Source organism: Engystomops pustulosus, chromosome 9 (genome assembly GCF_040894005.1).
Source record: "Engystomops pustulosus chromosome 9, aEngPut4.maternal, whole genome shotgun sequence".
Lineage (NCBI taxonomy): Eukaryota > Metazoa > Chordata > Amphibia > Anura > Leptodactylidae > Engystomops > Engystomops pustulosus.
In genome coordinates, this window is record NC_092419.1 from 41,829,409 (window position 1) to 42,040,443 (window position 211,035).

The 211,035-nt window shown below is 42.6% G+C and overlaps 3 protein-coding genes across 10 annotated transcripts; 2 read left to right on the forward strand and 1 right to left on the reverse strand.

The window, feature by feature from the left end:
* Window positions 1-7,608: 7,608 nt before the first annotated feature.
* Window positions 7,609-46,895, forward strand: MTMR1 (myotubularin related protein 1). 6 transcript variants are annotated; one of them, XM_072124746.1, is made up of 17 exons: window positions 7,609-7,932; window positions 13,167-13,272; window positions 13,724-13,747; window positions 18,944-18,997; window positions 22,555-22,630; window positions 24,062-24,156; window positions 24,397-24,504; window positions 24,831-24,932; window positions 26,785-26,868; window positions 30,715-30,864; window positions 31,193-31,381; window positions 31,671-31,856; window positions 32,489-32,695; window positions 32,794-32,886; window positions 33,271-33,384; window positions 34,068-34,244; window positions 46,152-46,895. In XM_072124746.1, exons 1-17 carry the CDS (start codon window positions 7,784-7,786, stop codon window positions 46,314-46,316), a joined length of 2,079 nt encoding a protein of 692 aa, XP_071980847.1. In that variant the 5' UTR covers window positions 7,609-7,783; the 3' UTR covers window positions 46,317-46,895. The 6 variants fall into 6 exon arrangements, with proteins under 6 accessions (XP_071980847.1, XP_071980848.1, XP_071980851.1 ...); XM_072124747.1 differs by having other exon boundaries at window positions 18,944-18,994; XM_072124750.1 differs by lacking the exon at window positions 18,944-18,997.
* Window positions 46,896-56,867: 9,972 nt separating this feature from the next.
* Window positions 56,868-107,613, reverse strand: CD99L2 (CD99 molecule like 2). Of its 2 annotated transcripts, XM_072125807.1 has the most exons (12): window positions 107,317-107,613; window positions 89,625-89,684; window positions 88,043-88,090; window positions 82,106-82,183; window positions 79,957-80,004; window positions 76,211-76,276; window positions 73,972-74,019; window positions 72,295-72,357; window positions 70,652-70,690; window positions 69,714-69,833; window positions 60,823-60,888; window positions 56,868-58,873 (listed from the first exon to the last, which is right to left on the reverse strand). In XM_072125807.1, exons 1-12 carry the CDS (start codon window positions 107,375-107,377, stop codon window positions 58,809-58,811), a joined length of 762 nt encoding a protein of 253 aa, XP_071981908.1. In that variant the 5' UTR covers window positions 107,378-107,613; the 3' UTR covers window positions 56,868-58,808. The 2 variants fall into 2 exon arrangements, with proteins under 2 accessions (XP_071981908.1, XP_071981909.1); XM_072125808.1 differs by lacking the exon at window positions 73,972-74,019 and having other exon boundaries at window positions 107,317-107,611.
* Window positions 75,625-152,693, forward strand: HMGB3 (high mobility group box 3). 2 transcript variants are annotated; one of them, XM_072125811.1, is made up of 5 exons: window positions 75,625-75,648; window positions 150,848-151,004; window positions 151,114-151,256; window positions 151,349-151,523; window positions 151,635-152,693. In XM_072125811.1, the coding sequence occupies exons 2-5, from the start codon at window positions 150,855-150,857 to the stop codon at window positions 151,776-151,778; spliced, it is 612 nt and encodes a 203-aa protein (XP_071981912.1). In that variant the 5' UTR covers window positions 75,625-75,648; window positions 150,848-150,854; the 3' UTR covers window positions 151,779-152,693. The 2 variants fall into 2 exon arrangements, with proteins under 2 accessions (XP_071981912.1, XP_071981911.1); XM_072125810.1 differs by lacking the exon at window positions 75,625-75,648 and adding an exon at window positions 148,890-149,044.
* Window positions 152,694-211,035: the final 58,342 nt, after the last annotated feature.

Consider the following 211,035-nt stretch of genomic DNA (forward strand, 5'->3'; position numbering starts at 1 on the left):
AGAAACAAAGGCTCCAAGGCTTCATCTGCAACCATCGCCAGATGGATTAGAATCACTATTCAATTGGCTTACGAACTGGCTGAGAAATCTGCCCCAGAGAATATTCACGCCCATTCTGTCCGGGCACTAGCCACCTCTTGGGCAGAATTCAGACATGCCTCCTTGGACCAAATTTGTCAGGCTGCATGTTGGACTACCCCCCACACCTTCTTCAAACATTATCGGGTGAATGTGGCGGGGTCATCTGAACTTTCTTTTGGGAGGAAGGTTCTCTCCTCTGTTATCCCTCCCTAATACTTTTCTCTGAAAATCTCTCTGGTTGGTGCCGTCGTGGTGAAGGGGAAAACAGTAGTTACTTACCGGTAATGATGTTTCCTCGAACCACGACGGCACCTGGTATATTCCCACCCAGGGTGTTCTTTCCTAAAATCTATGGTTCTATAGGATAATTCACGGGTGTTGCAAAAAAAAAAAAAAAAAAAAGACATATATATATATTATATATATATATAAATTACGCATACATGGAAAACGATATATAGATTTATATGTTTCTGATGTACTAACGATATGGCTCTTCCAAGTCTCTGTAAACACTGAGGCAGATAAGGAGGAGCATGTTTTTATGCTCAGGTTTCCTGTCCCTGGGGGCGGATCCCTCTCTCTGGTTGGTGCCGTCGTGGTTCGAGGAAACATCATTACCGGTAAGTAACTACTGTTTTTTCCGTATTATGGCGCCGTGCGCTATACATCCCTACGGAGAGGGGCCGAGGTGAGCAGCGCTCACCTCCTCTCCCCGCGGGCTGCCGTGTGCCTGCCGTGCTACGGTACAGCGGGCAACGGCAGTGTGAATCTAGCCTATTAGGGGAAGTAGATGCATGGAAATGAAATATGACATGTTCTCGGGTGCCATCGTTTGTGTACAGGTCAAATTTCTGGTGCCTGTATTTTCCACACAAAGTAGGGAATTTGTCATTTTGCTTTTCCTACAGTTATGATTCTGTTATCCACATCCCCTGTGAAAAGATATAAATCACTATTCTAATTGGCCCCAATTTTATCAGGGCCTTAGGGTTGTGTGGACATACACCCAATAATTGAACATCTATGTTTAATCGGTAGAGCAGGGTAGGTACTTGTCACTGTTAGGCACACACGGATTAGTCACATACACAGGATGATTGGTAAAAGGATATTTTTATTCGGTATCTTGGAGCACAGCGCGTTTCGGTGTCTATTATGACTCCTTTATCAAGTGGGTAGATACTGCAGCGCGGGCGAATGGCCGAGTCCCCAGAGCTGGCCATTCGCCCGCGCTGCAGTATCTACCCACTTGATAAAGGAGTCATATTAGACTCCGAAACGCATTGTGCTCCAAGATACCGAATAAAAAATATCCTTTTACCAATCATCCTGTGTATGTGACTAATCCGTGTGCGCCTAACAGTGACAAGTACCTACCCTGCTCTACCGGTAACGCTTCCAGACCGGTTTGGCAACAGTGTCTCGACGACCATTGTCCACAGGCAGCATCGGGCGACACCAGCACCCGATCTTCTATACCTACATTAGAGTATCTGGTGAGCCTCTCTCCAATTTTCCTAACCATCACCACTGGTTACTACTCTGTGCGCTATTTGGTCTTTCCTTGTTCGCCTTTCTATACCACATCTATGTTTATGCATTATACATATGTATATTGGTTACAGTATGGCATCATGGACCTCAGCTTTCCACTACCCTACATAGCTTTCCAAGACACATATATAGGAGATCCATACCGTAATTATGCTAGCAGTGACCTGACCACACAGGCCTCATAGCTGAATACAAAGTGTCAGAAGTCCTTCAGCGGACGGGTCCAGTCACTGCAGGGTGAAGGGTCATTTTACATAATGACACTATGTAAAGATTTTGCATTATGAGCATTTTTCAATATGTTTGTATACATGTATATGTTGTCACATAGTATTTTTCAGACTATAAGGGGCACCGGATCATAAGGCGCACCATCAATAAATGCCTACTAAAACATCTAGGTTCATATATAAGGCGCACCAGATTGTAAGGATGATGACCAGCAGGTGGCAGACCTGTGCACCGTTCAAGGCAGCTGTTGTCTGTAAGTACGGTTCATATATGATGCGCACTGGACTAATAGGCGCACCTTTTTGATTTCTGAGAAAATCAAAGGATTTTTTGGGTGCCTTGTAGTCCGTAAAATACAGTATTTAAAAAAAAAAAAAACATTGGTGTCTAGAATTGTGCCAAGTCATAAAATTTAGCCAGAATCTTCTCATTGTATGAATGGCTTCGGTTTGGTTATAATAAAATAAATATGTACATAGTAAGATATCTGTGATATCACTTGTCCTGTCACTACTACCTGTTGGAGCAGCTCACCAGGATCCCATCCCAGCCTTTATCTAGTTATTTCATACATTATTCATTGGAAAATCATCTTTTCTTTATCATGTAAATGAGGCTGGTCACATGGTCAGAGGCAGTGATGTCACCCCTGTTACCCCTCCCCTCTCCTCCCCCTGCTCATGTCTGTGTGTAATGTCTAGTAAAGCATTGCTAGTGTGTGTGCTGCATCTGCTGACATGCTGCATCCTCCTAATATACAAGTGAGAGACACAGACATCTGAATCTGACATGTTCTGCTGTAACATGGCTGCCTGGAGCTGCTGTATCTCTCCTATACACACACACACATGTACACACAGGCTGCAGGGGCGTGGCCACCAGCACCAGGAAGCACATCATTATACGGCCTCACATCATTATACAGGCTGTCAGTCAAGCACTGGGGGTGTGGCTGTGCCTCCCACTCATGAATAGAGTGGACAGCTTGAATATGCTAATGCTTCATTGGACATTTCACAGGTCATTTGCATACAGCTTTAGGACCTCATTGCTTAGGTTTACAGGCATGTAGAGAGACAATGAAGGGATAGAGGCAATGCTCTCTAATGGCAGTTTATGAAAATATATTTAGTTTAGGGGGGTTATTTTGCATGACGGGTTCTCTTTAACTCTCTTCTCTAACTCCATAAAGTGTAAAAAAAAATGACATTCTCAAGAAGTAGGAGACTTAATATGGCAGACATTGGACTAAAACTAAATTCAGTTCATCAGCTTTTTCTGCATGTGTGATGATTTACCATGTTGCTCTAGATACAGAACAGGGTTACTTATTAACTTTTAAGAGAGTGAATAGTTGATGGAAATCTACCATCAAAATTCATCATGATAAATCAGGGGCATTTGCTTATTGATCCAGGAACTGTGATTTTGGTAATTTTCCTTCTAAAATCAACTGTTAACATTATGCTAATGAGTATGAATGGCACCTCTGTGATGTAGCTTTATAGGCTCTTACACTTTTGAAGGTCTCCTCCTGCTCTCTTGACCCTCCCCCCTTCTGCCTGCTGTAATCTCACACAGTGGAGGTGCTCCCGCGCAGAGTAACAGCCTTTGAAGATGCCCCACCCCCCAATATAGCACTTAATTAGCATAATATTAGAAGGAAGGGAAGGAGGCTATGGATAACAAATTAAAGAAGATTACCACAGTCACGTACATGGATCTAGGAGTAAGGCTACATTCACACGGACGTATGATTTCTCCAGTACCGTATTTACGGGCCGTATATACGTGACGTTTTTCATCCGTATACAGCATGTATATACGTATATATCCCGTATTTTATATGTTCCCATAGACTTCTAGGGCATACGGAACTGAAATACGGGAGAAAATAGGACATGCTCTATATTTTTATACGGCACGGTACGGAACGGTGTTAACAACGGCAATATAAATGGTCAGACGTATTGTCAATTGAAATGAATGTGGCCGTATGTAATCCGTAAAAAAACGGTACGGTATGGTACGGATACAGCCGTTTTCATACGTCCGTGTGAATGTCCGAACGTCCGAAGTGTCTATGGTTTATCATGATGAATTTTGATGGTCGACTTCCTTAAAAGGAGACCTACCATCAGGAATAGACTGAGATATTTCTGATGGTAGATATCTTTCTATCTACTAATCCTTATCTAAACCTATAATCATAACAAACAAAAACCTTTATTCTTTATGCTGATGAACGTCAGAGGCTACTAGGGCGTGGAGTAGTCTGGCCAAGCGCGAGGGACTAGGGCTACACTACGCCTCTGAAGTCTTACCTCTGTCAGCGGCCCCCCAGCACTCTGTGGATATTCATCTTGTGCCCACGCATCCACAGCAACTTCTTCCTCTTTTCGGCAGTGAGCCGAGTTACTGCGCATGTATGTACAAATGCCCTAAGGACCCCACCTAGAGCAACATGGAAAAAAAAAATATTTACATTTGCTTTAATACAAGCCACGTATTTACATCCTGCTGAGCGACGTTTGCACTCAGACGATTGAAGGCTATGGGAAGCGGAAGTGGCGTATTGCATCCCTCCTCTAGCTCTCCAAGCGGATACGGCAGCAGGGGAGACCCAGGACAGATTATAGGGGGTGGGGTGCCCCAGGGCCCCACCATTTAGCCCTTAAGTGTGGGCGATTCGGGTGTGGTCGCATGGCTGCCCGCTGTGTGTTTGGGTCCAATTCTGGCTCACCGCCTGCTTCGGAGAGCTAGGCGGCAGCTGGACCACGTGTCTATGGCAGAGCAGGGAAAAATGTATCCCGAATGAAGAGGAGGTGAGGTCACTGATATATTGTACCCTAGAAGCTGGTTATGCTTTACAGCAGGGGTCAGGAACCTTTTTGGCTGCGAGAGCCATGAACGCCACATATTTAAAAATATTTAGGGCACCTAGCACAACCAAAACTGTATACAATGTCTATCGGCACATATATAGCAATATATGAACTAGAAAGAAAGAAGAGGAATGTGCAGTATGACAATACAAGAGTAAACCTTTATTCAAATACAAAACAAAGCAAATCTCCCGGCATATCAGACCATATAGTTGGTACTGTCAGGTAAGGCAGTCCAACAAACCATTTCCTCCACTCCCTTGATGGTATATAAGTCTAAGTAGGCACACAATACAAGCTCTAATATAGATCATACAGTAGTAGGGAGCCCTCCCTTTCCAATCCACCGACCGAACCACCCTGACTGTGGACAGCATGGGACTTTGTCCCACACAGCCTCCTGACCTGTCTTACTGACTTGTAATGTATGGACACTTCATATATACGCTCTCTCTGACTTACCTTTAGATACAATAGGGATAGCACATTGCTTTTTAGACCATTGTTATATTTCTACTACTATATTATCTATATTAGAGCTTGTATTGTGTGCCTACTAAGATATTATTTGTTTGACTTATATACCATCAAGGGTGGTTCCTATACCTCCTTTTTGTCAGTGGAGGAAATGGTTTGTTGGACTGCCTTACCTGGCAGTACCAACTATATGGTCTGATATGTACTTGGTACATTTTTAAATGTCTTTATGCTTTCTATCATCCCTATGCCGGGAGATTTGCTTTGTTTTGTATTTGAATAAAGGTTTACTCTTGTATTGTCATACGGCACATTCCTCTTCTTTCTTTCTAGTTCACATATTTAAAAATGTTATGAGATCCGTACCATATGCACATGCCCCCCAGTAGATAGGTAGTCCCAGTTTCACGGGTGCCCCGGTGATCTAGGTCTTGGATCGCAGGCACACCCGTGCCCCTCTCCGTGGTGGCGCCCCTTTCCGAGCTCACTCAACCCACCACTTTCCGGCTCCCGGCTGGCCAGCGTGCTGGCACTCGCGGGTTTAAAGGACCAGTGTGCACCGCTGATTGGTGCTGCCCACTTCCCGGGTTCCTATAAAGACCGGCAGCTACAAGATAGGTAACCATAGCACATGTCCCCCAGTATATAGGTAGCCACAGCACATGCCCCCAAGTAGATAGGTAGCCCCAGCACATACTCCCACTAGATAGGTAGCCCCAACACATACTCCCAGTAGATAGGTAGCCACAGCACATAATCCCAGTAGATAGGTAGCCACAGCACATACTCCCAGTAGATAGGTAGCTACAGCACATGTTTCCCAGTAGATAGGTAGCCACAGCACATACTCCAGTAGATGGGTAGCTACAGCACATGCCCCCTGTATATAGGTAGCCACAGCACATACTCCCAGTAGATAGGTAGCCACAACACATCCCCCCCAGTAAATAGGTAGTCACAGCAAAAAAAAACAAAAAACAGAATATTCACCTGCCTGCGCTCCCTGCAGCCAGCTCCTCATCGCTCCCACGCTCTTCTCTTTGACCCAGGCTTAGACGATGGCGCCTGGGTCATACAAAGGACTTAGGCAGCAGTAACATCGCTGCCTGTGTACAGTGATCAGTCTAAGACACACAGCAGCCATCACTATTTATTAAAGATCTGTCTGAGAGCCAGATGCAGCCAACAAAAAAGCCACATCTGTCTCCCGAGCCATAGGTTCCCTACCCCTCCATTACAGGGTTATGCTTTACTGTATATATAATAGTTCCTGGTGGGCAGATAAATTGTATACTGGGGGAGGGGTGATATATTGTACACTGGGGGTTGTATGCTAACTGCTTGGGGGGCTGTACGTTGTACACTGGGGGCTTTACATTATTTGCTGGGGGGCTGAACATTTAATAATTAATTGGGGATGTACATTTAGTAATTTGTATATTAATTACAATTATTAATTGTACATTTAATTATTTACAAATTGTGCGGCCAGATCACAGCCCCCTTTACATTTTTGTGTATATGGTCTACCTATTACATGGATGATAAATGTGTACCCTGTCTGGGCTACGTTCTGTGGGGGCCTCCACCAGATTTTGCGCCCAGGGGTCCCCACCAATCTTAATCCGGCCCTGGCAGCAGCCAATCACTGATTGCTACCATTGCACACTCCTCTCCTTGCATACAGGAAGGGGAAAGGACCCCGATGGGTCCTTATAACATATGACACCAAATGTAATGTGAACACAGCCTGATACATTTATACCAGAGACTTAAAGTGTTTCATTGTTTACTATGAGCGCCATGGGGAGGGATGGACATAACACACAGGTCTTCATTCTCTACACAGAGGCTGGTGATAGATCATCCTGGACAACTCCTTTAACGCTTCAGTTTGTGAGAGGATTTATTTTCCTCCCTTTGAGGACACTTACCCGCTACCGCCTTTACAAAGTATTACAATAGCTTCTCATCATGGTGCATTATTTCATTTGTATGTGAATCTGGCTTGGAGAATAGATAAGTTTTTAGGGGACCAGTGACCTCTGTGGGCCCCGGGGTGAGAGAGGCAGGTACCACAGGCATGTGCCAGGTCCATACTGTAAGTACAAGTGCGCCCCTTGTGGCAGGATGGATCATTACACTGACAGTTACATCACCGTGTATGTGGCCAGTGTACGGCCACGTGTTTGGGGACAGTCACTTTCTCTTTATTCAATCCATTTCTAATTTAAGTTTCTAAAACTAAAACCAAACGCCTGAACGTGTGAATATCGCCCTGCCCGCCGCCTTGTCAGCTCCATAGAGCGGGGTTAGAGGAGCGCGGTGCATTGTGGGCGTACAGCAGCGCCGAGCCAGGAGCCTGTGCCTGTGCCGTGGTGCATGCCGGTCCTCGCAGGGTGACAGCGGTGACGTCACTGGTCCCCCTCCTCCTCCATCACAGCAGGAAGCCGCCAGGAAACCGAGGCCTCCAATCCGGCTCTTCCTGCGCGATAAGCGGCTCAGCTGCATCCCGAGCATCCGGGGAGGAGGAGGAGAGGAAGGGAAGAGCCATGGAGAAAGTGCCGGGGCTGGAGACGAGCGCTGCGGGGGGAGGAGGAGGCGGCACCGCTGGAGCATCTGCTGCTAGGAAACCTCCCAGACCTGCAGCCCCGCCGTCACTGCCCAGCTCCCGGCAGCCCAGCGTGGAGACCCTGGACAGGTAAGGGGGGCATAGAGTGTCAGCTCTGCGGGACACATGCACCAAGACTACAAGAACCTCCCTACATGTCCAGGGTCATTACTGTAGTGGTGACCCTGGCATCAGGCGGGTCAGAGGTCATTCCTAGTGACTGACAATCAGGCTTATACCCTGCAGGGGGGCACCACACACCCCCACACACCCCCAGAGTGGTATTAGACCATGCAGGAGGGCACCACACACCCCCTGACCTTACATAGTGGTATCAGGCTTATACCCTGCAGGGGGGCACCACACACCCCCTGACCTTACAGAGTGGTATCAGGCTTATACCCTGCAGGGGGGCACCACACACCCCCTGACCTTACAGAGTGGTATCAGACCCTGCAGGAGGGCACCACACACCCCCTGACCTTACAGAGTGGTATCAGACCCTGCAGGAGGGCACCATACACCCCCTGACCTTACAGAGTGGTATCAGGCTTATACCCTGCAGGAGGGCACCATACACCCCCTGACCTTACAGAGTGGTATCAGACCCTGCAGGAGGGCACCACACACCCCCTGACCTTACAGAGTGGTATCAGACCCTGCAGGAGGGCACCATACACCCCCTGACCTTACAGAGTGGTATCAGACCCTGCAGGAGGGCACCACACACCCCCTGACCTTACAGAGTGGTATCAGACCCTGCAGGGGGGCACCACACACCCCCTGACCTTACATAGTGGTGTCACACAGCTTTCCATCAGGTGACATCAGATTTTCTCATCTTATGTCAGGACAGAAAATGATGTGATGTATAAACAGGGGTCAGTGCAGGAACATAAGTAGGAGATCTGCTCCAGCACAGCACAAATATTTTCTATAAGTGACTGTGTGGTATAAGGTCAGACCTCTAGATGTTGATTCTTTTGTTTAATCCAGAATCAGAAGTGGAATAATAAGTAATGGGAATATATAGTGGGGATGTATACTGTGCGTCTCCTGATGGATCCACTGCTGACTTTTTTTTTTCCTGAAAACTGCATTAAAAACTTCCATTTAAATAAAGTTGTGGATCCATTCAGAAGACTGATATATAAGGGAATAGCCCTGCACTGGTAGCACCGGAGGCATTGATGGTAATGCCATGTGTAGTGTTGGAAATCCTGTATATTATTGTGTCTGTGAGGCCTCATTATATACTAAGGCCGTGTTCACATGTTGCAGATAAAACTGCATCTCAGCAGTTTCTTCAGATTAGAGACAAAAGCAAGAAACTGCACCAAAAGAGGCATCAAAAGTGATGTGGAAAGCGGGTGAGATGCGGGAGCACATACCCGGGGAGCACACGGACAATGACAGCGTGTGCCGGGACCTGACTCTATCAATGTAAACTAAAGATTCGTCAGATAGGGACATGATCTGTATCAACGCCTTTGATTTACGTGAAGTTCAGATAACAATCCTGCTCCCTGAACTAATTCTGCTTGTTATCCAAGGTTCCACTGTTTATCCAAACTGATTTCCATCTGGATGTAGGGACACATATAAGGTACACAGAGCGTATACTCTGGAGCTTGCAGATCCTACACTCTGCACTATGTCTGGTTAGAGATGTGCAGACCCGTGGTTTCAGTTTGGGTTTGGGTCCGCTCAGCTCTATTTATAATGTTACTTTCTTCTCTAAAATATATTAATTTAAGTTTATTATAAATGTATCCAGTATCTATTGTGTTTCCGTGTATCTGTGCCCCACATCTGTAGATGATCTGTTGTCTAGCATCGAAATCCATCATGAGAAACCACTTGCTCGTAAATACAGACACTGTGACTGTGGTAATCTTATCTTATACATGATCAACTGTTTAAATTATGCTAATTAACCAGAAGGGCTCTGGGGGTGTTACCAGAGCACCCTCATGTTCTAGCTTCACAGGCTGTTACACTGTCTTCTTTACCTCTGTCTGGTGTGATCTCACAGCAGCAGAGGAAGTTTCCTTTTTCAGATCACTGTCCACAGAGAGGTGTATTTTTGTACAATTTGGACTGATGCTCAGATAAACAGGTCCTCCGTACAGCTTAGTTTACATGTTAAAGCCCCTTTATTTTGGGTTGCCCTCAGACTGATATTGATAACCTATCCATAGGACAGGTCATCATTATCACATCCATGGGGGTCATCACTCAGAACCTTCACCAATCTGCCTCCAGCTGTGGAATCAGCACAAAGAGTGGAGCTGGATGAATAGCTCCATCCCTGGTGTAGTGGACAGCCCTGGGAATTGCAACTCAGCCTCCATTCCAAGGGCAAAGCAGTAGTGATGCAGAGCCCAGAGGAGAGTCCTGATTTTCCCACTAAAAAAATTTGATGGGAAGGTATACATGGATACAAATAATATGTCAGCGATTATACATGGGCAGGAAAAATTATATAAAAATGTGTATTATCATGTCGTATCAAACATAAAAAACAGATCACTTAACCATAGAGCTTCAACATGACCATGTGATGTAAGGACGTGGCATAGCTGGCCAGTGAAGTAAAAGTGGTGTCCACCAGCAGCTAACTGGTGGTAGTGCGGGGTGTCCACGGCTGGATTAGTGGCAGTATTTCTGTGGACATCACTTCTACTTCACAGGCCAATGATGTCACATCCTTCTGTTATGTGGCCTGGTTTCAGCTTAAAGTAAATTCTACCTCTTGGAACAGCTCAATATAAACCAAGGACACTTAACACTTAGCTGAGGGAACCCTGATGCAGGGTCTTTTTTCCAATAAAACCACTTTCTTCACTTATCACTTTATATTTTCTGCAGATTAACACCAGGCGCTCCTCTGCTGATGATTTATTCACGTCTTTTGCTCTGATTCTATCCTGACCCATCTCTTGGATTCAGCAGTTTCTAAGAGCAATGTTGAGCAGGCAGCTGTGCATTGAGAGATCCGACTGCGCATGCACAATCATTCCCGAGAGACGGGTGACATCGCTCGCTCTTGGGAACCGCTGAATAATAATAATTCCTTTATATAAGGAATATATATGCACAAAACTTGCCAAATCTGTCTGTCCCTAATAGGGCTCACAATCTAATCAACCTACCAGTATGTTTTTGGAGTGTGGGAGGAAACCTGAGGACCTGGAGGAAACCCACGCAAACATGGAGAGAACATGCAAACTCTTTGCAGATGTTGACCCTGGGACTTGAACCCAGGACCCCAGCACTGCAAGGCTGTAATGCTAACCACTTAACCACCGTGAATCCAAGAGGGTGATACAGAATCGGAGCAGGAGGTGTGAATAAATGATGAGCAGAGGAGCGCAAGTGCCCAGTGTGACGTGCACAGGAGTGCCCTCTGCTAATTTGCATACAATATAAAGGCGATTTGTGAAGAAAAGACCAGGTTTGATGGAAAATAAAAGAGTAGTACCTGCATCGGGGTTCCCTCAGCTAAATGTATAGTTCCTTAGTTTAAATTGAGCTGTTCTAAGGGGTACATATGTTTTAATCCAAATCCAGTATATAAGGGCTTTGCTGCAATACCATGTACAGCCACTGTTCTGTGTTATACCGTGTGCTTAGAAGGAAGTAAGTAGAGCAGGTGCTAGATTATCCCTTTAACGCTACGGACCCCCTTACTATGTAATCATTAATATTCTTAAAGGACATCTATCACCAGATCAAGGATTGTAAACCAGACATACAGACATACAGATGTGCGCCCCCTCTGGCAGGATCTGCTCTGCTTTTAGCTTCTTATGCCCTAGTAAAAAAGGCTTTTAAAATCCTGAAAATGAGCATGGCAGCAGGCTCCATAGGAGCCTGGAGCCCCTCAGACTCATTTGCATAATTTTTAAAGCACCTTTTTCTTAAAAACAAGAGCATAAGAAGCTAAAAGCAGAGCAGATCCTGCCAGAGGGGGCGCACACCTGTATGTCTGTATGTTTGGTTTGGTATGATCAGGTGATAGATGACCTTTAATGCTGAACGTTTCCCTAGTAACAGACTACAAGCAAACCATGTGTAGTCATATCCTATAAAATGTATCTTTTGTAGAATTAGATTGATTGAAAATCTTTCATCCTGGAAAGTCCATGATTGGATGTTAAAAAAATAACAATACTTGGATAACGTGTAATGTCTTCGGAGACCATTGCCTCATTCCGCCGTTGGATCATTACTTTTCCAGGATCCTTTCTTCCCCTCTCTCCTATAAAGGTCATTCGCAGTGAGAGAAGGGCTAATCTGCACATGAGCTATTTCGTTCCCCTCTTTCTCAGGACGCTCCTGATTGCTTCTGACACGGAAACTTTCTATTCCAGCTATTTAGTTTGTCGCAACATAGTTGACCGGCCAAACGCCCTGTGAAGGCTTAGCGTATCGCCCATGAAATGTAGAGTTCTTCCATGAATATAACAGCTGCTTCTTACAAACTGAGGCGTACTAGCAGAAGCTTAGGCAAGGAAAATGTTATTCCGTATCCTAAAGACTAGATTATAAGCGGAGAGCTATCGAAAGGTCAGAGAACTGATGTATTTCAGAGTTTATTGTGTTAAAATGGAATGTTAGTTTGTTTTTTGTTTTTTAGCTAAATATCCTAAAACCTCTTGCTTTGTGTCATACGTCCTGTCACATGAGTGATCTGTCATCTCTATGGATTAGATTGAGTTGTATAATGATGGGGAGTGTGAAGAGAAAGATGTGGCTTTATTAGTGCTTAGTGTCTGCAATTCAGATGAAACTTCCATTGTTTCTTAGGTGATTGATTTGTCTCATCCTTACCGCTAGGTGTTTCACACTATGGATGGGCAAGAAGAGGACAGATCCATCCGCAGTGTATAATCTGTCCTGACTCCCTGTAGGTGCCGCTCCCACTGAAGTGCATGTAGTAAGCAGGGACCGCCACTATGGTATAGATGGCGCTATCTTCTTACCAATATACATCTGTTATAAGTTCTTGATATGTAAAGTGAAGCCTAGGATAGCTGACCCCCAATATCTTCTAAAAGAAAGTTAAAGAAAAAAGTCCATTCCAGTTGAGCAATAAATGGATAATATACTGTAGTCATCCAAAATGCCTTGTGATGGCAAGAATAATGTATGGTCTTCACTCCGCTCACCATATCAAGTACTGAGCGGTCATTTGGGTTTTGTTCACCGCGGTGCACAATGCCCTCACTTTTTTCCCTGTCTCAATGTCAGGGTGCTGGGTAACAGTTTATAGATCTGTTATTATGGTGCTTATTGGGTGGTTCTGTTCTCTTTTACAGTCCTACTGGATCCCACGTTGAATGGTGCAAGCAGCTGATTGCCGCCACTATATCCAGCCAGATTTCTGGTTCTGTGCCCTCCGAAAATGTTTCTCGAGATTACAGGGTGAGTGACAATAAGGTGGAGTCTGTCTGCGTGATAATGAAAATGTCGTCTGAAGCATTGAGTGATTATTACAGTAATTACTTAATGTTCTCAGAAGGTGAATTGGTCATCAGCATGAAGAATACCATTCCCTGTTATCTTCACTTGCCAAGTAAAAATCCTGGCGTCATCAGCACACACTGCGCTCCTAAAAAAAACAAGCATGGACTATAGCACCCAGCATCTTGTGTGACACTACCACATTCAGATGAAAATATAATTATTTTATATTAAAATAATAACAAGTCAATAAATACAGTTTACAAATGTCCAAGGATAAGACCATTACAGGAAATCTATATTCTCCCACATAGTCCCCTAAAGATCCAAAAAAACAAAAATGTCTAACAGATAACATGTTTGCCAGTACGGAGTAAGTACTTTGCCTTGACATTGTTGTACATCTTAACAGGTCTACAAGAGGCCCGATATACGGGTAAGAGATTTGCGCTGTCCGGCAGTTCGGCCTCTCGCCTGTTTGTCTATTATGTGTCACCTGTTAAATCTACTTTTTGTAAATTGAGTATCAAGATCTCTGTGATTCCCAAAACCTTTATGTAGGTGATGATATGATCTGACCCAGGTCAAACGCCCCCCACATTGCTGGAATGTTTTTAACCTCTTATTTACCTGGAGATCTTGATGCTCATCATACGGTTTGTCTCCTGCGTGCTGTGAAAACGTATTCAGATTTTTTTTTTTAGTCGATTCTTTGCTTGCGTTACTTGTGCTTTGTATGGGTGCTCTGTAGTTTCACAGGTTTGTGTTCACTTGTGCCGTGTATTATATTGTATACATTTGATGGCCTGTTTGTGCATTGTGTCTTCTACACTGTAATTTGCCCCAATCATCTGTGTTCTTCTATGGGTACATGTACTTTCAGTATTGTACTGAATACATCGGCTACTGCTACGGGCCAGTGCCTCTGTGGTTTTACCGTTGTTTGTGTAGTTGAAAGCACAGCCCCTACGTAGCATTTTTTTCCTAAGCAAGAAACCAATTTATTCCAGAAAGATCCACTACCCAGTTCTTGTAAAGGTTTTTTCCGGGCTCCTATTCTGCTGATGACCTATTCATAGTAGTTGATCGGTGAGCGCCGCACTCTGCATTGAGATGGATGGAGCAGAACGGTCATGTGGCCGTCTGCTCCATTAGTCTAACAGAGCGACGAGGGGTCCAACGGAGGGACATGGGACCCCATAGGACCCATTGTTTTCGTGATCTGTGGGGGTCTCAGCACTGAGATCCCTACTGAGCAGCAAGTTAGGCCCTATCCCATGGATAGGGCCTAACTTTTATTCATGGGAAAACCCCTTTAATGCTCTACTGCCCCTGAGCCCCAACTCATTGCCCAAAAACGTGTACTCATCTGACTCCATTAGTTCTATAGACTTCTATAGACCTCAGTCTAGATAGATGATAAATCCCTATTGTCGGAGATCCCACTTTAATGATCCTCCATAGAATTTTAATAGCTTTATGGATGTCACCAGTTACAGGCGCTTCCCTTACGCACACGGCTGGTGAGTATTTGCAGAACACTTCTGTTGTAATGGCTTGAGATAAAACGTAAGCTTCCATCCCTGGTTTTTACTGGTGACAGCTTGATATATGTGTTACTGGAGGCAGTGGCTCCATATCATCAGAAGACGGTCAATACCTCTGCTGCGTGATGTGCTTTCCTTAGTGTCAGTCCTCCGCAGCGCAGCACGCCTGGTCCTCGCCATATGTGCTCCATGTCTTCAGCTTCATCCGGCTGTCTACGACCAGACCGTCGGCTAAGAATCAGTATATTTGTCTCATAGTTTCTGGTTTTATTTTTTTTGTTGTATGTATGTGTTGTATAGCTCCATTGTTAAAGTAAGTTGGTGTTACTAGCTGGGGGGTTTCCCTACGCACCTTTTAGTGGAACCCCTACTTAGTTGATAGATACTGGGGGGAATTACAGTCATCTACACACCACAGAGTATTAAGGAAAGGTGATCCTGGATTTCTGATTCATGGGGAATGCAATAATTCCCTGAAACGAATGTAACGCGAGAGGTGACGGGTCCCATTTATGTAACTAAAGTGCGCCTTAAAGGGCTTGGCCACTTTCAGTAAATAATTGATATTATTTGTGTAATGAAAAGTTATTCAATTTTCCAGTATACTTTCTTTATCAGTTTCTCGTGGTTTCCTAGAACTCTGCTTGCTCTCAGTGTATAGAAAGCATCTCTATTCACTTCCAGTGTATAGAAATCTGTCCATGCTGATGTGATGGACATGCACGTGTAGGAGGACCTCTGTGTACATCACATCACCATGGACGGATTATATCTACTGAAAATAAAACTTAAAAGCTTTTTATAGAAGGAAAGCAAGCAGAGATCTAGAAAATGGTGAGGAATTCATACAAAAAGTATATTGAAAAATTGAATAACTTTTCCTTACACAAACAATATAAATGATTTGCTAAAAGTGGACAACTCCGTTTAGCAATGTGAACCTGATGTGCAAGTCTACATAAACAAGGATTTAAGAATAAAAGCCTTAATCTCCTATATTTGAGAATTTAGATCCTCTTTGGCAACCTCATACTGTCAGTGACCTGACGGTTCTGCTAAAACAAGAACATTTAAAGGGAACCTACCACCCCGATTCTACGTATAAAGGTAGAAGGGGTGGTAGGTGGATGGATGGGACGTGAGGATATCCCTTTTTTAGGCCAATCCTCACGTCCCGGGTGTATTTTAGAAAACTTTATTTCCGGCATATGCTAACTTTTTTATGCGGCTACTAGGGCGTGGAGTAGATGGACATGAGGCTACTAGTCGCGGCTACTCCACGCCCCAGTAGCCACGTTACTCCTGGTAGCTGCGCGCCCTCGTCCGGATCCCCTGCGTTCTGCGCATGCGCAGAACGCAGGCCTTTGGCTGCGCAGCTCCGGGGCCGGAACTACTGCGCATGCGCAGTAGCCGGGGAACCCGGACGAGGGCGCGCAGCTACCAGGAGCTGCGCGCCGGAGATTACCTGGTAGGCGGGGTAACGTGGCTACTGGGGCGTGGAGTAGCCGCGACTAGTAGCCTCATGTCCGGCTACTCCACGCCCCAGTAGCCGCATAAAAAAATTAGTATATACCTGAAATAAAGTTTTCTAAAAGACACCCGGGACGTGAGGATTAGCCCAAAAAAGGGCTATCCTCACGTCTTATTCATCCACCTACCATCCCTTCTACCTTTATAGGTAGAATCGGGGTGGTAGGTGCCCTTTAAGGGGTTTTCCTACATATGACTCTTATATTTTATTGTCACGTTCACACCATCAACCAATCATTGTGCATAACATTGTAGTCCCAGAGATGTGGATGGAGAGAATCATCCACCAACGCTGGATCCTGAGGGTGCACTTCTGGTCCTATCCCCTGCCCTGTGCATAGGACATTTGTAGATTAAACCCCTTTTATAGGCTGTGTTTCCTCCTGTACTGTAATTGTTTATGTGGGGGTCTTCAGAGATGTTTATACAGTATGTGGGAATATCTCCCTGTAATGATTTGTATTTGTACATTGCCTCGTTGATAATATCGGATTGCTTACAGGTAAATGTTGTGAGTACGACCTACTTTCTATAATTTGTTAATGAAAGGCGCATGATGCAGATGGTTGCACCTCCGCTGCGATCCGCATGACTCCCCCTTGTGTTCCTCCTGCATGTTGTGTGTCTGGCTCCTTGTAATTGTCTATCACAGAGAGCGCACCCTGCGCATATTATCTCTTCTGACATTCATTTACGTCTGTATTATGCCTTACTGTAAGAAGAGCTCGAATCTGACATCTCTCAGGTTGGCATGGCGTGCAATGCAAAACTCTATTACACTAAAAGAAGCTACCGGTATCATTACCACTGAGTGATCTGGTACTTTATTACCCCGTTATACATATGGCGAGACAACATGACATGTTCCGCCTTGTGAAAAACTCCAGAGGCTTCCATTGAGTAAAACGGAAAGAAATCCGCTCCTCAATCTTGACCTCCATTGGGTAACTTGGTTCCCAGTGGTTTTCTGCATTCGTTACTGGTTTTTATAATTGACGTATGGAATATCCACTGCAGATATCAATAGCTGTGACGTCTATGAGATCTATTACATGCAGATACACCATGAGGTATTTTGGGTTTGAAGAGTCCTATGCATAGTGTGATAATAGCCGTGTCCAGATCACCATACCGTGACACACATAGTCCCTGCAGCTTTCTACCATGCCGTGTATTGCTCCATGTGTTAATGCAGAATTAGATGTGGAATCTGTGCCCAAATTCTCAACATATCAACTACATTTTTGCAACCACTTAATGGTTAATGGTGGAACGTATCGCTATACACATGCCCCCGCAGTGCCAGCTTTTGTCTGTACCTTTTCTGATCCATCAGTGGCACATACATGGCAGATACCAAGGTGGAATTTTTGGATTTCAAATCCTCTTATTAGTATGGGTCAGAGTTGCTTTTTGCCGGTGCTCCAACCTTCGTTCTTGGGGCTCAGGCCTCCACCATTCAACAAGTGACCCCCTATCGCAGTGATGGCGAACCTTTTAGAGACTGAGTGCCCAAAACTGGAACCAAAAGCCACATATTTTTCACAAAGTGCCAAATGCCAATTTAAAGTAACTTATTGCTCCCTGCTGTGTCACAGATTCGAAAGTACTGGCGTCCTGAAGACACCAATACAGAAGAAAGATGAAAAGATTCTGAATATTATTGTAGCTTCCCTCTAAGGTCCCCTTAACAGGATGAATCACAGGCCCTAAGAAGGGGCTTTAATGATAATCCAGCTCTGTCCACACCTCCTTGCTCCTCTTGTACTTCAAGTCCCTATAAAATACTGCTGAAGAGGCCAGTGATGGCCTGGGTGCCCAAAGAGAGGGCTCTGAGTACCACCTCTGGCACCCTTGCCATAGGTTTGCCACCACTGCCTCGTAATCAGGTCTGTGTTAGAAGCCAAGAATAACCTTTGAGTGAGACCACACTATGAAGGGGATAAGCTACTTGTACATTGCTGTGATATATGTGGTAACAGTGGGGGGCAAACTGCCACCTTCATATACAAGTTATCAATGACAAATTCTGAGCATATAGTGGAATCCATCACCTATCGGCTTCCATGTTTTTCTTTTAATCATGCCCCTATGTCACACTTTTACATAGTTCATACATCTGGAGTAACACACCCTATAGCCCTATTCCATACAGTTAAAATTTTACTAGGTCTTTGGAGACCTTTCTAGATGTATGGGGGACACAAAACATATGTTACACATCAAATGCAGTGAGAATGAAATCTTGGCCGACATAGGAAGTGGCCTCGTACTCCTTGCAGGTTTCAGAGCACTAGGAGGATGACTCCTACTATATAGATCTGATGGGTCACCGCCCTGGAGCCGCGGATTAGGAAGTCCTTCCTCATTGGTAATAATACGCTTGTCTTCTCGGATTCTGCATGTGGTGACTTACACGCCAAAGAGGACGTTAACTCTCCACTTTGTGCTGTCACATACGGCTGATGTCTTGTCTGACCTGTCCTTTTATCTGTTGTCTGCATGATTATTTCTCTCTTGTTGCCTCTGTTCTGTCCCGCCTCGTGCACACACAGGATATACAGGACGAGCACAATGGCTATCATTCCGAAACGGAGGCCGAGCAGGTGGCAAGTTGGACCCCTCTATTTTCTATCACCTTAGTGCATGTCTCTAGATTTTAGATTACTCCTAGTACAATCCATCGTATACCTATAGTTATCATTTAGATATCATCATTGCGGTAGTTTGATCCATCAGTAATCAAGTTTTATCAACCGTACGTTATTCTTATAATGCTTAGTATATATGATGTTTCACCCCCGGGACTTACATCTGCAGCTAAAATGAGGCCCATTCTATTTGGTAATCCAGCTGATGGCCAGAGAATCGGTCAGAGAATGAATAGAGAGGTGGCCATACATGTCCACCCCTCTCTCCATCCCCTTCTATAGGTCTACGTCACCTTCTTCTGTTACCATGTCTTTAATGGAACGCTACAAAGCTGATTCATTGAATTAAACATTGAAAGGAGGAGCATGACTCCAGCTTCTAGGACTCCATGTTCCTCCCTTCAGGCCCTGCACCATGCAACATTCAATATATTAGCTTTGACCGGAGAGTTCCTAATGTCCAAGATGGGAATAGCCCTTTAGGACCTTGGTGAGAGGGAGCCTTTTGTTGTCTAGTGTTAGCTGGGATAGTGAGCTTTTAGATGGCAGACAGTCCTGGGTTATTTCTTTTTATGCTTATTTCCTTTCTTTTAGTAGTATGTTAGTAGCTTTTTACATTGGGAACCAACCTGCAGTATCCCAGATAAGCCACTAAAAAGAGCACGGAGCTATTTTTCCGAATCTGTTCTCTGTGCTAGGCGCCATGCACATGATAGTGTTGTGCTCCTTGGCACAGTGTTGGGGACAACCTGAAGACCTATAACTGGTTTAGGGACCCCTAAACCAAGTTGCAAGCTCACCTTCATATTTAAATGGAACCTGTCAGCAGATATTGACCTAATAAACCACTAATAGTAAGTTGTCATGCAGCTGAACACCTTCTATATCATGTTTCTTTCATGGTCCAGAAAATCAACTTTAAAGTGAGATGTGAATTAGTTGTATAAAGTCAAGGAGGTGGATAATTTAGCACTGAAGTCAAGCTCTCCCTGTCCCAGAACACCCCCCTTCACTATAATTGCTGGTCCTGCATCCAAAAACATTACTAACCAGATCTCTAGAAGTCCGGAGCATGATGTCAATCACAGGGGAGGAGGCGGGGAGAGCTTAACTTCATTGTTAAACTCTCCGCCTACTTGACTTTATACATCCAGTTAACATCTCACTTCAAAGTTGATTTTCTGGACCATGAAAGAAACATGATATAGAAGGTGTTCAGCTGCATGACAACTTACTATTAGTGGTTTATTAGGTCAATATCTGCTGACAGGTTCCATTTAAATATGAAGGTGAGCTTGCAACTTGGTTTAGGGGTCCCTAAACCAGTTATATGTCTTCAGGTTGTCCCCAACACTGTGCCAAGGAGCACAACACTATCATGTGCATGGCGCCTAGCACAGAGAACAGATTCGGAAAAATAGCTCCGTGCTCTTTTTAGTGGCTTATCTGGGATAGAAGACCCGAGGCTACCATGGAGACGGATCCCAGGTAAGATGGCGGCGCCCATGTGCCGCTATCTTTTTGAGCTTTGCCGGCAGCCATCGCTGTGAAAGCACCCGCGATCGGTGCTAGCTGCAATATGCAGCAAAGACTTACCGGCTATGGAGAGGGCTCAGCCCGTGAGCCCTCTCCATGCAGCGCGACCCGACCGCCGCCGTGAATACACGGCGGGCGGTGCTTTTCCAGGTGGGGGCCGCAAAATATTGTCCCGCGGGCCGCAGTTGGCCCGCGGGCCGCGAGTTTGAGACCCCTGCTTTATGGTGCACAGGAAGGTTGGGGGATTTCTGCTCTGAAGCCAGCAGAATTGTAAATGCAGCCCTGAACCGTATGATATGAGATTGTTCTATTTGTAGAAGGACCCTGCTTATAAATGTACATTCCTTTTCAGGAACATCATGTGAAGCCGCCATTACTTCTCAGGCGAAGTTCACTCTCTCGCTCAAATCTCCGTTCCCTAAAAAAAAGTAAAGAATGGAGGTTTCAATCAAAAATCCTATTGTGATAAATGTAAATTTGTTGTCATCCATTATGTTCCCTTTAGGCAGGTACCCATTATCTCTGCATTTTTTCGGGCAGAGAAAAATGGAGGTTGCAGTACTTCTCCTTCGTTGCAGGATACCTGCCAAACTGACCATAACGGATGGCGCAACATTTACATTGACGTCAATGGGATTTTTAACTAATAGGTAAAGAATGGAGGTTTAACCATCAGCTAAAAATCCCATTGACGTCAATGTAAATGTTGTGCCATCCGTTATGGTCAGTTTGGCAGGTATCCGCTATCTGTGCAACGGAGAAGAAGTACTGCAACGCTTAACGGATTACATCCCATTCACATTCATGTCAATTGGATTTTTAATTGATACGTGAAACCTCCGTTCTTTTTTGTAACTAAGGCAAGGAACAGAGATTTGTACTGTAGTGTGAACTTAGCCTTCTAGTTGTAGCAGTTCTCTGTGGTTAATATCCGCATTCTAGCTTTACCTGCTCATTGTGATGCAGTCATTAATGTGAGAGGATTATGTACTGGTGGGGGCACTAGAGTCTGTGTAGAATTTCAAGGATATGTTCATTCTGTGGGTTTTTTGACAAGTATAAAGCTGTATCCTTTCTCATGTGTGGTTTCAGCACTGGGTGGCCACTTACTTATCAGCACCATTAACCCTGTCTTGGCCCCTTATTCCACAGCCAAAATACTCATCATTTTAGTATTTGACCATGTGTAGTCCCCATGGCCACCTGCATTCAGTTTGTAATACACAAGGATTTATTATAGCGGATCCCAGTGTGGAATTCAACCTTTGCAACACAGATGCTGAGCTCCACCCTCTTTCCGCAGGAATAACGCAGCATTAACCAGACAATTTTGGCTGTTTTCTGTTGCTGGTGAAATTGATACGAATTACTGCTGCATAAATTCTGCAAAAGGTCCCGTCCTGCTGAAAATTAAAAAAAAAAAATCCCCTTTAAATTCTATTGAAAGTTTTTCTCTGTCTTCCAGATTAAACCGCAATAAGTAAACGTTTCAGTAAGGATCTCACATTAATGGCGGCGCCCGAGCTCACATTGTGTACTGCGTTTGTTTTCATGGGCTCCATTCAATCTCCAGACGCAAGGCGGACATTGATTTCTATTCTCAACTCCTGCTTCCTAGCGGATATAAAAGCAGTACATCGATTTCTGCGCTGACCTCCCGGCAGGGGGCTTCATAGCACAAGCATGTCTGTTACTCCATGAGCGTTACCATTATGAGCAGTCGACAGAAATCAATGGCCGCCCTGGATATCGGCCCATAGACCGATGCTGGGTCTTACAAAAATAATTGTGGAAAGATGAATTTATTATACATGAGATAATGATTGTGACGGGAGGTGATCTAGACTGGACGGAGCCCACTGTGTCTTATTAATCCTCTCTTCACCAGTCATTTTCTAAGCAGCTCCACTCCTCCCAGGGGGAAAGTGCCTCTACTTGTTGGCACAGCTGGGATATGACACACTTCTTCTCTTTGCCAGGCTCTGAGAGATGGGAACAAGCTGGCACAGATGGAGGAGGCACCACTTTTTCCTGGCGAGTCTATCAAAGCCATTGGTGAGTAAAGATGAGTATCACATCTAAATGATGTTGTTTTTTTTGTTTGTTTTTTTTTGCATTTTTAGTTTATATTGAATACACTCCACACTATGCACCATGTATTCATTTTCTGTGTTGCTCTCGATCCACTGGATAGATAAAAAGTGAATAATCAAATTTTGTCTGCTAGCTGCCACCACTAGAGGGAGCTTTAGAGTGGACTCAAATAGAAAAGAAATATGTGGTTGTTGGGGTTCCAGGGATGGTGATATGTGTTGCTCATGATACAGCTTCCTTTGCCTACCACCTCCCTTGAGCTTTTCACTCAGCAACTAAAGGGTTACTCTGCCCATAGCAGTTATGAATGACACAGTCGTATGTTCATTATTAGTGCCCCGTTTTTGGTCATCTTCACCTTGTTCCTCCTTGGACGTGCTCCTGGAGCACTGCTGTGGAATAACCAGGCGGAGAACCTGACGTGCATCCCCTGCACTCACCGAGGCCTCCATTGTACAAAGATTTCAGGCAGGGGACGTGTGAAGCCACGATGAAGGTGGATCTGCTCTGAGAAGGAAGGGTTTGTGTAGTTGAATGCAATGGTCTGGGTGACGACGTTGGGGTAGAGGGATGCTCTGTGGTTGCACCGAGGTGCTAATTTACATACAAAAAAAAGTACAGGGAACTAATATACTTCAATGGATGTTCAGTATTTTTGCCTGAATAAACCCTGAGGACGCTGAAAAATAAGCTTTGTGGAAATGTTAGTGTTAGGGAATCTTTCAAGTTGTTTGGGACCATTAAATCTTCAGCGTGACCTTGTTTAGCTGGGGTTAAAGGTCCCAGGCATATTTGGTGATCTCTGAATTCTAGTGAAAGTGACCAGAAGTCCATGTGCAACGCATGTGCATTGAGGTTGATGAAGTTGATAGGGGGGGTAAGCATTGGACACCTGGGGATCTGACAACTTTATCAGTCATAGTGAAGTGCCCTATATGAATAGAGCAGGGGGGGCACATTGGTCACAGTGATCAGATGGAGGACATGTGTCTTCCTTTTTAAGTTAATAACCCAGAAACTGATCTTTAGTATGTGTATTATACTCTGAGGTCATCTAGGAGTGCAGCGTAGAGGCCACTGCAAAACCTGTATGTGTCATGGCTTCTTGGCTCCAGTATATTGGTTTGGGGATTTCTTCTGTCAGGGGTCGCATGTAAAAGTGTTTATTACGCTTCTACAGGCAGTTTTACTCCTTTAGAAAAGCCCCATGTGGATAAATCCACACTGGACTTTTCTCCCCTCTGTTGGGCGTCAAGCTGCAACCTCTCTGTGTCATTTACTGCTGCAGCTTGTGGCCTCTGACAGATTCCCTTTAAATGTAAAAGCAGCGGTCCTGACAAGCTCACCACATCCATGCTGCCTGCTTCTCTAATATATAACCTTATTTTACAGCTAAGGATGTCATGTACATCTGTCCATTTTGGGGGGCCGTAAGTGGGACGTTAACAGTGACTGATTTCAAGATGTATTTCAAGAACGTGGAAAGGGTAAGTTGTCTGGAGAAATATAGTGATCTAGTCCTGGACCCAAGTGACCTGATCACGCTTTTCTAGTTGTATGCACTCAATTATGGGAAAACTTTTTTTTTTTTTGTATCTAGAAATTAATATGTATAGACGTTATTTGGAGTTGTATGTGCTGTGATGCCTGGAAATTAACTTATTACATGTCAGTACATTGCTCACACCTAGGTAATAAATACTTCCATTACCCGTCTTGTATTGCAGGACCCTCCATTCATCCTCGATGTCCCTCTGGGTGTCATCAGCCGAGTGGAGAAGATTGGAGTACAAAGCCAAGGAAGTAACTCTTGTGGTATAGAGATCGTGTGCAAGGTATCTGCCTGTGGATGTTATGGAGGGGTAGACTTTTCCTTTAATAGGCACCCTGCCTATTGCCCAGAGACCTATAACCATGTGCCAAAAATCCTGATCAGGAACTCAAAGCGAGATTAAAAAATAATACTCTACCACCATTAAAAACTATAGCAGCAGGCGATGACCTCTCTATCACCATATAGAGAAGGCTGGTGACCTCCAGTGTCACTACACGGGAAACCTACACATGAAATCCCTAAACAGTAAAATTCTTGTGTTTCCTCTGCTTTTAACATTCTCAGTTTATCACCCCAGATGATAGCGTTGTGTTTATGTCTCGGAAGGATATGAGGAACTTGCGGCTAGCCTACAAGCAGGAAGAGCAGAGCAAGCTGGAAATATTTGAGAATCTTATAAGGCATGCCTTTCCTGTCTCCAATGCTATGGTAAGTGATGTCATTGACCCTGACAATAATAATACCACTGACTAGGGGTAGGTCCCGGGTCACAGGTCAGGTAGTCACTGGAAATTGTACTCTGCACTTTTATACTGCACACAGTATATTGTTCCAGCCAATGATTGCACACCCACCAAACAACTGTGTGACGTGTTGGTTATTAGTAGAAAAGGAGACCAGAAAATTCCTTTAGCAGAACATAAAAATACTCTGAGCCTTTACAAAATCATATTTCATATTTGAGTTATTCAAGCTGTATTTAACCAGCATCTTATCAGAAATGCTAAACTTTCCGAATTGTAAATATCAGACCCCATTGTCATTGGATTATATAAGAAAACTGCTCTTGCATTTAGGGTGGTGTCACACGTGTCGTTTTGAACCCGTTCTTAGTCTCGTTTTCAAGCAGTCCTTTAAAAAAACTCATGCAGTTTGAATTGGACTGCCTAAAAACAGGCTGAAAACGCCACGTGTTTCACCACCCTTAGAGGGGTACTCCATCTCATAAAGGCAGGGGCCAGGTGTTGCTGCTATTTTCAAATGAGTGGGTTGGGCTGGAGGGGATAGAATACTACACCAACTCTGTCACCCGCAGAATTTGTGAGGCAAGAGCCCACCAAACGTGGTACTGTGTCATTGTGATGTATTAGAAATTTTTATGATATGGTAGACACAGGACTGAAAAATGCTTTTATGTTTCAGGATTGTAGCTGGACTCGTTTAGTAAGATCTCACAGCACAGCCCCTCTGCTCTGAGTAACAGCTGTAACAGGTTTCTAGTTAGATATTTTAGCAGAGGTGATTGGCTGGGGTAGTTTGAATGCAAAGATCAAAGAACACAGCGGTGTGAGGAAACTCCCGTAGTGCTCCAGGTCCAGCTACAACCCTGGGATATAAATGTTGTCATAGTCACTACTACAAGCCACTGAGGCCACGTATTGTGTAACCCATGTAGTATACAGTAACTGGTGGGGAAACAAGGAAGTGTTGTAATGGAAGCCATAGATGACTGATGAGGTATAACTACTTTCGTAAATTTGTAAAACTCCTTTAAAATCCCCAGAAATTCTGAAAATGAATGAACTAATAAAATTTGTTGATAGGGCAGTAGTTGGCTTACAAGGTACCCCGGAGACCACATCTTTGTACATGGGAATATGGGACACGGTATGTGTAAGATTAAACATGAAGTCCCAGTTATAACACATATAATCCAGGTAAGATTACACAGATGGAGAACAGCTGTGGCCTTGGAAAGGATGAAAACTGCACATATAAACATGTCTTTTAAGCCCCTAAGTTCCACACTGGGGTCTTCACATCCTTCCAACATCATGGTCTGGTTTTCCTGGCAGTGAACAGAAGCTCTCAAAGCAAATAACACTTGTTTCCAGTAAGGACTGAAACCTGATCCAGAGGAAGACTTAGAAAACACAATTCCATCCAAATCTGAGACTCCGAGTACACAGTGATGGTTCATAGAGAGGTGACACAGCCCGGACATGTGGGGGGTGGAGATGTTACAGGATCTACAAGGGGGGTCTGCTGGGTAGATCAAACCACCATTATCAGTCAGGGCTGAATAAGAAATAAGGACATTATGGGTAAGACCATATGTCATAACCTTCATAGGAGGAGGCACTATTGAGGGGAGACATCAGGTAAATCTGCCCAAGGCCTAGTACACCTGACCTTTTGCTCACCCGGGCCGGGTGATGATCGCTCAGTATATATTAATGAGATGTTGAACCGTTTTTTTTTTTTGTTTTTTCCACTCTTTGATGAAGTATTCCTAATCATTCCGTTAAATGAGTTTCATGAACAGTCTCTTCTCTTCCAGCCGCTCTTTGCCTACAGTTATAAAGAAAAGTTCTCGGTGAATGGCTGGAAGGTTTACGACCCCACAGTGGAATACAAGAGACAGGTATGGTGTTATAATACATTACATTTTAACCCCTGCAGTGTAATACACATGGTTTCACTGTGTTTGCAATACTGTAGCAGTGTATATGTATCTTAAAGAGAACCCATCATGCAAAATAACCCCCCTAAACTAAATATATTTTCATAAACTGCCATTAGAGAGCATTGCCTCTATCCCTTCATTGTCCCTCTACATGCCTGTAACCCTAAGCAATGAGGTCCTAAAGCTGTATGCAAATGACCTGTGAAATGTCCAATGAAGCATTAGCATATTCAAGCTGTCCACTCTATTCATGAGTGGGAGGCACAGCCACACCCCCAGTGCATGACTGACAGCCTGTATAATGATGTGAGGCTGTATAATGATGTGCTTCCTGGTGCTGGCGCCCCCTGCAGCCTGTGTGTGCATGTGTGTGTGTATAGGAGAGATACAGCAGCTCCAGGCAGCCATGTTACAGCAGAACATGTCAGGTACACGTGCAGCTGATGTTTGTGTCTCTCACCTGTATATTAGGAGGATGCAGCATGTCAGCAGATGCAGCGCACACACTAGCCATACTTTACTATACATTACACACAGACATGAGCAGGGGGAGGAGAGGGGAGGGGTAACAGAGGTGACATCACTGCCTCATTTACATGATAAAGAATAGATGATTTTACAATGAATAATGTATGAAATAACTAGATAAAGGCTGGGATGGGATCCTTGTGAGCTGCTCCAACAGGTAGAAGTGACAGGACTAGTGACACAGACCTGATGACAGGTGTCCTTTAAAGGACATCTACCACCAGGATGAAGGATTGTAAACCAAGCGCACTGACACACTCCTGTGTTCTCCCTCTGGCAGGATCGTCTCTTCTTTTAACTTCCTATGCTCTTGTTTTTGATAATAAAAGGCTTTGAAAGGGCTCCAGGCTCCATTAAAACCTTTGAAGCCCAGAGCCCCTTAGCTTAATTTGCATAATTTTTAAATCCTCTTTTTGTAAAGACCAGGGAATAAGATACTAAAAGAAGAACAGATCCAGTCAGAGAGGGCACACACCAGTATGTCGTGTGCTTGGTGTACGTACAATCCTTCATCCTAGTGGTAGATGTCATATAAAGGGGTTGTCCCAAGTTAAGCGGTTATCCCCTTCACAGGGGATAACTGTGGGTGATCAGTGTGGGTCTAACTGGTGGGACCCCAGCGATTTGGACAATGGGAATCCCATTCTCACTGTTAGGTGGAGTGGCAGGCCGAGCATGCACCCTGCGGCTCAGTTCTGTTGGATGAGCGGAGATGGAAGAACTTGGCTATTTCTGGTGAATGTCCCAGCGATCAGACCCTCCCCGATCACCTTGTTATCTTTTATCTGGTGGGTAGGGGACAACTGCTAAATTTTGTACAACACCTTAAACCCACAGATACTGCAGAATAATATCTGCAGCCGATACTACTTTCAACTACAGATTTATGATCTGCAGCATGTCATCATTTATCTGCTGCGGATCCCAAGCTCCTTCTCCTCCTTCTAAAACCGTAGCAAAAACCATCACCATAAGACACTCTTATTGTAAGGCTGATCCACTATTACACTGGTGTCTGGTCCATCAGGTGCGGTCACTTGGGAATGTTCTAGACTATAGATGCATCTGAGAGGAGTCTCATCATTGCCGAGTGGTTGAACAACTCTGCGAGACCCTGAGAAGTAAATACAGTGAAGATCCTTATCCTTTATTTATACTGCGCTGACATATTCTGCAGCGCTTTACTGAGGACACATTGATTCATATCCGTGTCTCGGCAGAGTCAGCAGTATATGAGCTCGCCAGGGGAAGACGCGCTCCTATATCATGTGAACTGCCAGTGCAGGATATCTCAGTCCTCACATTGATCTATAACTACAGGTCTAATGGCTGGTAATTGGTAGTATACACAATGCAGAATATAGGGCACCTATTACAATCCTGTACTGCTTATTCACATGAATGTAATGGGTACAATATTTGCGGCCAGATATCGGTCCCCATTGACGCCTATGGCGCCTGGTCACAATGCGGTGAGCACACGTTGTCGCACCATGACTGTGTTACGACCCCAACCCTGTGCTGCTCTATGGAGAGGGGAGGGGTAAGTAGCGCTCATCTCTCCTGCGCGCTGACGTGTGCTCGCCCGGCTGTCGGAAGGAGTCCTAGGACGTATGTGCAACAGAGTGAGGCCCCGTACCTGTGAACATATTAAAACGGCCTTTTATACGTGTAGCATACGGCTCCATTCATTACATTGGGAAATACAGCCAGGCATTTTAAGCCCATATTGTCCACCGTACCGTACTGGGAGTGAAACGTAAAACAATATAGATCATATCCAGTATTTTCATTTTGTACACCCCATAGACGTCTATGCAAACATATAAAATACAGGTTGCATATGTGCTTCATACAGTTGTGCATGTATGCTGCCGTATATACATGCAGTATGCAGGGAGACCAGAACCAGTAAAGAGTACTTTCTGTCAGCCCACCATATTTTATACGGATACGGTGCATACCTGCTCATACTGATGAAAAATGTCTTGTATTTATGGCCACAATACAGCTGTACATACAGAACAGGAAAAAACATCCGGTGGACTGCATGAGGCTTATTAAGGGAGGTGAAGCCATTAACATGTGCACCGTCACCCCTTCTTACTTCCTACAGATGAAAAACCGATGCCTGGTCATGTGATGTCACACAGGTGCACGGCTCATTGTATCCCTGGTCATGTGATGTCACACAGGTGCACGGCTTGTTATATCCCTGGTCATGTGATGTCACACAGGTGCACGGCTCATTATATCCCTGGTCGTGTCTTGTCACATAAGTGCACGGCTTGTTATATCCCTGGTCATGTTATGTCACACAGGTGCACGGCTTGTTATATCCCTGGTTATGTCATGTCACACAAGTGCACGGCTTGTTATATCCCTGGTAATGTCATGTCACACAGGTGCACGGCTCGTTGTATACCAGGTCATGTGATGTCACACTAGTGCACGGCTCGTTGTATACCAGGTCATGTGATGTCGCACTAGTGCACGGCTCGTTGTATACCAGGTCATGTGATGTCACACTAGTGCACGGCTCATTATATCCCTGGTAATGTCATGTCACACAAGTGCACGGCTCGTTATATCACACAGGTCTGATTACTAACGAGCCATGCACCTGTGTAATGTCCCATGACCAGGGACCCGTTATTATCCACAGGAGATGAGAAATGAAGTTTTCTGTAGAACGTCAGTAAGCAGTTGCTGAAAAATTTGAGGAATTGACACAGAAAGCATACTTGAAAATTGTGGAATTGTTCATCAATCACTATTAATTATTTGCAGAGAGCGGACAACCCCTTCAACTCTTTATTGTGTGTTAAACCATTACATTACTAGCTATTTTTATGTAAGGTTTACTACATTCACTTTATATATTTAAAAAATATATATTTTTGTTATGTGTATTTGTTTATCCTCTTTACAGTGGTATAACTTTTTTATGTTTTCCTTGATGTTGCTACTGTATATGGGGGCTTATTTTTTGTGGGGCAAGGTCATATTTTATATTTAATCATTTTGGGTTACATATCAATTAGTTTTGTGTTTTTTTATGTTGTGAACTCATACTGTATTATAAGCTGCACTGTGAATATTCTGCTTGTACAGTATGGGGAGGGGAAAGTGTAACAGTATATATGCATTGTGTTTGTATGTATATATACATATAATAATCTAAACTCTATCACAATTGTATTATATGGCTGTAATTCTGTCCTGTAATCTATTTTCTTATTAATATATATTTTTTTTTTTCATGACTCTTGTTAGGGTTTACCCAATGAAAGCTGGAAAATCTCAAAGATCAACAGCACCTACGAGCTCTGTGATACTTACCCAGCAGTTTTTGTCGTGCCCACAAGTGTAGCGGATGATGACCTGACCAGAGTGGGAGCGTTCAGAGCCAAGGGCCGTATTCCGGTGAGATGGGGATTTCTGGTATTTTGTATAAAATGTGATGTAAAATAAACTATTTGTAAAGTACTGAAATGATTCAGAATGCTGACAATGTATTTTAAAATCTGCATTGCATAGTCTATTGGAACCTGTCACAGCTAAAAGTTACTTTCCTGGTGACGGGTTCACTTTCAGTTTCACCCCAAAATTTTACTGGACAAATTGGCACAACATGCGGCACTACTTTATCCTTCTATTTATCTTTATGTGTTATTTGACATTTGTTCTTTTGATTTTAAATGAAACACTGGTATTTCTCCACTGGAGATCATTTATTGTTCCGTATTTGCAGGTTCTGTCATGGATTCATCCAGAGAGCCAGGCGACCATCACCCGCTGCAGCCAGCCTTTGGTGGGGCCCAATGACAAGAGATGTAAAGAAGATGAGAAGTACTTACAGACTATCATGGACGCCAACGCTCAGTCCCATAAGCTGATCATATTTGATGCCAGACAGAACAGTGTTGCTGATACTAACAAGGTGCTGACACAATTTATCTTGTGCTTTCCATCGCTAGATTTCCAGGAATAATTGTGAATTCGTCACTGCTAATTGTAAATATGTGGTTCTTCAGAGTCCTCAGTCTATCACTTGTATGAGCATTTACTGTTTTACCCTTTCCCTGTGGGTTCCTAGTCCTGTCTTATAGTTTGGATTGGACGTATTAACCTTTTACAGAACTTTATATGACAAGTTTGTAGCGCTTCAGCTTTAGACATCTCTGCCCTGTTGAGTTTTTTGAGTTTAGGTTTTCATTTATATTTTTCAGGCTAAAGGAGGAGGATACGAGAGTGAAACGGCTTATCCCAATGCCGAGCTCATCTTCCTGGAGATTCACAACATCCATGTAATGAGGGAATCGCTGCGTAAATTGAAGGAGATAGTTTATCCGTCTATTGATGAGGCTCATTGGCTGACAAATGTGGATGGGACACACTGGCTGGAGTATATAAGGGTAAGGCTCTCAGTAATGCAATGGATTCAAGGATCATTTCACTCTAGGTTCTGCTACAGTGTGCAGTGCAGGAGTGCTTTATACAGTCACTGATTCAGATTATAATAGTTGTACTTTATAGATGATGGAGGTGGCCATACACCTTCAGTAGCCATCAGATGTCCCATGGCTATTTCCCCCTATCCCCATCATACACATGCACACTGTGCTTAGATGATCTTTCATGTACTCTGCATGGAGACATGGATAGGAGCTGTTGGAAGAAGCCTCTATCACCAAAGGGAACAAGATGATCAGACATGTAAACTTCAACCTGCCTGATCTTTCTTTCATTAGTTATCAGATAGTCAGGATTGTTCTTGGACAGCACTGCATTTAGAAGGTTCTTATGTGTCGGATCGGATCTCAGGCATAGCACACAGCTGGGAGGAGGAGGGAGAAGTGAGTGCTCCCCACCCCTCCCCTCTCCATAGGAAGACAACCAGCTGCGGAGTGGCTGCACAGCTCAGGCACCACCGGGGGCATAGTTCTCAATGGGGGCCGTGATCTTGCTGCAAATTGTCGCATTACGAATGTGTGAATAAGCCCTTAACTAGTAGATGTTCATGAGTCTTGTGTTTTTGGTCTTGCAGATGCTCCTGGCAGGGTCTGTGAGGATTGCAGACAAGGTTGAATCTAGTAAGACTTCTGTAGTTGTTCACTGCAGCGACGGCTGGGACCGGACGGCGCAGCTGACGTCACTGGCAATGCTGATGCTGGACAGCTACTATAGGACTATCAAAGGGTTTGAAGTTCTCATTGAGAAAGAATGGATAAGCTTTGGCCATAGGTTTACTATGGTAAGTGTGCACTTTACTGTACTGGTCAACTTTGGTTAACGTTGTAGCGCTGATATGTTGATTTGCTATGGATTCCTATCAATTCCCTATCTTTTTAGAGAGTGGGCCATGGGGAGGACAATCACGCTGATGCAGACCGATCCCCAATTTTTCTTCAATTCATTGACTGTGTATGGCAAATGACAAATCAGGTAAAATCTTTTCTTATTGATGGTATTGTGTAGTCCGCCCAAATGTCAGTCTTACTTAAAGGGATGTTTTATTATTGAGATTACACCCTGACCTTAAATATCTAATCACAGACACTGGAAGAACATCTTTATTCATTAGACCCTATAGTCCATCTGGCTGCTGTATAGCATCTCTGTATGATTATATTGAGGTTATAATATTGGACAAGACTATGGAAGTCTGCAATACTGGTCAGCCTAGGACGACCTGTGGTCCCCCATTCTGGTAGTGGGTACTGTAGATATGTGCCATTCATATGATCCCAAAATTGTCCTGCCTGATCCGGTAATAAGGAATATAAACCTAATCATCTTGGGGTTTTTTTTTTTTGTTTGTTGCTTTAGTTTCCTGCAGCCTTTGAATTTAATGAGCTTTTCCTGATCACCATTCTGGACCATCTCTACAGCTGTCTGTTTGGCACATTTTTATACAATAGCGAGCAGCAGAGGGTTAAAGAGGTAAGTGACCGGAAATGGTTCTATATTGGATATAGTATTCGGCCCATAGTTTCTCATTGCTTCTTCGTACAAACTATTACTTACTTGTCACAGATCTCAAATGTCTTGAATGTGTATAGAAATCAGAAGCAAATCATGGAGCAGCACGGTGGCTTAGTGGTTAGCACTACAGCCTTGCAGTGCTGGGGGCCTGGTTTCAAGTCCCATCCTGGTCAGCATTTGCAAAGAGTTTGTATGTTCTCTCTGTGTTTGCGTGGGTTTCCTCTCACACTCCAAAACATACCGGTAGGTTGATTAGATTGTTAGCCCCATGGGGACAGGGACTGATTTGGCAAGATCTGTGTGCGCTATACAAATAAGGAAGTAATTAGGAGACCATTAAATTGCATATCACAGAAATCAGCTTTCCATTGTACACCCCAGTGGTGACCACCAGATGGCGCTCTAGTATTACTTCCATTAATCCTGGGCACAGTCATTGTTATTCCGCGCGTCTTCCCAGAATATGGGACGTAAAGCACTGCCTCCTTGCAGCTCTGCTGAGATAGATGGAAACCTTCAGCAGTGTCTTAGTATTCAGGGAGGTGCTTTCTAGAAAGACATTTATGTTGTGTTACGTTTGCCCTGTATTACGTAGATGCAGAATAGCAATGTGTAACGGTGTCTTGTGTTTTCCCATCTAGGAGGTGCAGACAAAGACTATATCCCTATGGTCGTACATTAATAGCCATGTGGATGAGTTTACAAATCCTTTCTATGTGAATTATGAGCACCATGTGCTGTATCCGGTCGCCAGTCTCAGCCACTTGGAACTCTGGGTGAATTATTACATTAGGTGGAATCCAAGGACCAGACCTCAGGTGTGTAACTATACGTCCAGCTCCGTACATTGTGCTCAGCCATATTTGTACATGGTATTCCCTTATAAATACCTCCGACCTGGTGTAGACAATCCTATAATCTATGGGAAGATTTTTCCCTGCCCTCTATGCTTTAATGTCTGTAAGGAACAAAACATTTAGAAACATATTCCCAAATACCTTGGAATTAACCTAAGTGGACTAAGTCCTTCCATGGAGCTCTGATCTTGTGAAATAGAACAATTCATGTATCCGATGGTTGGGGTGCAGTAAGGCTATAGAGATGGACGCCCTGTTATCCTATATTTGTGAATATACCGAGCTATCGGGGCTTGTGTGAGGCAGCCGAGTCTGTATTCAGCTTAGCGTCCTGACTCAGGCAGAAATTTCACGAGCAGAAGCTTTATGTAAGTATCAGCTGCTTCAGTTCCTCGGGGATAAACCATGGGTTCATATTGAGAAGGACATGAGCTTGCTGACCCTGCCGTCCCTCCCATGGATAGCTAGCTCCCCCGTACTTGGCCAGGACACCACTTCTCATGTCTGGTTCCCTATAGGTGGGGGCAGTGCCCATACACCAGACCTGTTGTTGCTGCTGTTTGATGACCCAGCTTTCTCCCCTTTTGCCAGGGCTGTGGACTCTGTAAGCCAAACCTCCAACTCTCAATACTCAATTTCCCGAACTTTGATTCTGACACTAGCTCCACCAAAATGGTTCCGACTCCAAAGTCTTGTTTTCCTGGTCACTCTAGCTGGTTTTCCTTTTCATTGCTTTATTCCTCAGATAATAGCAGATGAGCTTTACTCCTGAGCATGTGCATAATGTGCAGCCACATTTATCTCAACTAATAGATGGATCAGGGGCGCACAACCCGCATCAACAGGCCACATGCAGCCTGGCAAGGCTTGAGTAGTGGTCTGGACCCTGCTGACTGTCAGAGTACAATGAGCACTTCCATAACTGATGGAACATGAACTGATGGAAGTGATATTGGTGCAGGAGGCCGGGTAGCGATGAGTGCAGCTGAGAAGTTCACTGCTCCCGGGTCCTCTCCTGCTGCTCCGTAATTTTTTTTTTTTTGTCTATCCTGTGGGGGTCTCTGGTATTAGTGTTTGCTCTGAGGGTCTCTGGTATTAGTGTTTGCTCTGGGGGTCTCTGGTATTAGTGTTTGCTCTGGGGGTCTCTGGTATTAGTGTTTGCTCTGGGGGTCTCTGGTATTAGTGTTTGCTCTGGGGGTCTCTGGTATTAGTGTTTGCTCTGGGGGTCTCTGGTATTAGTGTTTGCTCTGGGGGTCTCTGGTATTAGTGTTTGCTCTGGGGGTCTCTGGTATTAGTGTTTAATCTGGGGGTCTCTGGTATTAGTGTTTAATCTGGGGGTCTCTGGTATTAGTGTTTGATCTGGGGGTCTCTGGTATTAGTGTTTGATCTGGGGGTCTCTGGTATTAGTGTCTGCTCTGGGGGTCTCTGGTATTAGTGTCTGCTCTGGGGGTCTCTGGTATTAGTGTTTGCTCTGGGGGTCTCTGGTATTAGTGTTTGCTCTGGGGGTCTCTGGTATTAGTGTTTGCTCTGGGGGTCTCTGGTATTAGTGTTTAATCTGGGGGTCTCTGGTATTAGTGTTTGATCTGGGGGTCTCTGGTATTAGTGTTTGCTCTGGGGGTCTCTGGTATTAGTGTTTGCTCTGGGGGTCTCTGGTATTAGTGTTTGCTCTGGGGGTCTCTGGTATTAGTGTTTGCTCTGGGGGTCTCTGGTATTAGTGTTTAATCTGGGGGTCTCTGGTATTAGTGTTTGATCTGGGGGTCTCTGGTATTAGTGTTTGATCTGGGGGTCTCTGGTATTAGTGTTTGATCTGGGGGTCTCTGGTATTAGTGTTTGCTCTGGGGGTCTCTGGTATTAGTGTTTGCTCTGGGGGTCTCTGGTATTAGTGTTTGCTCTGGGGGTCTCTGGTATTAGTGTTTGCTCTGGGGGTCTCTGGTATTAGTGTCTGCTCTGGGGGTCTCTGGTATTAGTGTCTGCTCTGGGGGTCTCTGGTATTAGTGTTTGCTCTGGGGGTCTCTGGTATTAGTGTTTGCTCTGGGGGTCTCTGGTATTAGTGTTTGATCTGGGGGTCTCTGGTATTAGTGTTTGATCTGGGGGTCTCTGGTATTAGTGTTTGATCTGGGGGTCTCTGGTATTAGTGTCTGCTCTGGGGGTCTCTGGTATTAGTGTTTGCTCTGGGGGTCTCTGGTATTAGTGTCTGCTCTGGGGGTCTCTGGTATTAGTGTTTGCTCTGGGGGTCTCTGGTATTAGTGTTTGCTCTGGGGGTCTCTGGTATTAGTGTTTGCTCTGGGGGTCTCTGGTATTAGTGTTTGCTCTGGGGGTCTCTGGTATTAGTGTTTGCTCTGGGGGTCTCTGGTATTAGTATCTGCTCTAGGGGGTCTCCGGCGCTATTTTGTCTGCTCTGGGGGGGGTCTCCGGCACTATTTTGTCTGCTCTGGGGGGTCTCCGGCACTATTTTGTCTGCTCTGGGGGGTCTCCGGCACTATTTTGTCTGCTCTGGGGGGTCTCCGGCACTATTTTGTCTGCTCTGGGGAGGTCTCCGGCACTATTTTGTCTGCTCTGGGGGGGTCTCCGGCACTATTTTGTCTGCTCTGGGGGGGTCTCCGGCACTATTTTGTCTGCTCTGGGGGGTCTCCGGCACTATTTTGTCTGCTCTGGGGGGTCTCCGGCACTATTTTGTCTGCTCTGGGGGGGTCTCCGGCACTATTTTGTCTGCTCTGGGGAGGTCTCCGGCACTATTTTGTCTGCTCTGGGGGGGTCTCCGGCACTATTTTGTCTGCTCTGGGGGGGTCTCCGGCACTATTTTGTCTGCTCTGGGGGGTCTCCGGCACTATTTTGTCTGCTCTGGGGGGTCTCCGGTATTAGTGTCTGCTCTGGGGGGTCTCTGGTATTAGTGTCTGCTCTGGGGGGTCTCTGGTATTAGTGTCTGCTCTGGGGGGTCTCTGGTATTAGTGTCTGCTCTGGGGGGTCTCTGGTATTAGTGTCTGCTCTGGGGGGTCTCTGGTATTAGTGTCTGCTCTGGGGGTCTCTGGTATTAGTGTCTGCTCTGGGGGTCTCTGGTATTAGTGTCTGCTCTGGGGGTCTCTGGTATTAGTGTTTGCTCTGGGGGTCTCTGGTATTAGTGTTTGCTCTGGGGGTCTCTGGTATTAGTGTTTGCTCTGGGGGTCTCTGGTATTAGTGTTTGCTCTGGGGGTCTCTGGTATTAGTGTTTGCTCTGGGGGTCTCTGGTATTAGTGTTTGCTCTGGGGGTCTCTGGTATTAGTGTTTGCTCTGGGGGTCTCTGGTATTAGTGTTTGCTCTGGGGGGTCTCTGGTATTAGTGTTTGCTCTGGGGGGTCTCCGGCGCTATTTTGTCTGCTCTGGGGGTCTCCGGCACTATTTTGTCTGCTCTGAGTGCAGTAATCTGTTGCTTCGGTGGTATTTATTTCTGTACTGTACTGTAGTGCATAATATGACACCAAAGTAAAAAAAATGTATTGGTGTATTTTTTTTTTCCCCTTAGATTTTCATTTTTTTTAAAAAGTAATAAAACAGAACAAACTATATAATATCGCTGTGATCTTACTAACCCAAACAATAAAGGGGAAGTGTCATATTGACCACAAATTGAAAGCCGTGAATACAATAGTCATAAGAAATTATTACAACTGTGTGTTGTGTGGTTTTTTTTTTTTGTTTTGTTAATCGCTCCACATGTGGATTTTTCACTAGGATCTACAATGTGTTCAGCTTCATACGGCTTTGTATATGGAAAAATAAGTCTTAAAAGGTGCAGAGTAAAAAAGAATTAGAAATGGAAAAATGCACTGGTGTTAATAGGATGAGATATTTTCATTCATTGAAATTTTACTTTAACCATGGCATCTCTTTTTATATAAAAAATTTCTCCATGACTCCAAACTTTGGGTGCGTAGTGTATGCAGCCGTTATTGAATAGATGTATTGTCTAGACTCCCAGCAGCCGCAACAAAGCCGAGACGTTAGAAGTGACGAACAGCCGTCTGATAGGTGCAGAGTAATGTTATTGGAATAATAGAATAATAATAATAATACCTGCTTTCTATATCCCCGCTCATTGCCTACCTATGTCATCCATGCCGGGGAATCGGAAAACAAAGCTAAGATTTAAAGAGAGTTAAGTGGCTATTTACTGTATTGAAAATATAGAAAGTGACAAGAAGACGAGATTGTTTGCAGACAGAGGATTGATAACTATGCACCATTCGATTGCTTTGGACTGTAGTCCTTCTTGTTATGTTTATTGATCACATGTCTGCTGAGATCCAATTGTTTTTCACACGTCCCCCCCCCCCCCCAGTCCATCCTGATCAGACATCTTGCTTTTTAGATGAAACATTTTCTGTGTTCCTGCTATCAGTCCCATGATGCCTCAGCACAGCATTGCACAGAGGGTTTCGGACAATGGCAATTTTGATTCCTGTGGGGGAGGGATTGTGGTTGTGTCTATGCAGTTTAATTATACATTAGGGGGGGTTTATGATTTTTGTAGAGCACAGAATGACCTGTAATTTCTAGCACACTATAAGCAGAACACAAGACGGATTTTGTGAATTCCCGCAGATGTGCGTCGCACCTGTGATCGTGGTGCTCCCCTGCACGTCTCCAGGTGTGCTGCTTGTTGGTCTGATGCTCCTAGGCGGTGTGAGCGTGCACGCTTGAACTAGCTCACATGTAAGGTGCGCCTGTAGAGCCAGACATGTGCACGGCGCATACGTGGGAATTCTGAAGATGCAGAGAGTGATATTGGCGCTGAGGGACGTTGTTGCCAAGCAGCACGCCAGGAGGAGGAGGGAGCTTGACTGCATTGACTACCTCCTTGACTCTATCTTGGCCATATGAGAGGAGGGATACCGGTGAATTTTTTTTTTTTAAGAATGGTGCAGACATTATTAAGGTAAAGAATAAGCTACTACTTGTGGTTTGTGAGGCTAAGCCTAGGTGACAGGTTCCCTTTACGTAAAACGGCGCCTTTTGATGATGTACCTTTTGTTGTATGGTCTTCTTTTTGTGAAAAATGAAAAACCAAATAAAGACTTTATTTAAAAAAAAAAAAAGTGTGGGGGGGGGGGCCTTTTTGCTGCTCATTTTTCCTGTAGTGAGCAGCATAAATGAATGCACTGTGAAGGAGGTGAATGATTGGCTCTTTTCATAAATCTCTGGGGTGATAGGAAATGCTTAGACACTTTATCAGGTTCCTGTATCTCAGCTCAGTGGACGCTGGGCAGATTCACACAGGCGGGTTAGTCAATGTCCATTGACAACGGGGCCATTTCGATTCCGTTTTTGTCTTCCTAAGTTTTAAGTCCGTCATGCTTCCATTATTCTTTTTTTTTTTTTTTTTTTTGTCATATCCACAAAAAAAAACTGAATTGGTTATGAAGACGTCACACCCGGTTCCCCGGTCTCATCAGCAACCAAAAAATATTTTTTTAAACCCATAGAATTCTATGCCTTCCGTGATCCACTGACAAAGTGGATATTCCGACAGCCCACCCCCCTGATTTTCGACACAATCCCCAGTGCGATCCCTGAAAACATCGGAAAACCTGATGGACATGCAGCTGCGGGACCTAAGTAAATAAGCCCCACTGTGTTGGATTATATCAGACAGAGGGGAGGGGGGACAGCATCACATCATGTCTTGCTGCACCATTGAGGGGCTCCGGTAAAGCCCCGCCCTTTCTGGATTATTGGCATCATTTTAAAAGTTGATTTTAGAAGGAAGATCAGGCAGATGAGATCAGAAAATCCTGACCACTGTGGGATGAGTTTTATTTTCCAGGGGTGGTTTTTGGGATTCAAATATCTTATTACTTACATTTAATGTAACTTTTCTATAGGTGGTGGAAACTACTTTATCCTTACCTTTTATTTCCCCTGATTTTTGCTTTTGTGTAATATAAAACCTTGTGCGGTGACGAGTCATTAGCCTGACATGATGGAGGCTCTGTGTGACGGGTAGAATATTCTGATAACAGGGATAATTACAGCTGGGAGTTATTATAAAGTATAGATGGATGTGACAAAGGCTTAGCCTGGCGGGGCTGGGGATCACTGCAGCGCCATGTTAATTGTCTCCAATGTCGCTTTCCTAATGGCTAAATAACGCCTTTCACTGCCAGAACATCTAATTGTCAGGCCTGTCTTGTTTAGACCCAGGCAGATCGCGTTCTAGTTCATGATGAAGGGAAACAAGGCAGAAAAAAAAAACTGAAAAAAAAGAGAAAGTCTTGAAGGAAATGTGTTTTTGCAGATAAATAGGAATAAACGGCGGCTCGATTTGACGGAGATCACACAGAGGCATTAAAACACATTTTCTATGAAGACTCCCTGTCGCAACAGAAGATAAAAAAAACAGACTCATTCAGCAAGAACAAATAGATTCATCACTTAACAGCGTTCAAGGTAATGCGCGTCCTTGAGTGAGTAATGTGCAGCACATTATACAGCCAGACACCCGGTGAATAGGAGAAGCCATTGTGCAGAAGACCTTGTAGGACCTACAATCTCCTGCCCCCATCCCTGTTTAATCGGAACACTCAGGTCCTTGGTTTATATAAAGCCCCCCCCTCTCCCCAGACATTGATGAATTGTCTAAAATAGAAAATATTGCTCGTCACTTATAATTAGCGCTAGCTATTTATTCAGTATTACACGTTGGTGCAGGATTCATGTTTATCTACTCATCGCTCTTCCTTGGTGTATTGATGTTGCCTAGCAACTGGTATGGGTGACAAGCAATTGGGAGCGTCTAGATACATACACAGATGTGATCACAGGAAGCGCTATCCTCCATTACAATAGTCCTACACCAAACCAGAACAATCTAATGTGACCTCATACAGCCCATTACCTGTAGCGCTGCTACCGGGGAGCTATTATGTGCTTGCATCGTCATCATCATCTTCATCCTTTTTCTCAGTACTGACTAGTGATTGGCTGTCTGTCTTTCTGTCCACAGCAGAGCAAAGTCTTAATCAGAGGGTGCCCAGCCATACCACAGTACAGTACAAAACACCACTAAATATCACCCTGGATAACCAAATATTTCCTTCAAACAATAGTCCATGGCAGCAGGGGCCCCAGGCCGGGCAGTCCATGGCAGCAGGGGCCCCAGGCCGGGCAGTCCATGGCAGCAGGGGCCCCAGGCCGGGCAGTCCATGGCAGCAGGGGCCCCAGGCCGGGCAGTCCATGGCAGCAGGGGCCCCAGGCCGGGCAGTCCCTGGCAGCAGGGGCCCCAGGCCGGGCAGTCCCTGGCAGCAGGGGCCCCAGGCCGGGCAGTCCCTGGCAGCAGGGGCCCCAGGCCGGGCAGTCCCTGGCAGCAGGGGCCCCAGGCCGGGCAGTCCCTGGCAGCAGGGGCCCCAGGCCGGGCAGTCCCTGGCAGCAGGGGCCCCAGGCCGGGCAGTCCCTGGCAGCAGGGGCCCCAGGCCGGGCAGTCCCTGGCAGCAGGGGCCCCAGGCCGGGCAGTCCCTGGCAGCAGGGGCCCCAGGCCGGGCAGTCCCTGGCAGCAGGGGCCCCAGGCCGGGCAGTCCCTGGCAGCAGGGGCCCCAGGCCGGGCAGTCCCTGGCAGCAGGGGCCCCAGGCCGGGCAGTCCCTGGCAGCAGGGGCCCCAGGCCGGGCAGTCCCTGGCAGCAGGGGCCCCAGGCCGGGCAGTCCCTGGCAGCAGGGGCCCCAGGCCGGGCAGTCCCTGGCAGCAGGGGCCCCAGGCCGGGCAGTCCCTGGCAGCAGGGGCCCCAGGCCGGGCAGTCCCTGGCAGCAGGGGCCCCAGGCCGGGCAGTCCCTGGCAGCAGGGGCCCCAGGCCGGGCAGTCCCTGGCAGCAGGGGCCCCAGGCCGGGCAGTCCCTGGCAGCAGGGGCCCCAGGCCGGGCAGTCCCTGGCAGCAGGGGCCCCAGGCCGGGCAGTCCCTGGCAGCAGGGGCCCCAGGCCGGGCAGTCCCTGGCAGCAGGGGCCCCAGGCCGGGCAGTGAACTTACTAGTATGTGTTGGGCCATTTGCACATGATACCTTGCATAGGGACGTTCTGTGCTGACTTTCTGTGTGAAAAATCTATAACATAATACAGAATATAGAAACACACACACACCTATACAAAATCTGCAGGATGACGCCGGAGCACAGCCATGTTGATGGATGCCGTACACGTACGTGAGCTCTTGTATCTTCCATGGGAGTAGCAGATGTATTGTACGTCTGTACAGCGCATAAGACTATACGATTTACTGATCTTATGCGCTGCAAAGGAAAGCGCGACGTCTGTAGGCAGGACTGTGCAGATTCCCTATAAGTATGATAGTAACGTGTACTCAATACGATTCTCACTGCTTTATTACGGATATTGCGACGCGTATATATGGATTTCTACTCCACCTTACTGACCTCAAGGAGACAACATACTATCCTTCTTTACTGGGTAGTAAAAGGGGTTGGCCGTTTTCCCTCATGTTTTCGTAATGTGTGAAGGGAGGATATTTGGTCATTTACCAATATACAGCTATTAAAGGTTCTGTTCCGCTTTCTCAAGGTAAAAGATAGGAGGCTTCACATATCATCAGCCGGACATTTCTGCCCATAAAATGGCCGCAGATGGAGGACCTATCTGTCTATGAGCCCGGCCAGGACCTTCTAGTGTTCATGAATATAAGATTAAGGTCCTGGCAGGGTGGTTGCTCAAGGATAGATAAGATCACATGAGCCTTCATCTGCAGCCATTTTATGGGCAGGAATGGCTGACTCCTGTCATCAGGTCTGTGTCACTTGTCCTGTCACCACTACCTGTTGGAGCAGCTCACAAGGATCCATCCCAGGCTTTATCTAGTTATTTCATGCATTATTCATTGTAAAATCATCTATTCTTTATCATGTAAATGAGGCTGGTCACATGGTCAGAGGCAGTGATGTCACCCCTGTTCCCCCTCCTCTCTCCTCCCCCTGCTCATGTCTGTGTGTAATGTATAGTAAAGCATTGCTAGTGTCTGTGCTGCATCTGCTGATATGCTGCATCCTCCTAATACACAGAGACATAGACATCAGCTACACAAGTACCTGACATGGCTGCATCCTGGAGCTGTTGTATCTCTCCAATACACACACAGGCTGCAGGGGGCGTGGCCACCAGCACCAGGAAGCACATCATTATACAGCCTCACATCATTATACAGGCTGTCAGTCATGTGTATAGGAGTATCTCATACACACACAGGCTGCAGGGGGCGCAAGCACCAGGAAGCACATGGAGGAGCTATTACACCATTATACCTCACATCATTATATAGGCTGTCAGTCATGTGTATAGGAGTATCTCATACACACAGGCTGCAGGGGGCATCAGCACCAGGAAGCACATGAAGGAGCCATTATACCTCACATCATTATACAGGCTGTCAGTCACGTGTATAGGAGTATCTCATACACAGGCTGCAGGGGGCGCCAGCACCAGGAAGCACATGGAGGAGACATTACATCATTATACAGGCTGTCAATCACATGTATAGGAGTATCTCATACACAGGATGCAGGGGGCGCCAGCACCAGGAAGCACATGGAGGAGCCATTACACCATTATACCTCACATCATTATACAGGCTGTCAGTCACGTGTATAGGAGTATCTCATACACACAGGCTGCAGGGGGCACCAGCAACAGGAAGCACATGGAGAAGCCATTATACCTCACATCATTATACAGGCTGTCAGTCACGTGTATAGGAGTATCTCATACACAGGATGCAGGGTGCCCCAGCACCAGGAAGCACATGGAGGAGACATTACATCATTATACAGGCTGTCTATCACATGTATAGGAGTATCTCATACACAGGATGCAGGGGGCGCCAGCACCAGGAAGCACATGGAGGAGCCATTACACCATTATACCTCACATCATTATACAGGCTGTCAGTCACGTGTATAGGAGTATCTCATACACAGGATGCAGGGTGCGCCAGCACCAGGAAGCACATGGAGGAGACATTACATCATTATACAGGCTGTCTATCACATGTATAGGAGTATCTCATACACAGGATGCAGGGGGCGCCAGCACCAGGAAGCACATGGAGGAGCCATTACACCATTATACCTCACATCATTATACAGGCTGTCAGTCACGTGTATAGGAGTATCTCGTACACAGGATGCAGGGTGCGCCAGCACCAGGAAGCACATGGAGGCAGCCAGCACCAGCAGTGTCACACCATTATACAGGCTGTCAGTCAAATACTGGGGGTGTGGCTGTGCATCCCACTCATGAATAAGCTGGACAGCTTGAATATGCTAATGACTCATTGGACATCTCACAGGTCATTTGCATACAGCTTTAGGACCTCATTGCTTAAGTTTACAGGCATGTAGAGGGACAATGAAGGGATAGAGGCAATGCTTTCTAATGAAAGTTTATGAAAATATATTTAGTTTAGGGGGTTAATTTGCCTGACGGGTTCTCTTTAAAGGAAACCATTAAAATTCAGCATGTTAAACCAGGGACACTTACTCGTAGTTCCAGACACTGTGACTGTGGTAATATTCGTATATTTGTTATCCGTGGCCTCATTTTTTCTAAAATCAACTTTTCAAGTTCTGCTAATGAGTCCGAATGGCTCTGAGGAGCATTACCAGAGACCCACCATGCTGCAGATTCACAGCCTGTTACACTGTGCAAGAAAACTTCCTTTCCCACACTGTGCTAATTACATCAGGCAGAGGGATGGGAGAAGTGCTGAGGAGGCAGAGGGAGGGGAGGCGGACAGTGTAACAGCCTGTGCAGCTGCAGTATGGAGGGGCTCCAGTAAACCCCCAGGAGACCTATAGGTTAATTAGCATAATTTTAAAAGTTGATTTTAGAAGAATGGTGGCCATGGATAACAAATATAAGATTACCAGAGTGTCCATGGTTTATCATGCTGGATTTTTGATGGTAGATTTCTTTTAAATTGAAGAGGTATAAGCACCTGATCTGGTGGTGGTCTTCCTCTGAGATCTTCTAATCCGTCCTACCATGTTGCTGCAGGTAAGGGGCAATCTCTTTGGTCTAGTGTCTTCCTCCATGATTTGGTATATATTTGGCATCTTCCCTTTTGATGTTGAACGCCATAAATCAAGCGTGCGTTTACCAAGACAGGAATACGCTCCCTGATGTATGCTGTCAGGAAAAGCGCCTCTGAATATGTCATTCGGTTGGGTAGAGACCTGTAAAGTCATTGGGGTCTTGCCCATCAGTGATGTAGAGAGAGATTTATCATATGCCGGCCCCTTTGTTGTGACGGATACACCAAGAGGCATAGACCTCTTCATGTAAACGGAGTGCGAGCAGCGAACAAAACTACGCCAGGTCCGACTTGTGTAAAAGCCAATGAACAAAAGTTTGCTGGTTCTTCAAAAGAATGCAGGGCGCCCCCCCCCCCCCTCCACCGCCTGCCACGCCCCCTCACACCCACATGGCGTGGAGGTGGCATATTCGCTATTTTAATTGCAAATTCTTGCACTGCACAAAAATTTGTGTTTATTTCACTACTTCTACAGTAGAAAAGTGATGAATCTCCCCCATAGTGTCACACCCCGGGAATATGGCTGGACTTTGGTGCATTGGTGGGAACTTTGGTGAACAATGTGATCACCGGAGCCGTAATCCAATACAAATATTATATTGTTTAGACTTTACAGAGATTTATCAGAAGTCTCTTAGAGCAGAACTGTTCCAACCAATCAGAGCTCAGCTTTAATTTTTCCACAGCTGTTTATATGATTAAAGCTGAGTTCTGATTGGTTTCTATGGGCAGCAGGAACAGTTTTACCTCAGACACTTTATGATAAATCTCCCCCTACCTGTTCATCATATAATCTTTTTGTTTTCTTAGATGCCAATTCATCAGAACCTTAAGGACCTGTTGGCTATTCGAGCTGAGCTACAGAAGAAAGTGGAAGAACTCCAGCGCGAAGCGGCAACCAGATCTGTGTCGTCTTCATCTGACCGAGGATCTTCCCCATCACATTCCGCCACTCCTGTCCACACGGCTGTCTGAGACGCGCCAAGTGCCCGCCAACGTGTGCACCAAGGCATCAGTGCAATTATTTTTTCAGGGCTTTTGTTTTTTCTGTATATACACACATGACCGGCTTCTTGGGGACACATCGGGATCCTATGCTGGAAGCCATTCCGAGATTGGGGATTTGTAGATATGATGATGTTTACAGGCGGCACACTCCAGTGCTGAGCAGCTGTTACAGTGGGTCGTGTTTACTGTACTCAGTGTTACTTGTCTATAGTCGTCCTCCCCGACTCCTACATCCATTTTATTTTATATTGTATGAAGCTGATGTAATATCTGGCCAGTTATTGTCGTGTCGGACATTTCACACGCAGCTAGTTTTATGATATCTCGATGAAGGGATCCAGGCCTGGAAGAGATGCTATTTTTATTATCGTATGACAATGTAATGTAATGTAAATTCCATAATGCACCTATTTAATATAAGTACAGTGCACCCGATGCTGTGTAAAGCTTACCGAACAATGAATGGAAGGTATCATGTCACACCTAAGTATGTATTTGTATAGTGTTTTTACCTAAAAAAAAAACATGAATTTTTATTTCACCGTTTCAATGTTTCCTTCCCTTCCTTGTATATAAAGGGAAATCTATGTGGATTCACAGTGTAGCGTCATATTCTGGGTAAGTTCTGTAGAACAAGGATCTATTTGGTATTTGGAAGTCGAGAATGTTTGGTATCATGGAGGAGGTTCTGCAGTTCTGGCTTGTGTTAGCGATGCAAAGCACTTGGGATATATTTATAAATCTAATGGGAAGGGCTCCACCTGTACACAAAGCGAAGAGGGCTATGTATTCGGACTAGTGGTTTGTGCTCCGCCATTGCCAGGCACTGTACAATAATTAAGAGGTTCTATAATTCTGATACTTTAGCCTGCAGAAAGCCTCTATAATATTTAGCGTGTGGACCTATCCTAAGGCTGTTCATGTGACTGATATCCGGCCGCACAGTTTCCAGATGGATATCGGTCTCCTTAAACGCCTATGGCACCCGGACATGGTATGGTGGGCGCACGTGTTACCATAACAACTGACGGGAAAGACAGAGCATGCACTCTTTTCCCGTATGTACAGCCGGGCGGCAGCGCTCACCCCTCCTCTCTCCAGCGTGTGACTGTATGCTCACCCAGGCTACAACTTGGGCAACAATATGTCAGTGTAAGAGGATTAAGAGTCCAAGCTCAGAGACCCCCAATGATTGTTAGAACTTGCGCCCTGGCTCTCTCGGCACCACAACATTTAATGCTTTCTCTGATACTACTGCATCTCCAATGCCGCCCTGTATCCAAAGGAGAAAATTGTAATGTTTAGGGCCTCAAAGTGTGTCACCTCTAGTTTACGGTGCGGTGTATGAAGGGGAAGGACGTATTCCATAGATTTAAACTGTATTGGAATACTTTGAGGACACAGGGAAGAATCTGGTAAGAATCCTATCATTGTGTGGGGCTTTTAAGATATTGCTGAAAGAGGATTTTCAGCAACATACTAATTAGCCCCTAATTATCTAACTTGCTGATCCATGGGGGTTTCAGTAATTGGCCCTCCATAGATCACAAGAATTGGGATCTGTTTTACCCCCGTAGTAGCTAGAGATTAATAACCCAGCCATTGGCGCTTTTCAATATCAACTGGCGCCATACAGATGTTTGTGCTCTCTTCAGCTCGAGCTACGATGGGGTACAACCCCTTTAAGTTTAAGATGAGATCCACTGTGAAGATGGCTGACTATAGGGGGCGGAGTGGCAAGGTCCACCAATGTTTGATGTTAACCCTGCCCCTCCCGCACGCTGGATATAAGCTCCAGCTTCCTGATACCTTGCGCCCGGCATGTGGGGGGTCAGTTCTCTGCCAGGACACTGCCCCCTACTCTTGGAGGTAGTGTGAGGGGCCATGCACCAGGAATCCCCCCCCCCCCATGTTTCCTTACCTTTCTGTGACCAGTATCGGGAGTCTTCTGCTGATGGTGGAGGAGGCGGGGGGCTGCAGACGGTAATTCATCTGTTTTCATACACCTCCAGCCTCCCTCTCTACTAATGACAGGTCTACCTCGCCAAACTGTGTATTTAATGCTTTTCCATCCATTTTACTCAATCATATTTTTAGCTGAGTAGGTTTGATGTTGCCTAGCAACCTGGAAGGTCACTGTTTGAAGTTAAAAGCAGAGATGTGCGCACTTTTAATATTGGCGTTTTGTTATTCCCCAACACTGCGAAATTGTGACCTCGAATATATGCAAAATGACACTTCCCCGCACAAAGACTACGAATATTGTTTCCTATTTAAGAGCAGATCTATAAGAGCTATAGCGGCTGCATGTTTTCTGGGTCTTACAAATTGGCCAGAACCCAAATCTGGTTATAATAGGATTCAGGCAGGGGAGCGATATCCGTCATAGTGCTCTGTCATGGATAGACCCTTTACACCAATCGCTGTATGTCCATGGACCACCACCCGGATACAGATGTATAGTTGCCTCAATCTTCCCGAGTCGCGGCGAGGTAAGAGTAATGTAACTAACGTATTTATCCTTATGTTGACGGTATCGTTTAGAGTGATAACCAATGGAGGAGTCATATACTCTATTTCAATAGTGCAGAAATTTCTTGGACCACTGAAAATAGGATCATAGACCTGAAGATCCAGTGCTCATTACTGTACTGGTCCTTGTCGAAGTTGTTCAGATACTTTATGGTTGTCCATATTCCTGCTCTCAATACATCACCTTCAAATATTAAATTTGCATAAGCCAAAGGATATTTAAAGGACAAATCCTAATGAGGCAGAAGGGCTCTTAAGCGAGGGGGGGGGGGGGGATGTTACCAGAAATCCTCCATGCTGTAACTTCAAAGGCAACTTCAAACCCTTTGCCCTCGGACTGCCAGTTGTGATCTTACAGTGGGAGGGGTAAGTGCTCCTCATATTGTAAGATCCTGTGAAGCAAGAGCACAGAGGGGCTCTGGTAATGCCCACCAGAGCTCTTCAGGCTCATTAGCATAATTTGAACAATTGATGTTTGGAAGGATGGCGGCCAAGTATGAGAAGATTACCAGAAACAAGGTGCCTGGATCTATGAGTAAGTGTTCCTGGTTTATTATGGTAGATTTCCTTTCTTGGTGTCACTGTAATGGCTGATGAATCTTCTTTCTGTAACAGGGATTGCAGTTGTATTCTCTGTAGGCAGCTTCTCCTCTTCCCTTTTATCTGGCCTCCTAATGATTCTATCCGAATGATTACAGACATAACAAAGACAATGCTGCAATTAGTTTCCAAAAAGACATCAGCAGGGTCCTGGACCTGTAGTTAAAGTAAGAAAGTTTTTTTTTAGATTTTTTTTTTGTCTACCCCCCCCCCCCTTCCCTTTCCATTTTTATTCTGCTTGTCTTGTATTTGATTTAAGGCCCAAAGAAGACAAACCAGCAAATAATAGCTTTAATGCAAACAGCCGGAGGAGACTGTAGATGTAGTTCCTTGTATTTTCTGCGTTGGGGTAAATCGCTATTAGTAATGAATCTCCTGCTGCTTTTCCATATGTAGAAGCACAAAGTTTCTTACGTTGGATTTCAAATAATCATTGTCATTATTTAAGATGGGACCCGTCCAGAGCAAATCTCCTAATCTGTAAGGGTGAAATCAAATTGGTGTTTTTCAATGAACCCATTTTGTCCTATGGACACATACAGATTGGTTTTCTCTTCCTGGTCCCAGTGATTTGTCACTGATGTCTTACTGACCCAGTCTTTTCAATGGGCTTTTTCACACTTCAGGTTTTTTCAGTGGTCAGTTAATCACATATGATGGAGGGAAACAGTACGAAGCTCTTATGTAATTCTCTCTGGCCTGGAAAGCCAGGTTCATATATTTCTTTATATTACCCTGTCGTACTATGTGCAATTCATTAGTAGAAATACCGAAATAATAAGGGAATGCAAGGGAAATTAAGCAGATTCTTTGTTCATTCTTTCCATCATTCACTCTCTCTGAGATAGCGAGTGCTTTGCTCAGCAATTAAGAATAGAGCAACAGGATACTGCCGCTTCATTAAAGGGGTATTCCCACTTAATAGCAAATTAATGCTATTTGTTTTTATGATGAAAAATAATACAAATTTCCAATATACTTTCTGTATCCATTTCTCATTGTTTTCTAGATCTCTGCTTGCTGTTATTCTTTAGAGAGCTTCTTTATTTACTTCCAGTGGACAGAAATCTGAGCATGGTCACAATGGTGCGCGGCTCATTATAACACACAGCTCTCATTACCTTCTGTAATATAACGAGCCGTGCACCTGTGTGACCATGGTCAGATTTCTGTCCACTGGAAGTAAGTACAGGTGGTCCCCTACTTAAGGACACCCGATTTACAGACAACCCATAGTTACAGACAGACCCCTCTGACCTCTGGTGAAGCTCTCTGGATGTTAGTATACTCCCAGGCTGCACTGATCAGCTGTAAGGTGTCTGTAATGAAGCTTTATTGATAATCCTTGGTCCCATCACTGGGGCCAAACATTTTTTTGTCTGGATCTACAATAAATATACAGTTTCGACTTACATACGAATTCAACTTTAGACAAACCTCCGGACCCTATCTTGTACGTAACCCAGGGACTGCCTGTATAAAAACACTCTAAGGAATAACAGCAAGCAGCGATCTAGAAAACAATAAAAAAATGATACTGAAAGAATGCTGGAAATGTGTATAATTTTTCATTTAATTAACATTAAATTTACCAAAGTGGACTTACCTCTTTAAGAACTCCCCCTTGTGATTCAGGAGTCAGTCCCAAAGTTCAGATTATCTTCTCTCCTGCAGATAGGGGACAACAATTGTACTTTGTATCTATTGGCCAGCCGCACTGTTAGGCACATGGTACGATAATATTTGTAAATGTGTAATATCTAAAAAATAATATGGGGCATGGTGGGAAGTGGGTGTCAGCAGTAACTACCCGAGGACCGTTATTATTTTCATGCAAAAGTTTTTAGGTGATTTTTCACACAAAAAAATAATGAATAAAAATATTTTAGTAAAAAGTATAAGTCATCCAGCAAAAAGTCAGCAGCTTAAAACAAATCATGGATAAACCAGGGACACTTACTCATAGAGCATGGCACTGCGGTAATCTTCTTATATGTGTTATCCATGACCTCCTTCCTTCTAAAATCAACTTTACAAATTATGCTAATGGAGCTAAAGAGCTACCCTAGCCCCTATGTGATCTGATTTTACTGGCTGTTATACTGTCCCTCCCCTGGATACCTCCACACTTGGGCAGTCAGCACTTCCTGCTGACAGTCTAACAGTCTGTAAAGCCAGATCACAGATGGTGAAGCTTTTAGAGGTCGAGTGCCAAACTGCACCCCAAAACTTGCATATTTTTTGCAAAGTGCCAACACAGCCCTTCACACAGTAACTTCTTGCAATCCTCTTGCTCCATGCTATACCACAGCTTTCAACAGGCCTGAGGGCACCAATATCTATGTCGGAAGGAGTGAAAATTTGGATTGGCATCAGATTTTCATCAAATTCAGGGGTCGCATAGAAGAAGCTCCAATGAAAACCTGACCCTCCTCTCTATTCCTGCAGTCTCGGGTAGACCGGGATGCTTCACATTATAATGATGCTAAGCACGTCAAGTTCTGGGGCTGCAGGAGGATCCCTGTCTGGCCAACTCTGCCATGAGGCAACAGCCGGAGAGCCCACTGAGAAAGCTCTGAGTGCCACAGGTTCACCACCACTGGTCTAGCCCCTCTGGCTTATTAGCATAATTTTAAAAGTTGATTTTAGGAGGAAGGAGGCCATGGATAACAGATATAAGAAGATCACCACAGTCACAGTGCCTGGATCTAGGAGTAAGTGCCCCTGGCTAATCATGATGGATATTGATGGTAAAAAAAAAAAAAAATTAAAAATCTATCAGCATCTACCCTTAGCATAACAATGTCTTTTCTTGGGAGGGATGTACAGTAAACAGCATAGTTGTCCTCACAATACAAAAAAAGTTTGTGTTCTGGATCTTTATTCCTGATACAATGGTGGGGACCCGGACACTGGAGGGACAATGTGACTGGTTCCATGAGCACTGGCTGGATACAGGTTTCGATGTGCTCATACATTTTAAGGGAGTGTCCAAATAAAAGAAGTGAAATGAGAATATAAAAGGAGTGAACCCTAGAATCAGGCGCGATCCGTGCCATTGTCTTATTTGGGGGGAGCGTCACATCTCCCAACCGTTAATTTCCTTTGTCTACAGAGGCCCCTTATTTCCTGATCAGAAGCCGTTTTACAAACTCGCATTAATTGCATTTGGTGACCTTGCGCCCGAGTAAGCGAAGCAGAATATTGATTCTTGGCTTCACGTCTGTGTAATTTCCTTAACAGTCAGAATGTTCCTGTTAAGAGGATCAGATTTGCACATACAGACTACAAAATGAGTTGTGTATTGCAGCGTCCATCAGTCACAGCAGGGAGTAATAGAACATCTATCACTGCGGCCTGAGGAGGTGGAGGGGTCATGGCGGATATTCACACACAAATGTCCCATCATCTGAAAAGGGTTTTCAAAAATGCAGAAAGATGTTACACGTCGCCGTTTCATACATCATATCAGTCATTTTGAATACACCATATGTTACCTTACTGTACGTTATGTGGAATAATTCTGTCCTCTCCTGCGAGAAACAATAGGGGGAATTCATTAATGTGTCGCCATCTCCGAAAGTGCAGAGTCCTAGTGTAGTGTAAGGCCTCATGCACACGACTGTATGGTCTTTTCTGTTCTGTATATACGGCTGTATTCTGGCCGTAAATATGGGACGTATTGCACCGTATCGGTATAAAATACAGTGGGCTGGCAGATGATGGATGACTATTGGCTGACTCACAGAATGCCCCTCCCAATGGTTCTGGATACTGCACATATATACGGCAGCATACGGCGCAGAGCCGGATGCAGCATGTATTGAGCCCATATTTTATACGTGCCCATTGACTTCTATGAGCCGTACGGAACGGAAATCCGGTGGAAAATAGGATATGACCTATATTTTTATACGGCTCGCTTACGGTACGGTACAGTGGACAATACGGCCATGTACATGGATGGCTGTATTGGCCATTGGAATGCATGGGGCCGTATATACATCTGTTTTTATACGGTCGTGTGCATGAGGCTGGGTACACATCAACGTGTGCAGCCTGTGTATACATGACGTATAGTGGCAGGACCCACACAAGGCAGAGGACAGGAGTCCTGCCAGCCAAACCGTTACAGTTCCGGCGCAGCTGTTTGGCCGGCAGAGGGAATGTCCTTACATTGTTTAATGATAATAATTCTTTATTTATATAGCGCACACAGATTACGCAGCGCTGCACAGAACTTTGCCAAATCGGTCGCTGTCCCCAATGGAGCTCACAATCTAATCACCCTACCAGTATGTTTTGGAGTATATATATTTCTATATAATGCAGGGACTCCCGTCCTCGTGTTCCTGTGTAACTGGCCTAATATTGTCAGAGTCTATTTAAGACATACTTTTAAGCTGCTCTAAATGTGCCTCACCCTCTCTTCTGGAATCCTCACCCCTTTGTCCTAAAAGGTCACACCCCCTTGTCAGACAAGCTGATAGCTTAAAAGCCTTCAGAAAAGTGTCCTAGGGCATTTTTTTGTGCAAAGCAGGCCAGAAGTTTGCCCAAAGAGACTTCATGAACTCTCCCCAATAGATCCGTGTTTGGATTCTTCACCAATATTCATACTCACTCCACAGATTATCTTGGGTAAGGTTAAGCCTTTATGACCGCATACAAAAGGAGAAAAACTCCAGCACATCGATGGGAATCCGTATAAAAAAGTAGCTTTATTACATCCATATAAAAATCCAGACCTCACGATAATGGACACAGCAAAAAAAACGACACGTTTCGTCCTACCAGACTTGGCCTTTATGACCGCTCCATATGTAAAACACATTTGTTGATCCAAGTTTTTGGGGAACCTGCACATGATGCAGCTAGTCATGCAGGAAAACTAAAGAGGATTTCCATCATTAAAAAGTTTGACAATTTTCCATGTGAACTTTTTCCTGGGTTTTTGAAGGTCAGTAACTGAGATAATGTGAATTGGGATGTAACCTGCAGTGGATACATTACATCTGAATAATTTATTATACAATTATCATGGGAACAGAGATTTCATCCCCTTCATATCACTGGAGTCATATGAGGGATAACCTAAAAACTTGGAGCCTCCTAGGTTATTTTCCTGCAGTTGCTGTATAACCTCTGCCTGTCTGTAGTCTGCAGTAGTGGGTGCCTGTGCATGACCCTTAGTAAATGAGCCCCAATGAGCGTGCTATAGATCCCCTAGCGCTGTGCTTGGCAATTTCAGATGCTCCTATAGTATTGAAAGGTGCGGCACATGGTCAACCTGCCACTCCATCAATTAGTGAGAACAATTGACCCTATTCTAGTGATCAGATTGTTACCCCCTACACTGTGCTCCGCTGATGCAGTGCATTCACCTGTAAGCCTGATATCAGATGGATTTTACCCATCACATGATAAAAGTGCACATAAAACTCTTACACTGCTGACTACAGGAAACAGACGCCTGATAATAATAAATTCAGAAGACCCAGAATATTGAATTTTTTACACATTTATTTCATCTTAAACATTTAACTTGTTTGGAAAAAAGAAAACAGACAAATTCATTCAGTGGTAAAAGTGACATAAAAAGCCATAAAGTGAGAGGTTTCATGTAAAAGATTTGATGCGATTAAGCTGATCTGAAGAGCAAGGCACCAAGTTTAGGGCTCTTTCACATTGACGTTGTTTTTCACATTCGTGGTCCAGTGATTTCCGTGGATGCCTCACAAATCCATTGATTTCTATGGGTGTTTTCCCTTTGGCTTGTATTTTCACTGGTCCGATGTGGATCACAGAAGGCAACAGAAGTCTATGGGTTTGCAAAAAAAATTTTTTTTTTTTGCGGACAAAACGGATACAAACTGCAACGGATGCGCAACTGGAGCGGAGCACCAACGCCAATGTGAAAGAGCCTTAGGAAGCATGTATCAAATAAAATAGTGGTGAAATAGATGACATTATTTTAAAGGCCTTTTCCAGGTTTAGTAAATATCTTTTTTTTCCCTACCTAAAATTATGTCCATTGTGTCCATGGATTGTGTGTGGTTCTGCATCTTGGCTCTACTGAAGCAAATTAGAAGGAGCTGTAAAACCAGAGACAAGTGCGTGAACAAGAGTGTTGGTGAGGTGCCGCTTCCAAAGCCTTTTTCACCCATCCTGGTCAAACCCTTCAATTGAGTGAGTATAGGAATGGAGGAAGCTTCTCCATCAGACACAATCTTGGTGTCCTCTTCCTTGACTAATAATGCCATGATGCCTCAGCACATCCGAATGTTAGTAGCTAAAGAAAGTACCATTTCTGCCAGTGACTGTGTAACGAATTATCTTGTATATTCTTCTATAAAGAATATATAATTATACAGTAAGGTAACGAAGGGGCCATGTGTATGAGAGGTGCCACCCATTCATCAGCAGTAGTTGATACAGAAAGAGAAGTGGAGTGAGATGACATGAGATGACCTAAATGAGGAGAAGGATTTAGAAAGAAGAACCAGGTAAGGTAGTATAAAGGGGAAGGTATAAAATCCGGAATTGCAATGGTTGTGTTTAGACTATGGTAGTGCACTGTGTTAAGCAGCAAAGAGCAGAATTTAGCAGAAAGCGATTGGAGAAGATGGAGGATATAATGAACCTGTCCGCTGTATTAGATATGTAACACTAAGTATGCAAAATAGTGCATCAACAAGGCATTGTCAAGAGCAAATACTTGGGTTTCAGGTTTTTTTGGCTTTCAAATGAAGCTTCAACTGTGACTATATAGCCAGGTGATGTAAGATCTAACAAGTCAGAAATAGAAAATAACAAATTGGGGCAAATTTACTTACCCGGTCCGTTCGCGATCCAGCGGCGCGTTCTCTGCGGTGGATTCGGGTCCGGCCAGGATTCACTAAGGTAGTTCCTCCGCCGTCCACCAGGTGGCGCTGCTGCGCTGAAGTTCCCCGGAGGCGCGCTGGAATGCCCTGAAATTCACCGGCTTATACCTGGTGAAGGTAAGTGTAATTTTCGCAACACATTTTTTTTCTTAAATGCGGCGGTTTTTCCGAATCCGTCGGGTTTTCGTTCGGCCACGCCCCCCGATTTCCGTCGCGTGCATGCCAGCGCCGATGCACCACAATCCCGGGGCAATTCAGGTACAATCGGCGCAAATCGGAAATATTCGGGTAACACGTCGGGAAAACGCGAATCGGGCCCTTAGTAAATGACCCCCATTGTGTGCTCTTTACTGTTATGTCAAGTTTGCTTTTCCCCTGTGACCACTAGGAAACCATCAACAAGTGGCCGTGTGCATTGATCTTCACACATAACAGTGTCCTTGCACCCCCCCCCAGGTATTATTACATATATTTGTCATAATTAGAGCTTTATTTTGCATCTACGATCAATTCCTCCATTCCTCTCGTATTTGTCCAGCAGAGCCACTAAGAGAATCATTAAATCTGCTACAAAGTTGACTCTGCAGACCCTGTCCCATTCTGCACAGCAAAGTAGAGCTGCAGAAAACAGGAAAACTCAGTCTTCTGTGTGTACTCCAATGGGAAACCTGTTTTATGATCTCAGTGTGTGAAGTCACATGCAGAAATGTTTCCATGGATCCATGTCAGGAATTGGGTTTCTACCTGGAAAGACTCCAATGTCATAATGCCATATATTGTCATACTGATTGCCCCTTCAAAAACAACAATGTCTATTTAGTGTTACTTCCCCTTTTCTTCCCAGAGTTGTGGCATTTTCTGTTCTAAAAATACTTGTCAAAAATCTTCTTCAGCAGCAGTGAAGTTGGCGGAGACTAACCTCTTCTTTTAGTTGCCCTCAAGTTGAGTTAAATTTAGTCTGCTCACAGTTCCCATGATGCCTTTTGTTTTCTCACTAAGCAACTTAGCAGTAAATCCAGGGAGATTCCTACAAGTAAATCCACTGAACTGCATTGTGTACATACAGGATGTACACAGTGACTAGCCTGGCAGCTTCCAGAACATGGAGAAGCATGTAGTATGTAATAAGTAGTAGAAGTCAGCAGTGAAACAGTTACATGAAGTGTATAATCTGTGACACAGCATGAAGAATAGAGATAGACAGTGAGTGAAAGTTCTATAGAATTACAGACTGTGATGGAGGAACTGATAGGGAAGAGGGAAACAATTTACCTCACTATTCTGTGTAAAAAAAACTTCTGCATTCACAGATCTGAACACTCTCAGCTACACAGAGAGAGCACTGTCCCACTCTCCCTACAGAGTGAGCAGGGAGCAGCAGCCCATCCGCTCTGTGAATTTGTAGAGCTGTTTAGGGCTTGTCAACACAGCCAGGGGAGGCAGCTACTTCATGAATAGGCCAAACTGAGGAGGATGTCAAAGAAACTGCTGGATATACAGCAGGTAATCAAGATAGGAGGCAAAGTTGTTCTACATTCTAGAGCTATTGATCTGAAAAAAATAGGAGTTTAGCTTTAAGTGTTAATCCTCATCATCTATAATATGTTAGTGATATCAGCAGGCCTTCTATCACAGTTAAAAATATAAAGTAAAGTAAAGCCATATTAGAGTGCGCTCACCATATAACGCCAAAGTTGATCAAAGTTGAAGCTTCAACTTTAAAGCTATGTAAACTTTGCAAAGCATTTGTGTTTTATACTGCTCCAATTCTTCTAAAATATTAAACCGTAGAAACTGTGCAAATATTCTGGGCCAACATTTTGTTATAGTTTTGTTTTCGAGAATCTTATTCAGACCTGTGTGTATATGGTAACAAAATATCCTCTGTACTCGGATCCTCTTTGATCTGACCCCAACATCTTCATAGACTAACGCATGTAAATTAGCTAGAAGAGTCTAAATGGCATACGATTGAGGGATCAGACTACACAGAGTATGCTTGTTGTCTGTTACCATGGAGATATAATAAATATGACTGAAGTTGTACATAGCCTTTAAATGCCATTCGTTCTTCTACTACCAAGCCATATCATATAAATAAAAAACATATCTAAAAAGCTAAAATGTAAACTCGGAACGCATTAAAAGGGATTGTCCAGTATCATGGATACAAATCCTAAGCGTAAAGTGAGCTGTAAAGCCCAATAAATAAGTAACAAATGTACAGTCCTTCATAGAAATAAGGGGGTGGGGGTTATTAAAGCTACATGGGGGCAAGGAAACCAGATGACAATTCCCATATTAATATGTCATTGTGTTAGTTATCAGACAATGAATATTATCTTCACTATCTTTTTCCCTACTGAATCTTTTTTTCTTTAGTATCAGGATCCCATAGTTGCAGCTGGTAATCTTGGTGGGGTGCGGATCCTAAAGGCTGCGGCGCTCACACTTTTGATGGGTCTCCAGAGGGCGGAGCGGCGGACTGCGCTTCCAAAGCAGAATATTTCACTAGAGAAAAAAAATGGAAGAGAAAACATATCAGACCACAAGGATCTAAAAAATCTTGACAAATTAAAGGGGTTGTCCACTTTCAGCAAATAATTGGCAAGGTTTGAGTAATGAATAGATATACAATTTTCCAATATACAGGCAGTCCCCGGGTTACGTACAAGATCGTAGGTTCTGTAGGTTTGTTATTTTTGGTCTCTGTGACAATTGGATTTTAAAAATGTTGGGTTGTCATCAGAACCAGGATTAACAATAAAGCTTCATTGCAGACACATTTGATAACTGTTACAGCTGTTTATTGCAGCCTGAGGCTAAAGTAGAGTAAATTATCAATTACCAGAGGTCCGTTTGTAACTAGGGGTCGTCTGTAAGTCAGGTGTTCTTAAGTAGGAGACCACCTGTACTTTGCATCAATTCCTTGCTGTCTTCTAGATCTCTGCTTGCTCTCCTGCTATAGGGAGCTTCATTGTTTACTTCCAGTGGATAAACACCGATCCATGTCATGTGATGTCACACAGGTGCACGTGCGTTAGTACTCTCTGTGATACAATGAGCTCTGCACCTGTGTGACATTTTATGACCATGAATGAATGACATGAATGACACCGGTGTAACATAACCTGAGACAGATTTTTAAAATGAAACTTCCTTTAAAGTGCGGTTAAATGTACCGCTAGTGCTTTGTTTACGAACACAGCGCTACAGTGCGGGGGCGGGCTTCGGCAGTAACTAGTAACTGATCGCTTGGGTTTTCATAGAGCGCATAAGCTCTCGGGCTGAGGCTCGCCCCCGTACTGTAGCGCTGTGTTTGTAATGCCAACAGCCTGCACAGTACTAACTGCCTGGTGCCAAAATGACTGCCTCACCCCACATGCGCAAATTTCAAAGTAGCTTGAAGTGACATGGGGCTGGAGCAGTCCGGAGGGGAGTGTGGAGGGGCGGATTTTATCAGTCCTAATGTCCGTGAGAGGGCGGAGGAGCGTGACTTGGATCCAGGAGCTCTCCCGCCTCCTTGACTGCATCAGGAAAAGAAAACGGGGAATAATTTTTTTTTTTTTGAACCAGAGCACAAATTGACTTCTTTATGATCATCTACTAGTTACTGTTAGTGTACACAAAAAGAATGCACCTGATTGATTATGGGCAGGCAAAGCAGCCGCAATCAGGTAATAAACATACACCAAAAGGTTTGGACATGAGTGACGTACCACCCAAAACAAGAAATTTAATTGCAACAAAGAATATTTTATTATGTGCAAAAATACATTAACAATGGATACAATTACTGGACAAGCAACAAGAATTAAAAACTCTGCAGGGTACAATGCATCGCTAAACAAATAGCCTAAAGGTAGGTGAAACAGTCATGAGAGTTGTTTGTAACGAGCCTATGCACTATAGTGCATGGTTACAAGGCAGTAAACAATGACACATAAAAATGGGATGACCAAAACAGTAACAAATACCATACCAAATGCTGACCAGCAGAGGGGCAATCCTCTGCTGGTCAGCATTTGGTATGGTATTTGTTACTGTTTTGGTCATCCCATTTTTATGTGTCATTGTTTACTACCTTGTAACCATGCACTATAGTGCATAGGCTCGTTACAAACAACTCTCATGACTGTTTCACCTACCTTTAGGCTATTTGTTTAGCGATGCATTGTACCCTGCAGAGTTTTTAATTCTTGTTGCTTGTCCAGTAATTGTATCCATTGTTAATGTATTTTTGCACATAATAAAATATTCTTTGTTGCAATTAAATTTCTTGTTTTGGGTGGTACGTCACTCATGTCCAAACCTTTTGGTGTATAGTTACTGTTAGTGGTTCAATTTGGGACAGGTTCTCTTTAATGCTTCTCCAGCGGATTGAGGGAGCAGGGAGGAGAATGTATCGGAGACTGTCCGCTTTCTCTAAAAATAACAAGTGGAAAGCTCATCCTTCTCACCTGGAGGTTCTTCCGCCATCACAGCCTCCATATTCTCTCCTTTCACATACTCGGCATTAAGTCCTTCTGTGGAATAAAGACAGTACCATTATTTGGGAGGTGCAGAGTCCCCACCTCAATAGCCGTTACCAGGACAGATACCATGAGCTGGTTTGGTTTTGAGGAGCCTTATGTAGGGGACACAGGAATGGTTATCACTTAAGAACTCCATAGCTGAGGCACAGAACACAGAGAGCCATTATCCCCTACTCTGAGCAGCATTAATACGGCCGTCCTTGCCGGCTCCACATATCATTTCCTTTGTGCTGGAGGCATTTCTTCTGCACGCCTCATTTGATGTTTTCTGTTGCAGGGATACAATGATGCTGTGCAGCTGTATAGACACCATTATGAAAGGCTTCATGAAGACAGGTCTATGCAGAGCGCCGCACACTTTAACCCCTTCCCGACATTTGACGTAATAGTACTGCATCGCGGGAGGTGCGTTCCCGCAAAATGCAGTACTATTACGTCAAGCTTCTGGCGCCGGCTCCTGAACGGAGCCGGCGCCAGAAGCTGCGGGTGTCGGCTATATATTATAGCTGACATCCGCCTCTAACACCCGCGATCGGAGATTTCTCCGATCGCGGGTGTTAACCCCTAACACGCCGCGGTCGCGCTGACCGCGGCGTGTCAGAGGCATTTAAATGTCTATATTACCTGAATCGGACCCCCCCGCGGCGCGTACCGGGGGGGTCCGCTGCTCAGATCGCAGCCCCGGGACTGCCGGTGCCCGGGGCTGCAAGATCTTGATCCGGAAGCCGGGTCCGTGCCTTCTGGCAGGACCCGGCTGTAAGACACTGGGCATGCGCAGCATGCTCAGTGTCTTACATTACACAGTGCAATACATCTGTATTGCACTGTGTAATCTGTAAAAAAGCTTGAACAAGTGATCAGAAGATCACTTGTTCAAGCTTAGATGTCATTACCTGTAAAAAAAGTAAAAATAAATAAATAAAGGTTTTTTACAGCAAAAATAAATAATAAAAGAAAGTGAAAGTCCCCCCAAACACCACATTTCCCTTTACACAAGTAATAAAGTATAAAAAACACTAAATCACGAAAAAACCCCACTTATTTGGTATCGCTGCGTCCGTAACAATCTGTACAATAAATCCTAATCATAATTGGACCCGCTCGGTGAACATGGTAAAAAAAAAACCCCAAAAACTTGCCAAAAATTAAAACTTTTTATCAAATTGCTTTACAAAAAATGTTCTAAAAAGTGATCCGAAAAAGTTACAAGCACCAAAATGATACCAATAAAAAGAGCAACTTGTCACGCAAAAAATAAGCTTACAACCAGCTCCGTAAACCAAAAAATACTATAATTATGCCGCTATAAAAATGGCAATACTAAAACAAATGCAATTTTTTCTATTCTAGTTTTCCTTCAATAAAATTGGAAAAATAAAAATAAAACTATATAAATGAGGTATCACCGTAATCGTAGTGATCCGTAGAATAAAGATAATATATTATTGTTATGCTACAGTGAACAACCCCCCAAAAAAATGCTAAAAATCCAAAACAAGAATTGATGATTTTATTTTCCTCCACACGTAAAAAGTTAATAAAATTGCTTCAATAAGCTAAAAACCCACTAAAATTAAGTTTTTTTTACAGTGCATCTCGTCTCGCAAAAAATAAGCCCTTATTTGTCTAAATTGCTTAAAAAATAAATAAAGATTGTATAGCCTATTCCCAACGAGCGTTGTTATAGAACGGTGCGGCGAGTAGTGACTTTACAACACCGGTCAGGGTAAGACGGCGGCTGTTCACTGATTGGGGTAAGACGGCAGCTGTTCCTGACAGCCATCCATCCTGCCCCATGGACCAGAAGGGTTACGTTCCCCCCACACAACCCCAGTTTATTATCGCTGCTATTGGCTCATCAATTCAGACGAGCCAATAGCAGCGAATTTACTTATGACGTCAGTAATACCGGTCACTATGTCTGTAGACACGGTGATCGGGGCAGGGTGGCGGCTGTTCCTGAAAGCCACCAATTGTGCCTTGCGGTCCAGAGGGGTTTTGTTGCCCCCCTCTGTCCATGTTTGCCGCTATTGGCTGGTCGATTTGGTCCAGCCAAAAGCAGCAATATTCGTCACAATGGGCATCGCTAAGGTGAATAAGAGCAACACTTGGCGATAATTTCCCTACTAAAACGAAGAAAAGCGCTGGCTGTGCACATTGTTCAGATGATGCTGTACAACTCTTACGAGCTGTTCCAATGTGCATGTCCTGCAGTATCATTTCTCCGTTTTCAAGAGAAAGATATTAGGAAACTAATATTGGGACAAGAAGGACGGGGCCCCAGTACCTCTGGTTTAGATGTTCCTGTGTTTTGCCAGGACAGCATTTTCCCGGTGAATTCTGCTGCTTCTAATGGTAGGACTCAATAAAGAGTCTGTTCCAAAAGAGGAGTTAGGATGGACACTATATACTAAGGATGGACACTATATACTAAGGATGGACACTATATACTAAGGATGGACACTATATACTACTAAGAGACCTGCGACAACTCCAGAGTGACAAAAGTTTAGTTGGTCCCTTGATATATACTACCTCCTTATACACTAGACATTCACAATTCACGCCCAACCTATTGTGAATTAATTTCGGTAAAATGAATAATTGTAACAACTGTTATTTCCTGTTGCTCCCTACACCCCTCCATTATTTCATAAGGGGCGCCACATAACGGGCACTGAACTTTCCAGAAATAATTGAAATTTCCATCTTGGACTCCATTGCACATCATATTTGGAAACCACCTATATGTTCAAAATGCTCATTTCACCACGTGTATTACACTACACCACATATTACACCTTGCTAAATTCCCCAAGGGGTGTACATTCAACAATTAGGGTCACTTTTCGGGTTTTCCTCTGTTTTGGTACCACTACGGCTCTCCAAATGCATCCTGACACATGTGAAGGATTTCTTACAAATTTGGCCTCTAAAAGACAAACATCCCTCTTTTCCTCTACTGTGCGCCCATAAAGCATTTTATATGCACATGTGGGGTACTTCTACACTCGGGAGAAATAGTTTTACACCTTTTTGGGGTTATTTAATATATTATCCCTTGTGGCTTACAAAAATTAGAGGTAAAGTGACATTTATAGGAAAATTTTCACCTTTTTAATGATTAGGGCCTAATTGGATCATTCACCTGTAGGGGCAAATACATATATTACACATTGCAAAATTCTCTAAGGGGTGTGCATTCAAAGATTAGGGTCACTTTTCGGATTCTTATCTGTTTTATACCACTAGGGTTCTCCAAATGCATGTCAAACATTTCTGTCAAATCTGGCTTCTAAAAGGCAAACATTCCCCTTTCCTTTTACTGTGCGCCCATACAACATTTTATATACACATGTGGGGTACTTCTACACTTGAGAGAAATAGGTTTAGACATTTTGAGGGGTTATTACATTTTTTTATCCCTTGTGGCTATATAAAATTAGGAGTAAAATGACCTTTATAGGAAAATGTTCACCTTTTATCTATTTAAGTCCTAATTAAATCAAACACCTTTACGGACAAATACACATATTACACCTTGCTAAATTCTCTAAGGGGTGTGCTTTCCAAAATGGTGATACTTGTTGGGGTTCCGCTCTGTTTTGGTACCACTACGGCTCTCTAAATGCATGCTGACACATGTAAAGGATGTCTGTCAAATTTGGCTTCTAAAAGGCCAATGCCCCTCTTTCCCTTCTGAGCTTCACTGCGTACCCATACAACATTTTATTTGCATGTGTGGGGCAATTTTATACTCGGGAGAAATGCTAGTACACATTTTTTGGGGTTGTTTCATCTTTAATGCCTTATGGGATACAAAAATTAGCCATAAAAGTGACTTTTTTTGGAAAATGTTCACTTTTTTCCTTTTAGGGACCTTATTGAAGCAAACACCTGTAGGGGAAAATACACATATCACACCTTGCTGAATTCTCCAAAGGGTGCACTTTCCAAAATGGTGACACTTGTTGGGGTTCCCCTCTGTTTTGGTACCACTAGGGCTCTCCAAATGCATCCTGACACATGTAAAGGATGATTGTCAAATCTGGCTTCTAAAAGGCCAAAGCCCCTCTTTCCCTTCTGAGCCCTACTGTGCACCCATACAACACTTTATATGCAAAAGTGGTGCAGTTCTGTGCTTAGGAGAAATAGTTTTACACATTTATGGGGTTGTTTTATCTTTTATCCCTTGTGGCTTACAAAAATTTGGGGTAAAAGTGACTTTTTTGAGAAAATGTTCACCTTTTTTCACTTTTGGGGCCTAATTGAATCAAACACCTGTTGGGGAAAATACACAAATTACACGCTGCTAAACTCTCCAAGGGGTGTACTTTCCAAAATGGTGTCTCATGTTGGGGCTTTTCTCTGTTTTGGTACCATTATGGCTCTCCAAATGCATCCTGACACATGAAAACTTTTTCAGCCATATTTGCCCTGCAAAAACGAAACAACGCTCTTTCCCTTCCAGGTGCCCCCCTGTGCCCGTACAGCAGTGTACAGTGACAAAATGGGTATTGGCATACTCAGGAGGAATTGACCTAAACATTGTAAAATGCATTTTCCTTTTTAACCTATTGTGAAGGTGCAAATTTTAGTGTTCAATGAATCTATAGTGAGATAAAATTACATTTCTCTAATTTCACTTTCATTTATCTTTCACCCTCATGAAACGCTCAAAGGGTTAACAAAATTCCCAAAGGTTGTTTTGAATATTTTGAGGGGTGTAGTTTCTAAAATGGTGTCATTTGTGGGGGTTTTCTGTCATGTGGGCCTTATAAAGTCACTTCTAACTAAATTGACCCTCCAAAAGTAGGTTTTGATGATTTTTGTGAAAATCTGAAAAATTGCACCTAAAGTTATAAGCCTCCTAACATCCTAAATAAAGGAAAAGATGTTTGAAAAATGATGCCAAGTTAAAGCAGACATATGGAAAATGTTAGTTATCAAGTTATTTTAGTGATATGACCCACTTTCCAAAAAGTAGAAAATTTTGAATTTGGAAAACATTGTTTTTCTCAAAATTTTTGCCAAATTTCCATTTATTTCATAAAGAAATACTAAATATATTGATTACATTTCTCAACCAGCATGAAGTACAATGTGTCACGAAAAAACAATCTCAAAATCAACTGGATATGTTAAAGCGTTCCAAAGTTATAACCACTTAAATAGACACATGTCAGATTTTAAAAAATGGGCCGTGTCAGGAAGGTGAAAAGTGGCTTCAGCGTTAAGGGGTTAAAGGATTACCGCAAATGACAGAATAGAGATAACACGATGAAACCAATTCTCTAGCGGGGAAGTAAATGAGAGAATATAATTAGACGAGCAGTGAATTCACTGATGATTCACTGATGTTTGTCTGTGAAGGAGACACTTTCAAGCTCATGTGTTAGTAATAAACGATCTATAAGAGAAGCGGGCCCAACATTTGCCACGTTTCGTGAAAAAAGACATTTGCGCCCGACTTCAGCTTTAGCGCAGTCAACACGGGTCATGTGACAGTCCCGCTCCAGTAAAAGAGCTGCTGTTGTGAAAATGGGATCACATAGTTTGAGGAAAATCAAACATAAAATATGGACATGGTAAACCAGCGTCACTTGTGTCTTTATAGTCTATGTTTAGGGCTTCCTTCATCCAAAAATCAAGTTCTAAAAATATGTAAATGAGCAAAAAGTGCTTTAAGTGCACCACCAGTGCCCCTCTGGGCTCCTGCTATACAGGTGATACATGGCTTTTCGCTTACGGAGATTCCCCAACCGCCAATGGTGGGGGAATGGAATCTTGGCTTCAGCTCTCTAAAGCTTGGATATACACAATGGGCTCCATTTATTAAAAGTGTTCTAGTTGCAACCAATCGGAGTGCGGCATTAATTTTATAAACTGCTCTGGGAAAATGATAGCTGAGCTCTGATTGGAACTAGAATAGTTTTACTCCTAGACACTTTTGATATCTCCCACATAATCTTCATTACACAGTCGCTTGCTCCTCAGCTGCTGGACAGACAGATCAACTGTGCAGACACCAGAGGCAGTGCGGTTGGAGCTGCAGGGGGCCTCGATTGAGCCCAGAGGGACTATAGTGATGTCCCACCAAAGCATTTCTGTCTCATTTACATATTTTTGGACATAGGAGACCATAAATAAAAGATATGAAGGTAGATGTCTATTCACGGTGCTCAGATGGTCACGTAACGGAGGCTGGTGTATCATGTACAAATTTGATGATTGGTTTCCGTTAACCAACCTGTACCAGAGAATGCTTACCCAAAATTAGGACTCAGGCCTATATCTCAATGTATGCAGTCTGGGGCCGTAAAACAATGTTTGTGCACGTTAGGCCTAAAACTAGTTAGGACTTTGAGCTGCCAATGCAGTTGGTGCCGCCCTAGGACTGACCGTACAATCCAGAGAGCAGCAGGATTATCACTAAAAGGACTTCCTACCAAGAAGTTCCTGAGGAGCGATGTTAATACACATCTATTGCAACGATTGCTATTCAGTCTGGGGTGCTCCAGCTACATCACTGGGGCACCATAGAACACCTCATAAATTAATATTCTAGTCATAATGTGTATGACTCTATATTAATAATAATATAATAAGATCATTTATCAGGAACTTCTTAGTAGGACACGTCTACCACCAGAAAAACTAAAGGTAGATCCAAGGCCAGAAAGTGTGGAGCCTGTGGAAACGAACCCACATGTAGGCCAGATTCCAAGAGATGTACACATTGCACAGAACAGGAGTCCTCACACTATACTTAAATATGGATGTTAGGACTCCCTGTCTGCTGGCCGAACTGCAGCACCGACATTTCAGTCACCTTTGGAAAAATGAACGTACAGCAGCATCAGATGGAACATTTTGTTGAATGTAAAAAGGTGGAATAGCAACAGGGTTTTATTCAAAGCTAAAACCCCATTAATAAGTTGGCATGTAGTTTATTTAACCATATTTTCTCTAATATCAAGAGGTATTGAACTGACCACATGAAGACAACACAGAGACCTTCGAACCACAGAAAAAGATTGATGGCGCTGTATAATTATTTACAGCTGCCCGATCCTGTCTAGATGAAACACCCCTACAAATACCATGACAGCTGTATTATCAGATCTTAAGTTGCCAATTCAATACAGAAAGTATAAGTTACACGCAGTGCGATGAAGCCTCCAGCACATGTACTGAGAAGTGTTACTGTATAAACAGCTTCTGTTCTGTGATCCACCGTATGGACTCAATGACTCACATGACATGTGCCAATTCACAGCAGAAGCCGGGTCATTAGTATTATGTCCGCACCTCTTAATCAATTACTGGAAAAATCCCAGAGGAATCAGTTCCTCTATTAGGGATTGTCAATACACGACGCAGTCTACTATTAATGTACAAAATGTATAAGTCCTGTACCTTAAGAATCCTCCATTCTCATCAAAGATGAGTGGAATTCTTAGTATTGTTACTTTTTTATTACTTGCCTACTATAAGGATAGGTGATCAATATCAGACCAGGTAGCAGTAAGGAGTGAAGGGTTTATTCATCATCTAGCACAGCGCTGTACATTATACTGTGGCTGCGCTTGGTATTACAGTTTCAACATCATTCATTTAAATGAAACTGAATTAGGAAGCAGAAAAGGCGCAATGCGACCGCTTTACACACATGGAAGAAGAGCTGTCAATCACTGCATGTGACCTGCCCTGTGTTGGCCGGTGGCATTTACTCAGCGTTACACATACTAGCAGCGCAGAAAGCCATTGGGCCGTGTTCACACAGTGTAGTCATGTGACTGTGTAGCCAGTGCCCCCTGTCTTATAGCTTTAAATTGAATTGTCACTTTCACAAACCTGCCATGACAGAGGATTCAATCTGAAACGTGTAAGTGCTTGGTTACTTGTGCCGAATGTGTGGATTATTAACTTCTTGTCAGACGTGACTGCAAACGTTTTATGGATTTCAAGGGCTTCCACTTCTGCCGCTTTACAAATGTCATATGCACTGGTCTAATGCTGGTTGTGAGATGGTACATTAATGTAGAGAATATAAATGGATATCACCTCCAGTATCACAACAGCCAGTGCAATACTAAGGAAAGCAGCATATAAATAACCTAGAATTTTGTGTCTACAGCTCCCTTGCGGACCTATGTATCTCCATGGTTTCACACTACAAACAAACCAAACATGTAGTCTGATCCCATAATCACTATCCCAACTTCTGTTATCTATAAGTTTTACAAGATTGTAAAGAGACAGAGAAATAACACATGACTAGAGACATACCCTGTATTTTCTCATCTTGCAGTCTGTTACTATGGAGACACATAGGTCTGTATAGGTACTGTAGACTGTACATAGTACCAATGTAGTAACGTGGAACTAGAAAGGATCATCTGCAACAACTATGACACACTGTCATGCAGACATTGTTCACCATAGCCAATAGGATTACATTTCTATTTTTTTTGTAGACAAATGAAATTACCTAATTAGTTAATGACAGGACATCATTACCAATCAACTAGAAAGGTGACAACTTGCCGATTGGTGGGATGCCACCATAACAACCCCCAAGGATTGCTGGATATATTCAACTGTTACTGCATTCACTTCTATGAGATGACAAAATTCAAGTGGGTCAAACCACTGTATTCATTTGGGGGGTACACAGGACACCTCTAACTTTTTTATGTCCTATCCCCATGCTTGTAAACATTGCAACTCTTAAATATAAAGAATACAATGTATTCAATAGATGTAGTATCATCTCAACCCCTATCCAAAACAGTAAATGAAAATCCACATACGTTGAATACTGAAGCAAAACTTTTTCTGTTGATAGGAGATGTAGCTGGACACAGCCCCGACTAGCGCCATCACCAGAGCACTTGCAATCCCGGCAATGGTTCCAGTTTCAGCCAAGTTTCCTGTAATGAGAAATAATGAAAGCAATAAATGTATGGTTTATTTAGTATTTCCCATAAAAATACTAGATACAGATACAGGGGGTCATTTACTAAGGGCCCGATTCGCGGTTTCCCGATGTGTTACCCGAATATTTCCGATTTGCGCTGATTTTCCCTGAATTGCCTCAGGATTTTGGCGCACGCGATTGGATTGTGGCGCATCGGCGCTGGCATGCACGCGACGGAAATGGGGGGGGGGGGGCGTGGCCGAACGAAAACCCGACGGATTCGGAAAAATCGTCGCATTTAAAAAAACAAATTGGTCGCACGCGCCATACTTACATGCACCAGGAAGAGATCAGTGAACTCCGACGCAACTCGGCGGACCTCGGCGCAGCAGCGTCACCTGGTGGACATCGGGCGCAGGACCTTCATGAATCGCCGGAAGACCCGAACGCTCGTCCGAGAAACCACCGCTGGAACGCGAATGGACCGGGTAAGTAAATGTGCCCCACAGAGTTGTTCTGCTATGATGTCTTAATAGTCTCCTTAGCCATCTCTTATTTCTGGGAAAGCCAAGGGTCAACCTCAGCCAAAGACTCCCCATGACTGATGATAACAGAATATTTAATGAGTATTTCTTAAAGGGGGGTTTTCCCAACAAGCAAACTAGGTCCTATCCATAGGGGTTCCAATGTGCTCCGCGGACCCTTAGTAAATGAGCCCCTATGTCTTCCTTTAACAAAAGTTTGTTCGTTATTATTATTATTGCTGTTCTGCCTCCAAAAACCCAATAGTTATGTGTCTGCATTATTGGTGTGATCATGGACAGGACTTACCTGTGTTATCATAGTTATCATCGTCAGCAGGTCTTCTGCCTAAATAGAGGCAACAAGTGAATTAATACAGAATCATCTATAAAGAATAATGGCAGACAAAAACATCTCAGCAAGTTATATAGTTACAGTTTACCAAGAGGTGTTTTCTATACCCTGTTCTATACCTCCATGGAATATACATTTTCGACGGATGTTTGAGATATAAGAACTTCTCCAAAAATAAGTCCTAATAACAGTTCAAAAACATAAAGTGTCCAGGCAGCACATACATGTATAAAAATACAAAATACACTCAAATTGCACTCAAATGACCCCACACCAAAAAGGCTACTGCCGGACTCTCACACAATCTCACTCCAAGCCTGAGCATTGTGGCTAATTCTGGTCACCAGGGGGAGACATCCGCTACACGTGGCTGAAATGGAGCACAGCTGAAACGGGAAGGGATCTGACCGATGAGTCTTTGATAGGAGTGATGCAGATCCGTGTGAGGGCCCATCCACCATCAGCACCTTCCAACGCTAAATATTTTTGGTCTAATGTCTTACACACATACAAGTGTGATGCATCAAACAAAGACTGGGACTGAACTTACATGCTGAGTTCAGTTCTGGTCTTCAGCATTCGGGCTGGAGGTTCCAGCAAGAACATGATGTGAGTGTCATGCGAGTTTGATGCATTACACTCACAAGTGTAAAAATAGTCCCAATTAAATACCTATATACACTGTGAATAAATTTACCAAGAAACTCAAAGAGGATAAACTCATATATCCAGGCACTGTGACTGCTTATTATATTGGTTATCCATGGGCTCCGCCCTTTTAAAATCAGCTTTTAAAATTATGCTAATGAACCAAGAGGGCTCTGGGGGTGTTACGGTGTGTAAGGAGCACATCCCCTCCCACTGTGTGAAATTAAAACAGACAGAGGGAGGTCTATAGTGCTAAGGGAGCAGGGAAAAGAGCAAGATGTGCTCCTGCACAGTGTAACAGCCTGTCAAGCTGCAGCACAGAGGGACTCTGGTAATGGTCATGCTCATTAGAATAATTTAAAAAGTTAATTTGAGAAGGAAGGAGGTAGTGGATTCTTATTTTTGTTATCTATTACCTCAATTCTTCTCAAATCAACTTTTTAAATTTTGCTAAGAAATATAAGAATATTTATCTACCATATATAAGAAGAGGAGCTATCAGTTAGTGCCTCTCGTTTTTCATGCTTGATATTGATGGATTATTTCCTTTAAATTGTTCATGTTTGCTTAGAACTGTATGTGCCATCCCTCTGTATGAATACATTTGAGAATTGCTGTTACCATTCTTCTGCTCCATTAACTGTTCTAACAAACATAATGATTATTCCACATTACAGGGTTCAGGTGATATTTTGTATTTGTATGATTTCAATGTGCTTGTGTTCCTTTGGGAGACAAACCCGTGTCGGAGGAATCTTGCAGCAGGTTACTCCAGTGGCTGGATGGCATCAGACCCTGCAGGGGAGAGCTCCCCTGACTCCAATAGGAATATCAGAAACCTGTAGGAATCGTTATGCTCCTAGGCATCATGGGTAATACACACATTTATCACCACTTCATAGAACTATAGCCACATAAATGTACACAGAACACAGATGGGCGGACGATACCTTTTCCTTTATCTGGCTTGTAGTCGCCATCCACTATGCCATCCAGATCAGAGTCTGAAAAATCTGAAATGTGAAAAATAAACAGATTTGTTAGTCTATTAGTCCTCTGTGTATTCGGTCAGTGAAAAACGAAATATGAGCGGGTAGGATTTCACAGACCAAACACAGTGCCTGGGCTGGGGCTTGGTGCATGATAGTGTTAAATAATGGAAGGAGCCTCTTCTCTCTGGTACACCAGTCCCAAACTGTGCTCCGCCTGTGAAATCCGCCCAAGGCATGATCCGTTTTTCACCGACCGTTCCAATCATGTGCCCCCGGTCTAACAGTTCAATATACAAAGTGCCATCAATGTTGCGACTGCCAAGATTCCAGCCACAACGGCATCTGGGAGCTGAATATAATGATGCCGAAAACAAGGTGAAGAAAAATTGGAAACAATCACCACCATCCGCGCAGAAAGACAGCAAAAAAATGAGCATGAGCAGACCCCAAAGTGCGTTAGAACTGTAGCATAGTTTGTAAGGCTAAAAGACATCTACACAGTGCACCATATCATCATCATCATCCAGAGGAAGGCACAGACCACATTAGGAGATTACTGTACTGACCATATATCTTAGTATTATAACTTACGGTATATCCACCTTTATAGGGGATGAACATGAAAAATTGCAGAGATGGTGGTGGTCTAGCATTGAACTGCTACACAGAGCAACAGCTAAAATTTTCTAAAAGCTGTTACAAGCTTCTAGTTGAATATTACCGAAATCATTCAGAGAGAATGGGCTGCTCAACAGTGTTAAATGGGTTGTATCAAGTGTGCGAGTTATCCCCCTTCCTGTGAAAGGATCAGAAGCTAAATGTTGGGCGCCTGACTGCTGGGACCCCAACCGATAACAAGAAAGGGACACCCTCTTTAAAGCATAAATTCAGCTGAACAGTAGTGTGAGGACACTTATTCAGGGAATCAAGTGCAGCTACAAAGTGGGAATATGAATCAATTTCTGCTACTAATAGCAACAAATACAAGGTTATGATTACACACCTCCAGGGGCAATACGTGTCACACTGTCTGCAGCTTTGTATGGTCAAGATAGTAATCTCTGCACAGCGCAGCCCTACCTACTACTGATCATTCTAGTCCCCCATTGTACTTATTGTCTTATTATATTGTATCAGCTACACAAACACTAGGGAAAATGTTGCAGCACACATTGCCAGACAGTCCTATTTTTGCCTGAGTTTGAGGTTCAGGCAGGCTCTGCGCTTTATATATAGCCGTGTGCATGGAACTCACATGTCAGCGATGCACAGGCCACAAATAACCGACCTCTGGCCCATTGTTTGCGACATATGAATGCACACGTGTACATGTATTCCCCAGTGCTGAAACCCTGTAGTGGTAATCACTAGATCAGCAAGATGAGATATGTCTGGTAAGAACCTATGATAATTTGATGCTTTGTAAAAACATTCAGAGCTTCAGAAAATGGTTAGTTGTAGAGATAGGTCAATGCTCTAGGAGCCAATTAATCTTCCAGTGAAACCAAGCTCAGAGATGGTAAAGCAGAAGAGCCTGGAAAGTTAGTGAAGATGAAGCTTTTACTTGTATTAAGGTTAAGAGATTATAGAAGAATAGGAGCAAGTATCTGGAGCCAAACCAAAGCAATGTCTCACCTGTGCCTTTACCACCCTTGGGGTTATCTTTATCGCTAATCGTTGAACCTATAGTCATAATAATGTCAATTGCATACGATTCATAGAAATATGAATAACCACAAAACTGGAGTTAAAAAATTCTCAAAATGGATGCATCTAAACCCAAATGCCACAGATTTGATGTACACTAATGCTAATCTGACCCTGACTAACACAGGGTCAGATTAGTTAATCTCGGGTCTGTAGTGACGCAAACAATCTCGCCCCATTACTCTGTAAGTATGTGCTATATGTAGTTGTCCCATAGGAATACCCTAATCACACAACAAGAGAACAGCCATCATATGAGTTGACAGCGGGATCAAATCTTCAATGTCTTGCAGAGTGATGGCATTTCCTAGAAAAATCACATCTCTTTACAAGATGAGAATTTGGAATCGGAATCTGAGAATAAGGAGATGCAGGACTAATCTAACCAAAATCAGTTGCCGGCTCTCCGTTTTCAGGGACATAACCAGCTGCTCAGGGGACCCACTAGTTAAAAAAAAAAAATACAGTATAGCTGACAGTATAGAGCTATAATAAAATACATGAAAGTTTTCACCCAGAAGTCTCATCTTGAAAGTTAAATGGCAAAAAACAGCAAGTTAAGGCCGTAAAATAAAAGGGGATAATACACAAAGGACAAATAATACAAAAACACTGGCACTTACTTAAATACGACCCTGTTTTGAGGAAATTGTGCATAAAGGATGAAGTGGTACATAACCACAAACACAAAATGAGGATAAACATAAGGGCTTCTTGTATTGCACTGTAAACTATGTAAAGATGCTGCTTTTAGGAGATTACCAGGAGGAATTACCTCAACTGAAAAATGAAAATCCTATAAAATGGAAAAATTAACCCGCAGGGGTTATTTATTATAGAATGCCCTTGTGGTCTTATATATATATAGGGAGAACCTGCCATGAGCTGAGGAAACGGATAGGACATTTTAATAACATTAGGAAAGGTGAACCATCCGTTATCTGCACATTGCCTCAGGCATCATATAAAAGATCCGAGAGGTACAGTATTTTATAAAAAATTGCAGAGCACGAGCGCCCATAGAGATTAATGTAGCAGAGCAGTCATGCGCAGCCGTCTGCTCCATTACTCTGAGAGAGCAACGAGGGGTCCAATGGAGGTACGTGGGACCCCACCGAATCCCTAGTTTCCGTGATCTGTGGGGGTCTCAGAGATGAGATGTTATGTTCCACCGATCAGCATGTTAGGCCCTATCCTGTGTTCTTTGGAGAACCCCTTTAAGGGAACTGCTTCCTCGCAAAAAAAATCCAGAGATGGAGGAAAGTACATTAAGAAAATCAGGTGAAATTTTTGCTTTGGAAACATCTATGTAACAAAATTGTAGAGTAGTGATGTAAAATAGTGATATTTAATTGCTGAAATATCACTTGTGTGTAAACAAGTGAGCGTGAGCTCTGTGGCTAATCCCTGGAAGAAGCCACAGCGGTGAAACTTGTGTTGGTCATATATGTGGAGAGAGAGGAACTAAGAGAGCCGGATGCCTGTTTCTGAGGGACCCTTGTCCATGCTGCGCAGCAGGAGTCGCTCCTCAGAGTGGACCCGGCCCAGTGAACTGCCGTCTGTTTCTGGAGTTTCTACTCCCTAATTGGACATTTCATTGCTGAGGTACTGTGTGGGTTTTTTTTGCCATTTAACTTGCAAGATTTAAAACATTTTGATACTTCTTTATATTTTATTGAAATTGTTTGAGGCAACGCAGGACTGCTGCCACTTGTAGTTCTCCAGCTCCGTTTTATGGTTTCATACAGCTGGTGGTCTCTAGTCTAAGGGTGACACGTGGCATTTTTGGTCCGTTTTTAAGCATGCATTTTCAGTCCATTTTAAAACGCATCAAATTTTTTACCGTGTATCGTGCGTTTGGCTGCTTTGAACCTATCTTAATAGATAAACAGGTTCCAAGCAGCCAAACGCATGGAAAACAGTAAAAAACGCATGCTTTAAAACGGTCCAAAAACGCCCCATGTGATGTCACCCTTAGTTGTCAGGTTGGTAAGTGTAGAGCGATACAATCTCATCACTTATATGCTACATGTACTCCGTTATGGGATTTACAGGGAGCTGTAAAATAACGTATACTGAAATGATAAAAGAAAATTGTGGTGTATATATATATACATTGATTACAGCCCATGTCGTCATCACAATTGTTTCTCAACCTACAACTTACCTTTGCCTCCCCTTTTTGGGTCATTATTGGGATCCAAGGCATCTGACAAATCGAGATCATGAGGACCTTTAAAATGCAACACATAATGGAACTGAGGTAAAGCATAAATCAAAAAGCACCAAAGCAGCTTAAATAACTCAATTGCAAAATCAAAGGGGTAAAATCAGGGCATGCAGGTTCAGGGATGAAGCATTTAGAGCATTTATCCTTTAAAATGAAACCGGAACTGTGTTTCTATATTGTCCTTTTGAAGTGACCACTGACTCACATCTATACCATGTGATATGTGCAAGTAGCCCGTTTGACATCATATCAGGGATTACTTAGATAATGAATTCTGGCATTTGATATACACGCTTGTAGTAGGAATACTACTTTTAGTAGTTTTATGCTATAAATCCATCCTCTTGAAGTCTGAAGTCTGCTCTCACTGCTTAACCTTTCCTCTAGTGTCCCACAGATAGGTGAACATAGTGCAGAACCTACTCCTGGCTACAGAAAGCCTAGTAGGAAGGTCAGAAGGCACAAGCATACAGGTCCTCCTGCTGATAGCAGTAGGGAGGCCAGAAGGTGGATGCATGCATGCAGGTCCTCCTGCCGATAGCAGTAGGGAGGCCAGAAGGTGGATGCAAGCATACAGGTCCTCCTGCCGATAGCAGTAGGGAGGCCAGAAGGTGGATGCATGCATACAGGTCCTCCTAAAGTTGGCTGTAGGGAGGTCAGAAGGTGGATGCATGCATACAGGTCCTCCTGCCGATAGCAGTAGGGAGGCCAGAAGGTGGATGCATGCATACAGGTCCTCCTGCCGATAGCAGTAGGGAGGCCAGAAGGTGGATGCAAGCATACAGGTCCTCCTAAAGTTGGCAGTAGGGAGGCCAGAAGGTGGATGCAAGCATACAGGTCCTCCTGCTGATAGCAGTAGGGAGGTCAGAAGGTGGATGCATGCATACAGGTCCTCCTAAAGTTGGCAGTAGGGAGGTCAGAAGGTGGATGTATGCATACAGGTCCTCCTGACGATAGCAGTAGGGAGGTCAGAAGGTGGATGCAAGCATACAGGTCCTCCTGCTGATAGCAGTAGGGAGGTCAGAAGGTGGATGCATGCATACAGGTCCTCCTGCTGATAGCAGTAGGGAGGTCAGAAGGTGGATGCATGCATACAGGTCCTCCTGCCGATAGCAGTAGGGAGGTCAGAAGGTGGATGCATGCATACAGGTCCTCCTAAAGTTGGCAGTAGGGAGGTCAGAAGGTGGATGCATGCATACAGGTCCTCCTAAAGTTGGCAGTAGGGAGGTCAGAAGGTGGATGCAAGCATACAGGTCCTCCTAAAGTTGGCAGTAGGGAGGTCAGAAGGTGGATGCATGCATACAGGTCCTCCTGCTGATAGCAGTAGGGAGGTCAGAAGGTGGATGCAAGCATACAGGTCCTCCTGCCGATAGCAGTAGGGAGGCCAGAAGGTGGATGCATGCATACAGGTCCTCCTGCCGATAGCAGTAGGGAGGCCAGAAGGTGGATGCAAGCATACAGGTCCTCCTAAAGTTGGCAGTAGGGAGGTCAGAAGGTGGATGCATGCATACAGGTCCTCCTGCTGATAGCAGTAGGGAGGTCAGAAGGTGGATGCATGCATACAGGTCCTCCTAAAGTTGGCAGTAGGGAGGCCAGAAGGTGGATGCAAGCATACAGGTCCTCCTGCTGATAGCAGTAGGGAGGTCAGAAGGTGGATGCATGCATACAGGTCCTCCTAAAGTTGGCAGTAGGGAGGTCAGAAGGTGGATGTATGCATACAGGTCCTCCTGCTGATAGCAGTAGGGAGGTCAGAAGGTGGATGTATGCATACAGGTCCTCCTAAAGTTGGCAGTAGGGAGGTCAGAAGGTGGATGCATGCATACAGGTCCTCCTGCCGATAGCAGTAGGGAGGCCAGAAGGTGGATTCATGCATACAGGTCCTCCTGCTGATAGCAGTAGGGAGGTCAGAAGGTGGATTCATGCATACAGGTCCTCCTGCTGATAGCAGTAGGGAGGTCAGAAGGTGGATGCATGCATACAGGTCCTCCTGCCGATAGCAGTAGGGAGGTCAGAAGGTGGATGCAAGCATACAGGTCCTCCTGCTGATAGCAGTAGGGAGGTCAGAAGGTGGATGCATGCATACAGGTCCTCCTGCTGATAGCAGTAGGGAGGTCAGAAGGTGGATGCATGCATACAGGTCCTCCTAAAGTTGGCAGTAGGGAGGTCAGAAGGTGGATGCAAGCATACAGGTCCTCCTGCTGATAGCAGTAGGGAGGTCAGAAGGTGGATGCATGCATACAGGTCCTCCTGCTGATAGCAGTAGGGAGGTCAGAAGGTGGATGCAAGCATACAGGTCCTCCTAAAGTTGGCAGTAGGGAGGTCAGAAGGTGGATGCATGCATACAGGTCCTCCTGCTGATAGCAGTAGGGAGGTCAGAAGGTGGATGTATGCATACAGGTCCTCCTAAAGTTGGCAGTAGGGAGGTCAGAAGGTGGATGCATGCATACAGGTCCTCCTGCCGATAGCAGTAGGGAGGCCAGAAGGTGGATTCATGCATACAGGTCCTCCTGCTGATAGCAGTAGGGAGGTCAGAAGGTGGATTCATGCATACAGGTCCTCCTGCTGATAGCAGTAGGGAGGTCAGAAGGTGGATGCATGCATACAGGTCCTCCTGCTGATAGCAGTAGGGAGGTCAGAAGGTGGATGCAAGCATACAGGTCCTCCTGCTGATAGCAGTAGGGAGGTCAGAAGGTGGATGCATGCATACAGGTCCTCCTGCTGATAGCAGTAGGGAGGTCAGAAGGTGGATGCATGCATACAGGTCCTCCTAAAGTTGGCAGTAGGGAGGTCAGAAGGTGGATGCAAGCATACAGGTCCTCCTGCTGATAGCAGTAGGGAGGTCAGAAGGTGGATGCAAGCATACAGGTCCTCCTAAAGTTGGCAGTAGGGAGGTCAGAAGGTGGATGCATGCATACAGGTCCTCCTGCTGATAGCAGTAGGGAGGTCAGAAGGTGGATGCAAGCATACAGGTCCTCCTAAAGTTGGCAGTAGGGAGGTCAGAAGGTGGATGCATGCATACAGGTCCTCCTGCTGATAGCAGTAGGGAGGTCAGAAGGTGGATGCAAGCATACAGGTCCTCCTAAAGTTGGCAGTAGGGAGGTCAGAAGGTGGATGCATGCATACAGGTCCTCCTAAAGTTGGCAGTAGGGAGGTCAGAAGGTGGACATGTGTACAGGGCAGGCCCTTCTGAAACTAGTAGTATGGGGTTCAGAAGGCGTCGAATGCGTACAGGTCTTGAAACTAGCAGCAGGGAGGACAGAAGTTGACCACATGTGTACAGGCCCTCCTGAAACGAGCAGTATGGAGGACAGAAGGCAGCGAATGCGTACAGGTGTTTTGGAAGCCGGCAGTAGGGAGGTCAGTAGTAGGTGAAATGGTACACGTGCACGATTTTGGTCATGTGGAGGCCATGTCTAGTGAGGAAAACCCAAAGGCCATTATTCTCCATGAATTCTAATTCACTTCAACTTCAAAATTTTTGCTTTTACCAGGTAAATGATTGTAACAGGCTACTGGGGTTCCTTTGAATTAGGTAGGATATTGAAATAAGGAAAATAATATAAACTAATAATAATATAAACTCCTTATCTTTACAATGCTCTATTCTCCAACAATCTTACCTGGAAAGTAACCAAGATTAGTGTATGTGAAATAGTCTGCCTTTGCAAAATGAAATACAGTACCTGGCTTTTTTGGTGGCTTAGCTGGTCTCCTCGTTGGGATGAAAACGTCTACAAAGGGGACAGAAAACTGTAACTTTTCTGCAAAGATTCAATGGAAACATAACCATGATACTGGCATCAATACAAGATTATCTATATCTCTAAGGTCTCCTGCAGTCTGACGGTGCGTTCACACGTGGCGTTTTGGTTGCGTCAGAACGCGTGCTTTGTTACATGTTACAATGTGTTTGGCTACTCTGGAAGCCTTTTTCTTCATTGCTGTAAGTGTAAGCAGATGTGAAAATGTTTATATAATTATTTTATTAAATTTATATTGATATCATTTTTATATGGGTTTACTTGACTCTTTGATCAATTTGTACATTTATATTTTTAAGTTATAAAGTCATATTATATTTTAGCAGTTTAATTTCTAGTTCTCCAAAAATAAGGCTGAATCTCTAAACACATTTAAATAACTACTTGCTTCATAGAATGTTTTATTACATTAGTTTTACACTACTTGGGTTCGCTTAAAGGAGTTGTCAACTTACACAACACTATCAATTATTTTTTTGAAATGCGAATGTATACAATTTAGAATACACATTCCATGTAAACTGCTTGCTTTTACGGAAGCTTCATTCACACAGGCGCTGGGCTCGTCATGTCCCTGCTCATGGGATGTCCCACAGGCGCTGGGCTCGTCATGTCCCTGCTCATGGGATGTCACACAGGCGCTGGGCTCGTCATGTCCCTGCTCATGGGATGTCACACAGGCGCTGGGCTCGCCATGTCCCTGCTCATGGGATGTCACACAGGCGCTGGGCTCGCCATGTCCCTGGTCATGGGATGTCCCACAGGCACTGGGCTCGTCATGTCCCTGGTCATGGGATGTCACACAGGCGCTGGGCTCGCCATGTCCCTGCTCATGGGATGTCCCACAGGCGCTGGGCTCGTCATGTCCCTGGTCATGGGATGTCCCACAGGCGCTGCGCTCGTCATGTCCCTGGTCATGGGATGTCCCACAGGCGCTGCGCTCGTCATGTCCCTGGTCATGGGGTGTCCCACAGGCGCTGGGCTCGCCATGTCCCTGCTCATGTGATGTCACACAGGCGCTGCGCTCGTCATGTCCCTGGTCATGGGATGTCCCACAGGCGCTGCGCTCGTCATGTCCCTGGTCATGGGATGTCCCACAGGCGCTGCGCTCGTCATGTCCCTGGTCATGGGATGTCCCACAGGCGCTGGGCTCGTCATGTCCCTGGTCATGGGATGTCCCACAGGCGCTGGGCTCGTCATGTCCCTGGTCATGGGATGTCCCACAGGCGCTGGGCTCGTCATGTCCCTGGTCATGGGATGTCCCACAGGCGCTGGGCTCGTCATGTCCCTGGTCATGGGATGTCACACAGGCGCTGGGCTCGTCATGTCCCTGGTCATGGGATGTCACACAGGCGCTGGGCTCGTCATGTCCCTGGTCATGGGATGTCACACAGGCGCTGGGCTCGTCATGTCCCTGGTCATGGGATGTCACACAGGCGCTGGGCTCGTCATGTCCCTGGTCATGGGATGTCCCACAGGCGCTGGGCTCGTCATGTCCCTGGTCATGGGATGTCCCACAGGCGCTGGGCTCGTCATGTCCCTGCTCATGTGATGTCACACAGGCGCTGGGCTCGCCATGTCCCTGGTCATGGGATGTCCCACAGGCGCTGCGCTCGCCATGTCCCTGCTCATGGGATGTCCCACAGGCGCTGGGCTCGCCATGTCCCTGCTCATGGGATGTCCCACAGGCGCTGGGCTCGCCATGTCCCTGCTCATGGGATGTCCCACAGGCGCTGGGCTCGCCATGTCCCTGCTCATGGGATGTCCCACAGGCGCTGGGCTCGCCATGTCCCTGCTCATGGGATGTCCCACAGGCGCTGGGCTCGCCATGTCCCTGCTCATGGGATGTCACACAGCTATGATTATTCTCTGTGATATAACGAGCCATGCACCTTACAGGGACCAGGGACCGGTTTCTATGCACTGAAAATAATGCAGAACTTGTCAACAAGCAGAGATCTACTGAGGAATTGATACTGAATATTGGAAAATTGTAATTGAAACTTTTCATTATGCAAACAATATCAATGATTAACTGTACCTTCTAGTTACACACAGCTATTAGAATTACCTGGCCTCTTTGTTGGACGTTTGGGGACAACTTTTGGTGGTGGGGTGGGATCAAAGTAGTCGAAAAGGTCCAAATCATCTGCATAGAAAAACCAAAATGTAGTCATATAGTAATATAATAATAAAGAGATCAGACACTTTAGTCCACAAATGCTCAACATTGTACATCCCTAATAAGTCACTGGGGTAGAACTGCTGTAATATACACACCAAGCAGGGGAAATAATAATAATAATCTTATATAGTGCCATCATATTGCACAACGCTTTACAAATCATAAGGGACATATACAAATATAATATTACATTACAGAGTACAAACAGTAATAAGGAACAATAGGAGTGAGAGCCCGCTCACAAGAGCTTACAGTCTATGAGGATAAGGGGGGCACAAGAGCTTACAGTCTATGAGGATAAGGGGGGCACAAGAGCTTACAGTCTATGAGGATAAGGGGGGCACAAGAGCTTACAGTCTATGAGGATGAGGGGGTGACACAAGAGCTTACAGTCTATGAGGATGAGGGGGTGACACAAGAGCTTACAGTCTATGAGGATGAGGGGGTAACACAAGAGCTTACAGTCTATGAGGATGAGGGGGTGACACAAGAGCTTACAGTCTATGAGGATAAGGGGGGCACAAGAGGTATTAGAGCTTGTATAATAAATTGTAGTGAAGAATACGGCCATTGCTCACATATATCACCAAAAATAATACGGATGCTTTATTAAGACAATGTTTCTCTAGGGCTGGTACCAGGAGCAAGGAATTATACTGCAGAACCCAGCAGGGATCAGGAAATATGGAAACTGCAGTTATGTAAACTGAAATGTTTTACAGGAGAGAGAGACAAAAAAAATGTGTATTTGTGGAGAAGAGCAGATATGGATGAAATCCAAAGACATCCGTAGCCTCTGTGCTGCAAATCCGCAGACTCATCACGCCATTGCCTGTGCTGTAGAATATTAGATCAGACGTCTCACCTCTAAATCACAGGCTGCAGAGAACTGCAGAACACGTATGAACCGTCATCATCATCTGCATCTCATAAAATATTCATTTACATTTTTGTGGGTTTATTTTCTTGCCTGGCAGATCATCCAAGAGCAGCTATCCTGTAATCCAGTGCCCTGCGTGTTGTGGGTGTTAGTTCCTGTATGGCGGTACGGTGGCATATTCCCCCTTGTAGCTGGTGATAAGGGGAGGGGGGGGGGGGGGGGTAGGAACCTTGGGACTGTTCCTTCTATACAACATGCATTCAATCTACATCTATAGCATCCAAATAAGCAACAAAAAAAACAGGGCATCTAGGGAAACCGTAAGCATCCAGGTCTAGTGTATGAAAGGCTCCTATCTGCTTCCTTGGTGGCTTATAGCAATGAAAAGATTAACCCCTTCAGGACAAAACCCTTTTTCCATGTTATGCATTTTTTTTATCCCTGTATTCTAAAAGTCATAATCGTTAGAATTTTTTTTGGCTGTTTTGGTTTACAGCGCTATGAGGGCTTATTATCTGCAGGATAACTGGTACTTCCTAGTGATTATTTAATATTCTGTGTAATGTAGCTGCATTTCCGGTATTTTGCCCTGATTCTTGTCTACTACAACCGCTGCCGTAAAACAGGGAGAGGCTAGAGCTGAAATCACCACGAGGTTCAACCTGTGCGCCGGCAGGGGGGAATATTAAGCAAACTGAGCACCAATTTGATAAATTCCCTACAATATGTTCATGATACTTATTGTTTATTTTTAAAATCTTAGAGAGGAAACGGGAAAAATTTGAATTGTAATTTTATTTAATTTGCTTTACAGGCCCCCTAGGAGTTGAGCAGCATCTCTGGTGCTCCGTGGCAGTAGAAGGCTTTAGGCCTCATTCACACAGTCTTATACTAACGCACTGCCCCATTTACTTCTTTTGGGCACAATCAGGGCACCATGTGGCAGTGTGCATCACCACGCTGTGAACATGCCGACTGCCCACAACACAAGATATAGAAGGTCCTATTCCTGAACATTTTTGAGATGCCAGCGGTCATAAACAATGGAGTGTGAGTAGGGCACCACATACCCCTGCTTGTGGCTCATAAAATGCATATGTTGGTGTGCATGAGGCCTTAAAGGAAACCTACCACTTAAAAGTGGTAGTTTTTACACACATATACATGGCACCAGCTCAGGGTGAGCTGGTGCCGGTGCATATTTTTATTAGTAGAATAAAGCCCCTATCGCCGATTTATAAGTTATATTAACTTATATCTCGGCGCACCACACTAGGGCATGGCGCACTACATGCTTGCGCCGGATTCTGAAGTGCTGGAGAGCCGGTGAAGTCGCAGAGCTCTCCAGCGCACTCGCACCTGCGCAACTTAGCACAGCCTGTTTCCCCGTGCTAAGTTGCACAGGCGCGTGTGTGCCGGAGAACTAAGTTTCCCCGTGCTAAGTTGCGCAGGCGCGAGTGTGCCGGAGAGCTCGGTGACGTCACCAACTCTCCAGCACTTCAGAATCCGGCGTACGCACGGGGGTGCGCCAAGATATGAGTTAATATATCTTATAAATCGGCGTTGGGGGCTTTATTCTACTAATAAAAATATGCTCCGCCACCAGCTCACCCTGAGCTTTTGCCATGTATATGTGTGTACAAACTACCACTTTTAAGTGGTAGGTTTCCTTTAACCCCTTAACGCTCAGCGTCCGATATATCGGACGCTGAGCTCAATGACTTAGCGCTCAGCGTCCGATATATCGGACGCTGAGCCCATGCCGGTTCAGCTCAAGATCTGAGCCGGACCGGCATCGGGAAACACGGGGTGCCGATCTGGACCCCAGAGTTACTTGCTAGAATTGCCAGTAAGATGGCGTCTGTGACGTCATCTTACTGGCACAGTGCCAGCCTATGCAAGTGCATAGGCTGACACTGATAATACTCTGCAATACATGAGTATTGCAGAATATTATCATGAACAAGCAATCAGAGGATTTCTTGTTCATGTCCCATGGTATAAAAGTGAAAAAGTCAAAAAAAAAATGTTATTCAATAAAAAAATAAAGTAATAAATCACTAAAAATGCCCCAAACCCCCAAAACATATAAAGAGACATATAACTAAAAAAAAAGTCTAAATCATAACACAAACCCCACATATATAGTATCACCGCGTCCATAACAACCCGTAGAATAAAAGTAAATCATTATTGAACCCCCACGATAAACGCCGTAAAAAAAAAACTGCTATAAACCTTCCAAAAATTATGATTTTTAGCTATTCAATCCCACAAAAAATGCTATAAAATGCGATCAAAAAACCATGTGTACTCCGACATGATACTGGTGCAAAGTACAACATGTCCCGCAAAAAATAAGCCATCAACCAGCTCCGTAGCCAAAAAAGTAACAATGCCACTTGGAAGACGGCAATACATAAATGATAGATTTTTCCCCACATTAGGGTTTTGTTTGACAAATTTAGTAAAACGTAAGAAAATATATTCAAGTCTGGTATCCCCGTAATCGTATCGACTCATAGAATAAAGATAACATGATTATTAGTCTATACGGTGAACACCAAAAAAAAAAGAGTAAAAAATCCAGTACAGAATTGATGCTTTTCTACTCCTGCCCTCAAAAAAAGTTCCTAAATTTTCAACAATAGGTGATACCAACCCCAAAATGGTAACAATGGAAAAAGCATCTCATCGCGCAAAAAAAATGGCATCACATGGCCCAAATAACGGAAAAGCGAAAATTTTATAGCCTTCAAAAGGGGGCAATGAGGAAACTAAAATCCTGGCAGCTGCAGGGCGCTCCTTCCCTTCTGCGTCTCGCTGTGCCCCCATAAAACAAGTAACGGCCACATGTGGGGGGTCTCTGTACTCAGGAGAAATTGCAGAACAAATTGTATGGTGGGTTTTCTCTTTTTATATTTTGGAAATGTGTAAATTTTAGGGCTAAATGAACGTATAAGGGAACAATTTGACCATTCTAAATTTCACCTCCATTTTGATTCAATTACTATGAAGATCTCAAGGGGTTAACAATCTTCGTAAAAGCTGTTTCTGATAGCTTGAGGGGTGCAGATTTGAAAATGGGTTGGTTATATAGGGGGTTTTGATGCTAAATATGTAAAATTTCATTCCAAACTGTATTTATCCCCAAAATAGTCAATTCTGAAAATCCGGAAAAGCGATATTCTTTTTGTAAGCCGCGTGACATCAAAATAAATTATCCAGACATTTCAGAAATTATGAAAATGTAAAGTAGACAAATGGGAAATGTTATTCAGCAACTTATTTAGGTGGTAAATCTATCTGCCTGGAAACGCAATGATTTTGAATTTCGAAAATGGCAAATTTTTCAAAAAATTTAATCATATTTTCTTTTTTTTTTGTAAATAAACGCAAAACTTATCTGCCAGAATTTACCACTAAAATGAAGTACAACATGTGGGGAAAAAACAATCTCAGAATCGTTTTGATAAGTAACAGTGTTCAAAAGTTATAACCATATAAAGCGACGCAGGTCAGAATCCAAAAAATCGGGCTGAGCCTTAACCTGCAAAATGGCTGCGTCCTTAAGGGGTTAAAGTGTGACCATCATTTGAGGAAATGTTTTACATTGTCTGTGGGGGGGATGTGGTGAACATTTTTCGAATATATTTCTTTAACAAATTCTGCTTAGTTTGTAAATAAATAAAAATACATATTTAAAAAATAAATATCAAGCTATTCCCTCCATAAAGATCTGTATTCCAGCCTGTACATTGTGTGTCTATGGATGTTTACATCTAATCTCTCCGTGTTTGCTTAAGCAGGATTAATTCCTTTACTTTCAGCTTGATCTTTGAAAATACTGCTCATAGCATACTACAGCAAGGGAGAGAGCAGAAAGGGTTTCCACTCACAGCCGTGTAAACAACCGGAGAGGAGAGAGAGACCAATCTTCAACCCTGTAGACAGATTTGCCATAGCAACATATAGACGTAACATTGTAACTGAGGGGAACTTTGCAGCCCATTTCTTTACAAACTAAGCAGAATTTTCTTATGAAGTATATTAGAAAAATGTCCACAACACTCTCCCCTCCCCCAAACACACACATTATCAAAATTCATCTAAAATGATGGTTACTCTTTAATAGGTAATTTTATCTGCTGACCTGAAGTAATAACAGATTACCTTTTAATATTCTAAACGTTTTAATGTCTAGGACATTAATGTAAGATCACCTCGTCCTTAAAGGGGTTTTACCACATACGCAAGCTAGGCCCTATCCGTGGGATAGGGCCTAACTTGCTGATCAGTGGGGGACTCAATGCCGAGATCCCCATAGCTCACGTAAACGAGCTGCACTCAAGGATCTCCTTCAGCTCCATAGAGATTAATGGAGCAGAACGGTCATGCGAGGCCGTCTGCTAGATTAGTCTGACGGAGCGACGAGGGGTCTGACGGATCTGTGGGGGTCTCGGCAACGGGGACCCACACTGATCAGCAAGATAATCCTTATCCTGTGGATAAGGCTTACTTTAATTCGTGGGAAAACCCCTTTAAGGGAAATCGTATGCTTGATCGGAATGTTTATTTTTACAGTATTCTGATCAGTAATTATATTGATATATTCTGGAACCGTCATTTAAAGAAAGATTATGAGGGAGGAAATACAATGAGCACCGGCAGCACTTCCTTTGGCTTCTAATTCCCCACAAGACAACCTGATGAAGCACATCTCTATCCACATGTTCAATGACTGTATCCCCCGCCATGCACCGCACAGCAGCTCTTATACACCAATCTAATTCCACTGCATTTGGCAGAGGTCTGCGCTGCCATAAGTGGTTATTCGTTATATTATCTGGTGGTCATATGGAGGAAGGTGAACTTTAGCGAACAACTCTTATCTCTTATATCTCACGGACAGTGATGTCAAGGTAGAAATCAAGTATCCTTACCTGTGTTATGTGTTGGAACTTTTGGTGGTTTTGGTGGTACAGGCTTAGCTAAAAAAAAAATAAATTTAAAAATACTGAGTTTTATGTATTTTTTAACAGGTGTTCTTGGAGGCATTTCTGTTACACTCATTACAAGCAGTATTATTATATTATTATAGTATTATAGAAAGTCCTATAAAGAACCATAGCCGAAAATGTCAGATACTGTCATCTCTCAGCAGAGATGATCAATTGCCAAACTTTCCTCTAACATGACTTTATACAACTATTTTACATCTCGCTTCAAAGTTGATCTTCTGCAATTTTCCACCGCATTCACATGGATGGAATCAAGCTGTCTGATAACATACTGGTAGTCATTTGTTAGATCGATTTCTGTTGAGCAATTCCCTCTAAAGGAAATCTACCATCAGGATTATGGATATAAACCAAGCACACTGACATACGGGTGTGAGCCCCCTCTGGCAGGATCCGCTTTTCTTTAAGCTTTTTATGCCTTCTTTTTTTTTTTTTTTTTTTTTTTTTTAAAAAAGACTTTTAAAAATTAGGCAAATGGGCCTCCACTCTCCATAGAAGTTAATGGAGCGTGGAGCCCCCTCAGACTCATTTCCATAATTCTTTAAGACTTTTTTTTTTTTGGTGAAAACAAAGGCATAAAAAGCTAAAAGAAGAGCGGATCCTGCCAGAGGGGGCTCACACCAGTATGTCAGTGTGCTTGGTTTATAATCCATAATCCTGATGGGAGATGTCCTTTAAGAGGCTTTTTTAAATTAATATACCAGCATATTTCCATTTGCTTTTTGACGGGTGTGGGTACTGGGAGTCAGAACTACTCAGGCATACAGTCATAGCCAATACTTTGTGTGGGTGAAAAATATTATTCCTGCAACACAGAGATCACCCATACTCTCGGGCTCCTTTCACACGAACGAATGCTACGTCTTAGCTAGGAAACGGCCGTAGCATAAATTCGGCTGGAGAGGTGGAGGGGTCAGCAGATAGCATATGGCCACTATATACGGTCAAGTGCAAGGGGTCTTGATGCAAAAATGCCCTATGCTACATAGAACAAAAAGTAGTGGACTATATCCTATTCCTTATAAAATGGAAGTAGATAACCCAGATCTTTCTCTCTCAGTTCCTCAAATAAAATAAACTTCAATTCTTGAAAAAGGGCACTAGGAGATGTGGAGAACTTGTTCACATATGTCCTATCCATAAGGAAGCTCTGTGGTTGTATGTAACCATACTGTGCCCCAAGGAGATCCACTGATCAGCTGCCCAACTCTGAACCAGACGGGAAGGCTCTCTGTAAACTAGATGGATGGAGGGTTTTAAATGGAGCATGTGCTACTTTGTCTCATTGAACAGTGTCCTAGTCTACCTATTAATTCTGTATTGTCAAGGATATCTACCCTAAATTATCACAATGGCTTCATTATGTTTCCAAACCATCTTCGAGTTCTGCTCCAGCTATGCATATTAGTTGGCAGTAAGCTTTATACATCCTTAGGATCGCAGCACAATACCATATGGATGTGTATAGTTCAATATTTATTTTTCCACCAAAGAAAACACTTACGCTTCTGAGTTGGGATATCATCGAAAGCATCTTCCAATCTGAAGTCGTCATCTCCATAAACTAAAAAATAATAACAAAAGGGTGTGTTAGTAAAACAAACATTCACCATTTCATAAATAAAGCAACATTTACTGCAAAAATAAGAACAAGTAAACAGCCCTAAAGAAAATCCCACTGATGTAGCACAAAGTAGAAACCAGTTTTCCTCCTTGTTTACATTAATCTAATGTATTATTATTATTGAGTGACTATTACTATACTGTTTACATTACCAGATGACAAGACCATGCACATTGCAGTCCTATATCTGTGATGTCCTATCCATCATACTCGTAAAGCTTCTTGTATTGTCGTCTTATAATCAGCAGATATTAATAGGATTATTGCAGCTATTCCGGCACATTATAATATGTGTACAACCACAACAAACACCCACACATGAAATTCCAGGCGAGGAAGCAGATGTCGGAATGAAAAACTTACTGTACAGACTCAGCCAACACATATTTATGGAATCCAGTCTGAGTTTAGCTCCAGTGTAATATCAAGCAGCCATCTACATGATGCCAGCCATTGTACATGTGTTACCAATATGAGACGTGTATAACTAGAGGAAGCCAGGGAATAGAGGAAACGACTGGCAGGACTCCAATTGATATGGACAAAAGTTATTAGAAATCGGTGAACATAGGTAATTTTATTAGGATCCATTCATTGTGTTTTTAAGGTAAAAAATATTGATGAATTCTCCACAGACCAGCTCTTCTCGGTCACCAAGCTTAGCTCCTTTATCTACAGGCCAGCTTAACAACTGTGCTCGATCAACCCAATGAAAAACGGAAAAAGCCCACTGCTGTGGACATGACCCTTTTCCCACCAAAACAGCAACTCTGAAGTTTAATCATAATAACAGTTGGACACTGCTTTTCTACAGGCAAGGAGGGAGTCCCTGCATCATTCATCACTACGATGCACAAAGTCCTGTCTTGGACACCGTGGTTGGTTTGTGAAATCCAACCAGCTTGATATTAGACCATAACCATCGTAATATTAAAGACTCATTCATCAATATTTTTAGATAACAAAGCCTCTTTAAAGTGTAACTATAAAGTTATAATGATGTTACCAAAGTCTCATAAGTGATTTCCCCTTTAAAAACAAACAGAGTAATCCCTGTGTTGTGCTGCTCGCCCTTTTATTTCAAAAGTTATGGCATTTTCTTTTAAGAAAATGTTAGACAAACTTCTTTCTCACCGGTGGTTAAGTGGGCTGAGACTAATGTCTTCCTGTATCTTCCCTGAAACAGAGTCCGATTCACTCTGCCCACAAATCCCATGATACCTTGTATTCAGGGACGTAACTACAGGGGAAGTAGCCATAGCAGCTGCAGAGTCAAGGGGCCCTAGCAACTGGAATAATTGGGTACATACCCAATATTCCAGTTGCCAGGGTCCCCTGTTGCTGTGTGTGTATTTGTTGTATGTCTGTGTATGGTATTGTATGTGATGTGTATATGTGCTGTGCATACTGTTGGTGTGTGTAAATGTATGTGATTGTAACTCGCATGTGTCAGTTATATAGGGTGAGAGGGAGAAAGTTCTGTAGAATTGGAGACTGGGATGGATGGACTGATATCCTAACTATTTTGTGTAGGAAACATGTGTATCCACAGCCCTGCTACATACACACATTCTTTCTTTGTGAGTAGGGAGCAACAGCCCCTTCCCTCATTTGCTCTGCACCTTGTATACAAATGTACGGTTCATAAGAGTAACCAACAACATCCCAAAAGCTATTGATTTGTGAAAAAATAAAGTTACAGTTGTGCTTTTAAACGTCCTTCTTTCCATTTGCTTCTGTGATCTGGGTAGCGACCCATACACATTAGAGGCTGCAGAGTCTCGCAGAGCAGCCAGTGATGGTAATAGGGAGTGCGGACCACTAAGATTCGGTAACATTTAGGCACTTGATTGAATATCCTATTGTGGTGCTCTCTTAGCTCCAATATAAACCTATGTACAGTATTTTAGGAAAGCCCTGTGTATGAAACGTTATACAGCTACAGAATCAGACTACATGGGGGAGTTTTATCAGGGCTTGTGTACACCAGTGTAGGCATACCAGCCCAAAATAACCGCAACTACTAGTAAACCGCCAGTATTTGTGATTATTTCTGGTGTAGCCAGCGCCATAGTGTATTGGGCACTAGCTATAGCCTGCAAACATTCCGGCCAGAAAGTCTGCATTCTATAACGTAGTTCTCCGACAGGTAGCGCAGAATTGTACACCGGAGTAGCCGCTCTCCCGCCGAAGCCTCTTGATGTATCCAGCGGCACGGGGTCATACTCCTATGATAAATGTCTCCCATATGTTTGTTTTCAAAGGTCCTTTAAAAAGTAAAACAAGGTAAATGGTTGCAAATTTTGTCCACTTAAACATTTTAATCAAGTTCAGGACAAAATCCTATGCAAACTACTCCATTTTTAACAAAGCAGCGAAAAATGAATGAGATTTGCGTAAATCTTCATAAAACTGTGGACTACAAGATTATTTGTGGGTATTTCTAGGTGGGACATGGATGGGACTTAGAAGCAGCCCACCATTGTGTTTATAAGATTTTAGGCTCTATACTATACATAACAGTAGATCTAATAGAATAGATGGTTCATGGGAGGTATCTTCTTCTGAACCTATAACAGCTTTTACTCTTTGTGTCCATCGACCACCATGTGGGAGTTTTAATTAAGAGAAGAAGAGACTGATCACATCTTTATTATAGACAATGATCAAGTACTAAGAAAAGAGACTGCATTGCGATTATTTCCCTATCTGTACATCTGCTCTTCTCCTGGCAGAGGTCTTTAGAGGAGATTTTTCTGTGGGGCGCCATGTTCTACTGTTTACTGTAATGGACTGTGACAGAACTGAGATTTTTATTGTGTTTTATTTCGGCTTGCTGCAGCGCTAAACAGAAAGGTTAACATCCATTTTCTCCTCCAGTGATTTTCTGTAATTCACTCAGACAAGCATCTGCCCTGCTGTTCTGCAACTACAACAACCACCAACGGCTTGACAGGGGACAATGATGGGTAGAGTCAGCTCCAGGTTTCAATAGGCCCCTGGGCGACAGAGCCTCAATGAGCCCCTTTGCAGTGAACTCAAAAACTAAAACAGTCTCCTTTTCCCTAAAATATTCCATAGTTTATCATACGAATCAGCCCGCTCACGGTTATTTATATACAACCCCTCATTATTTTTTAGAAAGCCCCCTCATCCCCTATGATTTCATTAGATACAACCCCCTCACCCTCCTGGATTCCTTATGTACAGCCTTATGCACTTGCCTGGTTATGCCCAGTGCCGGTGGGTCTTAAAGAGGTGTCACAAGACGACAATACAAGAAGCTTTATGCTAAAGAGCCTGAAGGGCTCCACGGGGTGTTACCAGAACCCCTCCATGCTGTAGCTTCACAGGCTTTTGCACTGTGCAGGAGCACTTCCCCATCCCACTGTGTGATTACATCAGACAGAGGGAGGAGGGGGAGACGGTGTAACACCCTGTGAAGCTGCAGCATCAAGGGGCTCTGGTAATACTTCCCTTGGCACTTCTGGTTTAATTAGTGCAATTTTAAAAGTTAATGTTAGAAGGAAGGAGAACATCGTAACAAATATAAGAAGATTACTACAGTCACAGTGTTGGATTTTTTTTATCATGATGGATTTTGATGGTAGAGTGTATGTATGATAGAGATATATAGACATCTATCTATATTTATCTCTATCTATCTCATATATAGATAGATATCTATATATCTCTATCATACATACACACATACACTCTACCATCAAAATCCATCATGATAAAAAAAATACAACACTGAACTTGAAAAATGTTGGGGAAACGACACTGCACATTTATAAAATATTTTGTTAAAGTTTTGGACAATTTTAATGCTTTTAATTTTAATGGGGAAAAAAAAAATTACAAAAGCATATTTTTTCACATTTATAGTTCTTTGTCTGCTAATTTTCCCCCCAAAAAATGTTATCAATAAAATTATTCCAGCAAGTTAAAGTCTCACATGTCATGAAAGGAAAAAAAAAACCAAGTAAAAATTGTTATGATTGGTAAAGCAGTTCTGAAGATATCGCCATTTAAAAAAAGGGCAGAACTGTAGAAATTGACCTGGACATTCGGGCACCAATGACCCTCGTCACAAAAGACGAAACGGTTTATCATGAAATGGATCAATAGCCAAGAGTAGTGAGTTTCGTTTGCATGCATTTTTGAAGACGTAGCTGAAATGAATTGCTCCCTATAAGCATCAACAAGCTTCTTACAACTCTGGAATTTTGGACTTTCTCTTGTAAACCGCAGGTTCATATTTGAGGGTGCCTTCGATGGTGTTCATTGGCGTTTAGATCTGACTCCTTGCTGGCCACTTCAGAACTTTCTGGAAGTATGTTTTGGGTCACTGTCCTGCTGGATGTTGCATGGCCTAGCACACAAACCCATCTTTCTGACACTGGGCCCTATGTGGCCACCCAAAAATCCTTTGGATACTGGTCAGGTTTCGTGATGCCTTGTACACAGCCAGACAACCTCCTAACTTCTTTGAACCTCCACCACGTTTGACGGCAGGTACTTTGTTGTTTTGTTTGTAGGCCTCGGCTTTGGATGACTTCAGTAGGTCTGGTAGTTAGTCAGCACTGCTGTACTTGGGGGTCCCAGGATTTAAGCCTTTTATTTATTTTTTTTACCCTGAGATTTTATTGAGGGATATATCTATATAATGCATGAGATGAATTAAAATTTAAAAAAAAAAGTGAAAAGGGCAGCAGCAGATGTGGCATCTTGGGGTATGCACTTATTGTGCCAAATATACACTTGCAGTATAAGAATAAGAATGTGTGACTGACCTTTCCAGCACAAAAGGCCTTTATGTTCGTGGTGGTTTCACTTTTCCCCAACACTTGATGTCTGGATAGTAACTCTCATTTCACCCAAATGAATAAACACAGATGGGGAGAATATAAAGAGAATGAAAATGTATGACTTCCATACGTCCATTTTATGGGCATAAAAATCCAAACATTTTTGTGCCTATTAATTAGTTTACATCTCCCAAAAGTGGGCAAAGGCAAGGCATCCTGCAGCCCATCACATGTACTAGTTTTTAGAGGCTGGGGTAAATACTGGTGCATAGGGTTCATTTCCACTTATATAAAATGATTACACTTGGTGTGAAATTATATCTCTGATTTGAAAATTAAAAAAAAAAAAAAATCTACCATCAGGATGAATGATTGTAAACCAAGCACGCTGACATACTGGTGTGTGCACCCTCTGGCAGAATTCACTCTTCTTTAAGCTTCTTATGTCCTGGTTTTTAAGGAAAAAAAGGCTTTTAAAATTATGCAAATTAGCAAGTGGGGCTCCAGGATACATATGGAGCATGTAGCATAATTTTAAAGGCCTTTATAAAAGAAAAAAAACAGAGCATAAAAAAACTAAAAAGAAAAATAATAGCAGATTGGGCACACACCAGTATGTCAGTGTGCTTGGTTTACACTCCTTCATCCTGGTGGTAAATGTCCTTTAACAGAACCTGTTTTCATCCCCTAATGAGCAACAATATCTGACCATTATGCTGAAACTTTTAGGCGTCCTTAGTTGGCTTCAATGACGCCTGTATCCAAGGAACAAGTTTGATTGGTATCCTTCAGGGCTCTTTCACAGTGTTGTTGTTTTTCACATCTGGTGGTTTAGGTATTTTCAGGCATGCTTCACTGAGCCATTGTTTTCTATGGCAGCTTTTTTTTTTTTTTTTCACTCATCTTTGGAGCATGTAAAAATTTTTTAAACCAGCCCTTTTTTTTTTCAGGGGTGCAGATCACAGAAGGTAATAGAAGTTTTATGGGAATACAACAATTATTGCTCCATAGGGGCAGGACAGCCAAAAGAAAATAAACCGTATAATTAACCCCTTTGCGTTGCATCCTTTTATTTTTGTTCATATTTTGCTCCCCACCTTCAAAATGTAAGGTTTTTTTTCCTTGTAAAGAGCTGTGGGTGGCCTCATTTTCTTCTGTAAATCTTAGTGATAGTATGTATGTATTGGGAAGCTGGGTGCAGTTGGCAAAAGAAATGCATTTGCACCATTTTCTTGTGGGCTTGGTTTTTACGGATTTCACTTCGTGCTCCAAATCATATATCTAATTTATTCTTTGGCTTGGTACGTTCACAGTGATAACAAAATTGTATAGGTTTTTATAGTTTTTTTTTTTTTTTTTTAAATGCAAACATTCTGACGCTAGTAACCATTTCATACTTCGGTTTATGGAGCTGTCTAAGGTGTCATTTTTTTGTGAGATGAATTGATGAATTCACTTCTACCATTTGCAGGGTAGTGCAACCTTTTCTGTTATGCTGTTTCGCGCCTGGAATAACGGTTTTTATATTTTGATAAGGCAACTTGGGACATGGGGATACCTAACATGTTTGTGATTTTTACGGTTTATTTTCATATCAGTTGCAAATACATTTTTGCCACACATAGATCCTCTAGGGTACATATATTGTAATGCTACACTGCTACTGGCTACGAATCTGCACAAACCATACAGCCTCGGGTCATTGCCTCTGCCAAGTGATGTCACAGGGAGCTATGATCAAGAACAAGATGATGTTGCCCATACGCTACTGGTTTTTTGACTGCCGTCTGTGACTTTGCTGGCAGCAATCAAAGGGTTTACACCCTCAATTGCAACGATTGCAGGTGTTACCGGTGAGTGTTTGTTGCAATATGCTGCAAACTCCATATCTGTATGACTCCTCATACACCCTTAACAGCTCTATTCCGTAATAGTACGCTGTGAAGCATTAAGAGGTTAAAAAAAACTACCATGAAAGTTAATCTAAAATTAAACTACAGATACTCACCTATACTCCTCTTCACCTTAATCCCAGAACTAGTCTCCTTTAAACTTTACAAGTCGGGATCTGCTGCTATTTTCTTTTTTTTTTTTACCCAATCCGGACATGTCAAGCTTGAGGTGAAAAGGAATATAGTTGTGAGTATGTGTAGTTTAATTTAGTGTAACTTTAGTGATGGGTTTCCTTTTAAATGCAAGTTCACGGCTTATCTATTTTACGGGGATTATGGGGCATATTGCCTTCTGAATTCCTACCATAGAGAATAGACAGCGAGTGTCCATCAGCCATAGAGCACAGAGCTGTATAAGCTGGAGCCATATGAAGTATTAATGAGCAATGGATGATATATAAGAAGGTGTTACTGGGTGCGGCAGCATCAACACCAGACATAAGACAACACTAGAATATATGATACATCCTTCCAACAGAACAGTAAGGTCATCATAAATAATGCTGAGCATCCATGAAATCCATCTGCCAACGCTGAGCAGTATAAACAGGTTACATATGAACACATACAAATCTCCAAAAATAATACTCTCCCTAAAATACACACATGGATGTATTTTTCAAGGTCTCCATAGGACAACTCATTTACATGAGTCTACAAACCCCAAAGGGATTTTCGATTTCTACTATCTCAAGGACAGTAAATGGCTTAGGACACAGAATGTATTGGGTTCCATCTAATTCTCATTTTCTTGATGGGAAACCATCAGAACATCTTTGGCCCAAGATTTCTTTTATGACTGTAACATGTTAGAAGTTGTGATTGATTAGGGTCTGGGAAAAGAGGCCTTTAACAACCCTTGGTATATAGAGGTGGGAAGGCCCACATGACAATGTTACTTAATGTCACGTGTTGTATGTTGTGGCTATACCTCAGGTTTCATGACTGTTTTCCACATGTTTATGAAGGGCATAAAAATGTGGCATGTTTCAACACATCCACATTCCTCCAATCACTGGTTCTACACAGGGCCATCTCCAATATAAGGAGAAGTATAGCGCAGGGTCTGAAAAAACTTTAAAATTATCTCAAGCCCCAAAAAATAGATATGTATCCAATGAACAGAAGCCAAAGTTAGGTCTTCCCATGGATACACATTGGTAAACTATCCACTAGAGTGGAAGCTGCATGACCACTGTTTTAGAAGAGTAGCTCAAACATGTACCTCCTAGGTATGCAGGACATTCATTCATTAAGCCTTTCATGTACAATTACAGTATTTCTATGACATCTTGCAGCTTCATATTCTTCACAATGGATAAGTCATTATTATAAATGATGTACTTCATTCTAAGCAATTATTTCAATTACATAAACTTTAAGCAATAGCAAAAAAAAAATTCTGAAATATCGGATGGTCAAAGAAACCCAGTTTGTTAGAACATTTTCATATTGTAAAATTACACCCTATACAAAGTTTTAGGAAGAAAATCTTTTCATTTGGTATTAACCTACAACTCAATCTATGATGAATTCTGCATGTAAAACATGTGGCACTCGCTTATGGTTTACAGGATGAACCCAAAAGTATATAAGAACTTGGAACAGCTTGGAGTGAAATGAATTCATCTTCTATCAGAGTATATAGAAGAATGGAGAGATTTGTAAAGTAACTTTATTTTCTTTTTGAAGTTCCAAAAGACATCATTTCCAAAACTGGCCATATAGTAACCCCCATCAGCCGCTGGTTTTTATGATATAAGTTTTAATAAATCTAAAAAGCCGTCTCCATTGAACATTAAGGGCAGATGCACAAAATGGTGTAAATTTGCCAGTTGCCGTCTGTTTGTTTTTTTTGACTAGTTGGCACAGAGTTGCACTAAATGCAATGCTTCTTAATGGGTCATTGTCTATGGCAGTTATTTTATCGGTGCAACGGATCCATTAAAAAGTAGAGCATTTCCAAGTCACAGCAGTTTTTCTCCGATCACTCAGTTCAATGAGATCCATGGAAAAAGGATGTAAATTGGCTAGAAAAAAACCCCCTGAAAACGTCCATTTTTTAGGGCCAAGATTTGGCACGTTCGTGTGATGTCTTGAAGGTGTACATGAATAACGGGAATTCTGCAGCCAATAACTGGATGAGCCTTCACATGAATGAAGTTATGACTTCCAGTCAATGGTGACCAAAAAAAATAAATCTCCTACTAATCAGGACCAAATAAATCCTTGATTCCTGCCCTCAAAAGAATCTACAAAAAAATCCCCAAAAACTATGGTTCAGATTAAGCCAAAACTACAAGACCAAGAGGTCTGCTATCAACAATGATTACAAGAGCGGTGCAATGTATTCCCATGAACAGACAGGCTGGTTATCATGGAAGCAGGAGAATCTATTAAACGGATGTTTGGTCTCGCACTGAATAACATTTTGCCTTAGGTTGACAGCTAAAATAACTTTTTTTTTTCCCCTCTGTTAAACAGAAATAGACTCCCACACGCTGCCAGCAAAGATAAGACTGTAAGAAGATGCAGGCACAGAAGGGTTAGCCTGATAGGATGGTCCTGGGTAGAAAGGGAGTAATTCTTAAAACTTGTCCTCGTGGCACCAGGTAGTCACATGACCGGGTCACATCACATGTATATAATTCGCAGGACTCTCTACAGCAGATATTAGATGTTCTCTATTGTTCATTCCTAGATGCACTAACTAAAGAAACATTCCCCTGATCTACGTATTTCCCATACACAAAGGGGGTTTATCACCACTCCTGAAGGGTTTGTTGTGTCTCCCACTATGTATCAAACCTCCCCTGGTGTTGGCCGATTATATCTCATTCATGTCATGGGACAACGGCAGTGACTTGTACATAAATGGGATATAACTACATGGTCTCATAAGTCATCTCATATCTGAGACCAGTGATTTGTTGAAGCAATTTTGTCATACAAACTTGAGATCATTGGACAGGAAGGGAAGGCGAGGAATGTAGTGGTGGTAGGACATCTTGTTCAGGGCCTAGAACTGCAGATCAATGTGGTTTTGGAGCTCCACTTCCGCATCGCAGACCAATGGAGAATTCATTCATGGTGTGGTCGGTTTCCAAATCGGTACCATTCAAAAGATTGGCGCAACCTAAAATCAGATGCCAGTGAGGCACTGTATCTTAATTACAGACATTTTTCGGAAATTAGTCGTCTTGACTCTTCTGCTCTTCCAGGCTGCCAGTGAACCACCCTCCCCTTCCCTTATTTTGACTGACAGCTCTGTGTCTCTTCAAATCACTGCTCTATCTCTAACTTAAGGACCGCCTGCCAATATTCAACTACAGACAAATACATTTCTATTTTTTCATAACAAATATTGTGTCCTTTACAATTCCAAAATGCACTCCATGGGGGAGATTAATCATTAGGCAGGATTTAGAGCGGTTGTCTATGTGTTAGACTGGCAGGTTTCCACCACTCGGATTTATAGTCCGGTGTATGTGCAGTGTTGAATGCCTTCCTATGTGAGTATCGGCTGTGTGTGCTCTATGCGAATAGACTGCACCAGTCGCACGTATGTTTAACATCTGCTCAATTTCTGGCATTTTGCAATGTTTAAGCACAGGAAATTCTCAGATACCTCAAACATTGAGCAAAAACTTTTAAAATTGAGTAAAATCTTCCCCCTGTAGTAGGAATGGAGCCACATACACCACCTCCTATGTGGTGCAGTTTTGCGATTAAATTTGCGTTCTTTTGAAAATTCTCAGTTGATAAATGTGGTGTTGCACACTCCGTGGTTTATTTTTGCCGCCTTTGCGTGACTTTAGAGTTGCAGCTTTTTTCTTGCTAAAAAAAAACTGCAATTTTTGCGGAAAACAGCATTTTTGCTATGAGGTACATCAGTACCTCCTGCAGCAAAACAACCCCACAACATGATTCTGCTACCTCCTGTTTCACAGTCGGGATGGTGTTCTCAGGTTAGCAAGCTTCTAACTTTTTCCTCCAAATGTAACTATGACATTATGGCCAAACCTTTCAATTCTAGTTCCATCAGACCACAGGACAAGTCTCCAAAAATTAAGATCTTTTGTTCCTGGCAAATAATAATGTCTTTTTTGGTTCTTTTTAGAGTGATGGCTTCTTCCTGGCAGAGTTGCCTTTCAGCAGATGTTGATACAGTACTTGTTTTATAGTGGAAAATGACACACTTATACCAGCTTAAGGTCCTATGCTTTTGTTCTTGGGTTGATATGCACATTCATCTCTGGAACACAGAACCCATCTTCTTCCTGAGCAGCATAATATTTGGACAATCCCATCTTTGTACAGATGAATGAGGCACTTACAGGTTTCTGGAAATTGCACCCAAGGATGAACCAGACTTGTGCATGCCCACAATTTTCTTCCTGATATCCTGGCTGATATCTTTACACTTCCCCAGGACGTTACGCAAAGAAGCAGCATGCCTTCAAATATATACACAGGTTTGTCCCTAATTTAGATAAATCTATCTAAAGCTTCCAAACAAAAAGACATCATCATATGGGGTGCCCCAAATTGTTTAAAAGTGAAGTAATCTTTAGTGTATGTAAACTTTTGACTTCTGCTTCCAGGCAACTTCTGCCTTATTTTTAATATAAATAAAGCCAATTATAAAGCTATTTCTGGCATGTGTATACTTGCCCCTTAAGACATTGGCTATAAAAGAAATGATGGATTTCCTTTAATAAAGCTGGTTACTACTGCTCCCATTGTCATGTGCCATTCACGTGGGGACACACCTCTACTTTGACCTTTTATATATAGCATTTTGGTGAGTGACCTCTGACAAGGACATACTTTTAACATGGAGATTACCACTGAGTGCCTCAATCACTGTGGTGAGCCTCAGCGGTGATCCCTACGTTAGTACTGTCTGAGGTCAGTCACCAAAATGCTATGTGTAGTTCTCACTGCTGAGGCTGGTGATGTGGTTCAAGTTGTGACCTGCCCCAATCACTGGCCTCAGCGGTGATACCCCAGTTAGTACTGTCTGATGTCAGTCACCAAAATGCTATTTGTAGTGGTCACAGCTGAGGCTAGTGAATGGATATATGGGTGGCATGTGCTAAACCACAAAATATGATAAATACCAAATGGGAATCAGAGAAGCAGAGTGTTAACGCTGGAACAATGGATGAAGAAATAATTCAATGATTGTGCGGTATTTTGGTGAATAGGGACCCAATTCTGGATTCATCCATTTTATCAGAGGCAATGACATTTGTTTGAACCGCAACTACCTCATACACTCAACTCTCTTCTATGAAGTAATATGCTAAAAAAATCCACTGCGTCTATGTACAATGTTATCTTTGTGCAAGCCAAGTGTCTAGTAGATGCTCTTCTGGGCCAAGAATGAGTTACCCTGCTCCTAGCACTCGACAGAAGATACAATATAGATGTCCTTAGGTTGTACAAGAAATCTCAAACATATCTTGTCATTAATGGCACATTCTCAGATTGGGTTGAAGTTACCATCGGAGTGCCACAGGGGTCAGTATTGGGGCCACTTCTTTTTAATATTTTTATTAATGACCTTGTAGTGGGTTTACACAGTCAAGTTTCAATATTTGCAGATGATACTAAGCTGTGTAAAGTAATTAATACTGAGGTCAATAGTTTAGCATTACAGAGGGATTTGTGGAAGCTTGAGGGATGGGCAGAGAAATGGTTGATGAGGTTTAATGTAGATAAATGTAAAGTTATGCACAAGTTATGCAACAAAAAGTATAATTATGTTCTAAACAGTCATTTACTTGGTAAAACTGGAACTGAAAAGGACTTGGGGGTATTGGTGCATGGTAAAATTAATTTTAGTGAGCAGAGCCAGGCAGCTGCTGTTAAAGCAAAATTATGGGATGTATAAAGAGAAGAATTGATTCTCATGATAAAAACATAGCTTTGACCTTATATACAGGCAGTCCTCGGGTTACATACAAGATAGGGTCTGTAGGTTTGTTCTTAAGTTGAATTTGTATGTAAGTCGGAACTGTATACTTTATCATTGTAATTACAGCCAGAACTTTTTTGGTCTCTTTGACAATTGGATTTTAAAAATGTTGGGTTGTCATAAGAATCAGGATTAACACTAAAGCTTCATTACAGACACCTGCGATAACTGTTATAGCTGATCAATGTAGCCAAGGACTAAAGTACAGTAAATTACCAACATCCAGAGGTCCGTTTGTAACTAGGGGTCGTATGTAAGTCGAGTGTTCTTAAGTTGTGTACAGTTCTGGGCAAGAGTGTATAAAAAGCACATAGTAGAACTGGAACGGGTGCAGAGGAGAGCAATCAGGATTATTAGGGGAATGGGGGAGTAGAATACACTGACAGATTACAAAATTTGGGATTATTCAGTTTAGAAAAAAGACAACTGAGGGGAGACCTCATTACAATGTACAAATACCTGAACGGACAGTACAAGGATCTCTCCAAAGATCTTTTTATACCTCGGCCTGTGACCAGGACAAGGGGGGCATCCTCTACGCCTAGAGGAGAGGCGATTTTACCATCACCATAGACAAAGGTTCTTTACTGTAAGAGCAGTGAGACTGTGGAACTCTCTGCCGCAGGAGGTTGTTATGGCGGACTCTTTGTATATGTTCAAGAGGGGCCTGGATGACTTTCTGGAGAGAAAAAATATCACGGGTTATGGGGATAAAACATTTATGTAATTCTTAAAGGTTGGACTTGATGCACCAGCCTTCTATACTATGATACAACACAGCAATTGCTCCCGAAACCTCCTACCTCCCGGTAACCTGTGTAGATCAGCCCTGCTCATGATGTACCATCTTACCAATAAATTACTATATGCCCGAGATAACATAACATGTCTGCAGAACAGTCATTTCCAACACCTCTCACTTTGGATACTCCTGTGCCAAACAGTTTCTCAATGTATTACCTACAACATTAGATGTAATATAAAAAATGAACGGAAATGCAATGAACGCTCCAGATGATAAAGATCTTATCTTAATAACATAATTCCACAAACCCAGATCTGAAACCACAGCCACAGATAAACGGTTTGATACGGTTACAACATAATCCCAATGCTATTCAGTCGCGGTAGGATTAGCTATCTTGTTTGAAGAGAACAAAACAAATGTTGGCGCAACAAATTTCTACATGTAGAAAACAATACTGAAATGTCACAAGACCCTTGTAGTTGTGTCCGTTCTCCATCAAAACTAGAAAAGTCAAACAATGAACAGACAAAAACCTGATACACCAAGTTTACCTTGATATTTACAGATTAAATTAACTACAGAAATAACAATTTCATTATAAGGTCTCACCCAGCGGAAAGCCTTTTAGAACCTGAAAGGGGTTTTTCCCACAAAACAAGTTGGGCCCTATTCACAGGACCTAACTTGCTGATCGGTGGGGTCTCAGTGATGGGGACCAACACGGATTAATAGAACAAGGGGTCTGATGTACCTCAGTCGGACCTATCATCGCTCTCCGAGATCAGCAAACATGAAGGGCGCACATGTCTGGGCTGCCCCGTTCATCTCTAAGACGCTGACCAAGATTGCCGGTGCTAGGAGACAGTGCAGTATTAAATGGGAGCACTAGTAACAACACTGTGGAAGGCTAAGGACACACTGATCCGAATTAATGAGGAACGCCTTCACGAGACGTTCCGCAGCAATTCCGACCCCATGCTGGGGAAGGGGAATTTTTTTTAGAAATCCCATCCACTATGATGCTAACCTAAATTACTGCGGTTAGCCGCTGATGATTTTTCTGTAATTACTCCCCAGAAAACAGGCTCTGTGTATCCCCGACTTTACAAAAGGTGTATCTATCGTCTAAGTCTGCAGCTTTGAAGAATTGTAACTACGGTATATAAATTAGTACTAGAACTATGATTAGAAGAATTACTGACTCTGTCATTATATCAGGATCACATCACCATCAAAGGATCATAGGATCTGTGCGTCGTTGAGAGGGCCTGATTAGTGGGATTTCCATCTAAAATGCATTTTGAATAATGCAATAAGAATTGACCTGGGTCCCAGGGGTCGGCATCCCACCATCAGATGCAGATGCTATACTGAATATCTGTTTTACAATACATTGAATGCTGGAGATTCTAATGCTGTAAGTAATGTGCTACGAAACAGGCAAAATACAAATAACGCTGTCAAAATAAACTGTGTGAAACATAAAGTACAAGGGAGGGACCTGCTGAAATGAGCTTGTGCTCTACTGATAAGAGCTAAAACACCTTTCACATTTTCTTCCTGGCCTAGAAATGTGACCTCAGAAGTCATATGCAATGTAGCAGAATAAAACGACGGGCTCAGAGATTAAGTCAACTCTACATCCCCTTTCTGAGTCTTACTATATTCACTGAATTTGCATAACAATTCAAAGTTGATTTTCTGGGTAATGCCACATTAGGCTCCATGTACACGACCATATCGGGAGCTGTGATCTGCCCTCACAAATTGCTGCCAGATGTATATTACACCTGGAGTGAGCAAAGTGTCTCACCGCACCATGCCAGGGTGCAAAATATAGAGCATGTCCTATTCCAGGCTGTTTTGCGGTGCAGCATCTTTGCTCTCTATGGAGATGGGAGAGGTGAGGAGCACCCATCCCCCCCCCCCCCCCCCCGACTTCCAGTGGTGAATATGGAGCCATTTGAGGTCGTAAACAGAACATGATCTAGAAGAATTTTATCTGCTTGATAAGATTCTGGTAGGGCAGTGATGGTGAACCTTTTAGAGACCGACTGCCCAAACTACAACCAAGTCCCAACACAGAAATTTAATTAGTGATTTATACTCCCTGCTCTGTCACAGCTTTCATCGATACCGGCACCCTGAGGACACCAATAAAGCAGAAATTAGAAGAAATTTGGATGATTATTGTAGCTTCCCTCCAGGATCCTGAAGATACCTCTGGAGTCATCTCTGGTGATGGTCTGGGTGCCCACAGAGAGGGCTCTGAGTGCCACCTCTGACACCCGTGCCATAGGTTCGCCACCACTGTGGTAGGGGATTAATAGCAGTTGACAGGTCCTATTTAAAGGGGTTGCCCACGCATATACCTGGTCCTAGTGACTACAACCCATGGACAGATGTGATGTGGTTTAACAAAGAATAACAAATAGATTACTATTAATCTAATAAAAGGATTCCCCCCCCCTCCCCCTGTAGCACTTCCCGTGGATAACTTTCTGAACACCCCTTCAAAAGTCACATTAATCACAGCTCCTATAGGCAGAAGATGAAAGTTAATCAGGCTAAGTACTTTATGGGTAACCCTTAGGTTAGAGAAATGTACTTTATCATGTAAACTTTGATATTTGTGGCCAACCCCTTTAAACTTATCCAGACACAGCGAGCACCACATTGATCAAGCTCTGTAATCTGTATGAACAGGACTCCACTACAGAGCACTGTACAATCTAGTCCCTTGGTAAGAGCATACACGTAGCTGTGATATTTATGCCCTGAGAAACACCTTTTATCATGGTAACCAGAGCCACATGAGCATTCACCCAGCTGCCAATGCACTTAGCATAAGCGTGGCATTCTCAGCAGTTATTACATTGCCATCTGGATACATTCAATGGATTGGGCAACATCTGGGGAGCCCCCCCCCGCCCCCCCCCCCCCCCATCCACACTAATAATAACAAAAGACCATTAACATTAAAGTCTACTTTACAAAGTCATCGAGGAACAAGTGTCAACAGATCACGCTCCAACTTACAACATATGAGTGACTGTATAAGTAGCAGCCACATAGACAACTACATTGTGCAAAGTCCCACTAACCATGAGAAGTGATACAAACGAGCAAGATTTTACATCATTAGTTTATCATTATGTATCTAATAAGTGAAGAGAATATATTTATCATATATAGCAGAGAACATAAGTTACAGGGAAGCACATGTCAGGATATATATGCTGCCATGGGTATCATAGTATCCGAAAACCCATATAATGTATAGAGGAGAATGCATGCATCTCCGTATACTAAATCCGAAAATAGAAGGTCCTCTACTTAGTATATCAGACTATATGAGCACCCAGTGTATACACAACCCCTTTCAAGAATATGTACAGGCAATATGTGACATCCCTATAGAATCTGTACAGGAATATAAGACCCCCTTATACAATCTGTACAGGAATATAAGACCCCCTTATAGAATATGTATAGGCCATTTGTCATCCCCCTATAGAATGTGTACAGGGCATATGTGAAACCCCTATAGAATGTGTACAGGAATATAAGACCCCCTATAGAATACCTACAGGCAATATGTGACCACCCGTCATAGAATATGTACAGGGCATTTGTGACCCCCCCCCCCCCCCAATACAATATGTACAGGAATATATGGCCCCCTATAGAATATGTACATGAATACATGCCCTATAGAATATGTACATGAATATATGGCCCCCTATAGAATATGTACATGAATATATGGCCCCCTATAGAATATGTACATGAATATATGGCCCCCTATAGAATATGTACATGAATATATGGCCCCCTATAGAATATGTACATGAATACATGCCCCTTTAAAGGAAATCGGACAATAATAATTGCCCCTATTATAAAATCTCAGCAGCCTTGTAATAACTGCAGAAGACAAGGCCCTGTAGGAGACTCGCTGAGATGCACAGCAGGGGATGCGCAGGCACAGCTGTGTGAGGACTGCATGCAGCATCTGTATATAAGTCCGGCCCATTGTGTGCCCTGTATAGCGCAGATAAGGAGCGCCACTTACCCCTCCACGCCATGGCGAGCAGTGCCAGGAGGAGCAGCGGAGTGAGGCAGAGCCGTGCCATCCTGGCCGCGCTGCTGTGGGTCGCTGTAGTGGGGATCAGGCCGCAGGTCGGGCGCAGTGTGCAGAGGGGACACCCAGCCGCGGCCGCAGGGCACACACTGAGAGGCGAGGTGCGATTCTCCCCGGCGGCGGGAGGGGGAGCTCTCAGTCCCCGCCCAGCGCCGCCGCCGCTGACAGGATGGGGATGACACTGTGCAGTCTGCGCTGTAATGGCCCCCGCAATAGGCGAGGAGGCTCCGCACTGACTCCAGGGTCACCCAAGCCCCGCTCACTGGCCGTGCACACACCCCATAGTCCCAGCACATGGAGGCAGCCAAGTGCTGGAGGGGTCACATACACCGCACCCATGGCTCAGCTATAAATAGCGGTGCTGCATGTGTCCTCACACCACAGGGGCTGCTGCCCTCTTCATGAATCCTATCAGTAATCCCTTATTAATTCTCCCAAACCTAAGGAAACACAATGTCACCTCAGCATGACATCGCAGGTGGAGCCTTTAGGCTACACCCACACTGCCGCTGCCCGCTGTACCGTAGCATGGAGGGCATACCATAGGGCAGTGATGGCAAACCTTTTAGAGACCGAGTGCCCAAACTACAACAAAGACCCACTTATTTATCACAAAGTGCCAATACAGAAATGTAATTTGTGATTTATACTCCCTTCTCTGTCACAGTTTTCATTGATACCAGCACCCTAAGGACACCAATAAAGCAGAAAATAGTCCCAGGGAGAGCTGTCACTTTAAAATAGCTCTGTGCACAGCAAGTTTTGGGCTGTCTGGGACTGCAGGAAAATACCTGGACTCATCTCTGGTGATGGCCTGGGTGCCCACAGAAAGGGCTCCGAGTGCCACCTCTGGCACCAGTGCCATAGGTTAGCCATCACTGCCATAGGGCCTCTCCATAGGGATATATGGCGAACCGCGCCGTATGCCGAGAAAATATAGGACATGTCCTATCTTTTCACGGCTACGGACACCATACCGCTCCCGTACGGCGCCGCGTCCATTGCCAGCCCATGGGGGACGTATGTGCGTTGCTGTGTGAATGAGGCCTTACCTTGCGTTTTTTATGCGTTTTAAAAGCGTTTGGCAATCGCTGTCAGCTCCATAGAGATGAATGGGGCAGAACGGACATACTTGACCATCTGCTTCGCTCATCTCTGGGAGCGACAAGGGCTCCGACAGAGCGACCTGGGACCCCATCAGACTACTCATTCTCGTGACCATCATTGAGACCCCCACCGATCAGCAAGTTAGGCTCGCTTGGTGGGAAAACCCCTTTAAGGAAAGTCTCCTCATAATACTTTTATGTGTTGTATCCATGGTGCGTGTGAATGTAGTCTGACATATGTGACTCTATCATGAAGCTATATCAGGAGATTTTCCTAGTGATATTCAGGTTTATTGTCATGTTTTAAAAATTTTTTTTTTTTTTCATATCAATTTCTAACCCAATATTTGCCAGGGCCCAACTTTTTTTCAAATGGAAAAAAAAGTTCTTTGCCATATTTTAAAGGCAATATGTTTTAGATTTTTCAGTCATCATAGCCGATAGAGGGCTTGTTTTTTATGGGTTGAGATAACCTTTTTAAATTCTAAAAGGCGCATGATGACCACAGAGCTGCTGGCATTCATTAAGCCCACAGTTGTCCTCATTATAGATGGCACTAGACAATCATGCTGCAGGGTGCCCGCAGAACTAAGTAAGTTATTTACCCATATTGATGCTGCGATCACTTTGACTTTTGTGTACCACACAGCTTTGATTTTTCTCCCCGTGCTTTTTTAAAACTAAGTGACATCCCAAATCCTGTGGCTGTAAAACAAGCCCAAAGAGTTTCCCTTCCACTACCGCACAATGACAGGTGGTATGAACTGTTTGTGCCACTTGTTCAATTGCCGCTATGCAAACTTCAAGGGGGTTGTCCAAGAGTAATGAAAAACAGCGAGGTGGCCAGGGAATGGGGGGTGTGGGCTGCATAAAAAAAATAAACATGTACTTACCTTGTCCGGTGCTCTTGGTGTCATACAGCATGGTCCCTCAATGTCATGTCCCTCTTTGTTTACAGGGGCATGGAAGTTCTACTAGGACAGGGACAAGGTGACAGGTGGGCATGCCGAGTGGAGCTTCTGTGCCCCTGTAAGTAAACAGAGGCACAGAATCAGTTATAAATGGTGTAGTCCAAGGTTCTGTGCTGGGCCCACTATTATTTAGCTAGTATACAAGTTGGAATTAATGGCACTGTATTTATAACAACAAGTAGTAGTGTAATACAGTCAATGGACAATGTTCATAGGTTACAAGCTGACTTGGACAGAGTGCTTGGGCATCCACTTGGCAAATGAGGTCCCAGTGTAAATCTGGGTGTACAAGTCGATAATAGATGAAATAACAGCATGTAGTGTCAATCAGCTGCTTCTAAAGCCAGCAGGATCTTGTTATGTATCAAAAGTTGTCTGGACTCTCAGGATAGGGATGTAATATTACCTCTGTACAAGGCATTGGTTTGGCCTCCCCTGGAATATGCCCTCCATTTCTGGGAACGCCCTAAAACTGGAGAGGGTACAATGAAGAGCCGCAAAAATTATATGTACAGATGAGTGGGTTAATCTAAATTCTGGTTTGACAAGGTTGTCCAACTTTCGTGACAAAATTTGGTTCGGGACCTGGACAGCAGGGCCTAACTCTGATCCGAACACGAACCCCATTCAAGTCAATGGGGACCTGGATTTTATCCCCTTAACGCTGAAGCCACTTTTCACCTTCCTGACACGGTCCATTTTTTCAAATCTGCCCTGTGTCACTATAAGTGGTTATCACTTTGGAACGCTTTAACATGTCCATGTGGTTTTGAAATAGTTTTCTCGTGACACTTTGTACTTCATGTTTGGGTGGTATGTGTTGCGTTTATTTATGAAAAAAACAGATATTTGGTGAAAATTTGGAAAAGGTCTCGATTTTTGAATTGAAAATGTTCTACTTTGTCTATACGTAGTCATAACAGCAAAAAAACTTGATAACTAACATTAACCGAATGTCTGCTTTATGTATCCATGTTTTTTAATGCATTCTCTCATTTTTGTAAGATGTTATGGGGCTTTGAACTTTAGGTGCGATTTCTCAAATTTTCATAAAAAACACAAAATCACGCTTTTGCAGGACCTGCTCAGGTTTCAAGTCCTTTTAAGAGGCCTAAATAAAAGTAAAGGCCCATTATAAAAAAAACGACAGCCCTTAATGTATGTAAAACAACTTTCATGAAGTCTGTTAACCCTTTAATTGTTTTACAGGGGATGAAACAAAATCGGATGCAATTTTGAAATTTACATTTTTTTTGGCTAAATGAATGTGTTTTTCAAAAAATGTACAAATTCTCAGTGGATAAAATACCACAAAGGTCCACAAAGTTTGATACCCAATTTCTCCTGAGTGTAACAATCCCCCATATGTGGTGGTAACTGCTGTGTATGTGCACACGCCAGGGCATCGAAGGGAAGCTGCGCCATTCAGAGCAGATTATGCATTGTCACTTTATAATGGCTATACAATCTTTATTTTTTGGGAAATTTGGACAAATAAGGGCTTATTTTTTGCGACATGAGATGCACTTTACAAATACTTCATTTAAGTGGGTCATTAGCTTATTGATGAGATTTTATTAACTCTTAAATCTATGTATGAAAAAAAATTGTAAATTTTGGTTTCCTTTCTTCTTGTATTTTTTTGGGGCCATTCGCCGTACCATAAAAATAACATATTATCTTTATTTTATGGATCACTACGGTTATGATGATACCTCTTATATATAGGTTTTTTTTTTAGATATTTTTACAATTTTACTGAATAAAAACTAATACAGAGAATCTCATTTATTTTTGTATTGCCATTTTTACGTAGATATAACGCTAATATTTTTTGGTTGACAGAGCTGGTTTAGGGCTTATTTTTTACGTGTTGAGTTGTCCTTTTCAGTGATACTATTTTGGCGTACAGAGCCGGTGCCAGAAGCATGACGTAATAATGCTGCAAAATGCGGGAACGCACCTCCCGCCATTCAGTATTATTACGTCAAATGTTGGGAGGGCTTAGAGAATGAATGAAAATGGTTGTAATAACAGGGCAACCGTCCTTCCCACAATTAGCTAGGGTACTTACTTTTAAATAATAACAAACATAGCATAAAAAATAAAGAGAAAATCATTACATAAAAATGAATTTGAAAAAAAATATGTCACAGCAGGTAAACATGCTCTGGGTGCTAACCGTACTTTTTGTTAAATTCTGTTAATGTGTAAAATTTTAAGCTCTGGGAATGTGGAAAGTAAAAATTTCAAATTCAAAAGTTCAGAGAATCCAGAATTGAAAAATTTGAAGATTATGTTGAATGTGAATGGGAATGTGAAGTTGAAAAATAGAATTTTAAGTTCTAAGAATGCGGAACTTGATCAGACAGTGACAAAACCAAGTTGCGTGGGATCCATACCTGGTTCATTTTCATAAACGTTATATTATCCATGTTGCTTGTACTCTTGTCGGTAATGACACAGATACTGAAGATGCACTCTACAGGACAGTACCTGCAAGGCACAGGCCATGTGTCCAATATTTCCACCCAGAAATTCAACAGGGACGACCCGGAGACGTGTGGACAGGGAATCCTCCACAATGTGAGTCACATTCTGCCTCCTAGTACTACATGCCCCATCCACTGGTCCAGGAACTCACACAACGAGCCTTGTGTGAACTGGCCTGGCACCTGTTCCTTCTCATCTACTGAGTCTTGCACCATTACAGCCTGAAGAGCTTATTCAAGCAAGCCTAATAGTTAATGGTGCGGTTCTGGGCAAGCCAAAGGCTTCTGCAGTGCAGATGGACGAGCAGCTAACTGGATCCCAGTTACATATCTTCCAGGTGGTGTGTGGTCTTTCTCCTAGAGGTATGAGTTTTAGCTCGGCCTGCTGCTATGTATCCGATTTTGTTTTAACCCCTGTAAAATAATTAAAGGGTTAATAAACTTCATAAAAGTAGTTTTAACGTACGTTGAGGGAAGTAGTTTCTATAATGGGGTAATTTATGGGGTTTTACTTTTATTTAGGCCTCTCAAAGTGATTTAAAACCTGAGCAGGTCCCTCAATAGCAGGATTTTGCGTTTTTATGAAAATGTGAAGAATCGCACCTCACGTTCAAAGCCTCATAACATCTTACAAAAATAAGAGGATGCCTAAAAAACCATGTCCACATAAATTAGACATTTAGTGAATGTTAGTTATTACGCGGTTATGACTATGTATTGAAAAAGTAGAACATTTTGAAGTTCGAAAATCAAGAATTTTTCCAAATTTTCACCAAATATCTGATTTTCTCATAAATAAATGCAAAACAAAACACCAAAATTTTTCAACTAACATGAAGTACAAAGTGTCACGAGAAAACAATTTTAAAATCACTTGTATATGTTAAAGCGTTCCGAAGTTATAACCACTTATAGTGACACAGGGCAGATTTGAAAAAATGGGCCGTGTCAGGAAGGTGAAAAGTGGCATCAGCGTTTAGGAGGCTGAACGATTTAACCCCTTAAGACACCAACGCAGTTAAAAGGAGGAGGGCAAATTCACCTATTTGCATAATTTTAAAATCTTTTTTTTTTTAAAATCAGGATGTAAGAAATTAAAAGAAGAGTAAATCCTGTCACAGGGGCACATACCAGCATGTAATTGTGCTTGGTTTACAATCCTTGATCCCGGTGGTAGACTTCCTATAGTCGCTCTTAAAATACTGAGAATAATAAGTTTCCTATGCACATCTCTAAAATTAAGTGTGCAGAATATAGTACAGTTCCCAGGGGATAACTTGAATGGAACCATTCACTTCTGTTCTCCAAAACCGATAAAAGCTTGCGTTTGGGTAATATATTCTATGGGATTATGTCACAATATTAGTGTAAGGCCATATATGATGTAGAATGCTATGTCATAAAATTGCTAGGATGAACTTACCCCAGTAGAGGGCAGCCAGGAACACTGTGTTATGCCTATTATGTATTAGAAGTTATAAGAAGTAGTTTTAGTCCAGAACAACCCATCACCTCTTACCCTACCCCTCCTCCTCCCGTTATTTTTTACACACATGGCAATAAAAAAAACATCTTGAAAAATAAATAAAAACTGTTTAAAAAAGTAACTGATGTGATTATCAGAACAAATCCCTTTAAACACCATCACAATTTTATGGCAATGCTATAAGGCTGTAGGGAGCTTTACACGTACTACTGCAGCACTTGTAGGTTTCTTACTGAAGAAGTAATGTCCATGTTGCCTTATATTATAAATAGCACTAAGCGCTGTAAAACCAGCAATTCCATTATTAAAATAAACCCTGTCAGAATTTTTCAGTTTTTCATATATTTAAACTAAATTAGAAAAACATCTGGTCCTTAGAACGTCCTCTATGTAGGTAGCTAGAACTTCAGAAGAACAACACACAATCGATTCTACCATGTAATTATAAATTTGAAAAAAAGCCAGGCTAATTAGAATCGCAATGTGTGAAGAACTAAGTATCCTGGTGAATCGATAGCTTAGAACCACCTTTACCCGCAATAACATAAAATAATTGCTATTTTTAGGCTCTCTTCTTTAGAACTTTGATTCTGTTCATTGAGGTTCGTGTATATTCATTCATGTACATCTCTCTTAAAGGGAATCTGTCATCAGGGACTTCATTTTCACAAATTGTAGAAGCCCATTACAGGTGGATTGCAAAAATGTCTTTATGCCTTTTCTGTGCATTTGCATTACAATATAATTGTGTTTTAACTTGCCTTGCATCCTCACAGAATCGTGTTCTGACTTGTCTGAGCTGCTCACTCCTCAGCTTTCAGCCCCCACCTTTTTGCTCCTGTGCAACTCCTCCCTCCTCAAATGACGTCAGCTGACCATGCCGTGAGCTTTGTCCTTGTGTGAATAAAGGAGCTGGAAGGAGGAGTTGTACAGGAGCAAAAAACTAAACTGGGGAACAGGACAGAACAGGATTCTGTCAGGGTGCAAGGTAAGTTAAAACTCACAATTATATTGTAATGCAAATGCTTACATAAGGGAGAAAGGCATCTTTGCACTTTAGCTGTAATGGGCTCCTGCAACCTGTCTTTAGTAAAATTTTGTTCTCTTTAAGGTACCACCTAGGGCAGTGATGGCGAACCTTTTAGACAAGGAGTGCCCAGACTACAACCAAAACCCGCTTATTTATCCCAAAGTGTCAACATTTAAGTACAATTTATGCAGTAACTTCTTGCTCCCTTCTCTGTTATAGCTTAAAATTGTATCAGAATCCTAAGAACACCAATACAGTAGACAGAAGGGGTGACAAATTCAGGTTCCCCTGAATAGGAAGAATTTTCAGGCCTGGAGAGAAGCTACAATAATATTCCAGATCTATCCACACCTTTCCATTCCTCCTGTAGTCACAGATAGCACTGAGTGCAGAAAGCCCTGGGCTGTCTGGGAATCCATGAAGATCCCTTGTGTCCTCTCTGGTGATGGCCTGGGTGCCCACAGACAGGGCTCCGAGTGCCACCTCTGGCACCAGTGCCATAGGTTCGCCGCCACTGACCTAGGGTATTTCAATTGGTTTCAGGTGTGGACTTGGACTGTGCCGTCGCAACACCTTAATATATATTTTTTTATTTGGCAATTCTATTGTAGGTTTGTTAGTTTGTTTGACTTCATTGTCCTGTTACATGCCCCAGTTTTGGCCAAGCTTTAGCTGTGGGATAGATGGTTTTTCACTCTAAAATACTTGACCATACAGAGCAGTTCACTCTTGCCCGCAGACTGGCATATAGTGCCTAAAGAAACTCACAATAGGAACCAAAAAGTCCATACAGTCGAGCACCTGCCTTAGCCACCCCCACTTCACAATATCAAATGCTTTCTTTGTGTCAATGGTGACTAGGGCAGATGCCAAACCCCACAGGCCAAGTGCCTGAAAGTGAAGCCCACCTGGAGAGGTGAGATCAAAGCTGGCACAATCTGGGACTACCTATTTGCAAAGTTTTTGAAAATGATTTTAAAGTTCAAATTCAATAGTACAGGAAATATTGCAGTATAAGGAGGGGTCATCTGGATTTTTTACATCCTGCTGATCTTGCAACGTCTTAGGGAATAGACTGGATAACAGTGGGGCCTGTTGTACCTGGAGGCCCGTGTTTAATCCTTCCAAATAGCCTTCTGGGCCAGGAGCTTTAGCATTTGAGAGTGATTTAATGACCCCCCTGTACCTCTTCAGGCGATATTCATTCATCTAGAGACTGCAGCAGATCTTGGGTGAGTTTTGGTGGGTTAGGGTTATTTAGAATATGTTCCCCCACAAAATCAGTTTCAGAATATGGCAAGTAGACCTCTTACCCTTCACCAAATTGGCCAAGAGTCTTCCCTGCTTGCCAACAAATTTTTTGCAGCTCTAGTTCCATCTGATAAAGTGTAAAGTCCTCCTTTCTTCCCACTTCTGCTCATGTAAAAACTGGTAGTATGCCTGCCTAACTGCTGTACTAAATTTATTGAATTGCATTTTGGTAGCCTTTTTGAGAGCCAAAATCAGTGAATCAGTGGCATGAACTCTGTTTGCCCACAGAAATGCAATCAACCAGTCCCTCAACAGCCCATAAAAGCTTTAATCTTTTGTAAAATAAAAAAAAGGGGAGTATTTGGCAGATGTCAGTGCTAATGGTCAGATGGAAAGAATCTAGCCATGGCCACATATAATGGGAATGCAAATAGTGTGTGTTTTCCTTTTCTAGAGGATGATGGGTTCTCCATACTTTCTCCGGTACAACTGAATCTGCAAAAAGTGATGACTGCGGCCTTTCCCTCCTGCCTGGCGTTTCCCCTCTGTACTCCCTTGGAACACCCTAGCCCATTTGCTACACTGAAGACTTGGAATAAAGAGACTGTAAGTTTGATGTTCTACGTCTTGTCTCCAGGTTTGATGGCTGCTTTGATGACTCAGATCCCTACATCACACATACACTGGGATTGTACCAGGGGGAAACCTCCATAATACTGCGGCCACCCCCTATTATTGCAATCCCCTTGTTGGGTCCTGCTCAATGTGGAGAGGCCTGGACCAGGTCTAGCACTAGGCCATACCAAAGCCAACCACTCTGGTACCTGGGGAACCCATTCCCCAGTCCCCCCCCTCCGCTCTGAGAGGTCAGGCCCCGGTGGGAGAACATTACAGAGAGCCTTCTCCATACGGCAATGCTGAAGTCCTTCTTCTTCTCCTCTACTGGAGTGTGAGGTAGGCCTAGGCACCCTGACTTCTCTCTGGGAAAAAAATCTTCTACTAGAGTGGACTCGAGGAATGATGGCACACCCTGGAAGTTGCTAAAGGTATGCTGCATCCCGTCTTGAAGCCATAGGTGCAGAATAGCTGGAAAGGCTACTTGGAATCTGATTTTTTTTTTTTTTTTTTTTTTTTTACAAGTGATAAGCAAACTTGTCCAGAACAGGGAGATCCTTCATCCCACTCTTTATAGTTCATGTAAGGGACTCCTTTTACTAGCGGTAAGCCAGATTCCCATTAATAATGGATAAGTGCAGGAGATTGAGGCCCTTATTTATATATTTGTTGGATGTTCCATCAGCAAGTTACCTCCCCCTGTTACGCTATGTATAGGTGATAACTATAAAAGTTTGGCTAAACTCTTTAAAGGATCTTTAAGATTTCTGGGAGTGTTTTTTACACACAGGACAAAAAAAATCTGATTAGAAATGAAAATTCTCAGTTGGGGTGAAAGCTTTTAATGAACAAAGACCCTGTTTCATCTCGTAAAAGACCTCTATTGCAATCCAGGAAAAGAAGCAAGCTGTTATTTCTGTTTTCATTCCTTGTCACATAATGTAAGGACAGGATTATCGCTCTCTCACGCTTCACTGTCTAAGACGTTTGTATCATTGTGTTGGGAATAATGGCTTCAGCAGATTGCTGTGACTGCCACTTCTCTGTAATTAGTGGTTTGTAATATACAAATACAAAACTGGAAGACAAAGAATTCCATTACTTTGCCAATACTAGATATTATTTCTCAAATTCTATCATATATGTGGCTGACAAAGGCTATTATGTTGAGATCTATATGGTCAAAGTGATGTGGACACCTGACCATCACACCTACATGTAAAGGCTTGTTTCAAAAACCATGGGGCTTATTTACTAAGGGTACTGCAGGCACATTTCCATCAGATTTTCAAACGTTTTAAGGGATCGTGCCGCTGGGATGGGTTTAGAAGGAGAACCATCTCTAGGGTTTACAGAGAATGGTCCGAAAAAGAAAAAACATCCAGTGAGCGGCAGTTCTGTGGGCGGAAATGCCTTGTTGATGCCAGAGGTCGGAGGAGAATGGGCAGACTGGTTTGAGCTGATAGAAAGGCAACAGTGAAAGGTAGGCAGTGACTGCCTACCTTAGTTACAACCAAGGTAGGCAGAAGAGCATCTCTGAACGCACAGTACGTCGAACTTTGAGGCGGATGGGCTACAGCAGCAGAAGACCACACCAGGTGCCACTCCTTTCAGCTAAGAACAGGAAACTGAGGCTACAATTTGCACAAGCTCATCGAAATTGGACAGTAGAAGATTGGAAAAACGTTGCCTGGTCTGATGAGTCTCGATTTCTGCTGCGACATTCGGATGGTAGGGTCAGAATTTGGCGTCAACAACATGAAAGCATGGATCCATCCTGCCTTGTATCAACAGTTCAGGCTGGTGGTGGTGGTGTCATGGTGTGGGGAGTATTTTCTTGGCACTCTTTGGGCCCCTTGGTACCAATTGAGCATCGTTGCAACGCCACAGCCTACCTGAGTATTGTTGCTGACCATGTCCATCCCTTTATGACCACAATGTACCCAACATCTGATGGCTACTTTCAGCAGGAAAATGCGCCATGTCATAAAGCTGGAATCATCTCAGACTGGTTTCTAGAACATGACAATGAGTTCACTGTACTCAAATGGCCTCCACAGTCACCAGATCTCAATCCAATAGAGCATCTTTGGGATGTGGTGGAACGGGAGATTCGCATCATGGATGTGCAGCCGACAAATCTGCGGCAACTGTGTGATGCCATCATGTCAATATGGACCAAAATCTCTGAGGAATGCTTCCAGCACCTTGTTGAATCTATGCCACGAAGTATTGAGGCAGTTCTGAAAGCAAAAGGGGGTCCAACCCGTTACTAGCATGGTGTACCTAATAAAGTGGCCGGTGAGTGTACTTTAGTCCAAGGACTCCAACGTGATCAGAGGATATCATACATACACATCATTATACATGACAGTAGGGTATAACAATGTCACACATTGTGAAGGACCCTTAAAGGGGTTTCCATGATTGCTGAAAATCTCAAGTGGGTCAAAGCAGGTATAACTAAAAAAAAAAAAAATTTTGCTGAACAAAAATATCATTGGGGTTGTCAGAGCCATACAGTGATAACACACTGATCGGTTTATTGTTTTACTCTGATATTGATGGAATGAACAGTAGTTTGCTGGCCGTTTTGGTTGATTTGCACCCATCACTCTGCTGCTCTGGTTCATCAACAGATCTATTCTGATCATTCCTGGGGCCGGGACCCTGGCTTCACATAAATAATCCACTCCTCATTTAGTTCTGTTCTTCCTATAGATCTAGTTGCCGTTAGCTCCTTGCATCATGTATTTCTGTAATTAGTATTCTGGTGCTTGCTGTCTTTATTCAGACTATCCTTTTGCCTTGTGATTTTGTACTGCACTTGCCCTCTTTGTTGTGACCTGGTGCTGTTGACTTTTCTTTCCTATTTATTTTGCCTTGACTTTCCCTGTTTTGCACTTTGGCGCAGGAAAGAAACATCTTCTAGTCGTCTCTTACCAATTAGGGTCAGTAAAGGCATATAGGAAGAGACTGCTGGGAAGCAGATTAGCCTGAGGGCCCAATGTCTCAGTTTGTGTCTTAAGTCTGCTCCCAGTCCCTGCGTTACCCATTACATTTTAATTTTTAGGTTGGCCAAGCTAGTTAAGGACTTGTTTTTTTGGGACAAGTTTTAAGCTCTTGTGTCACCCCCTCATCCTCATAGTCTGTAAGCTCTTGCAAGCAGGGCCCTCATTCCTATTGTACCATATGGCTGTTTGTTCTGTGTAATGTAATATTATATTTGTATATGTCCCCTATGCTTTGTAAAGCACTTTGGAACTTGATGGCGCTATATAAAGATTATTATTATGAAGGCCGTTATAGACCTATATGGCTTCTGGTCACAGGGCAGTGAGCACTCTGGGGGTGGAACTCTGGCTTCACATACATCATCCACTCTCATTTAGTTATGTTCTTCCTATAGATCCATTACCATTATGTTGTCAAGCAGCCGAACACCTTCCTTATCCTGTGTCTTTCATGATCCAGTATGGTGGAATCATCGAGAAAATCTACTTTGAAGTGAGATGTAAATTGGTTGTATAAAGTCAAGGAGGCAGAGAATTTAACACTGCAGTCAAGCCCTTGCTTCCTCAAAGTCCTCTTCAGCTAAATTAATGTTACTGTGTCGAGACACCACTAACAAGATCTCCTGAAGTCAGAAGCATGATTTCAATAACCGAGGAGGAGGTTTTCAGAGCTCCCCACCTTGACTTCAGTATAAAACTCTCCTCCTCCTTGACATTACACAACCAATTTACAGCTCCCTTCAAAGTTGATTTTCTGGATGATGCCACCACACTGGGACATGAAATAAACTAGAAGGTATTACGCTGCTTGACAATACTCTAGTATTGGTTTAATAGGTCAATAGCTGATGACAGGTTACCTCTTGGGCAGTGATGGCTAACCTTTTAGAGACTGAGTGCCCAAAATGCAAACTAGACCCACTAATTTATTTATTTAAAAGTGCCAACACTGCAATTCTAGCATTCAATTATTAAAAAATTTTTTTTGCTCTATGCTATACCACCGGATTCAACTGTCCTGAGGACACCGATATCATTGACAGAAGGTGGGAAAATTCAGAATCCCATTGGAGCTTCCCTGAACAGAAAGAATTGTGGGGCCCAGAGCAGGAGTTTCAATGGCTCCAATGATAATCTGACCGTGTCCACACCTTCTCTTCCTGCAGTCTCAGGTAGACCAAGATGCCTCACGTCCTGGGCTACCTGGGCCTGCAGGAGGATCCTTCAAGTCCTGTCTGGTGAATTCTGTGCTGGGGCAACAGCCTGAGTGCCCACTGAGAGGGCTCAGAGTGCCACCTCTGGCACCCGTGCCATAGGTTCGCCACCACTGCTCTAACGGCTTGTTTTGTTAGGACGAGTTTTTTTTTCAATCATTTCAGGGGGCTCATAATCCATGGAGGGAGGAGCGGTGAAGAGAGCTCACCTTTCCCACTTCCTCCTCCCTCCCCTGTGATCCGGTCTGGGCGAGCGCACGGCCATGTGAATGAGGCCTAAGGCTTGCATACAACATGGAATCCCATAGTATGAAGTTGGAAAATGCACCACTGAAATATATTAAGTGGCTTATAAATAAGGTACAATAATTTGAGATTATTGTGCGCCAAAACCCCGGGGCAGTTTGGTGCAAATCGGAAATATTCGGTGAAACCCGACGAAAATGCGCAATTCGGACCCTTGGTAAATGAGCCCCAATATGTGTAAGGCTACATTCACAAACTCATATGGGAACGTATATACGGCAGACATATATACGGCATATATACGTCCCCCATACCCGACAAAGGTACCGCTCCGTAGCTGGGAGAACGATAGAACATGTCCTATCTTTCGCCGGAATACGGAGCTGTGCGACATATATTACTATGCTGCTGTGCGGCGGGCAAACATCTGTGTAAATGTAGCCTAAATTTGTTATCTCCTATAGTGAATTGTATTCCTATAATGCTTGGATGCAATAACATTTTACTACCATCTACTATAACCCCCCCTAACTATTCCTGTTATGTATTGGATGCAACAATCTCTGTTTCTGAACTTTAAAATGGCTCTCCCAGGTACCAAATAATGGAGCTCCAGGATTAGTTGCTATTCCATATGAATTGTACAAAAATAGTGAGGATGTTTTAGCCATATGGTTATCTGTTCAAAATGCAGCCTACAATGTTGAGGTATTACCTCCCCATCATGTAATAATGTAATAATGAATCCTCATAATTAATAGTCATTTAGACTGATTTCTGATCCTAAGATATTAGTCAAAGGTTTAGCCACACGTCTTTCTAAACATATTTGAGTATTGTTCATCTGAATCAAACTGGGCTTGTGGTCAATAAATCAACAGAAAATAATCTTAGTAGAGTATTTTTCAATCTCCAAGCCCAATGGTGACATTTACTAACAACAGAGCAAACTGCACTAAATGCAGTTTTCCTGTGTAGTGTGCAGGGGCCCATCTGGCGCCCATTCCTCATGAATCTGGTGCCCCCTGCACAGCTCTGACAGTGTGCAACACTTTTTTTTTTTTTTTTTTGGGGGGGGGGGGGGGGAGTCCAGGGGGTCCAACTGTGCACCAGAACGCCCCCTAATTTGTGTCGCCGGATGCCTAGTGCTGCTGCGCCACAAAAGGGTGGTGTGCGACATAAATGGTGGTGCAGATACTTCTCAAATACCTGTGCAAGCGGTTTATAAAAAATAAAAGTAAGGTTTCTGAATTGCACAATTAGAAAGTGCACAAGGCAAAGGGATTCCCTCTTTTATTTTCAATCATTTTAGAACCACCGGCATTTTAGAACTTTGTTTTTTTTAAGGTCTTGGGGGAATTGATAGAGAAGCGAGATTTGTCATTATACAGTGATGATATTCAGCATTTTGCTTCATTAACAACTAATTCCACCAATTTTATATTTCAAGTTATAGAAAGGTTTATCGATTTCTGTCTTGAGGATTAATTGGTACAAATTTGTAGTTATGCATTTACATACACTGTTCACTTTCAATGTTAAAAAAAAAAAATCTATGTTTATCCCTAGGCTTGTAAATTAGCTGGAATATAGAAGATTATTATATCTCCAATTGTTGCACAGGCAGTTCCCCGTGTTATGTACAAGATAGGTTCTCTAGGTTTGCACTTAAGTTGAATTTGTATGCAACTTGGAACTGGTATATTTTATAAATGTAATTCCAGGAAAACCATTTTCTTGGCCCTGCGACAATTGGATTTAAAAATTTTGTGCTGTCATGGGAACAAGGATTATCAATAAAACTTCATTACAGACACCTTACAGCTGATCGTTGCAGCCTGGGACTAAATGGGAGCTGTGTCATCAGCTAACCATAAATGTTTTATTTTTAAGTGGTTGTATTAAATTGGTATTTTACTAAATATTTTATATTCTTGAGTGTCTGTGGCACATTGATCATTCCTACCATATACTGCTATATTATACTACTGCAATGCACCTGTAACAAAAAATACTTGGTTTAAAGTACCCTAGGAGGACTGAAAAACCATTAAAAAAACCAGAAAAAATAAAATTTAAACTTAAGTTCGAATAACCCTCCTTTACCTAGGACTGATATAAAAAAAATAATAATAATAAAGAAAAATTATATATATATATATATATATATATATATATGTATGTATGTATGTATGTATGGATTACTGCATGCCAAAAGTCCTAATCTATCAAATTATAAAACCAATTCTTGCCATTGTTGAACTCCCTAACAATCGCCATTTTTTTTGCAACATATAAAAAATGTATAAAAAGTCATCAATAGGCCGTATGGTCCCCAATACATCATCTTGTCTTGCAAAAAAAACACCTTACACAATTAAAAAAGTTATATGCATCAGAATATGGCGAAACCAAGACATTTTTCTTCAAAAGATTAATTTTTCAAAATTGAGTAAAAAGTAATAAAAGCTATACTAAATTTGGTATCCCCCATGATTGAACTGACCCAAAGAATAAACAAAAATTATTTGGAGCGTACAGTAATAGAAGGGTCCACAATAAAATGGCGCAATTGTGTGTTGTTTTTTTTTTTGTCAACTTCACTGCATTTGGACCTTCCTAGTATATTGCCTGTAATATTAAATACCATCACTGGGAAATACAATTTATTGTACAGAAAACAAACCCTATGGGGCTCTATATATGGAAAAATAAAAAAGTACAGGATATTTAAAGAAGTGGAACAAAAAAATGGAAAGGAGAAAATGAAAAAGGGCATGGGTGGGAAGGGGTCAACCTTTGCATACACCACAACGGGATAGTACATTGTCATGGGCTGAGCTCTTTCCATACAGGGAAGGTGTCAGCAGTATTTTACAGCAGACACTTGCCCCTAACTACCATGATTGATAATGGCACCAATCTTGTTGGTTAACCTGTTAAGTCTTGTGGTTCAACACCACCTAAGGGTGCAGTCACACATTGCATTTGGTTGCGTTTTCATTGTGATTTGAAACGCATAACAAAAGCTGAGGAGAAGTGAATTGCCTAATTGTATGACTGTTAACATTTGCATATTCAAAATGCAAAGTAAAGAAGTTGTTGACACATTTGCTAACTAGATATTAATATGATTGCATGCGTTACCATCACGTTCCCATTGTGTTCAAAATGTTATGAAAATACAAGCAAAATGCAACGTGTGACCACGGCCTAAGCAGTGTCACCGCATGGATGTGACATCAACGGGGGCATCAATTCGTTATCATAAGAGCTGGGGGTCTCTCTGAATCACTACTTTTTTGCCATAAGTATTTAAATAAAAAGTCATATACAAGGCGGTCCCCTACTTAAGAACACTCGACTTTAATACGACCCCTAGTTACAAACGGACCACTGGATATCGGTAATTTATTGTACTTTAGCACTAGGCTACAATAATCAGCTGTAACAGTTATCACAGGCGTCTGTAATGAAGCTTTATTGTTAATCCTGATTCTTATGACAACCCAAAATTTTTAAAATCCAATAGTCACAGAGACCAAAAAAGTTCTGGCTGGGATTACAATGATAAAATATATAGTTCCGACTTACATACAAATTCAACTTAAGAACAAACCTACAGACCCTATCTTGTATGTAACCCGGGGACTGCCTGTAGTGCCAAAATGGTATCCGTGAGAACAATAACTTGTCACACAGAAAATTACATCTTGTCAGAAAATATATATACATATACAGGCAGTCCCCAGGTTACATACAAGATAGGGTCCAGAGGTTTGTTCTTAAGTTGAATTTGTATGTAAGTCGAAACTGTATATTTTATAATTGTAGATCCAGACCAAAAAAATTTTGGCCCCAGTGACAATCGGAGTTTAAACATTTTTTGCTGTAATGGGACCAAGGATTATCAATAAAGCTTCATTACAGACACTTTACATCTGATAATTGCAGTCTGGGACTATAGAAAGCATTCAGAAAGCTTCAGAGGGGTCTGTCTGTAACTACGAGTTGTCTGCACGTCGGGTGCCCTTAAGTAGGGGTCCGCCTGTAGTATTAATATACAACAAAACTATATAAATTTGGTAGCTCCTTAACCTCTTCCCGCTCAGCGTCCGATATATCGGACGCTGAGCTCAGTGACTTAGCGCTCAGCGTCCGATATATCGGACGCTGAGCTGATGCCGGTTTAGCTCAAGATCTGAGCCGAACCGGCATCGGGAAAGACGGGGTGCCGGCTGTGACTGATAGCCGGCACCCCAGTGTAACACCCGCGATCGGAGTTGCCTTCGATCGCGGGTGCTTAACCCGTTAAATGCCGCGGTCAGCGCGACCGCGGCATCTAACATGTATCTGGGGGGGGGGTCTTTCCCCCACGATCGGCCCCCCCGAACCGTTTTCGGGGTGCGCCGATCGTTGCTATAGTAACTCTGGGGTCCGATCTGGACCCCAGAGTTACCTGCAAGAATTGCCAGTAAGATGGCGTCTGTGACGTCATCTTACTGGCACAGTGCCAGCCTATGCAAGTGTATAGGCTGACACTGATAATACTCTGCAATACATGAGTATTGCAGAATATTATCATGAACAAGCAATCAGAGGATTTCTTGTTCATGTACCATGGTATAAAAGTGAAAAAGTAAAAAAAAAAATGTTATTCAATAAAAAAATAAAGTAATAAATCGCTAAAAATGCCCAAAACCCCCAAAACATATAAAGAGACATATAACTAAAAAAAAAGTCTAAATCATAACACAAACCCCACATATATAGTATCACCGCGTCCGTAACAACCCCGTAGAATAAAAGTAAATCATTATTGAACCCGCACGATGAACGCCGTAAAAAAAAACTGCTATAAACCTTCCAAAAATTATGATTTTTAGCTATTCAATCCCACAAAAAATGCTATAAAATGCGATCAAAAAACCATGTGTACTCCGACATGATACTGGTGCAAAGTACAACATGTCCCGCAAAAAACAAGCCATCAACCAGCTCCGTAGCCAAAAAAGTAACAATGTTATGCCACTTGGAAGACGGCAATACATAAATGATAGATTTTTCCCCACATTAGGGTTTTGTTTAACAAATTTAGTAAAACGTAAGAAAATATATTCAAGTCTGGTATCCCCGTAATCGTATCAACCCATATAATAAAGATAACATGATTATTAGTCTATACGGTGAACACCAAAAAAAAAAAAAGTAAAAAATCCAGTAGAGAATTGATGCTTTTCTACTCCTGCCCTCAAAAAAAGTTCCTAAATTTTCAACAATAGGTGATACCAACCCCAAAATGGTAACAATGGAAAAAGCATCTCATCGCGCAAAAAAATGGCATCACATGGCCCCAAAAACGCAAAAGCGGAAATTTTATAGCCTTCAAAAGGGGCCAATGAGGAAACTAAAATCCTGGCAGCTGCAGGGCGCTCCTTCCCTTCTGCGTCTCGCTGTGCGCCCATAAAACAAGTAACGGCCACATGTGGGGGGTCTTTGTACTCAGGAGAAATTGCAGAACAAATTGTATGGTGGGTTTTCTCTTTTTATATTTTGGAAATGTGTAAATTTTAGTGCTAAATGAACGTATAAGGGAACAATTTGACCATTCTAAATTTCACCTCCATTTTGATTCAATTTACTATGAAGATCTCAAGGGGTTAACAATCTTCGTAAAAGCTGTTTCTGATAGCTTGAGGGGGTGCAGATTTGAAAATGGGTTGGTTATATAGGGGGTTTTGATGCTAAATATGTAAAATTTCATACCAAACTGTATTTATCCCCAAAATAGTCAATTCTGAAAATCCGGAAAAGCGATATTCTTTTTGTAAGCCGCGTGACATCAAAATAAATTATCCAAACATTTCAGAAATTATGAAAATGTAAAGTAGACAAATGGGAAATGTTATTCAGCAACTTATTTAGGTGGTAAATCTATCTGCCTGGAAACGCAATGATTTTGAATTTCGAAAATGGCAAATTTTTCAAAAAATTTATCATATTTTCTTTTTTTTTGTAAATAAACGCAAAACTTATCAGCCAAAATTTACCACTAAAATGAAGTACAACATGTGGGGAAAAAACAATCTCAGAATCGTTTTGATAAGTAACAGTGTTCAAAAGTTATAACCATATAAAGCGACGCAGGTCAGAATCCAAAAAATCGGGCTGAGCCTTAACCTGCAAAATGGCTGCGTCCTTAAGGGGTTAATCGTCATTTGGGCCCAACAGTGAAAACTGTAAACAAAAGGACATCCACAAAATAATTCCCACCACATTTGGAATTTTTCCAGTTTTCCGGTACATTGCAGGGGATATTAAATGGAGCTACAAAAAGTACAATTTGGTGCACAGAAAACAAGTCCTCATATGTCTCTTTAAAAAAATGTTTTAAAATTATGGCTTTTTGAATGTGAGGAGTATATAACAGAAGTGCAAAAACAAAAAAGGTCCTGTAAGGGTCACATTAAAGGGGGAGCTCCTTTTTTTAAATTGCAGCACCTTTTTTGATTTCCTTTCCAGGCTCTTTTCTATATTTGTGCTTCCGTTTTCACTCCCCTCTTTCCACAAGCCAAATGTTTTTAATTTATTAGTTTAGTTTACAGAGCCATATGAGGGCTTGTTATCTGCGGAAAAAAATGTAATTTAATTTTTTTTAAATTGGTGGTGCTCTACTTAAGGACACCCAACTTACAGATGACCCCTAGTTACAGACGGACCCCTCTGACCACTGTGACCTTTCGTGAAGCTCTCTAGATGCTTTACTTTACTCCCAGACTGTAATATCAGCTGTAAGGTGTCTGTAATGAAGTTTAGTGATAATCTGTGGTCCCATGACAGCACAAAATTTTGAAAAATTCAATTCTCACAGGGACAAAAAACATTTTGTTGGAGCTACAATTATAACATACACCAGTTCACACCAGGCACATTTGCGCCATATTTTTACGCGTTCTACTATTACATATTTTCCTGTGTGGTGCAAATGATATCCCCCTCCCCCTTTTAATTATTGGGTCGGTATCCTCATGGAGATACCAAATTTATATGGGTTTTATATGTTTTAATACAAAAAAATCCTCTGTACAAAAAAAATAATTTTTTTGTTTCGCCATATTCTGACACCAATAACATTTTCATAGTTTAGTAAATTATAGGGGAACACAATCTAGAGGGACTTAAAGAGGACCTTTTAACACCTCACTAAGTATACACCATTCTGTAGGGGCTGCTACACAGCTCCAGGGGCATTTAGAATTTTCTTTCTAGTCCCCACAGTTGCTGAGATATTAGTCCCAGTATTTGACCAGTATAATCTACTACATGGTCAAAGAGGAGGTGCTGGAGCAGAGGATTGCATGTGTGTTATGCTAAACTTGCTAAATTACGGGAGGAGACTGTGGGGCTCATTTTACTGAGAGCCGTGCGACAGTTTTCTGGCAGACTTTGCACATTCTTTTAGGTGCAAACTGCTTGCACGGGTATTAAAGAAGTGTCTGCTCGGCTGCACTATTCTTCATGCAACACAAATTTCTGCACTGAAATGGCCGTTCCGATGCTTTAATCATGCAAAGTCCGTCAGAAGTGTGTTGCACGCCCCACGTTAAAGGTGCACCAAAATAAAGTGCAGAGGGCACCAGATTCGTGAAGAATGTGTGATAGAAATTATGAATCTGGTGCCCCCTGAATACCACACTAGCAAACTGCACATAGTTAATGTGGGCCAGTCTGTGTTTATGAACTTTAGCATAACACACTTGCAATCCTCTGCTCCAGCACCTCCTCTTTGACAGTGGAGAGGATTATTACGGTCAGATACTACAACTGATATCTCAACTCCTCTATATGTGTTCCTCTACATAGTGATGTGTGTGAGATGCTGAAATGTTCTCTTTAAGACTCTTTATAAGATCCCAAGACCTTTAACACTTTGGAGTCCATTACAGGGACAAAGACCATTTGGACTAACATTTCCATACTGATCAACATAACATGGCCAACAATTCCCCAACCTGTGGTTCACTTTGCTTAGTAATTCTCCCCCATTGTATGCAGCCATGATACTACCATGAGCTCTTCATTGTGTCCCCTACACAGTGCAGATCTGCTAGATGCATTGTTTCTGTCTGCAATAAACTTCAGTAGGAAGAAAGCGAAGGCCTGAGTCAATACTGATACGTAAATGGCAAATCAAGAATATGTACATTCACTGCTGGCAGTTAACAGGTTTACAGATGATACAATTCATTTTTTTTTCTTCTTAGTAATTTACAAGAGGACATTTCTGTGAAATACGCACATTTTCCAACCAGGGGCATGAAGAAAGAGGATTTCAGAAGAGAAATTTGTAAACATGCATTTCTAAGATTGCATCCATAAAGCATGGGCAGACAGGATTGCAATTAGACAACTGGAATATATTGTTTCTCTGCCCCTTGGCTAATTCATTATGACTGCTGAAGAATGTCTGCAGCATGCTAATAGAAAAAGAGATGGTTTACTGCAGCAGCATCCGATACATAAGGAGAGAATTCATTGCGTTTCTGACTTTAATTCTGATCCTGATAACTTGATGAGTTTACAATACATCCCCATCTAATGCCAAGGGAATGCATAATTCTTAATTCCATGAGTAGGGGCATCGCAACTGACCATGGCACAAGTCACTTTATCAACCAACTAATGTAAATGTATGGCATGGTGCAGTTGAGGTTGTGTGGGGAACACATGGGGAGCTCACTCCGTACAGAGGGTTTGTTGTCAGGCCCCCCTGCACACTAACGTGCTCCACTATGTGTCTAGGTCAGACGGTGTCAGACTGGGATAGCTTGGGCCCACCAGTAAAATCTGATATTAGGGCCCACCACTGTACAGCTTCAAGTTTGTTACACAAGCTATTAATATAATAATGTAAATGTATAGGATAGCTAAGATGCTGTATGCTAAATATATGTATAAATTACAGAGGGTATCTTGTCCAGCACTACTAATTAAGCAGGACCTGGGGGCCTACCTAACCCAGGGCCGACTGGTGGATCCATCTGTTCACCTGTGGACCAGACCAAGCACAGTGCACTGAACAGAAGTCCTTGCATCATAGTGCAATAGTCTACTCTGCAGGTAGTCCTTGCATCATGTGTCGGTATAATGGACTCCAGTCCAGTGCACTGTGCTCGGTCTGTTGGATTTAACCAGTTAGTTTCCACTGGCCGAACGAGTTTGTGTGCAGGGCACCTAAGACTGTAGAAATGTAACAGTAAAAATTGATCAAAAGGTCATTCTGTTCCCAAAACCGTGTCAATAAAAATAAGTTTGCCTCGCTAAACATAAAGCATTAAACATTCATGTTGCTAACTGGCCGCCGGACATTCCTAGTGCACGCGCACATCTGATTGTTCTACTGCGCATAGGCTGATGACATAACAATACTGCTACATGGGTCTGCCTGGTGTTCTTAGTATAATCTAGTTTGATGTGTCCAGCTACAATATATAAATATTTAGAAGCTCTATATTTTTGGGGACATCAGAATATGTTGACCCAAATCTTTTTTTTTTTTTTGCAATGTTTTAATTAAACAATTTTAACTGTATTAAAACAATAAAACTATATACATTAAGTATCTCTGTGGTGCGGGCCAGCACCAGCAAGCGGCATAGCCGGACCAGAGGGGCCCACGGCACTTTATCTTTATAGGCTTACGCAGTGTAGGGGGACAAGGCAGCTTATTGAATTCTGCCCTCAAGGGGCTGCTCAGTCGATACAAATGCAATTGGCACCGGCACCGAAGAATACAACCTGGGAGTACTGTCAGAAAAAGTAAAAATTGCTACAGCTACTGGCCTCCCAGAGTGTCTCCGCTGCTAGGCAATGCTGGAAGTTCCTTACAAAATATTGGGGGTTGTTAATCACCTGTTCTTCCACGTCTCCTCCAGGAGATGCTGGAAGTCGTAGCTCTCTAGTCCTCCCCTGCACACCTCCTCTCTTCTAGGTCATGCTGTCAGTTGTACTCCTGCAGGGCTCCCCTCTTTTCCACTACATGGTGAGAGTTGTAGTCCTCTTCTGCACACCTCCTCTCCTCTAGGACATGCTGTTCGGGTCCTGCAGGGCTCCTCTCCAGAGCATTCTGGAACATATATTTATTTTTCACATCCGGTAAATTTATTAATACTGAGACAGATACTTTAGCATTACATAGGGATTCGTGGAAGCTGGAGAAGTGGGTGGAGAAATGGTTGATGAGATTTAATGTAGATGAAGTTATGAACTTGGGCCATAGAAACAAAGTATAATTATGTTCTAAACAGTCAATTACTTGGTAAAACTGCAGCTGAAAAAGACTTGGGGGTATTGGTGGATGGTAAACTTGGTGACCAGAGGCAGGCGGCTGCTGCTAAAGCAAATAAAATGATGGGATGTATCAACAGAGGAATAGATTCTCATGATAAGGACATAGTTTTGCCCTTCCACAAATAGTATATACGGGTACTCCAGATCCATCACCCAACGTGATTTATCTGACACGGTTGGGTCTAGCTCTGCACTGGTCTACTACAGGCAGTCCCCAGGTTATATACAAGATAGGTTTGTTCTTAAGTTGAATTTGTATGTAAGTCGAAACTGTATATTTTATAATTGTAGATCCAGACAAAAAATGTTTTTGCCCCAGTGACAATCCTTGGTCCCATTACAGCAGAAAATATTGAAACTCCGATGAGCAATAAAGCTTCATTACAGACTCCTTACAGCGGATCATTGCAGTCTGGGGCTATAGAAAGGCATCCAAAGACACAGTGGACAGAGGGGTCCATCATTTACTAGGGGTCGTCTATAAGTCGGGTGTCCCTAAGTAGGGGACCGCCTTTAATAATAATTCCTTCATATAGCGCACACAGATTCTGAAGCGCTGCACAGAATTTGCCAAATCAGTCCCTGTCCCCATGGGGCTCACAATCTAATCACCCTACCAGTATGTTTTTTGAAGTGTGACTACCAGAACTTTCAGTAATTTCCCAAATTATGTTACTGATACTATTAAACTTAAAGACCGGCCCAAAAATATCTTATTCCAGAAAAATATATTAGGGACGATTTACTAATTATTGTGTAAGATTTTGGCAGTGAAAACTTAAACTTGGTCTATAAATCTGCTGGGCGTGTTTAATATACACCTATTTATTTGTGTCAAAATTTGAAAAAAAACTTTAATTTGGGACACTAAACCTGGTCAGACCACACATGGAATATTGTGTACAGTTTTGGGCACCAGTGTATAAAAAGGATATAGTAGAGCTGGAACGGGTGCAGAGGAGAGCAACCAGGATTATTAGGGGAATGGCGGGACTAGAATACAATGACAGATTACAGAATTTGGGGTTATTCAATTTAGAAAAAAGACGACTGAGGGGAGACCTCATTACAATGTACAGATACCTGAACGGACAGTATAAGAGTCTCTCTAAGGATCTTTTTATACCTAGGCCTGTGACCAGGACAAGGGGGCATCCTCTACGCCTAGAGGAGAGGCGATTCTACCATCACCATAGACAAAGGTTCTTTACTGTACGAGCAGTGAGACTATGGAACTCTCTGCCGCAGGAGGTTGTTATGGCGGACTCTATGTACATGTTCAAGAGAGGCCTGGATGACTTTCTGGAGAGAAAAAATATCACGGGTTATGGGGAAAAACATTTATTTAATTCTTAAAGGTTGGACTTGATGGACTTGCGTTGTTTTCCAGCCGCATATACTATGATATGTGGTCATTTGTCTGCTAATGCTATAAAGAAGAAACATTTGATTAACAAAACTATCTAATCAAGTCAAAATCTCACATTATATCAAAAACTAAGTAAGGCTACATTCACACGAACATAGCAGAACGTTTGCTCGCCTGGGCATGCTGGAGAGGAGGTGATTGCTGCTCACCCCTCCCCCTCTATAGGAAACTGCGCTGGCTGTACATACGGGGAAAGGTAGAACATGGTAGAGCATGTTCCCCATGTGTGGCACTGTACTGCCGCCAGGTCACCATAGCTGGATGTATATCTGTCCCCTAATTTGCGGACATATATATGTTTTGCTCTTCTTGCGTATCATAACTGCAAAATGACCTGGACATTCAGGTACCGGCAACCCTCGGTCATGAAGGGTTAAGAAAAACCAGATAAACTTCTTCATGCTGTTAAAATTAATGGTGGACTGGCCAGGGCTGCCCGAGCGGCTTTTGAATGTACAGTAGTTTATTGAAGAGGGTCTCGTGTTGTCCATATTGTCTAACAACGGATGACATTTCTCATAATCATATAATAAATGTATACTGTTTAGTTGTGAACGCATTATTTCAGGTACAGTACATCTTATTTATTTCTATAGTTCTGTCTCTTTGTTTTTCTTTTTCTAACCTTTTTCTAGATGTCCCTAATGACATCTCTACAAGAGCAAAGCACATGGGAAAGACAGAGAGCAAAAACAATGGCTGCAAATGTTCCATCCAGTACTAAAATACATCACTAGATCTCTCGCAATATCTATTTATACCCAATACTGTAACTATGTGTGGAGTTGTCATGGTGAATGCACTAAAAGTTGAAATGAGGCCTGGATGTGTTTTACTAAGATAATATTACAACTTACTGGCGATATTTCTGTAGAGAAGTTGATCTAGGGGAAGCTTTTCTGACTTCTCATCATAGGGAATATTGCCCTACAAAGAGGAGAATTGCCTCTCACCTCATGTTTTGCAGTCAAATGGACATGTAATTTTATTTTTTAGCCTTACAAATGATTTATTGGGGGTGATTTATTTTTCAGTCTGCTAGAATAGTATAGTATCCTAGAATAATTTGCACCTTTCACACATTTTTAAGGATTTTGGACCATTTTTGGACAGTTTTTCGGAAAAGTCTGTGTGGGAGAAAATTCATCCGGAAACTAGAACAACTAAAGTCTAAAGTAGACTACACCGTCATAAACGACCGTATATACTCATGTATAAGCCGAGTTTTACAGTACAAAAAATGTGCTGAAAAACTCACCTCGGCTTATACACGAGTCAAGTGAAAGATAAAAAACTTAATACTCACCCTCCGGTGTCCGGATCACTGGCGCTGGTCCCGATCTTCAGCGCGAGGCTCCCGATCTTCGGTGCGGGTCCCAGCGGCTCCTCTTTTCTCTTCTTTCTTCTGTAGCCGGCAGATCACATGGACGTATCATCAGCAGCAACACCACCGCATCATATTACGCGGCCGCCGGCAGATCGCATGGACGCGATCTGCCGGCTACAGTAGAAAAAATAGAAAAGAGGAGCCATTGGGAGCCGCGTCCGCGATCCGGACACCGGAGGGTGAGTATTACGTTTTTTAAATATTTTTCATGCGCTTGGCAGGGGACTGGCTGTATACTACGTGGGGGCTAGCTGTATACTACACCCTCGGCTTATATTCAAGTCAATAGGTTTTTTTGGTGGTAAAATTAGCGGCCTCGGCTTATACTCGGGTCGGCTTATACTCGAGTACATACGGGTACTCCAGATCCATCACCCAACGTGATTTATCTGACACTGTCGGGTCTAGCTCTGCATTGGTCTACTACAGGCAGTCCCCAGGTTACCTACAAGATAGGTTTGTTCTTAAGTTGAATTTGTATGTAAGTCGAAACTGTATATTTTATAATTGTAGATCCAGACAAAAAATGTTTTTGCCCCAGTGACAATCGGAGTTTCAATATTTTCTGCTGTAATGGGACCAAGGATTATCAATAAAGCTTCATTACAGACACCTTACAGCGGATCATTGCAGTCTGGGGCTATAGGAAGGCATCCAGAGACACAGTGGGCAGAGGGGTCCGTCTTTTACTAGGGGTCGTCTATAAGTCGGGTGTCCCTAAGTAGGGGACCGCCTTTAATAATAATTCCTTCATATAGCGCACACAGATTCTGAAGCGCTGCACAGAGTTTGCCAAATCAGTCCCTGTCCCCATGGGGCTCACAATCTAATCACCCTACCAGTATGTTTTTTGAAGTGTAACTACCAGAACTTTCAGTAATTTCCCAAATTATGTTACTGATACTATTAAAGACCGGCCCAAAAATATCTTCTTGAATTATTCTAGAAAAATATATTAGGGACGATTTACTAATTATTGTGTAAGATTTTGGCAGTGGAAACTTAAACTTAGTCTATAAATCTGCTGGGCGTGTTTAATATACACCTATTTATTTGTGTCAAAATGTGAAAAAAAACTTTAATTTGAGACACTAAACCAACTATAGGTCCCTATGGACCGGTGGTTTGGGGTTCTAAATCAAACTAAATGCGAGTCCGATGAGGAAAACTTGAGGCACACCGGACTCGCATCTGAAGATCTCTTGGGTTGTGGGATGTGAAGATGGAATAATACCTTGGCTTGAACACTAAGGGCGCATTCACACGTTGCGTTTTGACCTGTGTTTTCATTGCGTTTGAAACGCATATACAACAGCTGATGAGAGGTGATTTGCCTAATTATATTACCGTTTACGTTTGTAAATGCAATGTTAACGCATGTGTTAACATGGTAACACACGCGTTAACATCGCACTTATGATGCGTTTTGAAAATGGAAATGTTAACAGTGATGTAATTAGGCAAATCACCTCTCCTCAGCTGTTGTATATGCATTTCAAACGCAATGAAAATGCAGGTCAAAACGCAACGTGTGAACGCGCCCTAAGGCCCCTTCCACACTTGCGTTGCAGATCACGGTCAGGGTGCGATCAGGGTTTGGTCAGTGAAAAATGCACATTTTGCATCAGAGTGCAATCAGTTTTCAGTCAGGGCGCGTTCACACGTTTCGCTAGCGCCACGATGCTAGCACATGCGGGTTATTAATCGCATGTGTTTCCCGGGAAACGCATATGCGATTGGCCCGAGCCCCGCCCACTGTGTGCTAGCGTTGCGTTATGAACGTGTGAACGCTCCCTCAGAGTTTGTTCAGTGTCTCAGTTTTTCACGCGCGTTTTCAATGCAATTTCAATGCGTTTTTCACGCGCATTTTCTGGACTCAGGGCTGAGCTCTATCTTTTCTATGGCAATTGATGCGTGAAAAACGCATTGCACTTGTATTGCACTTGCAAGTGTCTCAGAGTGCAATGCGTTTTTGATGCATCTCCATAGACTTGTATGGTGCGTCTTGCAAAAGTAGAGCATGTTGAGATTTAAAAGCGTGTTAAAAAAAACACGCGTGAGTGCGTGAAAAAAAATGCAAGTTTGAAAAGACCCATTGGATACAATGGGTCAGAGTTCAATGCAAGTTCTGCGCGTCAAAAGTGCGCACAGAAAACGCAAGTGTAACAGGAGCCTAAGACGCCTTCATTTGCCACAATGTGCAAACGCCAAGAGAGATGGAATATGAGGTTATTTTTTTTATTTTTTTGATGTGCCCATGTGAAAAAAAACTCACAAATGTGATTTGGGAAACTAAGCCATTGATCCATAAGGACCCTTGGGTGGTTTAGTGTCCCAAATCGCCTTGACAGGTCCACTTTAAGGCAACTGACCTTCAGATAAACATGCCACTTGTTAATTAGCTATCTTACAATAATATAGATACAGCGTGATACATACTTTTAAAATAAAGTGGGTATCCTAGCCTTACAGAGCCCGATAAAGGGTAAAATTGTAAAAATAATATTCCTCCAAAGGGTAAATGAGCATATTTCTTGTAAACGCTGGAGCTTTTCCCATTGTTTACACAAAATGTAGCTCTTAAAAGATCTTAATATAGATATTTATATAGCGTAATAATGTAATTTTTACACTTGCAGTCTTGCACAGCTTGGTGTTTCTCACGTACACTCTGTATGTATTTGCTATTTACATGTCTATTCACAGTCTGGGAGGGGAAGCCATGTTTTGTCTGGCAGCGATCTGCAGATGAATGCATTTCGCCCTCCCATTGTCCAGCCACTCTGCTGCCTTTTCACACCTTCATCACTTACTCTATATGTAAGTTAGCCTACATAGCAATAACAATGCAGGAGCCTTCCTCCATGAAATGTGTCACCTTTCAATAGCAGAAGCTATAAAGGGAAAGTAGGCTACAAATAGCGAATAAGTAATACCTGACAATCAGGACAGTGTTTTGGAAACTTTTTCTATTCACACTTCAATAATTCCATTTAAATGCAAGGTGAATAGTCATTCTATGTTCTATGTCCTGAGCCTGAAAAACGTAATGGATAGATTAAAAGCTAGACAGGCAAATGGAGATAGATTACATATAGTGATATACAGTATGATGATATATAGATAGTTATATAAAAAGATAGATGACATTAAGGGCTCTTTCACATTGCCATTGATGTTCAGCTTAAGTTGCGCATATGTTTTGTTTGTCTCTATTGCGTCTCCGTTTTGCTTCTGTTTGTCTCTGTGTCCGCAAAAAAAGTGAAGTTTAACATTGCTGAGAAAACATCACACCTGGTTTTTCAGCCTCAGCAGTGAAAAAAAAAACGGATGTTTCATCCATTTTTTTTTTTGCGGACCCATATATTTCTATTGCCTTCCATGATCCGCATCGGTGAAAAATAATAGGACGTTTCATAACTTTTTCCACGCACAACGGATCAGTAAAAATACAAGCCAATGTGAAAACACCCATAGACATCAATGGCTTTGTGAGACATCCATGGAAATTACTGAACCACCAACGTGAAAAGCAACACCAATGTGAGCCCATATATTATTGAGTGATATAGAGGGATAGATAGATAGGTAGGGAGATAGAGCAAGAGATATAGATAGTTATAGAGATAGTTGAGTTATTATTGATATATAGACCTAGAAGGGGATAGATGGCAATAAGGGGATAGATGGCAATAAGATAGATAGGTAGGTGAGTAAAGTATTCCTTTTTTTTTTTTTTAAGTTGGAGCAATGGAAGTTCTGCTAAGAACAGACCCTCAAGCGAAATTACTTTCCAATCCCTGGATTGTAAGTACATGGATTTAATAAAGGATCACTACAATCATGTTATACATAACCCATAGAGAGATAAAGCCTGAAGAACAAACAAGACAAGCCGTCTACTCTACAAGCCAGGTGTGAAGGCTGAGTTTCTCAGTATTGCGGTCAACGGGCATAACTGAGCAAATAGTTTGTTTGTCAAGTTATAACGTGAAAGAAAAGAGAGAGCTCTTGTTTTAAGAGGTTATCTATGTGTAAGAACACAAAGAAGTGGGTGCTTTATATTCCAGCTTGAAGTGTAATCCCACCTTTCCTTATCTTGTAAGATGTCACACAGGTATCAGAAGAAATATTGCTGGATGATCATGAGCTATGGCTAATGCAAGAACTAAAGCTGGCCATGTTAAACCCATCAATTGGGGTAACCTTATGTGAATGGGGCCTCCAGCGTATGCCCAATGCCAGAGGTGAGATATACAAAGATGCTGGGTTTCCACAATCTTAAAACTTCTCACTGGAGATAACACAATTGGAAAGGGTATTCATAAAACATGCATGCTCAGCTCAGGGGTTGTACATCTTAAAAGTATTGCTGCCTGCAGTCTAAAGGTGCAGGCACACGTTCCGCTTGCAATGCTCTTTGAAACACAATGCAACCGGAACGGAAAGGGGCTTGTGTCAATCAAATCTTAGTTTCATCTGCCTTTATTATATTAGAGATCGACGCTGAGTATGGGCTTTTAATAGGGTCCTTTTTCACAGACCTATAAGTAAAAAGTGTCCATTTGGTGTCACAGTCTCATGCAATATCGTTTTAATGCATCTAAAGTGTTAGCAGAGGCATTTTTGTCCCAGCTCAATCCCAATGGATGATGGGGGTGGTAGTTGTGGTTCAAAAATTATATATATATATATATATATATATATATATATATATATATATATATATATTTTACATACATTTGGCATTTCTGAAGACATTGTTATTGTATCAACCTAGGGAATAAAGCCATCATTCTTTTATAAGCTACAAGCTGAACTTTTCAAAGTGTAAAAAGATGACGGTGGAATTTTTTTTTTTTTATAAAAAACATCTTCATGAAGAGTTAAATAGTTAGAAATTAATTGCAGTAAATATATTACCTTATGTAGAAAGTCACAATAGACCTTTTTAATAACTAATCATGATACTACATTATACTACGGTAACGGTAACCCCCGAAAGGGGTTAAATGCACACGATCCCATTGATTTCTATTGGGCACAATCACGGTGTACCCTGTATCACTGTGCCACGAATGTGCTGACTGGCAGCACTTAATGCCATTCCTGCCTGAGTTTATGGCGCCAGCAGTAATTTTCTATGGATATCACTGGGGTGAGCTGCGAACACCAGCAGATGTCTTGTGGGCTGCAATCAACGGCACGTGGCCCTTTGCTTGTGGCCCGTAAAATGCACACGTCCTTTTGCATACTTCTTTGTTCACCCAAACATTACGTGGGGGTAGCACATAGCCGGATGAGGGTATGTAAGTCAGGGGGAGTGTAAGTGAACCGGGGCATCCGCTCAGTTCTGACCCAGTATGGTGAGTATTACAGCTATGGATCAAATAGATGACCGTATTGCCCAATAAAGTGAATGTGGCCGCGTGCTATCCAAATTAAAACAGTATGGTACGGGTAACACATGGCTGTATAAAGGGACCTTTTGCTTTGGAATGTTTTTCTTTCCTAACCCAGATAACGCATTGTACATGTCTCAAAAACCAAGGATAACCCTATAAACTAGAGCTTGTACCACACATCTAAAGAGATGGATACTGTCACCGTAAACTTGTTCTCTACCTCATGAAATTTCAAGAGATTCCAGCTCTTCAGAGATGCCACCTCCATGCATTACACTATACAGCAATGAGGCCTAAATAAGATCTGCTCTTCTCACTTGTCTGGATATAAATTTAGAAATCGCGTGAAAGTGCTGAGCCAGCAGCCTGAGCGTGTGGGAGCAATATTTTATCATATATGTCTCTGTCATGGGATGAAATCGCTGTGCTACACGCCGAGCGCTTTGTAATGTAGAGTATACTTGAAGCAGAGGCAATTAATCCTACAGATACACCTTGTGAGTAGAGAACAATAAATAATTTTCCACTTCATCCGTACTCCTCATCGACACTTGAGAGGTCTACTTGAAAAGTGCATCTGCGGCAAGTGCAGAATATGGAAATTAGTTTCTTGTTGACCCAACAAAATACTGAAAACCTTAGCATACTACAGATGACTGATGCAATGCTCATCTCCGCTCTTGTTGCTGTGCAACACATTCCATAGTTTAAGATGTGAAGTCGTTGTGTTCAGGAAAGCTCACACTTATTACAGTCAGAGAAGGAATATTTCATGCCACTCATAGACTTCCCTGAAGTCCGGGTACTAATGTGATCTCACTAGGGTAAAAAGGGGTTCAACGCAGTATTCACTGATACTCTACGGGTAGCAAAGGCGATTTCTGATTCCCAATACATTTTTGATACCACAGTGTTTTGGACAGAACACTAGAACTCCAAGGCGCAGTCCTAAAAATATAGCACCACTAGTCAAAAAACTCAGGTGCACGCCACTTGACCCAGAATCCTTTGCGTCTATTAACACACATAAAAAAAAAATAAGGGAAAAAAAACAAACCAAGGCTCTTCTACTCTATAGTAGTGGCACCAGGAAACTGAATTCCCATGATTGCAAATAGCTGGCACTACTAGATGAAGAGAAGCTTTATAACCTCACTTCTCTTTATCTGGTAGTGCCGGCTTGCTGCAGTACACAGCTGTCCCAAAGTAAGGATCAAATGATCAGGTCAGCTGTGAAGCTACTGCGCATGCCCGTCAGCCGTCCTGATCTAGCGAGCGAGGGGGCCAGGAACATGTGAACTGTGGTAGCTATGAGGCCAGGAAACCCTTTTTCATGCGCCTACACTGCCACCGCTATCTAGAGTTAACACGGGGTCATTAAGGGGCACGTAAGCCCCATTTACAGTTATATTATGTTCATATAGGTTTTTTATTTTAACAATGAATTTTTTTTTTCCGGGCGGTTAGGGATTTAATTAACTATAAAAAGTGAGGTGGAAATACCCCTTAAAGGCTGTGTATAAAAAAAAAAGTCATGCTTGATGTCAAGGGTACTGCCTTATAAGGTAGCTAAGAGGGAATGTTTTCCTTATATAATCCTGCAAAACGTATTTGAATATTTCCTTAAACTGCAGATTAAACACTTATAGTCGGAAAACTGTGGTAATCTCCCAGAAACATACCAATAGTCATAGATTGTTTCCAAATAATTAATAGAAGAAATAAGTCACTTAAATGCGGTTATTTCATTATACTATTGCTTTAAAAGCAAATGTAGAAGTATCATGGGAATCTGGGGTTACCCACAATGTTTGTATTACCTACTGAAATACAGATCCTGACTTCCATGTATACATTACCATTAGCCATGTTTTTATTGTTTGAGGCCAAAGTTCCTAGACAGAAGACTGATTTGTTTTACTCGCCTTGTGTCTTGTGTTTACACATGTAGACCCTTTATCTATGGACAGGACATAAGTAATTAAGTACTGCCCCCTGCAGGACCAGTCCCAGGGATCATTGTACGAGGACTAAAGAGCTCATCAAAATGAGACAAATGTTAGTAAAGGCAGTCCCCGAGTTATGGACAAGGTTCTGTAGGTTTGTTCTTAAGTTGTATTTGTATGTAAGTCGGAACTGTATATTTTATAATTGTAGCTCTAGACAAATTTTTTTTTTTGGTCTCTGTTACAATTGGATTTTAAAATGTTGGATTGTCATAAGAACCAGGATTAACACCTCTGATAACTGTTATAGCTGTTTATTGTAGCCTAATGCTAAAGTACGGTAAATTACCAACATCCAGAGGTCCGTTTGTAACTAGAGGTCGGGTGTTCTTAAGCAGGGGACCGCCTGTACTGAATTATGACTTTCATAGGGAATTATTGATGTTTTATGTGTATGTGATTTCCTTGTGAATTTTCTTGCAATTTCCTATATTTACACTCCTCCTGTAGATGTTGGCATATGAATTACCAATATCCTGCACGGCACGAGGGGCTGCAGTCGCATCTGGGCCAGGGAGCCTTAGTGGGTATATATATATATATATTATACTTTTTTTTTTTTTCTATGTAATACCTTATATATAGGAGGTCTGGTACGGATTTTGCATTGGTTCCCTGTTGTATGGTGCTTTGTACTAGTAATATGCAGGGCTCATGTAGATTGGACCGCCTACCGATGCCATCAATGGCCTGCTATTAGACAACCGTTTTACATAGAATTAATTCTATCAGCCGCGTCCTTTTTCAGATGCATTTCACTGATGTGTGAAATAGTCTTGTTAAAATTACATTGGCCATTTGCTAGGCAGTCTCCCTGCCAGAAGTAAACAGGACGAAGCCACATTACTAAAGGGATGTGTATTGTTTCTGTCTGCGATATCTGTGGCCTACAGATTAACACAGTGTTCCTCGCAGTTTTCTCTTATCAGTTGCAGTCACTTTCTGTACCGCGACATTTATCATAGGAAAAGCATTGTCTTGTTATAGACTATTAGCTGTGAAACCCACACACACAGAAAATCTAGAAAAACTAACACAATAATAAAAAAGAGGAACAAACACCAAGACCAAGGGCAAATAGACCATATAATAAAGCAGTGCTGCTGTCTATATATGCGGTGTGCATCAGTCCTGTACTGTAACATCTCCATTCCCAGTGCTGTAATGTCACTTATAAGTCACTATGTATTATGAAATCATTAGCCTTGTGCAATATGTGACGAGTCACCAACATATTCACAAAACTTCTTTTCTCATCTTGCTGTTATAGGTGGTACATATTTTGTTATGGAGGCAATATCTAATGCTTGTGAGATGAAATGCAGTCACCTGTGAATAAAGTAATACAAGGAGTAAGGGGGTTTATTTAGACGTTGGCCTATGGGGTGTTACCAGAGTCCCTCCATGTTGCAGATTCACAGGCTGTTACACTGTCTCACACTCCCTCTGTGCCCTCAGCACTTCACAATCTCACTGCAGCAGAGGAAGGTCTCTTTTACATGAACAAATGAAAACGGCCATATTCTACCCGTACTGTTTTCATACAGGTAGCATACGGCCACATTCACTTCAATGCACAATATGTCATCCATTAACATGGCCGTATTGTCCAATGCACCAATTTCCTTCAGTATTTGCATTCCATACGCCGCATAGAAGTCTAATTTAAAATATGTGTTGTATATGCCTGTGCACCATATTCTGCCCACTGTATTTAATACGGATATGGTACAGATACAGTGACACTCATGTATATACAGATGAAAAATGTCACGTATATACGGATTTAGGCTACATTCACATAGCACACGTTCTATCATTTCACGGCACCGTAGCACTCCATACGACGCCGCACGTCCATTGCAGGTCTATGGGGGACGTATATCCGACCTATATAAGTTGCTGTAAATACGTTCCCCAACAGCCGTGTTAATGAGGCCTTATGTAGCACAGAAATACAGAAATGTTATAGCATACAGTTGAAGGAGGAAGTACTCCGGCACAGCGTAACAGCTTGTGAATTTGTAGCACAAAGGGGCTCTGGTAACAATCCCCAGAGCCCTTCAGGCTCCTTAGCATTGATTCTAGAAGGATGGAGATCATGGATTACAAATATATGAAGATTGCCACAGCCAAGGGGCCTGAGTAAGTGCTCCTTGTTTATCTATATTTGATTTTGGTGGTAGATTTCCTTTACATAAACTGTTTCTTCACTTTTAGGGGGTCTTTCAGGAATTCCAGAAAATACCATGAAGTTTAGAGCATGTGTAAGAAAAAAAAAACTAACTTTGCTCCCTATTCACTTATGCCACCCGGATACGCTCTGGTCAACCAGTTGCCTCTTCAGGCCAATGTCTTGTAGAATTAGTGACTGCACTGGGGCCCCCTGAGCCACTGTCGACCACAGCTAGGACCAGTGAATGGGTGACTGGAATTGGAGCAGGAAAAGAAACACTTTTTACACTTGCCCTGACTCTCATGTGATTTTCTATATATCTTTAAAACAATTGCTCTGGTCTTGTGGTATTGATTCCCATCAGTTTTAGACCGTATGTTCCCCCAGGCCAGTGATGGCGAACCTATGGCACTGGTGCCAGAGGTGGCACTCAGAGCTCTTTCTATGGGCACTCAGGCCATCACCCTAGGACAGAGTTCACCAAACACTTCCAATCTTCCTGCAGTCCCAGGCAAATTAAGAGATGCTGCTCTCAGTGCTATTCAACACTTTGTTGGCTGTTTGGAACTGCAGGAAAAGTGAGGTTTTGACAGAACCGCATTATCTTTGGAGGTCATCATGCTGGACCCGGCCATTGTTCCTTTACAGAGAGACCCTGGAGAGAAGCTACAATGATAATTAGAATTTGCCCTCCTTCGTTTAACTGGTGGCCTCAAACCGCTAATACAATTGCAAGATGTGAAAGAACAGGTAGCAATAAGTTACTGCTTAAAATTTCATGTTGGCGCTTCACGGTAAATACATGGATTTCGGTTGTAGTTTGGGCACTCAGTCTCTAAAAGGTTCGCCATCACTGCCCCAGGCAAACAATAATAATGACTGGATTTGTCTGGCTATAGGTAGGTAGATCTGGCACAACCTGTAAATTGGTATATGTCTATCCGTGGGCCATGACTTACTTCCCCACTAAATTTTTGCAATACTTGAAACCACAAATTAATTCATGGGCAGGTGGTAGAGAAGCAGGTTTCACATAAAGCTGTACAAGAGCAGCTTCAACCTGTAACAAACTATGTAACAAAATATGGTATGTGAAAAACAGAGACACAAAACATATGCTCCACGGAAGCCTATGCAATAGGTGTGATAAAAATTGGACGTTGGCTTTATTACTCAGACAGAAAACTACCATAGGACCCGGACTAGTAACCATCTAATGATTCTGCAAAATGGGATTACAGGAAACCATTCACAATCACACTTTCAGTACTGGACAGCAGGGACTCCCGATATCATACCAGACTATGATGCGGACTGTAGATCATTGTTTGTCGACATGCCGTAAGCTCCCTAGATTGAATCCATTCATATATGGATTTCCGTGGCTTTATGAGGCCCTCTGTGTATGGTGCCCAACTCTCCCTGGATGGCTGATGTCAGGGGAGAAAAGTATCAGGCAAGTTGGAACTTTTTTGGCTCTTGATATATATTACACATATACCTTTGGTTAGACCTGTGTGTACTGTGCAGTCAGACATTAATCATCCTTCTTCATGGAAAATGTATATCGGCAATCCCAGTCATGGAACGTGTGTGGCCAGAGTGATTTAACATTCAACAGATGTGATATAGGAGGTTTATGATACTCGTGTGTATTTAGAGTAGTACATGTATGGATGTGCAGTGAACATAAAACATTGACCCTCCACTGTGGCCCATGTGACTTTCTGGGGTAGGATAAGTGGTGTGGATATGCTGGAGCAGTAGGGCAGTGCAGTGTGGACCGTCATGTAGTAGGGCAGTGTGGATGGATATGTAGTAGGAAAGTGTAGTCTATTGTGGGCATGTAGTAGTGCAGTGTGGACATGCTGGGGCAGGGCAGTGTGCGTATAGAGCAGTAGGTAGTGTGGACATGTAGCAGTGCAGTGCACTGTAGTGTGGACATGCAGTAGTGCAGTGGAGATGTATTAGTGCAGTGCACTGTAGTGTGGCCATGCAGTAGGGCGGTGCACTGTAGTGTGGCCATGCAGTAGGGCGGTGCACTGTAGTGTGGCCATGCAGTAGGGCGGTGCACTGTAGTGTGGCCATGCAGTAGGGCGGTGCACTGTAGTGTGGCCATGCAGTAGGGCGGTGCACTGTAGTGTGGCCATGCAGTAGGGCGGTGCACTGTAGTGTGGCCATGCAGTAGGGCGGTGCACTGTAGTGTGGCCATGCAGTAGGGCGGTGCACTGTAGTGTGGCCATGCAGTAGGGCGGTGCACTGTAGTGTGGCCATGCAGTAGGGCGGTGCACTGTAGTGTGGCCATGCAGTAGGGCGGTGCACTGTAGTGTGGCCATGCAGTAGGGCGGTGCACTGTAGTGTGGACATGCTGGAGAAGTAGGGCGGTGCACTGTAGTGTGGACATGCTGGAGAAGTAGGGCGGTGCACTGTAGTGTGGACATGCTGGAGAAGTAGGGCGGTGCACTGTAGTGTGGACATGCTGGAGAAGTAGGGCGGTGCACTGTAGTGTGGCCATGCTGGAGAAGTAGGGCGGTGCACTGTAGTGTGGCCATGCTGGAGAAGTAGGGCGGTGCACTGTAGTGTGGCCATGCTGGAGAAGTAGGGCGGTGCACTGTAGTGTGGACATGCTGGAGAAGTAGGGCGGTGCACTGTAGTGTGGCCATGCTGGAGAAGTAGGGCGGTGCACTGTAGTGTGGCCATGCTGGAGAAGTAGGGCGGTGCACTGTAGTGTGGACATGCTGGAGAAGTAGGGCGGTGCACTGTAGTGTGGCCATGCTGGAGAAGTAGGGCGGTGCACTGTAGTGTGGCCATGCTGGAGAAGTAGGGCGGTGCACTGTAGTGTGGCCATGCTGGAGAAGTAGGGCGGTGCACTGTAGTGTGGCCATGCTGGAGAAGTAGGGCGGTGCACTGTAGTGTGGACATGCTGGAGAAGTAGGGCGGTGCACTGTAGTGTGGCCATGCTGGAGAAGTAGGGCGGTGCACTGTAGTGTGGCCATGCTGGAGAAGTAGGGCGGTGCACTGTAGTGTGGACATGCAGTAGGGCAGTGCACTGTGGTGTGGACATGCAGTAGGGCAGTGCACTGTGGTGTGGCCATGCAGTAGGGCGGTGCACTGTAGTGTGGCCATGCAGTAGGGCGGTGCACTGTAGTGTGGCCATGCAGTAGGGCGGTGCACTGTGGTGTGGCCATGCAGTAGGGCGGTGCACTGTGGTGTGGCCATGCAGTAGGGCAGTGCACTGTAGTGTGGCCATGCTGGAGAAGTAGGGCGGTGCACTGTAGTGTGGCCATGCTGGAGAAGTAGGGCGGTGCACTGTAGTGTGGCCATGCTGGAGAAGTAGGGCGGTGCACTGTAGTGTGGACATGCTGGAGAAGTAGGGCGGTGCACTGTAGTGTGGCCATGCTGGAGAAGTAGGGCGGTGCACTGTAGTGTGGCCATGCTGGAGAAGTAGGGCGGTGCACTGTAGTGTGGCCATGCTGGAGAAGTAGGGCGGTGCACTGTAGTGTGGCCATGCTGGAGAAGTAGGGCGGTGCACTGTAGTGTGGACATGCTGGAGAAGTAGGGCGGTGCACTGTAGTGTGGCCATGCTGGAGAAGTAGGGCGGTGCACTGTAGTGTGGCCATGCTGGAGAAGTAGGGCGGTGCACTGTAGTGTGGACATGCTGGAGAAGTAGGGCGGTGCACTGTAGTGTGGCCATGCTGGAGAAGTAGGGCGGTGCACTGTAGTGTGGCCATGCTGGAGAAGTAGGGCGGTGCACTGTAGTGTGGACATGCAGTAGGGCAGTGCACTGTGGTGTGGACATGCAGTAGGGCGGTGCACTGTGGTGTGGCCATGCAGTAGGGCGGTGCACTGTAGTGTGGCCATGCTGGAGAAGTAGGGCGGTGCACTGTAGTGTGGCCATGCTGGAGAAGTAGGGCGGTGCACTGTAGTGTGGACATGCAGTAGGGCGGTGCACTGTAGTGTGGACATGCAGTAGGGCAGTGCACTGTAGTGTGGCCATGCTGGAGAAGTAGGGCGGTGCACTGTAGTGTGGACATGCAGTAGGGCAGTGCACTGTGGTGTGGACATGCAGTAGGGCAGTGCACTGTGGTGTGGACATGCAGTAGGGCAGTGCACTGTGGTGTGGACATGCAGTAGGGCAGTGCACTGTGGTGTGGACATGCAGTAGGGCAGTGCACTGTGGTGTGGACATGCAGTAGGGCAGTGCACTGTAGTGTGGCCATGCTGGAGAAGTAGGGCGGTGCACTGTAGTGTGGACATGCTGTAGGGCAGTGCACTGTGGTGTGGACATGCAGTAGGGCAGTGCACTGTGGTGTGGCCATGCTGGAGAAGTAGGGCGGTGCACTGTAGTGTGGACATGCTGTAGGGCAGTGCACCGTGGTGTGGACATGCAGTAGGGCAGTGCACTGTAGTGTGGCCATGCTGGAGAAGTAGGGCGGTGCACTGTAGTGTGGACATGCTGTAGGGCAGTGCACTGTGGTGTGGACATGCAGTAGGGCAGTGCACTGTGGTGTGGACATGCAGTAGGGCAGTGCACTGTGGTGTGGACATGCAGTAGGGCAGTGCACTGTGGTGTGGACATGCAGTAGGGCAGTGCACTGTGGTGTGGACATGCAGTAGGGCAGTGCACTGTAGTGTGGACATGCAGTAGGGCAGTGCACTGTAGTGTGGACATGCAGTAGGGCAGTGCACTGTGGTGTGGACATGCAGTAGGGCAGTGCACTGTGGTGTGGACATGCAGTAGGGCAGTGCACTGTAGTGTGGCCATGCAGTAGGGCGGTGCACTGTAGTGTGGCCATGCAGTAGGGCGGTGCACTGTGGTGTGGACATGCAGTAGGGCAGTGCACTGTAGTGTGGACATGCAGTAGGGCAGTGCACTGTAGTGTGGACATGCAGTAGGGCAGTGCAGTGGAGTAGTGCAGGGCAGTGCAGTGTGCGGCCCCCAGCACGTGGCTAATTTCCTTACAAGGTAAACATGGTCGGTCCGTCCATCCATCCGTGTGTACGGCGGGTGTGACCCCAGCACAGGACACAGCTCGGGCCCCGCTCTCCTCTCCATACCTGCCTCATGCTAATGACCTGCTATGAATGAGAGAAGCGCTGGGCCGGAGCCTGTGGTGCCGCGCTGTAGGCGCACACAATACCGCAGAGTGTACACACAGCGTGACGTCCCTCTATACATATTCCAATATGAAAACATTCACTCCTTCCTCCACTATCGCGCCCGCACAGCCCCCCTCAGGCGGGTGTTCTTTTTGAATGAATGACGTAGATGCTGCTTCGACCAATGGAAGGCGGGGGCGTGGTTGATATTCATGAAGTTCCTGCCCAATGACCGGGCTGGGAGGTTGTTTTAAACGGGGGAGTGTGCTCCAGCCAATCAGGGCGCTCTCGTAGTAAGCTAGCGCGAGGCTGTGCGGCAGGAGCAGCAGCACGGAGAGAGCGGCGTGCACACGGAGGATCACACTAGAGCGAACAATACAGGTAAGTCCTGGCGCGGCCGCCTCTGCCCGCCTGCCCCCGGCCGGCCCGGGCCCCGCTCACCCTCCCCGCCCGCTCACCCGGGCACCAGCTCGTTGTGTGTTTTGTGGGAGATTTTTATTTTTTATTTTATTCCTTTATCTTGCGGTTTTTGGCAGCGTGTCCCCGCAGTGTGTGCTGCGCACGATGCGTGTGTCGGTGCTATGGCGGGGCATTGTTATGTGTGAGGGTGAGTGCGGGCTGCACGGTGGTGGGCACTCGGCTTGTCTGCAGTAACATGGCTGTCCCTGTCATCCTCTGCCTTGTTGTTTCCCTGTCTTGTGAGGAGGAGGGGGGTGGGGAGGTCACCCCTGTACCCGGCTCTGAGGGCTCCTGCCCTGGGGGGGATGAGGTGCCCGCGGTGCCCCCTGTGCCCCTTCTCCTCCGTCCTGTAACAGCGGTGACATGGCGCTGCCCGCGCCTCTCCGCTCCTATCTCCCCCGGGAGCGCCCCCATCGCCCCAATAATCCCCCCACAGTCCCCCCAGGCGGTGCCCTCTGCAGTCGGGTCGGTTTGGCGGTTGTTTTTGCCGGTGGGTGCCCGTTGTTGTACTTTTCCGGCGCGGTCCCCCCTCTCCGCCTGCCGCCTGTAATGGCTGATCACGGCTCTTTGTTATACAGGGGATTGCGCTAAGCCTCAGCGAGGAGGGAGGGGGGGCGCCCCGAAAACCGCCTGGCGCTCCCCTCCTGGGGGTCCCCCCGGGGCAGAGACCCCCTGTACTGATAGAGCAGAGTCCCCTCTTTCCATCGGTGCCTCCCCCGGCTTGATCCGCCGCTGCCCCGCCGCGCTGGCCGCCTGTGAGTGCCGTGTGCGGGGTGTATTGCGGGCTGCCCTGTGTCTGTGCATAGAGAGAGAGAAGCCATTTTAGTGAATGGAGCGCGAGCCCCATAGAGAAGAGCGGCGCGGCGCCTCTATATACTCCATAGCCAGGCTATATACCAGCGCGGCGGGCAGCGGCGCCCACCTACCGGCCCCGCGCGGGGCCCCGCACCCGCCCGCCACACCGGGGGCCCCCAGGGAGGCATTTCAGGGGCACTTTCTTTCATGAAGAAGCATTTCACAAAATGGAAGATGAATTATTGGTGTCTCGGTGACCTGTCGTGTTCTGCCCTCCCAGTGCAGCACTGACTGGGGCTGAGCCTGACTCCACACAGCGGCCCTCAGCTGCACTACCTACCCCCAGCACCGGGGCTACCTACCCCCACACCTCACCCGCCGCTAGTACCCCCACATTATGACCTTGGGTGTGGAGAAAGGAAAAGATGGCGGGACACAGGGGGGAAAATCCCTGCTCATAATCCTGTCTCATCACTGCCACCATATTCATTACTCACACTAATCAGGATTTTACATTTTTATCAAAATTTGCATTTTTATCAAAAAAAAATATATATTTTATCTCCACAGATCTATACATTATAATATATATATTTTAAAATTTTTCGAATTTTTAATTATTATAATTATATTATAAAAATACAGAATTTTTTTTTTTTTTTTTTTTTTTCAATGTTTTGGTACATGTTATAATTTTACATTAGCGCCCCCTATAGTTTGAGGTGGTACTGCACCTTACATAGAAAAAAACACTATCATTTTTGGATTTTTTTTTTTTTTTTTTTCCTGCTAACCTTATTCCCTAATGTTTGAGTTTTTACACACGGGATGCTAATCTTGCAAACATATCCCATGCTTGTTGAGAAAATTGTATACATTTTTTTTTATATACTATAATTATTTATATAATATTTTTTTTTTTTTTTACAGAATCAACATGGCTAAAGGTGACCCGAAGAAGCCGAAGGGCAAGATGTCTGCCTACGCTTACTTTGTGCAGACGTGTCGTGAGGAACACAAAAAGAAGAATCCGGAAATCCCTGTCAACTTCGCAGAGTTTTCAAAGAAATGTTCTGAAAGATGGAAGGTAGTGTTTTTTTTTTTTTTTTTTTTTTTTGTCATTAAAAAAGTGTTCTTGGTTTACTTGTCGTTCTGAGCATATACATTAACATTTTGTTTTACCTTTTTTTTAACAGATAATGTCTGCAAAGGAGAAATCAAAGTTTGACGACTTGGCAAAAGCAGACAAAGTGAGATATGACAGAGAAATGAAAGACTTTGGGCCAATTAAGGGAGGCAAGAAGAAGAAGAAGGACCCCAATGCACCTAAGAGGCCACCGTAAGTGTCATTACTGGTTGATCGTGGTACCTGACTAGATCTGGAGTAACCTGAGAATGTGTGTGTAACTTTGTCTTCTCTTTTGTTTCCAGTTCTGGATTCTTCTTGTTCTGCTCAGAATTCCGTCCCAAAATCAAATCCACAAATCCCGGTATCTCCATTGGTGACGTTGCTAAGAAGCTGGGAGAGATGTGGAATAACCTGAGCGATAGCGAGAAACAGCCCTACAACAGCAAAGCTGGAAAACTGAAGGAGAAGTATGAAAAGGTAACGTTACCCTCTTGTTTACTACAGTGTAGGAATGGCGGGTTGTTTTGTGGGTTATACGGAGTTAGACTAACATGTGGTGGTATATATATATTTTTTTTTTTTCTTAAGGATGTTGCGGATTACAAGTCCAAAGGCAAAGTTGATGGTCCTAGAAGTGCTCCTAAAATGGCCCGGAAAAAGGAGGAGGATGAAGATGATGACGAAGAGGAGGACGATGAAGAGGAAGAAGAAGAGGAGGACGATGATGAATGAAGTTGTACATTCTATTCATGTGAACATCATAGAGTAGGGGGAACCACCTCTGGCTGCCATCTTTTAAGATGGTTGACTGCCCTTATTAGGTCTAATTGCAAAAAAAAACACACAAAAAAAAAAAATTTGGTTCTGACATGATAGTTTCATAAAGATGCTCTTGGAGTCGTAACTGGGTTTACATAATGTAGCCGTGTGTGTAATGAGCATTCTGAAACTGTATCAAAGTTGTACATATTTCCAAACATTTTTAAAACCAGACAGGCGCTCTAGTGTTCTCCTCACTCTGTGCACTTTGCTGTTGGTGTATCAAAGCATTTAAAAATGTTTCAAGCATTTTTTTTTTCTTATAAAATTTTTGTTTTTTTAATTTAAGGTGTTTCTTAATGGTTATTGATTTAGAGAAGTAAAAAAAAAAAACAAATCCTGGGTTGTAAACTGTACATATCTAATCTGTAAACTAGACAAATCCTTATGGTGCATATTCTTGAGGCTTGTTTGGTACCTCCCAGGTTTTAAGAACATCCCTGGGTTTCTAATCTCCCTTTTTCGGGTCTTGCCACTTTCGCTCAGAGCATGCACACCAAGATTTACACTACATCAGGCGTCAATTTAGCAAAAAAAAAAAAAAGTTTCATTTTTTTTTTTGTGTATATAGTGAAATAGCATTATGCCGTTTAGTTGTTGAGGAGTTCAGCTGGCATGAGAAGTGTATGGGTTAATTTCATTTTTATTTTTTTTAGTTCCGTGCGATAGGGTTTTTAAACAAGCTGTAGACACATCGTCACTGACTAAAGTGAGGGTCAAGTAAAGGAAACATCCTGCGCTTACACATTGCATTGTTCTGTTTTTTTTTCTTATGTTTAGAATGCTGAAATGTTTTTGAAGCAAATAAAAACAGTATTACATTTTTAAGACTGTTCTTGACAGTTGTAATGGTTTCAGACGTTTGTGCTCTTCATTACATGGCCTCCTGAGTGCAGTGACACAAGGTAGGGTAACTATCGGGATATTTTCTATGTGGTGAAGACGGGGGGGATCTCTCTCAACTCTTGACACATTAAACTGAAGTGAAAACTTTTTAACTCTCACCATCCAACAAAAGTTTTTAAAGTAGGTTATTGTGCCTTACGCCTCCCCTGCATATGTAAATTGTTCCTGACTGTACGGTCACATGCAAATGGTATATTGGACCAATGTAAAAGTTGTAATTGTTAACATACAAATGTTCTAATATTTCCTAGTTAAAAATGGTATTAAAATGTAATGAGAAAAACAAAATTATTTTGAACTGGTCAGACTCAACGTTTTGTGGCTCAAGTTTAACTCTTGAGTCTTAAGTTTGGGTTTTATAAAGTGGAAACCAAGGTTAAAGTTTTAGCAGTTGTGGGAAAGGATTAACGTAAGCAACGCACCTTACACATTTCTATGCCGCACAGATTGTGCTCTTTCCTGTTCACCTTGACTCCCAGGAAGTGGGCCTTATTCAGAGAAACTGACACCAAAACCCAATTCTACATGGTCTTGCAGGCCTTCAGGAGTGGCTTCCATTAAACATTTTATCTGGCTCTGAATGCACTACCTGTGGTGTAATAATTCAGCATATTTTATTAGTGCACTTTATTGAGTGTACAGATTGTGAATGTGCTGGCCGCTAGGGATCACCATTGCTTTTGTATCTGACAGCCCCTGCCCATACAGATGGGAACAATGCTGAATCTGTGTTTAGTGAAAACAGGTACACGATTTTAATCATTCAGCCCTGTAGATGTTGTTGGGTGCTAGCCCCGGAGCTCTGTAGTCTACCTACTTAAAGCATGGCATATAGATGTATTTCACAGGACTACTGACACAAAGGTAATGTCATACATATCTCCAATACCTAATGCTGTCTACAGCTGTGTATGTTGAATCCTGCTGGTACTAGTATGACCTTTAGGGCTATACTTTACATAGATTATGTGTAGTGCATGTTACTTCGCCTTGTCTAGCAGCTTCTGTGCCTACACATCCATCAATGAGCTCCTTGCAGCTGCACAGACGGCCGCAGACTGTATAGTAGAACAATAATGATATGCTGCAGTGTATTCTCAGGGCCCGGCTCTTGTCTGAGACTGGTGATTTGCATAGACACCAAGCACATTGGGCAAGCATAAAGATTAATGAAGCAGATGGCCTTATAGCAGCTTGTGTGTGCGGGCATCTTCAGACAAACGTGAGGGCTGCAAGTGTCAAGACGCATTCTATGGACTTGCTGTTATTCCTCTGCATGGGGTTTTAATTGTTCAGAGGATTGACTAGTATAATATCTACTGTACCAGAAATTGGTAACCACTAGACACACACTGATAATTGCACAGCTAGTCAGTTTACCCAGGCATCCCAAACAGTTAATGTGGTAAAATCCCCTTTAATTCTTAAAGAAGTGTTATCAGCCCACCGTATAACATATGCAAGATATGAAATGTCCTTTCTAGAATTCCCTCTTATGTGAAGTCTCACTCACTTCCCTATAAACAAAAAACTCTAAGGCACGTGCAAATCGGTAGAGAAGAGTCATGCTTGCCTGAGATCAAGTTAGTAAGTCAAATTTAAAGGCTGAGTGTTGCCTGAATCTTTGATGCGCTGACCCACAACCCTGATGAAATCTGTAAGATGAGATTTTTATCTTACACAGGGTATTCCCACAAAGCCAAAATTCTTAAATTTACTCAGGATAACAAAATTAAACATCCTCTAATTCACTGTTAAGAAAAATTACAGGTTAGAATTATATCTGAAATACTTTATCTGTCCTGGTGTTGACATTTTGGTTGTCCCTGGATACGACCATAAACTGACTACGGTCGGGCAGATTCTTCTGGCTTGAACAGATTTTCTTGTACTGCAGGAGGTAGAGAGGAGTACAGACAGAGGCACCGTCACTGAGTGATTGGAACAAAAGCAACAATAAACCTGAGAAAAATTGCAAAATAAGGCGTTGAAAATGATCTTTACAGGCGGTCCCCTATTTAAGAAGACCCGGTTTACAGATGACCCCTAGTAAAGGTTTCTGCAATGAAGCTTTATTGTTAATCCTGTTTATTATGACAATCCAACATTTGTGACCATTGGATTTTAAAGACACCAAAAAATTTTAGCTGAAGTTACAGTTATAAAATATACAGTTCCGACTTACATACAAATTCAACTCAAGAACAAACCTACAGAACCTATTGTGTACATAACCCAGGGACTTCCTGTAATGTGTAAATATTTATAGGGGATGCTGTCAAAGATGCGCCAGAATAATTGGCAGGTCTGTACTGGCTACTGGGAGAGTGGAGTAGCCTTCCCTCACATCTCCTTGCCCCCAGTGGCCTCTGAAATTAATTTTCATATTTAAGGATGAAACTTTATTGTTGCATCAAAGAATTCGTAAAAAACGGGGATGTAGCTGCTGCAGGGACGGGTAATCTTCCGAAACGTAGATTCTCAATGGTAGATTTAAAGTGACTCTCCCTGTGCAGTCTCTAAACTTGACTCATCTCAGGTAAAAATGACTCTTCTCTTTTGACATGACGAGAGATATGACATAAAAGAGGGGATTCTAGAAAGGACATTTCATACCCTACTTAATGGGGCTATTAGTTTAATAGGGTAAAATCTGGTGACGGGTGCCCTTTCATTTTTAGGGTGGTGCGTGACCGCAACCTAAGGGCAACACCCCCTTCCACCTCTGTCCTCTTGTAAAAAGGCCTCCGCCTGATTGCATATGCGTTTCTATGGATGTAATCGCACCCAGTGTCTTGCATTAGAATGCATATATGATCTGGCTGAGGCCCGTCCCGAGAGGAGGAAGGAATGTCGAATCCTGAGCCGCTGACTTATTCCAAAATCATCTTACAGAGAAACTCACTACAGTAGAGGAGGTAGGAGTTCAATTTGGGGGGTTAGATGTGCCTGACGGGTTCCCTTTAAAGGAAATCTACCATCAAAATCAATCATGATAATCCATGGCCTCCTTTCCTTCGAAAATCAACTTTTAAAATTATGCTAGGGCTCTGCGGCATGTCCCTCCCACTGTGTGCTGAAACTCCCTCTGCTGCAGTAAGATTACATCAGGCGGAGGGCACAGGGAAGTGCTGAGGAAGAGGGTGAGACAGTGTAACTGCTTATGAAGCTACAACATGGAAATGCTTTGTTAATGCCCCCCATGCATTGATCGCATGCATTTAACTGGAAACGTACATGTGAACAGACAGGGCCCACCCCCAGGTGCTAGCATTGGGTTTGTAAACGCAATGCAATGTGCTACGTGTGACTGCACCCAAAGGGTCACATTGACAAGAAATAGCTGTCCCCAAAACACAAGGCATAAAACACTGGAGCTGTTAGGCCTAAAATATAGATACTCTACACGGTACACTACTTTGTCATGAGAAGAAGATGATCAAGAGTGTAGCATAATAAACAGTATAAAAGATTCTGCAGAACTTTGCCAGATGATAATAAAAAGAAAGTGCACCTACATTTTATGGTTTTACTTCATTGGCAAGGTTGGCTTTGGCCCCTTATTCTAAATATCTCTCATTGATGTGACAAACCTGCTGGGGATAGTACCCCAAATTAGCTCTTAATGGCTTGTCTGTTGTACCTGTATCCCACCACTGTGTGGCGCCTCCCTGTTCTTCGGGGCTTAAAAGGGTTCTCCATAGGTTGAAAAAATGTCTGCTTCCTTCAAATAACAGCTCGTCTCCTGACCGTGGGTAGTGTCTGGTATTGTACCTAACTAACTGCTTTATTCATTTTTATGCAGTAGAGCTGCAAAACTGGAAACAACCATGGTTAGAAGAGGCGCCGTTTTTAGAAAAAAGCAGCCATGTTTAATCAAACTCCGAAAAACCCCTTCAAGCATTTGCACAGGATGTGTTATTGTCTTTCTGATATGCCGAGAGGGATTAAATTAGGTCAAAATTTGGCAGGACCCTTATAAGAGACAGTGAGAGTCCTGCAAACCCCGCCCACACACTGTGATTGATTGACATGGAAGAGTCCTGCATACCCCGCCCACACACTGTGATTGATTGACATGGAAGAGTCCTGCATACCCCGCCCACACACGGTGATTGATTGACATGGAAGAGTCCTGCATACCCCGCCCACACACGGTGATTGACATGGAAGAGTCCTGCATACCCCGCCCACACACAGGGTGAATGACTGACATGGAAGAGTCCTGCATACCCCGCCCACACACTGATTGATTGACAGGGAAGAGTCCTGCCTACCCCGCCCACACACTCAAAGTGATTGACATTTCCCTGTCTAACACTACGTGGTGGGGGTATGAAGGACTCTTTTTCAGTCATTAAAACCAGACCGAAAAAAAAAAATTATATTGTCATCTGACCACAAGGGACACCATTTTAAGCCTGAGCTGCTTCTTAGAAAAAAAAAAAAGTGATGCCTTTTATAAATATCCTTTATTAGTGTTTAATCCTGGTTTTGGCTTAAATACAATCTTTCACTGCCTCACATGTGATGAATACAATCTTTCACTGCCTGCCATGTGATGAATCCCAGTATCTGATCGCTATTATCCACTCCATTGTCAGAGAGGAGGTGCTGGAGCAGAGGAGAGGGTTCTCTGACACTGAGACAATGAGAAGATAAGTATAACACTCCTCCTCAACTCCAGCTCCTCCTCCTCGGACAGTGGAGAGGATTACAATGTTCAGATACTGGGACTGATATCTCAGAAACATTTGTGAAGTGGTCAAATATCCTCTTCAATAGGCAACTGGACCGTAGAGAGGACCCCCACCTTGATACACCTAAGTGGTTTCCTAGAAGAGGGTAACGTTAGGAATAGCCCCACGTTTATAAGATGGATGGGAAATACTGATCACATACTGAAATGTGAATGGGGACTGAACCCTAGTTAGATTGGCTTCAGCTCGATGTTTCTCCTAGGGTAGTTCATGTTCTGAATGAAAAAAGCTTCAGAACATTGAATAACATTTTTTGCAGAGAAAAATCCTGCATCACATTTATGTAACCGCCAATGTATGTTTTCATATAATCCTTTGGATGACTTGCCTACAATAGTCTATATATTTCGTATCCCTGTTGGTTTAAGTTTGGGGTCATTTTTAATGTTTTTCAGTTTTGTCTGAACGGACACATTAGGCAAATGCTGCAAAATAAGAAAGGAAATACATATGGTGGATATTGCTTTTCTGAATTGGGCCTTTAATAATTTACACTGGCAGCCTAATACTTGGAATACAAATGATTTCCCCCATATGCTGTGCTGACAAACATAAAACTGGAATAATCAAAGCTGTAATGGCAGTGCAGAGACAGAACACACAGAAAACGCCTCTCTAAGCCTTTGGATGAATTAATACGTTCAGATTCCAGCTTCATGGATCCCTGATGCCACCGTGTGAGCAGTAATTTGTTTCTAAAACACTGGCTACACGTGACCAAGCGCCAGAAACTGAATGCAATAGATATTGTAATTGCATCAACATACAAGGCTGGTTACGTGACAATACAGATACAGGAAAAGTAACATTATCTATCAATCTATCAATCCAACCATTGATTTCCTGGTTATAGTGGCACAGTATTAAAACAATACAAGAATTAACATAATTATGCAGGTGGAGAAGAGTTGTATTGTAATATTCCCTCCGGAATAATGGAAAAACCTATGGGGCCAGGTTGAGGGGTGCTCCCCCAAATATTTATCCTGCTCCATTTCCTCCCTAGTCTTCGGTACTAACAGCTTGGTGTAGTGGTCACAGCACCTGCTCAGACAACGGAGCATCACTCGTGACATAGGAGGAAGCAACGTCTTGTGTTCTGAAGAGGTCACTGATTGAGCCCGAAGAAGATCCTGTGTTCCCCACGGAATAAATGACAAAATGTGATTGGTGACAAAACCGACTGTAGGTACCCCCACCGAACACTAGAAAGTGGGCTTTGTTCTCACTAATTGAATGATGTGGCAGGTCAAGCATATTTGTGAATGTTGTAAATTGCGGAGCACAGCGCTGAGGTATTTCTGATGCTCCTACTCACTATCTTTGAGAGTGCTGGAGATACCAGAGCGTTGTGGTTGACAATTTCCCATGCTCCCATAATAATCAATGTTGCAGCAGCACGCATGCAAGACCTGATGCAATATCCATTAGTCAGAATGGGACCCCTATTGTCGTGTTTAGTGGAGGTCCTAGAAAGTGTCCGACTAGGGAACCACCAGAGAATTCTGAGATTCCAAAAAAATGCCTAGAAATGGTGTATTCCCATGTAGCAGTAGGTGGACTCCCATAGACTTCTATGGAGAGACAGTACTGCAAAATTTCAATAAATAGGACATGTTATATTTTTACATTAAGATCTGACGGCTAATTCACAGTGAAGTTAGGAAATACAGCTATGTATCTTGTTGCCCTATTTCTATTAAAGTCAGTGAGGCAGTTTTAAAAAAAAATTTTTTTTTAAACCCACACATGTGGTGACCGTTTTTACGTCTAAATTAAAGTCATATACATGGCCGCTATCTACGTGGCCCATGGTGCATGAGCCAGTGACCGGCCACTATCTACAGTATATGTACAGAATCCATGGTGCATGAGCCATCACTGGCCGCTACCTACATGTACAGAATCCATGGTGCATGAGCCAATGACCGGCCACTATCTATATGTACAGAATCCATGGTGCATGAGCCATCAGCGGCCACTATCTATATGTACAGAATCCATGGTGCATGAGCCAATGACCGGCCACTATCTATATGTACAGAATCCATGGTGCATGAGCCAATGACCGGCCACTATCTATATGTACAGAATCCATGGTGCATGAGCCATCAGCGGCCGCTACCTACATGTACAGAATCCATGGTGCATGAGCCAATGACCGGCCACTATCTATATGTACAGAATCCATGGTGCATGAGCCATCAGCGGCCACTATCTATATGTACAGAATCCATGGTGCATGAGCCAATGACCGGCCACTATCTATATGTACAGAATCCATGGTGCATGAGCCAATGACCGGCCACTATCTATATGTACAGAATCCATGGTGCATGAGCCATCAGCGGCCACTATCTATATGTACAGAATCCATGGTGCATGAGCCAGCACCAGCCGCTATCTACATGTACAGAATCTATGGTACATGAGCCATCACCGGCCGCTATCTACATGTACAGAATCCATGGTATATGAGCCAGCACCAGCTGCTATCTACATGTACAGAATCCATGGTATATGAGCCAGCACCAGCTGCTATCTACATGTACAGAATCTATGGTACATTAGCCATCAACGGCCCCTATCTATATATTTATATATATTATATAAACTCCGAGGAAGGTGACTGATATATATATATTATATAGATAAACCTGACTGTAAGCAGACATGGTTATCTTAAAGAGATTAAGAGTAACATGAAGTTAGGGAATATCTCTATCTCTTTTAAAGAAAAGTTTATGGTCGATTGCAGGGATGTTACAACCACTTATCATTTTATTTTTGGGTAGGGGATGACAAATGGAAGATAGTAAAGATAGTCTGCTGGAAGATGTAGGATATTGTGCCATCAGCATTGGTTGGGGGCTGTAAAGTGGTTAACTGAGAGAGGAGCCAAGGAAGGTTGGGTTGAGGGAGGATTCAGCCCTTGGGAAAGGCCAGGACAGACGCCAGCACCCGGCTAACCATGGCAAGTGCCGGGGCCCCGGGTCTCCCCGGGTCAGCAGGACATCAGCCTCACTGCCCGGGAGATTCATTCTCTCTCTCATCGCGATCTGTGTCCTCCAGACACAGATCGCGATGAGAACATGTGCAGTCGCTGCAGGAGCCAGGGAAAGCAGTGACCACACAGAGAGAGCTGCATCAGTGAGGTGAGGGGGAGACATGACAGGTTCCAGGGATGGGGGAGAACAAGGGGGGGTTGTGTGGGCACATTACTTACTGGGGGGCTGTGTGTATACAGGGGGAGGGGGCAGAGTGTATACAGGGGGAGGGGTGGCAGTGTGTATACAGGGGGAGGGGTGGCAGTGTGTATACGTGGGTGGGGGGCAGTGTGTATACAGGAGGAGGAGGGGGCAGTGTGTATACAGGAGGAGGAGGGGGCAGTGTGTATACAGGAGGAGGAGGGGGCAGTGTGTATACAGGGGGAGGGGGGTGGCAGTGTATATACAGGGGTAGGGGGGGCAGTGTGTCCACGTGGGAGAGGGGGGGGCAGTGTGACTACTGGAGGGCGGCCCATAAAGGGGCCCACTAGGGCTCTGTCGCCCAGGGGCCCACTAAAACCTGGAGCCGGCCCTGGGAAAGGCCATTATTGTTCCAGGTAATCTGCTGCCCTGAGGACTCTATAGTTGCCTGGAAGGTTCAGTTTTGCCACTCAGTTTGGGCTAAATGAGAATGGTTTAGGGGTCGATTGGGGAAGGGGCCTCAGGAATAGGTCTCTGAGAGCAGTGAATCTCTTACTCAGAGGCTTATCATGAAGCTGCTGGGGCACAATACATGTGTACCAGGCCCTCAAGTGTTCTGTCAGACTTTGCACTAGAAAGATCATGTTTGAAGCTTACACAAGTAGTTAATAAGTGCGTTAGTTTTGTGTTGAGACTGCACTGTGCCAACAAAATCTGCACATAAAGGGTCATGTTAGTCACATTTAATACAGCGACTCATGTAACAAATTATGTAGCTCGCTGTATGTTGAAGGTGCACCTAAAAAGTGATGGTGCACACTTCCAGAGCAGTGCAGAGTGCGCCAGATTATTGTAGACTGTGCGCCAGTGTTCAATAATTATTATCAATAACATTATTGAGACAGACTGCACTTATTGATCTGGGTCATTATGTAATGTTTATAGCACTGGTGTCATGATATGGGGAAAACACCTGAGCCCAGGTGGCATCCTCTGCACTCCCGGTAGAAGCAGAGCAATGTCGGCAAAACATGTGTTGGGATATGTTTGATCCCACTGTAGAATAGGGACATTCTGCCACCTACCTACCACACAAGTCACTGTAGCGACCCAAGCCTCGAGCAATCGTGACCCACAAGAAGGAGGAGGAATGGATCCCTCTGCCCCATGTTATGTGACAGGACATAACCGGGGCATGATTGGGAGAGGGGATTTTGTTGTACGTGAGGGAAACACAAACATTATTGCACCCCATGCTTACAGCTTAAAAGGGGTTTGCCCATGAAAGATTTTAGTCTCCTAGTGATATGTACACAATAAAGATGATTTTTAATCCCTTACATTACAATTTTTCTCACTTTTATTGCTGTTTTAGCTCCTATCACACAGTGATAGTCCGTGTAATATTCCAGAGTGTGGACACATCATGATTCCTCTGTGCTATGATACTGTGTGCTGACAATGTGCTTAGAGTATCAGGTTACAGGGTTTATATATACTTTTATTTAGTTTCTGATCAGTCTACTAGTATCTGACTCATAGAAAGATAGATGAGACAGATCAGAGATGAAAGAGGATGAGATCATGACATGCATATTACTCATTCTCCACTCTGCTATCACAGCCATTACATACTGTCAGCTCTACTATAATCTATACTATACCTCTGGATTCTCCTGGATTAAGAACTTATCTGCCTGTAGCTTGTAGTTCTCCTCGGGCTGTGATGTGTACATGCGGGCAGGATGATAGTGTGTGAGAGCTCCATCCTGGAATGCAGGGAGCAGAGGGAGAGAGAAGTTATAAAGCCTCAGTCAAGATGTCTGCCGACCCTAAAGACAGAAAATACAGGGTCGGGTCTAGGGCAACCTATATTGTGTACACTAGGACTGATAGAGACAGGTTGGAATTATATCTGTGAAACTGTATTTTTGTTAATAACAGTGAGTTAGAGAATGTGTTATTTTGTTATCCTGAGTACGTATAAGAAACTTGTCTTTGTGGGTATACCCCTTTAATAGGATCCTACAAATTGTATCCCATTCTTTACAACACCGTTTTAGATTTGCACTGAGAGTAACAATTACAGTGTTGCAGGTTGGGAGAGCAACACGGCCTGCTTTATTGTATCCACCATCTAGGTGTTGAACAATATAATACTGGGTCAATTTATAATTTGTTGCTCACAAGTGCTCCTTTTTTACCCCAGTTATTCCCTCAATTGTACATAATTTAAGCTACAATAGCAAGTGAGTCTGTGTATGTATAAGGGAACACTCCTTACAATAAGCCAGGTCATAGGCGTCCTATATACCATCCTACAGTGGCATATATTTGGTGAAAAATTATGTCATCATAAAATGTTGGTGAATAAAATTCACCTTTTATTATCATAATAACACCCCCAAAAGGTTATACCCCTGTTGAACAGGCAATAAAGACACTATGTAAAGAGAATGATGATCTCTGAAGCCATTATTGATTTTAAGATAAATTAATAAATGTCTTTATTGAATGAAAAATACAGTCCAAGCTAAGGCTACATTCACATGATGTAAGCCCACCGTACTGTAGTACCCCTGCCCCTCTCCATAGGGATACATGGCCACAGCGCCAAATTACGGGGAAAGATAGGACATGTCCTATCTTTTTCCTGGCTATAGGACGGTACGGTGCTGCGCCGTACCTTTCACGCAGGGTGCTGCGCCAATTGCCATGTATGGGGGACGTATATATGCCATGTATACGTCGGCTGCATATATACGTCCCTCATACGTTCGTGTGAATGTAGCCCAAGTTATAGATGTTTAGAGAAAGCCACCAAGAGTGTGGTGTAATCATAATCGTCTGTGCTCAAATTTGACCCGAATCCATTTTCATGTTCTTCCATTATAACATCACTAACTGAAAGTAAAGTCTTCTACAGTTTTTCTGTGCAAAACTATCAGAGCATGTATTCAGGAAAACCAGATTCCTTAGCTCACACCACAAGAACAAAGGAGTCCTGCACCATAGTCCAATAACTCGTATGTTATCCTGCTCAGGAATTACAGAACATGCTAACAGATCCACTTTAACAACTGCATTTTAGGTTCATTGGCCTCCTTGAAAGTAGCTGTTCACAAGTCCAGCAACGTGCGTACTACAGATAAGTAACATCTTGTGGCACAGAAGTGACTTCTGTAAGATCAGATGAATTAGCCAGACTTGAAAGAAAACAGTTTTCTTCTTTCTTCTTTATTTTCTGTGTGGTGTTGCTGAACCTAGCACCGTATTAATCTAAGTTTCAGTTCCTGTTCTTAACATTCAGTGTGCATATCATGAAAAATGTTTCTGCGTACATAGTCAATATCAGAAAAAGGAAGCAGGGACACTGGAGGAAAAAACTCAAGGACAAACCTTTTAGATCAAGTTACAATTTTCTGTATCCTGAAAGAGTCACAATGAAGAGTAGATATTTCACATATAGGTACGTAGATATATAATAAAACAGGTTATAAATTGTGGGTGACCTTTCCTCTCCTTCTACTACGGCTCTATGTGAGGTTTCAGTTCACATAGATGCTGTAAGTCATGGAAGGTAGGTCTCCTCATAGAAGCTTGGAGAAAATATAAGGGAAAGCTGGTAGCTTCCAATTATCAAAAAGCCAAAAATCTTATTTTTTTCATGAACACACACTAGACCAAAACTTTTTTTTTGGAAAAGTGAGGCTAGGCTAGGTTCCGAATGAGCGGATGTATGCCATGAGTGACAAGCTGGATGGAGACAGAGGTAGGAGACTATCCATCACTAACCACTATCCACTGGAAGCAAATATAGAAGCTTTGTATAGCAGGACAGCAAGCAGAGATGTAGAACACCGTGAGGAATTGATACAGAAACTATATTGGAAAATTGTATAGCTTTTCATTACACAAACAATATCAATTATTTGCTGAAAGTGGACAACCCCTTTTAAATTGGTATACCAGTACTATAAGTTATCCTCTTTAAAGTGGATATCTCTGACAAGAACAGAAATGCAATCATACTGGACAGTTCTCAGCGATTCCATACAGTACTATTGAAGGGCCTAGTGTCTGCTACTATTTCCTTTGACTCTTGAGACCATTTCACAGCCTGTTTGCTGAAAATGGAGTCTTGCAATAGGATGGGTAAACAATGGCACCACCTAAGGTTGGATCTCCCATCTGCAAGAGAACATGAACTGCCCGTATAGTTTGCGTTTGCTTTGGACCGAACATTGTAAAAGTTACCTTTATTTTTACCGAACATAACCGCTATGTGCAAACCATCAAACAACTCCTCATAGATCAGCCTCCTAGACTTGTAGAGAGAGTGCCGTGACTCTGGAATACTTTTGGTTTGTGTTTGGATTATAAAAGTGTAATTCATTTACATACCACTAATAATTTTATGTATGCTCTGTTTTCAGTTCATCAAGGGGGAGTCAAAACTCTCCTAAATCTTATCGTATTATCTGAATGTTATATATTTTTCTCACTTTTCTATAAAGCAGAAACCGTTACTATCTGACCTAGTAGGAATTGAATATTTACCGGTCACTATTTTATCTGATATGCTAAAAATTTGGTCACTATTTTAGTATTATTCCTTAATGTTTCTTCTAGTGGGAGGGCATTCCAAAGCTCAATGTGGAGTCCTCTGTAGACAGAGAATAACTCTTCAGTTATAGAAACTACCGTAAGTAGAGGCCTTGTGTTCACACTCAGGGTCAAAATCTTGAAGAAACTTCCATAAGCTTTTTTTTTCCTTCTTAAATATAAAGCTGGCAGTATAGCAAGACAAAGTTATTACATTTCCTCTCTGATGTAATTAACCTAAATGTTATGTGACCATTGAAACTTTAGGCTTTTGTCCAAATGTATAGAGCTGGAGGGCTGTGAAATGGTGACAGGTATAGGACATTTGCTCTGACAGAAATGGGCTAGGGAAAAGTGCTTAAAATAATAAAAAAATATTTAAAAAAATAATAAAGAAATTTTAACAAATGCTGTCAGTGTAGTAGAAGATGGTATGGGTAGAGAGGAATGGAGCCAACCAACACTGTTCATGAAAGTGGAGGCAGTTAGTATGCCAGCGAGGTGTAGCTACAAATTTTAAATAATTGGCCTAATCAAGGCAGTGTGAAGTACTGCATATGTATTCCCAGAATGGAGAGGCCAGACAAAGTTAAGGCTTTGGTCAATTACATCACAAAGAGTGGCACAAGTTCTCTTGGATTGTCTCCAACCCAATCTTATGGTTTCCTCCACAAGCGGTCCTGCTTCCATATCCACAAAGAGGCTACATATATTTAGTAAATACGGCACAATCTACACCAGTTCACTGTCACCAGGTCTGAACTGAAGGGGACTATAGTAAATCTGGGGGCTGTCTCCACTGCTTGCCTGCTCTCCACCCTCACCCAAAATGCGGTTGGGAGAAGCCAGAAAACTAGACGGGAGGGGGAGACTCCAGTTTTCTGCCAAAAAAAAGTTTTCTGCCAACTTCTGTTGGAGTGTTGGAGGATAATGATGTGGACAGCCGACCATCGCAGGACATCTACCATAATGATGATGAAACCAAAACTTCAATGCTGCGGCTTTCTGTAATGTGGAATCTGACAAGGAGGGCAGCAGTGAGGGCTTAGTGGAAGAAGAGCTGAGGGGTGATGACGATGTCCTAGATTTAACCTGGCTGAAAGGCAATGATAGTTCAGAGGAAGAGGTAGTGTTCACAAAGCCCTGGGTAGCCAGCAGAAGATGAAGAATCTGGGGTGTAACTTGAGGGGGTGCAGAGGGTGCGATCGCAACCGAGCCCAGGAGGTTTAGGGGGCCCATAAGGTGTCACTTTCCAATATGAGAAGACTAGTACTATAAAACATACATTATAGTCAGGGGGCCTGGCACAGACTTTGCACTGGGGCCCATCAGTTTCAAGTTACGCCACTGTGAAGAAGGTGCAACCAGCAGCGCAAAGCCATGATGTGGTCTGCTACTGCCCTCCATGCCCAAGACTGAACACGCAAAGGCCGCCCAGAGAATCTCTCTGGCATGTTTTTTTTTTTCAAGCGATTTTTATAAGACAAAAAAACAAGTGTCTTTTGAACACTGTGCCACCAGTACCTAAAGGGAGCAGCAATATGAGCACCACATGTTTGACTAGGCTCCTGGCAAATAAAACATAAGCTGCATTGGATTACACAAACAACACACACACCTGAGGCTTCCTCTGCCTCATCGTATGGCAGTGACTGTCCAACAAGATACAATTCCAAATAGGTCATGGACAAAATAAGGTGTGGACTGTGCAATGCCATAAGTCACAAGGTGCACATCACAAATGATATGGGGACAATACATCTCTTTTAAGGCCCACTTGGTTAATGAGGTGGCAGCTAGGTCCTAGGAAATCACTTCCACTACTGAGGATTGCCAGACATCACTCCTGCATTCTCATCCAGTCAGTGTCAGGTCGGCAACACCAGTTTCAGCACCGCCATGGGAAAACAGCGGGCTGCCATGCTGAAACTCCACTGTCTGGCAAAAGTAGGGAAAAATTCCCTCCAGAACCCTAGAGTAGCTCCCTGAATCAACTGAAGCTATTTTTCTAAAAGGGTTCTGTTGTTGTAAACAAACTTTTTGGAAAAACAACCATTTTTATTTGACAAAAACTATCTACAAAAACAAACAATTTACAAAAAGGTTTGTTCCTATGCCACTGGAAAGGGAACATGCCATGCCAAGTTGACGCACATCCTGCTGCGTGGCTGGGGGAAGGGGGAGGGGGCGGCGGATGTGATTAGGGAGGAGGAGCCTTCCAATGAGGGCAATTTATCCTTGCATATGGGAATTCAGAGGAACAGCCATGTTTTATCAATTGCATCTTTAAGGCTGGGAGAGAAAGGGCCATGTTTTTCCCATAGCCAGTGTCGATTACCTGGTGGCCCCTCTTCTCAGACAAGAAGGAGCCAAGACTGTAGCTTCTAATTAATTTACAGGTAAATGCCTTAAACAAAGAAAATCAAAATCTGAGGCTTTGCACATTTTGATTGGGATTTAATTAATATTTCAGGAAAAGAAAAAAAAACAACCTGCTGTTACTGCTCTATTGGACTGTATGAGTATAGAAATGCAGGTACTGTCACTGCACTGTAGTATCATGTAAGACTATAGATAATATTAGTCACTGGCCCTGTATAGCAACATATCAGAATAGACATGCAGTTTTTCAGACTGCCCTGAAAAGGGCAATTATTAATGATCCCTGGCTGATCCCCAGCAGCATTCTCTCCCTAGCTCTTTCCTGACTATATGAGGATATAGATGTAATTTGTACCATCACTGGCACTGCACTTTAATTTTAAACAGATCCAGTGAACACGGAAGTACACAAATGCTGTTAAAAGTTTGTTGTAAATAGTACTAAGACTGGTACTGTAAGGCATTTCTGTATGATGCAAATAGTACTAAATAGGGAGATACTGCTGAATGATGATGAAGCTGCACGGAGACTGCACCTTTAACCCCTTGACGACCTGGCCCTTTTTTGTTTTTTCATTTCCATTTTTCACTCCCCACCTTCAAAAATCTATAACTTTTTTATGTTTACATGTAAAGAGCCATGTGAGGGCTTGTTTTTTGCATAACAAATTGCACTTCATAGTAATGAATATTTCATGCTGTGTACCAGGAAGTGAGATGAAAAATTCCAAATGCAGTGAAAAATGGTGAAAAAACGCATTTGCGCCATTTTCTTGTGGGCTTGGATTTTACGTCTTTCACTGTGCGCCCTAAATGACAGGTCTACTTTATTCTTTTGGTTGGACGTTTATGGGGATACCAAATTTGTATAGGTTTTGTAATGTTTTTATACTTTTATAAAAATTAAAACCTGCACAAAATATTTTTTTTTTATCTTGCCATCTTCTGGCGCTGATAACTTTTTCATACTGAACGGAGCTGTAGCTGATGTCATTTTTTGCGACTTTTGATGATGTTTTCAATTATATCATTACAGGTAGTCCCCGGGTTACATACAAGATAGGGTCTGTAGGTTTGTTCTTAAGTTGAATTTGTATGTAAGTCGGAACTGTATATTTTATCATTGTAATCCCAGCCAGAACTTTTTTGGTCTCTGTGACAATTGGATTTTAAAAATGTTGGGTTGTCATAAGAATCAAGATTAACACTAAAGCTTCATTACAGACACCTTTGATAACTGTTACAGCTGATCATTGTAGCCTAGGACTAAAGCACAATAAATTACCAATATCCAGAGGTCCGTTTGTAACTAGGGGTCGTATGTAAGTTGAGTGTTCTTAAGTAGGGGACCGCCTGTATTAGGAATGTATAACCTTTTAATCACTTTATATTGATTTTTTTTATATATTTCAAAATGGCAAAAAAGCCAGTGTGTTTATGATTTTTACAGTTTATTTATATTTACTGTATATACACCTGTAAAAGCCGAGTTTTTCAGCACAAAGAATGTGCTGAAAAACCTCATCTTGGCCTATACACGAGTCAATAATAAAAAAAAAAAAAATTAATACTCACCCTCCGGCTCCCGAAACCTCGGCGCGGGCTCCCGGTCCTCGGCGGCGGCTCCTGGTCCTCGGCGGCAGCTTCTGATCCTCTGCGGCGGCCCCGCTTCTCTCTTCTTTCTTCACTAGCCGGCAGTCGCGTCTATGTGATCTGCCAGCGGGCGCACAATATGATGCAGCGGTGTCCCTGCTGATGACGTCATCAGCGGCGACACCGCCGCATCACAGTATGCGCCCGCCGGCAGGTCCCATGGACGTGACTGCCGGCTAGTGAAGAAAGAAAAGAGAAGCCGCTGCCGAGGACCAGGAGCCGCCGAGGACCGGGAGCCGCCGCCGAGGACCGGGAGCCGCCACTAAGCATCAAAGGTGAATATCGTCGGAGGGTGAGTATTAAGTTTATTTTTTTATTATTCGCTAGGCATACTGAGGGCAGGCTGTATAATACATGGGGCAGGCTGTATAATACATGGGGGCAGGCTGTATACTTTTTGGGGCAGGCTGTATAATACATGGGGGCAGGCTGTATACTTCTTGGGGCAGGCTGTATACTTCTTGGGGCAGGCTGTATAATACATGGGGGCAGGCTGTATACTACTTGGGGCAGGCTGTATACTTCATGGGGGCAGGCTGATTGTATACTACTTGGGACAGGCTGTATACTACAGGGGCTGGCTGGTTGTATACTACAGGGGGCTAGCTGGCTGTATACTACACCCTCGAGTCAATAGGGTTTCCCAGTTTTTGGTGGTAAAATTAGGGGTCTTTGCTTATACTCGGGTCGGCTTATACTCGAGTATATACGGTATATTAGTACTAGGGAAAGGGGGTGATTTGAATTTTTAGTTTTTTTTATTATAATTTTTTTAAACTTTTTATTTTTCTTTTTACTATTTTTCAGACTCCCTAGGGTACTTTAACTCTAGCAAAATAAAAAAGGGTGTAGTCCAGCTTCCAACGAAAGGCATAAAAGCTAACTTACCTTTTATGCCTTTCGTTGGAAGCTGGACTACACCCTTTTTTTCTTTGCTGTCATTTACTGGTTTCCCAACCCAGGTGTCCGTGCAGCCACGAACCGCAACCCACATTACCTACCTAGGTGAGCTGAACACTACATATACTTTAACTCTAGGTTGTCTGATTTATCCTATCATATGCTGCCATACTACAGTGGGGATTTTCCTCCTCATTCATTACAATGTGCTGATTATGTGCTAAGGGTTAAAATGAGACAGCCTCGGGTCTTCGGAAGAAGACCCGCAATTGGTACTAGTTAGCAATATGCAGCAAAGACTTACTGGCTATAGAGAGGGCTCAGCCTGTGAGCCCTCTCCTTGCACCGGGACCCGACGCGCTTATTGAAGTTCACCCAAAAAAGGGCAATTATTTCAGATTTCCACCTGTTACTAATCACAGCAGTCTTATCTTCCTACCCAAGTTCCCTGAAAAGGGCAATCTGCAGAAGTCCCTGCCTGTCTGATTGATCTTATGAAGAGCAGCAACATCTCCTGTCTGCAGTAGTGGCTAGACTAGACTCACCTGGCCAACCACAGCCATGCCCACAGAGGACATACATGTGGTTGCTACAGGCCTGCAAGCTGGTTGCTGAGCAACCGATCAACCAGCTTTTCCCCCAAACATAAATCCAAAGTGTGAAAAGTAGCGGCTGTTCGGCTTTGGAAGTCATGGGTGCAGAATCCACCAAATTCAGTGCGGACCTTACTTTGGTATACAAGGACCTCACTGAAAACTTTGGTCCTAAAATGTAACTTTTATTACTATATACTTCTTAAATGTGAAAGTACCTTCCTATCAATAAACTACAAAAATCTATAAGCACGACCGATGTTTGTCATTTATTATTTCACAATGTGTTGTATGGGGATAAATGATGCAATGAATTAAGAGTAGTTCCTATGTTAAGAACAACCGCCAGGGGTCACTGGTGCCCAATTGGGAAGGATAGTAACTATGGTATACACAATTATACTTGCACTCCGGCACCGCTGAGGACGCCACTTAGCTGGCAAAACATGTCGGGGTGGCTGAAGTGATTTTATTTAGCAGACCAGTGTTTGTTATGTCAAATTAATAATTACTTGAGACAGTGAGATGAGGGATAATTGTCTTGTATAAACTATTCTTAAGGGCGATTCAGTTCCGGATACCCTTAGAGATCGGCTCTAACGCTTCATTGGACGTGCTGTTAACCACTGTTATACACTCAGCAATAGACAATCGATACTAGTTATAGAAAGAGTATCACTGTGTATGCCATTGTTACAATCCTTCCCAATTGGGCACCATCGACCCCTGGTGGTTGTTCTCAACATAGGAACTACTCTTGAAGGGGTATTCCAGGAATCAGCATAATTCATACACAAATGTGTCCTTAAAACATAAGCTAGTATGCAAATAGTTGTTATTTAAAATGTAGCTCCCCTTAGAATAATAAGCTGAAATTTGCCACCAAAATTTCAATACCAGTCTCTTATGTGGTGGAACAGTTTTTAGGGCTGCTGCTTAATATTTCCCAAGAAGAAGTTTGTGCTGTGCAAGACTACTCCTAAACGTTTCAGATAATCGGAACCTTCAATAAATCCCGTTCCCTCTTGATCTTACACCTTATTCATGTTGTCGTTTTTCACACCACACGCAGCACTTTATAAAATGCCTAAATATTACTTTTCCTTCTCAAGCCAATATTTCCCTTAGAACATAACAGTAACCTCCTGGCTAGGCCTAATGCTATAGTTACATAGCTATTGAGGTTTAGGACTTATGTAATCTCCCTGTATGGTTTAGCACTATATTAGAAATCGGTAAAATCACCTCCTTGAAAACAAGCATGAAAGTGTCTCCCCGTCAGGAACTTATCTTTATCTCCATTTTTCAGGCTTCAAAATATCTATAAGCTCTTTATAAATGATTTAGGAATTACATAGATTTAAGCACGTCATAAATGTGCGCTCATTTTCATATATAAACTGCAGATTTTTTTCCCCTCTCTCTCGACAACAGTAAAGATGCTTATTTTTAGCATGTGTTAAGAGTACTAAGTGTCCTTTGGAACAGAGCTGTTTACCAACTGCACAATGATTGAATGTTAGGAGGAACGCTTCACATTACACTGTATGGTAATACTGCTCTGCCACCTGCAGGAAATACATGCAAATGAATTACAAGACCGCTTCTCCACAGTACAACATCATTGGGAATGTGCTAGGGGAGATCTACAAAATTGGATAAAAAGGAAAAAAAAAATCACAAAACATATACAGCAATTTTTTTTTTGGGGGGGGGGGGTTGTCTCATTGTTTTATTTTTGCGTTTGTCTAATTGGTCTTGATAAATTTGGTAGTGGTTTTTGCCCCATTTCTATGCCAGGGGGTGACGTGAGTCATTTTGCGCCTAAACAAAAAGTTGTGCCAAATCGCAAATCATGAATTCAATTCAGTATGGTGAAAAACTAGCCTGTGCTAATAATGAATTTACCACAAGCAGGGTGTTTTTTAGAGTGACTTTGCACTGTTATTTGGTGCAGAACAGCATTTGTACCGAAAAAAAAACAAACAAAAAAAATAATTGCCCCCAATAAGTGTATGATTTTACTATCTCCAGCAGTGCTAAAACTATTTTTGGCCAGGTGACATTGCAGTTTGAGTAATTTCCATAATGATTTTCTTCACTAGATTTTTTTTTCCCATTATCAAAGTTTAGTAACAGAGAAAGTGAACAGATAATGAAAATCAGTACACGCATAAATTAGTGACGTAAAGTACAGGCAGATCAGAGGCAATATCAAGTCTGCACATTATTTGAACAATGAAAGATTGAATGAGTTTATGGTCCTTTATGCAATCAGGGGTTAAGAGTGAAGTCTTGAGAATTGACAGGACCATATTATATTTGAAAAAACATATCGAAATATAATAAATTGGGAAGTAATCAGGGGAAAAGAAAGGGTTAAGAGAAAGAGGGGTTTGAGGAAAGGGTGTCAGATGGGCAGTTCCAAGGCGTGTGGAGTCTTGAAATTAGCCGTCTCAGGATAAGATAGAGGTCTCTGGATAAAAGTACATACTGGGGTCTTAAACTCCAACAGCCAGGAGGGGTTTGGCAGGTCTTTTCCTTCAATAAAGGCAGACCATTCAGACCATATGTGGAGCATGAATCAGCATTGCTTCTCTGGCATGGATTGGTATGCTATGTGTAGTAGCTGAGGGTATTTGTATCAACAGAACAGGATTGAAATTTTTGTCTCTTGTGAGAAAACTAGCCACATAGAGCTTATGATTGAGGAGAAATGATTTTTGCCAATCATCTTTTAAGACTTTTTTGCCCCGTTTTAATTCTAATCAGAACTAGAAGATAGGATTCAAAGTCAGTGGCAAGTTGAGTGGCGAAGTTGAGACCTATCTCTAAGAGAATAAAGGAATGCAAGCAGTTGAAGATTGTCAAACCAAGGAGATCCTGGTCTTCGGGCAGGAGCTGTGCAAGGACACCAATGATGGAATGCCATCAGAGGTGTCTAGAAGGTTGGCTAGGTGAGTGTTGGTCTGTTTGCGCCAGATCACAAATGATTCCACCACCCCGGACGGAGTGGGAGCATGGTAGTCAAACAAGGGCATGAGAAGTCCCAACCTACTAGAGAGGTTGCCACAAGACAGCTGTCGGTCCTACAAGGAGAGAAATTGGTAAGTAATGTATGTTATGCATTGCACAGCTGAGGGGCAACTCAAGGAAGGGATTGAAAGACCACCAGAGAGATATTCTCTTCCAAATGCTCCCATCATTTGGAAGGAGCACACTTGAACCAATCAACCACTCTGATGTCTTCAAAAGTCAGGAAGGCCAGTATCTCCCATAGATTTAGCAAGGCACAGGACAAATAATTTTATTCTTGGTTTAGATGAGCCCCATACAAATTTTCAAATACCTCTTTCCAGCTGCTTAAAGAAAGAAGATGGCGGGAGAACAGGGGCAGCAGAGAATATACATGTATAAAAACTGAGGGAGAACGTCCATTTTGGCAGCATTAATGAGAAACCATGAAAGGCATTGAGCACCGTAGTCAGAGTACATAAAGTTTTTACGAAGAATAGGTGGATAGTTTAAGGAGTCTAATCTGAAAGACTGATAAGTCTAATGTCCATTGGACACATATCTCCAGGTATCTGATATCTGAGCATTGTTGCTATTTGAAAGAGAAATTAAGGCAAGATGGTTGATTAAATCTGAAGCCCTTAATATCTGCCCTACTCCAGTTGCAGTTTAGTTTACTTTGAAATTACTGAGTCTACCAAATTGCTTAAACTCTGGAAAGTGGAAGGAAAGAAGGTCAGAGGGTCTGTCATTTATAGGAAGTAAATCATATGCAAAAAGAGAAAGTTTACATTTGACTAGATCCAGTGGGATATGTGAATGTTAACATTTATTTACAGTGCTACCATGGTCAGGCCATAAACAAGGGGGATAGCGGACACCCTTGTAGTTCCAGAACAGAGAAGATAATTTCCCATTAACCCACACATAAACGGAGGGGGAGGTATACAGATACATATAATCTGACCAAGAAAGGAGGGCCTATACCAGTGATGGGGAACCTTTTAGAGACAGAGTGCCCAACCTACAACCAAAACCCACTTTTATGTCGCAAAGTGCCAACATGACAATTTTTAAGCAGTAACCTATTGATCCTAGCTGTGTCACCGGTTTCAATAGTATTGGCGTCCTGAGGACACCAATACAATAGAAAGAGGATGGAGAAATTTGGATTATAGCTTCCTTCCAAGGTCCCCGGAAGAGGAAGAATCAGGGGAACCAGAGCAGGAGCTCCAACAATAATCCATCTCTGTCCACACCTTCTCGCTTCTTGTCTAGTCCTGGCAGCCAAGGAGGTGTTGCTTTAAAATAGCACTGAGCATAGGATGTCCATGGCTGTCTTGGACCACAGGAGGAAGCCTTAAAGTCATGTCTAGCAAATTCTGTGCTGGGGTGAAGGCCTGAGTGCCCACAGAAAGGGCTCCGAGTGCTGCCTCTGGCACCCGTGCCATAGGTTCGCCACCACTGGCCTATACCAAGTTGGAAGAGAGCCCTGTGAATGGCCAGTGCACACGGTCAAATGCCTTTTCAGCATCAACTGAGTGTTAGACCACATTCACACAAACGTTTGCCACATACGTACGGCATTCGTTCGCTGCAACGGAGAGAAGGTGGGGTGACCCCTCCCCTCTTCATAGCGATGCATGGAAACATGTCCCAACTTTTCCCCATGTATGGAGCGGTACAGTGTTGCACCATATTGCTCTGTGCAGCCATTACTGGCCTATGGGGGACGTATATACAGCTGCAAGCTTGCAGCCGTATATATGTCCCCCAGTGGTCGTGTGAATGTAGCCTAAGCAAGCGGGGATGTTGCCTTTCTGGGCATTAGGGATTAGCAAGAATGTTTTATTTCTGTTGTCACATGCCTCCCTTCCCTCAACAAACTCCACCTGGTCATCAGAGCAGGCATATGATGAGACAGTTGCCAATGACGTTAGCAAATAATTTCACAACTGGAGTAATGAGTGAAATTTGGATGGTAGTTAGTACAAAATGAAGGGTCCGTTCCTGGTTTGGGGATTAGGGAGAAATGTGGCATAAGGGAAAGAGCATCAAATAGGCAAGTTGGTTAAACTGAATCAAAAACTCTGGTCAAGAAAGGATCCAGAAGGTTATTGAAAAGCTTATGGAATCAGTTCTTAAAACCACCAGGGCCTGGGCTCTTTTTCATCTTAGAGTTCTTAATAAAAGAGTGGAGTGGAGTGGAGAGATTTGATAATTTTGCAGTTGCTAAAATTAGTCTTGTAATCTTATATTTTAGAATACATTCAAATACATTGCGCTAAACTAATATTCTCTTCCCCATGAACAACGTCTATTATTAGATGGAAAAATAATTCTGAAATTGAGATAAAAATTGTAATCTGGCTCAGATTCAGAGCAACGTTTAGCGTATGCAGAACTGATGGAAAATTCTTTATATTTGCCATCTGCTAAATCAGCTTAAACATATTTCTAAATCACAATATCAACAAGAATGTGGGAGAGCATTTGTGTTTATCCATAAGTTAGTACTCGCTTGCTAATGATCGCAAAACAGCATTTTTACTTATCTTGTCGAGAGAGAATTTCCTACCAAGTGTAACATTTACATCACTACTCAGAGTAAACATTTCAGCGGGAATCTTACAACATGACTATATTATTAGCTAACCACATGTGGACTGATCAGTTTGCCACTTTTGGGCCACATCAGCACAGATTTGGTTATTAATGTGATGAAGTGACGAGTTATAGAAAATACATTACACAAAGGGCTTTGTATGGCAAGTATAAGGATATTTTAATACATTACCATATTTTTCAGACTATAAAGATACACCCTAGTCATCCTAAAAATGGAAAATTATATTTGACACCATTTCAAAATTCCCCGTGGGTAACATACAAGCACAGTACATACAGCACTGCTACATCCATTTACTCATACACAGCTCTGCCACGACCACTCAGGTTTACTACATACATTAACCAAGATGAACACACTTACCACCGCTACATCAATTTACACACAACTCCTATTCATACCCAGATCCAGCTGTAACTTCTTCTCTGGCCCCATCCAGCAGCATTAAATGGTTTAAGGACCTTTCGGTGAAGCAGTCACATGCTTAGGACATTACTCTAGGTCCTGTAGCAATATTCATGTTGGGACGACAAGGAGAGGGAGAAAGTTTTGCTCTCTCTATGAGATTGGGTGAAATACTTTATTGGCTTATCACCCGCTCTCCAGGAGAGTGGTCAGAAGGGTCTGGCAGTGCTGGTTCCCCCTGACCTTCTGACTTTTAGACAAACTAATGATGGTCTATTCACTTCTGTATGAATAGGTCTGCTGATGGGGCTCTATAACTGAACTTTAAACCGGACTCCACAATTCCATGCTCATTACACACGGACCCCATAGCACACATTATAACCAATAGATGTCAGGGAAGGACTTATTCAAAGGTCAGAGGCTAGAGGAAGCACTGTCTAGCGCAAAACGGCCCGTCGCCTTGTAGCTTGTCCAGGCAGCTTTTACAACATCCTGGAGATCTTTACAGCTTAATACAACTCTGACCTGCAGAATGTTGGTGGTGACCTCAAAAGACATTTGGTCATCTCTTCTCTACACCTACCCCCACCCCTGCATCAGGACTTAGAACCAAAGAACCGTTTAAATATTCCTGGACTCTCCCCCTCATTAACACTTTGTCCCATCCTGAATGACTCTGTGGACTAAATAACCAATGGGAGGTCCTGGAACCTGAACTGAATCGAAACTGTATAAAACAAACATTGTGATATTCAGGAAAACAGGGTTCACTTTATGAAGGTTGCCTGACAAGCTGGGTGTTCTATATTCTCCCACCTCCAGGGAATCTGTAATTTCTTTAATTTGTAAGTTTATTTTTTTCCATTTTTATTTTATAACTGTTTTGCTATGTGTGTGTCATTTTATTTTGTAATTCTTTTGTTTTTAACCTCTTTTTGGACGCACTGAACATCTTTTGTAATTTAAGCCTTTATAAAACTAGTAAAGCTTGGGAATAAGTGGAATACATCCTGGTCACCAGATTTATTGAGCATTTATGGTGCTGGCTGGCATGCCAGCTTCATCAACCTCAGCTAAAGTCCTCGCTGCAACATCTGTGGGCTAATGTGAAACCTGTGTGCCTCATTGCTAATCCTTATTCCTGTGGAACCTATGGTTGGCTGGGTTAATATATCTTTAAAGTACTACCATATAGGGCCAATAGGCCAATTTTAACCCTTAGGTGCCTATTAAAATTTAACTTTTAATTCTTTGTCTATTCATAAAATAACGAGAACATGTGACTCAGTACTGTGTTGTTTTAAAATTATCAGGGATTCGAGATCAGCCTATTTATGAATATCTCTTTCTCTGGATAAGTTCCTAAAGGGCTATCTTTTTTAGCCCTATATTGCTGTGGATAGCGTTCAGACACACATTCAGCACTCTAACATAGGAAGTTAGTAGGGTTGGGGAGAATTGTAGGATTGGGGTAGGGTAGTTCACATCATACATGCATTCATTCCACCTATCTACCTCTTTCCTCCTTTGATTTTCCCTGTGGAGTCGGTGTCCCAATCCTCTATGCCTCTTAGCTATCTCTCTGCTTGGCTGGTCTCGTGCCCTGGGTTTAAAACCTAGCGTCGCCCCCCCGACATGTTTCGCCACCTAATGTGGCGTCCTCAGGGGTTTTGGGGCAATAGCCAAGGGTGCTTCTAATTCCCAGTTCCTGCATTGCACTTGTACTTCTGGGCTTCTACTGCTGTGGCTGGCAAGAACTGATGGTCACTTTGACTAATCAGTGATCTTCTCAGACCAGGGGATGCCACTCTCTCTGATGTTACAAATGACCTTCCCACATCTTTGGAAACCCAATTAGAAGTGCAGCTGAAGACCAGAACTATAGGCACATTGCGGGAGCGGACAAGATCCTGGGAAACCCCTTTAAGCACAATAGATCTGTCCTATTGGTCGGAAGAGGTTGACAGTCTTTCTCCTTCCTCATTTATTTCACTTACTTACATTTCCCTTCTTCCCTTATATTTTAATTCACATAAAATAACCTTTGTCACTGTGTGATGTAATGGAAGATACTAGACTCTTTCCTTAAAATAATGATAGCACTTATCTATTGAACAAACACATTAATTACATTCTGGAAGTGCAACAACATATTCTCTAAAAGTCTACTGTGATACATTAGTAATTAATGGCAAAGTCCTCCTTGAAATTCCTCAGAAACCAAAATCAAACATTAATTCACTATTTTGCATCTTCATTTTCAGTTAATTAATCTGAAAACTAAACTTGGTGTTTAGTCTAATTAGTCAAAAACAAAGCAAAAGCAAAGTTGTTGGGTCAGTAGTAAAGTAAGACAATGCATTTAATAGGCAATGTGCTTGTTATACAAATGTATAAAATTAAAGTAGATAAATAATAGAAAAAAAGAACATTCAAAGCAGCTTCATAGGGGTTTAACACCCGATTCCCCCTCAAATCAGCTGCCTCCAGTGCCTGAAGAGAAATGGAGAACAGACAGGAAAGTACAGGAACATTTGCTATAGAGCAGTGGTGGCAAACCTTTTAGCAGCCGAGTGCCCAAAAAGCAACCCAAAACCCCCCTTATTTATTGCGAGGTGCCAACCAAAAATTAAAGCAGTAACTTATTGCTCCCTGTTCTTCAACAACTTTCAATCATAATGGCCTCCTGAGGACAGCAACACAGTAGAAAGATGGAAAATGTTAGCTTATTTCTGTAAGCAGCATCCTTTAAGTTGCTTGGAACTGCAGGAAGATTCTTTGAGTCTTTCTGTCTGGTGTGCTGGGGCAATGGCCCGGGTGCCCACAGAAAGGGCTCTGAGTGCCGCCTCTGGCACTATTGCCATAGGTTTGCCACCACTGCTATAGAGCCTCCTGGTAACTGCAGACCTGCCTTCATTGAATGCTATATTTCCCTTGCTACTGTAGGTTAATGCATCACCAGTAGGTTTGTGGAGCCACAATAGAAGCAAGTCTTATTTGGGATGTTAGGCCACATTCATACTTACCGTAGCTTATTTCTTTGTTGCAGATTTTACATGTAATTTAAAGGACATCTATCACCAGATCAAGGATTGTAAACCAAGCACACTGACATACCAGTGTGTTCTTCCTCTGGCAGGATCTGCTGTAATTTTATCTTATTATGCCCTTGTTTTTAAGAAAAAATTATGCAAATTAGTCTGAGGGGCTCCAGATTCCATTAACTCATATAGAGCCTGGGGCCCCTCAGGCTCATTTGCATAATTTAAAAACCTTTTTTTTCCTAAAAAGTAGTTCATAAGAAGTACAGCTACTAAAAGTACAGCAGATCCTGCCAGAGAAGGAACACACCGGTATGTCAGTGTGCTTGATTTACAATCCTTGATCTGGTGATAGATCTCCTTTAAAGGGAACCTACCACCACAAATCTACCTATAAAGATAGGGTGGTAGGGGGATCAATAGGATGTGAGGATAGCCCTTTTAAGGACTAATCCTCACGTCCTCGCACTTTTTTGGAAACTTTTATTCGGCACATATGTAAATTTTTTTATGCGGCTACTGGGGTGTGGAGTAGCCGCATCTGAGGTTACACGAGGCGGCTACTCCACGCCCCGGTAGCCTCTTTTCTCCTCCTACTTACAATCTTCGGCGTGCAGCTACGAGGAAGCTGCGCGCCCTCGTCCGACGATCCTGCCGTCTGCGCATGCACAGAACAGGCGGGCCTGCTGTTCTGCGCCGAAAATTGTAAGTAGGAGGAGAAAAGAGGTTACCGGGGCGTGGAGTAGCCGCCTCGTGTAACCTCAGATGCGGCTACTCTACGCCCCAGCATATGTGCCGAATAAAAGTTTTCAAAAAAGTGCGAGGACGTGAGGATTAGTCCTTAAAAGGGCTATCCTCACATCCTATTGATCCACCTACCACCCGATCTACCTTTATAGGTAGATTTGTGGTGGTAGGTTCCCTTTAAGGAAATTTCATATCATTTCTGATCCGTTCTTGGACCATGCAGGGTCCTACATCACAGGCTGGAGAGGGGATTCCTTCCATCATATCGGCCAGCTGAACAGCTGCATGTAGACTGCAATTGATTAAACTATAGCACAGTTGTTTAGCAGGGATTCAATATGGTACAAGGAATCCCATCCCCTTGCCACAACAGTCTGTGATCACTGATGTTGTCAAACTGCCCTTTATATGCAAAATTTAGCGTAAAATGTCATTTACTGCAAAGCAAAGAGTGAAACTTGTACTCAATCCATAAAACAAACATTGTACCTTGCTGCCATTTTAACAGCAAGTTATTATTTTCCCTGAATGTGAACATAGCCCTGAAATCCTTCCTTTTCTATTTTCTTCCTCTGGAGTGTTGTGGTATGACTATTGATTGAGGTCAGTGATGTGTGGTATTCTTCTTATGTAAAAGCAGCATTAAATAGTGCTGAGTAAGGAATAAAACAATACATGCTATAAACCAATCACAGATGTAAAAAGCTTAGCCTCCCGTTTGGTCTGCAATGCAACAGCTATAGAGATTTTGTGACAGCAGTCAAGTTTCCAAGAATCTGTATGGGGTGATTCAATTAAAACACTTTGGGGGTCATTTATCTTATTTCCCCCTTTTCTGAGCTCTTTTTGTGCCTTTTGTGAGTCTATTTCTTGAACTGCATTTGTCTGTCTTTGACTGTCAAATGCAGGGTTTTTTTGAGTCCCATTTTGGGAATTTTGTTGCACCAATCAGACCATTGCCTTTCCTAAGCATGGTCAGGACTGGTGTGTTATTGCACAATTATTTGCGCTCATATAGGCACAAATCAATGTTAAATTAGGCACAAACGTCTGGAAGCAGGAGAAATATGAAGACAAATTGATACACAGCCAACTGCTGGAAAAAGGCACAAAAAAATTGGTCAAATACCTCAATGCGCTCAAAAAGTTACTAAAATACAAACAAAAAAGATGTATAAGATGAATATAAATCTGCTCCATTATTCTAAAAAGTAAATTTTTATGCGTTAAATTATCTTTTGAGAAGCTGGCATCTCCTGACTAGTTACAGAGTATTCTCGAAAATACGCTAAGCAAGAGTCAAGATGTAAATACAACCGAATAAGACCAGAGACACATGCAACCGTGGTCTATCTATCAATCCTGGGCCGTGCACTGGCGACAGTTTACAGACCTAACAGTGCCAAGGAGGATGTTGTTGGATGAGTGTATGGAATAATCCAATATATATAACAGGGCATTTTTGTATTTGATATGGTTCCCCTTCTCTTTTTCACCTTTGACTGATTTGTGCACTTTATCATCACTTCACTAGTCACCGTTTTATTTATTTTCTCACTTTATGTTGGAGCACGTGTTATTTTATCACCCATTAAATTATTTATCAAATATGCTTATTTATTACTTTACTTATCATGATTGTAATTCATATACACATGTAAGGCTGTACATATTTTAATTCATATTGGATATACATATGATAGGATGGATTATGGTCATACATATGTATTCTCATCTTGAAAGGGTTATTTTCTTTTACCTATATGTTTGCTATAACATAATTTTATCTATTTTTGCTGCCCTTAATTTTGCCCTTACTAAAGATGGCCGGTTGCAGCGCATTCTCACGGGACTCATGCGCATCCTGTTGGCGGGTGTGGGGTTCCGGATCATGGTGACGTGCTAATGATGCATGTTGCTCATCCAAAGGGCTCCGGCCCGCCCTTCGGATGCGTGTGTGGTCACTGCGTTAATACGCACGTGAACGCACCGGATCCATCCTTATGCATTTTATGGTTAGTACAACTTTATTGGCCTTACGTCAATCTTGTATATACTTGCCACTCAAGGGCCACACTTGAGGAAGCGACGGCGAAACGTGCGTCGGGGTGCTGTGGTGGTGGTCCGGGAGATATTTCACTCTGGTAGGCATTGATTGTATAGAACGCCTGGTTAGGCATGAAATACTGCTTGTACTGGCTAGTACTGGTTTATATACATCTCTCCCTGGATTTACTTGTATGCCGAATACCTGATTGTTGAATTGGCCACCACCACTTTTTGTCTGTCTGTTTGGGTTTTATGTGATGATTTTAATATTCTGTAGGTTGCCATATTGTGTACAAATTTAAATAAAGATTTAACAAATTTTTGGTCCTGTATACTGGTATTTGGTATTACTAACAGTGCCAAGGTCCAGATATGACTCCAAGCATCATAGTTATATATGCAAGGAGACTCAGCTCCCCCGTGGAACAGCAGTGCTGATCTGTTATCATGGTTACTGGATTCCATCCACAAAATCCAGCCCAAGGAATGGTCTGGGATTCACTGACCGACTGCGTTTGTAGGTTTCTGGCCTAAGACTGCTTGCAGGGTTGAAAGTTACATATTTTATTATCAGTTCTGCATAGGAGATGGGCAGGAAGATCAATGATACTTATGACTGATAAAGGTGGGTGCCATGTCATGATTGCACTGTTATGGTCAATAATAGGGCCTGTGGGATATTGACCAGTTAGAAATGGAGCTTAAAGTTCTTGTTCCTTGCTATTACATTTACTGAGGATCCAGAGTGGCAACTTCTCCACATTCACTATAGTAATGTGGAGTTTGCCGCTTGGTAATTCCAATTCTAATATCACACACACTCAATTTGCTTAAGAACCTTCCAACAGCTCCCCAAGATGTTGTAATAGTACTACGGCTTTAATTTAGTGTTCACATCTAGTGTTTACCAGCCTCCATCATCTGTGTGTATATTTATCATTACTTATATCGCACTGTGGAATTTTCCTGCCGAGCGCTGAAAATCATCCACACGGCTTTCCTGCACACAAGTCATTATTCTCAGCTTGCATATATTTGCTGCTGCTAGATGGAAAGTATATGGCTTTACAGCTGAAAGGGAAGGTTGTCAATCAGATTTCTTTAGTTTCCCGGAAAATAGTACTTGAAACCAAGCTAGATGGATAAATTGGAATAAATGTACTTCGTTGGCATGTACATTATATTTATAGGAGAGAAGCACAATATTAAAGGGGGATATTCATTAATTTAGCCAACATGTCACTTATTGACCTCATGACTCCTGGAGCCACCCAACCCTACCTGAAAAAGAAAATTCAAACATATTAGAAATAAACTTGCCTCATCTTAAAGGGGTTTTCCCACAAAGAGAAGTTAGGCCCTATCCATGGGTCTCAGTGCCGAGACCCCCCCCCACAGATGAAGAAAACGAGGGGTCCCATGTACCTCCATCGGACCAATCGCTCCGTTAGACTAATGGAGCAGACGGCCGAGCGTGACCGTTCTGCTCCATTAATCTCTATGGAGCTGATGAAGATAGGCAAGCGCTTCAATGGACCCCTCGTTTTCGTAATCTGTGGGGGTCTGAGCACTGAGACCCCCACTGACATGCAAGTTAGGCCATATCCTGTGGATAGGGCCTAACTTTTCTTCTTGGGAAAACCCCTTTAATTCTCCTTGAGATACCTTCAACAAGGGTAGCCAGAGCACGGGTAAAACAAAAATAATAAAAACATAAAAAGGATGTCTATCCTACCACGTTATAACATCCAGTACCCCAGAGCTGCCGCGGTTGACCAGGTTCCCTGATTGGACCTGAACTGGTGATGATTCCATGAAAAAGTTATGGCTTTTAAAAAATGGAAATTATTACTTGTCCTCCCAAAAAGAATTACGGGAAAAAATGTAAATAAAGAGTTGAAAAAAAAATGGATTTTTTTTGTTAAATATTGTATTTTAAAGACTCGCAAAATGAACGATTTAAATTAGACATCATTAAATTTATAACAACTGTAAATTTTAGATCTCGTGATCTTTTTTGTGAAAATAAAAGCAGTTAAATTTAATAGAAAGTGATTCCAAGGCTAACATTTATAATGAAGGAATGGAGAGGTGGAAACAGAAGAACTTTTCTTTGAATCGGTTGTGATTAGATTGTTTATAGCTCCAAAAGATTCTACACCAATATCTAGCTAACTTGTGAAATTGCTGTACTTGGGTAGCTCCTGGATAGCCTAAAAATAATGCACAATAGCAAATTTCCTGCATAAGCTATAAGGTAGTATAAAACTAGCTACTGTATTACCATATATACTTGAGTATAAGCCTTGTTTTTCGGCACAAAAAATTTTTACCAGGTTTTTGTGGTAAAATTAGGGGTCTCGGCTTATACTCGAGTATATACGGTACTTATAAATAATAAACCATTTTCTGAAATGCATTGACAACGAATAAGAATAAAGGAAATTAACAATTTGGAAATTGTAGTGAAACTGAAAGATACCACAGTCCATATGGGCAATTAACCTCTATGGGTCATGTTGTAATGAATTAAACTAGCTGCCTCATTATAAATAGATGGAAAGATTCTCAAAGTCATATGAAGATGTGTTAAATAATAATATAGCTTTTCATTTTACATAGGGCTTTCATTTTGTTGAGGCATTAACAAGGGCAAACCTAAACTCTCTGCTGCCTGAGGCAAGCTATACAACAGTGCCCCTCCCCCCCTAACATCTATTAGTTACAGTACATAACAGGTTATGTTTTAGTATGCAAGTTCTCCATGTAGCATTTCACATCCATGTTGACATCAGATGTTGAAAGCAGGTCCTGCTTGGTATCAGGTGAGTGCACCCAGAATGTTGCCTCCCCTTCATCTTGCTTCAGGTGCTCCTGCCTGAGGCAATAGGCTCAACTCACCTAGTGCACCACTGGGCATACATTTGCTTTACTGTGCACGAAGGAAGATGCATAAAAGGCAGGGTTATGTGCGCGTGAACCTAAGAATGAACTGGAAAATAGAAAGATCCAGGCTCTCATCATCTCTGACCTCACAAATGTTGTTCTTTCTAAAATACTTAAAAAGTCAAATAAATACTTATACTTGGAAAGTTGGATAGGAATACCTCAAAAGCTCAGTTAGTATCCAAATACTTGTATCCATATAGTGCATGGGCTTATTCACATGACTAGATCAGTTGTGTGTCGTCCATGATTAGACACATGAGCCGTTTTAACATTTCTGTTGAGCTTAATGAAGTTATTGACCTGTGCTTTTACATGTCATTACCATAACATTTTAGTTCCCCCATTGACAGAGTCATTTGAGGGCTTGTTTTATGTGGTACAAGTTGTATTTCCTTGTGGCACGCTTTAATATGCCATATAACAGTGATGGCGAACCTTTTCGAGACCGAGTGCCCAAACTACAGCCCAAATCCACATATTTACTGTGAAGTGCCAACATGGAATTTCAAGTAGTAACTTATTGCTACCTGTTCTTCCACATCTTTCATTTGGCCTTTCTTCTCTGTAGAGGAAGAATAATTGGTCGAGCAGGATGACCTCCAAAGACATTGCAGTTCTTTCAACAGTTCTCAGTTTTCCCGCAGTTCTAAACAGCCAATCTAGTGTTGCTGTAAAATAGCGCTGAGAGCAACATTTCTTAAGTTGCCTGGGACTGCAAGATTTGGTGGATTTGATCCATATTCTGTCCTGGGGTGATGACCCGAGTGCCCGCAGAAATGGCTCCCACCCGTGCCATAGGTTCACCACTACCGCCATATAACAAACAAAAGCTGGAGGAAAATCCCACATGTGGTCTCAATTTATGAGACTTTGTTTTTATGGATTTTTAACGTGTGCTTCAAATGACATATCCACTTTATTATTTGAGTCAATATAACCCAATTTATATATTGTTTTAATATTTTAAAACATTCTAATATTTTGAAATGGGTCTTTTTGTCTATATTCCGATAATGATAGCTTGTTTATACTTTATCGAAACTGCTACTTTTTTCATTGTCACCATTTTGGGGAATGTACAACTTTTAGATCACTGTTTAATTGAAATTTTAAAAGGTGTGTGTGTGTGTGTGTGTGTGTCTGTAGGGGGGGGGGGGGGTGTTGCAACTCAAATCTTTAGACATTTTTTTTTCACTCACGGTACAGTATAAGATAATTGGAGATGAGGCATTTTGGAATGCTTGGATATACAACAAGTTTCTTTTTATATTAATTCTAGGGAAAAGGGGATATTTTTTATATTTAAGATTTTATTTTTACTTGTTTAGTACAAATTGTAGGTTTGATTGCTCATGCAATATACTGTGCTACAGTCATTCAGACTTCCATGGAGTAATACAGGCAGTCCCCTACTTAAGGACACCCGACTTACAGACGACCCATAGTTACAGACGGACCCCTCTGCCCCATGTGACCTCTGGTGAAGCTCTCTGGATGCTTCCCTTTAGTCCCAGACTGCAATGATCAGCTGTAAGGCGTCTGTAATGAGGTTTTATTGATAATCCCTGGTCCAATTACAGCAAAAAAATTTGAAACTCCTATTGTCTTTTTTTTTTTTTTAATACTTTATTTATTAATTTTTTGCACAAAAACATCAATAATATCAAGCAAAAGTAAAAATATGATAGAGTATTTTAAACTTCACATAAAGAGGCATGCAATGCCTAATTCTGGGTTCCATTGCGATATATATTATCATAAATTTACGACAATCATATACACTCTTAATCGTCCCAGCTAACTTTCTAATACATATTTCTGCTTTCTACTAATAAATTGTTACAGTTTTGACTTACATACAAATTCGACTTAAGAACAAACCTATGGACCCTATCTTGTATGTAGTTGAATATCTGTCTTGGTAACTGATTGTTTCCCCTGTCCAGGAGGGTGGCCTTTGAAGGCAGGATTTTGAGTACTGTATCTAATAGTTTAACGGGTGCTATTAATGCCAGCAATGTATAATACATCCAAATGCCTGTGTGAATAACCCCCAACACTGTAGTTTATAAGAAAAATAGCTGCTTCCACTGTGACAACTACATTTGAATTTGTAGGTTAATGTGTGAAATCTAAAGTCACTGCCCATTAGAGAAACCAATAACCACAAAGTCAAAGAAGTAAAAACAACAAAATCACTGGAAAAGTAAATATATATTAATATATTCAGCTACATTCTTTATAAGTTCTCATGTTTTCTTCCACATTAGAAAAGGAATAATGACAGTATCTGGAGGTAGGACCCTTGATGTTCAGCAGGTGTCCACATCAAAGTATAAGGTGCATAATCAGCTCTCTTTAATTTCTCGCAGACTCTCGACTTCAGACATATGTTTTCATGTGTTTATTGGGAAGCAAATGGTAACGGCACAGCTTGATACATCCCATTACTACACAGTAACAAGTAACATCTTGTGTTATGAATCCTTTACTGATACATAATGACCACAACTCGCTCCCAGAGTGATAAACACACCTCATTGCAGGTGACCTTGGGGTAACAATTTAGAATTACATTTGAGGTTAGTAATATCTTATAAGAGATCTTTTTGGACTTTGAGATAGTCTTAGAATAGGCTAGGAAATAGTGGTGTTGGATACTCAATATGGAAAATTATATGGTACGTACAGGATAAGCAATTATTATTTCAAATGTTTTTTTTTCTAATTAGTTTTTCCCCCCTATATACCTTTTTAATTTTTTCATGTATAGAGTAACAAATTTTTACTTCTCAGTGACATTATTATTCTATGCCGTGTACTGGAAAGCTGGAAAAACAAATTCCAAATGTGCTGAAATTGGCAAAAAAACCCACATTTGTTGTGGGCTCAGTTTTTATGACTTTCACTGTGCGCTCCAAATGATACACTCTACTTTGATTTGAATTTTTAATTAGTAATTTGTTTTTTACATTTAATTTTTTTAAACTATTTTTTTTAGACCCTCTAAGGTATCGTTCCTACCATATACTGCAATACTATTATATTGCAGTACATAGCGTTTTGTAATGAATCTGCAGAAACCATACAGCCTCGGGTCTGACGAAGAGGCCGTCATGGCAACTGATTGCCGCTACCTGATGAGCACTGATTGTTGTTATTAGCGATAGGCGTTTGCTGCTATATGCAGCAAACCCCATGTCTGTATGAAGACCAATGGATAATAATTCTTTATTTATATAGCGCCTACAGATTATGCAGCGCAGCACAGAACTTGCCAAATCGGTCCCTGTCCCCATGGGGCTCACAATCTAATCAACATACCAGTATGGTTTTGGAGTGTGGGAGGAAACCGGAGGACCCAGAGGAAACCCAAGCAGACACGGAGAGAACATACAGTTTCTTTGCAGATGTTGACCCTGGGACTTGAACCCAGGACTCCAGTGCTTCAAGGCAGAAGTGCTAATGGATAGATTTGCATGTCTCTAATATTTAGTACATGGCGATGATTGCCAATAGCTTTCAGTGATTTGCAGTAACACTACTGCTGGTATCAGATTTATCTATCCACTTTAAATAGTCACAAATTTTTTGACAATATTTGCATAAATCATGAATACAAGAAACCTTTTTATGCATTATCTTTGTATACTGTCAGGAATCTACTTTCTTAGTAGATCCTAATCCCTTTTTATTATTTTCTAAAGCTTAATCCATATGTTTTTATACTTTGTTTCTATGAAAATTATATGCAGAGAATATAATAAAAATGTCATTAGCATTACTTAGATTTGAGGAATCTATCATACGGATCTACCAAGTAGATTCCTGATGGTATATCTGTTTTAAGAGCTTCATCTTACTGTTATCAGACTCTTTTCTTTCTCCCTTATGTGATTATCTCTATTTTGTTTACAAATTTACTCAGTCTTCAACCCTATGGGGAGGAGAGGGGGAGTGAGAAAGAGTCAAACTCAGAACTTATACAGCAAGAAACTCAGTTTCTCTCCCATCCCTAGTGTTATGTTCACATGAGTACAGGTCAGTACTTCTCTGTAATAGCCTATAAGGGGATATTAAAGCTTTTTAGAGATTTCCCTTTCACATAATAAATCATAGCAGTTTCTAGTCTCTACACAGGAGCTCAGAGCCTCCTGATTTCTGTACACCATCTTATGGCCAGTGTTCATTGGGACCAATATTTTGTTCAAATAACAATACATTTGGAATATTTCTTGGCTCCTTTTAGCCATACCACTTCTGGTAGAAACATACTGTAGATTTAGTTCACCTGAGTGGCACCCGGTTTTCACCAGAGACCGCGGCAAACCGGTTTGACTTGCTTCAGCGTGGTACCACCACAGGTACGACTTTGTCCACGGTGGTGGCCAAGGCGAAGTACAGAATTGTGAGGCAGAATCGTGGTCGGGGACAGGCAGGAGGTTGAGACAGGCAGCACGTGATCACAGTCGGGGACGTAGGGGAAGGTCAGGACAGGCGGCAGAGAATTGTGGTCAGGAACGTAGCAGGTCACAACAAGGAATCACTAAATCGCAGGAGTACAACAGGAAGCTTTCTCTCAGGCACGAGGCTCAAAGATCTGTCAGGGGACTCAGGAAGGGGCTGGCAATTCCTGAGGGCAAGTGGCCGGCCAGCGCCAATTATCAGTGTGCTGGCCCTTTAAATCTTACTGGGCTGGAGCCAGGGGAAGTTGAGTGAGGCTGCCAACTGGCTCTGGGGGCACAGGGAGGCACACCAGGATATGGGTCACAGGTGCACCCGTGACACATATTTTACTTGATAAACTGAGCAACTGTCACAATTACACTTTTTTTAGTTATTTATATAAATGTTTATCATAAATAGAGAGGGATTTAATGTGCAAAGGAAAATATTTTCTATTTTTTTTTAAACCATTTTTTCTCCATTATTTTTATGATTGCTTTCTGTTATTGTAATAGCATTGTGTTGTTGTAATTATAATGAGAGAACTGCTGAAAATTGACCACATACCAGAAAGCATCAATGTGTTATCAGGCTTAGTGTCTAGCGACAAAAAGGCAAGATTTGAATAAAAAAAAAAAAAAAAATCTATGGAAAACTACAATAAAAATATGTGCAATATGTTCTGTAACAAAATGTATAAAAACCTCATTCAATGAGCAGATCATTTTCTGATGACACATTCCCTTTAAATCACAATGGTGCGATTTATCAGGAGTTGTGTCAGTACAGATCTGCTAGTTACTGCCATAAATCATTATTTAGTAGAGTTTTAGAAATTGGTTGAGGAGAAAGGGGCGGAGCAGGGTGACTTCACACCAGCGATGTTCATTTACTGTAGTTCTCGGTGTTACAACAGAGTCTTATGCTCTGCTGCTGCATTTAAGAAATCAATAAAAACACTTCTTCTTAACGTCTTCTTCACTTTGGTCATAACCCACAAAATGGGAACACTTCATATTCTAAAATTATTGTACTGTAACTAGAGATGAGCGAGCACTAAAATGCTTGAGTGTTCGTTACTCGAGTCGAACTTTTTCCGATGCTCGAGTGCTCGTTTGGAATAACGAACCCCGTTCTGCACTAATGTCTTCTGATAAGTTAGCAGATGTATGGAAACATCTGCAATGTGTTCTTCACTGTGTTCTTCACTTAAATGATGCTGTGTTCACTGTTCTTCATATGCTCGCTCATCTCTAACTGTAACTTATTGTGTGGATTGTAAGTATTAGGGGTTATAATAAGTGGACAGCCCCAGCCATAAAGTGATTAGGTGTTTAGTAGTCTTTAAAAAAAATAAAACATATTCAAGGAGTTAAAAGGAACTCATCATGAGGATTTAAATGTATAAACCGCCACCAATGTATGGCAGAATCAGGATTATAATGATATCCTATTTTGGGAGATTCAGCAAATGAACTATAAACAGTCAGGAGGGCGGAGAAGAGGTGGAGTAAGTAAATCATCACAACGTCCAACTGGGATTTAATCGCTTGCCCCACCAATGGCATACAAAAACTTCATGATGCCACAAGGGTTGTATGAAGAGTGCTCACGGGCTGCATATTGCAGCAAACACCCACTGCCAATACCCGCAAAAGGTGCTGGCACTGGCGGCGCGTGAATGCCCCCATCTTGGCTATGACCGTTGCTCCCCGTGATGTCATTGAAGACGTTAAAGTCCACTGAACAACTTTTATTTAAAGCATTTAGAAATCACGACACCATTCCCAGTTACATGGGAATACAATTTCCTATAATCCACATATTGGGAAAGGCAGAATAATAATTTTATCATTTTAAAATAAACAATCCTGCCTAGATACAGGACTATCATAAGGGAATGTTATCAAAACTGGAAGTCATTAAAAATCCGTAATAACAAAATCTTCCACATGATGGCGCCATAACACAAGTGAATATCTACACATCCTACCCACATTAGCCAGTTGTGAGATACAACACACAGCAAATACTCTATACAGCCTAAGCACACCACAGGACACATCTATCACATGTACAGTGTATATACACACATTCCAGTGTTGTTTATTTCCAATGTGATTTCGGTTTGTAAGGTCAAAGTACATTAACCCATCAATCAATATCCCATTAAGGGAAGTTACAATATTATATTTTTTCCCTCGCCAGGAAGATCTTATATCAGTCCAGTAATTGTGCAAATCCAATGCTCAGCTGCCTGTTTAGTATCATGTTATGTGGAAATATGGAAGTGACCCTATATAAAAGGATCAATCTGAGATATTGGTTATAAGTGTAATTACATCACATGTCCTGGATTTTTATTAACATGACAAAATAGGATGAATGAAAATAGTGTATGATGTAAGGTTGCGGTCACACGTTGCATCTAATGCATGCTTTTTAAAATTCATTCCACAAGCTGGAGAGAGATTTGCCAAAATAAACAGCTGCTAACATTTAACCCCTTCCCACCGCAGCCCTTTTTCGATTTTGCGTTTCCTTTTTCACTCCCCACATTCAAAAATCTGTAACTTTTTTATTTTTCCATGTACAGAGCTGTGTGATGGCTTATTTTCTGCGTAACAAATTATAATTCAAAATGGTGGTATTTAATATTCCATGCCGTGTACTGGGAAGCAGGAAAAAAATTCCAAATGCAGTGAAATTGGTAAAAAAACGCATTTGTGCCGTATTCTTGTGGGCTTGGATTTTACGGATTTCACTGTGCACCCCAAATGACATGTCTACTTTATTCTTTGGGTCGGTACGATTACGGGGATACCAAATTTGTATAGGTTTTATAATGTTTTCATACATTTAAAAAAATTAAAACCTCCTGTACAAAATTTTTTTGGGGGATTTTGCCATCTTCTGGCGCTAATAACTTTTTCATACTTTAGTGTATGGAGCTTTGGGTGGTGCAGTTTTTTGCGGATTTTGATGACGTTTACAAAGTTATCATTTTTAGAACTGTACTACCTTGTGATCACTTTTTATAGAATTAAATTTTTTTTTTTAAATGCCAAAAAAGTGCCATTTTCGTCTTTGGGCGCGATTTTCCGTTACGGGGTTAATCGCAGTGAAAAAGCGTTATCATATTTTCGGACGCAGTGATACCTAATATGTTTATGATTTTTACTGTTTATTTATATTTATATCAGTTCTAGGGAAAGGGGGGTGATTTGAATTTTTAGGTTTTTTTATTATAATTTGCGATTATTATATTATAATTATAATATGCGATTATTTCGCAATTGCGATTATTTTAGTGCTTCTACACCAGAATACTGCCGTAAAAGCACTGATAAATTTTCCCCTGAGTAAATAGCTTGAGGAAACTCCTATCAAAGCAGAAAATCATCACAAAAAAAAGCAATATCCTATACTTACACATAGCATTCACCACATAGCTCTAGAGATGACCCCCCAGCAGGCCCCACCATAACAGATATTGCGCACTCAAGTCCATAGTAATGGTTACGGCGCTATACAGCATTAATCTCCACCTTAGTACTGCGTCCAAAGGGAATCGGATCCAACAAGACTCAGCACGGATCGACTTAGCTCCTATGGCTTTTAGGCTCAACATGTAACAGCACACTAATAACAGGGACCACGCAGTACTGCATCATATTACTGGACCACAGAAGATCATCACAGATCTGCGTGAGAACAGAGAGGGAATTGACTTAGTGCAATCTCCAGCTAATTAAGAGCATCTGGGTCAAACAAGGTGGAGTGCTGGTACCAAGACACCCATGGGGCGGGATTCACAAGCTGCATTTTCAATGCGGTCGATCGCATATGCCTTTCTATGCACCAGGATGAAGGACTGTATGCAAATCAGCCTGAAGGGCTCTAAGCTCCATTAACACTTATGGAGCCTGGAGCCCCACAGACTCATTTGCATAATGTCCTTCATCCTGGAGGTAGATGCCCTTTAAATAAAACGGGATAAGAAGGTCTAATTGTCTCCACAATGGAAGCAATAAAATTGTGAGCACTTCATTCAAAAATGAGACTACAGGCGGTCCCCTACTTAAGAACACCCGACTTACAGACGCCCCCCTAGTTACAAACGGACCTCTGGATGTTGGTAATTTACTATACTTTAGCCTTGGGTTACAATAAAGAGCTGTAACAGTTATCAGAGGTGTCTGCAATGAAACGTTATTGCTAATCCTGGTTCTTACGACAATCCAACATTTTTAAAATCCAATTGTCACAGAGACCAAAAAAATTTGTCTGGAGTTACAATTATAAAATATACAGTTCTGACTTACATACAAATTCAACTTAAGAACAAACCTACAGACCCTATCTTGTAAATAACCCGGGGACTGCCTGTTTTAACACAACTGTACCCCAAGGTTTGAAAAAGCAGTTGGCATCAGAATATGGTGAACAAAAATACTTTTTTGGAGGCCACTTTGAAAGCAGAGCCCGCAAGAAAATGGCGCAAATGTGTAGTTCATCAATTTCACTGCATTTGGAATTTTTTTCCAGCTTCCCAGTAAATCGCAGGGAATATTAAATCCTGACAGAAAACACGCCCTCATACAGCTCTGTCTACGGAAAATGCTGGTGTTCAATAAAAATTGTATAAAAGTGAAAACATCTTCCTCTGGGTGATAAACAATAGCATTCAACGCAGAGATTATTTGGAGACATTTTTATTGCTAACTATTTCACCCACTAATTGGGGCAGAGGTTTATATTGATACAGTAAATTTTACATTTTAGAAGGCGCCTTTGTCAGGTGGCCATAAAAATGAACTGAATTTGAGACATAAATCTTTAGAAGTAAACATAACTTTCTTCTGAATTCATTCACATTTCTAAAATCACACAGCAAGTTTAATTTTGTAGCTTCTCCTTACTTTTTCAGGCTTACTTTTTTAACATGTTATTTTTTTTTCATGTTTATAAAGCAGGAAGAGCAGATTGTTTAAAGTCTCCTATCTGCAGGCAGCATGTTATAGAGCAGCAAGAGCTGAGCAGATTGTACATAGTGTCAGAATGTTGTCATACCTTCCAACTTTTGTGATAAGAGGGTCTAAGCCACACCTTTTGTCCTGCCCCTTAACCCACCAACTTTTTTCTGGTGCACCTTTAACATAGAGCGTGCGACACAATTCTTTTGAGACGCAGTAATAAATGTGGTGCATGGTCCGACCCTGCACCAGAATTTTTATGCCTTGTAGCGCTGGGGTCCTGGGTTCGATGCTCACACAGGTCAACATCTGCAAAGAGTTTGTATGTTGTCTCTGTGTTTGCGTGGGTTTCCTCCGGGTCCTCCGGTTTCCTCCCACCCTCCCACCCGGAGTTTTTTATTTTATAGTTAAGGAAGAAAACCACTTTCTACAAATTTGGAACATGCAGTCTCCTTTATATATAGCCCCTTCTTCACACGCACACACCCAAACATACACCAATGTAATAATTTAGTAAACTGAGGGTGATTGGCTGGCTTGTTTTTAGACATCCATGCATGGATGTCTAAAGAAAATCATTGCTTCTAGTAAAAGGGCTATTTTGCTATTTCTTACAGTCCATTCCTGCATGGTCCTGCACTGAGACACTTAGTTATGATAGAGAATACAAAAAAAAAAATAGTAAAATGCTTTTCATTTAACTTTTTTATGTAACAAAAATGACCACTAGGGGTCCTACCAGTTAACATCTGATTGTACAAATCATTCACATTTCATTTATGTTCAGACTCTGCATGAAAAGTTGAGCAATGAAACTAAAACTTTACCTGAGTTTTATGGAACAATATAGCAATTTTAACGTATAATTTTAACATTCTCTTACGAGGCAGGTTTTTTTTTTAAGGCTTTATCTACTTTTTGGTCAGCTATCCATTACTTTTTACCACTTTATCCATAGGACAAAGGGGGAAACTGCACTGACAGGTCCCTCATAAGTCTATTATTTAAAGGGAACCTACCACCACGAATCTACCTATAAAGGTAGATCGGGTGGTAGGTGGATGTATGGGACGTGAGGATAGCCCTTTTTAGAGCTAATCCTCACGTCCCCGCTAGCATACCATAAACTTTATTGCCCTAATATGTTAATTTAATTAAGCGGCTACCGGGGCGTGGAGTAGCCGGACACGAGGCTACACGGCGCGGGTACTCCACGCCCCAGTAGCTGCTTTCCCCCGCCTACCCTGTGATCTTCGGCGCGCAGCTCCTGGCAGCTGCGCGCCCTCGTCCGAGAAGCCGGAGTTCTGTGCATGCGCAGTAACTCCGGCCTCGTTCCCGAGATCGCGCATCTTGGCCGGAGTTACTGCGCATGCGCAGAACTCAGGCTTCTCCTGGCAGCTGCGCGCCGAAGATCACAGGGTAGGCGGGGGAAAGCAGCTACTGGGGCGTGGAGTAGCCGCGCCGTGTAGCCTCGTGTCCGGCTACTCCACGCCCCGGTAGCCGCTTAATTAAAGTAACATATTAGGGCAATAAAGTTTATGGTATGCTAGCGGGGACGTGAGGATTAGCTCTAAAAAGGGCTATCCTCACGTCCCATACATCCACCTACCACCCGATCTACCTTTATAGGTAGATTCGTGGTGGTAGGTGCCCTTTAAATGACATTTACTTCCTACATATGGTGCCACTATCAATCTATTTGGCCGAGGATGGGTCACTTCTGCCTGCTTCTGTCAGCAGTTTTAGGACCTTTAGGGGACCTTCATATGTCCTGAAAGCACTCTGGAATACATGTGTGAGAGCAGAACACATTTATGAAAATTATGAAAACTGGAGGCCCCTCTCTTTATAAACTATTCATATGTAGCAGATGTTAAAATGACCGGCTAAATCCATAAACCAGTTGTGACAACTCATTCTGTATTGTTAGGTAATACTAGGACCCAATGGTCGTTTTCAGGTTCAGAATTTGGGTTTGTCCGCTCCACAGTCAATCTGGCAAACTGACACCCCTAGCAGCTATTCGTGGCTATGACAGGGGGACAGTTTTCGCCAATCTGGCAATAACTCAGGGCAGTGGTGTAACTAGAAGCTGATGGGCGCCAGTGCAAAGTCTGTGCCAGTGCAACCTCTGCACCCCCTAAAGTTACGCCCCTGACTCAGGGTCAGCGGACCATCGGGTCTGCTTATCTTCAGTCATGCCCATAACCATACAATTTGGAAGGGATGATTGGTCCAGTCTGCCATGCTGGGTCCTGGGACCATGTCAAACCAGTAACTTAGGTTCTGGTATTTGGGCTCCATCATTGAAATCTTTGCACTGGGCCCACTAAAAATTGCCCTTGTTCTATCTAGTAAAACAGAGTAGATTATTGTCTGACTATATTCCTGGGCAATGTGTGGCATTATCCCTGAGTGCACTGTAAAACACTATTTCTTGGGACACAAAAAGTCAATAAGATGAATTGCAGCAGCTTTAACGGAGAACTCCCGCAGGACGCACAGCGGAAGTCTGTGCCGCTCTCCAAGCTTGCAAACAACTGTAAGAATATGTTATAATGCTATTCCTGTGAGCTCCATAAAGAACTATTCCTGGGGATACTGTTTGTCTAGAATATGGGCACAGTGTGGCAGCATTTATATACAGCCGTGAGTAATATACAGAATGAAGTACTATGACAATATATCTGTATATGAGAAAACTTTCACTCTTCTGATAAATGTTGTTTTTCATAACTGGTTCATGTCTTACAATATACTATAATAAACCACAAAAACTATTTATTATTATTAATTCCTCATCTGCATCTTATATTTACTGCAGAGGCTAAGAATCTATCCCTATAATGGATCATGTGTTTGGACTCCTTAAAAGTGGATGATTTTTCACTGATCTAAAGAATGAGTTTGCTGTTTTCCAAGGATCTGCAAACGAGTGGCCTTCTCAGACCACAAGACCGTGAGGACATTTCCTTTCCCCACAGAAGCCACTCCATGGCTGAAGCAGGTCCTGTGAACCCCACCTTCTTCCCCAGATCTTACAGCTAGGAGCAGTGCCAAAAATCATTGATAGTATCAAAGTGATGCACAAAACGGGAGCTGTATGGGGTTAAGTATTTTTTCTTTTTTTCCGATCCCAGCTACCTATGGGTTAGCTAGAAATCTGCAAAACCCCTTTAACATTGAAGTAACCACACTTGCCCAGTATCTGTCCTGTAATTTTCTTATAAAGATAATGGGGCATATTTACTAAGGCTTTGCATGGCACCTTTTTTCAGACTGTGCCCTATTTTCAATGGGGAAAAGGCTTGCACAGGTATTTAAGCAGCGGGTCAGCAATAGGAGGTCCAAGCAGAAGGGTACAGGAACACGGCACACAGGACAGCAGCACGGTGGAACACTGGTACACAGAAACACAGAGGAGCTCAGGTAACACAGGAGACAGAGGAGGCACAGGAAATCAGGAGACACAGGAACGCAGGTAAATCGCTGGAGACACTGGAACGCAGAGCGCGGATGGAACTTGGCAGGGATTGGGGAACGGGGAGAGGTGAGCAGCGCTGACGCCGCGCCTGCAAGCCTGGGGAGCACGGGTGAGCGGGACTACCCGTGACAGCCGAAAGATAGAGCACGCTCTATCTTTTTGCAGTGTGCGGTCCGGATCGGTGCCACACATGTATCCCGCCGTGCCGCTATTGCCATCTATCGAGATGTATATGCAGCCGCAAATTTGAGGCCGCATGTACATCCCCGCAGACGGCCATGTGAATGAACCCTTATGCTGATGACACCCAGTTATATACTTCTGCACGTAACATCACCCCTGCCTTACTGCAGAACACTAATGAATGTCTCTCTGCAGTCTCCAATATCATGTCCTCTCTTTTCTTGAAACGTAATCTTTCAAAGACTGAACTTTCTACTATCTTTCCACCATTTACTAACCAACCCAATCCTAATCTCTCCATCTTGGTCTGTGGGATCTCTATAATACCGAGGCAGCAGGACTGATCTTCCCCAGACTATCAGACTAATACCCAACCCCCAAAGCTTCAGACTTGCTCTTAAGTCCCATCTTTTTAGGCAGGACTATCACACACTCGCTACCCGCATGAAATTTCAACTCTCTCTTTACTAATGTCCTCCTCCTCCAGGTTTCTCTCAAGTCATTTTTATTTATTAAATTATTTGTATGTTCCCTTGTAAAGAATGACTGGACCATTATACAAGCTCTTATACCTCTTGTGTCACCCCTCATCCTCATAGACCAGCGATGGCGAACCTTTTAAAGGCTGGGTGCCCAAACTAAAACCAAAACCCACTTATTTACCATCAAGTGCCAACTTGACAATTTAAACAGTAACTTATTGCTCCTTGTTCTTCCGCAACATTCAATCGTATTGGCCCCCTGAGTACACCAATATAGTTGAAAGCAGGAGGGTAAATTCAGACATCATTATAGCTTCTCTCCAGGGTCTCTCTGTACTGGAAGGATCATGGGGCCATCAAAAGATAACCTGGCCCTGTTCACACCTTCTCACTCTTTCTGCAGTTCTAATCAGTCAAGGCTGTGTCATCTTAAAAGAGCATTGAGAGCAGCAGGAAGATTCCAGTCCTGTCTGCAAAACTCTGACCTGGGGCAACAGCCTGGGTGCCCACAGAAAGGGCTCCGAGTGCCACCACGTGCCATAGGTTCGCCATCACTGTCATAGACTGTGAGCTCTTGTGAGCAGGGCCCTCACTCCTATTGTTCCATATAACTGTTTTTACTCTGTAATGTCATATTATATTTGTATATGTCCCCTATGATTTCTAAAGTGCTACAAAATATGATGGCGCTATATAAAGATTATTATTATAAAATAATAAGAGTGCCATTTTTTCTAGTGACATTTAAATAGATAATACCTGCATTCAGTGCCCAGGCAAAACTTTTTTAGTTTGGTTGGACCCAAATTTATTAGGGTCAAACTACAGTTCTGAAATATAAATGCATATTTCACAGTCCTGCTGCTACTAGCAATATGCATAAAGATATGGTTACACAGACTACATGGGATATTACTTAACACTATCTGCAGCTTTGTATAGTCAAAACTGCTGGTAAATTCTGCAGAGGTCTGACAGGAACAGTGTTATTGAAGAAGAACAAGGAAGATATCCAATTCATGTTTATTGAAAATGTATTTCTCAGAAATAATGCGCCATTTGTGCAGAGGTCACCCATTGGCTCACAATGGGCTGCAGTGGTGACCTTCCTTAAACACCTTGTCATATAACACCAAATAGCAGCATCAGGAGCCAACACCAGGCTGCCGGCGCTGGGACTGAGGGGGCAGTATATTCTAACAGCACCGAACCATCCTGAGACTTGTTTCACTTGTTATTTCTAAGAATCCTAAGCCTTGCTGCCAGTAATATTATCACAATAAAAAGTGACTCTGGGGACATTTTTCATTTTGGTTTCTGATCTGAATGACACGTGTCTCTAATAAACTGGTTACTACAGTATGTGAATAGAAGGCAGCAGGTACATTTTGTGTTTTATCGTGATTCTGTAGCTTAAAGAAAACTAAGTACGAACATCATTTTAGTGTAGCTGGTGTACCTGGACAACAATTGGCCACCTTTGTGGCTAGTGATCACAGCTATTATATATACATCAGGGATAATTATCCCCTTTTAGTGCCTGTAACATTATTTGTATAATCCTTAGAATGTGCTGATAATAAAGGCAATTTGGCTGTTGCACATTATGGCTGGGATATTATCTATCTATCTTTTTATTGAATGTCTATTTCCATATAAAAGAAAAATGGGGCAGAACATCCCAATTCATTAGTGAAAAAATTGTGATGAGTTTATTTCATCTTAGCAGTGGTGGTAATACACCGAAGCATTGCACATGAAATAAACTCATCACTATTTTTTCACTAATTGATTTGTAAGTGCTGCCTCATTTTTCTCATCTATCTACTTGAGGAAAGTTCTCAGCAGCACAATTGCCAAAAAAATTTCGGATGCAAGCTACCAGGACCAGAGAAACATGTCCTCCAAAATAGATTCAAGGAAAAAAGCAGCACTCCAACACAGGTAGATATAAGGTGAAAAGGGGATGTCTTTATGTCTCTTGAGAAAGGCTCATACCGAGCCGAAACATTGCCACTAGTCATTATGGAATAAAGACATCACCTTTTCACCTATCTACCCGCGTTGGAGTGCTGCTTTTTTCCTTGTGTCTATCAAGGTAAAAATTATCTGACCGGAGCTCCTGATCCTTCTTATTGTCCTTTTTCCAAAGGCAGTTCAGCAGACTTTCAATCGATGATCATATTCACTCCAGAGTACTGGCACAAATTAAAAGATCTTCCACTATTCAGGCGACCACCACTATTATTTATCTTCCTCCGTTTCCACAAGTAGTTATAGCAGATGGCTAGAAGAAATTTACACATAGATAGCGTAGTGCGGTCTTGGTAATTGGAATTTATTCGTTTTTAAACATACTCACAAATGTGGAGTTAAAAATGCGCATACACAAATCACAATCAGGACGCCAGTTTATCATGCCTGACCCTGGGTTTCGCCAAACATGGCTTCGTCCGGATGAAAAGCTCTGGTCAGAATAATTTTTTCTTGATGTTTTAACCTGTGGACTTCTGTAGGATTGGTCCATGGTAGGTCCAGGGAAAACATGAGACTCCGCAACAATGCTTGGTTAAACATGTTTGTCTTCTATCGAAGACATTTTTAACCAAGCACTGTTGCAGAGTCTCGTGTTTTCCTTGGACTTATGTGTGGCACCGGCACAGGTGTGGATCTCCAGCACATGCACAACTAAAAGCTGCGGTGAGCTGTATATTTTTTCTTCCTTTTGACTCGTTGGTCCATGGTAGTTGGTAGCTCCTATAGAGAATAGTGTGCAGCACAGTGTTATTATTTTATATCTATATATCTCATATCTATCTAGTCGGATACACACCTTGGATTTGATGAGTCCTCAAAACATAAAATGCAAAAAGGAGCAAAATTTCTGATTTAGAGGCTGGAATGTATCACATGATTAAACCCAACTCTTTGAATTTCCCCAAGATAAACTGCAGTCTTTACATCGGCTCTCTTACCCAACGTTGCTGGACCAAAGAACTGTGCTCGGAATGCTCAAGGCTGAAGCAAGAACATAGAAAGAGAGGAATACGCACAACATTCTTTGTAGACATTGTTGGTGTTCCAGCCTACAGTACATCAGTAAAAATATGTCTCATTTCAGCAAAAACCCCTGTGCACATTGGTGTTGTTTCCACGGATGCCTCACAAAGCCATTGTTTTTCATGAGTGTTTTCAAATTGGCTTGTATTTTCACTGATCTGTTGTTCGTGGAAAAAAATTATGAAACATTTCCTATTATTTTCTCGGATGCGGATCACAGAAGACAAAAGAAGTCTATGGGTCTGCAAAAAAATGTGATGAAACATCCGTTTTTTTTTCACTGATGAGGCTGAAGACCAGGTGTGATGTTTTCAAAGCAATGTTAAGCCTTCAGGTTTTTTTTGTGGACACGGAGACAAAACCGAAGAAAATCGGAGAGATAAAATGCAATGTATACGCAACTGAAGCTGAGCACCAGTGATAACATGAAAGAGCCCTTAGGCTTTAGCTGAAACACAATCTTTGACCAGTGGACAGAGGACAGATGACGTTGTGCTAGATTCCTTTCTTTCTAAACCCTTTGAATTTGCCGCCATCTTATTTGCATTTAATCTATCTATCTATCTATCTATCTATCTATCTATATCCTATCTATCTATCTATCTATCTATCTATCTATCTATCTATCTAGGCCTCATAGCAGCTACTATTTCCAGTTACCCTGTTGGTTATAATCATCCATCTGTCTTTCTACACATTAGCATTTATTCTGCTCTTATAATATTTTTACCTGGATATAAAAAGCAAACTAGTTGCAGCTGTCAGAAAGTATAATTGTAAGCCATTAACCTACTGTACTCCCTGTACTTATTTTATTGCGCATGATTCACACTTAGACACACAATCTTTCCCGATTATCTATAATAAGTAGAAATCTAAATCTCTTTTATCGTTAAACAGAGATTTCCTGGACACTGTGGTAGCAATGCACAATCACTTATCACATTACAATGTTATCGCTGCAGCAAACCTGTAATGATGTCTTATTATAATGGAATATTATATAACGCAGCATAATAGGGTATTCGTTCCCTGAATTACCATGTCACTGTCACACAACCTCTCCTTAATTGCGTGATCGATCCGAATTGTTTCTCCACCTAATGAAAAGAGAAAATACAGTAGTAGTGAATGCCTATTGCATGTCAAAGAGAGGCAAGCAAGCCAGCATTTCCTGCAAGGCACAAAGGTTATGCCCTTCTGCAGCTGAGTGAGCAGGAAAATTAGATACTAGATGCTCCAGTAATATGTGCTTTTGTACAAATGCTATATATACACATACAGTATATACACATATGAAATATATATACATACATGATATAAATATACACACACACACTGGAGATCAAAATTAGAGAACACCACCTAAACAATTTCCTAAATGTCAAGGTCATTGTGTAGATCTATGTGAATATATCCTAACATGTGTGAAATAGCAGTATTTTAAGGGTATTTCAGAAACTGTATATATTCTGAAGCACGTAATAAAATTTAAATGAGAACATTATAAAAAAACACTGATTAGAGATAATACCTTACAGATACCTGCAAGTTGTTGGTGTTACTCTGACAACTGGTGCGAATTTCCTTATTTAGTTTTCAACGATTTTGCTAAAATGTTGTGTCATTCCAAAGTGACTGATACCTTCTGGCCTCTAGGTTGTGTAGACAAAGACCAAATGGGGGGCCCTATCAGCCATAGCCAAGAGAAGTTGGTCATCCTAAGTGATAAGTGACTTCTAGAATATTACATCTTTACATCACAAATTGGTAGCCCTCAAAAGACAAATGCAAGAGAGGATAGAATAATGTAGAGAATCTCCATGGGTGACTGTTTCAACACTGCAGCTGGAATTGCTTGTCAGTTCAGCTCTAAACAGGGTCTCATCATACAGCGTCTAGAGCCGTGATGGCAAACCTTTTAGAGACCAAACTACAACCAAAACCCACTTATTTATCGCAAAGTGCCAACACAGAAATTTAATTTGTGATTTATACTCCCTTCTCTGTCACAGTTTTCATTTATATCTGCACCCTGAGGACACCAATAAAGCAGAAAATAGAAGAAAGTTGGATGATCATTGTAGCTTCCCTCCAGGGTCCCATAAACAGGAAGAATTGTCATGGCCGGAGCAGGGGCTACAATGATAATCCAGATGTGCCCACACCTTCCCTCTCCTCCAGTAGTCCCAGTTATCTCTGTCACGTTAAAATAGCTCTGTGCACAGCAAGTCCTGGGCTGTCTGGGACTGCAGGAACCTCTCTGGTGATGGCCTGGGCGACACCCATTGGAAGGAGAAAGCCACAGCACCGAGGGTTAAAAATGCGAAGAAGGGATTGCTGTGGATTGCTGCCCCTTTTCTCTACTTTCTGGGTGACACCCATGCCATAGGTTGGCCACTACTGGTCTAGAGCATTTGGACTGAAAGCCCGCTTTGCAGATACCAAACCTCTCATTAGCATAAATAATCAAAAGGTGGTCCACCTTTATTTTGATGATGAAAGCAAGTTAATTTATTTGGATCTGATGGCAAACATTATGTTTGTCAACTAACTTGGGAAAGACTGAATACAAAATGTGTAAAGAAGTCAGTGAAAGGTGGTGGAGGTGGTGTCACAGTTTGGAGAATGTTTTCTGCAGCAGGAGTTGGACCTCTCATACAGCTACATGGCAGAGGAAATGCAAGTGTGTATCAGAACCCTCTGCAACAACATATGATTCCTTCCTTACGTTCTTCACTCAATCAGCCAGCAATTTTCATGGCACAATGCCACCTGACAGGGTGAAGCAGTTCCTTGAACAGAAAACATTGAGACAATGAAATGGCCATCCTAGAGTCATGATGTAAACCCATTAGAAAAGCTCTGGAAAATCCTTGGTGACAAAGTTATGGCCAAGAAACCCACAGCAGTCACAGAACTGTGGAAGAGACTGTAAGATGAGTGGAGCAAAATCACAGCAGAGCCGTGGGAGATACTAGGGATGTCCTGTGGCCGCTCATGTGCTGAAGTCATTCAAAGCAAAGTCCTGTACACTTCCTGATTGGTGACTGTTGTAACCTTTAGAGAAGAATTATAATAATCATGTTTTTGCAAAATAAAGATTTTATGTTGATATACTTTGGCAAAACACTGTTCTAGTGCCCTGGTGTACCCCTTATAAAGCCCCCCCCCCATAAAATGGTCATCAATGGAGATCACATTAATCAAGTGATCATATATTGGGGCAGATTTATCAAACTGTCTAAAAGTAAGAATGTTCTTAGTTGCCCATGACAACCAATTACACCTCAGATTTCATTTTACCAGTGCTCATGAATATTTTAAAGGGGAGCTGTAATTGGTTGCCAGGGACAACTTGTTGTAGAAGTCAATGGGTTAGCAAAAAAAAAAAAATTGACAATACTCGCATGCTGACTGTTAAAAATGAATGGATTCTTGTATAAACTATTGGGTGAATATAAAAATTGTTTCCTATGCAGTACTAATGAGATGCAACCAGGTCGAGATGCTGTCTGCGTGAATTTGTTCCTTCTGTATTAGATATATAATCATTATGCATCATGTCATTAGACTACTGTTCCATACTGGAAAAAGTATTTGTATTTTTCCCAGAATTGCTTTGTGCGTTTGTTACAGCGTCTCAAAAGAGAAACAAATGTACTGTAGAGTTTTCTCTTATGCCTAACAGGAATTTGAACCAGGAGTTTGTGATTTATCCACAATATTGTCTATACATATGTTTAATGGTCACGGAAGTTTTTTGATGTTGGGGGTGGGATCGGAAGTGCTCTCCCATTATGGGGTGGAGCACAATGTCCGGTTTTAATATAAATGTTTTCACATGTTGTTAGTTGTCAGCTATGAATAAGGACAGTATATCTGTCCAAAATGCGTAAGCTGTTATGTGTCTGTTACAAGTGGATTTCCTGTACTGCCATTTAATGCATCAATAAAGAAAGGAGTTTTGCAGTGTTTGGAGCTTGGCTGGACCATGAATTGTATTTCAGTGTAAATGAATATGTGAGGAGACCAAGCTCCTCCCTGCTGCCCATGAAGTGTGTTTCAAAACCTAATTCAAACGCAGCAAGTGAACATGGTCCAAGGTGCCCCAAATTTCCTACACTGCCCAGAACCCCTTGGTATACTTAAAGGGAAACTGCCACCAGAAATTGATCTAATAAACCACTACCAGTATGCCATCAAGCATTGCCATCATGTCCATTTCATGGCACAACATGGTGACATCATCCAGAACCAACTTTGAAGTGACACGTAATTTGGTTGTATAAAGTCAAGGAGGCAGAGAGTTTAACACTGAATTCAAGCTTTCCTCAAAGCTTTGCCTTCTTCACTGTTATTGATCTTCTTACACCCAGACACATCACTAATCAGATCTTCTTCATTCTGAGGTGAGGAGAGCTTGACTTCAGTGCTGAGCTCTCCACCTCCCTGACTTTATACAACCAATTTACAACTCACTTTAAAGTTGATTTTCTGCCACCACTCTGAGCTATGAAAGAACCAAAAACTGGAAGGTGTTAATCTGCTTCACAGCATACTGGTAGTGGTTAATTACATCAATTTCTGCTGACAGGTTCCCTTTAATCCTCCCCTGACATTACAACATGTAAAGCTACTGTAAATTGCATGTCTATACAATGATACAATAAAATGCTCATTATTGTATAGATGCAAAACAGAGATGCTTATCTAAAGAAACCCTTAAAAACAAGAAATCCCTGTAGTTGACTTGCTCTCTAAATATAGTGCTGCTGGCACGGCTATCAAAGAGATTATTGATATGTTTGTCCATTCTGTACTGGTACAGGAAGAAACAAGGCTTTGTACATTATTAGTCAAGTCACTAATTATTCTAAAGTCAATGTATACAATGTGGTAATAAGTTCTTTTTACCAGCTGCAATGGCAAAGACATATCCCATTTTTTCCTCTCTATGTCCCTCCCCCATGTACAACATTTCCTTCTTTCTTTGCAATCTCTTAATTGTAGCACATCCAGTGTTTTGATTATTCCATAATCAATTGTGTTATTTTACTTGGTTTTTGTCAGTTTACCATAAAATGAAATATTGAAACACTAATTAGTATTGTGGTCTGATACGAAGGTGGTAATACAGTAAGTTCTGTTTACAACCGGTTGGTTAACGGACACATACTACAAGTATTTAGTGGGAACAGTACATTTTTAAACTTTTTATATTTTTAATAATAAATCAATGTTGGCTTAGCAGAATGTAGTAGTGTATAGTTCCTTTTATATTTTTTACATTTATAGTTTATACCTGCCCGAGGGGGGGGGGGGGGTCAACATGTTTGGTGCGGTCTTTTTCAATTTTCAATAATCTTGTTCAGAAAACATTAGATAGTATCAGGAATTAAAAATAACCATCTGCTTTCCTAAAAGAACTACACTTACCAATTATTTATGTATCTTTCAGCGCGTTGCTTGTTACTTGTATGCAATGCTCTTTACACCACTGCCTTTGAATTCCACCATAAAACAAGTGAGTGATGTTTTCCGTGTGGTTGATATGTTCTTTAAGGTCTCTCTATATAGACTTTGCAGTTTGTATTCTCAAACTGTCACATGAAATACTATATGGAATATCTGGGGTGTTTTTGATTATTTTTACTGCTTTGATCACATGTTCATTAAGTTGTGAAAATTGTAAATATACGGCATAATTTATACAATAACATCACAACTGACTTGGCAGAAGTCACACTGTCAACACAAATTTAGAATAAAGTTATTTTTTTTGTGTTTTATGTATCTGATTCAATACTCTCCTTTTGCCATACCTCTGTCCCACCGGGCAGGAGGTATATCCTGTTATATTGGGGAAGAGTTGTCTTTCTGCACTCATTGTGTCTGGACTGCTGTGTGGAGGCCAAAAGGCCCAATGATATGATGTCATCCTGCCTCCCGGGTTTAGTGCTACACAACAGGAGTGGAGAAGAGCTGTGGCATGGAACAAGGAGAGGCTAGGAATAGGTATTTTTTTACTTAACCGTAACAAGGAGGAGAGGGTACCACAATATGAAGGGGATCATCTGGGGTGGGGCACTGTTCAATAGGCAGTTGCTTGGGGGGCACAGTATGAAGGGAAAACTGCTGTGGGCATTACAGTATGAAGGTGAGCTGCTTGAAGGCACTGTATGAAAGGAAGCTGCAAGTGGGGGAACAGTATGAAAGGGAGCTGCTGGATGGGGCAGAGTATGAAGGGCAGCTTCTGGGGGGCATGGTATGAAGGGAAGATGTTGGTGGGGCAGAGTATGAAGGAGAGTTGTTGGTGGGGGAAGAGTAAGAAGGGTAGCTGCTGCTGGTGGGGTAAGAATATGAAGCGGAGCTGTTGGTGGGAGCAGAGTATTAAGGGCAGCTTCTGGTGGCCACAGTACAAAGGGGAGCAGCTGGTGGAGGCAGAGTATGAAGGGAAGCTGCAGGGGGGCACAGTATGAAGAGGAGGTGCTGGGGGGCACAGTATGAAGAGCAGCTGCTGGTGGAGGCAGAGTATGAAGGGAAGCTGCTGGGGGGCACAGTATGAAGAGGAGCTGCTGGATGGGGCAGAGTATGAAGGGCAGCTTCTGGGGGGCATGGTATGAAGGGAAGATGTTGGTGGGGCAGAGTATGAAGGAGAGTTGTTGGTGGGGGAAGAGTAAGAAGGGTAGCTGCTGCTGGTGGGGGAAGAATATGAATCGGAGCTGTTGGTGGGAGCAGAGTATTAAGGGCAGCTTCTGGTGGCCACAGTACGAAGGGGAGCAGCTGGTGGAGGCAGAGTATGAAGGGAAGCTGCTGGGGGGCACAGTATGAAGAGGAGCTGCTGGTGGCTGCAGTGTATGAAGGGGAGCTGTTGGTGGGGGCAGAGTATGAAGGGGAGCTGCTGGTGCGGGCAGAGTATGAAGGGGAGCTGTTGGTGGGGGCAGAGTATGAAGGGTAGCTGCTTGGGGGGCACAATATGAAGGGAAGCTGCTGGGGGGCACAGTATGAAGAGGAGCTGCTAGTGGGAGCAGAGTATGAAGAAGAACTTCTAGGGGGACAGTATGAAAGGAAGCTACGGGGGGAAATCAGGGGGAGAATTTGTGCCTCTGCTCATCTCCTTACATATCTACAACATGTGTCATAGAAGTGCGTTCACACATTGTAGTAAAATTTATGTCACCACTGCATTGTAAAGAAAGGCAATGTGTGAAGGCATAATGAAAGTTGTTCTCAATAATTGCCCCATGTATCAATGCCAGTGATTAGCAGATAAACACATTCCTATTTGTTGGGTGATTGCAATGTTTTATGTGATGTCTATGTATAAAGGACACAGTCCGGCCCATAAATTATTCCTTCTAACCAATCCAGCAGCAATGACTTCTCCTTGCAAGAAACCTCACATTTTTTATTGACGACAGCATCAGCCACTGTCTCTCCCCTCGTGCTCGCAGTGGCTCCTCACCATCACAGTCTCATTGCTACCTGTCATGCTGTCAGCTTTCTTGTGCTGTGGCGCATGCAATACTCTATCCCCTATGGGCCTCTGTGATTTAAAAGGCAGATATGCTCATGTTAGAAGTGATCCTCACAAATCCATGTCTGACCCTGACTTAAAGGGAACCTTCCGTGGAATTTAGCTTGCGAGTTCCATACAATTATCTTTTCTTTGGCATTATCTGATTACCCTTAACTGGAGACCTCAACTTTATTATACTGCTGTCTCTACCTAGTGATACTGCCGCTTGGATTATTGGTGACAGCAATGGCTTGATCTGATCCTTAACCACAGCTGCTCTCCAGGACTTTTGGCTTCTTCCTGACTCCCTGGTACTTTTCTCCTGAACCACCTAGCCTCAATGTCATTGGTATCAGGATTACTCCAAGTGACCTTGTGTTCTTGATTCAGCAAAGTCCAGAATGACAGAGACACAAACTCGGGCAGGAATATGACCTGCTCTATATTTTTGTGCTCAGGCAGTCGGCTCACAGTCGGGGCTGTGGCATATACAGCTTAGTAAAGAATCACATTGTCTATAAAGTAACAATTATAGATCATCTTTTACTAAGCCCTCTATTGTGCTCCTCACCCCTTGCTCACCATTGAAAAACGAGCTCTGTTGCAATTTGATGAAACACTATGAGGCACATTTACTATGGGCCGTGTGCCAGACTTTGCACATTCTTTTAGGGGCAAACTGCTTTAATAGGTATTTAGGAAGTGTCTGCATCACAATTGTGTTGCATGCAACTGTTTTGTGGTGTAGCTGTACTAGGCATCATGCAACGCAAATTAGGGGGCGTTCCAGTGCTCAGTCAGACTGTGCGCCAGATTTATCATGCAAAGTCGGACAGAATAGTATTGCAAGCCCTAAGTTAAAGTTGCACCAAAAAAAAGTTGGTGCTACAAAGGCTAACTGTTGGTGCTACAAAGGCTAACTGTATTTAGTGCAGCTTTCCCTGTTCTTAGTAAATGTGCCCCTACATGCTATAGAACTCTATGGGGGCTATGATGCGGCAACTGAGTGGTCGTGTGCATGATGCCTTACTCTGAGAATCTTATTAGAATTTATGAATTGACAACTGGGTATTACCAGTGTGTGTATGGTTGGGTCATCAGACTGGTTAAAATAGTCCAATTATCGCTGACATTGTAAAGGACCTCCAGATAACACCCAGTTGTCATTTAATTCATAACTGTTTAGCAAAAA

Coding starts and splice junctions, on each gene's coding strand:
- MTMR1 (XM_072124746.1), top strand. CDS start 7,784: ATGGAGAAAGTGCCGGGGCTGGAGACGAGCGCTGCGGGGGGAGGAGGA. Junction 26,869..30,714: donor CAGTGGAATACAAGAGACAG/GTATGGTGTTAT, acceptor GACTCTTGTTAG/GGTTTACCCAATGAAAGCTG. Junction 33,385..34,067: donor AGCAGCAGAGGGTTAAAGAG/GTAAGTGACCGG, acceptor TTTCCCATCTAG/GAGGTGCAGACAAAGACTAT.
- HMGB3 (XM_072125811.1), top strand. CDS start 150,855: ATGGCTAAAGGTGACCCGAAGAAGCCGAAGGGCAAGATGTCTGCCTAC. Junction 151,005..151,113: donor AATGTTCTGAAAGATGGAAG/GTAGTGTTTTTT, acceptor TTTTTTTAACAG/ATAATGTCTGCAAAGGAGAA. Junction 151,524..151,634: donor TGAAGGAGAAGTATGAAAAG/GTAACGTTACCC, acceptor TTTTTTCTTAAG/GATGTTGCGGATTACAAGTC.
- CD99L2 (XM_072125807.1), bottom strand. CDS start 107,377: ATGGCACGGCTCTGCCTCACTCCGCTGCTCCTCCTGGCACTGCTCGCC. Junction 89,685..107,316: donor GCTCGCCATGGCGTGGAGGG/GTAAGTGGCGCT, acceptor ATTATTTTTTAG/TTTATGGAGATGACGACTTC. Junction 74,020..76,210: donor CCCAAAAAGGGGAGGCAAAG/GTAAGTTGTAGG, acceptor TTATGACTATAG/GTTCAACGATTAGCGATAAA.